The sequence below is a fragment of the Amphibalanus amphitrite genome, unplaced genomic scaffold, assembly GCF_019059575.1.
Source record: "Amphibalanus amphitrite isolate SeventyFive unplaced genomic scaffold, NRLGWU_Aamphi_draft 000025F_arrow, whole genome shotgun sequence".
NCBI lineage: Eukaryota > Metazoa > Arthropoda > Thecostraca > Balanomorpha > Balanidae > Amphibalanus > Amphibalanus amphitrite.
Genome location: NW_024881521.1, coordinates 3454 through 288055, shown reverse-complemented (window position 1 = coordinate 288055; position 284602 = coordinate 3454). Strand labels below are relative to the sequence as shown.

The following is a 284602-nucleotide window of genomic DNA, read 5'->3' as shown; positions in this document are numbered from 1 at the left end:
TCAATTTTGCGACCTCCCCATTATAAGTCAATGGGAGAAAATTGAAATGCGCCTCTTTTGGACAAAAGACATTATAAACACTCCCAAACACCGAATTACAAGTGGTTCAGACACACGGAACATGAAAATGGTGTCAGTGATCCTTGTTTATGCCCTGAGGTCATCTTAGGTCACGAATGGTATCTAACAGTTTTTCGCAAATAACTTTTGATAGAGGCATGCTAGAGCGATGAAAACGCCTTAGATGTGTTCAGCTTGACGATACGGATCGACTGATATGCAACATGACCCTTTCCGGTCAGGTCATGACCTTGACCTGAGGTCAAATTTTCAAGTTGACCTTTCAAGGTCAACTTATAGTTCATTCGATGCGTCTTGACGAGAGGAACACAATGCCGGTAAAAGTAAGCTCGTACAAGGCTTGAGTCAAAAGTTATTGCAGAAAAACTGTTTCCGAAAAAATCGGCTATTTTTGCAATTTTTGCCTCCTGCAGGCAAAACCGTTGACGTTAGGTCAAATCTGAAGGAATTACTCAGAAAGGTTTTTAATAGGGCTATCGAATGCTCTTTTCCGCGGCGCTGTAACTCTATTGGTTCTCGAGTTATGCATTGGCTTCTTGGAAATTTTCGACATTCGACCTGGAAATCGGCGAAATTTTGCCTTTAATGACCTCTGGTGACCTGACCTTTGACCTGACCAAAAAATTGACCGAAGTGATTTCGTCATTATTTTTGACGCTCTTTCGAACGCCGCCTTCCGCGTATCGCTACGTGGCCCAGGAGCCGAGTTACAAGGGGGGGGTGTTCAAACACCCCCCCCAGCAGGGCGTGGAAATCCAGGACCCCCAGCCGGGCGCGGTAATAATCGTCACTTCGGGGTGGATAGTGGTGGGCCATGATGTGGGCCTTCTTATTATCTGCCTTGCCAAGAATACAAGTCAATCTGCAGATTGATTGTTGTCGTTTCCTTGTCGCTATCTTGACAACTCTCCTAACCACTTTAGCGTTCGCGGCCGGGCTGAGTTCTAATAAAAAAGATGTCCGAATAATTTCGTCACACCCTATACCTATACCTACTCTTGCGTGACATTGACTTTGGGGCGGCCTTGGATCGTAACTTTAACCACAAATAGGGGGTCTGATAAGCTTTAACCTGCTTCAAACATGTGCGAAGACTGCATTTTTGCGGTCGACGAAACTTGTACGGACATTCCGTACAAGTTTCCGGGCCTTCCAAAACTTGTACGGACACTGTCCGTAGTGTCCATGGGTGGAGAATGTTTGAAAAAGTTACCCCGGCCGGCGACTGGTAGTCATGGGAAAGACGACATGCTCAATAGTATTTGTAAACGGTTATCAACAAACCCATTCTCCGTTTAATGTAATAATGGATGTTGTGTTTGCTAAAGGATAAACATTTTATCCTAACTCAGCTCATTCAAGTCAGGCCAACAGGTCACATCAAGTGAACTCGTCTCATTTCACTAAGTTTCACGATAGTGTTGGGGGCCGGAGGCGTTGCTAGCCTTAGTCCCCAGATGATTTTACGTGTGTAGGTGAAACCGCGGCAAGCATTTGTGTGAAATTCAGTTAAGGTTATAATAAATCAGTTTCGCATCGTGGTTCTGAATTTCGCTCCCAGGTCACCTAGGGTCAGGACATCACTGGTCGAATTTGCTAGATAATCATGCTTTAAAAGTCTGCGTTCATGTCATTTGCAGAGCTTGGGTATTTCCTAGAAAGACGAAACTTTTTTCCACACAAAAATGTTAATTTTGAGTTGTGGCCCTCTTGAAGACAAACGATTGGTTTTCATGTTCACCTGAAATGTTACTCGCGAGCGAGTCCTAAAAAAAGCTATCAAATGTTTTGTTTGCAGTGTTCTAGGTCCTCTAAATCACAAGCTGGAAGAAAAGCTGTCAAAGCGCGCTATAAAAGGGAAAATTTGACTTTAATGTCCTGTGGTGGTTTTATTTTTGTGCTAGCCTAAAATATGACGAAAATTCTCTTATTATGTTTAGCGCTCTTTCAAACGGCGTTGCCACTCCCCGCCACGCAGCCCAGCAGCCGAGTTTAAAAGGGCGTATAACGCCTACTCTACCTCCCACCTCAACGTTTTCGATAGCGCCCCCATCCTGGTGCCAGTTTAGTTGGGGGAGCCTTAAGCCCCGCAGATCTTCTTCGATGCTACCCATTTTGTCTCACTGATATTACCCTAGACCTGTTTTCTTTTGTGATATTATTGTAAGGTGATCTTACGATAGCGACCATTGAATATCGTTTTATGTTGCATGTTGATCAAACTTATCGGGCTCAGCGATGAAAATATTTGCCCAGAAGTCCCAAACTCAAAATAAATAGATCTTCAAAAACTTTAAGAGGTAGTTAAGTGTAAAGAGAGACACTTTTGTAGGCAGCACTCAGCTTTTTCTCGGCTGGAGACAGGTTTTAGGATTTATAAGAGTGAAAAAGTTACCCCGGCCGCGCCGGGGTTGGCTGAAAGTTACCCCGGCCACGGCCGGGGTGGCCGGGGTAGGTTCTCCACCCATGGTAGTGTCCGTAGTAGTGGCGACGCCCATGGACTATCGAACATGTTAACCTACACATCTAAAACGAACTCCTGTTTATCCGTTGACTTTGGTGGTTTTCGCGAGGGAACCGATACATAATGACCATCTGACTCCCGCATCGCACACCCTAGCGTTCGCGCTATCTGGGCAGAAGAGAAAAGGCGCACGAAGCTTCATTAAAAGTTTTCGACATCGCAACGCAAGCAAGAATATAAAAAGACGGTGTGCATCGTGATTTATGCAAAAACTTTACTCAACTACGCAGGCAAATAGAAGGGCTATCACGATATCAAGTTAGTTACTTTCACTGATGATAAAACACAGCATGTGTACTGATTTATTTGTCCTTATCTGTGGCAAATGCAACAGAACATATTTTAAAGGAAAAGGGCCACCTTCGTGAAATATGAAGATATCGTTGTTTTTCATTTTGACATTATTATTTTTCATTTTCTTTTTAAAACTGGTGCCGGGAAAAAGTTCTATGAACTGAAAAACCCGGCGCCTATTGCAAAGCAGGGGGGTGACACCGTAATGCTGTGCCATAGGCCGATGTTGTAGCCAGCTGATGAGCAGGAATGACGTCATCGGCCCATGATAGCCCTGACCAATGTGATCCAACCCATTGCGACTTAAGGTGACCTCTGTGACTTGGCCTGACCCATCGTGACCCTGGGTGACCTCTGTGACCTGACCTGACCCAGGGTGACCTGAGGTGACCTAAAGTGACCTTTGTGACCTGAAATGACCCAGCGTGACCTAATTTGACCTTTTTATCTGGAATTCACCCATTTGGACCCCTTCGTTCAGCTTTTCGCGTAAGTACAAGACTTCTGAACTAGTTATTATCGCGTAAATGCCTTATTCGTGATAGCGCCGTGTAGCAAGCGGTTCACCTAGGTCCTAGTGTGAACGCGGTCACGGCTTTCAGCAAGCTGGCACGCGGAGCCCGGAGGTCTTAGCTCCGCGTTGCCGGAGCTGAGCGCCAGCTGGACGACACGCGGCAGGAATGTATACGGTCACTGGCTGGTCTTCATGTCAGCGAATGCCGAATGGCATGGCCAGCTCAAGCACAGGCCGCTGACTCCAGGCGGCCAGCTGCGCCTGCAAGCTGTCTGCCATCAAGCCGGTGGCGGCGGCGTGGCCAGCGTGCCGAGCAGCTGCACCGCGCGACACCGCAGTCGGCAGCGGCCCCATCTTCGACTAGCACCGGCCTCGCCGAGCGCCGCCCCGGCGTCAGCTACTACTGGTTCAGGTCGGGCACCATGGCCGCAGTGGCTCGGCGCAGTCGGCCCAGAGCGCGGCCAGCTCGGCCAGCACCGGCAGCGACAAGTCCAGAGCGTCCGTGGCACGGCTGACCAGCGGCAGGTGGATGCAAGTCCCCCCCCCCCGAAATTTGGTTGCATCGAAATTCGCCACGACATTCAGTTCCTAGGGCCATAGCGTTTCCATGCTACATGCTCTGACTTTGTGAAGCGATATTTCCAACGCTTTTACTTTTTTTGTAAATGGGCTGCACCTTACCCCATCAGCCCCGCGTTGAGGCAGAACCCACCGGCCAGGCTCCATCTGCCTCTCCCGCACTAACAGAATCACTTAATCAGCCTAACATAATCAGAATCGCCGATCAGTTCCGGCCGGTACAGCCTGTTGGTCTCTGAGCCGATGGCACCGGAGCCGCAGCGGTTAGCCAAAGCTTAGCAAGTGCTCCAGAGCCCCGTCAAACGACTGAGGAGGCACCTAGCAGCAGCACAGTGCCGTCGACCGTTCCCGAGCCGATAACCAAAACTACAATGAGTTCCACACAGTCACTATGTCCGCCGTCGATGAACAGTTGCCCCCTCCCCCTCCCCAATTCCAAGCTGGATCCGCGCTTGAACTCAGTAGTTGACAGTATTTTGTTGACAGTATTTTTGGTTTTAACTTCTATGCTGTCTAGCCACGAATGTGCATTGTGCATAGCTTGGCATTTATATCAACCCATGACATGCTAATGATCGTGTACAAAACAGCTGGTTTTGTGTTTTGGTCACCTAGTTTCTGTCTACCCGTTTGCTACGGGCGGGCCCACGGCTTAGGTACAGCAGTCGGTACCGTCGGCACCGACTGCAAAATAGAGAAAGTTGGCTGCAATTTTTTGCTGTTGAAAGGTTGCAAGGATATTGAGTCAAACGGTTAAGAGGCCGCTGAACGTTTATTGCATTCCAGTTGGATAAAATCGATCACGAAACAATTGGCGCAAACGCCATTCAGTTTCGCTGCCGTGGGTGGGCGGAGTCGGCGGAGTATGGGCCGATGACGTCATCCTCCCGCCGGCCGTGATTCGCCCCGATTGGCCGATGTCCATACCTGGTTAGAGGGCCTTGTTGCAAAGGGAAAAACCCCGCGCTGAAGCCAAAATAGCGCGGGGAAAAAAACTGAGGAGTATTCGATTTTTAGGAGCGTTCTGCTGACTTCTGCTTCCAAGACGTTGTTTTTATGACGTCATAAGCCTTCAAAGTCACTAATGAAAATCAAGGAAACTGGGTGATGACGTCATCTAGATGCCTACTTTACCCAATCTTATTGGCGAAGCTTTTTGTGAGCCGTAACCTGTAAGCAGCACCAAGCTGCTGAACAGTTTCTGGTAGATGAAGCTCTTCTTTGCGCAGATGCGTCATTTGTTGTCAGTTGTCGCAACTGTCGGGGGCTGGGGCCCCGCACTTGTATTTTTCATTTTCTTATATGTTGTAAAACAGTTTCTCTCGGGTGATTATGGGCAAAGTGGCAGATTGATTTGGTCTTTTTTGGGCTCTTTTTGATACCTAGTTCATTATAAAACAAAATGTGCAGAATTATGGCGTAAAAGACATGTAAAACTTTCTGAAACTTGAAAGTTGCAATGGAATACCTTACAACAAAAGGTGAGTTGTCTCATCCCTGCTTCACATTTTCCATTAGAGAAAACTATGATCAACATGGGGTTCATCAAAAGCCTACTCAGTGATTGCATATAGCAAAGCTCACTTTTTGCTAATGCTGTAAAATTTGTAAATCATTAGGTACCTACAAAGAGGACTTAATTGTTAGCATTTAACAACTATTCAATAAAAGCCAATCAAAATTTGCTGAAAATCTTTAAAAAGTAGCGCAACCCATGTCCAGCGTTCTTACTGCACTATTTTCATAAATATCTCTGCTTCAAACGTCTACTGGCTGGCCTACTGTTTTGTTAACCATCATCAGCTAGATCAAGCTAGATATTTATTGTTAATGCTATGTGATGTCATGGGTCCTTCTCTGATAAATGCAGTACATGATAAAAACTGTAGGCATAATATAAAGTATATAATTTACATGTTTCTTTGCTTAAGAGAACATCAGCCGGGCAAACTGCAGGGAGGTAATCTAAAATCAGATTAATCTAATTTGAGATTATGACGTCACCAAAATGGGCGGAGCGATGACCATATAAGGAGCGATAATCAATATTTAGATTATATTTCCGACATGTCCTCATTCAAACCCCTCATAACCATCGAAGAACTGCTCATAACCACGATATTTTTGTGTTGAGTGACAGACAAAACTTGATCCTACAGATTGCGAACTGGCCAGCACATTTGAGATTGGACTTTGGGAGTTATGACGTGAATAGTCAAGGTCACCGCTGAACGGGCAAATACATTAATCTATTTTTACTCCTTTTTATCGTACTCATTAAATGTTAAGAAAGTTTTTTTCAGCAGTTCTGAGATAAGAAATATTCAATTATTCAATCCCACTACGAAAAAATGCGTATAATACAACGCATTTATTTCATTTCGGCTACGGCGATTTACGGCCGCGATCTAGCTCTGTCCGTGGCGTCGTGAATCCTCTCGGTAATAATTTTTTCCCGCCCGTATTTTTCGATAGAATGGTGCCAAAGTGGTACCAAAATAATGGTAACATCTTATTTACCCAGCAAAATTAAATTTGGGTGGTAGAAGTGTGGCGTTTATGCGTTATTGGCGTACAAAACCGGTGAGTGTGTTGTTATGAAGGTGACTCAGCTGCACCCCCAGTCATTTCAACCTAGTTTTTTTTTACAAAATATTGTCAGGCATGGCATGTTTTTGTTAATTTTGACAACTTAGGACATCGATCAACACATCCTGAATCGTTTGGTGCCATTCATTATAAACCTTTGTCTGAGAGAGAAGAAATGAGTTGCTGGGACACTTCTCTGAAAATGTAAACATTGTATTATGGTGTCATATTTCCAGAAATTCTGAATTTTGATTATTTATATTTTTCCTTGAAATGACAGTCTGTCTGTTACTCTGTTTGTGGTTTGGGGTGCAGTTTTGGCTTATATTTTCAATGCTTCTAATGCTATATGGGTATATTAACTCGAAACTCAGAAGTATGAATTATTCAAAGTTGCATGTCCCGGAACCCCAGTCAGAGCCCAACAGGGCTGCAATACATGACATCATTGCGGAAATCAAACAAGTTAGGTAGTTTTTTATCTTTATAAAGTGTCGTAGGTCCCAAGGGATACCAAAACTGAGTAGCTTCCGTAGCTACGGGAAGTGCTACAGGAAAAGTCGTGGGACGATATCATTTTTAGGCCAGGTCATTGGTATTCCACATTCACATGGCATTATATACCTTGAATAGGCTTTTGAGCTTAAATAAAAACAAATATTGATTGCTTATCTCTGTGTTTTTTCTTTCTAAAATAGCTTAAATATACTTACAGAAATCCAGGTAATGTGCTGTATTTTTCTTTTCTACGTTAGACTGGCTCTATTTCCCTGCACAGGACGTGACGTTCCAGCTCCTTATACTGTCAGATTATAATGCTAGGGTTTAACCTTTATGCCTACCCTCTTGGATGCTAGATGTGTAATCGTAATTTAGATTAGGCCAGCTGAATGTAATCTAATTTAAGATTAGTCAGCTGATTGTGTAATCTAAATAAAGATTAGTCAGCTGACGACATAATCTGAATATAGATTATTCGCCCATTGAGGCTGGATTTTTAATCTTAATTTAGATTATGTTCCCCATCATATTTCAGGAACACCAAATTTTTTCTCAGAGCTGTTTTGGTGCTTCAGGGGCAGTTTGAGATGTTAACTGTGCTTTGTGAAAGAGTGGTGTGATTCTGTCACTCCTTGGCCACTACACAGCTGTTTCTGCAGAGGACTGCACAAATGCCCAAATATGGGCATAGAATAATATAACTTCTGATTAATCTTTATTTAGATTACCTCCCTGCAGTTTGCCCAACTGACATGATGAATGATCTACCTTCAAGTTATTTGAATGAGGGAATCTGGTGCTAAAAATAATTGGAATGATTTTAAGCCTGCATGAAAGGCATCATGTGCTACTGCATCATTTACACTGATTACTGAGGTACAATATATTTTGGTATAGAGCACAATGACTAAGTATCTGCTGAACATTTATATTTTCCATTACCCCATGGACTGTTGGAAAAAATAGCAGAAGTAAGGTGACCCTGATAGAACTATTCAGCAGAATTATGGGTAGGCCTATGCCTAAAACTTCAGTTCTGAAGTAATCCATGGTTTAGCTGAAGTATGGGGAGGCATGTGACTGTAGGTGTCCAGCAGCTGTTTTTTTTCTTGGAAGGACTTCCCAAAAAACCTATTGGCTCCTCTCCACCCACTATGCATTGAAATGAACTCTTTGCTTGTACCAGGCATCAGGAATATCACGATCAGAGAAACAAAAAGATATTAGAACCGACCAATGTCAGAACTTACTCCATTGCTGAATGCCTAGCCACTTAAGCATGCAGTTCTATGTTTGGGTTCTGATGATCTTGCACAATGCACACACACCGCATCTTGGTAAAGATTTGAAGGAAGCTTTTATTTTAGATCATCATATAAATGAAAACTGGAGGCATTTGGTTTTGTGTTCAAGGTTTTTGTATGTTATGTAGATTGTAGGTAGTAGGTACCTACCTAGTACCTACCTACCTATCTTGCAAGTTACCTACCTATGTTTTTTTTCAGAATGGAAGACTCAGATGACAGTGCAGTGAAACATGGTAAGAGCTGACTACATGTGTAAACCTTCTCAAATGAACATTTTTTATATAAACGTTTTTTCTCATGTTATCATACAAATGCATTCCTGTCTTTCTCAGAGTATCAGTATCAATGCATGTCATATTTGCTGCCAAGGTCTAAGTAGTATTGATGTGTTATTGGCATCCCCACCCCTGCCCCGCCTCCCGGCCCGCTCGCGGTTCGCGGCCCGTCTCACAGGCTCCCGGTTTGTGTGCCTGTGTGTGTGTCCACAGCCGCGGGGCTCCCGCTCCGCCGCCGATCGGACTCCCGAAAAACGACCCGAGGCCGTCAAAGTAGTGGTCCGCTGTCGGCCGCTCAACAAAACCGAGATCGCCAATGGATACGACAAGTACGTGGTGGGGTAGTAGGGTGGGGAAGGATGAGAAGGAAGGGGGAGTGAGGGGGTGTGAAGAGTGTCAGCAGCGCGATTGTTGCCGACCCGCCAGGCCTGGCAGCCGTGAATTGTTATTGGATCGGTGGCGTGTTGCCGTGTGAGTGGGCCCGGGTGACGGTGCCAGTCGCTCGATTTGCCGGCTCACACTGAGGAGTTCGTGACGCACGGACTCTGAGTCAGCTGGGGTAGGCTCTCTGAGCCCGCGGGGAACGGGCCGCGCCCTCGGGGGGGGGGGGGGGGGGGGCACCGAGACAGCTCATTGGGGCGTCAGCTGACCTTGTCTGTGCCGTTAGGAGCGGTCAGCAGGATAGGTAAAAGGTCACCCAAACACTGAAAATCAATTGTGTGTGCATTATACCGCCTACACACACGTATGTGTCTACCTAGTACCTACCGCCTTCATGTTTGCCTATAAGCCTCCAGGCGCCGTTTTTCGCCAGCCCGCTTTTCCGTCCATAGATCTATGCCGGTGGGGATCTTTCCGGCCGGCTCGCTCGCCCACCGGTGTTTTCCATTGTAGCTGCGTGTGTGAGTGGTCAATACAAGACCTGGCAACGACTCGCGTCCGAGAAACGCGGGTCGGGCTTTGGATTGTGACCGATGTTTTGATCATAGTTCTTGTGATCTTTCAGGATTGTTGATATCGACACCAAACGCGGCCAGATTCGACTGCGAAACCCCAAGGCTGAAAATGACCCACCCCGAGAGTTTACCTTTGACGCCGTCTATGACGAAAAGTAAGTCGGATGTGTCATACTTCTCCTGCGCTCGATAATTACTTGCTCGTCAGCATAGCTGCAATATGCGTTGTTTTCGTAACGCCGAGCAGCCGTTTATCATCTCCCCGATGAAACTCGTCTTTCCGGGATGTACCGTTAGCCGTTAGATACCACCCTGGCATTGATCCTTTCTTTGATGCCACCCGTGCGCTCGGGAGTCAGGATCCCGACCCGTTAGCCGTTTGATGTCGCCCTGCCGTCGATTCTACTCTATCTCTGGTGATTACTGACTGTGTTCTCAGGTCGCGGCAGGCGGAGCTGTATGATGAGACATTCCGCTCCCTGGTCGACTCGGTCCTGGCTGGTTTCAATGGCACTATCTTCGCCTACGGCCAGACAGGCACCGGCAAAACATACACCATGGAAGGTGAGCTAGCGGCGGGAAAATGTCCCATGAGATGTGAGCTGACTCAAGTCAACGAAAACGTACTTCATGGAAAATGTACACGATGGATCCTAAGTGAAATGGCCTCGGTTCAAACAATATGGAAGTTTATGCTAGACACAGTTCCGATAAAATATGTGCGAGGGCTAGTAAAGTAAAGTTTTGACAAGATGGTGAGGCTCGACATCGAGACGACTGCGTCTGAATCCGTTTGGCTGTCTCGTGTCCGGTCACTCATCCGCTCATCAACATCGATCCGTGCCTTAGTGAAATGAAATGGGGCCGTGGGCGCTGAGAGGTGTGTTCCGGCGGCGTCTTGGACCACCTGGTCGGCCAGCTCACCGTCCTGTAGAGACAATCTTCTAACACCAGCTTGTTTATTATTAAAACGGGAGCTTTCAGGAACGTTTCGTCTCCCTTCGTCAGCCAACTAAAAAAAAAACAAAAAAAAAAAAACGCCGTGCTGTGTAGTTCGACAGTCCGTCTAACCGAGTGTTCCGCCTGTGTGTCCGTCTCTGACAGGTATACGGGATGACCCGGAACAGCGCGGGGTCATCCCCAGCTCGTTCGAACACATCTTCAGTCACATCGACCGCTCGGAGAACTGCCAGTACCTGGTGCGAGCCTCCTACCTGGAGATCTACCAGGAGGAAATACGGTCAGTGTGAATCATGGTACTCACTATCTATCTACATAGTTAGAATATATGAGGAGGAAACACTCAGTACCTATTCGAGTGGGTGGCGGCAGTAGGCCTTCAGTCAATGACTGACAGAGTACTTTCCAGTTATCTGTTCACTGCCTGACCACTCATGACCAGGTAGTTAGATGTCTGCCGACGATTTCGTTATGCTGGTGTATGAATCCCTGTCTACCCAGGTAAACGTTGTTTACATGTTCTCTCGCTTTTCACTACCCTTCCTCTCCGTTCCGCCGCAGAGATTTGCTCTCCAAGGACCAGAACCGTCGACTGGAGCTGAAGGAGCGGCCCGACACTGGCACCTACGTCAAAGACCTCTGCTCGTTTGTGTGCAAGAGCGTCCGGGAGATCGAGCATGTCATGGGAATCGGCAACAAGAACAGAAGCGTCGGGTGAGTGGCGGCGTCTGCAATGGCTGACTGTGTGGAAGGAACTACCGCTGGGACAGACTATGTAGAGCGAGGTGGACAGACGGGAAGCTAAGGGATGCCCAAAGTTCTAATGTAAAAAAATCATTCGATTTTTCAATTGATTTTTTCGTTACTGCCTGGCTCATTGTAAAAACATTTTACTTTGGCGGCTTTGTATTGTTAAATGTCTTCTCGTGTTGGCTCTATGCTCTCTTTTTGTCTATCCCCTTTCCTCTCTTGGCTTTCATTCCCATTGACCCCTTGCTTTGTTCCGGCGTTCCGGCAGCGCGACCAACATGAACGAACACAGCTCCCGCTCTCACGCCATCTTCCTGGTGACGGTCGAGTGTTCTGAGCGCGACGCCGACGGAGAGACTCACATCCGAGTGGGGAAGCTGAACATGGTGGATCTGGCGGGCAGCGAGCGACAGGCCAAGACCGGCGCCACGGTACGGGTGACGGCAGCCGGCCGGTGGCTGGGCTGGGCTAGGCGGTCCTACTTTGCCGGACGGCATTCCTGGGGATGGATGGTGCTAGTTGTTAGATCTTGTTGCTTGTTTTGTTTATTTTGACGTATTTTTTAGCATAGGACTTGAATAGCATCAATCGTCTTGACCCAAGCGGTTTAAACGACGTGTTCCTCTCTATTTGTCATGGCTTACCCTTGCAGCAGGATTGTCGATCCCTCATATTTCGCCTCTGTCTTCCCATGTTTCACTCACACGGACTCAATTTGTATCTTTTCTCTGTCTCAGGGTGAGCGACTGAAGGAGGCCACCAAGATCAACCTGTCGCTGTCAGCGCTGGGTAACGTCATCTCGGCCCTGGTGGACGGCAAGTCGTCCCACATACCCTACCGCGACTCCAAGCTCACCAGGCTCCTGCAGGGTAGGTTGCAACAGTCCACATCGCTGACCGTTCTCAGTCATCCTGTTGCGCTTTCCAGTAAAAGTAACTACAGTGTCGTAGCCGAAAAGAGTCGTTGAAATATGTGGTGATCCTAAAAAAATTGATTCGTATAATTATCTGTCAATTGTTTGAAAGCTGTTTAAATTAGTGGAATGGCGTTTCTGTAACAGACCTCCAAAGTTATGGTGAAAGTTTGAAGGCATGGAGGTGTGTCTGAGTCAGTGTCCTCCGGGCTGAGTACCCGTGGATTAACACCCCGTCCCACTCCCATTCCCCTCCAGACTCACTGGGCGGTAACGCGCGGACCATCATGGTGGCCAACATGGGTCCGGCCGCTTACAACTACGACGAGAGTGTCACCACCCTGCGCTACGCCAACCGCGCCAAGAACATCAAGAACAAGCCCAAGATCAACGAGGACCCCAAGGACGCGCTGCTCAGGGAGTTTCAGGAGGAGATCGGCAAACTCAAGGTAGGTGAACGTTCAGCTGTGGCTCAGATGGGCGCCTCGTCACAAAAGCCTCATGGGATTTGGTGGCCAGAAATACTAGGCTCAGAGATCAGATCAGAGATAGGGTCAGAACTGATGAGGGTGCTCCCGCCATGTCGGGTTCATTGCGAGTGGACTCAGTCTGAGTTCGGTGGACCATGGGATTAGTCACAGTCGATGGCCGGAATAATTTGTTTATGTGTGTGTCGTGTGAACTGGTGACAAAACATTGGCCGACTGGCGGCTGGCTGATACCCAATCAGTCTAGCCATGGAACCAGGATAGCCAGTATGTAACTTTCCCATGGTCTCTTTTCAGCCAAGCGCGGTAGTGTTGTTACCATCCCCTGTTGTATGTACATACAGTAGCCATCAGTCGCTGACCCAGTATCCAGCTCTAACATTTGCAACTCGCCGCCAGGCCCAGTTGCAGGCGCGCTCCTCCGGCACAGGCGCCCGTAAGAAGCACCGCTCGGGCTCGGCGGCACCGGCCCCCGGGCCGGAGACCAGCGCAGAGCAGGCGGTCTCACCCGAGGAGTACCTCCGCGAACAGCTCGAGCGGGAGAGAGCGGCCATCGTCGGCGACCAGTCCATCATCGCTGAGGTCAGTTATAGTCCGTCACATGATATCAACGACGCAGGGTACTAAGGGCCATCTGCTGGAGATGTGTGATGCTGGGACTTGGGGCTTCGTGTCTACAGATCATCTGCTGTGTGTTGAGCGAGTGTAGGTCAGTCCATTGGCATGCACTATATGGAGCTATTTCGGCCAGCTGTAGCCTGTTCGTAATGCGCTCAAAACCAGGACCTGGCTCCGTACCTTCTTCCGTTTCTCCGTTGGCAGTCAGTACCCCGTTATGACGTCAATCCTTCGGCTCTCCCTCCTTTGATAGTGAAGAGAGGCTGGCCGGCCGCCGGCCAGCAGTAAAACAAACACTCAGGAATAGGATGATTTATCGTCCCCGTGGCCATGAATAGCCCCGGGTGGCATCACACTGCCCGGGTAGCCAGGGTCGTGGGGGGGAGGGAGGTGGGAGGGGTCCAGGGAAGTGGGAGGCCAACGTCCGGGCTAAATATTACTTGAGAGAGACGGTCGATACCTTTAGAGTGACTCATGGTAAACATATCTGACTTTCAAGCCTATTTGGTGCAAGATGCTGGAAGAGATCCCACGATGAAAATGCACCTAAATAATTAACGTTAGTAACCTATATCGAATTTGGTTAGTTTAAGAAACGATCGTCTTTAGCTCTCCAGCTTCCATTCCGACATGCTATCACGTCCGCATAGAAGTTTTCAGAAACTCGCTGTCGCCTGACCTGACATGGATCGCCCATTCATTCACTGTGTTGACTCGGCTCTCCTGTTTTCAGGACAAGGAGCGCCTGCTGCGGGAGATGCGGGAGAAGGAGCAGCAGCTGGAGCAGGAGCGGCTGGCGCGCGAGCAGCTCGCCTCGCGTATCCAGGACATGGAGTCCAAACTGCTGTCCGGCGGGAAGAACATCGCCGACCGCACTAACAAGCAGCAGCGGCAGCTGGAGCTCAGCCGGCAGAAAATCATCGAACAAAAGGTACGGCACCGCACCCCTCTGAACACTTTTTCAACGTACGTATATGGATATCATTAAGAGTTATGCATTTCGCTGGTGCGTGTGATTGCATGGAGGCGATGACCAGCCTCTGACTGGTCTGTTGTGACACGACTGTCTCTGACCCCAGGCCAAGGAGCGTGAGATGCTACAGCAGATCGAGGAGCAGGAGGGCACCCGACTGGACCTGCAGCAGACCTACCAGTCGCTTCAGCAGGAGGTGGACGTCAAGACTAAGAAACTGAAGAAGCTCTTCAACAAGCTGCAGGCGGTGAAGCGAGACATTTCGGACGCCACCGAGGAGTTTCACCGGGAGCGACGAGAGCTGGAGGAGACTGGTGACGCCCTGCGAAAGTAAGATCACCGGCACCTAGTGGCTATTACCTACTGTAAATCAGCATTACTTATCGATGTTTGAGTCGTTCAGGTGTTGCAGGAAAAAAATGAGCGCAGAGTTACGATGTTTATTCACGGGATATCTACGTTGGAGCAGGACTGTCCTATTGAAATAATGCCGCCAATAATTCGTGGTCAGTATCTGATAGAATATCACCCGATAGTCTTCAATCTACCAAATAATGTGTGCTCTGTCCTCGCCCTTCAGAGAGCTGAAGCTGAAGACGGTCATCATCGACAACTTCGTGCCGCCGGCGCAGCTGAAGGCGCTGCTGGCGCGCGTCCGGTTCGCTGAGGACAGTGAGGAGGGCGGCGACGGCTGGCTGCTGGCGGCTCCGGCTGTCCAGCTGCTCGACGGACGCCCTGTCAGCGCCACCGGCGGGCGGAGACCGGTCTCAGAGTACGCTCGGCGGGCCGGCGCGGCCGGAGGAGGCACCAGGTTCAAGGTGAGAGACCACAGGGTGGTGAGAGGACCGTGGCCGGCGGCTGGTGTTGGTAGGCTGGTGGCATATGTGAATGGAGAAGTTGGCGATCCGCAGACGTGGAATTTATGGGTAACTGGCTTCCATGTGCCTTCTATTTCTTCATTCTGCCGGAGATTTGAGTTATCATCCTAATGTCTTAATCGACTCCATTTTGCTCCTTTCATTGTTGACTGATGTTCCGTCTCTCCACTCTCAGGGCGAGAACATCATGTGTCTGGAGCTGGACTCGGCGGCTCGCACCACTCGCGACTACCGCGGTCCGTCGGTGGCGCCGCGGATGGCGGCAGCCCTCCAGAAGGCGCTCACCCCCACAGAGAGTGTTATTAGCGTGGACGCCTCGGCGCCGCTGCGACCCGATGGCTTCCTGCTCCGGGCGTCCCGGAAACCGGCGGCCGCGTGAGTCCGAGCGGGGTGTCCGGGGAGGGCCCGGTGGAGTCCGGGAATCCAGAGTTAGTGGGTAGGCCCCTGGGCATGCTGGCGTGTGTCGTGCTCAGTCCTCACTTCCTTGTGGCGATTACTACTTCCCTTTGCTCGGCATTATTTCCCTTACTGACTGGCAGCCGGCAGGGCTATTCCACGCTGCTCGCAGTCCCTGCCACTCTGCTAAATGTGATCTTCTGGTCGCTGTGCCTGCCTATCGTGATTGACACGACTCCTCTCCGCTCACCGCCAGGTCTCACTCGTCTCGGAAGCGGCCCCCCGGCCGGTCGCCGGACTCTGCACATCTCTACCCTCAGTCGCGCGGCCTGGTGCCCAAGTAGGGGGCGCCACCGCCGACAGCAGCGGCGCCGGCCGGGTGCGGGTGCTCCCCGGCGCCCCGGCCGGCGGACCGCTGCTCTGCTGCTGTGGGTCTCTCAGACGCAGGAGTCGGGTGCGGCTGTGTGCAGCGCGCCTCGGCGGCAGACTGGCGCGGCGCCATGAGCAGCGCCGGCCGCTGCCGCTCGGGCAGACCGCCACCGCCGAGCGGCCCGACTGTGACGACGACAAGCTGCGGGGCCGGCAGTCGGCGCGGCGCTCACCGACCGACGGCGCGGCGAACCTCACAGACGAGCAGAAACAGCTGCGCCTGAAGCAGCGGCAGGCGGAGCCCGAGGACGGCGGCCAGCGGTGCGTCCTGTACCGGCGGCAGTCCAGCGAGCAGTGGGACCAGCTGACGGGGCGGCTGCGCCGGCTGGTCAGGGGCGAGCTGGCGCGTCTCACCCACCGCCCCCGCCTGGGTGACCTGGGCGGCGGCACCGCCACCCCGCCTCTCCCGCCGGTCGGTGCTGGGGCGGTGGTGGCACGGCCGGCAGTGCGGGGCGCCGCCCGGCGGCTGCTGCGGGGACCGCGGAGCCGGCTAACGGCGGCGGCCGCCGGGCTGCGCCGCTGTGGGGTCTGCGCCGGTCTGCGGCCGCGCGGGCTGCCCGCGACCGGCCGGCGCCCGCTCAGTCCCTCCCGGCTGCGGGCCGTGTACCAGACAGCCGCGCTGCTGGGCGCCGCCCTGCTGCTGCTGCGACTGCTGCTGCTGCTCTGCGCCTGCTGCGCCCTGCTGCCGGTCGGAAGCTAGGTCAGGTGAGCCCAGTCCGCCCACAGGTAACACTCAGAAATTCTACCGGAACAAACTGGATCAAACTGGAAATTGTCAGCTCTAGCCTCTAACATTGTGGTGGTTTTTCACAGTTCTCACCGTTTTTGCCGCACATCACTGGTCACCGTTCTGGTTTGTGTTGCCCACGAGAGCGGCTGCGCACTGGGCCGCGTCCGCCCGGCCCGTCAGTTTGTCTGTCTGTCTGCGCGGCTCCGTCCGACTCTGTCGTCTGATAGACCCCTGAGGGGGCATGTGCTGTGTCCGGCGGGATTTGCCCCGCCCCCACCCTCCCCCTTGGGGAGATATGTAGTTTCACTCCACAAGAAGCTGGGGTTGTCAGGTGCTACTTTAGTCCCAAATCTTTGTATTGGGGCTGTAACTCCACATTGTGCAATGGTTGTGTGGTGTGATCGTTATGTCAGTCCTCAGACACCTGCCTAGGGTGATCTTATAGCCGTTGTATGCGACACTGTTTGGATTCCTCGTCCCTAGAGGAAAGAGATTGGAACACTGTATATTTAAAGGACGCCTATAACTTATTACGGGTGCTCGAGGTAGTTTCTGCAAGAAAGCAGTCACCCTTTCTAGTGTCTAGTCAGTTTTGATCTGATTTTAGCATATTTTTATTGGTGTTCTTTTCCCGAAACGTGAGATTACAGAAGACACGTAGTATAGTAATTTATCTGAGAGATAATTGATATTTAAGAATTTATTTACATTCATGTGTCATTTTTGTCGATTGAATCCCTTAGCAGGAGTGATATAAGTATTGAGATTCCGTCCGGGGCCTTGTGGAGCTGCCGGTATATTTTTGACGGCACGTCTGGGGTCAGTGTGCCGATATTATTCTCAGACAGACAGTCACATGCTGCTACTTAAGCGTGTCACATTGCTACTGTAGCAGGACTGCTACCGTATCTATCCGTTTGGCACTGACATGTAGCTGCCGTAGCTACACATTTGGCTATGTTAGGTGTGGCAATGATACGAGCAGGTAGCGGCAGCGCCCTTTTATTGCAAAGTTGGCAATATAAATGGCATTTCACTCCTAGAACCCACCTGGCTTTATTCCTGGTGTTAAAGTTGCAATGAAAATTGTGCTCCTTTTTCCAAAATTACTGGAAAGGCTCCTCTGAATGTTCCTGCGTATCAATGCGTCAATATTTATTTCAATCTACTTATCTAAGATTTGCGTGTTTCTCTATGAAGCGGGTAGTGACATGATGTGACATGACATACTCCTCAGGGGTGTATGTTTGTTTTATTTATTACGTCACCAAATAGTACGATGAACGTTCCGGTTTGTCTGAAATGATGTTTCCTTCTCCATATATTTACGTGATAAGACAATATTTATGTCGTACGTTATAGCTACTAGGGTACTTTGTTCCGTATGACTACTTTGTAAACAGTTTTACTCGCCCCTCCTGCGATGACTTTCAACTGCCACATATTTCAAGTATTATTTTACCGATGAGTTATATTGCAGAGTGAAGCTGTATCTTTTAATAGTCGATAGACACACGGTACCCCGTTCTTTCTCTGATTGGTGTTGTCTCATAATTAAAGGTATTGTGTTTCTGCCACGACCAGATAACTATTTGCTGTCGGTTGTTATGTGCTGTGTTGTTGGCCCTGTGACAAACGTTATCGACTTCAAAATACACCTTCTGATGAAGCTATTTCCGCCCTTTGCCTGATCGGTCACCACTCCAATCGTGCCAAACACCGCAGAAATGCTCGTGATCGCCGATCGGTGACGAGTGTGGCGCCACCTGCTCCACCCAAACTTGCACTCGCTGCCAATAGGGGGCACGAGCATCGCGTCTGCTGGCTTGTCTAAGTGAATATCGTGATAACTCCGAGACGAACTTCTTTTTGGAGAACACCCGATAAAATAAAGCTTTTTGCTACCATCTTCAATATGTTGTTAACTTGAAAGTATTTGCCCTATTTGAGCTTTTTCGTATTGCCCGTATCCGTTATATATAATGTAAGAGCTATTGCCTTCCTATGAAATGTAATGGTTAGTTTTGCCCACGGTCCGTTTTACAATAATCTCAACACTCAAATCATACGATCTGTGAGTTACTTCACTGGGTTCTTAGGTAGCTATTACTCTCGTGTTTGCCATGTATGGCGCGCATTTGCCGGAATTCTCTGAGCCCCCTTGTAGTAGACTGAAACCCTCGACCCTAGCCAGTCGGTGAAGAGAAGTTCATGGGACAGGACGGTGGCGGCTGATGTGGCAGCTGGCAGTCACCATACAGACCGCTGCTCTGTGTATCGGAGCGCTGGAACGGGAGATAAATGGTCAATAGCAAGATCAACTTACGGCAGACCAGGGGCCGTATTCACGTCGACTTCGTAAGTCGATTTTCTTTCGTAAGTATAATTTGGTATTCACGTCGACACTTCTTCAGTTTTTATCGACGGAGTTCACGTGAATAAAAAAATTAACTTAAGAAGTAGGTCAAACTTAAGAAAATTCATACGAAAAAAATGATCGACGTGAATAGGGCCCCAGATCTACACCTTTTGAGGCGCAATTTCAAAAAGTTAAACACCAAATTCAATACGTTCGCGTGCATTTCGAACGTAAACTTTTTGAATTTGGCCTTTAACTTTTGAAATTGCACCTAAAGAGGTGTAGAGGCACGGGAGCCTGCCGTGCTTCTGTCTGTCTGTCGGGAAGACAGCGACCCGCAACAGGCGCGACCTTAATGTCTTTTTATTTCATAATTAGTTCGACGATGAAATAATTGTTATAATTCTATTTACACGCCCCTTGGCTCAAGGTATGCAAAATCGGTTGTCTTATCAGTTATCATGCCAAAAGGTTGGTGTGACAAATTTAATGTCTGGTTCAACTTCACAATTTTCATTTCAAGACGTTGGAAAACTGGCTTCGAGTGGGACCTCCGTACGATGGAGTCGTTTCACACACACACGGAACTTTTAAAAACAATAATAAACCCCGGAACCGGTCGGTCGGCGGCTACTACTCGGCTGAACCCGTTTAAATCCGCCGTGGCCGCCGCAAAAACTGCTCTCGCCGCTCCGCCGTGTGTGTACGGCGTCTCCCTCTCCGCGGCTGTGGGGCGGGGCGGGGTGCGCACGTGGGCTGCGGGGTAAGGTGACCGCACACCGGGTAACCGATACGGATAGACATCGTCTCAGTCCGCCTGCGCTGCCGGCAGTGTGATCCTGCAGTTACCATGCGGCTTCCTCGTGCTCAGGGATTATATCCGAGTCGCCGCCCACGGCTGATATGGCCAGTTTGCATCCACGGGACTCATCAGGCTCCCTTGCAGCCGCAGTCAAATAAGGTGCTCTGGAGTGATGTCCGCGCCCCGGGCTCACTTGCCGCTACTGTGCGCGGCCGCGCCCCGCGACGGTGGAGTGGCACGGAGCGTGTGTCCGTGCCCGGGGCGCCCGCGTGTGGACGCCCGGGGTCCGTCCACCCCACGTGCTCCCATGTCCACACCGCTGGAGCCCGTCCCAGTGGCACCGGTGACCTGACGGCCGTTGTGGCCGCGGGGTATGATCGAAACTACAACCGACCGGCTGAGGTCAACAAAAACCGAGTTCACCGGCCCGCCGCGGGTCGGTTTGGACGGCGTGCGGCCCGGGCCGGTCCGTGTGCCGCCCGCTGGACCCACGTGTGCCGGTGGGGAGGGGAGGGGAGGGAGGGTCGGCCCGGCCCGGCCAATGGCCGCGCTGGTCGGACCGCCGCCGCCGCCGCCGCCGCCGCCGCCCGGCGGAGCGGCGCGGCGTCAGAGTGTGCCGGGCCGCCGCCGGGTGAGGGCGCGCGCGGGGAGAGAGAGCGGAGAGCGGAGAGAGGGAGTGGCGCCGCGCACTGAGCGGCTCGCACAGAGCGCAGTGAGACTGTGACTGTGACTGAAGGGAGTGAGTCCATTGCCGAGATGTCGTGTCTACCCGAGCAGCCCAGTGTGGCGGACCGGCCCGAGGCGCTGTGGCGCACGGCGCCGGCGCTGCTCCAACAGGCGCGCCGCTTCCAACTGGAGGCGTGCGGCGGACGGAGAGCCAAACGGGCCCTGTTCGGCCAGCCCGACCGCGAGGAGACCCGCCGCTTCGTCAAGGAGGAGCTGGCAGCCATCCGCGCCGCCGACCAGCAAAAGTACAACTTCGACTTCAGCCAGATGCGGCCGCTGGCGGGCCCGTTCGAGTGGCAGCCGGTGACGGCGGGCGAAGTGTCGGCGGCCTACCAGCTGGGCCGGCTACAGAGCGGCATTCACCAGCACCGGTCTGCCAGGAGACTGGACTTCGACGCGCCGCAGCCCACCTCCCCGGCAGACAGCCGCGCCGGTGCGGCCGGCAGCAACCCCGCGGCAGAGACCGGGCCGGCCGCGCCGACCCGGGCCGAGTCCCCGGGCCAGCCCAGGCCGCCGACCACCACCTCCAGTGTCAGTTCGTCACTGACGGAGGCGCTGGCCCGGAGGGCGTCTCCACCCCCTCAGCCGGCCGCCGCCGCCCCCCGCCAGAGCTCCATCTCAGGTAGGTTGAGGTGGCTGTCACTGACAGTACCGTCAGATCCCCCGCCCTCGCCGTCCCCGGCACCGCTAATGCTCCGCCGTTTAAACGGCCCCCGTCCCGGTCCTCCGTCCCTTCTCCCCGGCCCGAGTTCAAATTTAAATACCCGCCCGGCCGGCCGACCATCCGGCCCGGCCCGGCCGGTCCCAGGCGGGCGGGCAGGCGGCCATTGGGGCCCGCGGACGGCGCCGCCGCATTGATCCGCCACCCGCACCAGCCGAGGGGAGGGAGGGAGCGTCGACGCCGACGAGGACACGCGCCGCGTCGGCGTCCCCGTGTTGCCCGGAGCGTCCCCTCGGGCGTCCCCCGAGGGCGTCCGTCGGCGGGGAGCCAACGACGGGCGTGCCGGCTCGCCCGCCCCAGACACGCACACCGGCGGTGTGATGTATCGACCACTAACGGCCGCAGTATCGACCGCTAACGGCCGCAGTATCGACCGGCGTGGTATTTAAATTTGAGTTGAGACTGTGGCCCCGGGAAAGGTCGCAGCTGTCGCGCGTGTGACGGCGAACCGTTACCGCGTGCTCTGTGACGGCGGCACGTGTGGGCGGCCCCGTGTGTGTGACGGCCGACACGCTGCGGCCTTGGGTAGTACGCTACACGCCTGTGTTTGCCGTTTGTAGGTGTGACATGCTCGCCTCCACGTGTGGCTGCCTGTGGTTGAGATAGCAGGAGCTCTGCTCAAATGAGACCCGTCGGTCAATTGTCGTCTCAAGTGAGACCCGTCGTCCTATCGTCGTTCTCGTCTTCATTGCTTCCTTGGCGTGATTGAGATCTCATTTGTCGTTTCCTCTTCATGTTAATTCCTCCATCCTTCCTCGAGCGTGGCTCGGCGACCACGCGGGTGCCGCCTCCGCCGGCCGACCCGCCCCGATCTCAAGGTCACCTTGAGAGTGGTCCGAGTGCGCCATCTCCGTGCTGAGGTGGCTCCAATCCCGGCTCTAAGATAGCGTCTGACCGAGTGGGCCAGCCGGCCGCGCCGCGTCCCTGCGCTACCTGGGCCGACCGCCCGCGGCGCCCGGAACGGCAAATCATCTCTGGCTGTGGCGTCCGACCGCGGCTCCGAGCCTCCCGGCGCCGCCTTCCTGGTCCGTCTGACCGCTGCCGACCCCGGGCCGGCGGCCCAGATAGGTATTTAAACCTGGTCGGCGGCGCGGCGCTGCCTGGGCCCACCGCGTGGCTCCCGACGCTCGCGCTCACCACACACTGGAATGCGAGTCTCGGCGAGTCCGTCCCTGTGTCTGCAGGCCGCCAGGGTTGGTAGTGATGTGGAGCAGTGCACGACTCACCAGGCCGCGTCACTGGCAGTGATGTCAGCCGTGACGTGTATTGGTGTACGACTCACCGCCGGCCAGCTGTCCCGTCCATTTCCACGAGCTGCTAATCTGAGAATTCAGCCGGCCTTTGTGACGAAATGGAAACTTTGCCCGGTTGCCGTGCGGCCAGTTCCCCTCTGCGGAGGCCGCGGGAACCATTACCGAACAGCTGGCATGTGTAACTGCTTGTTTTCTTCCGCCGTCGCCAAAGTCCATAACGTGCCAACTGGAGCGCTGCGGCGGCGAAAATACACCCCCCGCCCCTCTCCCCGGACGATGACGTCCTCCCCCTGGGGACGATGATGCCACAGACGAGACGCTCCTCCCTGCTGTTTTCTGGGGATCTTCGTTCGGTTCGGTGCATCCGTCTCTAATGAGTGCCAATAAAACTAACACCCAGCGGCCGATGGGACCGGAGCGGGCACAGCGTGGGGACGGGATATCGACAGCTGGGGTCCGGTCTTCGCTCTGGAGGGGGTCGGTCCAAGACCCAGTGGGGACCCAGGGGTCCGAGAGCGTCCCAGATGGGTGGGTGCCTTCCCTCTACTCACCCACACGGGTGGTGGCGCCCGTAAAACAACTGACACCGGAGCTGAATTTTTAGCTCGACATGTGTGTGTGTGAGGAAGGGGGTGGTGTTCCTAGTGTTCGTCTCCCTCGCATGGTTTCGGCTTCTGTACCCGTATCATTATTCGCCCTATGTGGAAGTCGAGGTGAAAAGCTCTGTGTAAATCATGTTGGCTATTCCCGAATCGGTCTAGACCTCAGAAGGTCGTTCGGTATACAATGCGAACTGTAGGCACCGTTGTCGCGACCTTAAGCGACAATGTCGCCGTCTGCAGGTTGCCTTTTCATGAACCGGTGCCTGTATTGTGCGGATGTGAGCTGGACGGAAGGCGGGGGTTTCCGCCGCTTTCAGCGGTTACTGTGACGCTAGTGTGGTGCGGACGGGCCGGGGAGGGACGGTATAGTTCCGACGGTAGGTGACGAGCCGCCCGGTGACGGTGGTCGCCCGTCGGCCGGCCTTCGCCGCGTCCCATGGACCGGTTTCCGGGCCGGCTGGCAATTTGTCTCCGGCCGATGGCCGCGGCCTCCAATTTGGGTCAGTCGGGAGGATGTTTTGTGGTCGGCGCCGCCCCGCCCCGTCCGCCGCCCGTCCAGACACGGGTGGTTGACCTGTGGCAGGGCAGGCGGCCGGTAATGCCCAGAGACCGCTGGTTCATGGGTAATGTCCCCGCCAACTAGGTCAGTGTCTGCAGAGTGCAGTCAGCTGGGTCATTGGTGGCAGAACTGGAACGACAGCTCTTCCTCTCCTTCGGCCGAGTCCGCTGCTGGGCGCTGGAACGAGGAGCTCAGCTGCTGATCCTCCCCAAGCCATCCGGATCCGTCAGACCATCTTGAACCACCGACAACAGCCGGCGGACGGTCGATGGCCGTTGAGGAGGGTTGGAGAGGCTCTCCACTGCCCTCGTACTCCGTCCCACGGTCTGGCGTTTCTCGCCGATCCAGGACGGAAGGAGGCAGACATCGCCCGCCGCTCTCCAGTGGTCGGCGCCGGCCGATTTAAAGGTGCGCGCGCGCCCCAGGCGATAGACAGCGGTTCGTCGCCGGTTTTTTGTTTGTCGGTCGGTCGTCGTGCCGGTTCCTGAGGCATTGTTTACCTTCTCGCACGGCCGTGCGTTGTGAGTCGACCGCTGGCGAGCTCCTGGCACTGCCTCGGGCCCGGCCGGTGGTTCCTTTGTGTGCCGTCCCCGGTTGTGCCGTCCCGTCCTCGGTCGGACGGAGGTTCTCTGCGCGCCGGTGTGAGGGTGTGATCAGATCGGCGAGCAGGTGTGCGCCTGGCCGGACCGCGCCAGATTTATCAGAACGGGGGAGGGCCGGCGTCTCCCCAGGAGCACCCGTTGAGGGTCGCGACTGGCCGACGATCGGACGCACACCAGCTGCCGATCCGGTCCGGTCCCGGACAGCCAAATATAAATCTGGTCGGGTCGCGGCTGAAAGGAGGCGACACCAGCCTCTGGAGCCGGGCGGGGATGAATGATGCGGCCCGCCGCTGTATTGTCCACTGGCCACCCGGCACCATTCACCGGTCCCGGAGGAGCAGATTGACTTTTGAAAAACGGGGGCGCGCGTGGACGCCGGTCGACCTCGCGGCTGAAAAAGGCACCGCGACGGCCTCGGACGGGTTTTTGGTCGGCGATAGTAGCCCGTGACGCGTGCCCAGGTGTGAGTGGAGGCCGTGGCCTGGACTGGGTCCATCTCAAAGACGGCCTGATGAGTCGGCTGCCTCCCCTTGTAATTCAGCTCGGGTCCGAAATATCCTGTTTTGATGGGGCCGTTTTCATCAGTCGGACCCTCGCGCCGATCGTTACGCAAGACTGCCCTCCGACCGGATGGCTGGGCGGCTTTGTGGGCGTATTTTCGGCGTCGGCTCGCACGTGCACTTTTCTGCAAGTGCAGAGTGTTGTTTGTGTCGTGGATCGGCCGTCCGATCTGTGCAGTTACAGAGGGCTCGTGCCGGGAGCCGCCGCTCCGGTCCGGCCGGCCGGTCGGCTCGGCCCGGCTCGTGCCGTCCCGCCGCGCGGCCGCTGGGCGCCCTGCTGTTGCGCAACCGCCGCGCCTGCTGCACGGTGACGGCGACTGGCAGCCCGGTAGCCGGACCAATGACGTGAACAGGCCATTGTGGCAGGATTTGCGATCTAATCCGCTGCGTCGGTGCTGCCTCTCTCGTGTCCCCTGTCAAACGGAGCGGCTGTTACTGCGTGAGTGATATCACTGCGTCTGATCAGGCGATAGAGGCTGCCGGCCTCTCCCTGCTAAATGCGGTTACCAGTCTTCAATATGAGTTAAGAGACGTTTTTCAAACACTGCTGGAAAACGTGCTTTAAAATTCAACCAGGCCATCTCTGATGGAAATTTATCTAGCACAACATGCATCTACAAACGTGCGAGATCGCACTTGTCACCAAACGTCAGCGCCCCTGCGAAAGCAGGCTGCATTTCATTTTTTTTCCTGTCGATCTCCATGCCTCCGACCGCCGCCGTCTGCCGCGGTCGGTTTCTGCGGAGCAGGCCGGTCCCTCCGTCCCCCTCCCCGGTCCAGGCTCTGATTGTGCTCGGGCTCGGCGGGCGGTCGCCGGCCGGCGCCAGGTGGGCCGTCTCGGGCGCTCCTGTTTGCTCACCTGCTCGGGCCGAGACGCCGAGAAAGGGGTCTGCCGCCGCGCCGAACACAATGGCCGACCCACTGGAGCGGCCCGCTCTGCGGCGGGGCGACCCTGGCCGTGCCCTGGCGGCCGGACGTACCAGTCTCAGTGAGCGAGCCCCAAGGTCCGGCCGGGTGACGGCGAGTGACGTCCGACGTCCTCCCCAAACCGCGTCTGACGGAGCCTCATATTAATGGGCAGGTATTCCGAGCAGTAGGGCGTGGGCATAAAACACCGAGTGGCCGCATAAATAGTGGTAATCGGTGGCGTCTGCCGTGGTTCGGAGCAACCTCGCCCGTCTGTGCTCGGTGGAATTATGAAGGCGAGCTGGTCACGCGAGCGCTGAACGAGCAGTCCTGAATAGCTGCACCGAGGTATAGCTCAGATTGGCGCTGGCGATGTTCCCGGCTATATCAGTGGCTTGACGCCGAGTCGTTAACTACCTCAGTAAAACCCCGGCTCAGTGACAGACGGCTCGACAGTTGGCACCCGACTGCGGACGTCTGTCGCTGATCAGGGTTAAAACCCGGCTGAGCCCGGAGGGCTGTTCACGGGCCCTGTGTGCGGTCGGACCGCACACAACCTCGAAGCTCCGCCCACTGCGTCCCTACGTCAGCCTTCCGTCACCGCACACAGCGACCGCTGTGGCCGGTCGGGACTGGCCACAGCGGACCGTCCACCGCACGCAGCCGTGACGTCAGAGCCGCCTACCCATCCCCTACCCCCACGCCTGCTGGACGCACCGCACACAGCGCACGCAGCAGTGTGCGGTGCCCGTGAACACCCCTCAGGTCATCGGATCGCGAAGGGCGGCGTCCGTCCCTCCCCTCTCGATTGGTTTTTGAAGGGCGCACAGCTGTGGTGGCTATCTCACCCCTCCAAATCCCGCCGCACAGCCGAGTGTTGACTTTGGGCGGCACTTTGGCCGTAGAGGGATCGTTTTGGAGCGTGCGCCCATCAAGGAGGGTGCGTTCGCCGGCCCCTGTCCCGTCTCCTCATGCTGCCTTGGAGCGTCTATCGTAGCTGGAGGCTCACCCGCCGGCCGACACGCGTGCTGACTGCTGAGCCCGGAGGCACGGATGGCTGACTGGCCATATAATCACCTGCCAGCACTGATGACCTCCGGTTGGAGGGCATCCTCCCTACGTCCCCTGTGGCTGGGCGGAGCACCGATTGAGGGAGGTGCTGCATGAGAGGGTACCGATCAGAGGGTACGGCGGGGAGGTTGCTGATGAGGGCCATCCGAGGGAGGGGCGGTACGGACGGTACCGATTAGGGGAGGGGTGCACTGGGTGGATGCACCGGCACATCCGATGTCCACCTGACTCGGCGCTGCCCGGTTGCCGAGGCACGCTGCGCGCTCACCACAGCAGGTCGGCTGTTGCCGGGCCACGCTCTACCCCTCCCCTTCCTCTCACTATCTCCCCTCACTCACTCTCTCCGTGATGAGCGTCCCGCGCAACCGCTGGAGCTGTTTGGCGCGAGTTTTTGTCGGGCGGCGCCACGCTGCGCCCGCAGGCCCCGCCGGCGGCACAGCGGCCAGGTGTCGGTGCTGCCATCTGTGGAGCGGTCGGCCAACTAGCCGGGCGGGCTTTAATTTCGACTCGTGACAGCGGCGATGGCCGCGGCCGGAGCCGCCGGCGCTGCCCGCTGATACCGGTGATGACGGCTCGATCAGGTTCAAGGTCGAGCGAGTGGTCACCCCTGGACCGGTGCCGTACCAAACACCCCTCCCCTCCTCCCTACCTCGGCCCTCTCTCCCTCTCCCCGCCGCACCGGACCTAATCCGGACAGCATGCACTGTTAGTCATAATGGCCACATTCATAAGTTTGCAATTCAGATATGATCTGCGCAGACTGCAGGGCTGATTCACGTATTCATTGTTTGCGATTTGACTGCTGCAAATGCCAACCATTTACCGATCCAGTGTTTTGCATATCCGTGCAGTATACCTACGAATTACACATTCGCTGACGTCATTCTCTCTTTGTTTCAGATTTCTTTATCAACCGAAAGCGGACGTCTGCCGGCCTGTCATGCGGCGACGACTCCGCTGCCAAGCGTCGATCCAGCGTGTCACCGGCAACGAACGGAGGAGGAGGAGGCGGTACCTCTCAGCAGGCGACGGCACCGGCCACCACCGAGCCCACCATCTGAGGCGATCGAGGCACGCGCGAGGCTCGCGACTCTGTGTACAAAACGAGCTGATCTCAAATCTCGTTTGTTTTGTTTCGGTGAAGTTTATCGAGTATTTATTGGTCACGAAATCCAGTTCAAATAAATTCGATCTCAGTTGGTGCGGCGGCGCGGTGCGGCGTTGCTCGGTAGTCTCGTTCTCGGTCTCGGTTCTCGTCTCTCTGTCTCTCTGTCTCACTGTCGCGTTGCGGGCGCGCTGGCCGCCGCTGGGTCGGCGGGCCGCCGACGGCGGGTGTCCCGGGTCGCCCGCCGTCGGGCTGTGATAGAACCTGGGCGGCGACGGCGGCGGCGCGGCGGCAGCGACGATCTCCCGGCCCGGCCGGTCCCCGCCGGCCGCCGCCCGGCCGCCGTCCGCAGTACAACAACCAACAATCAGCGCGCACCGAGCCTGTGCTCGGGGCCACCGGCGCCGGCCGCGGGGCCACCCCCGCGCCCGGCCCACTGTACATAGCGGCTATTCGTTTGGGCATGTGTGGATTATATTGGGACCAATTACTGCGCGCGCGGTGCGACAATTTAGAATTATGCTTTTATTTGTATTGATTCAGTCTGTGATGTAATGTTACGTTAAGTCTTCCTTTTGGGGACTTCGATGTTTTAGTGACATCGTTGTTATCACACTGGAATAAAGGAGGCAAATCTGCACTGTGTTTGTGGTGAATTAGGGTCGGACGATGTCGGATTTTGTTTGATTTACTGCCTCCGAGATGCAGTAAAACCACCAATGAACAATACAAAGGAAGGCAACGTGAAGTCGGCGCCGTTTTCCTGAGGTCGTTGCTAACCAGGCCGTGTGACACAACCGTCAGAATTCCGAAGCCCAGAGGCTGTCACTATAAACACGCTTATTAATTCGATCACACTACGGTCAGATTTAAGATGATACCCGAACACTTGCTGAGTTTATATGATGTGGGCCATAAAGCGATGAATCACAACTATATATAGGTACTTCTTCTACCTTCTTCCAGCAATTAATAGGAATTAATACCCGGAATCGGCTTCCAATACAACGTCTTTTTATTTATTTCAATCCAGTCATTCACTACTCGGTAAAGCACGACCTTCACATAATCGAGGCAGCCAAGTTGACCTCTGTGGTAGCAGATTCTCACTGACGTATCGGTTGTCGGACCTGTCACATCGCTCAGACACCTGTCACAGATCGCACACCTGCTTCGGCAGCGCGTCCGCTATCCGCTTCGCACCATTGTTGCTCGCACCATCAGACACCTGCTCATTGTAGATACCCCTGAAACGGAACGCATTCAGTCACACATTGACGGCTGGTCCTGTCATGCCAACCGCGTGCATCGGTGCCCACAATCGTTCGTGGTGTGATTTTCGCACCGACAACTCACAGCAAGTTGAATCTCTGGGTACGTTAGCACCTATCATACACATCATATCACGTCGAAAGGGTGAAGGGGGATATCAGAGGGGTGATGCCGCACAACATGCTACAAAGAGGTGCATAATTTTTTTATTAATAGGGTCGATGTTATATTAAAGCCCTTGACGCCGTCTGTGACTCTGTATATTAATTTACGATAGCAATATTAAGTTTAAGGACAAAAGGCTTCAAGGTTGTTGCAGGTCAGACTGGCAGTGCTCACAGTACTTCGGAAGTCTTGCACCACCTGTAACCCTTTAGACTTTAGCTGTTGGAGGGGGCCGTCTTCCAGAGAAAGATTGCTGATTGTTTAATCGTCGTCGCGCTAGGGATATAGCTTCAGTATTTTTTCTCTTTTACAGAGTACCGTTCACATTATCCGTTTAATTGTTTATTGTCATCGGCCTTACGATCATACAAAACTGTTCAGACAATTGTTTGGGACGTCTGACGGGCAGGCAGTTCGTGATCTTGACTTATCTGGTTTGCAAGCCGTTTTGTTTCTGAGCTTCCTCGTTAATTTATCTGTATCCATGAAAAACTGAATGCTTATATTTTTCATAAGTAGGTATATTGAACAAAACGAGTGGCGAAAGTCGAAGTAAAAGACGTCCTCAGTCCTGTGCGCGCTTCTCTGGTAGGTCTTTCACCCGTTGGTTCTTTCCTATCCCCTTCCGCCTCTCACTGCCACCCTCCGGTTCCAATCGGCCTCCCTGGCGTCTCTCTGTTCCTCTACCCGTTCTCCTTTCCTCCTCCTTTCCTCTCTCTCTCTCTCCTCCCTTCGCGGGCCGGTGAGCGCCTGGTGACAGCGTCCGCACCATGGCCTTGTCCCACCCGGCTAACCCATATAGGCTAACGGTCGGCCTGGGACACTTTCCCCCTTTTAAATTCAAACGGCGCCCGGTCGGTCCGGCGGCTGCGGTCGGCGCATAAACAGAGCGACCCGGTGAGACGCGCCAGGGCGGCGTCCTGTCAGCGGCTGATCCACGGCCGCTGCGCCAGGCGCGGTCACGAGCGGACCGACCCGGGGCAGACGCCAGCCGGTCGCAGCTCTCTCGTAAACATGTAGTGACCAACGGTCGGCCGGCCCGCGCCGAGAGGCGACGCCACTTTCTCCCCGGCTGGCTGACGCCGGTCAGCCAGCAGCCCGCCCGTCAAGATGCATTTGTAAGACCTCGCTGGTCTCCGGATAGATAGATGGTTTAGTTTAGACGGCACCGACATGGGCAGACTGAATTGGAGCTGAAGTAGTGGAAAGTCCACTGGCCCAGTTAGCTGGAGGTAATTTGTTTTCAACTTGTTAAAATGCGGTGAAGAAGGATTAGGAATGGCGGGAGCATTATAGGTAACTAAACGAATAAAAAGCAGAACAGTTTTTATCACATTGCATTTTATCTTCATTAGCATACACATTTTTGAAATATGGGTACGAAACAAAATTCATCGCATATAGCCAAAAAACTTGGCATTATTCATGTAAGCAAGATGGCCTTCGTCGCAGCTCAAAGAGTCAGGTACATCAGCAAAGCGGGCATGCTAAATGCTTAGGGCGTGCTGCTGATTGTAAACGAAGCTCAAATTTGGAAAGGAGAGCCGACCAGGAGCCGACAGAAAATATATCTTTTGAGTGTTTGTGAAGCCCCTCGCTGCATAACCCGTGCCTCAGTGCCTGCAGTTATTTTGTTGCCATCGCAAATGTTGCTGATTTGATTTCAATTATACGATGAAAAGAAAAAGCATGAAAAATAAAGGGGTAGGCCAGTGATCACGTCAAACAACATGCGTTTCGCTTATTACCTATTATGGCATCATTAACCGTGCCATTTAAATGCACCTATATACCAATTCCGCCCACGCAGGTGAACCCGGGAGATAATCAGCTGACTGCAAAGCGCCCCGGGGTGCGATCACGTGACGGAGGCCTCGGGCGGTCAACGGGCGGCGGCCGCCTGAAGCAAGGGTCGGTTGTGCGTAAAACGGGCAGTAAGACTAAGCACAGGCGAAAGGAGGGACGGTAACGCGTTGGCAGTGATGGGAAACGTTGAGACCAGTGTCAGTGTGGGATTTGGGCATATCTCCACAACTAGCTGAGCGCATGACTACCCATTATGATAACTGGACTTTTGAATGGATCCAAGAAGGAAAACAGTCATGCTATGCTGAACTACAGCCACCATTGGATTGGAGCCTTTTCTAAGGTAGGTCCCAGAAGGCATGACATTCGGATAAAACTCACAGGAACCGTAATCCGATTCGAAGTCCCGTTTAATATCTGCTGCTCGTTCATATGATAGATCTAGGACATCCGGTATAAACAGAACCGTTTCTCGACTTGAGTTTCCGGTGCCGGGTGCGGACCACGTGAGGCTATGAGTGGAACCATATAGGTCTGTCACCAGACGTAATGGTAAAAAATGCTGAACTCGTAAGTTCAACGAGGACAGCAAGTCACATGCTGTCATGAATCATGTGGCACTGCATGCCATCACATGAGGAAGAGGAAACTGCTCAGTGCTCAGCCTCGTGCTGTATTCTAGACGGTGCACTGTGAGCACATTCCCCTTGATATTCTGGGATCATGTATGTCTCACGTGTGGGGCCGGAGGAGGTTTCAGTGGCTCGTGATCGAACAGAGCATGTGAGGATTGAGAAATTCGCAGCACACAGGCTACCGCAGACCACCTTTGCAGTGGGGCCAATATAGTTTTATAGAGTTGTTTATAGACACCTGATCTGCGCTGGGCTCAGCAGTCGGCTTCTACTGATTTGTTTAATTTCCAGATACAATAATTATTAAAAAGAAAAAATGTGGAAGATTTACAGATCATGATGAAAAAACTAGCAGCCTTCATGTTTTTATCATTGTTCTACCACCAAGTGTACAATAGCACGGGGTGCGTGTTTGGCCGCTCTGGCATCCGCCGGAAGGTGCGGCTCGCACGTGGCCACCCCCAGACCGTCTCCCCCCCCCTCCTCCCGCGGCGGGGCAGGTATACGGAGCGGGCTCCTTCTATAGCAGCTTCCTGTCCACGTGCGCCGAGCGTCCCCGACAAAAAGGAGCATCCGGCGGCGGCGGCGACTGCCCGCTGCGAACTGGCCCTCCTGCGGTCGGGTGGGCTCCCCAAATTACAGCCCCCGGCGAACAGCACGCCGGAGCTCACCGCCAGCCCGAGACCGAGGGGGGACTGAGACTGGAGAACTGAAACAGGGGACCGATACCTGAGGGGGTGAGCGCAACCGAGCGCACCTCCGGGAACGGGGCTGGTCGAACTATGGACAGGATGTTGTAACTGACCGGACTTGCACCTTCGGACGGGCGCGCATTTCGGCCGGATTATATCAGGATTGGACGGGTTTTATCTGGACTAAAAGGGGACTCTATTGGGGCACGACAGGATCGGAAGGGGTTTTACCGGGGCCGGATGGAGTTCTACGATAAAGGTAAACGAGTTTTAACGCTTTGATTATCAGCGTCATAAGCCTTAGAGAGCAAGTTATAGAGAATTGAGTAATGATGTTGAGCAGATGGAAGCTGGGAACCCGGACGACCGCTCAGCTCGATGTCGGTGCACGGGCGGAGGACTGGTGCCACGTCGGCACCTCAGCTCCGTAGGAGGTGCCCGTTTACACCGCGCCACCATCGTCCGCCTCGTGACGGGCGGTCATATTGGATCGGCCCGATCATGAGCAGCAAATCAACTCCGTAATGAGATGGGAATTATCTCAAACAATCTCCACGTCGCCGAATTTAAATGCCGCTTTATTTTCCGCACAGCGTACGATACCGTGTCATTATTTTGATTTACATCGGCGTTTCTCCAGTGGTTCTCTATCTGAATTTCGCTGTGATGACGTTTGATGAATCGATAGGCGAGGCCGTATATCTCATGGCTTGTTCATTAATGCCACAGCGATAATTGCCTTACATTGAGCTCTAAGGGAGACCATGAAAATAATAAATGAGCATGCGTTGTTTTAATAGCAAGTTTGGTGCAGACAGAACATCAATAATCGGGCATGTCTGTATAGTAATTAAACTTTTCAATGTCAAACTTTTCAATCTTTGCGATTAACACAGCATTTAAATAGTCTACCTTCAACGCTAAATGCCAGCAATGCCTTTAATGATATGCTCAAGAGGGGTTGTTATGCTTGCGTAACTAATTATTTTGATACTCATCCGATAACTTCGGTTACAATACAACAATCTTCCTCAGAAGCAAAGCAATATTAGGTAGGTATAGAAGGCGCCGTTATTTGGGTCCACAGTTCATGAGAAACAGAGCGGAATCTCTGGGGCCTACTAATCCATATATTCACCTGATAAAAGCAAAGGAAAGCCTTGGTGACCTCCTCTGCTGTATGCCTTGGCACTTTTGCAGAGCGATAGTATGACCTTGTGCGGCCGAGTGCGATAGTACGGTACACGGTGTGTGGCATGATGGTGGAACTCTCACTCATGTGGGCTGTCGGTGCACAGAGTACCCGTATCGGGGGCCTCAGCGTCTGACAGCTCCGGTCAGGCCTGCCCGCTGGGGTCGGGCGGGGAGGGGGAGGGTCTGACGCGTGGGACGGCTACACCTGTGGAGCTCGTGTACGGGGCACAGGTGTCACTGAGGCGCACTGAGCCGCGCCATCTGACAGCTAACCGTTAACCTGAGCCGTGAGTCAGAGCGCGGCCGTCCCACGGGACGAGCGCAGACCCGGCGGAGACCGCCCTGTTCTGGCGGTTCTGGCACTGCCGTGCCAGCGGCCGACTGCCGCACAGACCAACCGCAGTCCTCACCATTCGTCAGGTATTGCTGCCTGCGCAGGATTATATAATTACATAACACATTTATGCTCTCCTACACACACTGCTCTTTGCCACTACCATTAGATATCCCGGTCAACAGCTAGCTGAAGCCGCTGCCATTAGATATCCCGGTCAACAGCTACCTGAAGCCATCCCGTCGACCTTTTGACTGAAGTCAATAATGAACTACAGTCAGCAGCTCAGCATTCCATGTAATCGACGCCATAGTCGGTCGTTGACTCTGGACAAACCGGAGAGCCACTTTTTAGGCGCTATGTCGTGCTTTTCTGTCCAATCTCGCATCTCGCATCCCTTGCCACAGCGCTCTGCTCCGTGAGCGGCGTCTCACGCCGGCCGCTCACCAATCACCAGACAGCTCACCCGGCTCAAAGACTCACTTCTCGCACCATACTGCGCCGCTCACCTTGCCGACCGGCAGGCCGTGGACTGCGCCGGAGGACGGCTAACGGGACGCACTGCCGTCTACCTCTGCCAATGTCAATGTCGGCCGTGCGGCCGTGTGGCTCTGTCCGGCCCAGGAACGTGCGGACCGTGTAGTGGGTAAAACACAGCTCGTTGGAGCGGGCGGCAGCCGGTCGTGATTGGACGATCATTGCATTGGTGTGAGGTTTTTGAGTGGGGCAATGGTGAGATATGGACGCCAAGACGTGAAGAATATGCGTCAAACGAATATATTTAGAAGATCGATTTGGCAGAATCAGCGTTTCGCCGTGTAGTACGTTTGTTCTTCGTTTCTGAACATCAATTGGCTGAATATATCGACAGTGATTCTGATTTGCCATGGGCGATCTCCAGTAGATTACGGCTGTTCTCCGAGGGCATACGGGGAAAATAGCTGCCACTCGAACCTGCCTTCTCATCGTGCCAGGTAACGACTCATGCCCCCGGCCAGTGCCGCCTGTTGCTGGGCGTTACCACCGACTCCGCTCCGCCTCACCGTCCACCGCCTCGGTCGCCACTACCGGGCTCCGCGCGCCGCCCTCCGCCGCCTCGGGCGACACGTCAGGAAGCTCGGCGTCATGGGCGAGAGAGAAGAGGGGTGGGCCTGCTTACTCAGTATACTTACCGCTGTCCGATGTCAGCAGTGTCAGGTCGCCGACCTCTGTCCGCTGACCAGCGTCCGCCTCTTCTCAAAACAACCCGCACCGCCCTCCCTCCCCCGTCCCACCAGCCTCTCGGAGTCAACACCGAGCCTGCCGGCAGCACCGCCCCCTCGCGGGCCCCGAGGTCTGCCGGCCAGTGCACTGCCCCCGGCCTGTTGTCCTTGAGCTGCGAGCTCTAAGACGACTGGCGAGTGGCACGGTGCAACAACCCGGTATCACGCCGACCGGAGCACAAGCCGAGTGCCGCAGACCGACCGGCGGCCATTTAACCGGGACCTTGAACCGGCTCAGCCCGCGGTCCGGTCAGCGCAGCGTAGTACGAGCGCGGCCCATGGACGAACCCGCCGGCGTAAAAACCCGTCCGTCCGTCCGTCGGACAGTCCGAGCTCGGCGGCGAGGTTTTTGCTCCCGGACGGAGTGCACGGCGCTCAGTGCAGCGCACGTGAGCGCCGGTCATGGGGCCTGCCGGGCCGGCCGGCCGGTCGGCCAGGGTGAGTGACCCGCCGTGCGCAGCGCCCGGTCAGACCGGTCCGAGGAGTACGCTTAGCTCGGGTCGCGGAGCCGGTGACCCCGCTGCCGTGGCAGGCTGAGAACGGAATGCACGGCCGTACGAGGTGCGAGCCTGGCGCTCCGGCGGTATTACGGTGCCGCGGTGGGAGCGTGAGCCGCGGGCCTTCCGACAACTCAGAGTCGATGAAGCGGGACGGTGACCGCAGCCGGTCAGGGTCAGAGGCGCTGAGAGCGACCGGGGCACTGACTGAGACACTCCCAGTGCTGGCGATGGCTGACCTTCAACCCATGACAAGCCGCGCCATGCAACACGGCAGGGTCGGCGACCGCGCGGGAGCCCGCGCAGGTCATTGCCAGGGAGTGGCAACACCAAGAGCAGCGACCTGGGACGAAGGCCAGGCGCCTTCTGACGTGGCCGGCTGCCATGCTGCATATGCATTATACTCGTACACCCACGGCCGGTCTGCCCCGATAGGCTACACGTCTGGCCCTGCCGCCGCGGACAGACGGCCTCGTGAGTGGCAACTGTGCCAACAATCATGACGTGCTGTCACTGCCCAATGATGGGATGTGACGCTGACGGGACACAGGAACATCACTGCGGCGACAGACAGGCGGGACGCAAACCTAGCATTTCCAAACGTTTGCCGTTTGACGCACAGTTTACTCAAATAGCTTGACATGCTGCACTGCGGCAGATCTAAGTGAAGATAACGCATATAGTTGTTTATAATATTGATCCAAAAAATTTCCGAGACATTGTACAGAATACAGCTGAAATAAGTCTTAACATGTTTTACATAAATCAACCTTTGGACAGACCAGTAATGGTTAATTGCTTCCTTGCCCAAGAGGAGTGTTTTTAGCAGCTTACAGTGAAAGTTAACAGATCTATTCGAAATGTGCCGAAAATAGGAATTGCCCTACCGTTGTCAAAATTGTTTTTCGGAAGCTTACAAAGCATTTCAAACATTGGTAGTTAATTACAGGCCACAAACTTGTGTGAATAAGCAGTTGGTACAAATACCTGAATGTAGACTGGTCCGCGGTACACATGCCTAAAGGTATAGACTGTACCGCATTACGATACAAACGCCTGAGGGTAGACTGTCCCGCAATGCGCTACAAACGCCTGAGGGTAGACCGTCCCGCAATACACTACACACTCCTGAAGGTAGCTTGTCCCGCACGGCACTATAAACGCCTGAAGGTAGACTGCACCGCAGTACAAACGCCTGAGGGTAGACTGTCCCGCAGTACACTACAGACGCCTGAAGATAGACTGCCCCGCAATACTTAGGTAACGGACGGCTGAAGGTAGACTGTACCGCAATACACTACAAACGCCTAAAGGTAGACTGTACCGCATCAACCATCTGAATACCTACCTGAGAATTTAGGCTTTTCTGCAGTATTAACGCTGGATTTTGTCCTTACAATAATAACATATGCACTGAAGGTATTGTTTTCAAAACTCTCTGAAGGATGATTCAGTGCATAGAGCTAAAATCAAAATTGCCCGGAATGTACGCATCTTTCATGTTATGCATGTTTTCCCGCAGCCGCATTCTGAGCCGGGGTCAGAACCCCAGTCGGTGGGACGCCCGCGGTCGCTATGGGCGGGGCTAAGCCGCATAGTTCACCGGCCACGGTCTGAGCGGCAAGGAAGAGAAATGACGGCGCATCACGAGAGGTAGCGTGGCGGGGTCCTCATCTCCATACAGAGTCCGAGAGACGCCCGCCGCGCGGCCTGAACTACTCACATTCCTCATATCGTTCGCACATGCGCGCCCCCGGGCCGATTTAGTGAGCCCATTAGCCAGGTGAACCGTATCATCTGGATGGTACGGCAGCCGGATTTTCGAGGAGTCAGAATAGCGACTGTCGAGTGCGTGTGCTCAGGCTTCGTGTTAAGTGGACGGAGGCGCACATTAACATTCCAGCACATTCACATACGTATTCCTGTTACGGACGATGTCACTAATGGGACATTGCGTTACGCGTTGCATACATGATTCGGGTAATATATGGGCCCTTTCTCATTTTCTTCTCTCCTCTGGACTCTGATGAGAGTAAATGAACCTAAGCTCATCCGTCTCCAGTGAGTCCCAGTCTTGGTGCATCCCTCACTCCATTTCTCCCCTACACCCCAGCTTCCTCCCGACTCCCGGGCCCGGCTCGGCCCGTCAGCCAGCCCCGATTTCCCTCAGCAGATATCACCTGCAGAGGCATTAGCGCGATGACGGCCAAATCGCCGTATCGGGCCGCTCTCTCCGGTCCGGCCGACATGCAAGCTGCGCGCCATTAGGCGGCGTTTGAGGCGGCGGTACCGCCGGCACCGGCCCATGGCGGACGGTGACGGCACCGAGCGGCCCGCGGCGCGCCCCAACGCACCGTGCACCGCTGCCGACCTGCACGGAATATTACCGACGCAATAATGATGCCGCTAAATCGGGCCGCTTTGTTGAACAGCCCGTAATGGGGCTATGAGCCGGGCGGCGCTGCCAGCCGATGCCACGGCGAGCAGCGGCACAGCCTTAAACATGACTTCTAATCGCAGCCATGTAGGTAACCGTCCTTGTATAGGTAATGTGATCACCGCTGTCTAGCTAATGGGAGGTATTCTTCTGCAACCGATATGCATGTTGCGGCGGGCTGCAAATGTCGGCCGAAAGCGAAATCTTGTAGCGCACTCACCCCAGTTGGACTCGGCATGTCCACTCGGTTTGGTAACCAGGAAGTGAGATCACCCGACTGCTGTGAATGGCCTTTGCAAACGGCGCGCTTTGGAATTCAGTAGACGGTTTTTCATACGGCATCAATGACATGAATGCGTAGTTATGTGGAATGCGGAACCGGAGCAATGCCCATTTGTTGTTTGAGTTTTCTACCGCTGCAGCAACCAGCCACGTTCCGGGAAGTGAGCCGTTTCGCTGGCTGCCCCAACGACCACTGACGTCACCCCACCAGCCTGGGACAGTTGCTTGAAGTATATTTTACCAAAACTGATCGCTGATCACCGTCAGGCCCATGACCGGCCGACGGACCGACACGGCAGCGCTGACGCGTTTCCTCCATTAGCAGCCCGCCCGGCCCGGCTCGGTCGGCGCCGCGGGGGCATTCCTGCAGCCTGCAGTGGCCAGTGACCGCGCCGAGTTGCCTGCCTCGGCGGCTGTTCGCATGGAGTACCGTTATCCGGCTGCAGATGGCTCGGTGCTGTTCCCGCTGGTCCATACACACGCGCCGGACTAATGTGGCCGCCTCCCGGGGCCGCCGCCGCCCGCCGGCCGACCTTACACAGAGACCGGTGGCTTTAGCGGCGAGTGAAAGCGCTACCGACTGTCTCCGGTAAAAATGACCCGTGGAAAATTCGGAGGGCCGGCCGGCTGTCGGTAATGGGCGTCGCCGTGCGGGTCAGCGCGTTTGATGACGGCGGCTGAGACGGGGTGGTGACAGCCGCCGGAGCCGATCACCCAGCCCGTCCCACTGACCGGTCCGTCAGTCAATTAGCCTGATCGGTGGGCAGCAGCGGCCCGCCGCTCCGCCCGTGCAGATCTGGTCAGGTACGGGAGAGTGGGACCGTCTGGGATGACCCGCCCTGATCCGTCAGCGCCGGCGGGAGTGGCCGGGCGACTCCGAACCGCGCCCCTCTCGACCGGAACGGATTAGAGGGGGCTGGGATCGAGTCCCACCCCGCTCGGATGGGAAGAAGGGGGCGAGGTCCGGCCCCACCCCTCCCGATTGGAGGGGACCGCACCCGACCTCTCCGCGTCCACTCCCCCCTATTGGGGTACGGCCGACCCGACCCGACCCCGCGCGATCGGGAGGGACCGGGTCAGGGGGACGGGCAGGATCGACATGTATCAATCAAACCCCCATCAACGCCAGGTGCATCCCAGACCCGAGCGTACGGGAGTCGGACGGTCAGCCCCGGTCAGCCGGGGGCCTCACTGGTAGACACTAGACAGGGTCAGTTAGCGTTGGGGTGGCACGCTATGAACGGTTTTAAACGGCACGCTTACTGCGAAATATGGTAAAGGAATGTGAGTACACTAGCGGCACTACAAACGGATCCTACAATGCAGGCCCCACTAGACTGGTATAACGGATCGAGGCTGCGACACAATAACAAGTTCCATATTTGATGTCACGTTTAGTTCTAAGCTAACTTGTTAACGTTTAACGTTTAATTAAAAAAAAACTGCACACGTACATCAAGCTATGATTCAACTACCTTCTCTAGCGCAAACCATAATGTTTGTGCTTGGTCGGTGTGAGAAGCTCATTTTCCAGCTCATGCCGTCTAAAGCCAACAGGACCTTTTTCGAGATCATCTTATTCGATAATTATGGAGACAGCGACGTCGAGACTCACGGGAGCACGGTTTGTTGGCGAGTTCGACAACCCACCGTCATTGTGAGGATATCCTGCCGGAGAACCGGTTCTCTAAAATGCACTGAACCCCTGCCGCTCGGTCCGAGCCCTTCTGCCCCTTCCCCTTCCTTCACCCACGCCGGTATATCGCGGCACCGGCCGGGTCGTGTCGCCGGCACCGCTCACAGTGCGGCGGTGGTAGGGGTTCACCGTCCTGTGTCACTCGCCCGGCGCGCCCGCACATGACACCGAGGGGACGCCCGCCCAGTGAGGGAGTCCCAGTCCTTGCGGTCCCGTCCCGCCCCCTCTCCAGTTGGGAAGTGGAACCCCTCCTTCCGCAGTGCTGTGTCCCGTTAGCTCGGATCGGGCGGCCAATGCCCCGCGCGGTTCCGTCCGCCGCCCTCCTGTGACGCCGAGGGCAAAAAAATTATGAAGTACATTGGGCCGGTCGGCGTCGCTAGGTGGCCCATAGCTGACGGGGTTAATTACTGGGTGGCGGCCCGTATATATGACAAGGGCCGGCCATCGGCGGGGTCGGCGGTGTTCGTGTGGGAAAAAGTCTGGCCAACTGCTCGGCGCGCAGGGCAGGAGCCAGCTCTTCCATCCATGTGCTGGTCGTTCTCCAGAGTGAATGCTCGCATTTCGGTCATTGTGGTGTTTAAAGTGCCTGCCGCTTAAAATTGATTAGCCCAGAAGAATGGGAGAAACTGATGCTGTTTATAAAATAAAAAGGTGCAATGTGTCGCACACCATCTCAGGCAAAGACAAACAGTGCTCACAATCGCTCAAAACTGGCCTAATGGGAGGCTGAACTCGACAGATTCGGTCGACAAGCAAAAACCCTACTCAACGTCAACCCATGTATACCTATATAGCACGATTTACCGTAAATGTCGCCCGTTGGTGCGCTTTACTTCTGCTAAACTTCCTCCCATTGCTCATTTTGACGGGTGTGATGATGGAAATCACGCGCTCACTTCGCTCAAAAACAAGTTCACATGACTTCGAGCGATTTCCGCAATTTAGGCATCCACAGCAGGTCTGCATACGAAACTCGCGTATGCTAATACTGCGTCATTCGTCTTCAGGCCTCGTGCAGCAGTGGCGGCTGGCTTTGCCGCGCGCTCGGCCCACTGTCATGAGCCTCCCATACCCCCCTGCCCTAGCCCGCCGGCGGCTTGCAACGCTGCCAACTGCGCAATAGCCTACGTCACTGGCACCATGCAGGCGGGCCGGCGGTGCCGGCAGGGGGAGCCTCTGTCTGCGGGGTCAGGACGGGGACTGAGAGGGCTGGGAGCAGTCTCCTCGTCCCACCGGCGCCCCCTGACCCGACCCCACGCCGACCATCCCCTCTCATCAGCACACCCGAGCTTCACATCTGTCTCGTGTGCCATCGTCGGAGCGCAAGTGCGCATAACGAGCGCTAAACGCTCATATGCAGAAATACTAGTGCGACTGGAGCGGGTTAATTGCCGCCTGCGTGAGCGACTGTGGGTACTCGAGCGGCTCGAAATCACCGCGCGTAGTTAAATGCCGGCTATTGCACGTCCTGCAGGATGAAAAGTCACATTCGCTGACAGCGCAGTCAAGGCCACGACCGGTACCACCAAATGCAAACGTACGCAGACCCTGCAGGCTCGCGCAGCGACAGAACTGGTATTGCATACGTGCTTAGTGCTATATGCACTGAAGTGAGGCGCTCGTGAGACGAGCCTATGCTATTAGTCGACAACCAAACTAAGGATTGAGACGGGACTGCAGATGAAGAATATATATATTTTAGAATATATACATTTTATATTAATTTGAACGTTTCTTATTGTGCCTGTGGTGCATGCAGGGCAGACTATATAAGATAGGTATAAGCACTTGGCTATCACCCGTTACTGATATTTGTGTGTTTTATTGAAACGGCTACGTTTTGAATACGAAAAAATCGGCATTGAACTTAGAGACATTCAAACGTATAAGCCGATCCGCTTTTACTGGTCCACTTCCTATTTATATATTCATCAGTCGGACCGTAAACGGGTGTGTGGCGGTGCGCGGTCAAACCACCCGTCCCGACCAGACCACCTTCCGGCGGAAGACCTGGAAACCCCGCAGTGCCCAGATCATACCGGGTAGCCGGGAAAGGCTTATGGACGCCCGGGAAGCTGGGTAAGGCTTACCGACGCCAGAGGAAGCAGGGGAAGGCTTACTGGCGGCAGAGGAAGCCCCGCCGGGGCTCGCTGCCGCCCATTGTGGTCTGTGGAACCCGGGACTACCAGGGGGAGTTTAGCGCTTGCAGTGGGTGCTTCTGCTGACGAATGCAGGATGTTGTGTTTCATCATGTCGCCAGCTTGTTCGCTGTGGTTGTCCTATCGGCATGTGACTTGTTACTGCGTCACGCGTCTCCGGGACATGCAGTCATGTGATTTGTCATTGTCGCTTTATGAATGATACGGCAACTGTGGACGAGTGCTCGTGTAGGTATCGGAGAGAGGGAAAGGGATAGGTACGGCATACATAGATATCCCGAGAGCATGCATCTGTGTGAATGAGGTGATGCAGCCCTGCATGGGAGCAAGGTGAATGTTGGGCATTCGAGACTTAGAGCAGGTAACCTGGGGATCGGATATTCCTTTCAATGCAGGACAGGCGACCAAAGGTCAGAAGACCTTCTGACAAGTGCATGAGCCAAGTTTGCAATACCATCTCGTTGCCACATTGACCTGTGTCCCCTCGATAGCGCCCTATGCTGCACTCAAGGCAAGGTGCCCCATCGGCCGACCGGTGCGACTATCGTGGCCGCTCTGCAGATGACTCAGAACCCCCCCCCCCCCAGCAGGGTGACCCGGTGGCCTTCGTCCCTCCCTCTCGGCGCGATTTTTCAGCAGCGGCCTGCAGTCGGGTCCACTATGGCCGTGCAGAGCGGACCGTTTAGGGCGCGCCGCCGCTTTTCCTGCGGCTGAGCGCCGTGACCGGCCGTAACGGGAAAGGGAAAGGGAGTGGGCGTCCGACTGTATATGACACAAAGAGACAAGCGTCACACGAGTGTCCGAATCGGCCACCGTCAGCGCTGCTGTGCGCTGTAATGGTGTACTCGAGCTTGTTACAGGTGGTGCAAATCAACAATGGAACTTGTATAAGTGCACATTATGAGACCCTTTAACTCGCGCTTTGATAAAAGTTTGATAATAATAGAAGCTTATGTTTGCTTATGAGCCACAGTGCCAAACAATCGACCAGGAAAGTAGATGGGAGGTAGATAGTTGCGTCAGTTTGCAAACCCGCCGCTGGCACCAGGTGTGCTCTGTTCCGCACGAGTTAGTCATTTACCAAACAACCGAGCGTGTCGGGCGGGTGTGATTTATCGCTCGATACGTGTCGTATAGCGCCCGGAATCACGGCTATCGGTCGCTTTTTTCGGCAGTTGACTATCTTTTGAGGCCATCAGGTGTCATGGGGCGCGGTTTAAATCCTGGAGCGGGCCGGCCTCGCCCACGACGAACGTCAACCGACTCCGATACGGACACTAACGACTGAAAAAGGGCTGGCTGCCACTCCGTGACCGTCTGTGAAGGCAGACGGGTTATACGGGCTGTCCGACCGGGTGGGGCTGGAGCTGGGGCGGCAGGTAGGTAACAGGGGACCGGGGTGGTAGGTAACTGGGGCTCGGAACTGCAGCGTGACGGGACTTACAGCGTGGAGACCGGGGTGGGGTAACCGTGATTTGCGACTGGGATGACGGTGCTGATGTGGAGAGTGGGGAAAGGGTGATAGATACCCATATTAAGCTGTAAGTAAGTGTCGCAGGATGCTGGGACCGATGTGGCCCTTAGTACGACTCGAACAGTCCAAGGCGGATATCCATGAGGCTGCGTCGGCCGATGTCGCTAACCGCGTCGGGTGCCAGTCACTGACGTGATTAATGACGTGCCGATGACGCCGACGGCAGGATGACTGTCTCGGGGAGACCCGGCGACCGCTGGGGACGACTGCCGCACCTGCCACGGGCCTGGAGCGCACTCGGCGCATGGCGAACAACAGCGAACAACGCCGAACGCGCTGAACACTGTGAACATGAAGAACCTTTGAGTTACGGCACCGGTCCACTTCCTCTCACTGAAACCAATCTCGAGCGAGCAAAAGGCGAAATATCACAACCCAATGGCTTAGTGACAGCTCGAAAGGGATGCGAGTGAATGGGGAGACGGTTATTAATTATGTTGTTGCTCTTGTCGTGTGATTGTGAGTGTGAATAGCTCGGTCCCGTATTCTGTGAGTGGTGGGAATGAGTTCGATAAGTCGAGAGACGTAACTGGGCCAACGGTAACGGTGGAGCAGCTCACTTATAGACGCCCCTTCAGGTGGAAATGGGGGCGACACCCCATGTTCAATTCGAGAGAAGAGGATGTCATTTATCATTTCAAAACACTGACACGACCTATCTGCGTTCTTCCAGCTCCGTTTCCACATTTGAAATACAGAGACATTGATTTCCCAGACAGACACGGGGTCAGATGATAGACATTTTTGGGCAGTGGCACCTATCGTTACAACACGAATTATGAATTGTGAAAGCCCAGTCATGTCAGGGAAAATGTAAAAGGAAAAATTTATGATTGACGGCTCGGCTGTTAGAATTGTCTTCTGAATAACAGGTTCATCAAAATTCAGTCACAGACTGGACCTTTTCTACATGTAAGGTGTAAGATATACTATCGGCTATAATAACAGCAATCGTCCATAGCTTTGAGGAAGATACGACGACTGGAGGATATCGTGCGAAATTATTTGTACATACCTATATAGGCTGAATAGTAGAATATCATATAGGTAGCTGGCCTGCCTTGACATTTGTTTCGGGAGAGCGTCGAATTCTCCAACCTGATGAGATTACCGACAATGACCCCTATAAATTGCAAATCATGTGATCTGCATGTTTACAGAAGGGCTATACCTATATCGGTAGTACCGTCATGCTGCTGAGGTCAAAGAGGACGATGGCACCATGGAACCCACACTTCCGTGGCTATATGCTCTATCGCCCACCGCTCTTTCCAGCGGCGCCATTACCCACTGGCCACTGCTCGGCGTCCCTCTCCATGGCCCATGGTGAGGGGAGGTCTCCTCCCCTCCCTCTCTTCCTGCCTGCCCTGGGGGTCTGTCTTTAAATGGCCACCGGACGTCCACCGTCCGCGCCGCCGTCCGGCCGTAGAGACAAAAGGTCGGTAATTGTGCCGGGCCCTCTGTCCTCCGGCTCAGTGCACTGGCCCCGACCAATCCCTACGGCGCGGTGGACTGGGTGGGGTGGGCCACATGGATCAGTCGCCCCTCAGCGGCAACACGACTTGTCGGGCTACAGCAGTAGGCTTACAGTCCACATAAGAATGTAGTATATAAATACGTAGCCAGAATTTTCATTAGACAGGTACAATATTTCGCCCAGTCCAGTGAAATTCATTTTTTGTGCCCTTTGAAAACTGTACATTCAAAATAATCAGACTGTTTGAACTTCTTAAGTCCCAGCTTGGCAGATAGATCACGGAAAGTTTTAGTTTTCTTATCATGTTTCAATAAGAAAAATGCATTATTTGACTTCGAATCGAAGTAGTTTGGCAAAACGTTGCTGACTGCCAGTAACATAATTAATAATACACGCACTGGCGGTAGTTAACTGTACATTTTCTATACCTACAATATACATACATAACTATATGAAAATAATTTTCCGGGGCCTGCAATTGTGGTACGAGCCTGCGCCCCTGCGGCTGACAGAAACAGACCATTGTGGCATTGGTGCTCGACGGGGGCCGACCTATTTCATCATGTTCTCTGAACAATGGCGCCATACTGCGATACAGAGCACTAACGGACCCGCACAGCTCGCCTATGGACAGACCAAACACGGTGGGACCACAGGAGCTGAGACCGGTCGAGTCGGCGTGTTTTCGTGCTTGCTTACACTGCCTTCGTCGTTTGCCCCTGTGCCCGCTGCACCCGTTAGAACAGAGTCCGCACCTGGTGGCACCAGTCTCATTGTTCTCGAATCGAGGGCGGGTTTTACTGCCAGGGGTGTAATTGCACATTGCACAATGCACATCGCACAAGACTCCACATCACCATGAAAGATCAAACAACGAATCACGACTGAGAAGGGACGGAGGCCGTTTAAGTAAAGTCGGCACTTCCGATGGAACACTGAATAGTAAAGCTTGAAGACTAAAAATGAGAAGAAGGATGAATTCACCAGTCCTTCGGTTTTTAAGCCCATGATGACAGATGACCGGCCTTCATAAAGTTCCGTATCTGAGTGTGACAGCTGACACACATCCGTCCTTCTGTGTCAAAATTATGATAGATGACACAGATCCGTCGCTCGGTACACAGATGTGACAGCTGCCACTTCCCACGGCGCTCGGACAGGTGCCCCTCCCGCGCCGCCGAGCACGATGGGACGGGGACGGGGGCGATGGGACAGTGCCCCAGTTGGCTAGCGGAGCAGAGCGAGACGCTCCCGGGCTGGTGTTTACCCCGCTCCTGCCCACGGACCGACCGCACCCCTGCCGGTGGCCGGAGCTCACCACCTGCCCGTCCATCAGACAGCCTCTGCATGACAGCTGAGGTGCCACCGGAGACCAGTGGATGGTGTCCTTACTCCTTGGTGGGACTGATAGGGCACCGTTTGGAATACTGGCTGGAGCTGATGGACTTGCCCTTCACTTCACGTGCAGAGGGCCACATGAAAACTGGCTGGATTTGGTTATAAGGCTATTATTACCTTTACCAAACCCTGTCATTTGTCAATATTTTTAGTGCAAACTCGCATTAGTGCAGATGTTTTTATCAATACATTTGTGTACCCATCTAAATACAAAACAAATCCAAGTAATTCAAAGTCCAAAACGGCCCTTTTTCTTTCTTACGTCCTCAAAACAACCAAAACATAAGTACCCATTATACCAGTGTATTGGAGGAGATAGCCATTGGACATCCCAATTCGCGGCATTGTGAATGTCCTCAGATAAACAACTGTTACATTGAACTGAGGATGTGGTCTATTCAGGGTGAATCATTATTTCCTCCACGGTCTGAAGACCCGGCGGCTCCCGTCCACTCTCCTCAGCCGTCCCATCTGGTGGATCGTTCAATACCGATGATTGGATTTCTGTCTGCCCGCGGCCGATCTATCTCAAACGACGAGCACGTGCCACCAGCGAGGGACGGGGCGTCAGGGGAGCGGCGCCCCCACCAGAGAACCATCGAAGGACGCACGCTGGGTGGGTCTTATCGTAAGAACGCTGAAATCGCTCAGTATCGAACCATCGGGATTGAACGAACCACTCGATTGTAAGGTTCATCGTGGTGTAGGTCGCAGTAGGTAAGTACCTACTACGTCCGCATGGTGCATCCTATCAATATGTGTACTCAGTTGAGAGGTCAAGTGGCTGTCGCTCCTTTTCCATATCGCGTTACGCACGACCTTACTACCGAGGCCGACTCTCGTGACACTCGTAGCTCGTTTATTTGTGGCCGTCGGGATTTACGTGCCCGCCGCTGACCTCGTTTCAAAACCCAGCACAAATATACAGCTTGCGGGGACATGGGGGGGGGGGGCGGGACGGGACCGTTCGGGAGGACCGGGGCAGATGGATCGTCCCGCCGTTGGGGATGGGATGGGAGGCCGCGCGGCTCGGGCGCAGTCCCAGCACGACATTTTGGTGAATAAATAAACCACAAGCGTCTCCGCAGGGGGGCTCATGCCTTCCATGGTGCGGGGAACACTGTCCAGACCCCTCCGGCGAGACGCGGTCATGTACGGACGCCCGCCAATCACTATCGGCGGTTACGTAACCGACCCTCGTACTACACGATAGTATTCGTACGCGCGCGCTCGCTGATTGTAGCCGTCGGCAGTTTCACGACGCAATCGCTTGTTCAAACGACAAGTCCGACCTTCATCCGCAGGTTTGGGCCCTGACATGGAGAGAAGTTGACCGCTCATGGCTACTGACAAGCGCAACTAATCTATAAAACGACGTAGGTATATAATTGTAAAATAAAAGCGTAGTGATAAAAATGAAATGGTCAATAACATAGATACAAATGACATGCAAATTGATTTACAAGTGCTGAGACGCCGTCGGATCACACACTAGCTGCACACCGTTGAGCCGTGAGCCCGTCGCAAGGCCGCCGCTGCATCACCAGGTGAGCCTTTTTGCCGGCCCCTTCGACGGCTCGGCTCGGACAAAGCGGCTCAGCTGCAGCGCAAAAACCACCACTTCCTCGCGGCCGCAGTACGGTACCTGGCGTTTTTCTGCACTCGCCACGGACGGGGGAGAGGGGTGCTGTGGCCAGTGTGTTGCATGGCTGTCAGTGTGCAGGAGGAACCCCCGTCTTCTCTCTGTCGAGTGTCCGGGGGCCAGAGGGGCCAGTCCCGGCCCCGGTCTCCGCCCCGACGGCGCCTCCTGTCGGGTCGCCGCTCATGACTCCCCGTCCCCGGCGCCGCCAAGGCCACTGAACTGCAGTGCAGCGGCCGCGGCAGTGCAGCGAGGTCACTGCGTGCCGACAGTGCGCCTGCAGCGGCCAAAGTCCACCGCGCGCACAGCTAATTACGCACACAGAAAACGGCCTCGCTCCTCTGCCATGAGGCCCCACGCGCCCGCGCTGAATACGCCGTGACTTGCAGGCCGGCGGCCGGCGTGCAACAGGGGCACGGCGGAGCGCGGTGGCGGCCGGCGCCGGGCCCCGGCTGCACGGGGCCGGACCCGGCACGGCCGTAGTACGGCCGGCTGACGTAACTGCACGGCCCGAAGGTCTAGGGAGGGGGAGGGGTAGTGTTGCAGCGCCTCGGATGCAGCCGCCGGCGGGTCCGGACTCGGGAGACCGGTCCGACTGGGGAAGCGGGCCGTGCGCGCTCCCTTCCTGCCCCCCCGGCTGGGGCCGACACCGTGGGGCCTGCAGAGTAACAACACGGCTCCGTACGCACGCACGTATTAAAACCGGACTGCAGCTTATGGATCCCTGAAAAGCTAAAACGAGTTATCAAGATGTGCATAAATCCAAAGCCAGTTTTGCAACACGTGTGAATTCTAGTGAGCGTCGATATCACGCTGCTCTCTTGCACTATTCATTATCCAGTATTTAGAATGCCTAAACTTTTAGGTGTGCCTCTATAGCTGAGTTCCTGTTGGCTGTTTAGTGCACATTTTCTGATTGTGCATCGGTAAATTATTATTGCAACAGAAAGTGTAAGGAAAATATCTTATCCACAAATAAACTTCTCATAATGACATCGTATTTCAAATCGTTAGAATCTAACGGGTTTTGGTACCCGCTACGGTCTCATTTTTCTCCGATACGATTCATACGGGAAGGCGCTATCGGCCGCGGTCAACCGTCGCCATCAGCAGCAGCTGCTCCTCCGTCCGTCTCCCGGCAGTTCTCTCCGTCCCGCGCCGCCATGGTCCATCCCATCCTACCTTCCTCTGCTCCGGTAAAAAACACCTGTCCGTCCGTTCCACCGCCGCACAAATGTTCTCCCCTTTCCCGCCAATTTTTGTTTATCTCCTCTCGTATTCTTACACAAATCTTGGGCCGACAAACAGAGCTGTTGAGGCGGCCGCGGCCGGCGAGGGACGGAGCCGGCCGGTCGGCAGGTGGTGGCGCTCCGCATCCAGCGCGGGTGCACCAGCGGCCATCTCACAGGGTCCCCGCACCAGCTGCAGTCCACTCCGCACTCCGGACGGACCGCCTAATGGGATTTCGATAGCGACGCCCGGCGAGCCCACGTTTTTTGCGCGCGCTCGACAATCCGTCCTCTGGCGGCGGAACCGGCGCGCTTGTAGACCGACGCAGTGATTTCGTCCGAGTCCGATTCATTAGCGAGACAACGCCGGCGCGGTCGATTCGTTTCCGGCGCGCCGCGGTGTTCTCACGTAAATCTCCGATGAGCTGGGCCGGGTCGGGGCGCGGCGTCGGCCGGCGAAAGGGAAAACAGCGCAGCGTAATTGGTGCGCTCGCCGACCGGCCACCCACGATCAGCAGAAGGGTCGGCGGCGGCCCCACCCCACCGACACGGGTGCCGCGTTACGACACGAGGTCATCTCGGCGTGGACAGCGCCGGCGGCGGTGACGGCTGCGACAGGACAGGACAGGACAGGACAGGACAGGACTGGGGTGCGGTTGGACGTCCGGCGCCTGTCTGCCGAGATGGACGTGACACGTCGAGTGGCTGTGACGTACCCGGGACGAACGGCTTAGATGTGACATTTCGGGGCGACGGGAGACGACGGACGGCTGGGAACGGTATGCACCGACCCGCAGTAAGACCTTGGGCCGGTCATTGTAGATCGATTTATCCCAATGGCTATCTGAATGTACATATGTAAATGAGAACTAAGATTTGACTGAGTCTGTGGAAGACTTAGGTTGTATGAAATGCATAAATTTACATAGCGCACGTTAACCACAATATTGCATACATCCTATTTCATACTGAAAATTGAACGTCTATGCCAGTCCTCCGGCGGAGAAACAACAATTTATCAGCCCGTCCCTCATGTTTTATTCTTTAGCTCAGGCGTTCGTGACATTCGTGACACCTGTGTTACACGGCTGGAGCCTGTCCTTGTCCGGGATTGTCGACTCTATCTCACGAGGCCGGAGTACGACTTGCACCATCCTCAAGGATGGCCAACGCATTCTATAGATTGTTCGACTGGTGAAGCTGATGCTTTTCTCGCTTCTGCCTGTTGAGTGGAGAGAGCACATGGCTTTATTGGTTGAACACTGACGGATACCCTCAGCCCGCAAATCCACCGTGGAGAGTTCGGTGGCGATCACCGACCGGTGCGATGCTCCGCTGTATCTCGGCAGGCGCCCACACCCTCCCTGATTCCCCTCTGGTGGACGGAGCTGCCGCGCCCGCCGCGCCCATGGCACCGCCCCGGGGGCCGCCTGTGTACCCACCGCCGGCTCTCGGTGCTCAGTGCCCAGTGATGCGCGGCGCGGCGTCACTAGCCCGCGAGTGAACGACCTCCGGACCTCCGGACCGCCGCCCGGAGCCGCCAATTTCCGGCGCCGGCGCGCCAAATTGGTGCGGCGCGGCGCGGCACCGACCCTGTCGATAAGTGTCACCAGACGAACAAACGCCTCGGGCTGCTCTGACTGGATCTGCGGGCTGGGCAGGAAGACGAGCATTACGAGACAGAGACGGACAGGACAGTGACCGGACAGCTGAGGCGCCGTCTTAGGCGCGGGCCATAATTAGTTTCGATGGTAGCCTTCCTGAGATTCCTAAAACACAGATTGTATGCGTTTTGCGTTTGCAAATGCACAATCACTTTGAATTGCCCAAATCAGCCTTCATTCCGTCCGTTCGACTGCCCCTCCCGATTTTTACCTTTCGCCAGGTGCACGCTGTCCATACCAACTCTGCTCACCTCCTGCTCACCACGTGGGTAGGTATAGAGCGCTGCAGCAGGGCGACCACAACAAACACGTGGGTGTTATCCGGTCCACAGACCACCATGCTAATGAACGCTGGGCGGCGGCGGCCGTTTTTACTGCGCGGCCAATCAGGCTGTTTGCACGACGGCCGCCGGCCCGCGGCTGATTGCTGCTAAGTGTGTTGTTGTTTCAGCGGCCGCCTTTCGACCCGCCGCCCCCGACGCTCGGGGACGAGCCGCGGACTCTCCGCTGCACGAGCCGGTGAGGTGATGTCCCGTCGAACTGAGACAAGGATTTCATCGGCACCAAGCGTGCAACTGATCCGTCATGACGATGCCGTTGTTGTTTCTGACGGTAGCTCTTCTGTCCTGCTGCAGCCGCACGGCCTTTTCCCCACCGCCGTCAGCCGGGCAGTGACGGCCGCCGTCCGTCCCAGAGCTGAAATGGATCGTCCCAAGCCGCGTCCATTAGTGGGGCAGCCGAGGGCCGACCCTGGGCCCCGGGCTCGTCCCGCGGTCCATTTCACATCCCCACGGCCTCCCAGCTCGGTGAGTTATGATTGGCGGCTGTATTTATTAAACATAGACAAATCTCAGCGTATGAGACCTGTCATAGTAAGGGTGTAGCAGCTAGGTAAAGTAAACGTATCTTTGCGGTTGTCAAGTGCAGCTATAACTGCAGCTATTGTAGTTATTAGTATTTAGTGTAGATATTCGCCTGCCTGTAATGAAACATTCCGTACTGTAGGTGCGCTATACCCAGTAGCGGCGGAACACCTTCAATTAACCCTCGCCGGACCTATTGGTTTTCTACATACGCGCCGGCCGAGGGGGGGGGGGCGGGTACGACCCCCCCCTCGCCGTTTCGCCCCTGGTGGAGCTAGCGCGTCGCGGAAAAAACGAGCGTGTGCGCCGTTACGAGACGCAGAGATTGGTACCCGATTTTAAGGTCCTAGGTCAACCGGTGACCTCTGAGGTCAGGTCAAGTGCCCCAAGGTACGGTTCAGTTTTTGGTGAATAACTTCGCACAAAACGGCCGCAGAGCGCCGATTTTGGCAGCATCGTGTTTGTCTCGCTCAGGCGCGTCGAATGATATACTTTTTGTCCGGGTCAGGTCAACTTGGGGTGTTGACCTCAGGTCAAGGTCAGGTCAGCACCCCCAGGTCACGAAGTTGGTCGAAAGAGGTCATGTCGCATATCATTCGATTCGGCAGGTCTTCCTGAGTCCATTGGTGGCTTTCCCGACTCGCTAGCTCAATTTGATCAAGAGTTATTGACGAAAAACTAATATGACCTTGATGACGTCACAAATGACGTCACGGAAGGTCAACATTGCAAAAGTGACGCATCTAACCTTGCAAGGAGTGCATCAAATCACGATTCTGTGTGCTTGAGATAGTTGGAGATCGTTCCCGGCGCCAGAATAGCAGTTTTCATTTTTCCCCATTGACTTATAATGGTGAGGTCACGAAAATGACCTGACCTCATATGACCTTTAGGAAAAATCCGAGATATACAAGTTGTGGGACTCATAATGGATACTAGATCCTGCAAGTTTCATTTCCCTGTGACATCTCCTCTGGCAGTGAGGGCGTTGCGAAGTTGCGACATCTGAAGACCGTGCAGAGGTTCACTTATGACGTCATAGGTCAGTGACCTGACCTGACCCAAAAATGCGGTTGGTGTCAAAAGATGCGGCTTGGATCAAAGGTCAGGTATGCCAAGTTTCAGCTCTCTATCGCCAGCGTGTTCGGAGCTATCGCGAAAAACCCTATGGGGGGGGCGGCACCCGCCCCCCCCCCCCCTCGGCCGGCGAGGGTTAAGGGGGGAGGGGCACTGCCGACTTATGGTCCCATTCTTTCCATGCAACGCCCATAGGGCTAATGTTAAAATGCCAAAATCAAAGGGGGGCACGGTGCCCCGGTGCCCTCCCCGTTCCGCCGCCTATGGCTATACCTGGCTACATTACAATATATTATTGATGGGGGTCCAGAAATGCTTTGCATTGCATCTGCATGAGCCTTGTGTAGCCGAGGACGCTTCTAAGAACAATCCGTTTTTCGGGAAACTGTGCAGTAAACATTATGTTGAGAAAAATATAAATAACAGGATGGATCATCCGCTTGCGTGTACTGCATATAGCTTAGATATGTTACTCCATCGTTACTGTGAAATACGCGATAACTTCTGTTTCAACCTACAAGTATTTACATAAGCATAAAGTGTTGCATCACACTGTGTTCCGTGGAAGTAAAACGTTCTTTACATGCAATATGTCATTGCAGGTGTTCCATGAAGCATTGTACTTCGATTAAACAACTTCTGTGAGCTGAGGCTAAGGTAAGTAGGTAAAGATAGACATGCACTTGATCTTAATAACAATTAATCGAATCATCGTATTGCTCTTACCGGTAGGCACACAGCACACATATCGAGTCCCACAAAACAAAAAACGTTCACATACAACAGTGTTGGGATGCCAATTTTTGTTGACAGTCGTGTAAAAAGTATCACAATATACCTAGGGGTGACGGGGTGATTGTGCGCAGTACAAGCCCCTGCTGACCGGAGGACCGGTTCATGTTACGACATGTCCCACCCTGCACGAGGCCCGCGGCGATCTGCAGCACGGCAGCAAAACCTGATCACAATGGTCCAAGGACGGGGGCGGGAATGAGGGGAGCGTGGCGAGCCTCGCGGAACTCGAGGGATCTCCTGGAACCCGATAGAGTCTTTTATTGTGGTTGCAACTGCAACTACAAATGGAGGGGCATTTACGGCTGATTTTATGCAGATAGGTGCAAACTTCAGTAATACACTGCTATGCTATCTCAGTTGAAAGCACGCCACCCTGTCGGACCGGTGCAGTTGTCATGCAGGGCATGGAAGGGCTGTCCCTGCCGGGGTGCTCTCCATTCTAGGAGGTCACCCAGCCCCCTGTCCTCCGGTTACGCGGCCTCGAGTCGGCGCCGGCCGCCGTTGTAGATCAGGATCACCACCCGTCGCTGTGTCGCGAGGCGAGTGTGTGTACGCCCGTTGGTCGACAGTTTTTGTCGCCCCGTGACCAATGACCGCCGCCGGGGGCGCTCCGTGCTCAGTGGAGCAGCGCCGGCCGCGGCGATAAGCCGCTGAATTACCTACCCCTCGCCCCGGCTGACCCGGCGGCCGGCCGGCGTGCCCCGCAGACGGAAAAAAGCCCAGCGCCCGCCTGGTCACCGGGCACGGACAAAGCCCGCTCTCTGATCCGCCCTGATCCCCTCTTCATGACCCGATTACCGGGGATTTTAATCAGCCGGCCCGCTTGCCAGTCACGTTTTCGGTGTTGACCGTAGCGCGGTCGGGGCCAATCAGCAGCCATAATCACTCCGGCGTTGATTGCTGAGGACGGCCGGAAAATCATGGCCAATGGGCTCCAATAATCCCTGACAGAGAGCGGGCACAGCCGCTGATGGGAATCTATCGCGCAGAGCGAGGTCGACTTCTTGTAGATCACCGAAGGGCCAAGCCGTGCGGAGGAAGGCCAGAGGTCCCAGCCGGGCGGGACCTCTGCATCTGTGCTGGACCTCCACGCCGGCTTTGTCCACTGCAGCAGGTCATCAGGAGACGCCGGACGGTCCCAGAGGTAGTCGGGGTGGCCGGTACTTCCTCCACTGACCCCGAGCGTGACAGCGGGACCGACGGAGAACAGGCGGCTTGTTGATTCGGAGCGGACCGGCAGCGACGAGTGTCGCGCCGTGTACTCATTGACAGGGGTGAGCGGCATCGCGCGAGGCCCGTGGCACACCAAGGCCGCATCTGTCTCCGACGGGACGTGCCCCCTCTCTCCCGCCGCGGCTCTCAGACGGCCACCCGGGCGTGAGCAACATCCCAACCGATCGGACAGCGCCGCACCCAACAACGACGCTTTCTCTCGAGAAACCTTGGACAGAGGAAAAAACAACCAGTGGCGGATCCTGGGGGGGGTCCACGGGGTCATGACCCCCCCCAAAAGGTCTGAGAGGGTCATTTGACCCCCCCCAAAAGCCGAAGACCTAAATGCGCTATAGACGCCGTCTTGCATGCTCAAAATCACATGTCAAACACTTCTGAGCTAATACCTTTGTTTTTCTGGATCGTGTTGCGTGAAAAGGCGTATTGAAGGCCAGAATCTTACTCATTTTTGTCTCAACCGTGCGAGCACCAGGGGATGATCCAGGAAAACTCCAAGGGGATGGTCATGAATTTAATTCGTGGTGCCCCTACCTATACGCAAAATTAAAAACTCAACGGATTTCGGCCACTTAATTTTGGTGATGTCCTATTTCCATTTTTTTATTTTGTTTGTTTTATTTTTAGTGCCCCTGGGCCCTGGCAGGTCAAAATCACGTCGGAGGCGAAAGAAATTCACGGGAATCCCAAAAATCACGTCAGGACATTCAGGGCACTCTGACCAGCCTGACAGCTAGGGCCCTTCTTACTTCCTGGGGCCTCCAGTGAATAACCGCTAGTGTCTGTGTCGGCCCCTCTGACTCCTCAGTAGGTAGGAGGCCCTCTGTAGAGGAGACCCTCTGTGGAAAGGAGACCGCCTGAATGCAGAAGGCCCTCTGAAGAGAGGAGACCCGCTGTAGAGAGAAGGCCCTCTGAAGAAAGGAGGCTCTCTGTAGAGAAGAGGCCCTCTGAAGAGAGGAAGCCCTTTGCAGAGATGAGGTCCTCTGGCTCTTTGAAGAGAGGAGGTCCTCTGTAAAGGAGGCCCTCTGAAAGGGAGAGACCCTCAGTAGAGAGGAAGCCCTCTGTAGAGAGGAAGCCTTCTGTAGTTAAGAGGCCCTGTGAAAAGAGGAGGCCCGCAGTAGAGATCGGTGGTCCTCTGTAGAGAGGAGACCCCCTCTGTGTTTTGACAAATGTTTTTGCAAATTTTTCGCGGCGCTTCGCGCCGCCGATTCATGTACATACGTACAGGTCAATATGAAATCGTGACTGTAATTACATAAACCAACCGTGTCAAATTGAATCAGAATTCATATGTGTACTGTGAAGAAACTCCGGCTTGTACTGCCATGCTAAAAGGGTGGTAAAATTTGTGTTTTGGAGCGGAGCTGTGTTTTGACACATTCTTTTGCAAATGTTCTCGGCGCTTCGCGCCGCCGATTTATACACCAATCAATAAGAGAGATCGTGACTGTAATAACACCAACCGTGTCAAATTGAATCGGAATTCATATGTGCACTGTGAAGGAACTCCGGCTTGTACTAGCATGCTAAAAGGGTTGTAATATTTGTGTTTTAGAGCTGTGTTTTGACAACTTTTTTCAAATTTTTGCGGCGCTTCGCGCCGCCGATTCATACACAGGTCAATAAGAGAGATCGTGACTGTATGCTACTAATGCATTGGGCATTAGACTAATGCATAAGTGAGGTAACTATATCTACTACTTCTGGGTTTTTAAGTCGGTCGATCCGCCCCCCCCCCCCCCCCCCCAGTAAAAAAATCCGTGGCGACGCTCCTCTATAGGTGGGTTTCACTAACTAAAACTACTGAGCCGAGTGACTTACGATAAAACTTCAACTCAGAAACGACGAAGATCAAATGTCATTGGATCTCGACATACTCGCTCCCTACCCCCCCCCCCCCCCCCGGTCGTCAGAATTCATTCATCAGACCTGGCATGTCGGCCGACTGGTGACCCCCCCCAAAACGTTCCCCTAGATCCGCCCTTGAAAACAACACCTCTTCAGTGTGCGGTACCCCGTCGTTTGGTTACACAAGCAGCAAGTGTTGCGCGAGTTGTCCCATTCGTCTTCCTCAGCTCCGAATCCTGGAAACTCGTACGATCTGTATCGGATTACCGAGCGAGGGTCCCGCACGGGAGCCCGTCCCCTCGCCGCATGATCCTGAGGCCGGCGGCCCCGACGGCATATGCTTTACCGCACGGTCTTTACCGTAGCCCTCAGGCCCCTCCGCTGCACACCTGGCAGTCGTACGATCATATTCCCTCAGCATGACCCTCAATTAGGTCTCAGCACCCATCTGCAAACCTCACTTAAGTCTAACTCTGCTGAAGTTGACCGCCTAGCTCCATGTCTCTGGCTCCCAGCTGGCTGGAGACAGACTCGTGATATCACGTGCTGAATAAACGACCAGTTTAAATGCATATCACTTCACCCTTATATGCCAGTGCCGAGAAGCGGCGGCCCTAACAATGAAGCATTTGTCACTGCGGCCGACTGTCGGCTAGACGTGCACCCGGCGATATGATAAACGACCGGGCCTGGTTATGATTCGTCCATTTGTCCGCCGCATGCCGTTCATCGTGACGATGATTGGACCTTTCTGCAGGGTGACATCGCCCGGCCCATGCCACTGGGGGTCCGGCCGCACGGCGCTCGCCGCCCGGGCGGTCCTGGTCGGGAGAGGGGACCGTCGCCGACCCCACAGCGAGCGAGAGATGAACGACTATCGATACTTTCCTTTCGAGTCACGGACTGGAGTGCCTGGGGAAAGGGAGGTACAGTGTACGCCTTGCAGCGGCGGGAGAAAATGAAATTAAATAAAACCGATGGTCACCATGAATTATATCGACATTCAGAGGAGCGTTGGTAACGCCCGTTGGGTTTTTCACCGTTTCAATCATCTCGATAGCTACAGGGAGGTGATTGCCGGTGATCACATCCATCCCTGTTGGAACTCCCGGTCGGTCTGCCGGCCTGCGGCGGGGAGCGCTGACATGCACGTGCTACTGTAGCCACCTGAGGTGGCGCGGTGGCCGGTGGCCGGTGGTTTTTATTGGCCCTCTGCGGCCGGACCGCCTGCAGCCTTGAGCCGGCCAACACCAGTAGCACTACGGCGCCGGCCGGCCGGAGCAGCGGCGACAGCCAGCCTTGGCGGCGTTAATTCCAGTAGCAGCGCTCGCCGGCCCATTATGCAGTCGGCCAGGGGCGGCGGCACGATATCGGGCCGAGATGAGCGCGCCCGCCATTATCGTCGCCGCCCGCCGCGCCGCCAGATTGTTTTCTATCGAGAGCGCGCCACGGAGCCGGGCCGGACCGTGTGCGTGCGCGCGCTGCCACCGCGGGAGATGCGAGACGCGCCCGGTCACGGCGGGGGAGCGGCGCGCACCCCTCACGGACCACGTGGACGTGAGGTCACGGTCCCGGGACGCGGAGACAGACGACCGGCGCCGGAATACCAATGGCTCCGGGCTGTGGCCTCGGTGTCACGCAGCGTCGAGTGACTGCGTGTAGCTCAGCGCGCAGACACGAATATTCCCAGCATACATGTAGGCTCGGAGACTAATGTGTTTTGCATGTTGGCTTATGCGCGTCACGGGGGGTACGCCAGGTGGAGGTCGACCGCGCACGTGATGAGGAGGCGGGAGATGCGAGGAGAGAGGAGAGGAGCGGAGAGAGAGCGGCCAGAATCCAATCAGCTGGTGCCGCGGGACAGACGCCGAGATGGCTGATAGGCTCCCACCTGCTTCGGGCCTGCTCCGGGCCGCTCTGGGCCGCTCTCCTCTGCCCCGCCCCGGTCCGATCGGCCACATCTCCGTGTCGGGAGTCGCAGCGCCGCTCGGTAATGAGCCGGGACGGGCTGCGTTTCCGGCCCGATCGGCCGCCGATGACTGTGGCGACACGTGGCCGCGCAGTGTCTCCGGACCATCGAGACGCTCATTTGAATGGCCTGCTAAATGGACTGCGGTGTGATCGGTGACAGGCGGACACGGCCCGTCCGCGGTGACGGACGGCCGACCAGTCTGATTATCCCACCGGCCGGGGAGGTCAGCGGCGTCAGAAGGAGAGAGGAGGGGACTTGGGAGGTCACCAGCGCTACTGCGAGAGGAGAGAGGCCACTGGCGTTAGGTCGGCAGGGAGGTCATCGGCGTCATTTAGTGAGGAGGGAGGTCACTGGACGGATGTGAGGGTTGCCGCCGTCACAGTGTGAATGAAGGGTTTAATTGTAAAACAGGGTCCTGGGTTCGGGTAGATCTCGTTTTGAACGTCGGCTTTCAGCAGGCCATCATATATTTGGAATGCTCAATGCTCGGCACTCGCGTCTCGGCACCCGATATGCCTGCGGAGCTTTATTTTGAAAACTCATCTGTGTAGTGCCAGATATCTCTGAGATGTCTTTCCACACTCCGGGGAGTAAAATGAATATCCACGCTGTCCACGTTATCTACCTTTTGAATAATTCAACACGAATTATGTCAATAATGATGGGTGACGCTGACTAAAGACGACCGAAGTGCCTGTGACTGGTTCGTGTTTTGGTTCGCCCTGCGGCAGTTTTAGGACCGAGGTCCGATGACAGGCTAAAGATACCAGCTCAAAACCCTCATCGACTCGTCTCGGATGTGCCCTCAGCCGTCAATTTATACAGCACCTCTTACTACTCGAACGGGGAGACAGTGACGGATATAAAGACTAAGCTGCCGGCTGCTGCAATAGACGTCTGGCGAAGGAAGCTGCTATAGGGACGGGAGAAACTTTCATGGTGTGACACTTGACAGCCTACAAGGCTGTCTCGCCAGCTTTCTCGCTCAAAATGTTACCTTTTTATAAAACACAAATATAATTAATGTCTCCAGATACACTGAAAACAATTTTACCCGAAGCTGGCGAATTAAGCGTTGCTCTGCGGGTGGTATATGTGTATTAACTCGCCATGTCCAGATTCTAGCTAGAGGGTAAGCAGACTTGCCTGCCTTATTACTCGTAAATATGCACCGTACCCACAGTCTGCAGTAAGGTAGCTACCCAGCACCGGATATTGTCCCCGCGGGTGTCGAGTCATTGGCATAGCCCTCACTGAAAGAGTTGGAACTACTCGAGATATCGTAAACGCGTATCCGTGGATGGCGAATAGAGATGCCACAAATTTGCAATTTCATTACCCGCCCCGCCCCGCAGCTACCCCTTGCCCAACCACAACTACCCGCAAGCTGATTTTGGCTGGGCCGAACCCGCAAAAAACCCGCAATTTTAAAAACCTGCTTTTGCAAGAAAAAAAAATACAGCTGAGTCAATGCTAGAGCTATATAAACCTTACTTGCTTCATTGCTGTGCAGAAAGACAGCCAAACAAATAGTAAGGACTTGAAATTGCTGTGCTAAGTCCTCAGGAAGTGCACACTGGATAGTGGAAAATGAATAATGTATCAATACATTTGAAATTCCTTTCTGAAAAGAGTTCAGTAAAATCTTTCTCTCACCTTACCCTTCAGCATTGGCTGAGGATCAAAATTTCACTCTGGCTCCCTCTCAATGTTAGGCTTCTGGAATGATATTGTTATCAAATGAAGGTTGATATTAAAGATATGCGATTTCCAGTTAAAAATAAATAGTCACACGGTGAATAATGAGTATCCAGTCGATCTTCTACACATAAAACAAATCATGCAAAATCCCAGCAAAAACCAACTAACCACCAATGAACGAACCACGCGTTTCTGGAAACATGCGTCAGAAGCGTCACCAACAGCTGATTGCAAGGAATGTTACAGCGAGTAAATTATTGCGGCCGTAGTTAGTGTGAACTTGTTGCGAAAACACCGTTGATAATGCATATTCATGTGCCATTCTGATAAAATTATTTTACACAACTGCTAAAGCTTTACAATTCAGAGGTTTATCACCGGTTAAGAAATAAAGAGACAGTAAATACTAAATTAAATGTAATAATTTCATAGATGGTCTTGGCAATGCTCTCGGGCTGGTCCTCTCTCGGCATACAAATGATAAGGACGTAAAAAGACAAAAGAAATAAATGCGACCAGCTACGTGGTTTTGTAACATGTATAACTGCTATATTGCGGTATTCAAAAACCAAGACAGAAAAATTGATTGTAAAATTATTACGTCATCAATGACAGCTTTCCTTCGCCTCAGAGACCAAAATTGACGCAGTCAAATGCCAATCCTTGTCAGAATGTCGAAAGTGCGCCTGCAGTATTGTACTGCGTTATGTTTGGGCCGCATGCCAGTCAATATTTTGATTTTTTGTAAGGGTAATTGGTGTGTTATTTTCGTAATATAGGGTGGAACAGAACACAGGATAGGCAGTGGCGGCGGAAGGTATTCTAGGATAGGGGTGCAAACGATATTGAAGCGCCCCTTCCCGCTGGGCGCCCCTTACCATGTACACGGTTGTCGTAACACAAACAGTGAAGAGACGTTTGACAATGTGTTGTACCTGTTAACACGTTCAGAATTACAGTTTTTATGTAACGAGAAATAGTTAGGTACATTCCATAGCGTAAATGTAACCTTCATAATGTTCGTTTAGAAACAACCTCATCACCATATCATAAGATTCTCCGAATAAGGCATATCAAAAAGAGTTCCACGGTTCCAATACTTCGTGTGGACTAGTGAATAAGGCGCCGAATCCTTAACACTAACTCGGTGACAGAGAATTGCAGGCCGGTAAGCAGCATGCCGCCTGGGCTGCACTGCACTATTGCATTCAGTGATGTCATCAGTATCACGTCAGCCCTTCGGAACCCGAGACTCTATGCCGAGACTAAGAGACTTCTAGTTACTGCTAACGTGAAGTGAATAGGCTGAGGTTTATGGTAGGGGTAGCAGGTTTGTGACGCCCCAGTGAAATAAATGCCGCCTTTCAACACCGATAGGAGCCCGAAATGAATGAATACAGGCAATCAACGCTGGTAGGTGTCCCAGCGAAATGAATGCATCTATTACCACCCAGAGTGCCCCCATTTCAAACTAATACGACGGCGACGCCTCCACACCGATAGGGGCCCATCCCAGGGGAACGGAATAAATGCCGCCCCCTCATTGCCGGGCCCCCCAGGAGAATGAATGTTACACATCAACACCAATATGCCTCCCAGTGAAATGAATTATGAATGTCGCCTTTCGACGCCGGTAGGCGCCCCAGACACCAGTGGATTTACTGCCGCCTTAAAACACCGATAGGTACCTCAGTGAAGCGAATGCCGGCCTATACCACCGATAAGCGCCCCGGATGAATAAATACCACCCGTCAACGCCGATAGGCGCCTCAGTGAAATTAATGCCGCCCCAATCTCCGATAGGCGCCCCAGGTGATACATGTCGCCCATCAACACCAACGGGCGCCCCATTGAAATGAATACCGCCCTTCAACACTGGCAGACGCCCCAGTGGAATGAATGCCGCCCCACAATGCCGATGGCCGTCCCTGCACTGGAAAATCAGTTTCGCCCCTATACAGGCGCCCATAGAAGTTGCAGAGTGCTATTCCTGGTCATAATCTTCTCCCCAGTAAAAAAAAAAACGCAAAATACGCCCTAGCACTAGGGATGTAACCGCCCATACGGACAGTGCAATTTTACAGGCCCCAATCTCGGACCTCCCTTAACATTCATATGTTGTAAAAGGCAAACCGCCCCGATAAATGTTACACAAACTAATTTCCTCTCGCATATCGGCCATCAGGCGCCCCTTTTTGTCGCATGGAGCCTGCAACGCTATAAGCCCTCATATGTTCGTGTTGGCGTTCGGAGGCTATCGCCTTCAAAGACGTCTCCATAAATGTTTCTTTTTCGTCCCACACACAGGCGCCCCTCTTTCGCATGCAGGCGCCCCTCTTCCGCATGGCGCGCTTCTCGAGTGGCTGCGCCCTCCTAACCTTTATCGCCTGGCAAGATTATATTCGTCAGGGTCGGCAGCATCTGCCTTTGCTTCAGATAAGGATGCCCTCCACTCTTCAGCATATTAAAAGATACTTTTCCCACGTCATTGCCACCCTCTTCGCGTCACAAGTCACTGCCTTTATCAGTTGCGGTGTCGCACTGCTCAGCTTTATGGCTGCCGCACCTCTTCCTCCTCTACAGATTTTCGAGGCGCCCCTTTCCATTCCATAGCTTTAGGGTGCAGCTGCCCCCCTTGCCCCCCTGCTTCCGCCGCCACTGAGGATAGGTAATCAATGAATTTACATCAAATTTTGTTTAGCTGATAGCTTTTTTATGCCGACCAGACGCAAATAAAGTAACATGTGGCATTTGCTCTGATTTTAAACATCTCATTTAAGTCTGGGTTCTTCCATAATGTATATCTAGGGGAGAATGGGGTGGGTTGTATCAGTTTTTACTCCGAGACCCATAACCTCATAACTATCCGTGATAAACTCATTATTTCCATACTATCTCCTTCCTTGATTCTTCTGCTCTTTTGTGCAAAGTAACTTTTCCGCTACCTCTACCAGTTTTTCTTCTACGGTCTGCCGAATAGAACAATGTTTTTGATACAACTTGCCCCATGGCTTGGGTGAGTTGTATCACATGGTGGGGTAATTTGTATCACTATTTTACGTTTCAGGGAGTGTGCTTGCTACTGGTTTTGAACATAACAACAACATTAAATAGGGTTAATACAATGTATAGGTATACTCAAAGGCTTCACTTTATTAGACCAAACTTAGGTCAATGCAACCCGAACGAAAGATCAACAGACTAAACGCAAAAGTGGCCCGTTAAGAGCAAAGAAGCCAACACATTGTGCCGAAATGGAACGAGCATTGACTAGCTACCTACAAACGCGAGCCAGGGCTTAGCTTTCGCGATCAAAAGCAACATACCCATGCATACATACATACATACATGTTACAACATACCCCACCCGGCTCTGATACAACATGTACCTAGCCGCCATCTTGGAAAAAACATCCTCGTGCTAAAAAACAGCGGACAGCTGAAGAAATCCGTTTTCACTCACGCAGCCTTAGAACCTACCCTCACCACCGCTACGGAGATCTTTCAAATTCGTGCACATCTCAATGCCCAAAACACACATTTTCTTGCAACTTATTTTTTTAGAATGACATTAAAAAAACATAAAATCGGCTCTCACCTCGAGACGCGTCCACTCAGCCACAAGACAGAACAGGGAAAGATGGCACCCGGAAAACCTCGTCGGCTGGTCGCGTCGCGAGCGCCATCCATTGGATAAGTTTGGCACAATTCGCCCTGATACAACTTGGACATGATACAACTCTCCCCGCTCTCCCCTAGTGCACATGCACATAGACTTCAGTTCATCTTCCTATATGTTTGCTTTCAGGTTCTTTTATGTATGAAATGCTTTCATCAGCATTTATTTATGCTTTGTAGTTTGTTGCTTATACCTTGGTTTGGTCATTGCTAGACTTGGATGCTATTGCTGGTTGTTTTCAGTTTTGCATTTGAAATGTTCTTCCTTGATATATTTTTATATTTGGTGCTGTTTTAAAAGTTGTTTTGATGAATATTGTATTGTTAACCTGAGCAAATGCACTTGGCATTGTGTTTTGCATCTAAAAAAAATAAAAAATAAAATTTATAGGTTCTTAAGTTTGACCGCCAAATACCCGCCACACGACAAGTTTTGCTTCTCGAACCCGCCAAAAACCCTGCGGGTTTTGAAAACCCGCAGAAGGCGGGTTCGCGGGCTCAAAAGTGGCATCTCTAATGGCGAACCTTTACATAACCTGCCCTGAAGGAGTTGGATCTACTGTTACAACTAGATGGCGTTGTCTCATACAGTTTTGAATTACAACAATTTTTTTAAACTTTTTTGCACCAATGATACATTGGCACATTGTTTGGCGGTTTACAAGTGGGGGCGAAAGTACCATTGTTAGGGTGCATCTTTAAAACCTCTGCAATATTCATCACGGGACGACTGACGACGCTTTTTCTTCCGAAACTACCAAGTGAAACCATTTTGATTGTAATATAGGTCACGAAAGCAGTCGCGAGACATCTTCTTAACCCGCGCCGTGCTGGTGGCCTGAACTTTCCGCCGAGTGCTGGGGGGGGGGGGCGTTTTCACGCCCCCCCGTCTAACTCGGCTCCTGGGCCACGTAGCGACACGCGGTAAGCGGCAATCGAAAGAGCGTCAAAAATAAGGACGAAAACACTTCGGTCATTTTTTGGGTCAGGTCAAAGGTCAGGTCACCAGAGGTCACCAAAGGTAAAATGTTGACTATTTCAACATTTTGGAAACTGCCAACGGCTATCTCGGGAACCGATAGAGCTACAGCGCCGCGGAAAAGCGCATTCGATAGCCCTTTTACAGACCTTTCTGAGTAATGTTCTCAGATTTGACCTCAGGTCAACGGTTTAGCCTCCAGAGGGCAAAAACTCCAAAAATAGCCGTTTTTACGAAAAACGTTTTTTCGTCAATAACTTTTGACTCATAAGCGCCATGACATTACTTTTGCCAGCATCGTGTTCCTCTCGTCGAGACGCGTCGAATGAACTATTTGTTGACCTTGAAAGGTCATTTTGAAAATTTGACCTCAGGTCAAGGTCATGACCTGACCGAAAAGGGTCATGTTGCATATCAGTCGATCCGTATCGTCGAGCTGAACACATCTGACGTGTTTTCACCGCTCTAGCACGTCTCTATCAAAAGTTATAGCCAAAAAACTGCTGGCGACCGTTCATGACCTGAGATGACCTCAGGGGCACACAGAGGGGTCACAGGTGCATTTTTCCTATTCAGTGTGTCATGTTTACCTATGAACCGATGTTTGAGAGCGTTTTGAACGATATTCGTCCAAAAGAGGCGCATTTCAATTTTCTCCCATTGACTTATAATGGAGAGGTCGCAAAATTGACCTGACCTTAGGTCACAGATATCAAAAATCCGAGATATACATTTTATACATACTGTTACTCATATCAATCGCTGAAAGTTTCAAAGTGATCGTTCAGTCGGTGTAGCTATAGCGAGCCTTTGAACTTTTTCTGAGGTAAGGTCACTTGACGTGACCTGGTGACCTGACCTTGAACGGCCTAGGTCTGAAATTTTCACAACATGTGCGGAAATGATGTAGGAACACGTGTACCAAAAACGGCGGCGCTGCGCGCCGCCGTTTTTGAGATATTCGCGAAAAACCTGAGGGGGGGGCGTAAAAACGCCCCCCCCAGCACGGCGCGGGTTAATCTCGGGCGGTCTGTATGACTGCCGGTGACTGGGTCATGTCGAATTTTCTATGGGAATTCGATTTGAACTCTCCCACCGGTGTGAAACTTTCTCACCGATGTTTTCTAGGTGTGAGATTGTCATGATGAAGATATTTTCCCAGAAATGTGGTCTAGCGTGGGAGTTTTTTTGGCCCTCGTGACTTGATCGGCGGAGGGTAGGCGTGGAGGGTAACCCCTATAGTCATACCTGCTCTGAGCGGACATAACCGCTGAGGCAGATACGGCTACACTGCAATGGGACCTTACTGTACTCCTGGGAGGGTGGTTAAAAATGGTTGCGGATAGGGGTACCCGCGAAACACGGTTTACTCGCCGGCCTTGGGTTAAATTGTTTTCAGTGTAGGGCGGCAGCCAGTGACAATGAATACCTATGTCAAATACCTATTTTCGCGTTCTGATATTGAGCGCTTTTTGTCACTTTCATAGTGACCTGTTAGAAAAACATTTACTTGCTTCTGGAAGCTGAAACCAAAACACAATCACACCACAACAAAGCATCGCCTAACGCTCGAATCGCCACCAAACTCACCGGCCGAACGAACCTGTCACAAACAAATCAAAGCAGATCGGCTGACGGCGCGGCCCGGTCATCACCCTTCCGCCTGGCCGGTGCGCAGTCCGCGTCGGACCGTCTCTGCCCCGCGGGTCAACAGCGCCACCCCCAGCCGCACCGGACGAAAGTGCGAGCGCCGGGTGCCCGCAGCGGGATAATCGAACCGCTCGAACCGAGCGCGTCGCTCTCCAACACGGTTGAGGGACGAGGATCCAACGCGAAGAGGAGCGAGCGCCACTGCCCCGGTCGCGCTCCGGCGGACCCGGCGCAGCGGCGGCAGTGACGCGCGACGAACCTGACAGGTGCGCGTCAAACGTGACGCATCCTCCGGCGCGCGCGCGCATAGTTTGTGCCGCATCGGAATGCGCTCGCCTTTTGTTGATTTGGCATCTGTCTTTGTTGACGGGGCGGCGCGGCGTTCGGGGCGCGTCAGTGACGAGCGGCGCTGAATGCCGCGGCGACTAATTGAGCGCAGAGAGACACTCGGATACTGTGGCGTGCGGAGGCGGGCTGGCCCGCTCCGATTCTGTAGCGCGTCCTGCCATCTCTGGCGGGGAGGGGGCGGGCCCGCCTGCCACTGCCGTCCGAGTCTATGCGGCACGGGGCGGACAGCACCGAGCGCCGGGGAATTTGTCACGGCACTGAGCCATCGGCGCTTTAAACGCCGCGTCACTGACCCTGCGCCGGCGCACACAACACCTGTCCAATCAGAGCAGGAATCCAGCGAGGGGAGCGATCGCGCCGCGGCGAGCGAACTTCTCCCGTCGGCCGGCGCTGATGGATCGTCTCCGACACCTACTTATCCCCACGCGCTTCGCACTTTCGCCCGTAATAAACAGGGGATTATCGCAGCATCTTCGGACGCCGCCTCTAATTACATAGCCGGAGAAGATTTAAACGTAATTTACACTAAAGATAGCCATCGAGCGTCGGCGGTGGCGCGGCCGGCGTCTGCAGCGCTCTGCGCCGGAGTCGGCGGCGGCTCTGTCCTGTCGTCGCTGCCTTTGTTTCTCGGTCCGTCTCTGAGAGGACCAGGTGGTTCAATTCGCCGCCAGCCGCTGGAGATTTACCAGGCGCCATTAGCCAGGTGATGAGGCCGGCGCTGAGCCGCGTCCGTCCGGCCATCAGAGGCGCGCGTCCGCAGCCACGCGGGACGTCCGGTCAGGTGGTGTCGGCAGGCGGCGCCGCATTCCGGCCGTGCGAGACGAACGACGCGTCCAATGAGCGCCATCAATGGGGGGCCATCGGCACCACCAATAACAACACCGCCCCGGAGCCGGCCGGGATGGAGAGCGGGCCAGCTGCCGCCTATTTCAACTGACGTCGCCTCTCCCTGGCTCGGTGGGTGATTGGTATGGTTTCATTATTGCTTGGCTACAGGCTTCTGAGTACAGATCCATCGCTGGCTTCCTCGACTCGATTGCTTGATAGAACGGCATGCGAGGAGGGCATTGCCTGCTGGACTTTGACAGGCTCAGATGACGGCCTCGGCTGCAGGACTTCTATTTTGGACACGTCGGGTGCACCGAGTCCGCGTCGCTGGGGCCGCGTCCCGCGCTCGGCGCTCCAGGCTGTCAGGCCGGTGGGTCCGGGTGTCGGGTACACCAAACAACAGAGCACGTGACGACGTGACCCGGAGGCCCATAGGCCCACACGAGCGGCCATTTTTCCCGCTGACGTCACCCAATGCACCCGCGTGACTCGAGGGCCGAGGCAGCTGGCCGGCTCATGTGACCTCCGGAGGCCGCGGCACACGTGACTTCCCCAGGCTGATGCGTGCTCGGTGACCTACCGACGCTGGCGTATCGCACGTGACCTTTGAAGGGCGCGACACAAGCTACCTCCGGCGGCTAACATGTCCCTAGCAACCCTCAAGACTAGCGCATCCCCGTGACCTCTGAAGGCCGCGGCCTACGCTACCTCTGGTGGCTAGTGTGCGCCTAGTAACCCTCGAGACTGGTGTGTCCTTCGTGACCTCTGAAGGGCCCGGCCTACGCTACTTCCAGAGGCTACGATACCTCTGTGACCTCCCACGGATGGTGTCCTTCGTGACCTCTGAAGGGCCGCCTACGCTACGATACCTCTGTGACCTTCCGAGGGTGGTGTGTCCTTCGTGACCTCCCGGAGGCCACTCGTCAGTCCAGCAGAAGAGCGTCGACCGCCGAGAGCCGCCGGCGGTTTCCTGAGTGACTGGCTAATATCACTCGCGGAGAGGTCTGGGTCGGCGCACTCTGACGGCTATCGCTCCCCTGTCGGCCGAAGAGTGCCGCCACAGGGCGGGGAGACGCCGATAGTGCTCGCGATCCGCGGCTGGATCGCGTGACGGGGCGGGCGACACGGCGCCAAACACCTCCGAGATCACTGGGGAGCGAGATTGGCCGCTAGACAGAAAGATCGGCCCCAGAGAGCAAGATCGGGCGCAGGACAGCGAGATCGGCCGTCGGAAATCGATAACAACCATTACCTATAGACGCAGAGAATGCGAAGGCAAGCACAGAAAGTGAATTGTCATCATCACGCTATTATTCGATAGTTTCCTTCACATCTGGCGCAATTCTGCACTTGCTCGTAATTCAGGTGACAGTGGCATATGCTCCGTTTCACTTCTCACACGGGTGCCAAGAAACCTCGTCTGACGTCTGACATCAACGCGATGAGCTTCCGAATACGAGGGTAAGCTTTTGCGTTGTCAGTAATGGCAAGAAGCAGCAGCGTTTCAGCAAGTAAGGAGAGTCCTCCGCGCGCCGCCAGTTTTCAAGCGGCAGTGGGAGCGGCGCGTGCCAGGCGGGGACCTCTAATTTCGGGTCTGTCCCTGACCACACCACCATTAGTGAAGACGGAGCAGGTGCCGCGAGGGACCGCCTGACACCCCCCCCCCCCCTCCTCCCCCAGAGGCTCCAGCTCGCTCCTGGTAGATCGTTCCAACTGTCGTCACCTCGTGTCGCTCGTCTAGTCAAGAGAGCCTAACGCCCTTTTATCAGCGCGCCGCCATCAGTCTAAATCCATCGGCACGTGCGGCGCATTAGCCCCACTCAAAAATGGTCAGATCGAGCCGACATCGTGGATTGCCGCAAATTTGGCGGTTAGCCTTGAAACAAGCTCGACAGTCCTTGTGGCTTGTGGCGACGCTCGAGCACGCTGCTCGTGCCGGCATGGCTTTATGTGGACGGGAAAACGCCAAAAAAGGGGGCCGTGTACGGCTGCCACGACTGCCGACTTACTCGGCGCGCCAAGGTGGGCGACGGGTGCCAGTACGGAGCTGCGTGTGCTCCGGAGACGCTCCACGGAGCCGGAGCGGGAGCCGCAGTCGTAGACGGAGCAACGCCGGAGGGGGGGGGGGGTCGGCGGCTCCGGCGGGCCGCACACGGAGACAGCCCGGTGATGACAGCCGCCAGTCGGCCTCGCTCCGGCGACACGCCGCTGAACGAGTCAACAGAGCAGGAATCCATCGGCTGCCGCTGATGTATCGACGCTGTCGGCACAGCTCCGCCGAGCCGGCCTGCCCGGAGCGGCACCGAGCGGCCCGGATCCCGGGGCGGAGTGCGCGGCCACTCCCCGCTGCGGGGGCGGACGGCGCCGACCTCAGTGGGGCACACAGACCCTCAATCACGCGGCGCGGAGCGCTCGCTTGGCGCGCGCACCGGGACAGCTCCCGCTGGGAGACGGTCTCAAACACCGCCGGCCCCGGTGGAGAGCCCTGCGAGCGACCGGCGCCAGGCGTGAGAGACTGCGCGGCGCGGCGCCCTGTCGGCCGCCCTCGCCAGTGCGCGGACGGATTAGGAGCCAAACAGATCAGAGCAGTCGGTAGAGCACACGATAAGTGGTCCATCTGGCCCGCAAGTGTCCTCGGCGTGGGAACTGGTGCGGCGCCGGGCCAGACTTGGGGCGGTCAGTGCCGGGCACTGCCCTCGCCACCGATCCCAGTAAACCACATTCGTGGAACACAGGAAACCCGGCTCTGCCGGCCGGGCCAGGTGCTCCGTGGGTCTGACCGCAGCCTGACGGGCAGATCACCCCTGGCCGCTTCGTCTAGGGACCTCTCTGACGCCATGTCGGTCAACGGCGCACCGCGGGTGACGGGGGTGGTTTGGGCGGCGGATGGGGGAGGGGAGGTGGTGTTGGGTGCTTAATGGCGCAGACACGGTTAAAATCGTAAGTGAGAAATATAATATTGAATAGCCTATGAAGTCAACGATAAATTATAATTGACGACCATTGCCACTTTTTTAAAGTTAAGTTCGTAAAAACTAGTTAAAAACTAGGGATCTTTCAGCATCCCTGAATTGACTTAGGACGGTGGTCCTACGTAGAGCGCGGCGTTGCGAGCTGGCCGAGTGTGGTCGGACTCGTCATCCATTCGATCTTGAACTGTCAGCGGCGCTGGCACAGCACGTCACCGCCTAATGTTCTAATGGAGACCGATGATGAGCCAGTGGCATCGTCCACTGACGACCCATGAGATTCTTATATTTTACTAGTCATAAAATCATTCTAACCAACAAGCGTTTGTTTGACATCCATGCCAGTCGTCTGGGCTTTCATGGTTCTCAGCAAAAAAAAAAAATGACGTCCTCTCGCGTAGACTACTCGGGTGAGCTGCAGGTTCGAAGAAAAATAAACGGTGCGTCAGACGGCCGAAGTGTGGTCGAGACGGTTCGGTATAGTCGGTCGGCATTTAAACGCATCCAGCCCGGATCATAAATATTCCGTGGCTGCGTTCATTTGTCGGCCATCGGAGCCGGGGGCGTCCCTGTCCGTCACGGTTCGGCAGACCCCCCAATCAGGGCCGCCCACCGCCGCCGGCCGACGGGGGAGGCAGGCGGCCGCCGCCACCGAACCTCCGTCCGATCGCCACTCGATGCTGCCCAACACATGGCACCACCACCACCGCCGGCGGCCGAGCCGACATCTGGGCTCGACGAGGCGCGACCGAGCGGGCGGTTCAACGCCCCGCCCGCCGCGACAAGTGAAAGCGAAGTGCCGTCGCGCCGTGCCGGTGTCGGTGTCGATGTCGATGTCGCGTCCAGTGGCGGCAGGTGGCGACGACCCGGCCGCGGGCCCGTCCGACGACCGCCGGCCATCTACCTCCGGAGCGATGGCTCAAGGACGCCGAGAAATAACACGCCCAATGAGATCGAGAAGACGGCATGGCAGGCCATTTAGAGCAGACTATAAATGACCTCAGATTTATATACGGCAGTGATTACTTTTGCTGCCGAGGTGAAAACCGGTGGTTCAGAGAACCTAGCAGAAAGCGGCCTCGTACACTGGTGGGCGATGTGCTGAAAAGATTTTCTTAAATATCATCGATGAAAGAAAAGACAGAACGTACTAAAGCTGGCTTCCTTCTCGGTTTTACAATAGATATCCTACATATTTGAACGTTAAACGTTTATCTTTTATTTACTCGAAAGAGTGCTTGTGTTGTGCGGGACAGTCTACGTTTCAGGGACGTGTAATGCGGTGCAGTCTAACTTGGCTGCCATGTGATCAGCGATGATAACACCGTCAGTTGAAGTTCCCGGTTGCCTTTGTGACTAGATTGCAGTCACATCCCGTTTACCTGTGCGATGAAATCACCATGATCGGTCGGTCCCCTGTGGGACATTATGTATAAAATCCACCTCCTCTCACCTGTTGGTATTACTGCCGTTGTACCTCCCCTCACCTGTGCGATCTTAATCGCCGTCCTTTCCCCAGTCACCTGTGTGATATTATCGCCGTGGCCCGCCGGTCACCTGTTGTGCAGTAATCTCTGCACCGTGTATGAGTGATGCTTAGCCGGTAGTTTGTCCCATCTATCTGTTCAGTGTCCCGGACATTCCGACAACACCGCGCCGCCGCGGTGAATGCATGTCACTGCGCCGCAAATGAGATCATTTTTCACCGGCGCGCCGGGTCCGCCGCCCGGCCGGTAATGCCGGCTGTTTGTCGCGGGTGCGCCGCGATCGTCAGCCGGTCGCCGCACTTGTCGCGCTCGCCGTGCATTGGTCTGTTCATTTATCACCGGAGCCAGGGACATGGGAGTCGTTCGGTCGGCCATCTTGGGTGGGTCGCGGCGGGTCGCAGCGGTGACCCCGCGGGGACCGTCACGACAGAGGGCCCCGGTCACAGTGGGAGGGTTCTCTGAGACTGTGGCACCAGCCGAATGGACTGGAGTACGAGGTGACCGGACTGCCTCACTGCGAGATGGTGAGAACCCAGCACCGGTCGGACAGACGGATAGCCGACGTTCGACTCGTGCATCTCAGGTCCTGACTGAACCCTGATGGCTGTCACCGTGGAGTCACAGGTTGACTCATAAATCTTACTTCATGACAAAAGCTCTTTTAGAGTGACATCATGACATCACCGACCGATACTCAAGATGACATCATGACATTATCAACTGACTCACAATGTGACAGCATGACATATAGCCGACTCATTTAATTGACTCCATGATATACTGCAGTGACTCTATGACATCACGATAAAGTCACCAACCATTAGCGGATGTTGGTGACTCACATTTATTACAAGAAGGATATTTTTCCTTCTTTGACAATTGACGACTAATTCGGTTCGGTAAAAGCAATAATTAGGATTAGTAAGCAGGTATGTGCTTATGCCCGTAGGATTGGTATTGGACACGTAATTACCGGCTTCAGTGCCATTAAAGTACGGTGCAGAAGCACGTTCGGAGCATGTCTCAAGTAGGGGCTTACGTCAGTGACCGCAGTCACTGTTGTTGCTATATCGAGCACAAGTCGGCCTTTCCTGTGTGGCTTTCTTTGTGTGGCTGCAGGGGAGGGGGCTGGCGGCTCGGGGGGGGGGACACCACTTCCTGAGTGGGGTCTGAGTGTGGAGCGCTCGGTCCGGATCAGAGAGCTCGTATAGAGTGACCGAGCGAGGTCGGCCGGTCTCGACGCCAGCTGCCCCGACTGCAGCTGAGACGGGGACCGACGGGGCCGCCGCCTGTCTCTGAGTCAGCGACCCCCGTGACCGGGAGCTCAGAGCTGCAGCCCGACCCGACCGGACAGAGCGGCTGGAGCGGTCAGCCGGACCAGCTGCTCAGCATAGAGTCGCCGCAGATAAGACGAAGCTCGTAAAATGGCGCGAATAACACGGAATGCCTCCACCGGTCGTATGGCCACCGAAGGGCGGTTTTGGTGGCTGCTTGAGCCCAGGGACCAACAGGGGATGAAGTAGAGCTGCGCTCCTCACCCTTCAGTCGTTTGCACAGAGTGGGGCGAGTTGGGTCGGCGGTGTGGGTCGGCCGGCAGCGCTGCCGCGGTCGTGAGCAGGTGCTCCCTCGACTGTGGTTCGGTCGGCAGGTGGTACCCGTGCCCTTCAGACATCCCCGGACAGAATCAGACAGAGGCAGGTGCAGACTGCTCAGATCACAGAGACGGTCTCTGCGGCACTGCAGAAATAAAAAATGGTCTCTGCTGCTTACTTCATTCCACGACATCGGTGCCATTTCCGCTTCGATCACAGACGGCACGACAGACTCAACAAGACGACAGAGACGGATCTCTCGCCTTTCCTCAATCCACATGGCACAGAGACGGCCTCTGTCTATCAGTTCACACTGTATAGAGACGTCACGAATACGATAGGTTGTTATGAAGGCTCAACACACTCGTGATACCTTATTTCTAGCGACCATTTCACCAAAGGGCATTATGAGTTATGACCTTCAGAAAGCTAACGTATAGTCTCAAAACAGGAAACGTGTTAAGGAACAATTAAATCGTGTTTTGGTAGGTATTGTTTTGCTGTTTGGCACAAGCTGACACGGTGCTACTCTATTCATAGCAGCTCGTGATCTCCGTGTAGGAACAGCTATTAATAGACAAAACAGTATTCAGTTCGGGCTTTGTTTTGAGCAGCCTTTGTTTTGGACGATGTCCTTGATAGTGACAATGTAGGTTTTATTCTGTCCTGAACGTGGTCTTTAATGCTTTCCTTTCGGTCTATCTAACCCGGTTTTACATAAACAACACGGGATCAGTGTGCTGCTTTCAACATTTTTTTTCGTCGAGCATTTTATGCGTTCGAGTACCTAGGTACAACTTGCAAATCCATTTGTTTATTGTTCATTTCATTATCTTTCTCATTACCTGGAGATAAATGTAAAGGGCTGCTAGGTTATCGATGCGTCGATCGCTTGCATGCCAGTGGAAAGTGCTATAAATGACTACTTTTGAGAACTGATCATTACGCTAAGGCATGCTTAGTTGAATCACCGGTGATATGTTTCGCCTCCCCATTCGTTCGATTTGAATTCGCAATATGATTACTTCATTATTAAACCCGGTCACTGTTGCATGACAATGAGGCCGAAAATCATGCAGAGCTCATTCCTCACGCACCTTACATGTCACAATGAGTGCGCGGAGGGTTCAATTCTGGACCTCCCACGAGACCACAGTGCGCTGCTGCATACCAATGTTACGCCATAAAGAGCAATGGAGCGAGCCGTGCCGGTTGAACCTGGCGGCAGACTTCCTTACCTGGCGCGTGACCAGTGGGTTATGCAAACTAGAACCATACATCTCCGGGTGCGACAGGCCATTTGCCGCGTTTGGGCAGCAGCGCTGGATGCGTTTGGACCGTATCAGGTAGACCGCGGGTACTAAACCATCTCGGATGGACCAGATCACTGCAGCTCGGCGTTGGGAATCGCTCCTGTTGAGACTGGCGGTGCAAGTATGAATGTAGATGGATAGGGGCGTTTTGACCTAAGTCCTAAAATGGAGATTGAGAGGGTTTGATGGAACTAAACGATTGAAGTGCGTGACTCTGTCCTCTCTCAACCAAAAGAGTTCTTGTGAAACGGCTGCGTGTCTTGAAGTAGGTAAAGAACGCTGTTTGCCTTGACACACAGAACGGAAGCGTTTGGTCGCAAGCTGTGCTGGCTGTTTGTGTCAGATTCTGGAACATCCGGTCTAATATGGTCACACAGCAGACAGCCTGCGGGAGCTGTGATCTGGGCCATGCGGCCACAGCTGCCCACAGACCAGACTGTCGGCTGTACACCGCCGAGACGCCGCAGACCGGTCAGTGCCGATCCGGGAAACTGGGTGATGTCACGTCAGTCGGTACCCGGCCGTCACGTCCGGTGACGGTTTCGTGACGAATGGTCCACGGTTTCCGCAGCCGCTCTCAGTCCGGTGATCAAATAAACACTAAACAGGCGGCCGGACAGTCCCACGGTCCCTGTGGGAACTCGGCGCTGGGTGCCTCTCCTACTGACCATCCCCATCGACACGGCGCGACGGACCGCGCGCGTCGGCACCGGCGGAAACGGGCGCCTGTTTGTGTTTCCTGTCACGTCGAAGGCGATGATGCTGCCAGATGTAGGTCAGACGTGCATCGGTGCCGCGGAGGCGGCGTACAGGGGAGGTAATGGACGGGCCAAATGCGTACCGAGCGGACGGGGAGAGGTGCCAAAACACGCGCACCCGGAAGGTGTGAGAAGCGCCGACGCCACGCGGACGCGAGGAGGGACGCACCCGGACGAGACATGCCTAGCCGGGTGTGTATTCTGGACTCTGCAAACACACGGTGAACACCTCGGGTTTCACCGGTCAGCTGAGGCCGGCGGGGCGGCCGGCGGAGCGCGCCGCTCCCCGGTTCCGCTCGGTGACGACTCGCGGTCCGTGATTCATCTGACATCATTTCCGGCCGTCAGACCGGTGACGACACAACCCTATCGGCAAGGCGAGCGGCCGCGACTCCCGCGCGCGCTCGATCCGTTCAAATCTCCCCATATGCGTCTGTGCAAGTCAGCCAGCCGGCCAAAACAGATTTCACAACCAGCGAGCGGCGGTGGCGGCCGGGCAGCTGCGCCGTTCAAAACTGGCGCGTCAGCCGGCGCTGGCGCCTCTTCAGTCCCAGGGGTGCCGCGTAGCCGGGCTGCCACCGATTTCGCAACGAGGCAGCGTCGTGAACGCTGCAGAGGAGTGACGGAGACGGAGAACCGGGAGGGAGCCGTATTGCAGTGCTGGCCTCCGGCTGGAACTGACGACGTGAACAGGGAAGTTTGTCCAGCTGCCGGATCACGTCAAAACCACCTCTGACCTATCAATGTTGCAGCACAGGTCACTGACTTTCTGGCATGACTCACTTGCCTCTCCGACTCGCCCTTGGTTTGAGAGCCGACGCCGGATCAGAGAGGTCTAAGATTTTCCGTTGATAAAGTGATGTGAAAGCGTATGTGTATTGTATACTGTACCACTTCGACGCTTCCATCGTAACTCCCTTGGAAAGAGGGATGCACTCTTCAGTTTAGGTGCCTGTCGATAGACAAGATCATCATGACAAGCACCAACTCCACTGCGCGAGGTTCTCAGTATCGCGGTGACCAGACGTCTCCAGTAGGTACAGCGAACTGGGCAGTCACCTTATTGCACGAGAGCAAGACGAGGTCAACAGCGGGCTGGGAAAGCGCTGCAAAGTAATGTTGACATGTGGAATGACATTGATAAGGTCAAGATGTTGGTTTAGGTATATCGCGCGGTATCCGATTTCCACCTTCGTATTTATCCTTATCTTTGCATTGCCAGACGAAATGCACATGTTGCATGCTGACATGTTCACTTATTTCCCAATATCAAACAAATCGCTTGCAAGCTGCCTCTTTCAACAAATATGTGTATCAAGTTTGCTTCTAAAATCAGCCTGTTTGCCGGATCGTGTTGCAGCCTCCCATTGCTGTGATTCCTGGACGGCTCTCGACTGATTACGAGCTGTCTCGTGTCGACAGATCTGTCAGTAGCTGCGAACCTCTGTGTCTGATATTCCTGCAGTCACCCTTTACCTGACAGCAAGCCTACCTGGCCAGACGAGTTACAACATGAACTGAGTCACCAGCAGGGTAATGGAACCACCTGAGTCTGAGTCACCGTCCGAGTGATCGTGTGAGTCACCGTTCGAGCCTACTCGGAGCCGGAACTGCAGGCGACTGGACACACGTCCAAACTCCGTGCGTCACCTCGGTACCGTGCACCCAGGGGTGCGACCGCCCGCCCCCAGCACTGCTAGGCGCTGCTGACGGTCCCCAGTGCTGACTCGCCCGCTATGGCACCTTCCGCCCTAGCCGGGCACTCAGAGACGGCCAACGGTGCAGCCCGGCTCAACCGGACGTGCCTCCGCCGATTTACATCGCCATGCACTCAGTCACTCCCGCCGCGGCTGCAGCAAAACTGGGCCAAGTGGTCTGTGTGTTTGGTGAAATAATTTACTAAAGGAGCCGTCCGTTAACGCCCCGGGTCAAACTAATGGGTGCAACTTGTTTAGTAGCCAAGTTCGCCATATTAAGCTACAAGGAAAATCGGGGTACGAGAAACTAACGCCTCTTGATGTAAAAAATCCCAGCGATTGACATACATCGGATGGAATATACCTAAGCGTGAATGGCTTCGATTCGATACCGACATTTACCTATTATGTTTGGTTTGGTGGACCTGTATTCCAACACTTTTCCGCTCTCTAGTGTGGTGGTGACTAATCAATCTTTAGTTTTGTTATGTTTAACATCGCTATGACATGTTGGCACAACGCGAGTAGGTGCTGTGGATAACATAAGTGAAATTAACCCGCGCCCCGCTGGGGGGGGGGGGGGGGCAGAATCTGCCCCCCTCCCGTTTTTCGCCAATAACTTCTAAACGCGTTACGCCAGCGACGTCAAACTTTCAGTACCTTATCATACATCAATTTGACACGTTCCCTGAAAATTTGAGCGAAATCCGTCGGAAAATTTTTGAGAAATTGACGTTTTAGTGACGTCATGTTCGCCATTTTCGCCTAAAAAACGGCAAAATTTCAAACGCCGCTAACTTCTTCATTTTTAACCCTATTAGTGGCAGGCTCCTGGCTACCCCCTATTAGTGGCAGGGGGGGGGGCTGTTTACGACCCCCCCTTGATATCTCGAGATCTAACGGGCCGATTTTCAAAATTCAAACGGCATTCGATTTCGCTCAACGTGATCTACATTTCTAAAAAATAAAAATTAAAAAATGTCAATAGGGGGGGTAGAGGGGGGTAAAAACGGGCAAATTGCAGATACATTTTAGACTGTTTATCACGGCCAGGTTTCTGAACCAATCTTAACGCAACTTTTGCCGATCGATAGAGAATGAACCAGGAATTCACATGGATCCTAAAAATATGCATTTTCAAAAATCATAGGCGGATACAGATAATTGAGATTGGGGGTACACAAAAAGTATAGTAAATAAGGTTTTTGTTGGTACTGTTTCTAAAAAGGGTGGTAATGGTCTTGTTATGTTATAATTTTCTTATGAGAGAACGACTAAAATTGTATTGGTAATGCATAGGCGGTGTCAGGGCACCTATGTTGGGAGGTAAAACATAACCCCCCTTTTTGGACGCCTGGATCCGCCTATTATAGCAAAAACGTGTCAAAAGAGGATGCACAATAACTGTATATGTTATCACATGATACCTTTTATTCACTGTTCGTAAAACTGGTGCAGCATCGTGATCTTCGCCCAAATGACTCGCTTCACGAATAGGACCCCCCAATTCCCAGTGCTCTGGAGCCGCCCCTGGTAACGCTATGAACTTGAAATTTTCAGGGAATGTGCCCAATTTAGTTTTAGGAAAAGTCAGAAAATTTCAGCATCGTAGCTTCAGCGGTTTCGGAGATATTCCCGAAAAACCTGAGGGGTGGATAAAAACAACCCCCCCTGCCACTAATAGGGTTAAAGGAATCAGGACGTAACAAAAAAGGTTATAGGTGATTCTACTTTGTCTATCAAATGGCTATCTCGGTTTTTTGAAAATTTTGGATTTTGGCCAAAACATTTTCCAAAAAACTGACTTTTTTGGGAAAATATTTATAAAATCCAAAATTTTGAGTTTATCGAAAAATCGGAATATATGTCAAAGAAGTGGTCTATGTGCACCTACATACCAATTTTTAGAAGAATCGGTTCAAAAATGTGGGAGTTATTCAAAATTTTATGACGTCACGACAAACAAAAATTTTGAAAAATGATTTTTTTGGAAGTTCTAGACCTCGTACGGAAATACAAATAGCACCATTCGATTCGCCGTGAAAAACTGCATCGGATAGACACCTTTTTAGGCCTTAACAACCAACTTCAAAATTTGACCCCTCTTGACCTGACCTTGACCTGACCTCGACCTGAAATTCATCCAGAGGTGGTCCATATCACTTATTGAGTGTGCCTATTGAATTCCATGAGTAAAATGACCCATAAAACATGTGTCGCACATGCCCTTTTCTATATTTTGTTTTTGGTGACCTGACCTGACCTGACCTGACCTTGACCTTGACCTTTGAATGACATTGTGTGCAACGAATATTGTCTTGGTAGTCTAAGAACACGTTTTGGGCAATCAGTCTCCGTCCATTCTTCGGCAACTACGGTGCAAGGCCGATACTGTAGAAACTTGCATTTTGTACACTTGACCTGACCTTGACCTGACCTCTGACCTACTTAAGCAAAAATATTTGGGCTCTTAAGATCCACCTTGTTGAGAGCTTTCGATTGCCGTTTTCCTCGTCTTTCTACGACCATCGGTTCGGAAGTTAGACAGGGGGGGGGGCAGAATCTGCCCCCCCCCCAGCAGGGCGCGTATGGCTGAATAGCCCAGCGGGGCGCGGGTTAAGTTGCGGAAACAGATGCCCCGTCCGTCTTTTTAAGTGTAGTTGCTCCGTTTCCCATCAGTGGCCACGGCACTATAGCACCCGCAGTCCGTTTCCCTGTGGATCCATTCCCGCATCCGTCACGACATCTGTGTCCTGATGTCGGCCTTCTACACTGGCGCACATCGGGGCGCCGGCGGAGTCACGCACCGCCACCGTGCTACACTCAGTGACGTTCTAAAGCGAACTGCCCGCAGCGACTCGAGAAGCCGCCGCGGGCACAGAGAACAATCCAGCCGTATATCTAAAAGCAATTAGAATATGAAGCGAGAAACATAGGACAAGAGTCAGAACAGGCTCACTCGGCACGTACGGTACATACTGTGATACAGTGCGCGGAGAGCACGCGCGGTCGTCGCGCGAGTGAAAAATGGGGAAAAGTCACAGAACAGAGAGAGGGAGAGAAAAACGGGTATAAGTATGCTTCGTCGGTGAGTCGGTGACTGGGGGTAAAAGACAGCAGCAGCATCAATGACATCTGCAGCGGTCGTCTCGCTCGCGGCCCCGCCACCAGCGGAGAACCGGACAGGGGCAGCGGCGGGACGGCAGGTGCCGGCTGGCCGCGGCCAGCTCTCCGAAGGCCGGTGCCAGGTTGCAGGTGTGGCACGACAGTTGCAGAGCGCCGGTCCGGGGACCAGATGGCGTCCGAAGGGCCTCCGGCGCCGCCCTGGAGCCACCGGCGCCCGGCTAAACGGCCCCAATCCGCGCAGATTGGACGGGACTGGCTTTATGCCGTAATCCTGCCTCGGCTACCGTCTGCCATCCGGACAATATGAGCCGGATGGGGTGAAATCTGGAGGCGCAAAGATGCCACAAAACAACGCCGCGGAAGCCAGCTGAATTCCTAGACGGTGCTCGGTAAACAACTATCATTATCATTCAATTGCAGGTGAATTTCGTTGCATCGTAAATTAATTTTCCGATACTGTGCAAACAAACATCAATTACGTCGCTATACTGCCGTGTCTACCGGTCCTCCGGCCCTCTGGGAAACACCACAGGCGTCCATCTGCACACCCAGCCGCGCGTGCTCCGCGAGCCGGCGGCGGTGGCTGGGCTGAGTCGAGGCGGCACGCCGGGTCAAATTTCCCAGTCGGGGGAGAGGGGGACACAACGGGGTCACCGTGTCATTCCTTCACCAACGGCCGCTCCGCGGCGTATTCAAAACAGCGCCGGCAGGGGGAGAGCCGCCCCCGTCCCCCAGCACCCCGGCGTCTGGCGGCGTGCGAGGAGAAGAGAGGAGGAGGGGAGAAAAAGGGCCACGTGTAACCCGGCGGGGGTCGGACCCCTCACCTGAGACCCGAGGCACTGTGTCAGCGTACCGTCCCCTCTCCCTCCGAGGAACGGTTGAGTATTTTCCAGGAAGACGGAATACCCTCGGTGAGCCCTCATTGTGCCGTTTGAATCGGGAGGCCGCCGGACGAATATTCAAAGGCTGCCCTGTGCCCATTCACGTGGGAACCCATTTAAAGTCGGGCTGCTCTCGAGCAAAACACACGGCGGCTGGGGTCCAAACAGAGGTGCTGGCCGCGGTGGCGGGCGGGCGCTATTTGTTGGCCTGCCGCCCCACTGGGGACGGTCGCTGATCAGCTCACTGGGGACGGGTAGGTCGCTGATCGGTTCTCCGGGCGGTCCCCACTCGGCTGTCAGTCATCGAGTGTGTGCTGTCACCGCCGTGCCAAACAGCCTGCTCTTCGGTAATGCGTCCTGGCGCCGCATATGAAACTGCCCACGATCAGAAATAACTCATGCAAGGACACAGTCGCCCTGTTAATTGTCCCAGTTTCACCGATGTAACATTTAACAAAGTCCGAGCCAATGCTCTACCTATTACCCATGGAACATCATTGTCAAAAGGAAACCATGTCGAGCCCAATCTTTAAATCTAGACAGGAGAGAGACTGGGGAATGACAGTACTGTTTCGAAATGCATGCTAGATCGCTCGGGAATACCAAAGCAGCACGGTCAATTACTACGGCCACGGCGGTGCCTTTTCACGACTGGAGTGGCCGTCTATCTGATCGGCGTCGAAGGGGCGCCTCGGCCGCGCCGCCGCCGTACGAGTCACGAACGTTTTCCCCTAGTCGCTCACGTGCACGTCCAAGAATTAGAAAGTTTGTTTACCATTTCCAAGACGGGCTACAATCTAAATTCTAAACTGTCTGATAAAAACAGGGCGCAAAACCTCGCCAGGCCGGCTGAAGCCCGCCTGTTTTTAGGTGGGCGCGCGCCATGCAACTGTCCGGAGCGGGGTAGAACCCAAACAGAGTGGCGTGCCGCCGGCTGTTCGTGGCGGCGTGCCGCCTCGTGCCGCCGCCTGTTGCCGGGTGGCGGTCTGCACGGTGCACTCCGTTGTTATGGTAACGCGGCCGGCATTGTTATGGTAACGCCCGACTGACGGCGCGCGCGTGCGACGCCGCTGAGCACGCGCTCAACTTCACCGGCCAATGGCGCGCCCAGCATCACTAGGAAGGAAGTGTCGAGGAGCTCGACCGTGGAATTGGGATTCCATGGAAACAGTGTTATGAAATAGGTAGTGACCACGTCCACAGCACAACCCCACCGACCAATACTGCCGAACTGAGAGGCCGACACCATGTTCGGCGGAGAGGTGTGAACAGCGAACATCGATTGCGATTCGTGCCATCCTGCATACCGGATACCGACTATGGGTCTGACCGGCCTCTATCTCATCTGACCACAGCCCTTTTGGTCTCATCGGCCCTGTCTGAGCTGGCTGGACCCCGTCTGGTCTGATCTGATTGTCCGACGCATGGTCCTGCCGTCGGCAAGCCTTGGACCCGTGTCGGGCGCACTGTCCTCTTTGGTCACAGCCGGTGTGTCGACCCTGCCCTTAGTCTCAAAGAGGCCAGGGTCACTGATGGCCCGCACCCTCTCAACTCACTGAGAAACCCTGCCGCTCCTTCGGCGGTCTCCTCTGGTCTCTGCGCTCGTTTGTTGCTCCCGATCGTGGTGATCCGGCCCGCGATGACGTTCAAACAAAGACCCGTGGGTGGTAGATCCGTGACGGACCAACTGATCGTAGAGACCCACCATGTCTGCCCATCGAGGAGCCGGACTCGGCAGTACTTACCGATGTCTTTGGTCTTATTCAGACCGTCGACAATGCTGCAGAACCACCCACACAATCGGAACGATGGAAATAGAACTGGAAACACGCGACGGGATGTCCACAACAACGGAAAAGGACATGCACCTTTATCAGTCCCGTAAAACACACTGCATAACACTGGTTTTACGTTCTTATCCGTAACCGGAGCCCGGACGCCCCACTGTATTTGGTTGTTGTTGTTTTGATGTGCATCGACTTTGCAGACAATGCCTATAGATAATTCATTGTTCAACCATCCCAATATTCAATGTTTCCCGAATCTAAAATGGAATAGGTACGGCGTTCAACATATTATTTAGGAGTCGGCGAATTTAATTTAGGTGACCGGGATGTGTCGTGTGTACGGCTATTAGCGGCGAGTAAGGTATAAAGGCTAAGGCACAAGAGATGACACAGAGCTGGTCCGAGAAGTGGCGACGGGCGCTGAGAGGCTAACCAGCCCACCGAACGGTGCGCGGTGGATCAAAGCCAGCGCCGGTCCAACAGCTCCCGGCGGCCAGATCAAACGGCCGCCCAAACCGGACAGATTCGACCGTCATCGGCTCGTGGAATATTTAAAGACCAACATAATGTCCCGAGTAAGCAAGTTAATGCCAGATTGCCGGACAATATCTATGTGATTAAGCCGATTAAAAGTTGATCGGTGTACATTAAGATTTGCTTTAAATCCCTACAAACCTCATTTCTAGACCTTCAATCTCGCAAAGCCGCCGTTCATCACAGATTTCTGATCGCTCTCGCCTCTAACCTCACTCAGTATGTCTCCACTCGCTTAACAACATAATAACGTATAACTGAACGCTGGGAAGGCTGCACTTGGGTTGGTGGATTGGCTGCCATATCAGGTGCGATAATCTCACACTACACCTCCAGCACCGCTCAGCGTCGGGCTGTCAGTGACCCCCTGCTCCGTGACCCCGCTGACCTCTCCCATACCCTGACCGCGCCGTTTCACCGCTCACCCCGGGAGAGCTCAGCCACGTCGCTTCCGTATTCAGGGCGCTCCGAGTGACTGCTGTGTCATGGTGTCATCGGCCTGACCCCGGCGGCGGCCTGCGACCCCGGCAGCGCTCTCGGCACCCGGCGACCGCCTGGGAGCCGTTCCCACGGCGCTGGCCCCGAATAGGCGGCGTGAGCGCCGAGCTGGGACGGTCGGCGCCGCCTCCCGCCCAGTATCGCCCCTCGATCTGACCCGAGAGCACCGGTCTGCTGCGCCGGGCCGGCGAAGGAGGGCGTCTTTAGAGGGAGCCGAACTTCACTGGGGCGCCTTTGGAGGAGCCGAGGACCCCACCGGGTCACAGGGGCCGGCTACAGACCATCGTAGCTTTACCTACGAGCTACATTATTTAAACTTGGGCATCCATTTCCATTTTCCAACCAAGATGAAGCATTTGTGCAATTATGGACGCCACGAACAGAGCATTTCCAGTAATTGATTCGTTCGAATTTTAGCACTTACCTGATTTCACAGCCGCCACGCATACCCAATCACCAAGATACTTCATCCGACTTCATTACCTTGAAATGCGTTACGCTGCACTCACAATGTTTGGTCCTCATGCAACGCCCATTATTTAGTCCTACCCTTCTGTGCTGTTATTGGTCAGCATTGTACGGCTGCCCTGTTGCCGCGGGCCCAACGGTCTTGTTCCCCGAACGACGTCAGTCACCGTGCTCAACCACGGCCTGTTCTATCGATGTTCGTTCCAGGTACGGTGGTGATCAACATCTGAGCCGCTCACGCGAGCTCTGTCCCTTCCCCAGCCTCACGGGGGTGAACCGGCTCCGTCAGGGGCCTCCGTAGTAAACTGGTTAGTGTGTAGTGACGGGGGTGACCTCCCCGTCTTGAGTGACAGGCGGCGCGCGGTCGGGCTGGACGATAAAGAAGATGGCGGTTCGGCAACGGATCCACCGAGCTACCCGTACAAACACACGCGTGACCGGCTGAGCACGCTCCGCGGAAAGTGGCCTGCAGTGTCGGCTGCAGAAGACAAGGGCCGCCTTCTGTCACACAGAGAACACACGGGCCGCGAGACGCGTCATCGCACAACACACGAGCCGCCGCCGCTCTTACGGAGAACACACGAGCCGCCCGCTGTCTTACGGAGAACACACGAGCCGTCCACTTTCTTACGGGGAACATACGAGATACGAATGTTGAAAGAGTCGCTTAGCGGCAGGTTGTCCTCGGAGTCAACTTCAATTGTGGTCCCATGATGCTCTCAGTGAGTCTTAAGCGGTTACGGGTACCTAATATGACGGTGGACTGTGGTTCGTCAACAGATTGTCTAGCCGCATGGACATTTCATCCACTGATGTTTGCGTCTGACTGTCTCTCGCCAGTAGGCAGTTCTAGTCTGTCTCGGTATCTGACCCGCTCGCTGGTGTGGCCTGCGCCTCAGTCCAGCCCTTCCATTGTCGTGCCGTCACTCGCCGTCTGCGGCGGCGGACGGCCGCCGGCCGTCGTCGGCGCGCTCTGTGTGTGTATATTCTGGGCGTTTTTTTTTTTGCCGGCCTGCGCTGACCTGTCGCCGGCCGGGTCAGCTGTCGACATGTCCGAGTTTTTGCCGCTCCCGGCGGCAGTGGAGCGACGACAGGCGCGGACACAGCGCCGGTCTACAGTCCCCGCTGTCCGCCGCCGACCGGCCATTTAACCGCGGCCGCGGGCGGAGAGGGGCCCTCCGCACCCGCTGACGGCTCAAAGGGGTACTGTAATTGGCCCGGCGACGACCCAGATTTCTGGCCACCGCCTTCCTCACGCACCGTATGATGCCATTAAACCCATTATTATTAGCTCCTCGGAGCTTTCAGGTATCCGCGGAAAATGGAAACGGCTAGTGGACGGTCGCCAGGGACCGGTTTCGGCAGTTGGTGGGGCGCGGGGCGACCTTACGGCCGTCTCCGAATAAAGGTGTAAAAACTGGCCGCGCGGGGAGGGGAAGGAAGGGTTGTGTAACGGTTCGCCAGCCGCAGTTCATGTGTTATGGATGGGGTTGAGCGGAGAGATTATCACCTCCATTGTGGCGGCGGCTGCGCGCAGACCAAGGCGACCACAATGTCACGTAACAAATCGTCCCTCTTCTTCAGCGGACGCCCTCCGAAGGCTGGCAGCTACCCGTTCTACTTTCTATTTCAGACCGCCCATCAGCCGACTGAAAGGGCTGCCGCTCTGGGACAGGACAGGTTTTCCGAAATTCACTTTCCCAGGAATCCCTGGGGTCATCGTAAGCGGATAGTCCCAATTTTTAAAATGTCGATAAATTCCTTAAAGGCTTTGGCTTTCGATGAAGCCCATCGTAATATTTTGAAAACATCAGCGTTTACATCAGCTGGTTTAGTCCTTTAAACCGCGGTGTCATTTAAACTCCACATTCCCGAAATGTGTCACGCCTGGCTGTGTGGGCAGCAGGAAGCGTGTCAAAAATAACACGGACGGGTAATTAATCACCTCGCATAAAAAACGTTAACTGGGCACCGCCCGAGCAGCTAAGTGACGTCTTCTGGCGCCGCCGTGTCCCCGGCGTCTGTCAGCCGTCACGAGGCGGCGGTCGGCGTGACGGCCCGTCACCGGACCGTGACGGCCCGCCACCGGCGCGTTACGGCCGCGCTGACCGTCTCCGCCCGGCGAGGTGTCGGGGTGACCCGCGCGGCCCTCCCTCCCGACCGCCGCGCCGGCCGCGACTCAAAGGTCATCAGTCAAGGTTACCGGCTACCGTGCGCGGCGCCGGGCAGTGGACAGGCTGTGGCCACCGGCAGTGAGCCCGTCGGTGAATAGGGCGGCTCGTGGGGTCACCACTCGGCGACCCGCCAAAAGAACCACTGACTCAGCCCATAACGGCACTCAGTGCAAGCCGATACAGGATCACGAAGTCGAAGACAGCATGTTCACATGAAATGTAAAATAATGAACAGGAGCCCATACCTTTTTGTAGTAAATACTTTCTTATTGCCGGGGCCGACTCATTTCATGGTTTCCAATGCTACGCTGCTTATGCGGCAGCTAGTATTCCTGAGCTTGGAGACTGCAATACTGTTCGTGGCATAACACTGCCTTCGAAATCAGTAGCCGACGGCCAAACCGGGTTTTTAAAATAGGCAACTGGCAACTTCATTAAACGAATAGAATAATGCATTGTTTCTGAAATATTCCCAGCAGTTAACAGTTGTGAGCGGCCGATTCTGACAGGCATGCTGCATTGCCTCCGCCGGAAATCGAAACGTGTTTTATACCATAATTCATAACTGTCATGTCCAGTGTCCATTTTAGTTCCCGGTCGCACAGCATATTTCAAGGACACTTTCACTCTGGAAATATTGCTGTTTTACCGGAATCATATATTATGTCCCAAACGCCCATTCACTTGGCTTTTTGCGTGTGTACGCGGATTCAAAGTGAGTCATACGATGCACCACCACCTTACGATCACAAACAATGGCTCACGCTGGGACCTCCAGCCATGAGTAACGGAACGGGAACAATGGATGGCGTTCTGCGTGCAACACTTCCCGGTTGTTAATGTGGCACCACTTCTACCACCAGGTAAACCACTCCGCGATTGACCTATTTCCTGCACTACACACGCATCGAAGAATACATACATATGACACAAACACCTACATGGACGTATAAGTGTCGAATGTTTCGGGATCGCACCTCAGCTTCACCAGTGGACATTGGTTCTGCAAGTATGTACTTACAGGGCGCAGGCATAATAACGGCGCATGGCGTGACCGGCCACACGGCTGGGTTCAAAGTCATTAGCAGAGCACTAAGCTGGGCGGGCGAAATGGAATAACTTTTCAACGTTAGGTCGACAAGGTAAAAACAGTCCCTTCCTACGTCCGTAATACTTACGAGATGCGTTGGAAGTTCGAGTTCCTTACGGCCATGGAAAGTATCAAACCGCATTCGCCTGAGCTTCCAATGCAACGGAAAGAGTTTAATTAATGTGTTAATGACATCCCCATTCCCCGCGACCCGTCTGTGCCGTGAAGGAGGGTTACATGTGGAACAGCTAGAGGTAGGGACCCGCCGTGGTCGTCACCACCGGGCCCCACTGTAGCACACGGTGCTGCGGCCGGCCTTTTTCCCCGATTCGGACCGGTCGGCCGTGGGCTCGACCAATTAATGGCGCTGATGACACGACATGCACGTGCACGGCGCGCGCGCGCGTCGCACGTCTTCCCGGAACGGCGGCCGTGCCGTGCGGCTGCAGCTCGGAGCCGGCGGACACTCCGCCGCGCTGACAGGGGAACCGGTGCCAGGATTTACGTGCCGAGGGACACGTGTTCACTGTTTGTACTCGACAGCTATGGACCGTTTCAGCGAGCTGGGCCCACATACGCTTATGGCCGTGCCGACGCCGGACGCTGGCTATTTCGTTGGGGAGCGTCGCTCTTCTAGCGTTGTATCGCCGGTCAGTCGAACATGACAATGGTGGGATGGATCGCGCTGCCGGAGGACATCATTAGTATGCAGCGCGACCGGCCGAGGCCCGAATTGGACGGTCCATCGGATGATCGGCGGTCCATCAGCCGAGCTCAGATTCAGGCCAGATCTCAGGTACACCAGACGTTTTGAAATAGTAGCGTCCAAAAATCTACAAAATCTAGGTATTGCCAGCAACGCACGCTTCGGTGGCCACTGGCCAGGTCAATGGCCAGTAGGCGGTCGCAATTTAATTTAGTTTTTAGCAATACAAAATGCTGTATCTCAGCATTTACCGATTGCATTTTCGTTTCCAAAGCGTCGTCGTGTTGTCACATCCTGTTATCGGACATCGAAGTTCACTCACGTTAGGTCAACGCACGTTTGGTAAATCGTTTTCAAAACAGCGCTCCACGTGGAACCCCGTCCGAGTGTGACCCAGAACCGGGCGTTCGTTGGGCTGCGGGTGCCGGGCCGGTGCGGCGAAGGGGGCGTGCCGCGCCCGGCGGGGCGCCCGTTCGGTAACCGGAGCGTCCCGATCGGTGCGTCGCCAGCCGCTGATTGGTTTAAATGGGCTATAGACGGGATTTTAAACGGGCGCGCCTCGGCGACTCGGTGGCCTCCTTTCGGCCGTCGGCCCGTTCGTTTGGATTCCAGCGGACCGGCGGCGCCTCGGTCCGGGAATGTGGAGCACATCTGAGACAGAGATAGCGTCACTGAGCACCGCCGTCCCACACAGACGACAGCGCGACACAATTCTTTTCAATGAAAACATCGTGCCCGCCACGGTAGTTAGCTGCTTGGGAGGCTGTGTAGGTAAAAAAGATCTCATATGATTGTGCGGTTAGCTGCTCATTAGCCTATTTTCTTTCTTCTAAGCGTATGGGGGGCCGTCTTGCACGTGGTTTCGGTGGTTGTGGCTTACCCTTGAGTGTCGCGATTATTCGTGCGGTTTTGTAGTGTTGTGCAGTGTACCACTACCGGCCCATGGACAGCAAAACTGATGTCCCCGACGTCGGATTCAAGCGACAGCCGAGGCGGCCCGGCATTGCGACAGGGCCCGTATGGTGAACCAACCGCACGTGCGTGTGTGCGTTCCCTTCCCAGGCCCATTGTAAGTGCCTATACAGACGGTGCGGTTGTCGCCAGGTGGGAACACGCCCATGTCTTTGGACATACAGACCATTCATGTATGGATTCAGATTTCAGAGCCCTACTTGCGCAAACGCACCATTACGAGCACTATCGGCGGATCACGTGAGAGCGCAAGACGAACGATCGAATGCCGCTTTTCAGAGACGTTTTAACAGAGGCGGTGACCCCTCGGTAACCATGGAAACGAGGGGCGCGATCTCCGCAGAAGATCCGTGATAAAAGCGGAATTAAAGGTAAACAAAACGCCGACAACTGTAGAAAGGAAGCGGCGCTGAATCAAACGGAGCCTACGCACACATCTGGAGACGTTTGGAGGTGGAAAGGTCGACGCTCGGGCGAATCCCACGTGGAATACGGCGACCTTTTTATGCCCGCCCTCTCCATTAGTGTCGCTGGCGTATTCAAAGCAGCCGGCGACAATTATATCTTCTTTCGTATTCACGGCCGCGCGGCTTCCATTCTCTTGGGTCGTTATTCAGCAGGGTCCCGGGTCGTGTTCTGCGGGACCGGGGAGGCTGACGCGGACCGAGCGCCGACCCCGTGCGGCCGTGACACGACGGGTCACCGGGGAGCCGCCACGCGCCAACACGTGGTCACATGGGACTGGCAGGACCCCGTGTGACAATGGGGTAGTAAGTACGAGGACTAGCCTGCATTTACCTCGTGTCGATCACCGACAGAGTGACCAGCGGTTGCACGTTTTAAAAAGCGCCTTTTACGAATGTTGTGAAAAAGTTGTTCAAAATATTAGATGAATGATGAAGTATTTTGGTCATGCAACTCTCGAAGGGCTGAAGTTTGCGCAGTTCCTGACCTCACACCCGATTTATGACGGAAGTTTGTAATTTTGATCCCGTCTTCTACCAATATTTTCTCCCTAAAGCCCTAATTAACAACGGAAAGGAATTGAAAAACATCTGTTTCGAAACTATCGCAGATTTACTGCACGTACCTACGCATATGAAATCAGTAGTGTTCGCTCCTAGCCCAATGCTGATCCGGCCCGATCAGAGCCACGCCACGTCAACAGCACGCGCTGACCTCTGCCGTCCCCGGTGTGGTGGCGGGACCGGTCAGCGCCGACCGTGGCCACGTCAGCACGCGCTGACCTCCGCCAGCCCCGCCGGGACGCAGCACACCGTGTTTGCGCGACTTTTTCGGCCCGAGTTTATCTTATCAGGTCCGGGACCGGGCCGCGCGTCCGGACCGCATATACGAGCAGCAGCGGGGGTGGGTGGTTGTGGGAGGGGGGGGGGGGGGGCAGCGTACTACGCGGCGAGTGGGGGTAGGGAGGAAGGGGCGGGTGAGGACGGATGGACGACGCTACACGACGTATGGAGATAGGGTATGCTCGACAAGAGACGGACCGGACCAGTATTGAATACGGAAGGATGGGGGAGGGGAGAACGAGGGCTTGGAGACGAAGAGAATCTCTAAAGGGTACCTAATCTTCTAACTAGTCGCGTTGATAGAAAAATATGTGCATTGTTTAATATTTACATTTCAGCATGGTTTCTAGATAACACTTCCCAATTGTTTGTTTCCCTTTAAGAATTAAGCTTCTAAGCAGGGTACGTTAAGGAGTCCATCACATTGCACTAACATTTACACTGATATTGATACTTGATGCTGCATTGACTAAGTGCGCTGTGATTAGTTTATTTCTAGCAGTGATCAATGAGCCGAAGACGAGCCGTGCAATGTGGCGGGACGTTTAGACAGTGGACGCGGTCGTCCGATCCGGTCCTACCCGACGGCACGCGGCAGGCGCAGACCTTGTAGTAGCGACATGTTGCATATATCGTAGTGGGGCCCGGTCCGGTTGGGGGGGGGGGGAGGAGGGGGTGCCGGACCGGTCTGCGCTGCGCAGTAGTTGTGTTGGGGAGGCGCGGCGCACGAGCTATAGCCCGCGCCCCGCTGGGCTATTCAGCCATACGCGCCCTGCTGGGGGGGGGGGGGGGGGCAGATTCTGCCCCCCCTGTCTAACTTCCGAACCGATGGTCGTAGAAAGACGGGGAAAACGGCAATCGAAAGCTCTCAACAAGGTGGATCTTAAGAGCCCAATTTTTTTTGCTTCAGTAGGTCAGAGGTCAGGTCAAGGTCAGGTCAAGGGTACAAAATGCAAGTTTCTACAGTATCGGCCTTGCACCGTAGTTGCCGAAGAATGGACTGAGACTGATTGCCCAAAACGTGTTCTTAGACTACCAAGACAATATTCGTTGCACACAATGTCATTCAAAAGTCAAGGTCAAGGTCAGGTCAGGTCAGGTCAGGTCACCAAAAACAAAATATAGAAAAGGGCATGTGCGACACATGTTTTATGGGTCATTTTACTCATGGAATTCAATAGGCACACTCAATAAGTGATATGGACCACCTCTGGATGAATTTTAGGTCGAGGTCAGGTCAAGGTCAGGTCAAGTGAGGTCAAATTTTGAAGTTGGTTGTTAAGGCCTAAAAAGGTGTCTATCCGATGCAGTTTTTCACGGCGAATCGAATGATGCTATTTTTGGTTCCGTACGAGGTCTAGAACTTCCAAAAAATCATTTTTCAAAATTTTTGTGTGTCGTGACGTCATAAAATTTTGAATAACTCCCACATTTTTGAACCGATTCTTCTAAAAATTGGTATGTAGGTGCACATAGACCACTTCTTTGACATATATTCCGGTTTTTTCGATAAACTCAAAATTTTGGATTTTATAAATATTTTCCCAAAAAAGTCAGTTTTTTGGAAAAATGTTGGCCAAAATCCAAAATTTTTAAAAACCGAGATAGCCATTTGATAAACAAAGTAGAATCACGTATAACCTTTTTTGTTACGTCTTGATTCCTTTAAAAATGAAGATGTTAGCGGCGTTTGAAATTTTGCCGTTTTTGAGGCGAAAATGGCGAACATGACGTCACTAAAACGTCAATTTCTCAAAAATTTTCCGACGGATTTCGCTCAAATTTTCAGGGAACGTGTCAAATTGATGTATGATAAGGTACTGAAAGTTTGACGTCGCTGGCGTAACGCGTTTTGAAGTTATTGGCGAAAAACGGGAGGGGGGGGGGGCAGATTCTGCCCCCCCCCCCCCAGCGGGGCGCGGGATAGGCTTGGGCGCCCGACACCAACTGCTCCGATCAAAAACAGCCGTCAAGTCGGTGGTCCGGTGGGTCAGGTCAGCTCAGAAAGATTGGCAAGACAATTATTTGCGAACAATTATCCGTATCATTGCCAATAGTCCGCACTAATCTTGGTCTGCACTCCATGCAGACATTCTTCGGACTTCTTCGGACCTCGTAACGAACTTCTTTGGACCATGCTGAAGACGAATTTCGGCGTAATGAAAGGAGCATCCTTGATGGCCCGGCTACTGGCTAGTTTCAGATAAAGGACTAATACGGTCGACAACTCACTGCAGCCTATTAGTGCAAAGCATTTCATTAGCAATGAGCTGCAACAGGATGAAACGATTACCTACAACTGTGGAACAGAATTGGCGGAGAAAGCCTACTTTGGTACGTTACGTAAGTACCGACATACAAACCACGCCTAACTAAGGAACCAGAGACGCTTTAAACCTGTCAAGATCTGCAAGTTGCAATCTGATAAGCATGATCGCAAGTGAGCAGCGAGTAGCGACACCTCATTTTGGAGCAGTGGTCTTACGAGACCATTTCCACACCAATTAGGTACGACAATTAGTTAATTACCTGAAACGTAACTGGTGCACGAGTGACCAAAACACTAATTTATGTAACCGTTCCCGCGGCAGGTGCCATTTAAATGACCCTGCAGCGGCGCGGGCTCCACAGCAAATGGTATCTAATATTGCGCCAGGGTCCGTCATCTTCCCGTGCCGCGGCCAGTTTTGGCACGGCTGGCTGCGCACGCACCGTCTAACGGTACCTCGCGGTCCTCGGAATTACCCGAGGCGCAGCGAGGGGTCATCGGCGCGCTCACACACACACACACCCCACCGCCCGCCACAGCGCGCGCTCCATCCGCCAGGCGCGGCACTCAACGTCAACCTTCTGCTGCTGACGTCACGTTCCCGCCAATTCTCCCCCGCTCGCTGATTGGTCGATACCGGTGGGTCGTCGTGAGCAGTGGACCTCGAGCCATTTGAACATGGTGCTGCCATCTATTGAGGGACCGCCGAACTGTCGTTGAGGAGGGCGACTTCACCCCATGCTTGTTTGATGCAGGCTGGTCGCTGGATGCAGGTGTGTGCATTCACTTCACTGCATTGCATTGGAAACTCATCCCATCTCTTCAGTTTCTATTCTCCAGCATTCAACAATCCATAATCACGAACATCACATCAGCTCAAGCTGAGCAGAGCAGACATTGATCCATTAGTCGCATCAGATGCGCCGTTTATAGCTTACCGAAGTCCTCCCCTTCCAGAATCTAGATTCAAGCCTAAAGGTTGGTAACTAGTTGGGTAAATTCCAATGGTGCTCTCGCAGCTATCCGATACGATTTACCTGCATTCAAGTGGCACCTTCCCGCAATGGGATGTAGGCGATGAAAACTTTTGACCGATCCCGAATATAAAGTGGCCGTTCCCCAAGGTGCCCGCCGCAGCAACTTCTCTAATAAAATTCAGCTTTGCTCCTAATAATGCGCACGACAGAGGTGTGCGACACTGTTCTGTCTCTACTCTCTGTTTGGGATTCATCCCTAAAAATGTGCGTGTCTTTTTACTGGTTTCCAAGTCATATAGTTATCGCTGCATCATTTACCTATTCGAGTCTCGTTTTTTATCTGTTTCACTCCGAAAGGTCGGACGATTCTATAGGAATTTACAATTAGCTGCCAATTGAAATCTGGAACAAATTGCACAATCGATGACGGATGAGCAATGTAACTGTCGTTATTTATTACGATGTAACTACGATAAGCGATGTGACTTCTTGACGTCGATCTTATCACCGTTGTCGGGCCGGGACTCATAATTCTATATAGTGTTGACTAGAGATGTCAATCGGATACCAACTTTTTGGTATACCGATATCAAACCGATACCAACTTGGTATTTGGTATTTCAATCGTAATGTGTTTGGTATTTTGTTGGTATCATAAACCCTCACTAATGTATAAGAGGCTAAGAAATCGGTAAAAAGTTGGTAGGTAAAAAGCCTATTTCCCTCATTTCCCAAGTTGGTTTGGTTTCTAATTGTCTAATTTCTCTAATTGCTCTAATCTCTAATTCTCTAATTGCTCGCTGTTTTCTAATCCCAAAAGTTATCGTTTCTCTTCTAATGGTCATGAGCAATTAGAGAAGAAGAGGAAAAATTGCTAAGGGAAATTGAGGAGCTTACTAAGGAAGTTGATGCTTTGGGAGAGCGGGAGTCAATGAACAACTTACAACTACTCCAATCAAGGCTAGAAGAGATGAGAGAACACAAATTAAGCGGGTGCCTTATTAGATCAAGGGCTCTGTGGAGAAACAATGCAGAAAAACCAACGAAGTATTTTTTAACTTTAGAAAAAAGAAGGTATGAAGCGAAGCGAATATCGCAGCTTGAGACAGAACAAGGGATAAAAAGAGATCAATTTGATATTTTGAGCGCTTTCCAAAAGCACTATCAAAGAAAATTTCGTGGTAACGATGGCCCGGCTACTGATGAAAACTTTGAAGGGTACCTATCTGGGCTCATGATTAAGCAAATTTCTAGCGAGGACAAATTGAATCTTGCGGAGCCAATAAGCATAGAGGAAATTGAGAAGACTTTAATTAACATGAAAAACGGTACATCACCTGGTAGTGACGGTTTCCCGGTAGAATTTTACAAATTCTTTTGGAAGGAGTTGAAGTGCTTTTTCAAAGCTATGTGCGATGATTGTTGGAAGAAAGGGACACTCCCGCACACTATGAAAGAGGGCATTATTGTACTTATCCCAAAGCCAAATAAACCGCGAGATCAGATTAAATCTTATAGGCCAATCACTTTACTCAATGTATGCTACAAGCTGATCTCAGGATCAATAGCGAATAGGCTCAAAGGAGTTTTGAATAAACTGATCGGAGCACATCAAACAGGCTTTTTGAAGAAAAGGTTCATAGGAGATAACATTAGAATGATCTATGACACCATACAAACGATGAATGATGAGAAACTTAGCGGAATACTCATCAGTTTAGACATTGAGGCAGCTTTTGATTCTGTGAATTGGAGTTTTCTCCGGGAGATAATGAAAAAACAAGACATTCCCGCTAATATAATACGTTGGTTCAATGCTTTGTACGTTGGATCAACAGCACGAGTGGCTTACAATGGGCATCTTTCTGGCGAAATTAAACTAAGCAGATCGTGTAGACAGGGCGATGCCTTGAGCTGCTATCTATTTCTTTTGGTGATGGAAATTTTGGCGAACAAGATCATTCAGAATCGTGAGATCAAAGGCGTGAAACTAGGTAACAGAGAGCACAAAATATCAATGTACGCCGATGATACTGTGTGTTTATTACACCCTGATGAAAATAGCTTAAGAGCACTGTTTCAAGAGCTTGGTTGGTTTGCCAAGTACTCTGGACTTCGCCCAAACCTAGAGAAGACTAAAGCAATGTGGATTGGCGAAGTGTTCAGAAATAAGGAATACCTAGAAAGGAAAGTTTCATTAGATTGGTGTCAATCAGTTAAAATTCTAGGAGTAACATTCGAAAATGATCTCTGCAAGGTTATAAAGGCATATGATGACAAAATCAATGACGTCGCAAGAGAAATAGGAAGATGGAAATACCGCAATATATCGTTACAAGGTAGGGTTACAATTATAAAAACTCTCCTGCTTTCAAAAGTCAGTTATCTGTTTCTGTCAATTCCCAGACCTACAACAGCTGTGCTGAAGAGTCTTAAGAAAATGCTATTTGGCTTTCTGTGGAATGGAAAGAATGATAAGATAAACCGGTTAACAACGGTCAAAAGTACTTTGAAGGGGGGTGTTGGCATGGTCGACCTGGACTCTTATGTATCGGCATTAAAGATTAGCTGGATTAAGAGAGCAATAATAAATCCCAATGTTTGGGGCGAAATTGTAGAAAAAGAAATGCGAAAAATAGGATTTACCTGGGGTTTAGGAGCAGAAGCGATTAGGAAGAAAACAAATGGACTTCGAAATCAGTTCTGGAAAGAAGTAATGCTGGCTCTAGCAGATCTCCGAGATAGTTACCGAATGGAAGATGATGACATTACTCGAAGTAATATCTTCTTTTCCGACTTCACAAAGTTTAAGTGCACTTGGGTTAGGAGATGGTACGAAAGTGGCATAAGGACTTTAAATGATCTTTTGAAGTCTAACAGCATGTTGATGACTTTTGATGAGTTTAACCAGACTTATCGTGTAGGGGCAAATTTTCTTGACTTTTCTGCTTTAATTAGTAGTCTTCCCAATCATTGGGTTACATCACAGGACAGGCACAAGGTGGAACAGCCAATTGTTGATCCGGTCATTGGCTTTATTTTAAGCCCAGAAACTCGAGTCATTAATGCGTACAATGTCCTAGTAAGAAAGAAAACTGAATGCCAAAACAACAAATGGGAGGCGAAATGGGAAAGCGAGTTCCCTGCCTTAAATTGGAGTGAAATTTATTTAACATTAAAAGAAACCCCAATGCAGTACAGAAGTACGAAATATAAAATAATTACTCGTATACTAGCGACAAACAGCTTGTTAAAAATGATGAACATCAGGAACTCAGATGAATGTGAATATTGTGGGCAACTAGATGACATTCAACACAGAGTCTGGTTCTGTCCGAGAGCCAAAGGCCTATGGACTGAGTTGAAGGCGTGGTTTAGAGGCAAGCAACTTGGTTTTCTAGCTGAAAAAATCGCATTACAAAAGGTAATTTTGGGAATAACGGATGATGCGTTGGCAAATCACTGTGTAAGTGCTGCAGTGCACATCATTTGTTCAAAAAGAGTACCATCAATTTCGGCTTTAATTGCAATCCTGAAAGCAGACAAGGACAGTGAGAAGTATAATGCCAAAATTAATAATAAGAACAATGAGCACGATAGAAAGTGGGCCCCTCTCGGACTGTCGTTCCGTAACACTGTGGAGATGGAGCACCGCCACCAGTAGCAGCTCCGAACGTGGATTGTTATGTATTTGTGTACGTCGCTGTATGTGTATGGTTATGGTGTACGTACGTCAGCCTCCGTGTGAGCACAATGTGCTCCCGGACCATCCGCAGCTGACTGATCGGCATTGGTGATGGACTGTGCATTGTGCTGCCCCCGCCCCTAACCCATCCGGGCTAACCCGTGACCGGCCCTGCACAACGGCCCTAGCACGCTGCATGCAGGGTCGGTCCGCCGGCCGCTCGGCCGGGGCGCCGCACTGCGCGATGGCGTCCCGCTCGGGCGGTCGGCGTGATAGGGGCGCTGCCCCTGCGAGTGTTTGCCTATGCGTTTTTATATCCATACGCCATTATTAAGCAGGGCAGCGCGGGCGGGGGCGGGCGGCCCGTCTGGAGCGCCGGGGGGGGGGGGGGGGACGGTATCCTACACCTCTCCCCGGCCAGGGAGGTGTCTCTTATTAGCTCTCCCTGGGGCTGGGGCGGCAATGGCCTGAAAGTGTCGTCCCGGCCCGCCCAGACGGGCGGGTATTCTCATTATACGTCATTTTTTTAATAGTGTTGCTGATGCTTTCTCAGTGTGTGAACATTTTGTGAATAAAACTAGAAAAAAGAAAAAAAAAAGTTGGTTTGGTTTCGGTATTTTCTCGTGGTTTTGGTTGGTATTTGGTTTGGTATCGGTATTCCGATTTTCCGTAATTGACATCACTAGTGTTGACTGTTGCCTCAAACGGACCGCTACCTCAAGGGGGCAATAATGCAGACTCGCTGTACCCGTACCCACACTGAGGTAGGCCGGCCTTGCAGAATCAAACAATTTTGTGGCTTAAATCGCATGTTTGTGAACGGAAAGGCGACCTTTTTAAAATGACCGTCTTGAAAGATGAAAAAGCACTGATAATCACGAATCAAAGTAGGCACAATGGTGGAGCGACGAGCCGAGAAAGGTTTGACGATTTTCTCGTTACGCCACATCCTCCTTTCGCTCGGCGTTGCGACTTCTGTGAGATGCATCTGTCTGCTGGACAAGCGGCCCTGCGGCCGCGCCCCAGGCACACTCGACCGGTGGTTATCGCCTCACGCAGGTACCCCTCTCAGAGAACGACACAGCGAGACAGAGAGGGAGAGGGAGAGTGGGGAGCCGCACCGGCCGGTCGGGACCGCTGACCCCTATTTTAACCACCGAATCACTCCCTATCTACACCAATTTTCTCTTATTACGGTTTTTGTCAGCCGACCACCTATCATCCACAAGCAGGCATTAGCATAGTTTTTATTCAGGCGTTGTTACGTCTGCCCCTTTTGTCTCGGCGCTCGGCACTGCGGCTGAGTTTAGTGTAATGGCGGGTGCCACCGGGCCGGCACCCCGTACTCGGACCCGTTGGCCGATACCCCACTAATGACACTGGACCGGCCATATTCGGCAGCCAAAGGACCCAGAGCTGACGGCCAAATGGCCGGGTGAAAACGGACAAATTACCAATAAAGGCGTCTCGTGGGACAGGCGTCCCCCGTTCGGCTGTAGTTCAGGGTCACCCGTGTCGGCCCGGCGCGCCAACCAGTTCAGACTCGAGACATTCGACCGCAGTCATCATTTAACCATGATTTCTGAGCCCATTATCTGTCGGACAACACGAAAGAAATGGTTGGCTGGTGCGCTAAAAAAACTAGTCACACCATGTTGCTAGATGGTGCATTCATGAACGCTGATTGATTCTTGATCGCTCAAAAATCATCGGTTTGACTTGTAGTCGAGTTGGTGTTTTCAAAATGCCATTTAAACTCAACTAGGGCTATCCATGTTTGGCCGCCGACTGCCGAGCTCTCCTCTGGTTGGTCTCCAGTCTCCGGGCCCGCTTCTCCCGCTGTAGAGATCTTCGGCCGGATGACGCCGATGCTATCGCTGCGTGCACGGTAACGGTGCCGCCGTATCGGGGCGGTTTAAATGTAGCGAGACAGCTCGCTGTCGGTTGGTGTCGGGGCGGTTCATCGTCCTCGGGCTAGCTGCGCCGCGCTGCAGTCCGCCGCCATGGCCAGGAATGCCGACCGCAGACGCCCTCAGCCGCCCGGCGTACGGTACTTTTAAAAACCGGCCCGCTCGCGCACCCCGGTCACGTCCTCCGGCCGGCCGGCGCAGCCTCTCGCGCAGTCGTGGCACGCCGCCGACTCTTATAATAGATGGGCGACGCCGTTTTTTCATGCGGATGTGTCGGCCGTGTGTGTGCTCGGATAAAAAGGCGGATAAATTCCGGCCGGCTAAAAAATCTGTCCGGGAATCCGTTTCAATTTGAGCTGGCCGGCTTCAGAGGCGGCCTGGCGCGTTGATCGATCGCACGGCGCGGCCGCCGGCGCCGCCACGGAACGCTAATAGATTTTTAAAGATCGGTTTTGACTGCGGTTTTCTATAGGGCTGTCAGTTTTCTAGGGTTGGAAATTAGTCACAGCTGAGCGACTCCGCCCCGTGCTGCGGCATCGGTCGTTCTTACAGAGGTCATGAGCGGCAAACCACATCTGAGCGGGCCGCTGCTGAGCGCCGAACACCTGCCCGGACCGCGAGCTCGAGCCGCCGTGGGAACCGCGACTCTGCCCAGCCCGGGCCCAGAAAGACACTCGGAGAGGTCATCTGCACGGCGGCTGCCTTGTCGTTTGCGCATTGCGCAATACTACGATACGAAAATGTTTTACGCAGATTCTAATGAGTAGGGTCACTTAGTGAGAAAATGCCCTCCTATATGTTCTTCACTAGCCCAAATAGGTGAGCGTGTAAATCCGGCACAATCAAAAGCACATTAAGGAAAGGGTCAATGATTATGGAAAAAGTTTCCTCATAGCACTTGACAACAGATCAATATGTGTCGCGACATAGCGCATGTTTTTGGTAGGGACGCTCTCAATCAAGATGGGTATGCATCCGAATGATGCACCTTAGTGCAGGAACTTGGATCGGACAGGCATTGATATTTAACATCGTTGACTCATGTCGGAAATGCAAGAAAATATTCTTGAGTCATGGATATTGTAGAACATCTTTATTCCTGGTCAATTTGAGCTATTATAAGCTTTGATTACAGGGACAACCAGTTATGTCGACCTCTGTGGCTCGACTCCGCGTCGGGTGCTGTAATCTAGGCTTCATTTAGCTCTGTGATCCGATTCAGTAGCCCTGAACTCACATCCTGGCCGTGGGGTGTGTGAATTATACACTGAAGGCGATTCTCCAAAGGGTATCAACCCCGGCCCGGCTCCGACCGGGCACATTCAGGGCGCGCTCCTCAGCTATGAACCGTCCGTCATCTCGAAGACGCCGCTTTGTCGGTCGGCTGTGACCGCCATCCCGGTCCCATTGGCCGGCCGCGTTCCTTCTGCCGTCGACGGCGGCAGTTAATTAAATTCCCACTGAGCCGGCCGCGGACGCGCGCGCCTTTATCCCGGGCGTGTTTGGGGACCGGGTACGGTGCCGGCCGGCGCGGGCCGACGGCTGACCGCGTCATTGTGCCGCCGTCTCCGACACCGCGCCCGGCACCGTCACGTTGTCTCCGACCGGCCCGCGACGGCCGCCGGACAGGACAGGCGGTCACCCGCGCCGCGCCCGATAATGGACCAGGGCGGAAACGGTGGCCGTTCCCCGCCCGGAACGGAACGCCGCCCAATGGGCTTAGTTAGGGCTTCGGGCCGAGATGGTCGCCATCGAGCTCACCTGAGCGATTCATCCACTGACCGAGGTCAACAACCTGCTGTCGTCCAAATGGGCTTCGATATCATGGACGAGACATGCCAATTGCCCGATGATCGGAAGTGATGCCACTCCGCAAAGTTACCGATATTTTTGCTAAAAGTAATATTCAGTGCTGCAGTTGCTATAACATCGTCCTGACATCTGTAACATTGCAGAGGCAAATACCAAGATTTTTTTTCTTCAGTAACTTCATTTGGAGCATTTCTATTTGAAACTGTGCGCTTTTTTGTAACAGTTCTGATCAGTTGGGGCAGATATGAAAAAAAAACTTTGAAAGATACTTGCCATGGCCACATACCTACATACATTGCATCCCATTTGTGACAATAGGTATTTCGATAAGCCGGCAGGCGTATCATTCGATCACTACTTGTTATTTCAGATGCTTGAGTGATTTGTTTCTATGTGGCATTTAGATTGGGCCACTTCGGATGTTCAGGCCCTGAATAGTTTGATCACGAGGGATCTAAGTCTATTGTCCTATTTTCTCATAGCCTCGCGAGCCATTGCGGGCGCTACGATATCTGCTGTGAAGGGCATTCCATCTCGCCGCGACAAATGCCGATCGCGCCCCGATGAGTTCATTTGATTCATTTCATTGGGGCGTCCTTCGCCGGTGGGAACGGCCGCCGGCGCTCGGCTCTCAGTCGCAGGCACTGGCCGCTCAATGGCTCTCCATTGACGTGTGACCGTCAGAGGCGGCCCCACACGCGTGCCAACTCTGAACTCCTGTCTGTCGGCCCGCACATTCCGTCCAGTGTCGGCCTCACTCTCCGCGCACTGACGCCGATACAGCTGCACACACGCGGAAAACACCCGCCAGTCGCCGCACCAGGAAGCCCATACGATGGGCGCTGAGTGGCGAGACTTTACACCGACGGCTGATTTTGACGCTCGACCGAGCAAGTTTACCAACGAGAATGCATATGTTTCTTCTACATGGGTCTGCTGACAATCATATGATTTTGAGACAAATAAAACACATTTTGAGACTAACACCTTATTTTTTTCACCTTTTTTAATATGACTGCTAACTGACAAAACGATCTTTATTTTCAGTTGCTACTCGTTGTACACAAAAGATAAGGCATGAATGTTTGATAACCCCATCGGAATTTGGAGCCTAATCGACTTCTACGTGTAGTCCAGGCTCCCACGCCTGGTCCAAGCTCTCGGACCACTACCACACCTAGCGCTAACTCCAGGGGACCACTCCCACACTTGTCTGGCCTCCTCTCCAATGTCGCCGTCCGTCAGTTGTGTTGTCCGTCGGCCGGCAGGGTAAGAGGATTACACTGGCGCGCACTGTCGACCGTGACGGATGACGGCCGTGACGCCACGCAGACCGTCACCTGCTCAGCGTCACCTATAGTGACGTAGTCACCTAGATCAGCGTTAGCGGTGCGTGTTGGACAGAGGTGCGCGACGGGACATTGTGTGACGCGGGACAGAGACTGGCGGGTTTGGTGAGCGAAGACTAAATCCTCCTCGTCCATCAACTGGTGACTTACCGGCCACGGGCGCGCTAGATGGCTCTCGATAATATACGGCCAAAGCCTTTTCCATTATTGTTCTACTGTTATCTATAAGGGGATATACCTACAGCAAGTAAATATCAAAGAAAAATCATCTTACGACAAGGCTGAGAGCGACTTATCTTAGATTTTCGCGTTAAGTCCTGCTGACTTAAATCTAGCTTACCTACAGTTACCTGTACAGTATTTAGCTACCTGTAGTTAGCTAAATAAGTATCGACAATCATTTTTTCGTGCATTGGAATAACTAAAATAGGCTGCAAATGAAATATCTGTAGATGCGAAAAACGCATAAACAATCGCAGCGGTTGGCTCGCAGTTTAACGATAATGCCTGGTCTTTCATATCTATCTTAGGCTAAGCCAGTTGGCTCCGTCTCCCGCGTCAGAGTCACCAGGCTCATCCAGTCCGTGTGAGCGTCTTTATACGGGTGCTCTGATCGCGGGTTGGGCACAAATTGTCCCGTCATTCGGAGCCCACATCTCCATCATCCCGGGCCTGCCGCTCCACCGCCGTCCGCCCGCTCCCCCGACCCCATCCGGTAATCAGTCGGGGCAATCAAGCCGTGATTTCCGCCATTGTCCGAGGGCGCCAACCCGTCCGCAGACCTGTTCAAAAAGCCTCACACGGAGCCAATGACGGCTTAAACCGGGCAAACGTCAATAACTTCACCACACCAAATCAGGCATGGAATTGGACATGATCTTTCTAGAGAACAAGCTGAACCAACGATGCCACAAAACAGCCGACTAAACAAAAGCGGAACTCTTGAGACCGCTTGGCGCTTACTGAACCACAACAGCTATCGCGCAGATAAAAATTGTATCAGAATGTCCATAAAACGCTTCAGGAAGGAAAAACATTCAGACGAGTCTATTTTAGCCTATGTAAGTTCTCGCACGGCGCTCACATATCTAAGACGTGCTGAATCATATCCCGCGCGGGGCTGGGGTCTCCAGCCGAACGCGCGGGGCTGGGGGGGGGGGGGTAAATTTTACCCCCCCCCCCCTGTTATCTCCCGAACTAATGGTCCGATTTGGAAAATTCAAACGCCAATCGAAAGCTCTCATCACGAACTACTAAAAACATGTACTTAATTTAAAGTTTGAGGTCAAGGTCAAGGTCAGGTCAAGGGTACAAATTGCAAGTTTCTACAGTATCGACCTTGCACCGTAGTTGCCGAAGAATGGAGTCATGGACTAAGACTGATCGCCCAAAACGTGTTCTTAGGCTACCAAGACAATATTCTTTGCATACAATATCATTCAGAGGTCAAGGTCAAGGTCAGGTCAGGTCAGGTCAGGTCACCAAAAAACAAAATATAGAAAAGGGCATGTGCGACACATGTTTTATGGGTCATTTTACTCATAGAATTCAATAGGCACACTCAATAAGTGATATAGACCACCTCTGGATGAATTTCAGGTCGAGGTCAGGTCAAGGTCAGGTCAAGTGAGGTCAAATTTTGAAGTTGGTTGTTAAGGCCTAAAAAGGTGTCTATCTGATGCCGTTTTTCACGGCGAATCGAATGGTGCTATTTTTGTTTCCGTACGAGGTCTAGAACTTCCAAAAAAGTCATTTTTCAAAAAATGTGTGTGTCGTGACGTCATAAAATTTTGAATAACTCCCACATTTTTTAACCGATTCTTCAAAAATTTGGTATGTAGGTGCACATAGACCACTTCTCTGACATATATTCCGGTTTTTTCGATAGACTCAAAATTTTGGATTTTATAATGATTTTCCCAAAAAAGTCAGTTTTTTTAAAAATTTAGGCCAAAATCCAAAATTTTCAAAAAACCGAGATAGCCATTTGATAGACAAAGTAAAATTACGTATAACCTTTTTTGTTATGTCTTGATTCCTTTAAAAATGAAGATGTTAGCGGCGTTTGAACTTTTGCCGTTTTTGAGGCGAAAATGGCGAACATGACGTCACTAAAACGTCAATTTCTCAAAAATTTTCCGACGGATTTCGCTCAAATTTTCAGGGAACGTGTCAAATTGATGTAAAAAAAGGTACTGAAGCGCCGCCGTTTTTGAGATATCGCAAAAATTCGCGAGGGGGGGGGGTAAAATTTACCCCCCCCCCCAGCCCCGCGCGGGATATATGATATATATCGGAGCTCGGATCCCATTCTGAAAGCCAAATCTCGGAGCTCACTTGCATGCATTTCCGGAGAAACTACAGCGGGCGCCGGGCGGATATTCCGTGAGAAACAGCAGTGGATCGATCCCCCATGAGGGCAGGTATCCGACAAACTGTAGGAGCCTCAAGGCGGCTTTATAAACCCCAGCGAAAACGGACTTCTCTGAAGGCCTGGGAGGCTGGGGAGCTGGAGGCGATAGGGCGGAGGTGGTAAGCGCCGTGAGAACCTCTCCGTGGTGCCGTTTTTGCGCCGGTAGCGGCCGGCGCTGACCCGAGTGCCGGCTACTGCCGCCGCCGCCGGCGACTCCGCTGCCACCTTCCCACGGACATTTGCATAGCGGACGCCGTGCAACCGCCGAGGCCGATAACGGATGGCCGGGCTGATCGGTATCAGAGCAATAACGAGCAGCCGGCGGCCCGGAGCGCCGTGCACCGGGTCAGAGGTCAGCCGCCCAGACAGCCGCCGCTGCACCGCATCAGTCAATGGAAAGTCGTGTCCGATACTCGGGCTACTTTCCCCCTAGTTAACGACCGGATGGTGCATAAAGATCTGCTGAGTGTATGATTAATCCATTGAGGCTATGGATATTGATAGTATCGTAGAAATGAAATATAAAACATTCAGCAATTGAGACTGCAGAGCTCAGCGAATGGTGATTCTTTCCTGCATGTAAAACACGGGATGCTTTTCGTTTTTTACTAGGAGCAAGAAATAACAAGAAAATGACAAGAAAATGACAGGAGGAATTCAGTAGCTGTGTGACCCAAGCACGCCGAGGGAGTAAGTCGGTAGCCGAGCATGAACTCAATAGCCCGAGGTGACCCCCGACAGCTCCGAGGCGCGGAAATGCTCGCTGCAACGAGCCCATCGTGTCTATCCTGGTGCCGCCGGGTGTTACCTGTCAGACTCGGCATGGGAACCGATCGAGGACGGCGGACCGTGCAGCAGTAGCCTCTGGGTCATCCGAATGCCGCTCCCACCAACATCATGGCCATTCCGAGGGCCCTCATTGCAAAACGTGAGGGCACAAGACCGGCCGCTTTCGGTCCTGATAAAGAGTAGTTAGTGCAGCATGCCATTATGCGTATTGTTGACTTGTGTTGGGTTTTCGTACCTATATGACCAACGGCTGACTATGTCATGATGAAACAGGCAACCAGCTTTGGTTTAGTGTTATCATCACACCCGCCAGGTCATCTTTCCTGGCTCTTGATCTACATGAATTGACTCGGTAGTTGAGTTCAAACGAATCGGTGCGTGTCTCTGACGTGTTCCATTATATGCGATACAGCACATGGATCCAAAGATCGGCGGCACCTGCCCTCGCTGTAAGGCTCACACCAAACCCACGCCGGCAGACCAGACCAGACCAGACCCAGTAATCACCGTGGCAGGTGCCTCGGTCTGGGCCAGGGCACGCTGGAAAGCCGCTGTGATTGATCAGTGATATTACCCAGGGCCCAAACAAGTGCGCCGCACAGCGCAATTACTCGTGCTAAACTATACGGCTCTATAGAGCAGTTACCATCAATGAGCCAATTACTGATGGCCTGTTTCAGGTTTGAACGTTAAACATCACTCGGTGTCGTTTTTCGAAGGGCGCTGTTACTGTTCAGTTTTCTCCCATTTTGTCTCGTTTCTTGCGGATAATGTACCAGAGTGATCACTGTAATACACGACCATTTCGTGTGCCCGCTTAATGGTGTCTGGGCCATTAGAGGCAATGGGATTATTTATTATCGGGTAAAAGCGACTGATTCCAAATGTTACACGAAGTCGTTGGCAGGTTTAGCGGCTTTGGACATATTTCGTTGGAAGCTTGGAAGATTTCAAGTCCGGCGGTCATCACTTGTGCGTCAATAGTACAGACAGTACAGTCTATCTTTAAAAATAAAAATCTTATTATAAACATCATCAAGCAGTATGTAAGGTCAAGCATTTTAAAGTGTAGTCATCAAGATAAGCATAATTCCAAAAACCCATACTCATAAATTAGTTTATGCAGCTGTATCTATATTCTGCTCATATTGTTATTCATATTGTTTAGTAGATAAGTTGCACGCATTTAGTAGAAAAAAAAACACGGAACAAATAATGCATGGACGCGTTTCGATTATTAAATCTTCATCAGCATGATATAATCAGGGGTGTAACTTTTACTTTTGAGATGGGGGTGCACTTGGTGATGGGGGCGACCTTCAATGAGGATAGGGGCGCTTCCAAGGTGCATAAATGGTGCATACATTGTACATTAGCGTCGCCACGGGGGGACAAGCGGGGCAGCTTGCCCCCCCCCACCCCCGACCGGGCTCCCCCTGAGATCAATGCAGATCCGATGAGATTTTGGGGTCGGCAAAAAAATGGGGGTAGTTTTCATGAATGGCTGTAAAGTCAAAATCGGTTGGAGTCGCGAGTCCCAACCAGAGTCGGAGTGAGAGTCGCCAACATTTTCAGGACTTCGACTCCAGATTCGAACATATCAAAACTTCGATTCAATCCATGTCTTAGCTGGTGTTAGCTGAATTTTACACTCGGGTTTCACCAGTCTAGCACGCTGACACGAAATTTTAGTGTCAAGACCTAGCTCGAAAAATTCGGGGTTGGGTTGGGGTCGTTTCCGACTCTGGCCAAAGGTCTGTGACATGTTCAAGTGCCGTTAAAGTACCACAGGGCTAACGAGGGCCGTGCGTAGGCTCCTAAAAGTCCCACTGAACTCTAAGAAGGGATCCCACGCTAGCTTCCGAGGGACCCAAACTGACCTCTGAGGGCCCTCAGGCCGGCACTTATGAACACCACTACGATCTTCCACCGCTGATTCTGAAGGCTCGGGCGCAAATCTTTGAGAGCCACTTTGGCAGTCCTTTGGCAGTCCTGGGGCCTCCGCCGGTCTCAACAGCCCCATATTGGCTTCTGAGGGTCCATCGGTGTGCAAGGGGCGGACCCATGGTAGTCTCTGAGGGCCCTTTCGACTTTGATGACCATCCTTACGACAGGCCTATGAAGACCTACACGGGCCTTATCATAGAGGGGCCACGTGTGCCTCTGAGCAGGGCTGCGAGGTCGGGGTCGGAGTCGGTCGGAGTCGACAGCTCTGACCGGAGTCGAAGTCGGTTTTGGAAGCCGGGGTCGGATTCGAGTCGAAGGCACCGATAAATCCATCACGGAAACTGAGCATACTAGAATATGGATTTTTAGAAGGGCGAACCGATTCCCTGGATCATTTGCAACTCTTTTTTCTGGATAAGGTTTGGGATCATCTGCACGGACCCGTCCGAGGGAGGGAGGGGGAGGGGCCCTACAGACCCATTGTATCCTTCCCATTAATAGGCTCTACCCTGCTAAACTAACGTAACGGGTAATGCGTTTTTAACTGACGTAACTGATTTTGCCCAGGAAATCCTAAAAAAATACTTTCTACATTTCATAGCTAGAGGAAAAACTGCATCACCATTGCATTCCTCGCGCGCCATGGCGCGTCGAGTGACATATAAAACGTGTAAGTAATGACTATAGAAAGGCATGATTAAAGACCAAATTGGATTTTGCCCCCCCCCCCCAACCGAAAATCTCTGGCGACGCCTATGGATGCAGATGAGTCCAATGGTACAAAGTTGGGTATTATGAAATAAAATTGAATTCGTTTGCACGAATATCAATCAATCAATTTAATTTATAACGAATGGCATTTTACTTTTTTATTCCAACCTCTTATAGAATTGGGGTGCCCTTTTTATGCTCGTCGACTGGCGAGACCCACTTTTGCTGGAATCACCCTTTTCATTGGGCGCCCTTCTACTGCTGGGGTCGCCTCTCCCTCTCTCCTGCTGAGGTCACCCCTCATTCTGCTCGGCGAGACTTACTTCTGATTGGCGCTCCTCCTCTGCTGGGGTTTCACTTTTCTGCTGGAGTCTGACATTTCCCTTGCCGGGTATGCCCTATTTTTGCTAAAGGCGTCCCACCACCTCTGCTGGGGGCGCCCCCGGCCCCACTGCTGCTGGACGAGCCCAACTTTTGCTCCAGGTGCCCCTTTTGTATTAGGGCGCCTCTCTTTTTTAGGCATCCCTCTCCCGGTAGGGCGCCCCTTTCTGGTGTGGCGCCCCTTTCTGCTGGGAGCGCTCCTCTTCTTCTGGGGGCGCCCCACTACTGCTGGACGAGCCCAACTTTTGCTTGAGGTGCCCCATTTGTATTGGAGTGCCTCTCTTCTTCTGGAAGCATCCCTCTTCTGGTGGGGCGCCCCCTTTCTGCTGGGGTGTCCTTCTTCTGCTAGGGCACCCCTCTTCTGGTGAGGCGCCCCTTTCTGCTGGAGTCGCCCGTGTTCTACTGAGGAAGCTCTTCTACTGGGCGAATCCATGCTTGAGGTGCCTCATTCCTACTGGGGGCGCCTCTCCTCCGCTGGGGCGCCAGTCTTATGCTTGACGATCCCAACCTACGTTGGAGGTGCCCTACTTCTGCCTCGGGCGCTCCACTTTTGCTGAGAAAGTCCCGCTTTTGCCGGGGTGCCCCTTTCACCCATTTTTGGGGGACGATACGACTGGACGCTTCCCAAGCCCGCAAGCATCACGACGCCGGTCACGAGACGGAATGTAGCCGGGAAATCACCCTCGCCATTTGCTCAAGAGCTTATCGGTGTCGGGCGGCGTGTGGTGCGCCGCTTAGCCTATGGGGGTGCACTTTGACGTGATGGGGGTGCACTTTCAGGGGATGGGGGTGCACCTGCACCCCCATACATATAGAAAGTTACACCGCTGGATATAATCACAGATAAAACAAGATATAGCTTGTCTCTATCAGTATAAAATTGCTGCTTGCATGCGTTTATTTCATAGAAAACTAAACTAAATAGTCTGAATTTAGCTGAAGCCAGTGATGTAACGCGTCAAGGTTTTATTGAACGTTTTCAAGGTGCATCAGAGGGGTGCGATATATGTATGATGACGTACCTAACCTATGCTTAAAATAAACGGTTACTTTTAACCCATACAGACCAATTCCTGTTCCCCCAAGAAGAGATAATCCGAGAATGCCGGTAACTTTAAATGAACGTACCTATGTAAACGTTTAGTCTTACCAACCAGTATAAAGCCTAAGCTACACTAGCATGAATTCCGACGTTTTTTCGGTTTCTGCGGGATTTCGGTTCGCGTCGTCAAGTTCGCCTCATAGCGAATGCATTGCGCAAGTTACACTGCCAGTCTGGCGTCCCGTGGAACGAAAACCCGCAAAAACCGACGAGTCGGAACCGAAAAAAAGTTCAGAGTTGTGAACTTTTTTTCGGTTTCTGCGGGATTTCGTTTTAGTGATGAATGATTAGAAGTGACTTGTTGCTAATAATATTGTGACGATGGAACAGTTTCAAATGTGAATAATGAAAATAGTATAATTCATGATTAAAGAAGACAAGATGTGTTTCAAAACTCGTCATTCTACTTCAAATATGATAATTATAATTAAGCTGACAAATGATTATGATCGAAATAATGTTATTGTTAGTTGTAAAATCTTTAAAACAATTATTCAATTATAATTTTGTTAAAACACGATAAAATTTAACATGAACAAACAATTAATTTGATCACTTATCCATCACTATGCTATAAACAATACCGTCCACGCGGCGGCCGCTCGGAACGAAAAAACGCAGAAACCGTAAAAACGCGGAAACCGAAATCACGCAGAAACCGAAAAACGCTGATAGTGTAGCCTGAGCTTTACGCCTTTTGGGGCGACTAACGGAGCGAGCGAGAGGGTGGGTCTTGCACGTGCGAAATTTCGAGGGGGTACCTTCAACTGACTTGTGCACGGCACCCTACTAACCGGTCTCTAGCGATGTGCCAAATTTGAGCGCAATCGGCCTAGCTGTTCTCGAGATCTGGAAGCGGCACCCTGCACGTACGCACGTGCGAAATGGGTCCCAACCGACTTTTGCACGGCACCCTACTAACCGCTCCCTAACTATACACCAAATTTGAGCGAAATCGGTCGTGCCGTTCTTGAGATCTGGAAACGACCCCTGCACGTGCGCACGTGCAGCACCACCCCAACTCTGGCACATGGATATGCAGTGCGTAGTGGGTGCCTACCTACATGCTAACTTTCAGCGCAATCGGCCCAGTAGTTACCGAGATATTGCAACAATTACAAAACTGACACCTCTTCGTTTTGCACGTGGCACGTGCATAAGGGGTCACCCACATGCATCGGGAATAGTCCAATACTTGGTAGAAGGAATGAAGCTACCCTACAAAAATTACTGCGTGTAAATCGGTCAAGTGGTTGCTGAGATATAAGCCTCGCAAAAGCGTCCGCACGGCCGGCCGGCCGGCCGGCCGCTCATACTCAGAAATTTCCGTTATTCTACGTAAGACTCCGCTCGCTTCTCTCGCTCCGTAATCAATCGATATGTTAGTTACTTATTCATTTTTTCTTTTATAATTCCAATATTCTCATATACCGGAATATATACGAGCTATAGGACATGGGTACATAGTTACATACCTCGCACATACCTAGCTACAGGAAACTGTACCTAATTATAATAAACACAATGCGGTTGTAAAGTTTGAATGGTGTGAAACGTTCTTTAGAGCATGTTGTTTTTGGATTTGTTGTGGATGTAAATGGATTTGTTTTTGGCTTCATTTAGCTATAAACAAAAAGCTACTATTCCATTTTATTTAAATTCAATACCGGAAGCTGCAATGCAAGCGTCTTCACGTGTTCTTTTGACGACTGAAAATTTGCTAGCCTCTGTTTTAAACAAAATCCATTGAGGGATATCGGGGAATTTTTCCAGTTTGGTAAACGTAGACGAATTTCTTTCAAATATATGGACTTAAACGTTACGAATAACTTACGTGCATAAATATTTTAAGACGGTAAATTAAAGGTGCGGTGATCAGCCTTCCACACCATCGGGAACAATGAGCTTGAAACGGCAAATACGCAGTGCAGGAGTTCGATCCACCGACCATCTTCTTCAGGGCGCCGATAGACGATCGATGAGTGGTGACCGACCACGCTCTCAGAAATCTTTCAGAGGTGATGCAAGGTCGACCAAAAGTCAATCTAGGTCGTCTGTTCTTGATACCAGGTCACCCAGAGAGCGTTTATCTGGCGACAAGTCAAATGACGACCTCCACGAAAAAACGAAAGAAGCCCTTGGCAATTTAATAGTGCGAAAAGATGAATTGGAATCAAAAGGCATAGAGACAGAAATAATGTATAAAGAGCTGATGAACTGTGTCTCGCCCTGGCGCCGAAAGAAATTGCTGCAAGAATCTGAAGAATCGCAGGCAGCTCTAGACGACGCGTTAAAAGCTGCTGATGAGCTGCTGAAGCAGTCGAAAGAGGCATTCGATGTAAGAATTGTATTTGCTTGCCTCCGGTAGAGTTTGCCTAGGATGTTACTTTTATGTTGCATGAACGTTTTTCACCAAACACCGACACGAACAAGGATAACGAACCAAATGACCAATTTGTCGTAAATATTTCACAGCTGCAAATATAGACGAGCTTTGTGACAAGTGCAGGTGCATCTTTTTATGATTTTACCCACTCCCCATGATACACTGATGGACAGCGTTTCCTTCAGAGCGCATTGTAAAACGACGCCAATGTGATGTCTCTTATTTTCTTGCAGGCCTACCAATCGCTGAATGACAGCAAAAGGAAAGATGCCGCCGCCGGCGACCTCTTCTGGAAATCCAAAGTGATGCATAAGACGCTGACGTCCTGCATTCAGGTGGCCTGCAACGCCGAAAGTGCCCGCGACCAACTCGCTTGGGCCGACAAAATGAGCAAAATCATGAACTCAATGATGGCAATATTCCAAATACTTGATGATCTAAAACATCAGCTATCAAAAGAAAGGTAAGTTTGAGGCAGAAGTTTGATGTTCACCTGAGGGCCATTATCTTTTAACAATTGCTGTGCATAAACAACACAGCTGTGACGTTTTAATCCATTGTTAAGTCTGTCACCCAGCTTGACTGTGGGTGCGCCCGGTCCGATCGGCAGGGCGCTGACCAAGTCGCTGACCTCACTGGTGCAGCGCGAGGACGGCCGGCCGCTCGACCTGCGCACCGTCACCGGCCGCGGCGACGAGGACGTGGCGCTGCTGCTGGCGCGCGCCGGCGCCGGCGCCGACCGGCCCGCCCAGTCCGCCGACCTGTTCCCCAGCCGCTGGAGCTTCATCAGCGGCGGCCGGCTGTCGCTGCTGCTGGCGGCCGGCCTGGTGGCCGCCGGCGGCTACTGGGCGGCCGAGGCCGCCGGTCACCGGCCCGCCGAGCTGCTGGCGCGCCTGCTGCGCTCCTGGGAGCGCCTGCTGCTGCCGGCGGTGGCCGTGGCCGAGCCGTCGTGGCTGGAGTCGGCCCAGCTGTGGATGGTCAGCCTGTTGTACAGCCTCGTCTGCTGGGTGCCGGGGCTGTGCAGCGAGGCGCCCACCAGCTGGACGCCGCTGGACGCCCTGCTGCGCCCGACCGTGTAGCTTGCCTCCCAGCAGCAGAGCTCGCCGGCGGCTCCGAACGCGCGGTCCCCGTCAACGTCAAGTCTGAAAGCTACCGAAGTCCCTGTCCATAAACTGTTTCTAATAATGATGCAAATTGATCTAGGTAAAAATATAATTTCTCAGTACGACAAACCTACTTATCTCTAATTCAGAACAATGAAAACGAGTTCACGTCGCACGAACTACTGCCTTACCGGGATCTTGCCACCGGGGTCAAGTGACCAAGTCGAAGCTGTCGAGTCCAGCGTAGGGGCCGCAAAAACCACTGAACGGGCTCTCAGGACTACGTGGGCCCCAACCCTCAAGAGCGATATGTAACTTCCAGGGCTTATGAGGACATCAGAATCTTGTGTGGTGTACTCCCTTGGGTCAATGGTAGTAAATGCACTACCTATTTTGTTCAGATTTTGTTACACTTGCTCGTAAGCGCTAGCAAATATGTACCGTTCCGGGCCAAAGTGATGATTCCTGGGAGTCTAGGACCATCAATATACGATAGGTTAGGTATAGGTACGTACACTAAATGCGTAAAAAAGACGCTATGCACTTGATAGTCTGAGCTTCAGCCAGCGCTGCCAAATCTATTCTACGGCATTTGTAAGACTGGGCCCTGGAGACTGAAGTCGAATGTCAGAAACGGGCCGTCAGAGGCCGGCCAAGGAGCCGGTGTCGGTTTTGTGACTCGCCGGCATGCAGGGGCGCGGGAACTACTTTCAAACTGGGGGGGGGGGCACAACATAATAGAGATCAACCTAGGGTGCCCCCAAATCTAGTTTTCTCACCGGTTTTAGGCCACTTATTTTTCATCACTTGGCTTTTTCAGCAAAAAGAAAACATTTGCAAAAAAGTGCGGTATTTCGTCTCAAAATTGTGGGGCACCACCCCCAGAGTTGGGGGGAGGGGGCAAGCTGCCCCCCGGCTCCCGCGCCTATGCCGGCATGAGCCCCAGGAGCCGAGATGGACACTAGTCAGTAACAAACATCGACAATGACATCCAACATCCCGCAAAAGAGCCGGCGTAGGGACATCAGAGGGCAGCGCAGGGCCATCAGATGCCAGTGCCAGAGTGGGACCTTCAAAATCCGGTCGGGCCTGATCAGTTGAAGTTCTCACTCTCAGAGACCAGCATGAGCCCCAGGAGCCAGCACAGAGCTCCCAGGAGCCACCACAAGGCCCAGTGGAATCGACATGGGCCTCCCTCTCGAGGAGCCGGCGTAGGGTTCCTGGCTGAGAGCCGGAACGGTTCCCAGAAACCTGTGTGGGTCCCCAAGGCCAAGACAGGGGCCTGGGCCCTGGGGTCTGCGGCCTTGCAGAGAGGCTGTCGCGGGGTCAGGGTCACAGGTCACCTGCAGGGCTGGCGTGTGAAACCCGAAAGCCGTTGAAAGTCCCAAGAGCCGTCGTGGGGCGTTTGGAGGCCGGTGTAGACTGTAGGCCCAGAGTCGTGCTGGACCTAGCTAAGAGCTATGGACTTCTAGCCTAGCAGCCCGGTCACAAGTCACGGTTAATCGGGCCTGGAATCGGGTCGGACACGGACGGGTCTCTTAAAAGAGGTAAAGGGGATTTTCGGGGTGCACGAAGAAGACAGCTTTGCGCCCCCTTGTGCACTCCCTGTTTGGAATGCTGTATTCAAGGCAATAGCATGGGTGAAGGAGAACCTTTCATCTTTGGCCATCTCAGGGGTGTAATTTTCCCAAAATGATTGTGGGTGCCCAGCTGTAGGGGTGCCAGGCCGCTTAGGGGACGTAGGGGCGCCAGAAGGTTACAAGGGCGCCGAGAGACCATGACAAGGGCGTCATTCTCCCAGAAGGGCGCCAATAGATTAAAATGCTATATGATCCAGGGGCGCAGAGATGTCAGAAGGGCGCCGCACAGTCAGTAATGCTAAGTTGGTGGGGACGCAGGGGCCCCAGACGGTTACGAGGGCGCCGTGAGACCATGAAAAGGGCACTATTCTCCTAGAAGGGCGCCGAGTGATTGAAAACCACATGTGGTCCAGGGGCGCTGAGAGGCCAGAAAGGCGTCGAACAGTCAGTAGTGCTAAGTTGGCGGGGACATAGGGGCGCCAGACGGTTACGAGGGTGCCGTGAGACCATGAAAAGGCGCGCCATTCTCATAGAAAGGCGCTAAGTGATTGAGAACTCTATGTGGTCCAGGGGCGCTGAGAGGCCAGAAGGGCGCCGAACAGTCGAGGGGCGCCGAACAGTCGAGGGATGCATGGTGGACAGTGGCGGCGGAAGCAGGGGGGCAAGGGGGGCAGCTGCACCCTAAAGCTATGGAAAGGGGCGCCTCGAAAATCTGTAGAGGAGGCAGGAAGTTAAGAGGTGCGGCAGCCATAAAGCTGAGCAGTGCGACACCGCAACTGATAAAGGCACTTGTGACACGAAGATGGTGGCAATGACGTGGGAAAAGTATCTTTTGATATGCTAAAGAGTGGAGGGCATCATCTGAAACAAAGGCAGATGCTGCCGACCCTGTCGAATATAATCTTGCCAGGCGATAAAGGCTAGGAGGGCGAAGCCACTCGAGAAGCGCGCCATGCGGAAGAGGGGCGCCTGCATGCGAAAGAGGGGCGCCTGTGTGTGGGACGAAAAAGAAACATTTATGGAGACGTCTTTGAAGGCGATAGCCTCCGAACGCCAACACGAACATATGAGGGCTTATAGCGTTGCAGGCTCCATGCGACAAAAAGGGGCGCCTGATGGCCGATATGCGAGAGGAAATTAGTTTGTGTAACATTTATCGGGGGCGGTTTGCCGTTTACAACATATGAATGTTAAGGGAGGTCCGAGATTGGGGCCTGTAAAATTGCACTGTCCGTATGGGCGGTTACACCCCTAGTGCTAGGGCGTATTTTGCGTTTTTTTTACTGGGGAGATGATTATGACCAGGAATAGCACTCTGCAAACTTCTATGGGCGCCTGTATAGGGGCGAAACTAATTTTCCAGTGCAGGGACGGCCATCGGCATTGTGGGGCGGCATTCATTCCACTGGGGCGTCTGCCAGTGTTGAAGGGCTGGATTCATTTCAATGGGGCGCCCGTTGGTGTTGATGGGCGACATGTATCACCTGGGGCGCCTATCGGAGATTGGGGCGGCATTAATTTCACTGAGGCGCATATCGGCGTTGACGGGTGGTATTTATTCATCCGGGGCGCTTATCGGTGGTATAGGCCGGCATTCGCTTCACTGAGGTGCCTATCGGTGTTTTAAGGCGGCAGTAAATCCACTGGTGTCTGGGGCGCCTACCGGCGTCGAAAGGCGACATTCATAATTCATTTCACTGGGAGGCATATTGGTGTTGATGTGTAACATTCATTCTCCTGGGGCGCCCGGCAATGAGGGGGCGGCATTTATTCCGTTCCCCTGGGATGGGCCCCTATCGGTGTGGAGGCGTCGCCGTCGTATTACTTTGAAATGGGGGCACCTCTGGATGGTAGTAGATGCATTCATTTCGCTGGGACACCTACCAGCGTTGATTGCCTGTATTCATTCATTTCGGGCTCCTATCGGTGTTGAAAGGCGGCATTTATTTCACTGGGGCGTCACAAACCTGCTACTCCCACCATAAACCTCAGCCTATTCACTTCACGTTAGCAGTAACTAGAAGTCTCTTAGGGGGGATCCATAGGGGGAGGCTTAGTCTCGGCATAGTCTCGGGTATCATTGCGTCGCGTCGGAGCGATTAGAAACCGGGTTCTAACGATGGAAATTTCGCAGCTCTAACCAACTTGCCGGGAGGACGGATGCAACTTAAACGCAATTTAAATGAGTGTGTGTTTTTTTTTTTAACAATTCTCTGTCACCGAGCTAGTGTTATGGATTCGGCGCCTTATTCACTAGTCCACACGAAGGTATTGGAACCGTGGAACTCTTTTCGATATGCCTTATTCGGAGAATCTTATGATATGGTAATGAGGTTGTTTCTAAACGAACATTATGAAGGTTACATTTACGCTATGGAATGTACCTAACTATTTCTCGTTACATAAAAACTGTAAATTCTGAACGTGTTAACAGGTACAACACATTGTCAAACGTCTCTTCACTGTTTGTGTTACTACAACCGTGTATATGGTAAGGGGCGCCCAGCGGGAAGGGGCGCTTCAATATCGTTTGCACCCCTATCCTAGAATACCTTCCGCCGCCACTGATGGTGGACAGACAAAGGGCGCGAGATGGTCAGGAGGGCGCCGTTAGACCATGAGAAGGGCGCAGTGCTGTCAAAAGGGCGCCATTCTCCCAGGGCGCCGAGTGATTAAAAACGCTATATTATCCAGGGACGCGAGGCGGTCAGATCATTGTGGGGGACATATTTCAGGACTGTGGGTGCATCTGTCCCCAAAAAGAGATCTGCTCTTCTGCCGCCACTGATCAGTGATGGTCCATTAGAGTGAGCCTTAAAACTATTTAATCATTCTTGTATTTATACATTTTATAAGCAATCGATCCATTCAACATGCCATTTTCATGTATTGTTTTTCATTCATTATTGTCACAAAAACATCAGTCTTCACCACTAATTCTGTGACATCCGCTGAGATTTGTCACAGGCGTTCCAATTGGAGACGAGCACCTTTGGATATGCCAATGAGCAGGCCTGATGCTGGCCATGCGATTCTCGGGGCATTGGATTGGTCATTGAGTGCGTGGGCGGCGAGGGTTCCCGCCCGCCTCGCGCTGACGCCTCGCACACGCCATATTTCGCCGCCCCCAATGGGCGTGAATGCCGCCATTGGGTGAAAAGTAAGTGAAATAACTTATTTTATTACATAGAGCATTTTCATTGGTTGCTTTGTGTGCAATTTTTTATTTAATGGGAAAGTAACGGAATCGCGTAATCTGGGATTCCTGAGAAAATAGTCTGGGTCTCAAAGCTGAAGCGGCATGATTTGCGGCGGGTATGGCGTGGTCGAGATGGCGTTGCGCGTTGATGGTTATAGGGTTATACCTAGGTTTTCTGTATGTAAGTTTATCAATACATATGTCCAAATCCAAATAATTTACAGTGTGCTTTTGCTGTTTGATCTTTACCCAATCCTAACCAATTGGCCTATCACTATCAGACAATGGCCATGTTCTTCAGTTTTTGTTGCGACTTGTGTTCAGAAAAATAGCTCAAGGAAATTTAAAGCCATTGCCATTTAATGCTAAAAATCTTTTGTTTTCCAAATTTAATAGGATTAACAAATTTGACCAATAATTTGCAATTTCTTATGTCTTTATTTGCTGTTTATGGGCAATTTAGAAACTGCAATGCTGGTATTGCACTGCCTATCATTGGGTCTTGATATGTGAATAGGTGTTCAGCTTATCCATTGCATGTTTTCCCTCAAGCAGGCAGATCTAAAAAGGTGATATTAGACACCGCTGGATGGGTGTTCGTACTCCAAATGAATTTGTTATAGGCGAGTGATGATGTGTTGCAACTTGCATGATAATGAATGAATTCTCAAAATTCCGAAAACATATGTGGTCTCAAATCATTTTGCACTGCTGGGCAGTTCAAAGAAAACTTTTCACTGGCAAAATTACCAAGGTTTCTTTCTATTTGTAATTTGGAGGCTGCAGGGGATTCTAATGCCCCCCCCCCCAACACAATGGCAAGTCAAGGCCATTGATGCCCCTTGATCTGCCAGTGCCCCCAAAGCTGTAACATCTGATCATTATGGTTGATTATCACTTCAATTAATTTGGAATGTCATCAAATAAGTAAATGATAGGATTTGTATCTTTTTTCAATATTTAGGGAAAAGGTGTAAAATAGCGTGCTTTTCTGGATTTGGAAGTAAATTTTCAATACCTACTATGACCTCACTACAGCTACCATGCTTGAATGGTGTACCTAGAAATTTGTGAATTTATAACCCTGACATTTATTTATTGCTGCAACATTCTTGATTCTTTAAGGTCTGTATGATATTATTACCCCAGTTGCACAACATTTTTTCTTTCAATTGCTTGTTTTTCATAGCTTTTCTGGGTTATTTGCATTTTTGTCAACTCATATATCATATAGGTCTTGAAAATTTTAGAAATAATTCAATAATTCCATAAAAATTTATGTTTGGATGTAATTTAATCAAATATTTTTCCAATGTGGTGTTTACAGTTAAACAGAAAAGTTCTGTTTTTATCGCCCTAAAGTGCAATGGACACTGTACAGCCATAATTCTGCCAAACCAGGGAAGTTGAGGGACATGTGCCTGTCAAATAACTTGGAGTGGAGGCGTGTATATGGGGGAGGGGGGGGGGGGGGGTTTGCACCTGATAGATGGCAACAAAAGGTACCATCAATTTATTGTTTTTATAATACATTTTTGCACCACACATTTACCCTTCAACACATTGTTTTGATGATTAACAAAATTAGTGGACAGTGGGCTCCAAAGTCCAAATGCTTTAGCTGTTTGTTAGGTACCCAAAAGCAAAAATTTATATTTCCTTTCAAATAAAAATCGAACAGGTCACAGCTTCCTACATTCGCCTTGCTATGGGGTCTGTATGGATACAATTTAATCAAATCTTTAGGTACCTACCCATTTTGCATATGGGAGCAGGCAATTGACATGCATCAAATCAGCTATGACTAGTTTTTTTTTTGCTCTGGTGAGTGTGAGGAAACATTCTGAAAGGTAAGGTAGTGAACATTGTGCTTTTCAAAGCCAGATTTTGTGACCCAAACCATAGTCATGCTCATGTGTTATGACTCATGAGTCAGGTTACTGACCCAACCTATTACCTACAATGTTGCAAGTGAACCTCTGCAAAGTCCTGCATAATTCAACCTTGCAATGCATTCAGTGTAAGGTAATCTTTCACAGGAAGATGAAACTTACAGCTTGCATATGTGATATGTCATGTTTGTCATAAAAGTCACCTGAGATCAAATCAGTCATGTGATCTCACCATTTCACACAGGTAAATGGTAATAGGATTTCATAGAAACTGTTATTTTGGTGTTTGACACAATAAAGACAATCTCAACTCAAACACATGAAATATCCCTGTGCAGTGTACACTCGTTGCAATCTGAAATGGCAAACTTTTGCATTGATCACCTTGTGTGACATCATTCATGGCGTCACCAAACCAAAGAATAAGGGCGCCGATGACATCTAAAGTCCGAGAGCCCAAAAATGACTAATGATGATCGTGAAAAGATAACAATGGGCCCAGAAGTGCATTCCTAATTGATTGACATGAATCATGTGTGCATGACCCTTTCAACCAACTTCGTGACCTGAGTGGCTTTGACCCGACCTTGGGGTTGACCTGAGGCCAACAGTAACACCCTAAGGTAACTTTAACCAAACATGATTATTATTCAACGCGCCTGCCCATGGCGAACACGGCAGTCATAATCGCGGCCCTGTAACCATATTTGACAATGTTGTTTACTCTAAATCGAACTACTACATTGGAGCACTTACCCGCGCCGGGCCGGTGCTCCGAGACTTCCGCGCCGGGCCTGGGGGGATTTCTGAACACCCCCTTCTAACTAGGCTCCTGGGCCACGTAGCGACACGCGGTAAGCGGCAATCGAAAGAACGTCCAAAATAAGGACGAAAACACTTGTCATTTTTTTGTGTCAGGTCAAAGATCAGGTCACCAGAGGTCACCAAAGGTAAAAGATTGGCTATTTCAACATTTTGGAAACTGCCAACGGCTAACTCGGGAACCGATAGAGCTACAGCGCCGCGGAAAAGCGCATTCGATAGCCCTTTTAGCGCTCTTTCGCTATTATGTCCTCAGATTTGACCTCAGATTAACGGTTTATCCCCCAGAGGACAAAAACTCGTAAAATAGGTAGCCGTTTTTACGAGAAGTGCTTTTTCGGCAATAACTTTTGACTCAAAAGAGCCACGACATTATTTTTCCCGGCATCGTGTTCTTTTCGTCGAGACGCTTCGAATGAACTATAATTTGACCTTGAAAGGTCAACTTGAAAATTTGACCTCAGGTCAAGGTCATGACCCGGCCGGAAAAGGTCATGTTGCATATCAGTCGATCTGCATCGTCGAGCCAAACACATCAAAGGCATTTTCATTGCTCTAGCATGCCTCTATCAGAAGTTATTAGCGAAAAACTGTTAAATGCTATTCGTGACCTGAGATGACCTCGGGGACATAACGAGGGGGCACAGGTGCCATTTTCCGGTTCAGGGTGTCAATTTTACTTGCATCCCGATGCTTGAGATTGTCCAGAACGGCGTTCGTGCAAAAGAGACGCTTTTCAATTTTCTCCCATTGACTTATAGGTAATGGAGAGGCCGCAAAATCGACCTGACCTTATGTCACCGATATCAAAATTCCGAGATATACATTTTATAGATACTGTTACTCTTATCAATCGCTGATAGTTTCAAGGCAATCATTCACTCGGTGTAGCTATGACGAGCATTCTATATTTTTTTTTTCTGAGGTGAGGTGACTGGTGACCTAACCTTGAGCGACCTGGGTCTGAAGTTTTCACATGTGCGGAAAAGATGCACGAACAGGTGTGCCAAAAAGCGCCGCCGTTTTTTAGATATCTGCGAAAAACCGCAGGGGGTGTTCAAACATCCCCCGTCCCGGCGCGGGTTAACCTGACCACGAAGGTCACCAATTTACCTGATAGGTACCTACAAATCGAGGTCAAATCACTGCATCTTGTAATGATACACCCCTCGTTTTTTTTGCGTGTCTAGTTCAATTGGGGCGAAGGGGGGGGGGGGTCTACTCAGAGGCTGTGCCACCGAGGGGTCATGGAAGTCCAGACCCCTCCCCCAATAATTTTACTTCCATAGTGCAGCCTAATGTGTAAGAATGTGCATGTTCGTGTCTGACTCCCCTATCCTGAGAACGTTGCGGAGGTCCCCCTCAGCCAATGTAGAATGTAGAAAACCAAAAGGTCCGGTGGCAGTGAAATCCTGTTCCTATTCTGCAGCTGTGAAGAGTTCTCAGATCCTCATAGTGGTTCTCATCATTGTGGGATGTCCATTTGTGAGGCCAACACTTAATGTTTAGGCATCATCTGTGATGAATCAGTGATGTTTTCATCTGGGGTCAAGTACCGTCATGTAGTGGCCTAGTATACCAATGCCAGTGATTTTTCATTTTTTCCCTGTCACACCGTCTGACAGTTGGTTTCGTGCAGGCCACCCACCTGCACTTCCCTTTCACCATTTTACAGTGAAACTTGGGCATCAGCTGGACTTAATTGGCTACAATACCACTGAGTGACCCAACACTCAACACAATACTCAACTTCAACTTCAAAGAATGGATGGCGGCGGGAACATCCGACCTCGGCCTGGTGGACGGGATGACGCCGTCGCTCGTCGTCGCAACCGAGAACCCGTTCTTCCCAGGTAATCACATCATGTTGGTATTCGGGCGGTGTTTCACGGCCGCTGCTAGCACGCTACCAGCATACGTGGCTAATTCGGTTTCCATAGACATCAACAAACTCGGACGTCCCAACATTGATGACTTGACCACAAACTATGACGTCAGCCCGCGAAACGCGCCGGCAGCGTGGTAGCAGCGTGCTAGCAGCTGCCTTGAAACACCGCCTCGGAAGATTGTTTAAACTTTAACTCACTTTTGACCTTAAGGTCTTATTTTATTGTTAGTGACATTACGTTGCAATGGGCAATGACACAAGGGGAACTTTCAGGTTGACAGAGGTGGACGACGATGAACATCGGCTGCCTGCGAACCGTAACGGCACTCGGAGGAGCTATTCTCCCTCTGCAACAGACATGTTATCTATGTCTGATCCTCTACCCATTTCCCGTCCTAACCTGCAGCGTCCTGCGCGTAAAGCTGCATCTGAGCCTCCAAGTGTGCTCCGGTCAGGCGACAACCCTACGGGAAGCGACGCCACGCATGCGTCTGATAAAACAGGTAACCACTACTCTCATGTTTTTACATAACATAAGACTACATTAACATGATTCAGGCTGAAGAAACTAAGGAATTATAACTTGTTTTCTATCATCCTAACATTGAAAATTTACTGCACATAAAAATTGCGAAAAAATTGTCAAAAAGGTTATTAAAGTTTTAGGTGTTTTATTGACAGATCGATCTCATCAAGAGCCATCCGATGGACCAAACCAGAGCCTTGCGACCAGCAGGCCGTCCGACCCTACTTCATACCTCGAGTATAATCTTGCCGATCTCAGCGAGGAACAGTCCTACACCACCGCGGTAGGAATGTCAGAACTTATGGTGCTTGGTTTGTTTGTGGTGCCGGGATTCGGATCATTTTTCTACGTGAAGGCACTATTTTAATTATATTCGAACGTGATTGTACTGATACTGTATATAATTCACAATTTCGCGTGCATGTAACCAAGCTATACCTAGTTTATGACGTGGAGTAATAGGGAATCATGGGTGACCAATATAAAGATGTTCAAAGTAATAATCCCTGCAAGTTGGAAGTCACTGGGCGAATACAATCCTGCATGCATATCGCCTGGCTTTTGGGGAGCATTTGTACATGAGAAAGTACCGCACGCTGCTGTCGCCATTTCGTCGAGGTATAATTGAGTCACTACACGTCGCCCCTTCAGTCGGATGAGCCGGACTGGGTCCCGCGTCACGAGCCCATCACTGCCGTACCCGAGGACTCTGGTGACCAGGCCGACTCTGAATCATCCGACACGGAACCTCAGCGGCGGGCCTGGTTCTGCAGACGTCCGGGCTGCGGCCATCTCAATCCGGGCAGCGTCCCGCTGTGCCAGCTCTGCAACGCGGTGAGACTTACAGGGACCCTCCCACCTTCAAAAAGGTTAATGAATTGGCATGAAAGTGATGTCGCTCTGTTCAGAAAGAGCGAAACCGAATATCTACCAAATTTCATCTAACAATATTCACCGGTTTTCAAGATATTAGACTTTTACTTTTGTTTACTTTTTGGGATCTCCGCTGTTCCTAGCGACTTTATTTGAAAGTGCGGCACTTGTTGCGCGCAAAGCAGCATACACCACCGCGTGCTACCGAACGTTTTAGTAAAAGATTTAAAATCGTTAGATCTGCGCTGACGTCACACCTTCAGAAGGGGCATTCTAATGGATTAGCCCCTCTGAATCCAAGTGCTGCAACTTTGAAATTAGATATTTTCGATTTGAGGCATTTCTCGATCTTGTGAGTGCTCAAACCGGTAATTGCAAGCCAGGAACCACATTTTGGCTCAAAACTAATGTTAAAGTGGGATACGGGAGCTTTCGAGTCTTTACATTTGTTGTACGTAATTGGACTCTGTGCCAAGTCAAAAACGCATACCTACAATAAAAATAGATGCTTATGATGGAAATAACACTAAAATAGGGGTTGATCTTGATGTTTCGTCTTTGGCAAATAAAGCCAAGAATGCTAGAACGCTAACGGCCATATTCTAATTCGGCAAGTGCCTGATTGGTGACCAGCTGCTCTTTCAAAATGATGCCGATATCGTTCGAACATCCACTCATCAACTAAGCGATGGACTGCCCCCCGCCCCCCGGTGCACTTTCAGATCCATCAGGGAACATGAACGCTTGTTTGTTTGCAGGGTCGTCTTCTGGGGCAGCCGATGGCTGAAGATGGGGCGGCGAGAGGCGCCCCGATGGAGCCGCCTCACCGTGCTCGCCGGGCCAGCGGCGACCTCTGCCTGATCTGCCGTCAGAGGCCGGCCGACCACGCCTTCCTGCACAGAGGCAGGCGTGGGAGGCAGGAGGCGTGCCGCGCCGCCTGCGGCAGCTGCGCCGAGCGCCGCCGCCGCCGCCGACAGCCGTGCCCGCACTGTCGCCATCCCATCCAGATGGTCATCACAATAATTCGCCACTAAGATGCTCGCGACCGCGGTGAGTTAAGTACTGAAATAGGCTGGCTGCATCATGCAAACTTTTTATTGATCCATATCAACAAGCAGAAACGCAGCAGTAGATTTGAAACATCCGTCACGCTATGGAACGAAGTTACCAAACCATTTTAACTTTAAAGAGATTGCCATGGAGAATGCAGTTAACATAAATATTTTACCATAAGTAACTCATAAATGGGCACATGATGGCGACACATCAATGGGCACGTGGGGGCGACATATCCGACACCTTGTTATGGGCGCGATGTGTTATGCTAGAGATCGTACCAATTTATTCCCATACCAGATCAGTATTTCCGATGCTAGTTTGACGTATTTGTCTCGTTTCGAGATGCACCGAAGGTTGCATACGGTGATATATTTACGGTTGACTCGTTCTCTTTTTTGCTTTGTTCAGGTCCCCAGGTGGTCCGGAGGTGGGAGGACGGCAGCCACCGCTGCGTAGGACCCGATTTTTCGTTGTATTTAGCGTTGATTCTGTTGATCATGTATTCGACATCAGCACCCGTGTCGAAGCTATATCAACGAGTACGAAATGTGTATCGTACTTACATTTGTGAGATCTAAAGGTCATCGAGGGGCGCGGCATTCCGCTTGTCATTCCTCTGTTTGCGCGAGTTAGTGATAGATTTCGCGTAGCACGTGTGAAACTTTACAACCGTAAGTGATGGTACGGACATCGGTTGCTACCGCATGGTTCCGTAAAGCTAGTGCGTTAGAGCTGCTCCTCTGCTTAGTATGCTGGTAGCTTTTGTATATGTCGCCCTGGCGTAGTCTTGCCAGCGCCCGGCGAAATGCCGTCCTGTGCGGTGCCTTATCTCCGGAGGGATTTTCGTAAAGTATGGGTAGGACATGGCTGGCCCGTTGGTGCATGTTGTATGTACGCTTGGACTGGCCAGCGCGCCTGCTGGACACGCCGACGGACGCCGCCTTCGGCAGCTCAGCGGGTTGGCCTGGCCGGCTGACCCGCGACCCTTCCCCTTCCGGAGAGAGCGTGGATCGACCGATGCGTCTGCCTGGTGGACGACGCGGGCCTCCGAGTGGTATGTACGACAGCTCTCACAGGGCCGCTTCCCGGGTAATGCTCAATGGTACCCCAGTATCTTTGACTGTAAGCTTGTTTGAACCGAAGTGGGCGTCATTTTAGCCTTTTGGCGTATTTTCCACACCTTCCCATACATTTAAAGTTTGACACATTGTTAAATGGATTTACTCAACCACTTAAAGTATCTATGGTCCTAGATAATTTGGTCACGAATTTAGGAGTCATCAATTCAGGCGTGCCTTCTATTGAGGTGGTACTAACGCCTGCGTTTACAGGTCATCGTGCTTTTGTGATCCTAGTCAACATGATCCGTTATCCTAGTCATTGTTATTTCTAGTCTGAACTCTGATATTACACAAGTTCTTTCATTGTGTTGTTACTGATTGATTTAAAATATAAAATGAATAATAGCTTTTTATCGATGAAAACAGAAAAGCTATGTCATTAAGCATATTGAATGTACATATTTTACACGTCTATATATTATATAAACCAAATATTGTAAACTAGTTTTTGACTACAAGGAGATGTCTAGAGTCGATAGATTGTAATATAACAATCTTCCAAATCTTTCAACAATCTTTCCAATCTTTCTTTCTTCAACAATCTTTCCCCACTCCATAATCCCACTTCTTCCTGTGATACCTGCTCGAGCTGTGTAGAGTGTAGCTCAATGTAACCAAATATGTTCTCTGGTCAGATGTGGTCGCGTGCTGGATTAATGCTGACATTGAAACTGGCGATGCGCTGTTCTGTGATGGTACAACTACTGTGACGTCCGTGGTCCAATTATACATTGTGTATGTGTGTGTATGTGTCATTATGTATGTGTCAGTGAAACTTGGCTGTGTTGATAATGAACGCTTGACTTTTTACCTTTGTAGCGTTGAATAATAATTGCACTCGCGAAACTTGCGGATGATTGTCATTGTGATGCTATGGTATGTTGATCTGATGAAAAAAATATATTCCTTACAGGAATGAAAAAGAAACCGTCTTTGTCATTGCGTTCCGCTGTAGTTGGCGATTGCAACTTCACTAAAATTTCCTTAAAGCGTTTTTTTTTTTGCGAGGACTTGGCGCCACGTGGATAGGTATGTTGGTGTCATTGCACTTTTATAGATATACTTGATTTCAGTAGGCTCACAGGCGAATCCAGAAAGACGGCCTCGGACACTGCCTGAGAATACCCCAAAGAAAGGTTCTCCAATTTGTGAAAACTCTGATTTAGGTACCACTCGCAATGCTGTGCAGTTTAAAGCAAACTCGTCCGAACAGAAGCTGTTTGGTTTCTTTCCATTCTACAAAAACGACACATTTCAACGATTTCGGGCGCTGGGACGGGGACATTTGCCCCAAATGCCACTACCCCCCTCGGATCCGCTAGTGAATGCGCAAAGAATTTGACTGAGGGAAAGGGAAAACTGGGGCACAATTGAGCTGAAGTGCCCACGCCACGTCGCCACATTGCTTCAAAGGGCAGAGCCATCTCTCTTCAACGCATTACCACGGCCGCAAAGATTTGCTCTTCTCTTCAGTTCTATGGAGGCCGTCCATGGCTATTTTGTTCATGCCAAAGCACGACACGAATGGTCGCAGGAAGGCGACTTAGGCATGAATCTGGGCCATTCCAGTTTCCATTTTGTCATGCATATCGTGTAAACTTGAAACTTGTATGTGAATGTGCCCGGATTTTGTACACAAGGATGACCTTTTCGTCGACATTTACAAGGTCTGAACCCTCGAGCCGATTCTGTCCTGCATGCTGTTAAAACCTTCCAAAACTAAGTGTGGTGCCATAGGCTATAACAGTTAGCTGAGTGAGTACTGCCTTCGCTGGTACGGCCCCCTAGCGGCCACGAGACGGCCCCCTACCGGCCGGCGCTTGTGTTGTGCCGTGCTGAGCTGAAGCAGCACTACAGCCCAGAGGGCGCTCGCTGATCGCTCTCCCGTGAAATTCATATTCCGAGCCGAAAGGCAAATGAAAGGGGTGCCACTTGTCCGGAATAACGAGGAATGACTTGATCTGAAATGTATTATGAAAAAAAAAACGATTTGCGGTCAGGCTAAAGAAAAGCCTGACCGCAAATAGCTCAGTCAGGCATTTCTTCAGCCCTCACCCAGCCGTTGTTGGTAGGCACTGAACTGAAATCCACTTGAATCCAATGCCTAACCTGACCGACAGCTAGCCCTGTTGCAGCTCCCCCTGCCACCAGCGAGATAGCCATGTCACGCGGAAGTGGAGCGACAGCTCACCCAACGACGAAGACGACATGGCCCTCATCGCGTGGCCGGACGAGGAAGATCACGTGGTCCATACCCCCAACAGGCCACCTGCTGGAGAACCTACTACTGCATGTCAAGAACTTCATCATTGCTTCCCTCCGAGGTGAACCGGCTGCCCGGAGCTCCCGCTGGGCATGACCATGTGGAGCAAGATCTGGAGGGGCCTTCGAGCCTAGGGGACTCGCACACCGTCAATGTGCACCAGCTGCGGGCCGGGCACTGGGACCTTTCGGAGCAGTACCTGCACTGAATCCGACGACGACCCATCCGGACCTGCCAGCATTGCAGCTGCAAGGAGTGCCCCGCAGCCCGCTGCCTCGTCTGCAGGGAGGGCGCCGACATCCCGGAGCACGTGCTGCTAAAGTGTCTGTGCCTGACCGGCGCCAGCCTGCGACTCCCGGGCAACATTCACGTCCGACCCGAGCAGCTGCAAGACGGCGAGCTGGTGGCGGCCGTCGCCTCCGGCTACCTCTGACATAAGGAGGCTCTCATAGGGCTACAGGCCGGCCCTGAGGGGAACAATAACAACAGTCTAGGCGACTGGCAGTCCGGTGCCGGCAAGTCCACCAGCAGTAGCTGCCTTCGCAATGCTGCGTTGAGGGCGGCGACATTGTTGCCAAGGAAGCCAGGGCCCTCGACAGAACAACTCTGTAGACATGGGACTAGGGTCCACAAAGCCAAAGCCAAAGCCATCACCCGTTGGATTCACATAACATTGTGGACCCTCACTTCATCAGTGGTAGCGTGGCCGAGCGGTCTAAGGCGCTGGTTTAAGGCACCAGTCTCTTCGGAGGCGTGGGTTCGAATCCCACCGCTGCCAGAGTTTTGCCTTTCAGCCAAAGAATGAAACAAACCACCATTTGGGTTCTCCTTAGTCCATACCCCAAGTTCATTCAAACACTGCCCATGGTTTTCAAGCCATACGAGCTTTCATGGCAGACTTGACACCTTTGGCATCCTTGCCCACCTACATATGTCGTCGACCGCAGTGTGGAACCACACTAGGGATTTACATTTTACATGAGCCAAAGAATGAAACAAACCACCATTTGGGTTCTCCTTAGTCCATACCCCAAGTTCATTCAAACACTGCCCATGGTTTTCAAGCCATACGAGCTTTCATGGCAGACTTGACACCTTTGGCATCCTTGCCCACCTACATATGTCGTCGACCGCAGTGTGGAACCACACTAGGGATTTACATTTTACATGAGCGGATGATACCCAAGTTTCATTTTTCATTCAGGCTTCACGCGCCTTGCGTTACCAGATTCAAGGGACAGTAGATGCGAACAAATAATCACCAGAAACAGTGGGCACTGATTGCAATGCGCCCAAACAAAGCCAACCAGGCAGCCCCTTTGTAGGGCCTTTTTGAAGTGGGTATGTGCGAGCAGAATGTTTTCGATTAGCAAAAGGTCAAGTGTTGTTGACCCAGGGAATCTTCCAAGGGCCTGAACTCTGGAGGCCGGAGGGGCGTATCTGAATTATCCCGTTGACGTTATCCCAAAATATCCCGTTGACGTTCCGCAACACGTACGCCTGGAGTGTTGACCCCAAGTAATTGCCCTTCATCAGACTGCCACAACGCGTCGCCCCCAAAAGCAGATATTGCTTATTCATGAGAAGCGGTACGACATATTGTAATTAAATTACTGTAACGGCACCCCAAGGCCCAATTTAACCCTCGCCGGACCTATTGGTTTTCTACATACGCGCCGGCCGAGGGGGGGGGGGGGCGGTTACGACCCCCTCGCCGTTTCGCCCCTGGTGCAGCTAGCGCGTTGCGGAAAAAACGAGCGTGTGAGCCGTTACGAGACGCAGAGATTGATAGCCGATTTTAAGGTCCTCGGTCAACCGGTGAACTCTGAGGTCAGGTGAAGTGCCCTAAGGTACTTTTCCGTTTTTGGTGAATATCTTCGCAAAAACGGCCGCAGAGCCGCTATTTTGGCAGCATCGTGTTCGCTTCGCTCAGGCGCTTCGAATGATATACTTATTGTTTGGGTGAGGTCAACTTAGGGTGTTAACCTCAGGTCACGGTCAGGTCAGCGCCCCCAAGTCACGAAATTCGTCGAAGTAGGTCATGTCGCATATCATTTGATTCGGCAGGTCTTCTCAAGTCCATTGGTGGCTTTCCCGACTCGCTAGCTCAATTTGGTCGGGAGTTATTGAGAAACTAATATGACCCTAATGACGTCATAAATGACGTCGCGTAAGTTCAACGTTGCAAAACTGACGCATGTAACCTTGCAAAGAGTGCATCAAATCACGATTCTGTGTGCTTGAGATAGTTGGAGATCGTTCCCGGCGCCAGAAAAGCAGTTTTCATTTTTCAATTTTACCCAATGACTTATAATGGTGAGGTCACGAAAATGACCTGACCTCATATGACCTTAAGGAAAAATCCGATATACAAGTTGTGAGACTCGTAATAGATATTTGATCCTGCAAGTTTCATTTCCCTGTGAAAGCTAGTCTGACAGTGAGGGCATTGCGAAGTTGCGACATCTGAAGACCGTGCAGAGGTTCACTTATGACGTCATAGGTCAGTGACCTGCCCTGACCCGAAAATGCGGTTGGTGTCAAAAGATCCGCCTTAAATCAAAGGTTAGGTATGCTAAGTTTCAGCTCTCTATCCCCAGTGTATTCGGAGTTATCGCGAAAAAACCTATGGGGGGGGGGGGGCGGCACTCGCCCTCCCCCTCGGCTGGCGAGGGCTAAAGCGCGCTATTGTGGATCCCATGTCCCAGTGTTCTAAAATTGGATTTTGCTTGGGTGTGACGATGATGACCAAAAAATCTAGGATGAAAAAAAAAAACAAGTGAAAACCTATATCACTTTCGCAATAAAGGCGTAACGCTACGCTGGCTGATAATAAAAGAACATACCATTCCTGACCACCAAAACTAACCGAAAAAGACGATGCAAATAGGTAAGGGTGATATACGGCAGAATTATAACTTTGGCATCTGATCGCCAAGTGTTTCGAAATCCGTCCCATTTTATCCCAACCTTTGTGTTTGATTGAGACTAATGAAGTTAAGAATCACCCTTGTCTCTTATACAGCTAAGAATGAATTCCTACTTCAACCAATGATATTTCATTTTCCTCACAAGTAAAAATGCATTGTCACAATTGAATGACTGTCCAGTGGCCATCCTTCTCCTAGCCTTAAATCAATGCCTTCCTTTCCGTTTCAGATGCAGACAGCAGATATTACCGTCAGCATCTGCTAAGTTCCTACTCATGCTTACTGGCACGGATCCAGGACGGTCCTTCTGCCTGTATATTTCTCCTAAAGAAAATCATCCGCGGACCTTCATCCTCGCGACGCCAGTCGCCATCATGCGAGCGAACTAGGTCTTTAAGAAGCAGAAGATGCAATGATTCTATTGAAATCTGTTGTCATATCTTAAGGAGGGTGGGGGAGGGGCGGGTGAGGGAGCTATCTCTATATGCAGGCTTTGGTACTAGTGCCATGTGGAGAAGTTTTCTTTCTTTTTTAAGCAAAGGAAGTGGGAAGGAACCTGTCTTTGCCGTTGCAAAGGGTATCATTCTGTCGTCCTGTATTATTGATTTAGTGCAGTTGACTCAGACTGCGTAATGCGTGAGGCGTGGTCATTACTGTGACACTGTCAGACATAAAATTTTAGGTAATCATGATACCCTGATGGGCAGTTTGTTGACGTAACTGATCGCTATGAAACCGGAAACCGTATAACTCATGTGTTCTGGCCTCTGGGACGTTTTGCGCCTACAATATGGCAGCACCGCTTCCAAGATTACTGTATATTTGAGATAATATGCGGCAATATAAGTATGTAGTTTTCGTTCGCATCTGATCTGGTAATATTCGTACAGTGTACGCAGTATAGCTTTGAGCTTTCCATTTTCAACAGATATGACAATGGCCGGATGATACTGGAAATGGTGCCTTTGCTCTGGGCACACGGAACGGGACGCAGTATTGAGTATGCAATTGCAGTCGCACTATGCAGCATGACATACGCCGGAAATCTCCCGGCCCGAACGCCGGAACGGCCAGCGATAGTCGGTACTCATTACGCATAGTGAAAATGGAAACGGTGTCAGCGCAACTCTTCGAAAGGAACGGTGCACTACATGAGACTAGACAAAGGGTCACTGATTAGGGCACCCCAAACGGAACGATGTGCACTGCGCAGCATAATACGCAATATCGCAATAAAAAGCGTGCAACTAACCAGTAACCAGGGCATCCATATCGGAACGGAACGGGATGCAAAAAAAATGATAATAGGATGCCACCGACCTCATGGCCGGCCACCGAAACGGAGCGGTAGCTTCGTATCATGTCACATGATAAGTGCTGAGTGAGAGCGTCAATGATCAGTGATCAGTGATCAGAGCACCCGCAACAGAACGGAGGGCATCAGTGATCACTGATCAGAGCAACTGCAACGGAACGGAGGATCGCTGATGACACCCCAAGCAGAAGGGAAAGCGAGAGCACAACTGACCAGAACACCCGAAACGGAACGGGAGTGAACGGAACGCATTAGCGGCTCGCCGAATCGCGATTCCGGCCAAACATGGCCTCAAGAAATAGGTCACAGGTCAAAGGTCATTTGGGTCAGGAATATGAGATTTTCAGAGTAGGTGTCAAATTAATTGACTCGAGGGTCCTGAAAGTTTCGTCGCGATCGGCCGCTTTTTACGCGAGTTATTCTCGAAAAAAACGAGGGGGTGGTTCGTTCGACCCCCCTATACGGGCGAGGAATAATTTATTAAAAAGCTAGGGCCTTCTTAATCCCATCTACCAGCTTCAGAACATGTATTGGGCAGATCTGGGAATACCGTATCTTAAATTTATCCCTAGAGGTGTGCCAAGGTATCCTATCATTCATCTTGGCTTTCCCTCGGCCGAACGCTTCGTGTTTAAAAACCTTTAGAAACTAATTGAAATGAATAATTGGCGGTAAGATTATTGCAAAGGCATGAGAAATTAACGTAAAATACATCATTACCGGTCTTATAACCTCATTTCGCGTATGAAATCTGCCAGAGTCCACAGAGTTTCATATTCATCCCTAGGGTGTGCCAGGGTGGAGTGTCAGTCATCTTGAACCCCTGCCCGACCCGACGCCTCGAGTTTTAAAGACATCTAAAAACTAATAACGTAAATAATTTGTGGTGAAATTGATATAATATGATCAGAAAAGAACGCAGAATAAATTAGTATCGGTCTCAAAACATTATTTTGCCTATGAAACCAGCCAGAGCCCGCGGAGTTTTAAATTCATCCCTAGGGTGTGCCCAGGGTGGCTTTTTTCATCTTGGACCTCTACCAGGCGCGACGCCTCGAGCTTTAAAGTCCTCTAGAAGCCATTGACGGACATAATTTGTGGCGAAATTAATGCGATAGGATCAGAAATAAACGCAGAATATATTGGCATCGGTCTCAAAACATTATTTTACCTATGAAACCAGCCAGAGCCCGCGGAGTTTTAAATTCATCCCTAGGGTGTGCGCAGGGTGGCTTTTTTCATCTTGGACCTCGGCCAGGCCCGACGCATCGAGCTTTAAAGTCCTCTAGAAGCCATTGACGGACATAATTTGTGGTGAAATTGATACAATAGGATCAGAAATGAATGTAGAATAAGTTGGTACCTGTCTCATACCCCTATTTTGTATATGAAAGAAGTTAGAGCAAATCAAGTTTTAAATTCATCCCTAGGGTGTGCCAGGGTGTGCCCAGCTGACTGCGGGTCCAAAGATGAAAATTTTGTAGGCGTATCCTGCGCAACTTAGTCAAAAGCGAAATGCAGAGGTAGTGTTTAATTTGCGCAAGCAGCGGCTCATCCGTTTTGCGTTGGCAGCAAACCACTAATCATAGTTGTTATGAATATCCAAAAGCATTTATTCAGAACACAAGCCTGGTTTTTACAAACAGTTGAGGTGATCAAGGTCATTCATCGCATATTTGTTATTAACAGCTGGAAGTGTGCAAGGTTATTTTCTTTCGTTAAGGTTATTTTCTTTCGTTGTCAGTCAGGGTGAGTTGTTGGGTTTGTGCCTTGATTTCGATTTTTTTCATGGAAATTATGTATTATGTAGCAAACCTATAAGTTCTATTCTAACTGTCTATATGGCGCTGCTAGGTATATCTGGTAATCTGGCTGTTAATTGTTGAGCATGAGTTGAGCATTTTTCAAAGATGAAAGAATTCCAATTTACCTGGTTTTGGGGATGAAAATATTTTATCCATTAGGTGTGATTTTCCACCCAAAATTCCCAAAAATGGAACACTGCCATGTCCTTAGCGTTTTAAACGCAATCACGAGGTGCTTGAAGTACTCTGACATCAGGACCGATTCAATCCTGAACACCATCGAGTGCAGCTGCTAGTGGAAATATGGATTGGAAAGATACAAGCGATTACCATCCCCATCTAATGGGATGGGACTCGAATGCAAATGCTTTCCCTTTCATAGCCTGGCCGACTTCAGTAGCAGCGGATAGTTTTCACGCAAGCCCCTGACGCGATCCCCATTCCCCGTGTCTGCGTCTACATCCCAAGCTGTTCTGGCACAACTACGAGGCATACGAAAGGCAGCAAGTGGCTCACCGACGTATATTTTCGTGTAATAGTGACAGCACTTAGATGATGAACTCGTAGGGCTTGGGTCGGACGTCCTGGATGGTGGTGTCGGCCGTCTTCACGACGTGCGCTTCACGCGGGGGCTTGGGCAGCCGCTTCAGGCTGACGCTGGTCTTGTTGACTTTGGCTTCCTGAGGATGACCAGGCATCGTTAAATTATTATAGCTGTGAAATTCCGTGATCATTACGGGACACAGCTGCAAACGGTAGATCAGGTAGATGGCGCTACTTAACCTGCATTTACAATGAACTTCCAATTCGAAAGACTGCAACGTCGCGATAAGTCACTTTTACTTGCAGGTAGTATTACGATCTTGGCATCTCCCCAGATGCCAAACCTTAGAGACGTTGTCGCTAATGCAAATGTTATTAGTAACGGCAATGTACAATCGTATGCCTCGGCACTTTGCACCGATTGAGGGGGGGGGGGGGTGGGAAAGGTCCAAGCAACATCTATTGGATGTGGTCTAAGCTTAATCATGGCCATGTAGCTGTCCTGTAGCCAATAAGTTCGCGTTGTGTATATCTGCTATACACAATATTGCTATACACAGGTCCTCACATTGCTATACACCAGTAAAACGCCTTTTGGGCGAAGAACGAGCGAGCAAGATAGAGAGAGCCGCCCTGCACGTGCGGAAGGGTGAGAGGGTACTTCTAACGGGCCTGTGCAAAGCACCCTTCTAACCGGTCGCTAGCGGTGTGCCAAATTTGAACGCATTCGGCCCCGCCGTTCCTGAGTACTGGAAGCGGCATTCTGCACGTGCGCACGTGCAAACGGGGTCCAAACTGACTTTTGCACGGCACCCTACTAACCGGTCCCCAACCGTGTATCAAATTTGAGCACAATCGGCCCAGCCGTTCTCGAGATCTGGAAGCTCCCCCTGCACGTGCGCACGTGCAGTAGCACCCTAGCCGCAACACATAGAAATGCTTTGCCTGGTGGGTGCCTACCTGTATGCCAAGTTTCAGCGAAATCGCCCCATTAATTACCGAGTTATTGAAATGGGAACAAATTTGGCACCTCTTCTTTTTGCATTTTGCACGTGCAGTAGGGGTCACTCACATAGATCAAGAGTATCCGACCTTTGGTAGAAGGGATGCAGCTATCCTACAAAAATTACCGCAAGACAATCGCCCAAGCGGCTGCTGAGATACGAGCCTCTCAAAATCACTACTTTTTCAAAACAGCTTGAACACCCTTGACTTTTCACGTGGCACGTGCCACGACGGTCACTGAGATGTATCAAAAGTAGTCAATTACGGGGTAGCAGGGATGGGGCTACCCAACAAAAAAGACTGCAGGCCAATCGGTCCAGCGGTTGCTGAGATATAAGCCTCTCAAAAGCGGTACAGGCCGGGCCGCTCATACTGAGATTTTCCCGTTATATTGAAAACACTTCGCCTCGCTCGCTGCGCTCGCTAGCTCGTAACAATGTGACGACCTCTTGTTTTAAAAACTACAAAAAAACTTCAACTCACCGCACGGAGCTTAGCGTTGTTCTTCACACGGTTAAGGAAGTCCTCACGGCATTTGCTGTGCTTGACGTGCTCGATGCGCAGGTTGATGCGCTTCTCGATGTAGCGGCCGCGCACCTTCTTGTTGACGATCACGCCGACGGCGTGGGGGGTCACGTTGTACACACGGCCGGTCTTGCCATGGTAGCACTTGTGTGGCATACCCTTGTGGATCGCTCCATTACCCTGGTGAAGAATCATAAGTTTATCTTGAAAGGAGAGAACAATAACGAGGTACCAGCATCAGAACGCCACCATCAGGATGATGAGTGGGGGGGGGGGGCACAATTCTGAGTCTTGCATGACTTACCAGGAATATCTGCTCCTACATGGGCCAGCCCAACATGGTGAGCTTTCTTAGTGGCTAACATATCAGGCAGCCATTATCCCAACCACTCAGAATACCATACATGCATCAGATTATGGTGCATTTGGAGGAATGTCATAACCTGTGCCACATGCCCAATCAGGGGTGTGCAAATTGTTCAACTTGTTATATCTCAACAAGCCTGGACTGGACACATGCTAATTGTGCTGAAACTTGACCTAACTGGTGATTCGCACCAGGCCCCACACCATAAATGCCATTTACAAAATTAATAGGTAAGTGACAAGTTAAGAAGCATGATACAACTATAAAATGCAAATATGTAGTTACATATACATTTTATAGTTGTATACTAGTATATCATGGACTTACATTACATGTAAGTCCATGATATACTAGTTTTACCTGTACTTGTTCAGTTACTTTGAATCCTTTTTTGCCAACACCCGCATCCTATACAATGATTCATTCATGCAAGCAATACAATGAATGAAAAGAAGATTAAGAAACTTTAGATTTGGTAACTACATGTTTACAGTTTAAATGTTTTCCTGCTAAGGATTCATAATTTTAAATTTACTGTCAGTCATGGGGTGATCATGTATCAGAAATAGATACCTAACAAAAATGACTCACCTTGATGTCAACAATGTCACCGACCCTGTAGACCTTCATGTAGGTGGAAAGGTGTTCAACTCCATGTTTCCTGAAGGGCTTGGCAAACATATAGCGGGTACCCCGCCTGTATCCCTTGGGGTTCGTCATGGTGGCTCACCTGAAAGGTTAACAAAACCTTAGTCACAAGATGCCTGCACATTAAATAGTTATCACCAGCCAGTGATGCACTTCAGTATAACAAGGTAACAGCTAATGCAAATTTAATGAATTAGGCCTTACAGGTGCTACAGCAAAGCAATGAAAACAACTGATGAAATGGTATCAGTAAAGCTGGTGTTACCATCAGCATCTACGTTATTGTGTAGATGAAGTGCAATAAAAACAACCAAACCTGAACTAACCATACCTCCTGACCTACAACCTACTAACCTACAAGTTACAACCTACTACATACCTACAGCCAATGGCAACACCAGCTTTACCAACACTGATTAAATAAAATCTAGAGTAAGCCCGCCATACACTTTTTAAGCAACTTTAGCATTTATACCTGTTGAATACCAATGCTGAAAATATCAACAAATTGCATACTTCAGATTTATAATTATAGCTTCAGACATATTAATTCATTCCATGTCTTGAATTTGTTTACTTAATTCTATGAAACTGAAGCATCAATATATACCTGGTACTTGGTAGTCACATACATTTATTTATTTTGTCAGAATGGATGAATGAGTGGCTATGGGCCAGGGTGCCCCGCTAAGCAGTGCCTGTTGGGAATGAAATCACGGACCCGCCACCCCGCCTTGCCCTCGTCCGGTGATAATTTGGATTGAAAGTTAAACGTGCCGCAGGTATAAGGCAGCATGGTCCTCCCAGATCTAGCATGGCCCTCTCTCGCCAGTTGCCAGCTGGCTAAATATAGGAGCGCAGGTCAAACAACATGGAGCTTCCTGGCTGTGAACTCACTGCCAAGTTAGGAGACAGCCTTATCCACTTGGCCACAGGGATGACATTGTGCATAAGGCTTTGGCATACATGAAAGTAGGCCCACAAAAATTAGAAGATGGTAAATTTGAGGAGCATCAGGTATGTATGTATGCATGTATGTATCGACACCAAAAGCCTTCCACATATGGCGTGGCGATTACGGCTTTTTCAGGACCATTTCAGACACCCGCCACAAACCAATCTCAAGTGGAAAAACATGTACCAGCTACAACTATTATCACCTCCACTAACATCTTGTGGCATATCATAAAGCAACTTTTTAGCTTATGTCCTTCCATTTTCATTTTTTGCTGATTTATTGTAGACGTTTAAAGGAAATAGTTCACTTTCCTGAAATTAGTATTTTGCTATGGATTTATGTTTTTTTTATGCTCAAAATGATCAGAAAATAAAACAAAACGTTTTTGTAAAAAGGATTATTTTCTATATTTTAGTATAAGAAGAACTATATTCTATATAAAATGATGTTTGACGCGGAAGCTTATTACGCGTTGACCAATCATATTGCGTAGGACAAACCCATCGGCTGTAAGCAGCATTCTGATTGGCTGACGATGACGTGACTGCATTCCTCTGCAAGGCACTCTTTTCGGAACGAAAAATGGAATATCTTCGTCTAGGGTGATCGTTGGGCCGTAAAAGCTTCTGATTTGTGCTAGTCTCAGCGCAAGCAACAAAACTGCTATTCCAGCTCCAAACCCCATGTTAAAAGTGAACTATTTCCTTTAAGACGGTATCACGATACCGGATATAAAGCTGCAAAAGCATTAAAAGCATTAAAGCTGCGCCATTGTAAGCAAAACAATACTTTTATTAATCAAATACACACAAAAAGCTACGAAAACACTTCTAAATGTACGCCATTGCCTAATAAATACAAAAAACAGTAGTATGGATTTTGCCGCACACTAACCACGATCGTGCTTGTTTCAAAAGGAAGTTTACAATATTTTGCGGCGCCGCCTTTGAAATAAAATAATTAAGTGCTTCAATTTTCAAATGTTTTGATATTTATTGCAAGTTTCTTCCTGAGAATTTCTTTTATATGAAAATTTATTCAATGTTCATCCTAAAAAGCATGAATCATGAAACGATTAATTTTTATTTCTATTAGAGATGCAAACTTGACTTGCGGTATGGCCTTGGAAGTGGTATGTCTCGCATCTCTGCTTTTGCTGAAATTTGAGTTATCTTATACCTTACGAATTGTGGATTTATTCATAGCCATCAATGTCGAATACCAAACAGCAACAAAACAAGCATCTTCAGCAGACACCAATGACGCAAATAGATACCTACCTATTTTTGCGGATTCGCAAAAGCCTACCTAGTGTTTGGTGCTTGTCGTCAGAGTTCGATTGTTATGAGTTTTATGTAATTTGGTATTTGGAAGACAAATATAAATACGTGATTTTGTGTCCGGTTTGTTATGCACTGATTTATTTTCAATTGACAAATCGCATATTTTTATTTATCCGTACTTCATGGTTTATTTTGCCTAGAAGTATGAACTCCTGCCGGCAGATGTCTCTTGGTAAGAAAATGGTCAACTCGCTAGTTCAGTCAGGGAATATGCCAGCCGGGATGTGTGTTGAGGTGTCAGATGCGAGTGGATGTGCAGCCGCTCCCTCCATGTTGAGGACTGGAGATGAGTTTTGATGATGTGCTGTGATATTTGCAACCAAAAATGTCGAGAGATACACGAAACTCCGCGATTTTCAGGACTCCTCAACTCATTGACAACAGTGTTACCCCTCAAGCGAAACGTGCAGAGCAGCTAAGAAGATGGGAGGAGTCTGCAACGAGCAAAGAAGGGACAACACCCAAGGATAATAACCGGAGGATCATGTTTTCTGATCCTTGTGTCTTCCTGGCTGCTTGCTCTGCGGGCGATACTGATGAAGCAAAACGCCTTTTAGTTAAGGGAGTTGACATAAATACTGCCAACATGGATGGTATAACGGCTCTTCACCAGGTATTACTGCCACCACGTTTGTTTGCGGATGAATTTGTAACAGTTGCACATAGTGGCTTATGTTGAATTATTATCTCTAATATAGTGTCAGCAAGCCCTAGCTATTGTTTACTATGATAACAACATATTTACAGATTATATTGGTCACCAATAACATGTTTATATATTTATCAATTACCGCAATTTATAATTTTCTTGTAGTTTCCGTTCAGGGAAGCTGGAAAGTGCTGTCATATAGGTGTCACATAATGGCTAAGTGGAGGGAATAGTTATGGTCATTCATTTGGGATTGGAGCTGTATTTTCTTTTTTGCTTAGAATGCCAATTTATAAGTTATCAAAATATGTGTTGGGAAAATGATTAATAATGAACTAATTGTCATGTTTATAGTGCCTACCCACTGTTTTTCCAATGCATATGTTCTGTTTCCAGGCCTGTATTGATAATGAGCTGGACATGGTGGAGTTCCTGGTAGAAAACGGTGCAGACGTCAACCAGGGCGACAATGAGGGCTGGACACCACTCCACGTTACCTCCTCCTGTGGCCACCTTGATTTGGCAAGGTAAGCCTCCCAACCAACCAGTGCTGCTTTAACATGAAGTCAGTTTTGATAATAACAGCATGCATTTTCCAGCCAAGCAGTGGATGCCTGTATAAGCCTTTTAGTGCATATTCAGATTTCAGACTGTAAACTAGTGGATATGTCTTCTCCTTTTTCCCACCTATAATGCAGCATTATCACCTCTCCCCAAGCTTCTGTGCATCATCTTTAGTTTCATGTACTCACCATTCCCAGTTAGTCAGAAAGTACTTTGCCAATTTGTTTTGAGATTTTGGTGTTCAGCTAGGCACTTAGTGCCCAGTCAGGCCACCAAAGTGCTTAATGTGGGTCTGTACTGCTCTTGGGAAGAGGTATATTACCAGTGAACCTGCAGTTATGGCTCAGAAGGTACTTATCATATTGCTGTTGCTTATTGCCCAACAAATTTGTTGGATGAGCTTTCACTTTTTTTAAAAAAGAAATCAGGCATAAGGGACTGTTCTCTTTTGTATGCTGTGATACTGAGCACTAAATGAAAATCAACAACCATGCTAATAGGTGCATTTTAAACTTAAAATGAACTTCTACAGGTTATACTTATTCAGAATTTTACTTTACAAAGGCCAGTAATGCATTGTGTCCCAAAACAAGCTAGAAATTATATCTAACCTGGAGTACACATAAGGTGAACTGTTCATGTTTAGGCTTTGCAAGCTGACTGAGGTAGAACAAATCAGTGTGCTCTGTGTGATTCGCCTTAAAAGCAGCTTTATTCCCACTTGAGGGACTTCTTGCCTTCATGTGTTGTGACATGTGTCCTGAGCTTCATGCTTTATACCTATTAAGTGGATAAGTGGACAAGTTGAATAGTGTCCAATTATCTCTCAGTACCTAGTTCTGCCTATCAGACATTGAGTGGGCTGAAAAAGTTAACCTACTGATTTAGCTGGTAATGAAACCTGTTAATACTCTCTAACGATTTGGACCCCTTGTTTGTCAACTCTTGATGTGTCCTGTTTGCTTATAATTGGCTGATCATAGCTGCTGTCACCATTTCTCAAAATGGATGAGGTAGCATGAACTGCAGCAGATTAACCTCAGAATTGAGTGGTTCAGGACCTAAAAATCACCCATATACACCACTTGGGTCGCATAAAGCCAATCGTGCACGACACCTCTTGCGCCTCTAAGCAGCGGAGCGGCTCGCTGTGCGATGTTTCGGCGCCGAGAATCGGGCTTACATGCTGGCTGGTGGGTTAGGATTGCATGGAGGGGAGGGAGGGGCGCGAGCAGTGCGCGGAGCATGTGGCCCTTTGGCAGCGGCCCAGTCGAGAGGAGGCGATTCGGCAGACCCGGATTCGTGGTCGTCGATTAGAGTGGATTGCTAGGACGTGAGTATGTACCCGTATTTATCGATGTGGTGCATGTGTACAGCTTCCGATTTACCTGAGGTTACCGACGTGCCTGTAACTCTTTCCCTGCATCTACCAGTGAACCATTCAACCAATATCCAGCGTGCACCAGTATTATGGCACGTGCCTGCTGTGTCCAGTAGGTAGATGCAGTGTTTTCACGACGTCTGTGCTATTAAATTTTGTGCAGTGTGTGCTGTTACTTCTGTGGGACTGTGCTGATTCTGAAGTAGGTCAATGGAGGGTGTCCAAAAGGTCCTTCCAATGTGTCGCACTCCGCGTGCCTCACGACCGTTGGACAGCTGCAACTGAGTGACCTCCGACCTGCGTCTTCTCCCCAGGTACCTGATAGACCAGGGCGCCGACGTGGCCGCTGTCAATAACGAGGGCGAGCTGCCGGTGGACCTGTGTGAGGAGGCTATCGAGGTCCGCGACCTGCTGCGGCACGAGATCGCCGTTCGGGGTGAGTTATACGCGTCCCCGCGGTCGGAGTAGGGGGCTGGACCTTCCTTGGCAGACAGTAGAGAAAATGCAATGCGGTAGTCGTTAGCACTGGTTGGTAATGTTGAGGTAGTGGACCGAGTAGGAAAGAAAACTGATTGTTTGTGGAAGAAACGTGGCATTGTTGTGAAGTTGCAAACGTGGCGTTGCGAAATTGTGGCTGCCATAACTTTACTGCATGTCGACACCTTTTCTTTTAAACCCCACATTTGTTCTCCGGTGAATTTCAGACAAGTTGGTTAGAGACCTTCAAAAAAGGTACAATCACTCGATTTTTCTCAAGTTTGTCTGTCTTGGCAGATAAAGCATTACCAGAACAGGCCTACGAACACACATATTTGATCAGGATCGGACGATTGGACACTTTTAAAAGGAGATCTTTCGTGCCTCCCGGAAATTCACGGGAGAGCAGATGTGGGGTTTAAAAAAAGGTGTCGATGTGTGCCATACACGAATGCATGACACAACACCGCTCACAAAGTCAGAGGACAGGATCTGTGCTGTCCTATAACAGAGTGAACCGGCAGGTCGACCAAGCAGCGACGCTGTGCTAACAGTGGTGTCACGGAGCCTTTTCTCCCGTACCTTCCGCGAACTGGTCGTTTCCGTGCCATACCCGGTTCCGTGCCGTGCCCACTTGCAGTGCTGTGTCGCGTCCCTGCTCGACTCTGTCCCATATCCGTCCCACGTCCGTGTGCTTCTGCCGCCTCTGACCCGTCCCGTGTCCCGTGCGTCAGGGATCGACTGTGAGGCGGTGAAGGACGAGGAGCAGAACCGACTGCTCTCGGACGCCCGCCAGTGGATCAACGCCGGACAGATCATGGAACAGCCGCACCCCAAGACGGGCGCCACCGGCCTGCACGTGGCAGCCGCCAAAGGATACATCCAGGCGATGGAGTGAGTGGACATGGGACGACGACAAACCGTAGTGGTACAGCAGGGCGCAGATTAGGGATGCCGGGGCGCGGAAGCTGTGGAATGGCTCTGTTCAAATGTGAAGTGATCGGCCAGTTGTTGCGCCGATCATGAAGGTGCTCATCTTGTGCCCGACTCGTGACCCTGTTTACTGACAGAGCCAGTAGACAGGGTCAGTTTCAGTACCTGATTGGTTGTACTCATTTGCTTTTACAGTCTGCTGTGTTGGAGTCGTTACTTTCGTCCTATCTGTCTGCATAGTCTGCTGTAATGTGTAGAGTAGCTGCTTGTTTGAACTGCACAGCCTACGTAGTACGTCATATGATGCTGACCGTTCTCGTCTCTCCGCACAGCCTCCTGTTACGGTGCGGTGCCGACATCAACGCGCAGGACTATGACGGCTGGACGCCACTGCACGCGGCCGGCTACTGGGCGCAGCCCGAGGCCTGCCAGGTGCTGGCCGAGAACCTCTGCAACATGGACATAAAAAACCACCAGGTCAGAGCTCGGCGGGCGCAGGAGAGAGGGTGAGGGCGGTCTCAGGGCTGACCGGGGTCGACTGACGTGCTGTGGACTGCTCTGTACCTCGGACCAGTCGCAGCTTCAGTGTCAGATGTGTGACAAGGCCCTAGTATCAGGTGCTGCAAGCAGTCGTATGCTGGGCTGCCCATCAATCCATATTAGTACCTATGTGGCATATTTCTTCAAATCTTGCTGCAGTATTCATCGACACGCTGTGCCTGCCTAAAGAGCCCGACCGGCTCATTCCTCTGTCGCCGTGACCATGGTCTCGCCGCTGCCTCCTTCTTTCTGTTTGCTCCCGGATCAGCTGACGTCCCATTCGCCTGTAATTTGTATCTCTGCATGAACATCGTATTGTATGCTTGTGTTGTATCTCTGTATTGACTCTGACTGTCACCTCTTTGTGTGTCATGTTTCTCTCTACGCCACCTTCCTCTGCACTGTGCCTCTCTAGGGTGTCGACGTTCCCTGACGTCTCCCGGGTCTGACCATTCCTCCCTCTATGCTGCATTTCTCCAGGGTCTGACCGTATTCGGCGTGGCGGACGACAAGGTACTGACGCTGCTGGAGCAGCTGAAGAAGAAGCAGGCTCTGATGGCGCGCGACCGACCGGAGGTGGCCGAAATCATCAGCAGGCGGCCGCAGCCCACCTTCCGGCGACGGTCAGTGCCGGGACGGACATCGGGCGGGAGGCGGCACCGCTCGCACACCAGTCAGAGGCACATATCAGGGCCGGGGGTCGGAACCGTCCGTTCACTCGCATCTAAACGGCCCCATCATTTAGGGAGCACCGTCCGTGCTTGCTTTCACTGAAGTCAGTTTGACTCATGAATTAATGCCTGTCAATCTTGTGTCTCCATCTTTAGCTCTTACTGTCAATTTGGCTGGGAAATGATGTCGCTTGATAATCTAGTCTGTTCCCTGCTGTCCGGGTTCTTCAACACCCTCCGTCCCTTATCGCACCATCTTCCCTCTGCTTGCCATTTCACCTCACCATGCCGTTCTCCGTTCTGTGCTGCAGCTCCTCGATCACGCGGATGTCGTCCTCTGACCGGGCCAGCCAGGTATCCCGGGACGCCAGCTCGGAGATGGAGCGACTCCGCGATATGCGGATAGAGGACGAGCGCGCCGCAGAGCCGCCGCCCGCCCGCACCGCCGACGCCGACCAAGTGGGTCAGTATCGTCCCCGTCCCCGAGTAGCGCCTCGACGTGCCGTGGTGTGCTCTGTTGTGGAGTTTATTGTGGTCCGCAGATGGATTAGACACTGTTTCGGTTTGGTTGCGTTGTTAATTATGAGGGAGTGGTGTGCTGTTGATAATAAAGGGAGTGGCAGTGGTGTGCTGTTGATAATGCTGACTGTTTGTGAGACATGCCCGCTAGATCAAGCTATTCGTCACATAACAACTAAATAGTGACCATAGAGGTGATACATGTTGGCAGCGCGTTGCGTTACCGCTATGTTGCCATGACTAGCCCGCGCGCCGGCGGTACCAGCCGTGTCTCGCTCTGTGGTCTGTGTGTTTGTGTGATGAGCGGGCCGCTACAGCCGCGCCGTCTGTCCGCCTGGCCCGCAGAGCTGCGGAAGAAGGCCGGCCAGCCGCAGCCAGCGAGGCCACAGCGGCCGGCCAGCCAGCCGGCGGCGCCGACACCCCCTGCCTTCTCTCCGCGACCTCCGGACGGCGCGCCCGAGACGGACACCCAGTCGTGGCGGCGGCCGGCCGCTGCGCAGCGACTCTCGGCGCCCGACGACTCCCGATCGAGTGAGTATGGAGCTGAGAAGGGCATACGGCGACCAACCTCCGCGGCTACTGATCCACACAGGACCGGGATGGGACCCGAGCGACGCTACCATAGCCGAGTGGTATGGTTTTCAGTTCCTTCCTGACCTTACCGTCTCTCCCTCCGCAGACAAGCCCCGGGAGGAGCCGGCGCGGCCTGCCGAGCCGTCCGACTCTCGACGCGTCCAGTCGGCGCCCGCTGAACAGACCGTATCGGCCACCATCATCCAGACCCCGCCGCCGGCGACAACAACGCCGACGACGACCACACCGACGACCGCTCCGACGACGGCGCCGTCGCGCAGGTGAGACAATTGATGATAGGTGGGAGTAGGGGTGGAGGAATGGGAGAGGGTTGATGAAATATAAGGGATATAAATGGACTACGGGGTGGGCTGATATAAATTCAGCGCAGTCATGGGCACGGAGGAAGAATCGCTAAACCACAAGGCAGTTGCAGGCTAGTCCAGGATAGCCTCAGGGCAGATCCGTCTCAGATTAATCACCCACAGCCCTTGTCAAAATTGTTGGAGAACCTGCCATATGTTGCACTTGCACTTCTTGAAACTTGAAACTTATTTATTCACAACGAGTCCACTGCAATCAGTGGCTTTTCGTCATTGCACGTCACAGAAGTAAACAAACATCGTTGATGGGGGGCACTCGTTCACAAACTCACAGCTCACTGCAAATCAGACACGACACACCACTCATGCCCGAATAACGTCTGCGAACGATACGAGTACATACATAGGCGTCAATCGCGGCGGCTAAACAGATGCCGCTTGGTAGCGGTTTTGAAAGACATTCCGGGTGGTCTCGGTACGTCGTTGTACGCCTTCACAGCACTGTAGCACAAACGACTGCGCCCTGACTCGGTGCGGATGCGCGGCACAGAGAGGAGACCCGCAGTCCGTGTATTGTGATCGTGCTGATGGTGAGCGGGAGGGCAGATAGTCTGAGCTATGGGTGACGGCACATGGTAGTCTAACAGTCGGCGAATGACTAGAACTCGGTGGTAAGTTATGAGCTCTTCAGCAGTAAACCAGCCCAGCGCTCGTACTGCATCTGAAATGTGATCAGTTTTCCGGCGTCCGGTCACGACACGTGCGGCAAAGTTGACTAATTTTTGGATACGACGCACCTGGGTTTTGTTGCAAATTCCATAGATAGACATGCAGTACCGCATTGTGGGAAAGACTAGAGCTTGCACAAGGTACTTCACAGTCGCGATGGGAATAACATGTTTGGCATGGTTCAGCGCGAGCAGCATTGCAGTACATTTTGGAATCAAGTGATCGACATGTGGCTGAAAATCTAAGTTGCGGTCGAAAATCACACCAAGATTGCGAACCTGGCTTGTGGATCTGATCGTTGCATGGTTAAATTTAACACTTACATTGCCAACATTCCTAAGCATTTGTTTCGTGCCCATCACCAAGAACTCTGTTTTTGTCTCATTTACTCTCATACCATGATCGCAAAACCAATCAAACATGCATTGTAAAGCAGTTTCAATTCGGTTCACAAGCTCCGGTAAATCCTGCTTTGCACCGGTAGTCCAGATTTGGGTGTCATCGGCGAATTGAACCACTTTTACGAATTCTGGCACATGAAGACATAGGTCGTTAGCAAAAATGCACCATAATATACAGCTCAGAGATCCCCCCTGGTAGACGCCTATAGAGTTCCGTCTCGAAGACGATCGCGTCGAACATCCACTATGGTTGTTAATCTGCACCTGTTGCGTGTGACCTTGTAAATAATCCTCTATCCAAAAAGGATCAATACCATACAAACACAATTTTTCGATCAGTCTGTCGTGCGGCACCATATCAAAACATTTCGAAAGGTCAACCATTGCCCAGAGGGTAATTTCGCCACAGTCCATTGCTCGCAGTACATCATCAGTAACAACATGAAGGGCAGTCTCGCACGAGTGTTTTCGCCGGTATCCGTGCTGTGCCTCACTCAGCAGGTGGTGGGTCTCCATGTAGTCCGTGAGCTGGAGTTGAACGGCCCTCTCGGTGATTTTGGTGATTGCCGGCAGCATTGAGATAGGCCGCGTACTGGACGGGTCTGACGTGACACGCTTTCCCTTGGGAATCGGGGTTATGATTGCGTGTTTCCACGATGCCGGGACTCTACCGGTCTCCAGACTGGCATTCACCACGTCCAGCACGATGTGTCCGAGTCCTGGGAAGAAATCTTGAATGACTTTGGCAGCATTCAAGTGACAGCTCGTCACGAGCTGTCACCAGGGCGTCACGGTATGCGGGTCTCGCGCTGGCCGTGCGCCGGCCGCTGGCAGCGCTGGTATACATGCGGCCAGATGCCGCCCCGATACGATCGGCGTGAGTCGTGCCAGATGCACACTATGTTGCGATGTTTATTCATACGAGGCTACATATACTGCCGCGGAGCTATTAGTTTTTAGCACATTACAGTGCCGCGTCACGAGCTGTCACCAGGGCGTCACGGTATGCGGGTCTCGCGCTGGCCGTGCGCCGGCCGCTGGCAGCGCTGGTATGCATGCGGCCAGATGCCGCCCCGATACGATCGGCGTGAGTCGTGCCAGATGCACACTATGTCGCACCTATGCCAGCCACTATGTCGCGCCGGTGCAGCCGCCTGCGGGCCGGAATATAGCGACGTGGCGTGAAGACGTCACACATCAGTCGCACGGTTGTATAAACATCGCACAGTTATGCATGGGAATTGGGGAGAAAAACATTTAAAAATTATTAATGAATGAATAATGTTCATTCTTGTGCATATTTAGTCCCAGCGTCAAACTCAAATGTTAAATTCAAAGGCGATGACGTGTTCCCGGCATTTCCAATTTTTAGTATTTTGCCCTTTTATCTTGCACAGGATAGGTATGATAATTGTAGGTCCCGTGCGGCTAGCATCTATTTTACAGGATCCGCCGTTGCAGTTGCCATTTGGAAAATGATTCTGATGGGGAGGTGGTAGGGAGACCGGGCAGTGCCGATCACAATTCACAGCTCTGGCGGAAGTCGTCGACCGGTCCTAGCCCTGGTGCTGTTCGGTTCTTTCCTGTGCTGGGTGTGGGTGGGTTGACGTTCGCCTCCGCGTCCAGTCGGGACAGGGTGACAGGGTGGGAGGGGATGGCGGCGGCTACTGCGCCGAGTCGGGGTATACAGAACGCCGCCCGGTACCGACCCACCCGCTGCCGCAGCGGCGCCACGGTGGCGGACGGCCCACCGGCCGAACAGCCGCCGGTACCTCCGGCGCGCGCCGCCACCACCCAGGCGCGCGTCCAGGTGGACCAGCAGGCCGTCTCCCCGACCGCTGCCACCGCCGGCTCCAAGCTCAGCCCGGCCACCATATTTAAGAACATCTTCAAGTCAGTGTCGCTCAGTCGCCCGGCTCGTGGTTTGCTGTGTGACCCGCCTGGACGGAACGTCGTCTTATCCGTCCGTCTGCCTGTCCGTGTGCTGTTTGGTTTGATCTGTCCTCTACTCTGCGTGTCTGGTCGTTCTTCTGTCGTTTCAAAGCTGCCGACCAGCCGGGGGCGGGGCTGGCTGACCTTTTCGAGCTAACATACATTCGGCAAAAGACAGGCCCCAATTTCCGCGTGGGGTAAAGACGCGATACAAGCGTTAATAACTGAGTGCAGTGTGACGTATTTTGACTAATCGTAGTAGCAAATTACAACCCTACCGAGCTATTGGATACTCAGCGTTAGGCATGATTGTGGTTATTTACTCACACCTAATCAGCTAACACACACGCCTTCTACAGACTCGGAAGCTGCTGATTCCGTTCGTCATGTCCAGGCACTCCATCCGTACTGCTCGGCTCGGAGCGACATTTTGGGGCTTGGATTGACATGCTGAGAAGCGTCCTTTGCATTCTGACGCTTCAACATTGCCGCTTGGCCCGAGCCTCTTCCTTGCTAGTGCTTGAATGTAGGTCGTTTGTGTTTCTCCATCCTGACCCGGCCCATGACCTCATGTCGTTCGTGTCATCCTGACTTGATCCATGACCTTAGGTCGTTCGAGCCGGCACAACCTGACCCGTCCTGCTAACCTCGGGCTGTTCGTGCCGCCGTAAACCTTTACTGTTACGCTGACTCCAGCTGGCTCGTGTCGTCCTGACCCGACCTTACCCATGACGTCAGGTATTTCTTGCAACTCCTTCCTGACCTAATCCACTGACCTCTCGGTCGTGCCGTTCTGACCCGCCCTCTGACCTCTCAGATCGTTTCTGTCTGTCTGACCTGTTAGTGTTGACCTCTCAGGTCGTTCATGTCCATCTGACCTAACCCCCTGACCTCCCAGATCGTGTCGTTCCGCTTTGACCCGTCACCTGACCTCCCAGGTCGTTCGTGCCGCCGACGCGGGAGGAGGAGAGTGAGACGCAGCGGAAGGCCCACGCCAAGCGGGCCCGCGAGACGCGCCGATCCACACAGGGTGTCACCTTCGACGAAATCAAGTCGGCCGAGCAATACGTCAAAAACCAACAGCAGCAGAAGGAGCAGCAGCAACAGCAAAAGTCTTCCACGCCCGCTGTGAGTGATGGTTGGGACTTGCAAGGGCTAGCAGATGGCTTTCCCATGGTTCGGTTTACGAAATCATAAGGGGTTCTTAGCTCTAGGCTAGGTGTCGAGGTGGACCGACCCCACAAAAATGGAACCTTGAAATACTCCGGCCCTTTAGGCTCTATCGGTTTTCCACGAACGGTAATTCCCGTTTGTCTGTTTACTCCGTATGCCGTTATTGTCAGACTGACCCGCGCCGTGTGCACAGGCTCCGGCGGCACGCGAGGAGCCCGCGTCGCGGGACGACCAGCAGTCGCAGCAGCAGCAGATGGAGCGGCGGCCCTCCTGGCGACTGCGGCTGGATGAGGGAGACAAGAACAAGGTACTGTGGCCTGACTGCCGGCCGGCCGGCGCTGCCGCCAACAGAGCAGGCCAGACCCAGCCGCTTACATATGCTCAGATGTGTTTATTTTTGTTGATTTGCTTCCGAGTGTTCGTTGTCGATTGACGGTGTAAGCCTGCCCGCGCGAGTTTTATTTTGCGTAGGCTTTTCGCTAGCAGTTGATAAGCTTGTGCTGTTTGAACATTTGGTTTCTTTTAGCGCCTTGCTTCCGTCATTTTTTTGTTTGATTTTCTCAGCAGAGTGGTGGAAACACTCTGAGCTAAGCGTGGAAGACAAACCAGTCTAAACGTTGTTCAATTGTCACACATACACCATGCAGTGTTGTTTCGTTATCTATGTTCCACCGTCCGTCCGTCGTTTTTTTTTTAATTATATTCGTACTCACAGTGTTCTGAGAACGACGGGGAGTATACCGTACCCTGTGTGTCGTGAAATACCCCCAGACACCGCAAACCAGCCATTACTAACACTAACTGGACATAGTTAGGTGCAATCCAGCGTGCTTTTGGTACTTCGTGCTTCCGGTGCTTCTTGCGTAGAGTACTACTTTGGGCATTCGTCAATTTTGCTTTTGCGCTTTTTGTACAACTTGCATAACTCGGGTGGTATTTTCTCAAGCTTATCTTTTTGTAAATGTAGTGACTCTGGAACAATGTAGTAGCTTGGAGGCCGCGGGTCCCGTAGTTTTCGGCGGCTGGCTCCACACTCTGCCTGCAGCTGTTTTGTATTTGGCGGCTGCTTTGTATATATGGACCTAGGAAGCTACCCCAGGGATACGCGGGTATCCGGCTGACTTTGGTTGGTTTACTGGGCTCGTAGTTCCGTCCCGATGGCCGACTTGACCGGGTCTAAGGAAGGGGAGTGCTTGGGTCGGGCCCGGGCGTTAACACAAAAGTGGGCTGCACTGCTCTGGTTCGCTCGGTGGCTGGGGACTCTGACTGGCTGGCTTACCGGGACTCGGCCGCCGCCGCTCTAACCCGCTAACAGCCGCCCCGCCCCGCCCCCACCCCGGCCCCGCCCGTCCGTGCGCCGCCCGCCACTACCACCCAGTTCTCTCTGGAGGAGGTGCGCGGCGGTGGAGACGCGTCACGCGCCAACAGCCGCACGTCGACGGCGACACCGACCAGCCCCGAGCCGGACACCACCGTCACCCTGCCGCTGCGGCGGAAAGCCAGTGGCGCGGACTCGGCACCGGCCTCCGCCGCCCCGTCTGCTGCTGACGACAGGGGTGAGTGAGGGGCGGGTCAGCGAGGGTCAGCGCAGCGACGATGGGGTGTGTTGTATGTGAGGAGGGTGGGGATCTTGTGGAGGCGGACGAGTCCTTAAATGATGCTAATACGCACGGTTCGACAAGATGTCATAGCTGATCGTGGCAACTCGCAGTCATAACTAGATCAGACTGAATGCAGTCAGATGTTGCAATCGGATGTTCGCCTCTTCCCGAGTTTTTGCCACTGTCTCAGTGGGTTAGCAGTCTGAGCTCGCTTCCTTCCATCCACTCCACTACAATCACACCTGTGCCCATCCCCCGGCAGGCGACGACAAAGAGAACGACAACCGGACGGCAGCAGCAGCGGCGGCAGCGGCAGCGGCAGCAGCCTCGCAGGCCACCATCCAGCGGCGGCGCAAACCCAAGCGCCGCTCCACCGGTGTGGTCCAGTACGACGCTGAGGTACGGTCGACTCGGCTTCCCAGGGTGTTCCCAATGACGTAGCTGCTGCCGGTAGTGCTGTCGCTGTTGATGCTGCTGTAGCTGCTGCTGCTAGTGCTGCTGATTATGTTGCTGCTGTTGGTTTTGCTCTAGCTGCTGTCTGGCTGTATCAGACTGCCGATTAGTGTCGCTGCTTCCGCTGTAGCTGCTGTAGCTGCTCTTCGTTGCTGATTAGTGTTGTTTCTGGTTGTTACTGTTTGACTAGTATGATTGCCTTCATGTTTTCTGATCCACTGAGAGAGCGTAGCTCCAGAGTCTAAGACTTGGAGATTCTTATGTTTATGGCGACACGCGTGAGACAGGGTAGTGAGCTGAACAGATAGATAAATGGACAGTTCAGAGCGTATGCCGCATACAGTTCGTACGTTTGTGTGTGAGCGTGTTGATCGACTCCCGCTCTAACCGTGTTCTCCCATATTTCGCCCTCAGGAGAACGAGAAGAAGGGCAAGGAGGCGGACGCAGCTGACTCAGCGACGGTGAGTACTCGGCTGACCTGGCCTGACATGCCCTAATCCCTTCCCTGACTCGATCCAGACCTGGATCAAGATCTGCCCCAACTATTTTCACGTGGATGTCGTGGTTAGTCGGGGACATATTTTCGGTTCATAAATCTGTATCCGTCTCTATATAAAACCTTTCAGCCAGCTGCAGCTGTCTCCTTCCAGTCCAGGATGAGTAACCACTGACTCCAGGCTGTGCCTCTATCCGGCCAATACTAACAACAGCGGCAGCAGCGGCCGTGGCTGTATTGGTATTGCTCCCACGCGGACAGTTGGTATTGCTCGGTACAAAGGCTCGGTGCAGGCACGGTCGGACGGTCGGGGGCATCTTTCTGTCGGAGCTACCTCCGCAAGAGTCCTACTAGTGTCGGTGTTAGCGTCATCTGATAGTGTTCGTGTTCTCTGGCGTTGTCACTAGGCTAAGACGCCATCCATAGCCTGGTGAGGCCGGTCAGGCCATGGTTCGTCCGTGGCGGAAGACGGCGGCGAGCTCGATCTCCGTGAGTACCTGATGGCAGCTGGTGACTGTTCACGATTCGAAACACGGTCCTGTGACTTCTCCGTTTGCGACAGACTTTTGGATGTGCGAGGGGTAGGACACAGGAGGATAGGCTGGAAACGATAACGTGCTACATTTTGGATAGTCAGCGAATCTACTGGGGTTTTAGTCTCCCAGAGATGATGACGGAAATTATGACTTTTCGGTCAATCAGTCGCCGTTCTGCCGGTCATGAATGCCGCTCCACGGGCGCTATGCCAGGCGATTGATTGCTGGAGTCCTCCCCCCGGCCCCCTCAGGTGCTACATCGCTGATTTATGTGTGTTGAATACGCTGTATCCAGTGGTAGCGCGACTCCTCACCGTAGTTCGTGTGGACACCGGGTCCGGTGTTTGGCCGGGACGCTGTCTCTAACGCCTGACTGTGTGTGTTAGCGCCGGGCCGCTGGCAGGTCGAGGCCATGGCGTCCCGTCGCGCTGCGGTCGGCGCGCGGCCGTCGTCCGCGTCTATCCGTCTGTCGCACCGGACGGTGGCGGCTGCCCCGCGCCCGAAGTATTCCCGGCCGGCCCTCGCCACAAATAACTCTCCTCTGAAGGCCGTCCGTCGGCGGTCGGCGCTGCTGGCGCCCCTGGCGGCCGCGACGGGAACCCGTACGTCGACGCCGTCGGTGGCAGTCTGCGCTCTTCAGTAGTGTCCGTAGCGCGCCTTCGTTAGGTGTCGGTCGTCGGGTCGGCGGGTCATCTGTGGTACTTGTAGCAGTTACCATGCCGGTGGACGGTGGGATGCGCCGGCTGACGGGCGGGTACAGCTCGGCTGCGGGCCTCTCGCAGAGCGGCGCGTCCTGCATCAGCCCGCGACTCGCCTACAGCGGTTCATCCGGCTTCAGCTCGGGGTCCGGGTACCAGCCGGGCTCGGCGCTGGCCAACTACTCCTCCGCCATCACTGGCGTGTTTGGCACGTCCGGCAGCTCCTTCAGCCCGTCCGGCAGCTCATACGGCGCAGGCAGCAGCTCGTACAGTCCAGCGAGCAGCTCTTACAGCTCTACCAGCGGCTCCTACAACCCATCCAGCTCATTCACTACTGGCAGCTCATTCAGCCCAGCCAGTAGCTCCTACAACTCATCCAGCAGCTTCAGCCCAGCCAGCAGCTCCTATGGCGCCGCCAGCTCCGCGCTCTCGCTGGCCTCCGGCGGAAGTTTCCCCTCATCGAGCAGCTACTCTGCTTCCAACGGCGGTCTGTCTCTGTCGGGCGGCTCTTACTCAGCGGGCACAAGCTACACGCCGCCGACCGGCCGACCAAGTGGCTCGTCTTCTGCGTCTTCATCGGGTGGCAGCGCTGCGGCATCGTCACTGTCATCGGGCCACCTGTCTCGGCCGCGCTCCAAACTCAGCTACTCGGGCTCCCTGGGCCGGTCGACGGCCCGGCCGCGGTCCCGCAGCGTCCACAGCAGCAGCCCGACGACGGCCGGTCTGAACCTGAGCCCGGCGCTGCCGCCTCGCTCCCCGGGTACCGCGGCTGCGGCCTCGGCAGCGGCGGCGGCGGCAGCGGCGGTGGCCACGGCGGTACGGGCCGGCCGCTCGCCCAGCCTGAGCAGCAGCCAGAGCAGCCTGTCGGGCCGCTCCTACAGCTCCGGATACGGCAGTACCAGCGTGAGTCTTAGCGCCGGAGGGGAAGGGGAGTGTGGGGCAGCGTCAGTTCTTCTGTGTAAGTCGTAGGAGGGGTCACGTTTCCTGGTCCGCAGTCCAGTATCATTCCAGAAGTTGCCTGGCCCTCCGTCTTGCCCTGCGTTACCGGCAGCTGTTTGTTGTTCTCTCTCCCCGTGTTGCACAATCGGTACTGTTCGAGACGCTGCCCACTCGTAGTGCGCCGTGGGTCGCTCATTGCACACGGAACTTCTGCAGGGGTTCCGTGTGCAGCCGCACCGACGGCGTGCAGTTAGCACGTGCTCCCGTCAGCACCCGACAGGTGCACCGCCGCAGCCGCGCGGCCCGACCAGCTGATTGTTACACCATCTCCCTGGAGCAGGCTCGGCCGCCGGCGCCGACGGACCGGGCCCGGTACTTGCAACTGACACGTCCTTCCGACGGCTGGGCTAATAATGAGCCCGGAGCGTTAATTAACCGCACGGTGTTTGGTTTGGCGGACCAACGCGCCCCTGGGTACAGCTGGGACAACTGGGTGTCAGTGGGTGACGTGTGACAATGCGGTAGTCGACAGGTAGATGTGCGCACTGCTCCGCCTATAATTATCTAGGGTGAGGTCCCAAGGCGCCGCGCTGAGTCGTCAAGTAGATAAGCGCAAGTGTCAATGTCTCTTCGGATCCATCAGGAATTCCGTGTCACTCCAGCTGCGATCTGGCGAGCTCCCATTATACCGACCAAACTGTAGAGTGCACGGGCTGTGTCGGTGCACCCCCTCCCGGTAAGATAGCTGGTCCCAGCTGTATCGATACGGTCCCCCGTCCGCGATCTGGCCGGTACCTGCTCTGCCGGTATGGTCCCCTGTCGGGCGCCCGGTGCCTGACCGGATACTGACGTCATTACACCGGCCGGTGATGGCCGCCGCTCCTCCGCCGCCGCGCCGCCTTATATAGTCGACAGGGAGCGTCCGAGCTGGCCCGGCGCTGGCCGACGGCCCGTGGTCGACCACTGCCGGCTGACGACACAGTTCGTCTGTCTGCCGGGGTATCACGGGGAGGCTCGTCTCCATGTGGGACGCTCGTCTCACGGCGGTCTCCATGTCGTCCAACGGGGCGACACGAATCGTCTGTGTGGTGTCTCAATGTCTCATGATACTCAATATTAGCTAGAATGTCACAGGTCGTCTGTGTGATCATTGGAACGTCACGGACCGTCTCTATTGGGACCTCGCATCTCACAGTCACACTGTTCCCTTGGGGCGGCCACAACCACACGTTTCTTTCGGGGTTGTTCCCGCGCGTCATACCTGTAAGCTGCGCTTCTATCCGGTTACCACTTTCCACGAGCGATTCTTGCATAAGCACCGACCGATTTCCTTGTCACTGACCACTTCCATTTATGGTGAGGCTAGTGTCAGCGTGTGCCCATTATGCTGAGTTCGGTGTCCGGGCCGAACCGTATCCCCCGTGTCAGTGTTTCCCGTCAGTCGGCCGCGGTCCTTCATCAGCGGCGATGGCTCGTCGCTCTGGCCCGGCTCGACCTGTCACGTTCCCCGCTATGCGTGGAACGCTCGCCACTCGCTGATGTCAAGGTCGATGCGTCGCTCTCAGCCCTCTGACCGTGCTCGTGGTCGCCAAATTGGACGTCTAGCTGACCGTTTCTCCAGTCAGCACATTCTCGTAATGATGGTGAAACGTCGCCAGCACGAGTCGCTGAGAGGGCTGGGACCTATTTTGGGCGTGACACTCACCGGGTCACGCGGAAAGTGCCCCTCCTCTGGCTCCGCTTTGATACTAATTTTGGCAGCGACCACTGCGCCTCGTGCCTCTGATCTGAACGCCACAGCAGATGAAATGGCTCATTGAAGTCATGGTTCCTGTTAGTTGCCGGGCTGATAGTGATGTTTTTGACACTAGCTGGAAGTTGGCCTGTGCGTCACCAGTAGGCTGCCCCTCCCCCTGTTGAACGCACCCTGTCCCGTTCGAGCCGGTTGACGCCGGTAGTCAGCTGACGGGACGGAGGACGTCTCTGCCAGTTCCCGTCACGGCCGGTGAGCTGTGGTGGGGCCGGTGGCCGGGACAGGTTCAGCGGCCGGCGGAGACGGTCTTTTGGCGAGGAGGGACTGTCTGTCGTCGGGCTGCCGTCGTATGTTGAGGCTAGTGGACTAATGACTGCGAGGGACGGGGGCATGGATGGGTGGTAGCGTGGTGTTTGAGAGCCGTGAGACCGGCAGCGCCAACATTTTTCAACCGGCTTTTGTGCTGAAAATTGGTAAGCTCCTCGCTGTTTCTTAAATCTGCACTGAATTTTGTATTCTCTTACATTATTTTAATAATTATTGTAAGCCGTGGGCTATTTTGACGTCCCCGGTTGATGTGTTTACTAACGAGAATGACCGACCCAGTCAGCTAGCGTGGTTCCGTCTTCTGTCGGCACGGAGGCTGGGCTAGTGGGGACTGAATCACAGAGCGGCAGCAATGGCGCCGTCCGAATGACTCGATTTGGGAAGTGGTTTGACTCTCCGTGACGGGTCGGTGGTGCCTGTCTCTGGTACGTGAAGGGATATGGCGGTCGTCTGTCTCCGTCCCGGGGATGGAGCCCTGTCAGCGGTCCGCGGCCCTCACTCCGTCGGCTGCCCTCACTGTGTCGGATGGAGCTCTGTCAGCGGTCCGTGGCCCTCACTCCGTCGGCTGCCCTCACTGTGTCGGATGGAGCCCTGTCAGCGGTCCGCGGCCCTCACTCCGTCGGCTGTCGGACTCACCTCACCTTGACCCAGTCGCTGGCCGGCTGTGTGCTGGCACCGCCGACCGTCCGCGCACGGCGGCCGTACGCAGCCGACGGACACAGCGAGACGGTGTGGGTCTATGAAATAATGACGTCTGACGATGCGAGGGAGAGGGCGGGATCCAACTGACTCGTTGTAGTATTTTTCATCGTCGGGGTGCCGAAAATGGAGTTCCGTTGATATGCATATTTAATATTTATGAGTCGATGTAGCTCGGCTCGGTCCCTCGGTCCCTATTTGTGCGGATGTGGCCAATTGTATAGACGTAGATCGTCCTTGGTAATGGTATCCGTATGTTCGTATATTTTCCATCATTATTTGTAGCGTGGACTACTCCTCGACTCCATTCGGCCCAATCGTTATGGCGTGGGCCGTGGCTGTGCTCGAGCTGTCGCAGCCGGGCTTTTCCGTATGTTTGTCGATCGTCTTTATGGCGCGGGCCTGGCGCCACTCTGTCTGTGCCGTCTGCCTGGGATGGGCGGAGCTGCGGTCTGGCCCTTCGTCTGGCTGTCGGCTGTTGGCACACAGGAGACCCAGGGTGGTCGTTGGACCGCCCAGGGTCACGTCTATCGTCTGGTCTACGGGGATTTGTCATGAGGTGGACTGGTTCACCGTACTACCGAGCGGACCCGGCGTGTTGGCTGGGTCGCAGAGCTGTCGCGGTCTTCGCCGACGCTGTCCAATGACAGCAATTGACGAGAGCAGGGTGCCGGCGTAGTTCATACTGATGTCGTACCACTGACTAATGTCCGATGTCCTTATGATTCGGCGGGGATTATAACGAGCCGCACTGTTCAACAGAGTATGCACTACGTAACTGTAATGAGAGTATGTGGGGGGGGGGGGGGGGAGGCTGGGCCAGTTTCCTTTCCCATCTTTGTATTAATGTGGACCCCAGACCTGTCCAATGCGACCTCCGCCTGTATGTATCTTCAAACGCCGACCATCCCCTCTGACCGCTGCTGTCTGTGTCCTCAGACGCTGAACAACCCGCCGAACGCAGCCGCCAGCAGTGAGGCCAGCAGCCGCACCGCCAGCCGAGCCAACAGCGTTGAGAATGGAGAGGTCGACTACAAAAAGGTCAGTAACCGCCGGCTGAACCGTGGATCATCGTGTCGCTGCCACTGCCCACACCTTTCGCCAAACGTCGTCACAGGCTAGCACGACTCTGCTGTCTCCACCGCGTCCTTTAGGTCACCGTGCTCATCATTACCTTTTCGTTATGTCCCTCAGCCTAACCGAATGTGCCGCGAGCCTACATCACAATGATCAGTCACTAGTCAGTGTTTCTCAAATCCACCGTCACAAACAGCCCCTCAGCTCAAGACACACCTGCGTCCCCGTCCTCTCAGCGTCCGTTATCCTGTCCTTTTCGGGTCGCCGGGTCGCCGTCCGGCCGCTGGCAGTCCCTGGATGATGCCGATGGCCGGGTATTAATAGCCACTGCGCGGCGGCGGCTGATGACGTGCGAGATGACGCCGGTGACGGACGGAGCGCCGGCCGCGCCCTGCTCGCCGCCTCACAGATACAGACTGTGACGGGCGGGGTCGTCCGCCGGCGCCCCTGTCACATTGCCGTCTATCAGTCAAACCGCTGTGACGGCCACCGTGATGAGATATTGGCAGACGCCCGGTCAGCGCTGTTCGATTCCAGGACAAAAAGTCAAAAGACAAAATGTCAAAAGACAAAAAGTCAAATGCAAAAAGTCAAAATGGATAAAAGTCAAATGGAAAAAAGTCAAATGGATAAAAGTCAAAACGGATAAAAGTCAAAAGACAAAAAGTCAAATGGCAAAAAGTCAAAACGTCTAAAAGTCAAAAATGCAAAAAGTCAAATGGCAAAAAGTCAAAATGGCGAAAAGTCAAAAACGCAAAAAGTCAAAAGCAAAAAGTCAAATGGCGAAAAGTCAAAATGGCAAAAAGTCAAAAACGCAAAAAGTCAAAAGCAAAAAGTCAAATGGCAAAAAGTCAAAATGGCGAAAAGTCAAAAACGAAAAAAGTCAAGCAAAAAAGTCAAATGCAAAAAGTCAAAATGGCGAAAAGTCAAAAGCAAAAAGTCAAATGGCAAAAAGTAAAAAAACGCGAAAAGTCAAAAAGTCAAATGGCAAAAAGTCAAAGCGTCCAAAAGTCAAAAATGCAAAAAGTCAAAAAGACAAAAAGTGAAAAACGGCAAAAAAGTCAAAATGATAAAAATCAAATGGAAAAAGTCAAATAATCGGTCCAGCCGTTGTGCGGTTATTGAGGATAATAGTTTTCGGGTGTGTGCAAAGTACCCCAAGTTTAGCACGTGCCACGTGCCAAGATCGACACTCAAACAACATGGTGTCCATGCCATACAACTTTTACATCCAAGTGGTATTCAGCAAAGAAGACCGCTTGTCGATGCGGCATGCGGTTCTTGAGTTATAAGGGTTTGAAGAGCGTGATGGGGTCGTGTCGGGTCGGGTCGTGTCGGGCCGGGTCGTGTCGGGCCGGGTCGCGCATACTCAGATTTTTGCCTTAAACACGAAAGAACTCGCTCGCTCGCTGCGCTCGCTCGCTCGTAATTAACCCTATGGCGTTGCATGGAAAGAAATGAGTTCAAACTGCCTCGAGCCCTTCCAACATTGAGAAAGTTCCTGCGTCAGTGCTCCCACATGTAATAATAACCTGTGAATCATTTTCATTTTATTACTTAATGGATTCGTTCATTAAAATATGTTCATTTCTTTTAACCAAATTTCTATAAACCCAGCTCGTTGTATGCTGGACCAGTCAGCGATGACCGTACAGACACCAGAGAGCGTGAGTGGACGGAGGGGACCGCGTCCAGTCTATCGGGCACGTTTAAACTTTCAGATAAAACTTTGCCATAGCACTGGAATTGCACGATGGGGCAGTGGTGACCCGGGAACGTTTGAAAAGTTGATGGGGTAGGTTGAAAGTTGAGGGGACAAAAATTGCAACTCAAAATTTTGAAATTATCTCGTCTTTTGTATTTTTTACTTTAAGTCCATTGACGTCATTTAAGCGTTAATCACATGGTATTTTTTATTTTGAGGTTTTGGTTTTTCACCAGGGCCTCCTCTCAGGGGCGACACTTTCCGAAAATTATTGGTAGGGCTCTAATGTAAATTTTTGCCAATTCAAAGCGATTCTTTCCACGCAACGCCATAGGCATAATGTTAAATTTCCAAAATTATTGGTAGGGCTCGGGCCCTACCATGCCTATACAAAACGACACCCATGCCTCCTCTAACATGTTAAAGGTAGTGTGCCAGCTTTCCTGGACCGTATGGAGTTAATGGCCCAGATAAGGAGAACCGGATTTTTAGAACTTATCCATACCTTCAAAACTCATGGAAACGTCTTAAATTCTTCAAATTTTGAGTACCCCAGTGCGAAATTCGCCCCGACGGGTTGTCGGTCGTACCCCAACCACATTTCACACCACTATGAACAATAAACGTACACACTGAAATCGCTATTACCGATATGCTCATCCAATCAAGTTTCGATAAACCCGTTCATCATCATCTCCTGCGGTTTCGAACACGCCTGTTAGGTGGTGCGGTAGACCGCGCCCAAAGCCAGGGCCCCGGTAACGTGAGGTAGCCGAGTTGGGGCAGCGTGCGCTGACCCAAGCCGGGGCCGCGCGTCCTCCCGGTGTCATGTGATAGCCCGGGGCTGTCCGCGGGGATGCGGTAGACCGCGCCCAAAGCTGCGGCCCCGGCTTGGGTCAGCGTACGCTGCCCCGACTCGGCTACCTCACGTTACCGGGGCCCTGGCTTTGGGCGCGGCTTCTGCTCATACTTTGTGGTGCGGTGGTGGTGCGTCGGGCCGCGCGCTCTGACTTCGGCCAAGAAAAATGCGTCAGCTGATCATTGTCATTTCTGCCACTTGCGTGTGGTGAAATGGGGTCATAACTTAAGAGACGGCTTTTTCATATCAATTATTTTACATAAAATCATATTTCAAACCATAAATAATGTTCGACAGCCAAACAAAAGAAACAATTCCAATACAGGCTTACAATTTAAGGCTCGACATTGTGCTGTCTACGATTAGACAGCTGATAACTCATTCCCGTACGTCGTGTCGTAACTCTATAATGACCTTTGCTTATTGTCACATGTGCGCCGCATTCGCGATTGTTGCCGACGCCTGTTTGCAGGTGAACCCACTACAGTTGTTATACATATCGAAAAACCGATAAACTTTTAGGCGAAAAAGGCACTATTCCAGGCCCATTTTTGATTTTTTTTTGCGATATTAGGTAAAAACAGAAGCTTCTTATCCTAGGAAAAATAAAATGGGAAATCTTTCAAAGGTGGCACACTACCTTTAACTGCGGGAGCTGCAGCCCCCGCAGTCATCCTCCAAACTGGTCACTGAGGGGTACCTTAGTCATTTTTTAGTCTTAGACGTTTTTGGTAGGGGTTACCTTAGTCATTGCCCGTGATCGGGCCCCCCAGTCAAAACTGCTTAGAGGAGGCACTGCTTTTCACCCTCTCCCATGGGGGAGGGGCTGCCGCCGCCCGGTGCTCCGCGCACCACGGACGCCACGCGAGCGCTGCTGGCGCGGCGGCGCGCACTGCTCGGCCCGCGCGCCGAGTATACGGTGGTGAACTGAAGCGATTTAGAACTCCTGCTTCCACGTAACCAAGAAAACTATATTCCGCTCTCCTCCGAGCCTCTCAGCCAACTGCCCAGCAATCACACTCCCAACCAGACCATAGCTCTCACGCACACGTCATCGCGCATCATCATTAGCCAATCACATTGTCATACGTCATCCCCAGTGCAACTGATCAGGGGGCGTAACCCGGCCGCCCCGACGTCCGGCGGCGGCGGCGGATGACTCACACTGGGTCACCGGGTCACGTCCCGCAGCTCAGTCTCGCCGCGCGCCTGACTCATACGCTACTCACATTCCTTATTGTGTCCATCATGCTACATCACCCCCTGGTTCTAAAGAACCACATCACACATCATGTCATTCACTCAACTCATCAAGTACATCCCCCGTCACAACAATACCATATCTGTCTGGTTCCCGTCGCTCACGTACGCTGCGTCGCAATGTAACGGTCGCGGGTGATTCTCCCTCGGACAATTCGCCGTCTATTGGCTCGCTCCATTCCGTAGACACCTCAGACTGGGTCGGTGGATCGACCCTCGCGGTCTGATCGACGGTCGGCGGCCGCGTGTGTGTCTCCGTTACATCAGTCGGAGGTGTTGCCATATACATGCCATCACATTCATTGTCACTGTCCTCGCACCGCTCCGCCGTCGGGGCGTGCACAGTCACCGGTCTCGGGGCATCAGTCATGGTCAAACGGTGGCGGAGATTGCGCACATGACGCGGCACATTGTCGACTTCGACTGTTTGAGCCGACACGACGCCTGTCACAGTTCCCTCGTCCGATTTCACAAAACATCGGTCGCCCCGCCGCCGGACCCACACTTTGTCCCCCACCTGGTACACACCTGGTGTTTTCAGCGGCAGGGCGTCGCACTGTTGTCCATTTGTTCGTCCGCGGGGCGTCACGTCAACGTCGCGGCCAGGGTGTCGGAACACCTCGTTGATCGGAGCTGTTGCCGGGTCGCTGCCATCTTTAGGTGTCACGTTGTAGCGGTGGACTGCCTCAGCGACGGAGCAGGCCTGCCGGGCCACCATCACTTTGATGGTCCGGTGATGGCGTTCTACAACGCCGTTACCGCCGGGCTCATAGGCGGCGCGGAATCGCATCGCCACGTCCCAGCGGGCCGCGAGCGCCATCATAGCCCGGCCGCGGAACTCCGTCGCATTGTCCGTGAGTATTTCGGCCGGGGCTCCACGCTCTAGAAACACGTCCTCGAGATGCTGGACGATCTCCAGAGCCCCCGACCGGCGCAGCCGGCGCCAGATGGCGTATCGCGACGGCCCGCAGTCCACCAACGTCAGGTACGGGTGGCCGTGCAGGTGGGTGACGTCCATGGCCAGGCGATCCCACGTACGTTCCGTCTCAAGTGACCCACCAAGCCAGCGTTCCGGAGCCGGGTCAATCGACGCGCACGTCTGACACCGCCTGACCACGTCCCGCACGGCCGTCTTCGTGACGCGCCTCACCCCCAGCTCCCGTCGGGCGTACCACAACGTCCTCCTCACGCCCTGGTGGCCAATGTTCTCGTGTATGGCGCGGATGTCGCCCGGCGAGGCACTCGATGTGATGGCTGCGACAGCAGCCGGTGGTGACTTGTCGGGCGAGTCGGCGGCCGGCCGATCGGCGGCCTGTAGCCAGGCGTTGGGCACCCGCGTCATCTCATCGGCGCGGTTGGCAGCTGAGCCGACCAGTTCGATGGTGACCTCAAGTTCGTACTCGGCGACCAGCTGACGGAAAACAGCCACGCGCCGTCGGATAAGCATTTCGGACTGCCCCTTGGTGCGCAGCCTTGCCTTGCCCGACAGCGCATCGCTCAGCCAGCGGTGCACAGTCACCGAGTCCGTCCGGAGCGTCAGGCGACGGAAGCCCCATGCCAGGGCCATATTGACGCCGTTGAGAGCGGCGTCCAACTCCGAGATGTTGATGTGAACGTCCCGCTCAGCTTCGGCCCGTAGCCAGGACGCATCCTCGATGATGGCGTCTGTGACAGGGTCGGCTAGGACGACGCCGCGAGCGATGGAGCTGGCGTCAGTCCACACGGTGACATTTGACCCTGTCACACACCACTGGCCGCATGCCGGGTCACAGGCTATCACCCTTCGCGACACTTCATCCACTTGGCGTTGCAGTTCCTCATTGACGATCGGAGTGTCCCAGTCCGGGCTGAGACGGTTGGCTGTCCGCTTCATCCACGCAGCGGCCGGCCGTAGCCAGCCCGCGACCGGCACGTGAGATGTCAGTTGGCCGGCCCACGCGAAGACAGTTCGTCGCGTCAGCACAGGTGGAGGCTGCGTGGGTGACCCTCCGTCCCTGGTCCACTGGAGCGCCGGCCCGTCACTTTCGGCGACACGGAGGCCCAGCATGCGTGCGCCGCTCGCAACTCGCTCCGGCGGCTTACACTCGAGTCCGAAACGGGCAAAATGCTGGGCCACCTCGTCAGCTGAAACGGCTGCTTCGTTGACCAGCAGATCATCGGCGTAGGGCCGCACCGCCTCAGCCAGCCTCGGGTTCTGCGCGAGCACCTCCCTGACCACCGACTTCATGATCAGAGGCGCTATGGAAAGCCCAAAGCCGACCCTCGTGAGGCAGTATCGTCGCCCCCGCACGATGACCGTCTGGTACGGCCACAGGGCCGGGTCCACACGGAGCTGAAGAAAAGCTTTCTTCAGGTCGAGGACCGCGACCCGGCGGCCGTGGCGTCGCCATCGTCGAAGCTCCTCCACGCAGACGTCCGCGTCAGCCGTGTGAGGCGTCAGGTGTTGATTAAGCTCTCGATAATCAAGCACCGGCCGCACCTTGTTCTTTGCCGCCTGAGTTACCGCCATTAACGGGAGCAGTCCCTGTGCCGGACCGCACACCGTCTCGTCATATTCACGTAGCCAGCCCTCACTTATCCACAATGACAGCTCGGCATCGAATTTCTCTCGCGCACCCCTCGGTATGCCGTACTGAGCCGTGGAGTTGCGAAGCGGTGGCGGGTCCACACCGCCCGCCCACTTCCAGCGAACCGTCCACACCCCGGCATCGAACACTGCCGTGAAGTCGGTCTCGTTGATCCTCAACTCTGGCCCCATGTCGACCGCTCGGCACGCCTCCCGCTCCGGTGGCGCCTCACGCTGCACGCCCGCAGCCGTGCCGACCGCTCGGCACGCCTCCCGCTCCGGCGGGGCCTCACGCTGCACGCCCGCAGCCGTGCCGACCGCTCGGCACACCTCCCGCTCCGGCGGAGCCTCACGCTGCACGCCCACAGCCGTGCCGACCGCTCGGCACACCTCCCGCTCCGGCGGGGCCTCACGCTGCACGCCTGCAGCCGTGCCGACCGCTCGGCACACCTCCCGCTCCGGCGGGGCCTCACGCTGCTCCGTAGCAGCCGGGTCTTCGCTCCCGAAGCGAACAGACCCCCCACTCACACTTACGCCACGCAGAGCGTCGATGCCTGTCATACCTAGCAACACGTCCACGCCTAACAACCGGGCCGGTACGACGACCGCCCGCACATTCACTGTCGTTCCGCGCACACCCAGGCTCACCGCAGCCTGCCCACAACACCGAACTGGGCTGTCGTTGACAGCCACCAAACTGGTGTCACTCTGCTCCCATTGGGACACCACGCCCTTCCACACCACTGTCTCACTACATCCCGTGTCGACCAGTGCTCGGCACCTGTGCCCATTCACGGTGATGGCGATGATGGGCGTTCCCGGGCTGTTGCGGCGGCTGGCGACGGCGGAGCCCGTGGCGCTGATGTAGCGCCGTCGCCACGTCCGTTTGGGCAGAGCCGGGCGATGTGGCCCATCTGGCCACAGGTCCAGCACCGCAACGGTGGCCGGCGAGCAGTTCCTCTGGTCGCCCGCTGTTGCTGTACCGATGGTGGCGGCAGTTGGACGGCAGCCACCGGTGCAGCCGCTCTCTCCCTGGCAGTTATCGCCAACGTCGACCGGGCGATGGCGACCGCTCGCTCCAGGGTGAGCGTGCCATCTCCAACGCTGTTTCGTACCGTCAGCCGCACTTCCGCTGGCAGGCCTTGTAGGAAATGAGCCGTCATGACCGTGCTGGACACATAGCCGATTAGAGACATCAGACGTTTGATGGAGCCCAGGTAAGCATCAACAGACTCACCCGGCTCCAGACGTCGACGATATAGCTCTGACATTGCGGCGTCCGGTCCCATGGCAAAGGCGCTGTGCAGCTTGTCACGGACGATCTCAGCGTCTCGTTGCTCGGTCTCGGAGAGGCTGGCCCAAACTTCGTACGCCTGGTCCCGCAGGCGCGTCGGCAAAACAGCGGCCAGGGAAACGCGTCTCAGGGCGCACAGCTGTTTCGCCTGCTCCAGCCATTTGACGACGTCACCGGTACCGTCGAACTCTGGTATTGCCCGCAGATCGAAAGCAGGTGCAGGAAGTTCGGGTTCCGCCGCATTGGTATCGACCACCGCGGCACCACTCTCCTCTTCCACGTCAGACATTGTCACAAGCACTGATTGTTCTGAGAATGGCCGAAATAGCTTGAAGCGATTTAGAACTCCTGCTTCCACGTAACCAAGAAAACTATATTCCGCTCTCCTCCGAGCCTCTCAGCCAACTGCCCAGCAATCACACTCCCAACCAGACCATAGCTCTCACGCACACGTCATCGCGCATCATCATTAGCCAATCACATTGTCATACGTCATCCCCAGTGCAACTGATCAGGGGGCGTAACCCGGCCGCCCCGACGTCCGGCGGCGGCGGCGGATGACTCACACTGGGTCACCGGGTCACGTCCCGCAGCTCAGTCTCGCCGCGCGCCTGACTCATACGCTACTCACATTCCTTATTGTGTCCATCATGCTACATGAACCGGCAGTGTCGAGCGGCCATCAGACGTGACCACGCGGCATACTATGCTGACCAGCTGCATGAGGCAGGACCGGCGAGGATGTGGACAGTGCTGCGGCCGGTGATCGGGGCGGGGAAGAGTGCCACTGCTGCTGCGCCAGCGTGCACGCCGGAAGCGCTCAACGCGTATTATGTGAGCGTGGGCCCCACCACCGCAGCCAGCGTCCCTGCCCCGCTGCTGCGGACCCCGGTACCTGTCAGAATCCCTCGCATACTCACATGTTCCTTACAACTTCAGTGGGTAGGGTACGTTGCGCTGTATAATATTTTTCAAAAGATGAAAAGATCGATGCTTCGACTTTTGACTTTTTATTTCAGACTTTGACTTCGAAATACTATTTTATACTTTTTCATTTTTTTGACTTTTTGTCTTTTGACTTTTACCCATTTTGACTTTTTGCTTTTGACTTTTTGTCTTTTGACTTTATTCCGTTTTGACTTTTTTGTCTTTTGACTTTTACTCGTTTTGACTTTTTGTCTTTTGACTTTTTTCCGTTTTGACTTTTTGTCTTTTGACTTTTACACGTTTTGACTTTTTGCTTTTGACTTTTTGTCTTTTGACTTTTTTCCGTTTTGACTTTTATTCTTTTGACTTTTTCATTTTTGACTTTTTGCATTTTTGACTTTTTGTCATTTGACTTTTTGCGTTTTTGACTTTTGCACATTTTGACTTTTTGCTTTTGACTTTTTGTCTTTTGACTTTTATCCGTTTTGACTTTTATCTCTTTGACTTTTATCCCGTTTGACTTTTTGCATTTGACTTTTTGTCTTTTGACTATTTGTCTTTTGACTTTATTCCTTTTGACTTTTTGTCCGGTTACCGCGCTGTTCCTGGCCGCGGATGAGCGATTATTGGATGTTGAGTAATGGTACTGCACTTTGAAAATGTTATCTGAAGCTTCGACTTTGTTTGATGAAGTAACACCGTCATCTTCTCACTGCTGTATGAGCTATTTTAACACCGTGCGGACGCCTTCTCCTTTCTGTAGTTACACTGATGCCCACCTCGGTCCCGTTAGCAGACCTGCACAGACCCTGTTTATGTCGTTGCTATACTGACGCCGCCGTCATCTCCCCGGCAGTTGTACGAGGCAGCGATGGTCGAGAACGACAAGCTCCAGCAGCGGTTGGCCGAGGCTCAGGCCGACTGCCGGGACGCCAAGCTCAACCTCGACAAGGCGCTACAAGTGGTAAGTGATGCGTCTGTACCAGTCCCTATACAGATGCGCTGGACGCTGGTGGTGTCACGGGTTAGTCAGGGGAGGGAAGGAGGGAGCTCAGAAGGCGTTCGAGGCAGGTGAGTAGAGCTGCCTGCCGCCCTGCCCGCGCCTCGGCTCCGCGCCCACTGTCTCTGCTATCAGTCAGTGCAGCGTTTTTTGTCTGTTGCCGGCTGTTTGGCCGCTGACTGTCTCTCGGGGCTGTCGCTGTCTGACCGTTTGCTGCTCGGCTGCGCTGTCGTTTCTCACTGCCGCTCTCTGATTGTCGTGTCGTGTCGGCCGCTGGGACCGCCGTACGGCTGACGGAGCTCGCGTAACGCCTGACCGCTGACCGCCTGCCGTGCCCGCCTCACAGAGTAGCGGCCGCGCCGCCGCCGCCGAGTCGGACCGGCGCGAGAAGCGTGCCCTCGAGCGCAAACTCTCCGAGATGGAGGAGGAGCTGAAGGTAACTAGCGAGCGCGGCTGTCAGCCCGTGTGTCCACGTGCGTGTGTGCGTGTGTGCGGGGACGCCGCCGCCGCCGGGCGGGCCCGGGGAGTGAGCGCGTGCTAACGGCTCCCACCGTCGCCCGGCGCGCCGGCTCTGCCAACACTGTCTCCATGTTTCAGCAATTGCAAAAACTGAAAGCCGAGAACGAGAAATTGAAGGCCGAGAATCGCGCGCTGACCCGCGTCGTCTCGAAGCTCACTAACGCGGCGGCGGCCGGCGGCGGTGCGCCGCGCAAGTAGCCTCCAGAGCGCTGGCGAGCGCCGGTGAGAGCGGTCGCGCTGGCCGCGCCGTATGCTGTGCTGTGTGGCCGCCCGCCGCCTGCACCTAACCCAGGCCCGCCCGCCCGCCGCGCCGCCGGCATAGCACGCTGTTTGGGCGGCCGGGTTCGGCCGGTCCGAACCGCCCTCGGGACGGATCCTCGCCCAGTAGACTGCCTACCCTCGGTTTTTGAAATAGTAGATCGGTCCCTTAGCTGGTAGAGTAGGGTAGAGCTGCGGTGTTTTGAAAATCAGTTTTTGTAGAGCGCGGCTGGGATCGCGTCGTCCGATCAGGCTGACATTGAAGTCAGTGTGGGGCCAACTTCAGTGGGCTGTCTGCTCTGCCTGGGCGACGGGCGCAACAACCGCTGATGGCCGAAGAATTGTGACGCTCACGTCCAATCATTGGACTGATTTCTGGTCTGTCCCGCTGGCTGATGCGGTGACTGAAGTCACTGACTTGTCACTGAAGTCATTTTAGCGGCCGTCCCTAACCCCGCTCCTCTGAGTCCCACCTTTATCCTGACCCGGTGTTCTCACGTTGATTGGCCAGTCTCCGAGCCAAAACCTCCGCCCGCTCGGGGTTATAGGCCTGCGGACATGACGGCTGGCACGTCGATTGTTTGTAGCCGTGCGATTGCCCGGTGTCTTCAGTCTACCACTCACGTGATCGACAACACTGACGGCAATCATGTAGTCCAAGATACCGGCGAGCGATACGGCTCGCCAAGAGATCCATCGACGCTGCACGTCAAAATAACATTTTGATGATCAACATCCGATGTTTTAGCGATGTTTTCTTGGCCGCTGATTGCCACTTTGGTAGTGCCGCTAGCCCTTGGCCTTGACGGCCGGTTGACCCTGACGCGTCAGTCTGGGGCGCACTCCCCGTTTTATGAGTGTTTTCTCACGGCGACGATATGCTGGCGGGACGGCCGGCGATGAGGGACGTTTGCAGAGCGTCCCCGCGCCAACACCAACCGCCTCCGCTAGGGACGGCCGCGCGGCAGCCAGCCGAACCGTCACGGTACCGCGGGGGGCACCCGGACGCCCTTCCTGCGCCCCTGGGTGCCCCATCTGGTCCCCGAGCTAGGGGACAAGTGACAACGACAAAGGACGAATGGTCAGCGTGGCCTAACTGCCAAACGCCGTCCTCTGTAGAGACACTGCTCCAGCCCGAAGACTAGGCTGTCGAAAGTGTCTCTGCGTTTGCCTGGCGAATATGTCTCGCCCTGATGATTTACGCTGTCCTAGGAAGGATTGTCGGCACCTCCGTGAGACGCTCGCTGGCCATCCGCCGGTCCGGTCCGGGTTCATGCGTCCCTCCCCGCTCTGGCAGCTCGCAACTGTGTCTAAACTCGTCCGTCCCTGCGTGCGTGTGTGCGTGTGTTTGTACTAACACCGTCCCCGTGTGTATGTGCGGCACAACGGACAGTGTCAGCACGGCTCCAGCACGGCGTCCGGAGGTCAAACGACCGCCCCCGTCAGTCCCCCGAGCGGCGCCGCCAGTTTTGACGGCCCGCACTCCTTAACAACCTGCCCGGAGTTTTGGTGTATAAATAGTGTGTCTCGTAAACTTCGCCTGGAATGGCTGCCTGTGTGGTGCCGGCGTGGAGTTAGGTGCGATATGGCAGGGAGAGTTGTGCTTGCAGGATGTTGTCTCGGTGTCTCGCGTGGGGTTGTTGATCTATTTGGTTCACCACGAGGTGTCGGGTCACGCACGGGATGATGTGAGCAGTGTGATTGGCCGCACCAACACTCACGGTGAACCGCCGCCCGCTGCCCCCGTGGTGACCCTGCACCCCTCCCCACCTCCCCGGCTGTGTTGTCGTTGGCGGCTGCCGGTCGCCGATGGCGTCATCGGCCGGTGAGCTGGCCGCTCCACTGACCAGGCCACCTGTCGGCGCCCCGCCGGCGGCCGCAGGGTGAAGGTCCCCGTGCGTCACCGGACGGTCGACCCGGCTCCACAGCGACTGTCAGTACGGAATGTCTGTCTGTCCAGCGGAGATGGCAGCCGGGACTGCCGGCCAGCCGGGCCGAGCTGTCAGCCCCAACTGCCGGGCTAAGCAGACAGCCGTGTCCGGCTAACCAGGGCTGCCGCTGACCTGTGTCCAGCACCCAGCCTCTCCCTGATTTGCCCTCTTGTTTCCTGACCCGGGCCGACAGCAAGATTCCACTTCTGCTGACCGTGGCCGAGCCAACAATGTTCACCGGATGGGGCCATCACTTCTCCCACATCCGATCATCCTATCACAACATCCAGCTCAGTAGACCAGCGGCATTAGTCAAAATAGTGGTGTATTTGCGTACGATTATATTTTACAACAGTGAAAGCGACTGGACACAATTACTCATTACAATATAATTACAGTACCACCATGAACACCATAAACACAGATTGTCAGAACAAATCAAAACAATCGACCTTCTTCACGACCTAGTTACACCACATGATACATGTGCGGGGCAGGATCCATGCCCGAGTAATGCCGAGTGCCATCTTTTTCGCACCCCTTCTGCCCTGACATACACTCTCGCGCTCACTGTCCTGAGAGTGTATGCCAGAACACAATCACACAATCACAATCATAAACACAATCACACGTCCCGTCCTGTCTCGACACTCGCAGCTGCTGGCACGCGGACCATTCATCGGCTCTGCCCGTTCTCTGGGTGCCAGCTCGGGTCGGGTATTTCTGTGTCATCAATCGGCAGAGCGGTCAACAGGGATAAACAGAGCTGGCAGGTGCCGGCCGGCGGGATAGCTCGCCTGTGTGTGAGTGTGTGGGCCTCCTGTGTGCGCCACAGGCTGACGCCCTCCCCCCCCCCGCCGCCGCAGGAAATGGAGGAGCTGAAGGCGCAAAACAAGAAGCTGCGGGACGAGAACGGCGCGCTCATACGGGTGATATCCAAGCTGTCCAAGTGACCCGCCCGGCCGCCGGCCGCCGCCTCGTCTAGTCATCGCCGCCGCCGTCAGTGCCTTGCGCGCCGGCGCGCCGCCGCACGCGCCCGCGGAGCGCGCCGCCCGGCCGTAACCCGCTGCAGACAGTCGCCCCCCGCCCCCGTCCCCCGCTCCCCGCCCGTCCCGTCCGCTAGCCCTGCCGTGCGCGCGCGCGTGCGTGCGGCCGCCGGCGGCGCCGATATAATGTGCCTCTGTAAAGTTATTTATACCTTGTACAATGCGCGTGAAGCGAGCGAGTGGCTGTTTTTCCGTATGTAGGCTACCTTCGTGTCTGGTGGGTGCCCGGCCCGTGCAATGCGCGTGGGCGCGCCGAGTGTCACACGCCCGCCCGCGCCAGGTCACACGCGTGTCCGCCTGTCTGCCCGCCTGTCGCCGGATAACACAGAGTCTCGGCAACTGCTGCTCGCCTTTTATTTAGTTATTAAAATATTAATATTGAAATGAATGATGCGATCTGAATAAAGCACAGAACACACGGTGGCCTCTGACTAGTGTGGCACGGAGAGAGGTGTGACACCATGGCGTCGGCGGAGGGGCGCTCAGTAAAACACGGACCCGCCCCCTCCCCTACCCACAGCGGGCCGGCCGGTCCCGCACCCCCCGACACCGCTGAAACAACTCACCGGAATGGCTCGCCAATAAACACGATTACAAAATACTTCTGGGCTTAAATACATACACGAACGGACGCTGCGTCGGCGGCGCTGCCCGAGACGGGCCGGCCGCTGCCGCCGGCGCCACCTAGCCGCAGCAGGAGCGCTTGGCCGGCTCTGGCTCCGGCTCCTCGACAACGACGACGTTCTGTCTGCGCCGCAGCGAGCCGGTGGGTGGCGCGTCCCGCGAGTCCCGCACGCGCAGCATCTGCTGGCTGAGGAACAGGAACACTTCCTCGATACCCTCACCAGTCTTGGCTGAGGTCTCGAAGTGCCTGGCGCCTACTGAATCGGCGTACCTGGCGGCAGAGGAGAGGGCTGTTAGCTGAGCTTGGAAGGACTTTGGGCAGCCACTCAGTGGTTGATAGTGGGGGATTGATTGTAGTTTGCGGTGAACGAAAGGGGCTTCCAGCGACCCATCAAGGCACATACCGCCAGGCGCTGAACCACACGGCAACGACTAACCCAGCTGGGAGCGTGACATTGAAGGGTTTATCAGTTGAGAGACAGAACAATAGAGCGGAAGCATGTAGGTACCCCCTAAGTTATCAGTCAGACCCGAGCAGCAGCTGAGCAAAGTGACGCCACGCCTCTCATCGTCAAGGTACAAAGACCGGTGATAGCAGCCCGCCAGCACACCGAGCGCCGAGCGGTAGCATTCGGGTGCGAGAAAACATGCTGTTGACTGTTGAGATAACTGAGAACTGTTGTCAATTCAGCTATGATGATTGAAGCAATCATCAAAGTCAACAAACTCGTAGAAATAAGCACCCGTGGACCCTGCTTACTACGAAATTACGAAAATTATTACTCTGCAGATCTACACACATAAGCCGGTCGTCTGTTCGTGGGCGACGGACTGTTTGCACGAAACCTAACGCAGAAACATATTTTGAAAGCACCTCAGTAGAGAACGATTCGCAATAATATTCCATTTATCTGACGCTGAACAGTGAACAGTGAACAAAACCCCCATCATACTCCCACCACTGCTCCCGGGCGCGCGCGGCCCCCGGGGCCGTGCTGTCCCGTCACTCACGCCAGCGCCGTGCTGAGTTCGACCACCCGGTCTTTGGCCAGGTCGATCTTGTTGCCGCAGATGACCAGGCAGATCTCGGAGCCGAGCATCTTCCGCAGCTCCCGCACCCAGTTCTTCACCTGGCGGCACACAGACACAACGGTACGTCAGCGACACGTCGCAGAACGTAGTTTGGGACGTAGCTCAGCGTAAGTTGACCTCACACGATGAGAAGGAAGTACGGATGGGGACAAGGACAGAGGAGATAGAACTTGACCTTAGGATGGGCAAAGGGCGGATGACATGCATGGAGACGGAAATACAAAAATGCACGCAGTATTAGACTAAGAGAACATACTGAGCATACTGGATAGAAGTGAAATGGCCGTCCCGAATAGCCTTGATCATAAATTTCAACCAACACTGACCACAGTCAGCAAAGAAGAGCTCCTAACGCACCCATGACCGGACCTGAGCGCACCCCGCCCAGCGCCACAAATCCGGATCAACAAGCCTAAAAGCCCAAAATGCCCCATCGACGACCACACACGGCCCGGCAGATGCCGCCCCGAATAGGACTCTGGTCAGGTTATCAGTGACAAAGTAAACACAAGCGCTTTGATCACGTTAAAAGATGACACTTCAGATAACAAATTACATAGATCGGTAAGTACCGAAATAGACATATAAACATCGCAGCGGCCCATGGGTGAACTGTGTGTTGTTAGGAAATTAAAATAAATCGGCAGATTTCACGATTCGCCAGCTGAACAGCGGGTCAAATCATGCCATAACCATTGAACCGAAAAAGCCGGACGATCAGCACATGCTATCACCGGGCGAGCAGCAAGTGGTGAGTGATACATCATGGCAACAAGGTAGCACTGGTCGGTCTGCAAGTAGCGTTATACGGAACCAAGGAAGCCGGACCGGTCAGCAGCTCGTATTCCACGCGACCGAGACAGCGTCTCGATCCGCAGGTATAGTGACTGCACGTGACCGAGGAAGCGCCGACCAGCCATCGTTGACATTCAGTGCTGCACCCGCTATGCGGGACTGCCGTGAACTCAAGGTCGGCGGGTTATGCAAGCCGGCCGGTCGGCAGTGGTCAGCGGTTGTATCCACCCACCAATACACCCGAACAGGCCAGAAACATGGCTCGGAGGATTATTCAATGCAACCATTCCACAGAGGTCATTAACACGGCGCCACCAGACTTGGACAGCAGGCACGATCGAAGGCAAGAAACATACAAACTGCTTTCCCGGCTCGGTAGCTGGGATGGCTCTGATGCAAAAACTTCATCGATAAGATGCGTCGAAACCGTGGTGAAAAAAAAGGAGATAAAACAGATCAAACACTAAACAGTCACGTCGAGAAAAACATGTTATCAAAATTACTCAAAAGGAAGCACGTGAAAAGTGAACTACTCTGATCAGACAGATTTTGCTTGAATCTGGGTACACCAGTCACCATCCACCATTAATTCTATGAATAGTTACGTTCATGATTCTGACGCAAACGACTAACGACAAAAAAAAAAGAAACGAAAACAACCCAGGGCGAGTCTGAGGAAGAAGGTTTGACAATACCAGCTTCCGGCGTCCCTCCCCCCCCCCCCGAATAGCATGAACTTATAGTTCGGACACAACAAACACACCGTATCCCCTGGCTGGGTTGTTCCTATTCGGTGATTCTGACGGCTGTTTTCATACAGCGGGGACGGTCTCGTCCTATATACGCCTGCACTCTGTCAGTGCCGAAGACCTCCCATGCAGCCGAGGGCTCAGTAAACTAGAGCAACGAATACACAACGATCGACAGGCAGGCACACAAGCCGTACGGATGACCGTCCAGTATCTACATTCCACACAGCTGACCGTGCACACCTTCCACATACAGCTGGGTGTCCAGTGTCCACACACGTCTGGCATCCATTGCCCACACCCTCCACACGCTGACCTCACAAGTCAGATGATCGCCGCTAATCCGCGGCGGCTCCGATGTCAGCGGTCCGACATCAAAGGGCCACCGCCGGGGATCGGGACGCACGCCGCCGCTACAGATCGCAGGCGCAGCCCCAAACACATATACGGGCCACACAGGTCTCAGACCCCGTGTCACACTCCAACAAACGCAGATTCGTCCCGGACTCATAATCCATCACAGACCCAATGCCGGACCATGCGAATCCGCGGTCCTAGACCCACCTTCCACCGTCCCAGACCCTGTTCCTACCACCACAGACCCCGCCCCAACAGACCCCACCCACAAAACCTGCATCCTGAACCAGGCCCACAACCAGCCGCAAAAAAAAAAAAATACAGCTCCGCCGCTCCAGATCCGCCCAAACCCCCTGCCTCCGTAAAACCCGCAATCGGTACCTCCTAAGCCCACTTTCCGCCGCAACAGATCTGTCCAAAGACTACTACACCCGCTTATGTAAATTCCGTGACGGAACGCACCCCTAGCCGACCAGGACCCAGCACTGGAAAACGCGCCGAAATACGAGCGGTAGTGCAGCTATAAATACGATCGAGTTTCGGCCACATGCCATCATGTCGTGTATCCGATTACATCCAGATTCCAGAATGAAATATGAATGGTAGATAGACACCGGCCCCATGGCTTCCTGAATGTTCGGAGACGAGAAACAGAACACCGTGGTTTTGATAGCCGTTACGGAATGTAAGACCGGAGAATGAATAGCAGCAAAACATCCAGCCGACTGAAAATTGATTATGCTCTTCCGATTCCTGATGAAATTGTCTCAGAGGACACAAACTATGCACTTCACTTACTGTAGCTATTCATTATAAGAAGAGATAAGATATAAGAAAAGAATCCATCAAAAGAAATAACTGATCAAATGCTGCACTTTGCATCGTCAATTTGTAGGAGTTGTCAACATCCGGCCAGGGAACTTACTCAGGCTGGTGACAATAGAATTATTCGCACGTTTAGCCGTTGTCTATGCGTCATTCTTCATTTTCCGTGTCGGTATTTTAACGTCCATCGACACAGCTGCAAGATATCCCCCTTCGCGTGTACCAAACTAAATACTACTTTCACAGCAGCTGGTCACAAACAGTGCCAAAACAACACACTACTGACCGCCCATCTAGCTGGTGCGGCAGCGACAGAAATCGACCGTCCGAGGAACTTCTACGCTCGGGAGCCAACCCATCCACTGTCCGTACCCGTACCGGCTAACACCGGACCCTGCCCAAGAGGAGGGGTGCCATCGAGCCGGCACAAGAGAAAGAGTATCACAGAGCCTGCCTGGGGAGGAGTGCCTATTGACCCACCTTCTGGAACGAGTCCTCATCAGTGACGTCGTAGATGAGACAGGCGCCGTGCGACTCGCGGTAGTAGATGGGGCCGAGCGCGTGAAACCGCTCCTGGCCGGCCGTGTCCCAGATGGCCAGTGTGACACGCCGTCCTCCCAGCGACAGCTTCTTGGTGAGAAATGACGCCTGGGAGGGAGCAGAAAGTCGCAACAGTTGCAAGACTGGTGCCTCACAACTCTGGTCATGAAATGACACACTTGAACCAATGCTGAAATCTCAAATCTGGTCAACGACACAAATGAGGAAAACCCTTTAAAAAATGATAATAGTAAAAGTGCATTAGAGATCTGAATGAGGTGAAGTGCATAGAAATTACAGGCACTTCAGCATAAATGAATACCAGCAGAGCACCATACCTGCAGAGTGGTAGTGTGCTTTTCATTGAACTTTCCCTCCACATAAGAGAGAACCACTGATGTCTTGCCTACTGCTCCCTCACCAAGGAGCACAACTTTAAAGCTGTCTGAGTTTGAGCGAGCTGCGGTACCGCCCGGTGATGCCATCTTCTGCTGATCGAGAGGGTGAGGAACTGGTCAACACACATGATATCAGGGACTCTTTTAAAGCAGTTAACATAATTCATAAACAACGAATATATTGATATCAGCATGAAATTCATTTATGGGTAGGGGAGAGTGGGGTAAGATGCCCAGGGGTTTGCAATGTCATATATTATTCGAAAATGACAATCGGGAAGCAAAAACTTGGAGTTTCAACGGAAGCCGACATCATTTTTCTCCAAAAATATCACACTTTCTTGTCTGAAATGATAACTTTTTTGCTATTAAGCATTTCCTGAGAGAGTGAAAAAGGGGCATCTTACCCCACAGGATGGGAAAGGCGTCCCTGGCGTTGGGGGAGATGCCCCCTGCACTATAAGTGACATAAACGTGCACGTGAATCGCCAGAACGAATCAGTCAGTAGTCCCTTCGAGCCTGCAGTAGACACTAAACGTCATCGTAAGGGCCCTCAAAAGTAGTCGTAAGGGGCTTCAGAGGTCATCGTTAGGGCTATCATAGTCCAGCCAGCGTGGGAGCCCTCAAAGGATGTCGTGAGGGGCCTTGGAGCCAATAATGGGGCCCACAGAGACCGTCGTGAGGGCTCTCAGAGTCCGATGCCGCCTAAAAAGTCGCTGTTTGGGCCGCGAGACCGGCATGGGAAGCACCCAACCGTAATGGACTCTCAATAGTCCCAGATCGGCTTTTGTCTCTCATCACAAGTATGTAATAAATGATTTGACAGGTTGCTTGAAGGACAGCCTACAGATTTAGGGGGGCGTCTTTCTCCATCAGGGTAGGGGGCATCTTTCCCCAAGTTACCGAATTAACATTAAATCAGTGCAATTTGTTAGCCATAAAACTACACCCTGAAACCAACTGTTTAGGACACAGTACACTCATGTTAATGTATCACGACCATAGCAAGGGACAATAAAATTATTTACCCTCTTTGATATTTACAATGTTTTGACACCAAAATATATATATTTTTTTAGAGCAGCAAATAAAAACATGCAATCATCAGCCAGCTGTTGCCCAACTGAGCTTCACAAATTTTTGTGCAGTTAACAAGGCAGGCTTCCGCTTACCTAATCACCCAGTCTGCAAAGTAAGGCTCGCAGGTCGATGAGGCGCACTGGTCCAAGTTTAAAATTCGCACCAATCCTTCAACAGAGCCGGAAAATCTGCACCAAAGAGTAGGTACCTAATCTGAGACTACAAAAAATCCACACGAACCCGCTACATGAGCACCAGCTACATGAGCCGAGCGCACCTCGTTTACGAATGCTGATGAGTGCAAAGTGCAGCAAACTCAGATGCGTCGAACGTACCCGATAAATTGTCTGCATTTGACTGCTTCAGCTTGAAGCGGCGGAGGGGTGATTTTCTGGCCCTCTCATCGGCCGTGCTCATTTCTCTCACACTACCGCCGGCGCCTCGCAAAGCCAACCGGTGCGTTTCGAGTTGCAAGAGTGCAAAGAGTGTGAACTTACTGACATCCCACGTGATTGATGGGACCAACAGCACTGGCAGTCCGTTCTGACCACCACCACCACGCACTCATTTAGACCCGGGAGCACACTGCATTAGGTGATGTTGAAGCTCCAACATTTTTTTCCCTCATCTATCTCATCTCGTCTGTCATATCTGTCACTCAGTCAATTCCACAACTCACTTCAATAAATCTGCACCGCACCAAGCCACGTCTGCACCGACGAGATCTCGTTGAATTTGCCATACTTTGCAGACTCAATATAATTAACTGACTCAATATAATAACTCAATATAATGGACTGGCTCATCGCCAACCTCCATTCTGAACTAGGTAGGTGCTTACCTATATCAATATAAAATATAAGTGCAAAACAGACAGCCTGAGCCAGAGCAATCGATCCACCTTACCTTACCTTACCTTAGTTGGTCATCGGGTTATAAGGCCACTCGGCCTATGGGTCCCGCTCGTATCGAGTGAAAGGCATAATCGGAGAGGCTATGGTCCTTAGTACAGGGTAGGGATGTCGAACATCACGCTCGAACAGTGCCGGTCCAGCCGCGCCTTGAAAGACGACAGCGATTCAGCAGCGACAACGTCTCTTGGCAGGGCGTTCCAATCGTTGATGATTCTGACGCTGAACGCGTTCCTGCGAGAAAGATGCTTGGCGTTTGGCTTCCTCAGCTTCCACTGGTGGCCTCGCGTGTTTTGCGCTTCGTGTCTCGTCAGCAGTGACTCAAGCGGCAGATCCAGAAGTCCGTGGAAGAGCTGGTACACGGTCACCATATCTCCACGACGACGGCGGTAGTGCAGCGATGGGAGGCCGAGGCGGCGAAGCCTGTCAGGGTACGGCAGGTCTCTGAGGTCCGTGATCAGGCGGGTCGCGCGTCGCTGCACCCTCTCCAGTCTCTTCTGGTCTTCTTTGGAGAATGGACCCCAGATGGCGTTCCCAAACTCGAGGAAGGGTCGGACTAAGGCCTTGAAAAGAAGAGGTAAAGTGAACTCATCCAGGTTCGCAAACGACCGACGGATCACTGCGAGTATCTGTGAAGCCTTGGCGGCGGCAGCGGCTGTCTGCTTGTGGAATCTTAGCTGCCTGTCGATGATAATACCTAGGTCTCGTTCCTCCTCGCAGGTGGCGACAGCAGTTCCATTCAAGTGGTACGTGCGGTCTGGGTTGTGGAAGCCTAGGTGCATGGTCTTGCACTTCGCACCATTGAAGGGGAGCAGCCATGTCTCCGACCAGCGGACCAGAGCGTCGATGTCGTCCTGCAGGCCATCGTGGTTTGCAGTCATCTTGCAGTACAGCTTGGTATCGTCTGCGAACATCTTCACTGTGTTGGTGACCTGTGCTGGCATGTCGTTCACATACACTGTGAAAAGTGCAGGACCGAGGACGGTGCCTTGCGGAATGCCGCTTGTTACTGGAGCCCAGGCTGACTTGCATCCCCGAACAACCACCCTTTGAAGGCGCTCAAACAGGAAGGCCTGGATCCAGTTCAGGAGTCGACCCGACACACCATAAGACCTCAACTTGCCTAGGAGTCGCTTGTGTGGTACCGAATCGAATGCCTTGGCAAAGTCTAAGTACGCCACATCAACAGGAACTCCCTCTTCCATGGCAGCAGTCCAGTCCTCAATCACCCCCAGGAGCTGTGAGGTGCAAGACCTTTTGGGGAGAAACCCATGCTGAGCCTGATGTAGCTGGCCAGTTGAGGTTAGGTGTGCAAGTAGGCTGTCCCTTACCAGTGACTCAAGCACTTTGCACGGCACTGCAGTGAGACTCACGGGTCTGTAGCTTGTTGGCTCCTGACGATCTCCTTTTTTGAAGATGGGCGTTATCTCCCCTGTCTTCCACTCTGCGGGTAGACATCCAGAGTCCAGAGATTTCCTGAAGAGGAGACTGAGGGGGTAAGATAAGACGCTCGCAGAGTTACGAAGTACACTGGGTCGGATACTGTCAGGCCCTGGGGAGCTTCGTGGGTTAAGTGCAGCCAGTTTTGCTTCAACCTTCTGGGGAGACACATCGACATCTTCCAGTGACGGACCGTTGAAGCTGCCGTCTAGAGTCGGTGTAGTGCCAGGTCCTTCAACCGTGAAGACACTGCCAAAGAAACTGTTCAAGATGTTTGCAATCTTCTGGCTATCTGAGACAACAGAGCCGTCTTTGTCCTTCATGGTTGCAAGATGGCTTCTGGTCCGGAGTCTGGTGTTGGTGTACCTCCAGAATCCTTTTGGGTTGTGCTTTAGGTCTGCAGCAAGTTTCCTCTCATAATCCTTGCGAAGACTCCTGGTCAGCCTCCTCAGCTCATTGCTGCAGCGCTTGAAGCGGGCGTGATCAAGCAGGCTCTGGGTACGACAGTAGGTGCTCCAAAGCAACTTCTTCTTTTTCCTCAGCTGGAAAGCCTGGCGATTCATGTAGAAGTTCACATTTGCATGTTTCTTCCTCTTGGATGAGCATGATTGGATGGCATTCACAAGCTGTGTTTTGAAGAATGCATAGGCGCCGTCCAGATCCATGGCAGCCATCGGAGACCAATCAACATCTTGAAGAACGCTAGATAGCCAGTTGAAGTTAATGCGGTCAGAGCAAATCCTGGTGTAAGCACCTGCTAATGGGGAGCAGGTGACCGTAAACTGCAGCATCACATGGTCGCTACTTCCAAGTCCCGGAAGATATTCCAGCCCCTTCACCATGCCTTCTTCTTTGGAGAAGATCAGGTCCAGGATGCTGGGAGCTTCACCATGTCGATAACGAGTTGGGTGGAGGACATGTTGAAAGAGGAAGCAGTCCTGGATGGTGTCAATAAATGAATGGCAACTGTGACCTGCAGGAGCCGGAGAGCTTTGTGTCGACCAGTCAATCTGGGGGAGATTGAAGTCACCCACGAACACTATGTGTGAGAAGGTCTCGGAACATGCTTGACGGATGAGTTGGTTCATCTGGTTGATACTGTCTTCAGCGGAGCCGGATGGGCTGCGGTACAAACATCCAATGAGTAGGCAGTCACCTCCCCTTAGTGATCCATATCATAAATATGGGACAAATAGGTAACAAAATACATTAAATACAAAAAACGTACCAGTCAAACGCCACAACAAACAGCACAGTGCCAAATTGACCAAAAAAAAAACTAATGACAGGTTACAGATTTACAAAATCCAAGACAAACCGTAGTGTTCAATTTTTTTGTCAACAACTGCGAACGGTCAGAATATCACATGTAAAAACACGGTCGTCAAGTTAGATGTAAGTGAATCCTAATCTATAATCTAAGATTCGGAATCAGGTGAGCCCCTACGATTTGGAGCAAACTTGGTCAGTGGATAGTACGTAACGTCCTGAGCCCTGTTCGGGTCCGCGCAAAATATTTTGCAGCGTGTGACGGCACACTTGGAATGACGTCAGCCACTGGCTCCGCCCACTCTCCGCCGGGCCGCCAGAGCCGAGGGCCGCGGCAGCCATTATTCGACGCGTGACGAACCGTGGCGCGGATGGACTGGTGGTTTTCGTTCAAAAACTGAATAAAATGCGTTCAAATGTGGTTAATAGCAATGTGCCACTGAAAAAAGTGATAATGATACCCAAAAAACAGCATTCAAACCGCTTACAATAAGAAATATAGGACGGTAAACTTTAATTCGCGCCACTTTCGCCTCCTGCAGCTCCTATTTTCTTGTTGCGCAAAACTGAAAGATTTTGCGCGTGCCGACGTCACACATGTGACGTCATACGCCGAAGGGCGGAGCCTGGCACCCGAGAGACCCCTATGCGCATGCGTGGTGCAAAATTTTGCAGTAGGATGCGCTGCCCGAACAGGGCTCTGATTACGATGCACCCAAAATCTAAGCTCGGCCCGCCATATTTACGAAGTTACGGATGTTTGAATTTCAAGGTCATTCGGGAGAGCCCCTGCGATTTCCGTCAAAATTTGTGTACGGACACTCTAGATGCTCCTCATTACGAATATCACAAAATTTAAGCTCGGCCCGCCAGATTTACGAAGTTACGGAGGTTTGAATTTCAAGGTCATTTGGGTGAGCCCCGCGATTTCCGTCAAAATTGGTATACGGACATATTACATCCTCCTCATTACAAATATCACAAAAGTTAAGCTCGGCCCGCCATATTTTTCAAGTTACGGAGTCACAAAGTTACGGAATTTTAAGGTCATTCGGAGAGCCCCTGCGATTTTCGTCAAAATTTGTATGCAGACACATTACATGCTCCTCATTACGAATATCGTAAAAGCTAAGCTCGGCCCGCACTATTTCAAAAGTTAGAGATGTTTGAATTTCAGTGAGTTTCAAACGTCAGTAACTTTTGAAATAGTGCGGGCCGAGCTTAGCTTTTACGATATTCGTAATGAGGAGCATGTAATGTGTCCGCATACGAATTTTGACGAAAATCGGAGGGGCTCTCCGAATGACCTTGAAATTCCGTAACTTTGTGACTCAATAACTTGAAAAATATGGCGGGCCGAGCTTAACTTTCATGATATTTGTAACGAGGAGGATGTAATATGTCCGTATACCAATATTGATGGAAATCGCAGGGGCTCACCCAAATGACCTTGAAATTCAAACCTCCGTAACTTCGTAAATATGGCGGGCCGACCTTAAATTTTGTGATATTCGTAATGAGGAGCATCTAGAGTATCCGTACACAAATTTTGACGGAAATCGCAGGGGCTCTCCCGAATGACCTTGAAATTCAAACATCCGTAACTTCGTAAATATGGCGGGCCGAGCTTAGATTTTGGGTGCATCGTAATCAGGACGTTACGTACTATCCACTGACCAAGCTTGGTCCAAATCGTAGGGGCTCACCTGATTCTGAATCTTAGATTATAGATTAGGATTCACTTACATCTAACTTGACGACCGTTGTAAAAACTAGATGCATGCAATTCATTTGTTGAAAATGAAACCGAATCATTGCTGAATAAGATCGAATTTAATTTTGTTTCCGAATAACAAAGAAATGATCTGGTTCCACCGCCAAAAATCCACAGCAAAAAATTGGCAAAAAATCCTCACAATGAAACATTACTCTCATTGAACAGACTCCTACGCATTTGCCTCAGAAAAAGGCATACCCCTTACGCCGCGAGTTTCTGGTGCTTTGCCTTAAATTTTGTACAGCTGTTTCTCGTGAATTCTGCAAAAAAGTGAGCTATATTACAATTTACTTTTATTTGCTTCCGAGGAAATGAGCAAAATCTGTTTAACTTCTTGAAACTGATTGTTCAAATATTTTTTTTTAGAAACAAACATTTTTTGGGGACATGTTATGTCATATCTTAGGAAACGAAACATAAAATTGAAGTTGTCAGCGGGCTTTTATTCTCCCTCCACCTCGAGATCTATGGATCTGTCATAAATAGCGCCAAATCAAAATAGAATATAGCCCATGCAAAAGTGGTTAGGTACATATTTTTAACCAATTTTGGGTCATTTTTGAAAGGCCCTTTATTTTTTGTAAGTCAAAGTTAAATAGGTCAGGGATGGGTTTGAGGAGTATGGGCAGGGATCAGGATAAAATGCTGATTTTCTTATAGACTCCAAAAAGATACTGGGATGTGCACGGTATATAGAGTACTGGGGATGTGGATGTGAATGCTGGTGTCATTCTTGGTGTCATTCAGTGATGGATAACTGATAGGTTAAGGATGTGATCAAATCCTTCCATTTGACAGTGTATTGTGTATTCACAGTGTCAGTGTATTTATATACACTGTGGATATGATCATAATGCGATGCGATCCCATCCCGATCCACTGGTGGCTCCAGGATGAGGAGGGAGGGGGGTTTGGGGGCAAATGCCCCCCTGTTACATCAAAATCAACAAAAGTTTGCATTTTTTCCAATAAAACTAGACAAAACAACTTTCATTAGGAAAATTTTGCATTACACAGCAGTGTGAGCAAGCCAAAGCCAGAATTAGGAATTTTTAGTTTCTGGAATTTGGTGAAACTTTTCTGGGAGTTTACCCCTGCAGCATCCAAGACTGAGATTGAGACTGCCTTTCTGGATCTGCCAGTGATCCCATCCCAATCCCTGGCTGAGGAGGCTTTTATTGGATTTTATCCACTCATGTATGTTATTTTGCATTATTATTAGATTCAGGTGATTCAGGTGACAAGTCTTAATTCTCATCTTTTCATTTTAATATTGATATTTTCCTTTTCATTTCTAGCTTTGGCAGTTGCAATGATCTTAAGCAAGAAGTTGTCATGCTGATAAGATACCAAATCAAAATAGAATTGATATTATAGACAAAGCAAGACTGTTTATAGTCTCAAATGTGTCATTAAATGTTAGAAAGGAACTAACAATGAATAATTTTTGCAGGCAACAAGAGTAATTGAAAGATGACAGACACAGAAATAAGCATAAATGGAGTGCCAGTGAGGTTTCCATTTGAACCATATGAAATTCAGAAGGTCTACATGGAGAAAGTGATAACATGCTTGCAACAGGTAAGATAAAATGATTATGTTGTTTGTAATTATGTAGTGATTTAAATAGCATGTACCTATGGTAAATAACAGACATTAATAGGTGCCATTTATAAAACAGGGCTACTACCATGCTGGAGTACTTTGATATATTTGTGTATGATGCATTTGCTTGAAGACAGGAATGTTTTGCTTATTTTTCATCATTTTGCAATATCTCATATATGAGCTTGATCTGTGGTCACTTGCTGTTCTTCTATGATATTAAAATCAATGCTGTATTCTCCTCTGTTTTAGGATTAGAGCCCAATTCACCCCTCCCTTGGGCCTTGGTATAGTAAGTGTCTGACAGCTTCTAAGGTTCTTGATGATGACCACAAGAGCAAGACTCAATTTTTTACAACAGCCTGTGCTCAAATCAGAAGTGGGATGTAATATGGAGATGATATTGCACCGATCACTTGGCTGGGGATGTTATCTTGCTGAGCTTGTAGTCACCAGCTGGCTCTTCATCTCTTCTTGGTGTGGTCAGTGTGGTCTTCTCCTGTGGTCTGGCAGGGCCAGCCAATGAGCAGACTGACACAGGAGACACATAAGTCACACCTATAGGCAACATGTAATACAGAGGTGTGAAACAGACAGTGCCAGCCTACCTCCCTGGCCCCAGCTGCACCACTCTGGTCTGGTCAGAAGTTAGGAATTCAGCGGTGGATTACAACAAACTTGGCAGTGCTAGATTGACTCAGCCAAGGTAAATGCTCCCTCCAAATCAGCTGTCCAACGTTTCAGCACCTGCACAGGCTGTCCAAAAGGCCAAACTGATGGTTGAATGTTTTGTGGTATTGAATATTGCCTGAATGCCCAGCATCCAGCAGTGAATTGCCGAACCATATAGTTACACTTAAAACGAGCTCCAGCTCTGTTGTATTACGGCTCCGAAGTCTGTTTTTTATTAAAATGTCTCGGCGAATTCGGCGCCCGGCAATATGTGCCGGCCCTGGCGGTCCGCGTCAGTGAACGACTCATGGAGACACGAGTGGCACAGCCTGGCCATCAGAGAACGAGGAGGCGACAACATGGCCGGACAATGCGGTGATCACGGATCGGAAGCTAATTGTCAGTCCCGCTTGTTACTGGTCTCACCAGTACTCCGTTCTGTCATTCCAGGGCGCGAACGGAGTGCTGGAGTCGCCGACGGGAACCGGTAAGACGCTCTGTCTGCTCTGCTCGACGCTGGCCTGGGCCGAGTCGGTGCGAGCCCAGCAGGCGGCCACCGTCCGCGGCATGGCCGAACTGAACCCGGAGTTCTACTCAGCACTCAGCGCCCAGCTCGACCAGGCGGCGGGATCAGGCTGGGGAAACTCGGCCACGCCCTCCATCATAGGTGGGTGCAGAGACAACCTCCATCTGATGAGGGAGCGCCCTCAAAAGAGTGCTCTAGGAACTCATCTCTACACCCCAGTTCATGGGTCTGCCTCTGGTAGCGCCCTCCAGCACACGTCGGTTCCGTGCGCCCTCTATCATCGGCAACGCTAACGATAAATATAACTAATCCTTGGTCATCTGCTCGTCGATTTTGAGTCATTATGCGTCTTGAACTCCCGTTTTTGTGTGTTGGCACAAATAGGGAAGGTGGTAAATCTGGTACTGGAATCGGATGCAGCGCTTATATTGCTATTGCATTAATTAGTTTTGACGGAAGCGTTGAATTCGACAGCTCTCGTATCTTTTTCTCGCCTTTGTCTACCTTAGGCCGCGTAAGATCATGTTTCAAACCTCCGTCTTCCCAGTTGTTTGACTCACCGTGCCCTGATGTGCTGTCCAGGTGCGCCCAAGATCATCTTCGCGTCTCGGACACACTCTCAGCTGTCTCAGGTGGTGCAGGAACTGAAACGGACCTCGTACCGATACGTGCGGGCCGTGGTGATTGGCTCCCGGGACCAGGTGAGGCATACAGCGACCTGAAAACGACTGGGAACTAGATCAGAGATACAAGGGCTTTAACGATTGAAGGATAACGGTGAGTCTAGAGGTTGCTGGGCTCGGCACCTTCGTAATTTTAGTGGACTAGAGATCAGTTAAACCAACAGAAATATCAAATTCCCGTCTGTGGATTTATTGATCATTTTTTTGCCTTATCGTCGTCGTATGAACTGCGCAGTCGGTGAAGTTCATTCGATGTGCGAATCGTCTTATAATCATGTCGGTGTGTTACGTTCCAGTTGTGCATCCACCCCGAGGTCAGCAAGGAGACCAACAACAGCGTCAAGGTGCACATGTGCCAGGCCAAGGTCAAGTCGCGCACCTGCCACTACTATAATCAGGTGAGTTTTATGAGAAAGCCGTATTCTGGCTGGGACTGGGAACAGCTAGTCTGATATGGTGGTAAATAACTTACAGATGATAGGGACTCTCATTCATTCATTTTTCTTTCTAAAAAAGTTGGTGTATAAATGTCTTCCCTCTCAGTCAGTTATGTTCCCCGCAACTTTTCCATGTTTCTCTCGGCTGGCATATCCCCGCACAGAACTCTCACTGCCCCTCCGTCTTTGGCAGGTGGAGCCCCGCCGCACAGACAAACACCTGACAGAGGCTCCCGTCACGGATATCGAGGACCTGGTCACGCTGGGCAACAAGCTCAACTTTTGTCCGTACTACATGGCGCGGTCACTACGAGAGGCGGCTGATGTGATCTTCCTGCCCTACAACTACCTCCTCGACCCCAAGACGCGCAAAGCCAACGGCGTGGAACTCCAAAACAGCGTGGTGATTTTCGACGAGGCGCACAACATCGAGAAGATGTGCGAGGAGTCTGCGTCGCTCCAGCTGCGATCCACCGACATCGCGTTATGTGTGGACGAGCTGACACACGTGCTGACTCAGCTGGTGGCTCCGGAGGCGGGCGCCGATCCAGAGTTTACCTCGGCCGCCGCCGCCGCCGAGCTCAGCGCCGAGAACCTGGCGCTCATGAAGACGATGCTGCTGGAACTGGAGCGTGCCATCGACGCCATCCCGCTGCCTAACGCTGCCGACGGCGCCCACTTCCCGGGCAGCTACATGTTCGAGCTGTTGGAGCGGGCGCAGATCACTCACGGCCGGCGAGCGGTGATTGTCGAGGAATTGGAGAAGGTGATCTCGTTCCTCACCAACTCGGCGACTTCGGTTTTCTCCCGGCGCGGCAACGGGCTGCAGAAGTTCGCCGACCTCATCAAGGTGGTCTTCAACCGCGACACATTCGACCTGAAGCACATGGAGCGAGTCAAAAAGTGCTACAAGGTGAGAAATATGACGGATCGCGAGATAGGCTCCATTTTGGTATCAGAAAAAAAATTACTTGTTATACTTAGGAGGATATCATTGGGACAGTCTTCAGTTCTGTTCGGAAAATGTCTTGGGTAGCGATAACAGTGCCTACGATCGATATGAGGCAGGCAAGCGCTTATAATCGATATAAATTAACGATTTATTTGATGGTAGAGTAATTCGCTGTTACCCACCTCGTTACACTCTCTGCTTGTGCGGAGACTCAACCGTTTTTGCGCACTGTTGCTGACTGCGATCTCACCTTCGACGCTGCCTCACCCGCCCACCAGGTACACGTGGGCCTGGAGCAGCAGAAGGCCGGCAAGCGGCCGAGAAACGACCCATGGCAAAAGGCGCAGTCGACCGCCGACTGCCGCGTGCTCTCCTACTGGTGCTTCAGCCCCGGGTTCGGGTGAGTGCCGTGGAAAGTGAAAACTGTTGCTTCAGTGGAGATGATCTGTTTCAAATATTTCCAAATATTGGTGGACATTGAGGGCGTGCACAGTATGTTGCAATTGTCAACACTTATGTCTGCTATGGAATAAAGTAATTTGTTCATAATCAATCGCAGCTTCGAACTGCATGTTTTATGAGAAGTGATTTCACAGTCAGATGTGTAAAGCTACCCTGATCGTTGTTTTACCCCGTCTCCCTCTCTCCCGTTATGCTCAGGATGGCCGATCTGATGGAGCAGGGAGTCAAGTGTGTCCTGCTGACCAGCGGCACACTGGCGCCACTCAGCTCCTTCACCTCCGAACTGCAGGTGCGTGTGGGACTCCAGTCCCACTGTGGTGGCGCTGTCTGCATTTTGCTCGTAACGGGTCCTCCCCCTGCTGCCTGTGTTTTCATCTCAGGGCTTGTTAAACGCTCTTTTTGAATTATGTGTGTGTTGGTGATCTGGTCATGATCTCCGTAGTCAGTGGCCGTTCTCTTCCAGTCTCAGGGGTGTAGACTCTTTGGTTTTGTTTCGGAGTGTTCGACTTTTATAACCCCCTTCCCCTCTCAGTTTGTGTTAAACTCCCTGCCCCTTCCCTCCGCCAGGTGCCGTTCCCCATCAGCCTAGAGAACCCGCACATCATTCAGTCGGACCAGGTGTGGGTAGGCTGTATCAGCCGCGGCCCGGACGGCACACCCCTCAGCTCCAGCTACCAGAACCGCACCAGCGCGCGCTACCTCAGCTCACTGGGGCAGACGGTGGCCAACGTGGCCCGTCTGGTGCCCGACGGACTGCTCGTCTTCTTTCCGTCCTACTCGATGCTGCGCGCGTGCCATGAGGCGTGGCAGACGAACGGAGTCTGGGGACGCATCGCCGCCAACAAGGTATGTGCTGAGGTGCTTCATTTGCGGTGTCGTTTCCGTTCCTGGATACCTACTGCTTTTAGTTTATCCTGTTAAATTCTCGTCGATACCCCTTCGTTCCTTGAACTCGAAAAAGTGTAGAGTCTAAACTATATCCATAGGTGACGGCATATTAAGCAGTCGACTTCCCAAACGAATCGCCAAGTGCTCGTAGTTGAAGGGTGCGTTTCCGAACCAGCTTTGTTTGAATTGCATTCCACGTGGTGACCACTGCTGTATATGTTACAGTCTGTGTTTGTGGAGACGGGTGGGAAGGAGGTGTTTGCGCAGAACATGAACGACTACTACAGCCGGATCATCAGCCCCACCGAGGGCACTCGCGGCGCCTGCTTCATGGCCGTGTGTCGAGGCAAGGTCTCCGAGGGACTCGACTTCTCCGATAGGTGAGGTGATGGTCAAATCAGGAACGTAGTGATACGTTGTTGCTGTGTCGCCCTTTTTTTCATATTCTTTCTCTGCCATGTCCTATTTTTCTTCCCCATTATGATTTCCTCCAGTTTCCATTCCAGTACTAGTCAGGTAATGTCCTTCCTTAGTCAGGTAATGTCCTTCCGTTTCCTCCTTTCTCGGTCCCATTCTTTTCGGGAAGAACGTGTTATCAGCTAGTCAGCTTTTCTAGTTTCTTTTACCCAATCAGTAGCGGGCGCACTGCTATCACCAGCCCCTTTTATTCCCAAATAGGACGCTGTACTGATCACCAGTCCCCAACACTCCTCGGGAGACGATTGGCTGTGACGATCAACCCCCCCCCCCCCCTCCTCGCTCCACTAGGAACGGCCGCGCCGTCATCATCACTGGCCTGCCGTACCCGCCGCTGAAGGACCCGCGGGTGGTGCTGAAGCGGCAGTACCTGGACGAGGTCCGCCGGACTCCGAGTGGCGCCGGCGGCACGCAGGGCCTCTCCGGTCAGGACTGGTACCGTCTGGAGGCATCACGCGCCGTCAACCAGGCGGTCGGACGCGTCATCCGTCACCGACGGGACTACGGAGCCGTCATCCTGTGTGACTCGCGCTTCGGAGATGCAGGGTTCTCGGGGCAGCTGTCGGCCTGGGTTCGGCCCTACCTGCGCGTGCACGCCAACTTTGGCACCGTGGTGCGAGAGCTCACCCAGTTCTTCAAATCCTGCCAGGAGAAGGTATGTCGCGGAGAGCCAGAGTTGCAGTGCTGGCTGAAAATTGGCATGGGAAGACTGGTATTCATGGTGTGGGATTCGTATTCACGCGGGAAACTCGTTGCGCTTTGTCATGCGGAATACTTTACTGGCGTAACTTCTGTAGGAAGAGGGTGGTTGTCTTGCTTGCTGAATAATAAATAACTATTATGATTGCCTATCTTACGTTTCTATGGTGGTTCACATATTCACTTTTCTAGCACGTCACCGCTTAGCATTTTTGCCTTACGGTGTTAAAAATGCCGACATTCTTCGGCTATATAGTACCAGTAAAACGCCTTTTGGGCGAAGAACGAGCGAGCGAGATAGTGAGCCCTGCACCGTGCACGTGCGGAAGGGCGAGAGGGTACTTCCAACGGGCTTGTGCAAAGCACCTTTCTAACCGGTCGCTAGCGGTGTGCCAAATTTGAACGCAATCGGCCCAGCCGTTCCTGAGATCTGGAAGCGGCATTCTGCACGTGCGCACGTGCAAACGGGGTCCGAAATGACTTTTGCACGGCACCCTTCTAACCGGTCCCCAACCGTGTACCAAATTTGAGCGCAATCGGCCCAGCCGTTATCGAGATCTGGAAACGCCCCCTGCACGTGCGCACGTGCAGTAGCACCCTAACCGCAACACATGGGAATGCATTGCCTGGTGGGTGCCTACCTGTATGCCAAGTTTCAGCGAAATCGCCCCAGTAATTACCGAGTTACTGAAATGGGAACAAATTTGGCACCTCTTATTGTTGTATTTTGCACGTGCAGTGGGGGTCACTCACATAGATGAAGAGTATCCGACCTTTGGTAGAAGGGATGCAGCTACCCTATACAAATGACAGCAAGACAATCGCTCAAGCCGCTGCTGAGATATAGGCCTCTAAAAATCATTACTTTTGCAAAACTGCTTGAACACCCTTGACTTTTCACGTGGCACGTGCCACGGCGGTCACTGAGATGTATCAAAAGTAGTCAATTACGGGGTAGAAGGGATGGGGCTATCCAGCAAAAAAGACCGCAGGCCATTCGGTCCAGCGGTTGCTGAGATATAAGCCTCTCAAAAGCGTTACAGGCCGGGCCGGGCCGGGCCGGGCCGGGCCGGGCCGGGCCGGGCCGGGCCGGGCCGGGCCGCTCATACTGAGATTTTTCCGTTATATTGAAAAGACTTCGCTTCGCTCGCTGCGCTCGCTCGCTCGTAATAACGGTAGGTTTTACACGGTGGTCCAGCATAAGAGAATGACTCCATTATTCCATTTCTACATTGGCATGTTCCGTGCCCCTATCGGACACCTGATTCACTCCACCGCCCGGCACTGTTTCAGTACCCATGCTCCAGCCAGCCGGCCGCGGCAGCCAGTGACCGATCTGCCGGACCGGCCACCCACGCCACCTTCGCGTTCGCCCCGTCCCGCGTGTCAGCAGCTCGATCAGACAGCAACGGCAGCGGTGGTGTGCCGGAGCATGGGTCCGCGAACCCCGCCTCGCTGGTGCAGATGTACGGCCGGACCGGCAGTGGCAGCAGGACCGAGCCTGGTACGGCCGGCAGCGGCGGGGGACTGTTGGATCAAATGAACAAGTGGAGTGGGGCAGCAGGGGCGGCGGCCGGCGCTCCCGGGACTGTCAAGGCAGAGCGGACCTGTCAGTCTGCGCCCGTCACTACTCTCGCTACTGATGCAGCCTCCGCCCCCGCCGCTGGCCGAGGACGAAAGTTCAAGCTGTCGCACAACCCGGCCGCGTTAGTTCTGGGCGGCAGACGGGTGCCTGATAGCACTGCTGTGCTGGCCACCGACTGTTCGCCGCCGACTAAGACAGCCAGGGCCGACGAACGGACAGGGACCGGCGCGGGCAACACGGCTGCGGCCGTCCCTACACCCGACGGAACGGGAGCGGCTGCAGCAGCTACCGAGAAAGCGACAGCTGCAGCTCCCGAGAAGGACGCCAAAAAGAAGAGCAAGATCGCCGACTATATCATTGGGGTAAGTTGCTGTGCCACCAGCGGGATTCCTGGGAAAGTCCCCCCTTTTGAGCTGCTGAAGCTGCTTTAAAAGCTCTCACTCGCACAGCGTTTGACGGCTGTGTGGGGACATTTTCCGCGCTGTGTGCGGTAAAAGAGAGGCCGGGGGTCGGTGAATGACTGCGCTCGCTCCCGGTGTTTTGCTCTGCCGCACTCCTTTCATTCTGTGACCGTATGCCTGCCTGGGGCCCGCCGACCCACGTTTGTCCGGTGTCCTGTTGCGATGCGGTAGGCCGCCGCATTGACGGTCGCGGAGCTCTGACCCGTCCCCGCCCCTGTCGCCGGGCAGGCCAAGAGGCTGCTGTCGGCCGCCGACTACAAGCTGTTTGCGGCGGCGATCAAGGGCTACACGGCCACGCGCGACTTCCCAGAGTTGGTGTCGAGTCTGGCCGGAGTGCTGGTGGGCACCGGCGACCAGCAGCTGCAGCAGCTCTTCAGAGGTGAGTTCTGTTGTATGTACTTGCTGTTTGTAAGTTGTACTTGACCTTGGGTGGTTACTGGTTAAGTAAAAATATGCAACGTGGCATTTCAGAGTAAGGGTATACCTTTAGTTTTTGTCCTGCGATATAGCATATGCTTATCAGTCATCGCCCACGATACCGTAATGCAAACGCTTGGAGTAGTTTATTTTTATCATTTTAGACCGACTCTCTTATCCGGATGGATAAATTACTCCATGTCCCCTCGGATGCAGGATTCGCGCAGTTTGTCCGGCCCGAACACAAGACTCGGTTTGAAGACGCCTGCCGCGAGCTGACTGGCTCGGTTTGAGGACACCTGCCGCGAGCAGCCTGACTGGCTCGGTTTGAGGACACCTGTCGCGAGCTGACTGGCTCGGTTTAAGGACTCGAGTTGGCTCGGTTTGAGGATTCCTGCCGCGAGCGGCCTGACTGGCTCGGTTTGAGGACGCTTTCCGCGAGCTGGGTGGCTTGGTCTCAACATGAAGTCAGCATGTTCTTATGACGCCTTATCGGGCGCAGTTAGAGGATGAATGTCGTCAGCGTGATTGCCTCGGTTTCGTTACGTCATAGTGGCTGGTTGATGTCGCTCGCGTGACTATCTGAGAGTGACGCTGTTCGAAGGCCAACGCGGGTCCGGGATCTCGTTGCTGACTGGTGGCTTGCTGTGTTTGCTGGGTATTTCGCTGTGATAGACTGGGGTCCTGGTGATGGCTGGGTTTGTCAGGCTAAAACCCGTGGCCAATGCTGTGAAGTCCTGATACTCGAGTGATTGTGCCTTGTGATATTTCAGCAGGATGAGAAACGTTTGTTTCAGTGACGCGTCATCGAGTGCTTTTGATATTCATTTACAGAACGATGTTCGTACATGAGTAACTGCATGAGTAACTGTTATCTAATGGATCTAGTCTATTGTGCCTCGTGTCATGACTGCCATATTCATGTCATTGTTGTTGGTTTGCGTGGACCGATATGCATTCATTCCAGTGCGCAGCCCGATACCATAGGTCTTCACACTTGTTACTGTTGTTAGAGAGTGCCTTTCATAGGTCATTGCATGCCGTTTCCTCGGGTGAACTGCAACGAATAGCTCACACAGTGCGCCATCCATGTTTGTACTCTATATTTTCTAACCGATGTTAACTCTCCTTTACCTTGTAACACAATACACCGGAACACTGCGACTACGCTGTCTGCATATTTTAAATATGTATTGATAAATCTGATCACCGAATATCAACAACAGCATGTATTGATGTCAACCAACTACGGTCCGGCGGCCGACCGGAATACTTAGTGAACAGAACGGGCCGGGCCGGCTGCTGGCGGGCTGCGCGACTAGGCGGAGAGACATTGCCGGGCCGGAGGGGCGCGTCGGGCCGGGCCGGGCCGCTTGAGCAGTGGTAGCCGCCGGCCGCGCGGCCAGCACATTTCCTGTCCGACGACACGCTGATTGGCCTCGAGCCCCGGACACGTGATTGGGTCACGTGTGCAGACCACTGAGTCACGTGACCAACGCCAGGGAGACGGGAGAGCGTTCTGCGACCGTGGCCGCAGCGGAGCCGCGCACACACGCATACACACCGCGCGCCGGCAGACCGGCAGACAGACAGACGCGCCGGGGTCGGCCGGAGCTGGCTCTGGCTGATGGTGAAGGAGCCGCGCAGCGCCGCCGATCCGGCCGACCCACCGGCCACCCATTGAGCAATTACATGGACTCATCTAGAGCAGAGAACGACGGGAGATGTGGCCGAGCGCTGGAGCCGCCGAGGACGGCCAGATGTATTGCGGGCGGCCGGCTCCCGGACCGGTGGAGCGCCGCCGGCCGAGCTGGCCGGGCCGGGGATAGTTTATATGGCGCATCACAAATCAGGAGGATATAAAAATAGCTATAAAACGTCGAGCACCCCACCTACAGCGCTGCTGTCGTCTACATCCACCGCCAGCGGACAGCTCTGAGAAGAGCCAGTCCGGCTGCCGCCCCCGACCAACCAGCTGACCGAACCGCCTCCTCTGACCAGCGAATTGACCCTGCCGCTTCCCCCCCCCCCGACCAACGACCTGACTTCCCTTACCAGCGATCTGACCGACCACCCTCCGCCGAACAACGAACTGACCCATTGATCCATCCGTTCCCTTACAAAGCGAACTGACAGTATTTCCTCCCCGACCAGCGAACTGACCACATTACCGCCCGCGCCGACATCGCACACACACATACAAACGGAGACAGTGCGCTTCGCCGCGACCTGCACGCTACCGTAATATAAAGATCACCCGCCCAGCGCAGAACCATGATAATACCACTGAAATAAATGCCAAGAGAAGCCGGAGTCAGCGCGCCAGGCTGGCTCGTGTCCGCAGTCGGCCAGAGATAGCTGCACCACTCGCTCTGCAGTCTTGCCCCCGCCAAGCGTCTCCCTTTGCAGTCTGTTTGACGCGGCCGAGGTCTGTGAACTGTCTGTACCGGCTCTGGCCACTTCCTCTGAGGTCTGAACCGATTTTGGCTGTTTCCTCTGCTGTCTGAACCGACTCAGACCGTTGTCTGCTGAGTTCTGACTGTGTTCTTGTGGACCGGGCTCGTCGGTCTCTTCACGCCTCCTTTACGAACGGCACCAGATCGGCGGCCACCTTGTCGCTGACGTGCAGGTAGATGATCCAGTACATGAGGTTGAAGCAGATGAACGTCACGGGGAACACGATCCGCGAGTACTTGTCCACGTCTGAGGAGCTGCAGCCCATGATTGTGTCCAGCTTCTTGTTTTGCAGAATCCCTGTGAAAAGAATGACATTGTCAAGGAGCTTGAAATATTTGAGAACAAGCGAGATTTGGAGGGAACGCATGATAACCATGGTAATAATGTTAGCTCAGACGCGAGGTATGCAGGATGTTGTATGCCTTCACAATGACTTAAATAGACGGATGGCTCAAATCAGCTTGCTCTTATCAGCTTACTCCTAACTGCTGAGCTAAACGGCGAGCTTCACCACTCCACCCAATGCATAGCAGCGCCAGCGCTCCCGTCCCGCGAGTCGTGCTATGCGGAACAGCATACCAATCCAGGCGTCAACAACTAACGCCATCTATGGACCGAATCGGGTAACATGTGACTGACTAGGGAGCTCTGGGGTGTGTGCGGGTGCAGACTGCAGATCCGATGGCACTAGTGTAGACATTGGCGGTATGATTTTGACAGTAATGCGGGGACAAATTTGACACTTGTGCGCGGTGATTCAGACCGTCATTAGGTATCTACTAATTATAAATACCTAATGCTGGCATGTGGGCTTCAATAAATTGTGAGACTCCATAGTTGCGCTATGTAATTATGATCAGCCAATAAGACTATTTAATGACATCACTTATGGCCAATCATAGCGTGCAAATGCATTTTGCGCATTCTATATCACCATGTCTACTATAATTTCCACGCCTGATCGACTGCCATTACTCTATCCAAAAGACCTTTTACCTCGCTGGTCCGGTAAATACCCGCTCACTATTGGAAAACTGTCGCTATAAATGTCGGCCTGAAACGCGATCTAGTTGAAGCATGGCTGGCCACACACCGGGCTGGTTGCTTCCCCCGCGCTCCGTATTGACGTGTTCCTGCCGTGAACTGTGACTGATTCGTGACGTTATGACGGATGTGGTGGTACTGGATACGGGTGCGAACCACGCCGTATCCACGGCGCCGCGGTAACGCCGAGTTTGCGATGTAATTAGTCGTCGATTAGTGCGGCGGTGTGAGGCTGGTGGTGTGGCTAGTGTGATTGGTGAATGCCTAGCCGGCTGGTGGCTGCACTATTAGCACTGACGGGTCTCGGGCTGCGGCCATGCCGCTGCACTCGTTATGTAGGTATTTACTGGCCGGGACGGATAATGCAGGGTAAAACGGAAGATGAGAAGTGGTAACTGAGAGTTGGGAGCAAAGGGTCGTGCAGTCAATGATAGTGAGTAGAAAACGTGGTGGAGACTCAAAGCGAAGATGAGAGAGGGAGCGAGAGAGAGAGAGAGAGAGAGAGAGAGAGAGAGGGAGAGAGAAGGAGGAGGAGGAGAGAGTAACGATGTCGATGTCCGAGAACAGCGTTAGGCCAGAAATGTGGAGAGCAGAGGAAGTCTATTGGGATGTCTTCCCCTCACCATTTTCGCAAAATAAACAAACAATACGGCCATAATGCAATATGCCGGGTGCGCCGCTGTCCGGCTGCCGGCCGGTGCCGCTCAGCTAATGAGTCGTGCCGGCGGCCGGCGGGGAGCGCCAGCTGAGAGGAGAGCCGTGTCCGGCTGAACGCTGACGAGGCGCTCCCCACCAGCGGTCATCAGCGGCGCCGGCCACTGCCCGCTGACGGCCCCGCCACGGGCCGCTGGAGGGCCGGCTGCGCCTCTCAGAGAGAGAGGGGGGACTGAGAGGCGCCACAGGACTGGACTGACTGGAGGGGGGCGTGCCTCTCAGAGGGAGCTGGGCAGCTGAGCAGCTCCATATGGGCTGGACTGACCGGAGGGGGCCGCCGACTGACTTATAAAGTGACCCCATCGACTATAGTCAGCAAAGTCTAGTGACTTTGGCTAACATTAGTCGAGTGGGGACCTCTCAGTTCACGTCAACTGATTTCAGCACCCCCTCGACTCCAGAAAGCAGCCCTGAGCCCAGCCAACTCCTTACTAGCGAGAGCCTTCTCCTTTCTGTTCGAGCTAATTAGCTGCTCACGGCGGCACTCAAGTGTAACTGATTAGTACTGTAGTCGGCGGGATCCACCCTGAGACCATTCATTCATTTTGTCCCCATTCATTCATTCAAGTTAAGCTGACAGCGCGATTAGCCATTGACCATTCGTCGTCGGTTTCTGCTGATTCATTCATTATTCAGCTCATTCATTTAGATATTCTATCGGTTGTTCTTCACTCTCTTTTGAACAAAAAGGTGTTTCCACTAATGAATTGAACGTCGTAGATATCCAGCGTTGTTTTATGTAGATCTCCATTGTCCTGCAGTGTCAATGTAGTTAAGGCAGTATGCTGGTGTAGTTTATAGATACAGACAGATATAGGATGTATGTGTGGCGTATTGTAATTTGTAGTGTTCTGAGACGTGCTGTCATCTAAGAAGAACGTTACAGTATGTATCAGCAGTAAGTAGGCATAATTGCATAATTAACAGGTCCGTGAGCACTCACCTGGCACTCCGCCCGACTCGTCGTCACCCGAGCGTCCTCCGTTGACCGTGTTCTCCAGCGCAGCGCCCTTGGAGTGCGCCTTGGGGTCGAGCGCCTTGTACCGCACCTCCTGAAAGTGCTGCTGCACAGACGAACACACACGCAGACACACACGCAGACACACACGCAGACACACACGCAGACACACAGGTGCACACCAGACAGGATCACGGTTAATCGTTTGCCGTGCATTCCGAATGATCATGATAGGAGGTGGGGGGGGGGGGGGGGGAAGGCATCGTGGCAATTATTCCGTTTGGTGTATTTGAAAGGTTACCGCAGCGCCATGTACCTAATCTCGGCTGTGTATCCCGGGTTGATTTGATGACGAGATAAAGCTATTAGATTTCCCGTCCGGCCTTGTAATAATGTGACATAAATTAAGCGCAGGTGAATAATTTCTTATCGTGAATCACTGGAGCCAATATAAGATCAATACTATGCTCATTAGTTGCAAATTAGTGACCGGGTCCCTGGTACGAGAAAATGGACGCCGATAAATGATGAATTGCCAGCGCCCTCAAGCTCCACCAATCAGTTACAATTATTATCATCATCGCAAGGCCAAACCCATCGATGTGACCAGCGAAGTGGCATGCTACTATCCACGTATGAAGACGAGAGGCGATATTCTCGCACTTCAATGCCAGCCTCAAATAACTTGTGTTCAACCACGTGGGCTGGCCAAATGTCTTTAGGAGAATCGCTGGTGTTTTATGTTACCTATGAACTCAGAAGAGTCCCCGAGTCATGAGCACCCGTCCGTTTTGACGAGTTTGCCACCGTTAAACATTTTTCGAAACCATTGAATAAGTGATGTTATATTTTAAATGCAATGGTATTACGCAACATGGGATTAACGGAGCCAAACAATTTCACACTAACTCGTGCGAGGCTCTGACGTCTCAACAAACTGGCTAAGAATGGAGTCATTCCGACAGCGTTTTCAGCCTTTATTCTGTCACAGAATTAGTGTGTTTCTAGCTTCCATACAGAAACCAAAGCTGGGTAGACGTGTGAGGAGAACTCATTTGTACGCATCTGTATATTGTCCGATACTCGTGTTGTCCGAGCTGGGAGTTCCCTGTTTTCAATGAAGACCCACGGAAGAGGGCGTTCATAGTACTTCACGATAGCCCCTGCCCAGTAACGTTCCCAGTAAAGGTCACGATGCCGAGATACTCACACATGTGTGCTGGTCCCGAGCGTCGTGACACTGCGGGGCCATGTGGCCCTGGTAGGCGTGGCCCTGGAAGGTGCCCGGGTGGCCGGCGTGGCCCCGCCTCATGCTGCCCATCTGTCAAAGCGGAGTACTCGTGATGGCACACAGACGGACACACAGACATACAACAGACGGACTTATTGATAAACGGGTCCTGCAGGCGGCTGACAGACCATTGATTGATTGACAATGGTCGAAAAGCTAGAGAAACGCTTACATAATGGCTAATGTCTGATTGAGATTAGTAGCCACTAATGTCTGATTGGCACACTGAGCCCGGCACAAAGAAGAAATGAGAATGACCCTCTAATCCTAATGATATATGGTGGACAGATTTATGCAGTGAAAAATAAACAGACAAAAATGTATAATCTAGCATTAGACGTCACAATCATCACGTTATCTATTGTTGCACCGTCTTCTCACGTTCTCAGGGAATCTACCTATCAACATCCCTTATCCCTTCCCCTCTCCTAAATTCCCCACACTCCCTCCTTCTGTCATCTAAACCCCTCCCCCTCCCCACACTTCACTCACGGCCGATTTGGGCGTGTGCTCCTCCGGCGCGACCACCACACCCGAGTGTGCGCGGCTCTGCACCTCCTGGCGCTGCTCCATCAGCATCTTCTGCATGGCCATGTAGCGCGTCTTCCGCATCGAGATCCGCTTCCCGATGTAGCCGACGTAGGCGTACTCTGCAGAGGATATGCAGATGTCAGGCGTGAGCTGGTGGTTAGCAGATCAGTCAAGGCAACAAGAGCGTATCGGGGTATCAAGGTATCAGCTATCAACCAAGATTTCCCAGGGTGACGATTGAAGCAAGTCAGTAGGGAAGTCTTATTAGTCAAATCCATGACTATGAACACCAATTAACCACAGCACCCTCAGGAACATCAGCCAACAGGACAATTCCATACAACAGTTAGCATGGAACATTTCAGACGCCAGTCAGCAATGTAGCCAATGACCTCAGTCATCGGCGAAGCCAGAAACGGCAGCCAGCAGTGTAGCCCTATATGACCATGCTGTGGTTATAAATTAGACCGAGAGAGCGTAAAGTCAGCGAGAAAGATCCATTATGGTAGCCAGTAAGCCGAAAATGTTGCATCACTGTCCGTCTTTATTCCATTAAGTGCTCTTTATTCCATTATTTCAATAATATTGTAACAGTTGCTTGCAGGAATAACTACCAAATCGTCTTACGACATGTTCAATTCATCATGGACATAACCACATGTGCTCAACGAATAGCGCGGGCCGTCAAAGGCCGTTTCCTAAATATGCCGCCTATTTGCATATGATGAATGCTTATGTACGGTCGTTAGATTGCAATTTACATGAATAATCATTCTGCTAGAAGCATTCAAATTTAATGGAAAGCCTGTTGGGTAGCAGAATATGCATATCATAAACTAAAGTCGAGGTGAGGGCACATCAACACACAATACGAGTCGATCTAGAAAATAAAATTAAAGTCATACAGCTATCGTACCTATCGTAGTGTCTAATCAGCTGTACGACATATTGTCAATATGTCCCTCTGGGCATAGATAATTGCGCCATTGCCCTCGGCATACATACATTCTCAGTTATCATTCAGCTGGGCGACTAATCGCATCGTAAACTGTACCAAAAGCATCGCAATAAAATTATTACCTTTCACCAAAACATGTATGTATACCTAACATCAATGCGACTTTGGGTGAAAGCATTTGATCTTTGAAGTCGATCATAACAGACAGGTCATAACTATTCTTGCTCACAACGATACGACACCTCATTGTACTCCTTTTAACAAATGAATCAAAGCGTATCGTTCAGTGTCGACCCGTTGGCTCCGTTTCTGTTCGAGCTGACGGCTTCTCCAATCGACACTCATAAAACCATCGGTAGGCCCTATGAAGCCCTTACACCGACAATGCTTCGATTACCGCACGCGTCCGAGGGTGAGTCCGTCAGACGGGCCGCCGGGAACTGACTCCGCCGCCGGCGGTCAGACACGGCCGGTCGATACGTCATCGGCGTCATCAGCGCGGCGTCATCGGCGTCATCAGTACGGCGTCATCGGCCATCACGGGGCGTCTTTCACGAGTCATCGGCGCGCTGCAGCTGTCGACTCGACTGCTCGTCAGCGACGCACCGAGCCGTGTCCGCCGCCCCCGCCCCCGTCCCCGCCCCCGCCCCGCTCGCCGCCCCCGCCAATAGCTCTCGGAGCATGAGCAAGTCTCAGAGATGGCTCTGGCCGGATGCCCGTCCGTCCAGTCTTCAGTCTTGACGGCTTTGTCTCTCTGTTTGTTGGTCTATCTATTTGTCTGTCAGTTTATCTGCTTGTGTCTTTATGTCTGCCGGTCGGTCTGTCGGTTTGACTCTTTGTCTATCTGCCTTTGTGCATGCATGTTGAATGTCAATATGTGCATCACTTTGTCTAAATCTATGTTAAAAAGTAATCATGTAAGCACTTGTCGACCAGACTGTTCGCCTGCTAGCAGGATTGCTGTTGGCCAGGGTTGCGTGGTAACCGGGGTGTCATGCCATCTTTCGTGACGTCCTTCAAATTAATAACTTTGGCCTAAAACTCAAAGTACAAAGTATTTTATAGCTTCTTTTATTGTGGCTATAATATTTGTAATATAAGTTGGTAATAAAGTCCAGGCGTCCGTTATGAGTTATGACCAGCTTTCACCAAGGATGTCTTTCTGGCCCAATGTTTTATAAAACGTTGTACTCGTATGTAAACATATGGGTAAAAACGCACGTGTAGGTGCGTTAAAAAAACGCACGTATAGGTATGGGTAAAAACGCACGTGTACGCACGTGTACGTGCGTTTTCATCCCAAATTTTGTGCGTTCTGTACGTTGCCCCTGTCCTATGATTGTCGGGTCGCTCTCGGTCGCCTGCTGCCCCATTCTAGTAACGACGCCTAACTCGGTGTCTTACCGAGCAGCGCAGCAAACACCATGACGAAACAGTAGCCCAGGTAGACGTCAATGGCCTTGATGTACGAGATCTTGGGCAGGGCTGCGTTTGTGGACGACATGAGGGTAGTCATGGTGAGCACAGTAGTTACTCCCAGGTTCACACGTGCCGGAGTGGCGTTGCGGCTCAGCCAGAAGCTGACCTGGGGACGGCAGACCGAATGGCGATAGTCGCGGCTTATCGATATCTTACCGAGCAGAGACGCAAACACCATGACGAAACAGTAGCCCAGGTAGACGTCAATGGCCTTGATGTAGGAGATCTTGGGCAGGGCAGCGTTTGTGGACGACATGAGGGTGGTCATGGTGAGCACGGTGGTCACGCCCAGAGCCACTCGAGCAGGCGTGGCGTTGCGGTTCAGCCAGAAGCTCACCTGCAGTGGAACGCTCACATTACTCGCGCCTCGGGCCCCGGAACAGCCACTACACTGGGACGGCCCTGATCATAATGAACTGTGTGTAAAGTCATGTCTAACGATCATTTCATGCATTGCTTAGGCATACAAGTAGACAGGTGAGGGTTCCATTCGATTTCTGCACGCATCATAAAGTTAATAGGAACTAATAACTTTCGTTCCCTTCGACCAAACATCACTCAGAAATTACATTCTGGACGAGTGTGATGCGTGCAAATACCATCATCAATCGAGAATACTTTTTTGAGGCGTGAGATGACACGATATAAAATCAAGTCGATGCATCAAGCACATACAAACTCGGAGTTAAATCAAATGGAACGGAAGGACATGCACGAATACCCTTCGTTGAAATATAAAACATTTATATTGGAGGTAAATTTGAACATAAGAAGACATCAAAACCTAAGGATGCGTTGAATTATAGCTAGGCCATTTTCAAAAAGACCGTGTGGATCATGGATGCGATGCAGAACATCCATGATGATAACAGAATCGTTATCATCATGGATAACGATCAATCAAGTTATCAAGTTCATATCAAGTTAGTAGGGCAACTCAGGATGATAACAGAATCGTTATCATCCTGAGTTGCCCTACTAACTTTAAATAATAACCTGTTTTAAATTTACTACATTTTTTTTAAACGTTTATTGAAAGCTTCCTTAAACCACCTTTTTATCTAGCTTCAAACAAAGAACAATGCTCCAGGAAATAACTACTACGGCCTTGGCCCTTGAGCATCGCCCCGAAGTGACGGAAAGAGGGTGGGAGAAAGAGTGATGTCCTGATGCATTTATCTACTCACCCATGATATGACGACAATCAGTCCCGAGGGCACATACATCTGGATCAGATAGTAGCCCATCGATCGCTCGAACTGGATGTTCAGCTTCAGCCGTGAATAGTTGCCTGAAACACGCAAGCGATGCTTATCAGGTCGAGCTCCAATCGGCCTAAAACCATTTATCACTTAATGTTCAATATGCTCACTTTGGCGGTCAATATAACACATCGTGCTATTATATTAAATCGCGTCCCGCATCAAACACTCGTCTCAATTCTGTCCCGTGTTCACAGTTCTGTGATAATGGCTGACCAGACTGGTCCCATGGCGCAACATCGTGATGGTTTTTGTCCGCACTCTCACACAGCTCCAAATGGCGACTCCGCCCGACCGTGACGACCTTCTCTTTCTTCAGGGAGGGAGGGAGGGAGAGCCGACAGCCGGTGAGGCGGGGAGAGGGGGGAGGGACGACCGATATCTGACACGAAGCCGACAATGGAATTAGCGCCGGCCGGCCCGTTCGATCCGCCAATAAACAGCTCGCTGCCGGCCGGCCCTAATCACACACAGACACACACACACACACCGGCTGAATGCCAGCGGTAGGACGCGGCCGGCCACCACCGGCAGCCCTGATGAGATGACGGAAAGGATACGAAGGAATGCATTCAGCATGGTCGCTAATTTTAGACATGTTTCGGGGTATAAATACGAGGCGAGATGATATACATTATACTTCCCACTGACCTATTTGTGTTTGTAAAAAATAGTGTGCGTTAGATCAAGATCAGACGAAGATTGTGTAGGCGGAATGCCCCAATAGCTTATATTATAGTGCGCCCTTATGTTATGCACATTAGACATTGTGTCATTGAAAAGTCGAAACAATATAACCGTTAGAGCAGCCGATATCCTATCAGAGCCTGCAAAATGCTGCGTGCTTAGTACGATGAAGTCAATTATTGGTCTTGTCGCTCAGTTCACGTATGTAGGTACTGATTAAAGCATGCCACTATCATCAAGTTTAATGGGACCGATGGAGAATCGATAGGCACTCCGATCCCATTAAACGGTAAGTTTGCGGTGGGCCGTCAGGGCGGTCACATTTGCCGTTACTGGCTATTTCCGTTCCAGTCTGCACACATCAGCAGTCGGCACGTCGTGTTCCATCCATCAAGACTGACGACTGAACCGACGTGGATTCGCGGGTGCATTTGTGAACGTTGCTCGATCGATTTTGCTGGGTAATTGCCTGTCCACGGCACATCAAATCAAGACGAACCGTCGGACGCTACTGGTGCAGCGGCCGACGATTCCGTTGCCAATTACGGGCGAATTGTGGAACACCATCGGAGTCCCGTCACCGCACGATCACAACACGAGGAGGCAATTCGGTCGGCCCGCCGGCTCACGGCAGGTGATTCCACCCGGCCCCGTCACGGCCCGGCAGGTCGCTGTTTGGACTGGTCGGCCGGGGCGGCACGGCCCGCTCTGTTTGTCCCGTCACTACAGACGCCGCGGCGCCGCCGGCGCTCCTGTGTGTACCGGCTCCTGTTACCGTCAGCTCCCGCGGTTCCGACAGCACATACACCACCGGTAAAACATGCATCCACCGACATAGCATACACCCAGTGACAAGACATACATCCACCGACATAGCATACACCTACCGTCAGAACATACACCAACATACAGAACAGATTACATCCAGCGACAGAACGTCCACAAATCAATCTGAGATTCCTCGTTTCTTTCGGTGGGGAGGAGCTGCCGTTCTCTTTTCTTGCGCGGTTGCGGGACACACGCAAGAAAGAAGGGTGGGCTTGTCTGTTGGGGTGAATCGCTCGGTGTCTCAGTCCGCCCCTGACCCATTCCAGGAAACGAATGATGTAGTGAGCTGGCTAACCCCGACACCACTTCCGCCAGGATCGGACAGCGCTTATAACAGTCGTCTCTTGCCGCCACATGTGTGAGCACACAGTGAAGTGTTCCGTGTCTTTCTGCTCCGTCCCTCATTACCTACTCCGCGAGTCGGATAGCTCACCAGTAACCATATCAGTACGTTGAGCCGCGGCCCGTAGCTAGCAGCCGCAGTAACTGGCTATGGTTGAGACGCGGCAGCATTGCCCCACCTGCCCACATTCTTATGATCTCGAGTAAACGGTCGTTAAAGGTACCACTTCGACTGAGCGGAGGTCTTCTGAAAAGTTCAGCGGTGAATGTGAATGTTTTTTTTTCTCGCGCTGGAGGTCGATCAGGGCCTCCTCCTTGTGGCATTCAGCGGCGGCTTGGTTGAGAAACGTTCGGCATGGCTCAACCTTGTGTTGGCTTCTCCGCTCAACATTTCAGCCTCTCACTTTTTAGCTCTTCCGTTTACCAAATTGCTTCTTACTTTACTCCCTTGGCAACAATGCAACTCAGCGAGGAGATAAAACATCAGATATAGGAATTCCGCCTCATTGTTCGATTTCTATTCCTCCTTCTCTGCTTATCGGACCATCTCCCAGCCGGCTTTATTTCGCATTCCGTTTTCGCGCCACATTCAGCCGGGCGCCGTGGCGCGCGCTCCAATTCGCGCCGCCATATTGTCTCGGGCGCCCATGTGGCCGGCGCCGAGTCCCGGCGCTCAGCGCTAATGACCCCATCTGCCCGCTGGAATGGGGTCACAAAATAGCCGAATCAGCGGATCGGCTCAGCGGGGGTCGGCGCGGCTCCGGTGACCGGCCGCCGGCGGGCGGATCCTGCTCCGGACGGGGCGCGGTGACCGCAGGGCTGTCCACCGCACTCCGCGTAATATTGCTGCGGCCCATCGCCATTCAGCGCGACACCCGGCCGGCGCCCGGCCGAGTGCCGCCATTGTGTAATCGCCTCGGGAAGCCGGGCACGGCGCGGGGACGGTCTCCGATTGTCTCCCGGGCGTCAAGCACGATGGAGCAGCCTCCCCACAGACCGGCGCGGCCGGAAAACACGCGGTGATGAAGGGCGTCGCAAACAGCACTTTGTCGGCGCTGTCCCAGCCTGGCCTGGCGCCGAACCACTCACACAACGAGGGCTGTGTCCAGTTGGGCTCGTTGGTCAGACCAGAAGTGGACTGCTGCCGCCATATGTTCCATAAACTTTTATGGATTCTGACTCGGAATATTCGCTCCGCTGTCACGTCTGTTATGACAGCGGCAAAATTATTTAATTCATTGCAAGTAATATCATACAATAATAAAACGTATGAGAGCGCCTTGCGCTGACACTGGGATGAGCCGGTCTGTTTATTCGCAGACATCTGATATCGCGATGTGTGTGCATCTCTCCGACAATGCGCTCTCTCTCTCTCTCTCTCTCTCTCTCTCTCTCTCTCTCTCTCTCTCTCTCTCTCTCTCTCTCCGCTCCTCCCTCGCGCTGTCCGGCCTCGGCACCGTCTGTCTGGGGGCGGCGGTGACCGTGACGGCGCCGCTATGGCCGGGAAGTGACCGTTCTGTGGAGGCGTCGAACGCAGCCGAGCGGTGCTCTGCGGTCGGCCGCCCGCGAGCACCGACAAAGGGCGCAGCTCGGCGCCGCCCCGGCCCGCCCTCACCGGCTCACCGCGCCCGAGAAGACTGGCGGAGGAGGCCCACTCACCGGCGGGGGAGGGGTGAGACGCTCCATCACACCGGGGCCGGTACGGGAAACGCAATAAAAAGAAACACAACCACGCGAGCGGAAGACGTGGGATGCCCAGAACTTTGCTGGACAGCGATCAGCTTCGACAGTTTGTGTCGACTTTGTTCCAAAGTTGTCCAGGGTGCCGCGAACTGTTAACCGTTTCTATTCGGCAGTGTCCCGTCTGCCCCCAGCTCCCCACTGCAGTGAGGAGAGGGATGTCGGTCTGTCTCGGTGACCAGCTTTTGTCCCTGACCGGTCACGCCAGCAACTGCACCTGAAGCAAAACAAATAAAAACCCAGCACGAACAGTGCCGTGACCGGATATGCGTGCAGAGAACTGATTCTGGCTCATTCAGTCGATCTCCATCGCCAAGTCATTTTGTCTGGATCATCAGAGCGCGGCTCTGTATACCTTTCCCGAGCTTCAGTGACGGATGGAGCCCGCCAGGATACAGCAATTCCCTCGTCAACCAGTTGGAAGTTTAGTTTATGGGCCATGTTACCGGAGATGTAGCGAGGACGTGGCTTGGTTTGGAAATGTTTCAACCGGAAGGCTTCAGCGACATTAGCATAAGAATGCAGCTAGGCGAACGTCTGAGCATTCAGGTTGTCCTGTTTTCGTAGACTGTCTCAGAGTTTGAATAAGCTGACAGCGGTAAAACCAGCAAGCGAGCAATGAATTATGACATTCGCTCTCCGATAATATGAATTTTAGGCAATAATTTTCTGATTTATAAGCAGTCATTAAGTGTTCATTGTGTTTGATCTGAAAACAATATGTCGGCTGTCTTTTTCCTATCTAGCGTCTCCTCACAACTTCAAGTATTGGATTAATTCTAAATGATTTATTATATTGGTTTGACTCTTACCAGACTGATGCACCGGCAGGATCTCTCCACCACCCCTGTGTAATATGTTCATCCGCGGTGTGTGCCGCTCTCTCGTTCGTGCCCGTTTGTTCGCGGCGCGCCATGTCTGATTGAGACTGTTAGTGTCTCGTGGTCCGAAAGGGTGTGGGGACGGGCAGACGAACGTCTCGCTGCTCACCTGTTGACGTGGTGGCGACGATGTCCTCCGTCTTGTGTCCCTTGACGTCGAACTGCGGCAGCTGTACCGATCTGTCGATCTGGATCGGCGCGTCGCCCAGCCACATGTAGCGGATATCACTGGTGGCGTACCCGACTGGAAAGGACAGCGGTACGTGTCATCCCCCTCCGAGCCCCGCGCTATAGCACGCCGGCTGAGCCCGCTGGCCGCCGCGCTGTGTCAGCGGCCGTCGCACGTCCCTCCGTCACCTCACCACTCTGTCAGTCTGTCTGTGTGTCTTCCCGGCGACAAAAGCCGATCGGATCAGAGACGCTCCGCGCCGCCCGGCTGGTGGGAGAGCTAATCGGCCGAGCCCACTAATCCCTCTGTAAGCCCGTCCTGTCTTCGAGTAGTCGCCGCTTTCGTTGGCACTGCGAAGGCTCTCGATCCGTCCCGCCCTCCCACGTCTGTCTCATCTGTCCAGGGTTTGCTGTCCAAACATAGGCATTTGAATATTAGTTCTGCTATTTCTGGCATGAAGCAAGGAACAGCATTAATATTCCACCTCAAAATATGGTTTTGTAAAATAAAACGAACGGTAACCAGCCGCTCTAGTAAACTCCCGTCCATTTTCGGATGATTGGGCACTCAAGTCACACCGCACGGTGCCTCTCTTATGACTGCGAGTCTTTGGCAAGGAGCCTCGCTCATGAGGTGCATTAGCAGTAGGAGAGTGCCGTGCATATCCGCGTCTGCCCAACTATGTGTTACGGCCATTGGCTGTAGCTAAGGCCATTAAGGAACAGTAACAAAGGCCAGAGAAAGAAAAAAGAGAAAGGAGGTGGTGAGAATGAGGCCGAAGGTCATATGAGCAAAAGTGCACAGCAGGCGAAGAAGTAAGTAATGGAATACGAGCTGGAAATGAGGAAGAGCGAGCGGGATAGAGAGAGGAGAGAAGAGAGAGAGAGAGAGAGAGAGAGAGAAGAGAGAAGTAGAGGAAAAGAGAGGAGAGAGTACAGTGGGATGAGTGAGGGCGCTCGTTATTGGCTGATGCCGGTGGAGACGCCGAGGGCGCGGTAATCCTATGACCGGAGCCGTACCGGACATATGGGCGGCCCGCGCCGCCGGGACCGCCGCTCCGGCCGTGTAGAGCTGCATACTCACAGGACTCGATCTGTAGGTCACACATCTGCCGGTCCATGGGGAAATACTGCAGGCTCATCGGGCACGACGCCGTGATGGTCAGCCTGGGGACACACAGAGAGCGCCGCGTCAGTCGCAGGAGCGCCGCGACAGGCGCAGGAAGGCCAAATTAGTTAGTCGCAGGAACACATCGACAGTCACAGGAGCACCGCGGCTGTCACAAGAGCTCAGCGGGTCAGTTGTGAGGGGAGTCGTCTACCTACAGGAGCAGGATTCGTACATAAGGGATGGCTCAGTTGCAGGGCCAGGCTGGCTTTTCATTGACAGGAGAAGAACTCAGATACACCTTTATTTACACATAGGGAAAGATTAACTGGGAATGGCCAAGGGGTGATTCGATCTTACACAAGGAAGCGCATACTTCTATGGAGAGAATCCATCGGCATAAATATAAAAGCTTATTGCCAACATCGCTCGTTCCGCTTTGGTAATTTAAGTTCCATGTCCGGTTTTAGCGCACTCTTTCAGGTCGCTTGAGCTGCTGAGCTTCCCTGACTGTCGCGGGGTCGACGCCTCTTCGAATTCTCACTCATCTGCCTCTACACGGAACCCGTTTCTCCGCTCCTCTCCGGAGAAAACCCGGCTGCTGGCCGCTCAGCTCGCGCTGACTGCTCCGACGACCCGGCACTGCAGGCCGCAGAGCGACGCTCGATGCAAATTGGAGCGGCCGAGTGAGGCCCCGGTGCTGCTCTCCAGGCGGCCGCTTATCGGAACCACGGTAATTTAGGACGGCGGCGGCGGCGGCGGCGCGCTTTGTGCCTTATCGGGACGGCGCGCGGCGGAGAGACGACAGGCCTGGCGGTCTCCCAGGGGGCGAACGCCGCCGGAGCTGTAATTTCAGTCCGTCCGTGTCTGTTGGACCGGTCGTCCGTCCGCCCGTGTCCCTCGGACCGTCCTTCCTTCCGTACGTCCGCCCGTCTAACAGTTCGTCCGTTCGTTTGACCGTTTATCCGCCTGTCCGTCCTCACTCCTCAGTCCGTATTGCTTCTGGGCTGGTAGGCTGTACCGCGCTACACGCATGCATTGCGGCACAGTATAGGTCGCGCCTTGAATGCGTCTCGCGTAGAAGCCCTGCGTCAAAAGCTGTATTTTTCGAACAAGAGGCACCAGACAGACGGCATTTGAAAGAGCATCCTCCTATCGTGCCTAATGGAACTTAATGGAGCACTTCTCCGATTTTCAGCCCAAGAGCGGACCACAGCACTTCTCTGCCGGCGCCGCCGTCTTCTGGGGACCTTTCAGTCAGACGGCCAGCTTGGTCCGCCATGAATTGGTGACGTCCAGTTTACAGTCAGGACTAAAACCGGCCAGCTATCGCTGAGGGACCATCGATTCAGTCGATGGGTCACATCCATCGCCGAAAATCGGCTTCTGCACGGGCGGCAGGCTCTCTCGGAGCCGGCGGTTGGCTCCACAGAATAATCTGGCCGACACTAACGACGGAAACGCTTCCGCTGATTGCCAGTTACCATCCAATCATACCGAATACGGCCGGTCGGCGACTCCAATCATGCCGAATATCAGCGGACGGCGCCCAATGTCGCTCCGAAATAGAATGACCGCGCAGCCGACCAGCTGACGATTTAAATCATATTCGTGTGGCGCACGCTTCAGTAGTTCTTTGTCGGTGTCTATTGACCAAGCTAATGATTTGAAGTTGAAAGTATCCATAGTTAAACGTGTTCGGTGTTATCGTTTAAAGTTTGCCTTTCCGCCTCAACGCTGACATGTGGTTTTCAGGCAAGTGTCACCACGTCACTATGTACGTCATGATTGCATAAATATGCATTTTATTTAAGTAATTAGAAAATAACAATAAATGTTGCGATATCTATCATGAGCCTTCTCACCAGCAATAATAAATAAACATGCATCACTTTTTGCCTTCTACGTGAATGGCTGATGAGGTTATACAACTTACAAGAGCCGTTATTGTCCTCAACAGAATGTAAAAATTCCGCAGGAGTGCATTACTGAGGCCCTTGTAGCTAAAATTGTAAGGCGAATAACACACCTTTCATTTCTTCAATTGGACACTTTCTTTAAAAAGATATGCATTTATATAACCTGTATACCTACATGCCAGCCTATGTCGCGGGCAGTAACTCACATTTTTTTATATCTAGTGATACAGCGCACATCGCACGTTAATAATAACCGTGCCAGTGCGAATAGCCCTGACATCCATACATCAGGCCTGATTCACGCTGCGCGCCGCCGGGGGCTCGTCTGGCGCCGCGAGTGACGCTGATGACACTCAGCACGGCGTGTTTGCCAGTCATAAATTGGCGGCGCGTTAGTGCGGCGCCGGTCCGGAGCTGCGGCCGGGCCGCTTGTGGCCGCCGGCCGGCCGCCGTCTGGATAAATTAATCACACGGCGCGCATGGCCGAGCGGCCGAGTGTCTGTCCCGGCTGAGTGATTGCCTGATTCACGTACATCATTCAGCAGAGATGGCGGAAAACACCTGCATTAAGTATGGCGGCACGCAGAGGCCGGCGCCGCGCCAGACCGTGTCGGCCTGGGCACCGCGCCATCACATTATAACGCATAATGGAGACGGCGCCCTGGAAAGATGCCGCTAAGTGTGCACGGTCCATAGAACCATAAGGGTGACATGACTAGCATACTCCGATATTTAATAAGAATGAAGTTAGTCATGATCTACGGTGCTATCTGGGCCACAAATTACCTAACTAGGCTGCACACACGCCTTTCTATTACTTAACATTCACAAATAACTTAAACCTATGCTAGATTAAGCAAAATATAAATTCGATATACAGCCACTTTACATAACATCTCGTCCATAACCTGCCTTTGATGGCGCTGTTTCGAGCATGAATACCAGCCGTGATGACATATTTATTCGACTCGGCACTGAGGACCGAATCAGTTCCGTCTCATATAGCGCGGTGGTCGGCTCACATCAGGCCGACCATGTAATTCGGGGCCCAGTCCGGCAGACATTGCTCTGCAGCGGCGCGCCCGGCGGCTGCCTTTGTGTGGCTGGGAGCTGTGGCCAGCGCGGCCGGCGGCCCGGAGAGTCGGGTAAGGCGGCAGATCGTTATCATACGCACCGGGGGTATAGGGGGGGGGGGAGGGAGTAGGCTAGTGACTGGTGCGGCAGCCTGGGAACCCGCTGGACAGATGGCAGGGAAAAGACGGGGACGGAGAGGCGACCCCCATGTCAGTACTCAGTAGACTGACAACGAAAACATAGGACATTGCGCTATCTGGGGTAGATATAATAACAGGCTCAGAAAATTGGACATATTAATCTGCATTTTTGTCACCCCAGCATAACACGTCTTCTTTTCTCACTATTAGATGTCATTTAAAGTCCATGATGCAGCACTGATAATCCAGAGAAATGATTGTTGGGAGGTCGGTAAACTGATATTTTAAAACGAAATTGTTGACCCTCCCTGTGTTTTTAATCCGCACTTGACCACTTGAAATAGCCATTTGTTGCATTGCTATGTACTTCCATTCCAACAAGCGTCACCTAGGTTCTAGAACTCTACCATCTCTTGGGTCTCATCTGACGACTCGCTCTCTCCAGCACAGCCATAGCGCACCGGCAGCGGGCCGGAGCAGTTTCCGCCGGTCTGCGGTCTGCAGCCCATTTCTGACAGGCCGGGGCCGTCCGAGCGCCGCCGCCGGAGCGCGGTAATCCGCCGGGTCCCGGCGGCCCGCACCGTGCCGGGCCGCTATCAGAAGACCGTCACCGAGCCGCCATCAAACTGACGTCACCAGCAGCCAGCTCTGTCTTCATCGGGCGCCGTCCGCCAACGCCGGCCCGCCGGCCGACAAAATAGCCGACCACCGCGTCCGAATGAAAATGGATACCGCGCCGCCGGCAGCCAGCAGATGCTGCACCATTAAAGCCTCCTCAAAGGCGGTGCTACGTCGAAAACTGGGTCTTCTATCATGAAGGTCACGACTGGCTTACTGCGCCGGCAGCTGGCGGCGGAGCGGTGGGGCGGTGGGGCGGTGGGACGGTTCCGTGCCGCTTCAGTGACCGCTGGTGGGGCGGCGGTGGGGTGGTTGGGCGGTGGGTCAGGACTCCCCGCTCTGCTGACCGACGCACGGCCTGTTGCGTGACTAGCTCGATCATTACCTCGGTCACCGCGACGCGGAATTTAACTGGCGCGACGCACAATAGAACTGAACCGCGGCACGCTCACAGGTTCCGATTAATGTCCACAGATGGCAGCACGACCGCGCGCCTGACATGATAGGCTGTGCCGCCGAGCACGAGCGTTGCGGCACAGCATCGCCGGGCGCCTGCGCTTCTTGGGATTGAAAACAACGTCTGCTGCCTGCTGGGCATCGACGCAGATCATGTAAAATAAATGCATGGAACGTTTTCCTAAAAACCCCGTTAGAAAATATGGTTCAGTGGTCCAGCTAATTGAAAAGTTCCAATGGTCTATTGTACGTCAATGCTTTACTGTAAATAACAAAACCTATCTTATTTTACTAAGTTGGACTAACAACTAAAGATACTCGTATCAGCTGAGAGAGTCAAGTGGATGACTGATCAGAGAGCTGACTGAAATCCACTCAGCACTCCGAAGGCTATCTGATCTCTAAATCGGGTTGAGTAGTCCTGAAGATTGAAGGGATTGACTTAAATTCAATAGAGGACTTCGAGTGAATGAAACTGTAGGTGTAGTGTTATGCAACAAAAGTCTTATTTGATAAAGATGAATGAACTCTTAACCCGGCACCGCCTGGGCTATTTCCGTACCCACGACAGCCTGGGGGGGGGGGGGTCGGATCCGACCCCCCCCCCCTGTTATCTCGAGAACCAATGGTCGTATCGAGCCCCGCGAGGCGGCGTTCGAAAGGTCTCTACGAGACCTTCCCAAAGCACTCTTAAGATTTTAAGATTGAGGTCAACTTCCGGGTCAAGGTCAGGTCAAAGGTCAAATTCAGGGGTTTTGCATGATTAGGCTTACGGACAGCGGAATCGATAGCTGCTGCTCGAAACTCACCAAAAATGACCTCAAAGGCCTAGTGAAGGTACCATGTGTGTATAGGGGTCATACTAAGTACGGGTCAAGGTCAGGTCAGGTCACGAAAGGTCACGATTTTCAATTTCTGCTACATGGGCGTGCGACACATGTTTTATGGCTTATTTTTCACGCCGAATCCGATGGTAATGGTTATATGTGACCCCAAGTCACTGTGCTGGTGATAAGTGTGCATTGAAAGCATAAAAAATCGTTTATACTATACGAGGGCTGAGAAAAAAGGTCAATTTTTCAACTTTTTATTTTTGACATAAAAATGCACTTTTCTAGACGAGCTTTGTCCCAGGAATCTAGTGGTGCCATTTGTTTTCACATGCGATGTTCAGAAGTACCTCTAATTCACGAAAATGCTTATGACGTCACCATGCCCTATACATGTTGGAGCTATTTTTTACAATTTGGGGGTCAAAAATCAAGATAGAAAGTTGAAATTTGGGGCATCTAATGTTCTAATAGAGCTCTACAACATATACTCCGGTTTTTTGGAAATTCCCAAAATTTTGGATTTTATTAGCTGTTTTCCAAAAAATATAGTTTTTTGAATTTTTAGGGGTGAAAAACGCATTTTATGGAAAATCCGAGATAGCCATTTTAAAGAACTCGTTGAGCTGCGTCTTTTCATGTCCTTAATTTGCAATTTGCTTTAAACCCTGATTTTTGGCGATTTTTTAAACATTTACCACTTTTTGACTAAAAACGCCATGTAGTTACATCACTAAAATCGATATATCTCAAAAAAATTTGGAAATTTTTTCTTAAAAATTGCACAGGAGACGTCAAATTGATGGGGGAGAAGGTATGCCAAGTTTCAAGTAGATAGCGCAAGTGGTTCATGAGTTATTCAAGAAAAACGGAGGGGGGGTCGGATCCGACCCCCCCCCCCCCCAGGCGGTCGCGGGTTAAAGGGACCCTCCCACCTTCAAAAAAGTTAATGAATTGGCATAAAAGTGATGTAGCGTGAATCACAAAGAGCGAAAATGAACATCTACCAAATTTTACCGGAAAATATTCACCCGTTTTCGAGATATAAGACTTTTATTTTTGTTTACTTTTTGGGAAATCCGCTGTTTCTATGACGTCACATAAAGGTTTTCTTTACGTCGGCATTTGGAAGCAATAGTTTGGTATCAAAGTGCGACAAATATTGCGCGAATGATGCGTTTATCTTATCAAGGTCAATATATGATGGCCAATAAAGGATTCCAGGACAATTCTTATGGCATTTCTTCGTATCGCAATTCTTCGTCTGCAAATCTTCGTCAGGGCATTTATTCGTACCTATCGCATTACTTTGTATCGCACCAGGGTATATGAAAATCGGCTCGCATTTCTTCTTCAACGCAAATATATGCAAGAGTAAGCATTGAGGGACAAATAAATGCACCGACGAAGATTTGTAGACGAAGAAATGCGGACGAAAAATTGTGCTACGAAGAAATGTCATGCGAGGATTCGTTCGGGTACCATGACATTTATGTGATTTCAAAGTCAAGGTTCACAGCTGATCTGCTAAATCAAGCCAAGAATCCAAACTATCAAAAACTTCAGATGATTGTTTCAAGATCTGAGTTCAAATGGAAATAAAAGCAAGATCAAGATGAAACAGGGATTATTGCTGTTAAAGTAGTTTGGCCATGATACAACAAGCACATAAATCATTAGCCAAATCAAATACTGGTTGGTTTGTCAAGATGTTTGTTGTCTGTCGTCTGTCGAGCTGCTATGAACACTGAACGCTCTCACTCTTACTTTAAAGAGAGTAGTTTAAGTTGAATGGTAGTGAGCTGTAATTAGACAAAGCAGCTATTCAGTGCTCACATCAAGCCAGGCTAGGAAATGGCATCAACTGTGGTGGGAGGAAGAGGTTCGGCAGCCCTATGTTGTAAACTTCTGTTATGTCTTGTGTTTGATCAACTGATGTTTTCTGCTCTGTTTTGTGCAGTGATAGTAGCAGGTAACTGCATGCTTGTCAAATTATGTGAATAAACGAATTCATAACATTGCATTTTTCTCTCCATGCAAGGAACAAGTAAGATGTTGTAGAAAATGTAATAGAGGGCTGCATTGCTGATTTTGCACTTTATCAGAGCTTTATTTAGAATTGCTTTCCTGAAAGCTACACACAGGCCACAGTGCTGAAATTCACAATGTCATAGCTTTTGGCAGAAAAAAAGAAAAGACTTACCTAGGTAAAATTGGCTGAAAGTATGGCAGAGCAGGTCTTGATGCGTATGCCCATCCGTGTGCTTGTCGAAGCCGAACTGACTGCAACACATTTAACTCTGACCCACCATGGTGGCTGGCATATCCTGAACTTTCACCACTCTAAACAAGACAACTTTCAGCCCTCAGCATTGTATTAAAACACTGTACAAAACACTCAAAATTTGTTTCAGTGCCATCCACGGACAACATCAGTCGCCATTCACCAGGCCAGTAAAAACAGAATAGATAATAGCTTCAAACCCATGTAGTCAGAGTTACTAGGTCTGCACCTCAAAACAAAATCCAGGTGACATTCACCACGCCAGTAAAAAACAGGTACTTAGGTAACGTAACAGCTTCAAATCTGGTAACATGTTGGTCGGACTTTACAAATACACTACCATATTTACATGGAATAATATGATACCAAACAATAGTGCAACCATTCTGGACAACAATGGTGTATGATAAAATTAATTTAGAATACTCTGGCAGCATGATTTACGAGCACAGGCAGGTGTTACCTACCAGCCTTCTCAATGCTCGTAAAACCAACATTGTAGTTTTGATTTTACCTTACATGATAACACACTTGGCTGCAATGGCACATTTAATTTAATACTGTGAAAAGACCAGTTATAACCACTTCACAAGCACAATTGCACCTCATGCCGACATCCTTTTCCAAAGACAGTCAGCAGCGTCTTTCGTCAAAACTGGAAGATAAATCCCCTTTCAACTGTTAACATCAAAAATATTTCTTCATGGTGTGACTGTGATCTCCATATGGAAACCTTGCAGGAAAAGAATTAATGTCAATTGCCAGCTCTTCAAATTTCTTTGGACTTTAACTTGCAGTACCATATCCAGTTTGCTTTGATATTTTGTTTTTTATTCCATGTTGAAGTTGAACACCAAGCTCCAGATATAGCAGGCAGCTTGATCATCTTCGGCCTTGGTATAATATCAGTCCAAGTTCCAGTGGTGGGTATCTTCTAATATTCAAATTAAAATGAAAAGCAATAGGCTTTCTCAGCGCCGACGACGGATTTCACGTTGATAAAAAAGGGAGCTCAAGGTCAGCAAAACTCGGGTTCAAGGAATGGCGGGCGTTGAAATGACTGCTGACGTCATCCAAAAGCCGCTAATGGTTAAGAGATAGGGACTAAGCTGGTCCCACCCTGCAAGTAAAGGGAAGAAATTTCTTGAACACCATAAAGCTGCGGGGGTTGCGACCAGGATAAATGGTGGTTTCTGAGCCTGGCCGCAAACTTGGCTATCTCAACTCAAAACTAATGTTAAGGTGGGATGGTCCCTTTAAAACTGCCACGTTAGGACAACCAGGTAAGCCTCAGCACGCTCGTATTCTGTTCAAACGATCCTCGCAATTCACCCACCCCCTCCAAAGTTCTTAATTTCGCACAGCTCCCTGGGCACTTGACGACAAAGCGTTCTATCTGCCAGCGTCGTCCCGACACGGCCGTAATATAGATCCATCACACTTCCAGTCAGCTGGGGCGCCGCTGCGCCGGCGACCGATCCAGAACTCTTCAAATTGGATCTACCAAGATTACACTAACTTGGAGCCTCGAAGGAGTTTCCAACTAATCACTGAGACGCGTGCCGCGCTCCATTCTCGTCTTGTCGGACAAAAAGCTACCAATCAGTCCTGACATCGGACAAATCTTAATGGCCACTATTGACTGCCGAACTGTAGAGCAAATGTCCAAACTTCTTATTGGAGACATTAGAACTTCTACACCAGGAAACTGGTCATTCATTCTGAGTTTTCATTTCATATCTTTTAAATATGTAAATGAAATCGCAAGATTGCTTATGGTGCATTTACTACCCACAAGCTTTCGCAACAAATGTTCTACCACAAATTTGACATGGCCTGGCAGCCCCCGCTTAGATTCGTACTCAGTAGTTCACACATCTACATAAATACACATACATTGAATAGACACTGCGCAAATGAATAGACAGTTGCACGACAACCAAGTAAAAGCCAAGATCGTTCATAATTCGTGCTGGACCTACCGTATGCTACGGAGGATGTCTCCAGTCGGTCGGATGCGCAGGAACTCGTTGGACGCGGTAGCCTCGTGGTAGTAGCTAGTCTTCTCATTAGGAAAGTACGTGTCCGGCACCCAGATGTTCTTGATAAACTCCGTGCCGATGGTGAGCGTTTCAATGCCCAGGTCGCCGTCGTAGGCCATGCGCGGATCGCGCCAGAATTGTCGGAAGAAAAAGTCGATGGTGAAGTCCTGCGGTAGTGGTATTCTGTTAGTGGAATGCAGGGATGCATCGCGGCACGGTAATAATGCATGGTTTGGTCTAGTGCAGTCTGGCTAAGTCTGGTTCGGTCTGGTTCGTACGGTTTGACTTCGGTGGGTCTCTAAACTCTTAGATTGACTTAGGCTGACCTTCTGGCCGGTCACTGGCCTGAGCTTTGCTTGTACCGTATGACCGACTGCCCCCTCTGGACTGTAAGAATGTTACGAACTCTCAAGGGGCGGAGCCGACCCTGAGAAACCAGACCGACCCGGCCTAACCCGGCGGGACTAAACTCGTCTCTTGGATTTATCGCGGATTACGGTCGCTCTGAGTGGCCGCTGGCAGGTGGCCCGCATGAACACTAACTGGTAACCGTGAGCAAACAATGAAACAACTGTCGCTGTTTGCCGTCAACGCTGTACAGCCTGACGGCTCGGCGGACGCCAGCAGGCACCCAGAGCACCAGTGCGATACGTGAGCGACCGGCAAACCAAATTCACGGCCGCAGATGACGTTAATCGAGCACGACACATGGACACACGGCACGGCGAACGGCAGCGGCACGCATGCCAAACAGGCGCGACAAGCATAGCACAACGCGGCCAGCCGAGTCGCGGCGGCTGGTGTGGTTTGCACTCGAGAGGGCCGCCAACGGAATGCAGTTACATCGAGGAGCACATAAAGGCACACTGAAGGTTATGCTAGTCGCGCCAGTTTCATCAAACACTTGACAACAAAGCGATGACGAGACGGCGCCTGGCCACGTCCACCCGCCGCTGAGAGCAGAGCTGACAGCCGAATACGTGACCCTGGCCGAGGGCTTTGTTCAAAACGTAGTTCAAAGACAGCCATTGATGCTTTGCGACATGCCATTGTTAGAAATAGGGTCGTGTTTTCATTCACTGAAAGCACTTTGGCTGCTTCAGCACTTAAGTTACGTTCCTGGAACAACAATAATAAAATCGCATATCGCAAGCGTTTGTTTAAACTTTGCTGAATAACGGGCGCCATTTTTCTGATTTAGCCCGGCCAAAGCCGGGCGCAGGCCGGCACTGTGACTGACGGTCGACCTTAGTAAAGTGGCGGCGTGCTCTGGCGGCGGCTGGACGGGCGGGCGCCGCGTCTGGGTGGTTCTGAATGACGGCCAGGGACCGGGCGGGTGGGGTGGCCGGCTCTCAGGAGACGGCTGGCGGCCTCGCGTCTCCTCCGAGGCCTGGTCACAGCGAGAGACCGACTACGAAGCGCCATCTTTGTCCAGTGGGAGGCGTGTGTCGCGGGCGCGCGCGTCGGCCGCAGTACGAGAGATAGACATAGAAAACAGACTGAAACAGAGACAGAAAGAGGAGAGAAGAGGACAGATACAGGAGTAGAGAGATAGACTGAGGACCAGCAGCAGATGACAGAGGCTGTGGCCGCCCGGGACCCGGCCACGCGCGATCTCCCGCCCACAGAACAGCTGTCGCCGATGTCTGACAGTAGGGCGTCGGTGGACGATGTCTGTTCGCGGTGGGGCGCGCCTAACATTGGTACTGAGCTATTACGGAGCTCCTGCCATCTGTGCCAGGCTTAAACAAACCTTATTATCTAACGGAACTTATATCAATACCGGGGAACGACGGGTTCTCAAATGCGAGTTCCGTGCGTGGACGCCGGTTCAACAGAACAATGCTGAGTGGGATTGAACTTACATAGCTACGGATTGTAGCTATTGTATTGTATGGATTGTAGCTACGGCGCAGGAACACGCCTATGCATGGGCTTCTGTTACCCGCGTACTTACTGAGGTCTATGTCCTAATCTACCTGCAAAATTATCTTGCTTTGTTTAATCTAAGTTATTTATTCAGCAACAAGATATTTCACATTTTAGTAGTGAACATTAGAAAAGTTTCTTCCTAGGTATTTCTAAAAAAGAAATTGCCTTCGTCTGTACCTAGGTGCTAATGAAATTAATTGTAAGTTAATCTATTTGATCTATTTCAACATAAACACCTCTAGTGCTTCTTTTTTTTCTACCGTTACTTTTTACGAACTACCTAAATCAATTTGTTCGAAAATTCAAATAGTTTCCAAGCGTCATTCGGCATTACCATTAAATATTGGATAAAACTGGTGAGCGTTTTCACTGAGAAGTAGCTGAGCGGCTGAAAGGCCGTCGGTTTAGCTTGAAGTGCTACATCTCGGCAGCGGGGCAGATACCACGTTCGGCGGTTCGCTAGCGGAGCTGAATATTTAACGGAGAGCCGGAGCGTGCTGGCCGCAACCGTGGGAGAAGGTCCGTCCTAGCGGGGACCCGGGGCGACCCAGGCCGGCAGTGGCATCGGCACCACGCCAAACCCGAGTCTGCGGGCGGCGGGCGACGGGCGGCGGGCGGGGGCGGGGGCGGCCGACGTGCAGCGCGGGCGGCGCCCAGGCCCAAGCCAAAGCGGCACGCGCCGGCGCGGCGCGCGTGGTCGCACAGAGAACACAAAGACCCCATCTGGTGTATACCATGTTCACTTCCGACACGGAGCCGAACGAGGTAATGTGTAGCGTGATACCGACTTCCACCGGCTCGCCTGAAAGAGGGCACCAGAGAGTGTACAGAACATAGCGCAATGTCAGACACACACACGGCAGAGCACTGGAGGCGAGAGGCGAGGCCGACTCGGACCCAGGGAGAGTGATGGCCGCCCTGAACCGGCTCCACGAAACGTTAAAAGGTCGGCGGGCAGCGGAGCGCGGCCGGCTGCAATTGCTCGGAGTGGCGGCCGACCGCTGCTGACCGCTGCTCTCTGAGTAGGCCTCGCCTCTGGCCGGGGCGAACCCCGGACTCGCCTCGTGGTATCTAAAGCGACGCGGCGCCCCAGGCCAGAACGGGCTACGGGATAGTTCTGAGTCGGGTGGAGTACCTGACCCACCTCCCAAAAGGGTTCCAAACGCCAGACAGTCCGTGGACCTGGTCAAATGGGAAGATTGAAATTTCAAACAATTTACATAGATGGACTACTATCGAAAAATCGTAGAAAATAAAAAAGAGTACTCGGCGACCGGTGAGCGTATCTGGTTTTTCCGGGCTTGCAAAATATCCTCCTTCGGACAAGCAACAGCCTTTTAGAATGGGGTACTTTAAGACTGGACAAGTCCCTGAAGAAGTCTTCAGACTCAGTATCTGTCCCTCATATGGGTAATGATAACGGGCCTGGATGGAAATGATGAAGTCTGAGAGGGCACAGACCCATACCTTCTGATTAGAGATGGTCTTTTTCCAACAAAAATTATCGGTGCATGCTTGCATTGCGGTATTTATAAGCACCTTTAGATGACATATTTGTGTGCACTGTTTAGAGGAAAAATAAGCGGTATGACAACGAGCCGTCATCTGGCGTGGGGCGCCGGGCCGCATATCATCTACAGATAAAAAGAGAAACGAGCAGTACCATTTTGACTTCAGACAGTGACGAAATACTGACAACGTGCATTGTAATGCCCACGTCAACGGCTGGACCTGAAACCAACAGCACCGCAGTCAGTGGCGGCCCGCGCGGGGCGGCAGCTTAGGCGCGGGACTAACCGGCAGCGCACCTCATAATTGATCCTTTGTATGGGGTTAATAAGAAAAATTTATTGGTCTTAGCGCGCTATTAACTACATAAAAAGAGGTTATATTATACTTTACCGATGTATAACTCACAACGATCATGTAGAGTAGCCTGCAACGTAATGTAGCTTAAATTTTTATCTAGCATTCACATTTTTTTCAGATGATAAAACCAATAGCGCCAGCAGCAGCCGGATGGTTGAGACCTTTTTTTAAAAAATAAATTTCCCTCACATGACAGCGTCGCAAGCCCTCGATTTTGCCTCAATTAACAGCTGTAAGAATCCCTATATGCTTAATTTTCCTCAGTTTTACAGATTGTTCAGCAGAGTCGGATGCCACCCACTGCCACTGTTGATCACTATCAGTAAATCGTGTGCATTGTGTTACCAATATGTGGAGCCAATGTCAAATGCATCGGCCGGCCCCCAAACGTGGCCGTGTCACCGCTAATGTAGGTTGGTCACACGAGCTCACTTGTTACGCCCCCGGTTTATGGGGTGGTAAAGTGTGCGCCGCGTGGCAGCGGTCCACTTTCATCGATTATGCATTTGTTCGTCCTTTCTCTGAAATGGCGGGCAACCGCAAATGGCCGCGAACCGCAGAGACCAAAGCACCGCGGCGCCTAAACAACCTCGGTGAACCGTAAATGCAATGCCAGCATGCCAGCTCAAATATGGTCCATTTAGAGGTCATATTAAAGTGCTTACACGTAATCGTTTACGTGTTATGGACATGCGGATTACATGCGTCCATTATTTGTAATGCCATAAAGTAAACGTATTTGCATCTTCGGCATCAACGACAAAAGCCAGAACTGCCATCCGGAGTTGCTGATGTCCCGGAGCGTCTCGAACACCCGCCACACGGAGCTCCAGAGCAGCCTCCGTGGCGTCCAGAGCTCCCGGCCCATCCAGCGCCGCCACCGGAGCTAGCTCCAGGACAGCCTCCGTGGCGTCCAGAGCTCCAAGAGAGCCTCCGCCGCGTCCGGAGCTCCCGGCCCACCCCGCTCCGCCCCCGGAGCTAGCTCCAGGACAGCCTCCGTGGCGTCCAGAGCTTCCAGACAGCCTCCGTGGCGTCCGGAACTCGCCCCGCCCCCGGAGCCGCTAGAGACGCCACGTGTCAACACTCAGCCGTCTGAGACCAATCCAATTAGGCGGCGTCGGTGGAGCGGCAGAGAGCGGGCTCCCGGTGGCGCAGAGCAGCCCTCTCGGAGCAGAGACTTTCGGCAGGGAGCAGAGAGCAGCCTTCTCAGAGCAGAGACTTTGGACAGAGAACAGCCCTCGGAGCAGAGACGTGGGAGGGAGAAAGAGAGCAGCCTTCTCGGCATTCTCAGCTTCCAGCAACTTCCTCGGCTCTCAGTAATATAGGTCACGATTAGTAGCCATGTACTTACGCGGCAAAGAGCAGCCCTTTCGGTGCAGAACAGCATTCTCTACTTTTAAGAAAGCTCTCATTGCCCCAGCGACAAGAGTGACTTAACCCTCGCCGGCCGAGGGGGGGGGGGCGGGTGCCGCCCCCCCATAGGGTTTTTTCGCGATAGCTCCGAACACGCTGGCGATAGAGAGCTGAAACTTGGCATACCTGACCTTTGATCCAAGCCGGATCTTTTGACACCAACCGCATTTTTGGGTCAGGTCAGGTCACTGACCTATGACGTCATAAGTGAACCTCTGCACGGTCTTCAGATGTCGCAACTTCGCAACGCCCTCACTGCCAGAGGAGATGTCACAGGGAAATGAAACTTGCAGGATCTAGTATCCATTATGAGTCCCACAACTTGTATATCTCGGATTTTTCCTAAAGGTCATATGAGGTCAGGTCATTTTCGTGACCTCACCATTATAAGTCAATGGGGAAAAATTCAAACTGCTATTCTGGCGCCGGGAACGATCTCCAACTATCTCAAGCACACAGAATCGTGATTTGATGCACTCCTTGCAAGGTTAGATGCGTCACTTTTGCAATGTTGACCTTGCGTGACGTCATTTATGACGTCATCAAGGTCAAATTAGTTTTTCGTCAATAGCTCTTGATCAAATTGAGCTAGCGAGTCGGGAAAGGCACCAATGGACTCAGGAAGGCCTGCCGAATCGAATGATATGTGACATGACCTCTTTCAACCAACTTCGTGACCTGGGGGTGCTGACCTGACCTTGACCTGAGGTCAACACCCCAAGTTGACCTGACCCGGACAAAAAGTATATCATTCGACGCGCCTGAGCGAGGCTAACACGATGCTGCCAAAATCGGCGCTCTGCGGCCGTTTTTTGCGAAGTTATTCACCAAAAACCGAACCGTACCCTGGGGCACTTGACCTGACCTAAGAGGTCACCGGTTGACCTAGGACCTTAAAATCGGGTACCAATCTCTGCGTCTCGTAACGGCGCACACGCTCGTTTTTTTCGCGACGCGCTAGCTCCACCAGGGGCGAAACGGCGAGGGGGGGTCGTACCCGCCCCCCCCCCCCTCGGCCGGCGCGTATGTAGAAAACCAATAGGTCCGGCGAGGGTTAATCAGTTCCCGGTAGTTTACAGCGACTCACTGCATATTGTCTCAGCACTACCGGGGCTGCCTTCACATACAGCGGCCTTGTACAGCCTTTATGCACCTTATCATCTCACTCCTGCAGATTAAGCACGTTTGAGCTTTTTCTCGGACCTAGAGCTAGAGAAGAAATTTGATCCCTACGTTGTGCATACAATATGAAAATTGCAAGGATATGACAACTACCGCACATTTTCATGTAAAAGCCTTGCATCAGCTCGTTGATGGAGCAAGAGTCAACTCAGATCGATGAGTGGTGTCCAATGTTTGTCATCAACAGCTCAGGAGTCAGGAGAAGACCCATTGGAGGGAGCCAGTGAAGGACGTCATTCGGTTTACCGGCCGAGTGCGCCCTTTCCGTCCTCCCATTGACGGAGGTGTCCCTGTGGTCCGACTGGGGATCGGTGCAGTCGTCCGCCCACCGATTCCGGTACTGCTTGAGATCACACAAACGGCCGCAGGTAGTTGGCAGCCTGGACTGATGGCAACTGCGACTGCAGACGGAGGAGTTTCAGGTGCCACGCTACATTTGAAAAGGTGGCTAAATTTATACAGTTTTGACCAGTAACACGGAATACTCGTATATTTTCTAACGACAGACCATATATTTCGTGCCAGTAATATATGCAGAAATGAGGCCTGCAGCTCGAGACTCGAGCCATGCTTCAAGAGATGACTATAAATGGCATCTTTTGGGGAGGGAGTGTCGATAAGAAAATGATGCCTGGATGACTACAATTTAAGAAAAAAGATAAGGAAATATACGGCATGCATTGGATTTGGGACAGTCTGCAGTACGATTATTATGCACACAACATTGCAGTAAATAGCATCGCATGGTTTGTTATTCGGACGTGCGTCGCTAGCGGCATTATCAGGGTCACTGGCAACGTTCACGTTCGCTCAATTATTGCCCAGCGACCTTATCACACTTTGCTGAGGTGAAAGACCATCGCGTTCCCGTCTCTAGACAATGATGTGTCCAGGCTGGTCAGTTTGTTTAATTTCCAGAAAATGGTTTTCATTAAGGGGCTCTGCAAATTATCATTCGCCGTAAAGCTGCCTTCAGAGGGCATACAATTATCATACAGTTTGTTCATATGGCGGGGTTATGTCTGTGTGCACACATGTAATGCACATTAGTTTTGTAGCTCATAAGGGGACTGGCCAGATCGATTCAAGCATTTGCCTTGTTATACCATTATGACACTCATATGTTGATGCATTACGCGCCGTCTGCAAATTGTTAGCTTGACCAAAGTAGTGCAAGTGTTTGGTCATTGTTTGGGCCACCAGGCCTCAGACATCTAATATCACTTGCAAACAGTTTGGCGACACATTCCCCTTTGGTGTGATCGACCAAAGAGCACGCTGTTTGCCGTCGCTTAACGGGTGGCGAGCGTGTGTGTGCACGTTAGTTTTGGTCGTGCCTCGGAACACCATTTAGCGGTCAAAATACAGCCGGCTGAACGATCCTCGCCCACCGTAAGGCGGTCCTCGGAAGGCGCGACCTTCAAAGACGTCAGTCTTCAAAGTGAGTCCGGCCACCACTGCCGTGACTGGAGTGGCCGCCACGCACAGGTCAATGGACCCCGACATCAGTGGCACTGGCCAGACTGGCAGTCAATGACCAGGGCGGGCTGACAAGGTCGACATTTGAATATATCACACCACTATCAATCAAGCAGGCTTATAAAGCATGCAATATAGTATGGTAGTTGGTATAATATGTGGCACATGGTCAATAAAGTATGTCAATAGAGCATGGATTGGATTATTCGTTAGGGGCAACGTGCGGCCAGCGCCAAAGCTAATGCAGTCTTTTTCGTTGTGAATGGCGAGCACCCCAGCACTGTAGGAGCCCTGCTCTGACAGCACAACACCGCAGTCCCAGTCCCGTGACCGGTCCGAATCGCCGTCACGCTCCACCATGCCGTGCGCCGGAGGCCTTAATTAGGCCGTGTAATTGCTCTTTAAATGCGCTGCATTGCTGGCGCCTCACTGCGACACAGTCGGCTCCGGATCAGCTCCCGGCTCAGGAAGAGCGCCGGCACGTGTGCTGACGTCACTGAGACAGAGCGAGAGAGTCGTGGGTGCCACCCGCTGCTCTGGTGGTAGAGGGGTCACAGAACGGCGGCGCGTGTTGCCACTCGATGGAAGTCAGTGCGGTTCCGCCAAGAGAGCTGTACGGTCCAGTACAGCCCGGTAGGTGGTGCCTGGTGCTGCCCAAAAGCAGTCCAGTAGGTAAGTGAGGCCCAATGGCAGCCCCGCGAGTGGTCCGACCCACTGACAGCGCAGTCACACAGCCAGGGGGCAGCGCAGTCACACAGTCAGGCGGCAGTGCAGCCACACAGTCAGGCGGCAGCGCAGTCACACAGCCCAATGACAGCGCAGTCACACAGCCTAATGACAGCGCAGTCACACAGCCTAATGACAGCGCAGTCACACGGTCAGGCGGCAGCGCAGTCACAGCCCAATGACAGCGCAGTCACACAGTTTCAGCGCTTAGCGCAGTCACAAAGTCCGGTGGCAGCGCAGCTACAGTCCCATGGCAGCGCAGTCACACAGTCCAATGACAGCGCAGTCATGAGTCACACAGCGGTAACAGCGTAGTCACAGTCAGGCAGCAGCGCGGTCACACGGTCCATAGTCCCACGGCAGCGCAGTCAAACAGTCCGGCAGTCACAGTCCGGCGGCAGCGCAGTCACAGTCCGGCGGCAGCGCAGTCACACGGTCCCGGCGCCGAGCTGCAATCGATCCGAGCTGCTCCGCCTCGGTCACCGTCAGCACACCCAGAATAAAGCACCAAGTTATGCGCCGGCGGCCGGGGCCAACCATGAGGGATGAGGCGACCGCCGGCGGCCGCTGACGTCCCCCAATGAGCGCGCGATGGCGGCACGGATGACGCGCCGCCACCGCCGCGAGGGGCCATCTCTCAGCGGACCCTCGACCCACCGGGCCAGGGCTGACCCGCCGGGGGCAGACGGTGGGTTCTTCATCAGACGGGATTAGACTGGTGGTCCCTCAGACCACTGGGGGAAGACCGGTGGTCCTTGGACATGGACAGTCCAGAAAATACTTTCCACTGTCCAAAGCTGGGTCAGACTTAGCAGCCATCAAGGCAGTGAAACGGTTCAGTGGCGCTCTAGCTCCATATTCTCTCCTCAATGTTGGAGAGAGGCAGCAACCGCCCCTCTGATGCAATGCTGATTTGGCGACGCGAAGTGACCACTCTGGATTGCCTTGTGCCAGCTATTGCTGTACCAGGCCACCGGAGTGGTGTCGATGGTGCCCGCACCAGGCTGAGTGCTCCAGAGTGGTGCGCAGTTCCTGGGCCGTCTCATTGAGCGCCATATGACGGTCCGGGCACGTGGGCGGTCATTGGCGAGCTTCTCCGTCGGACCATATACACAGCATGTCGCGGGGCAGGTCGACGTCGCCACTCTGCTGATCAAATCTAGCCCCCCTCCCCCAGAAGCCTGTGACGGGTCGACCTGACCCGGTTGTGGCGGCGCGGCTGGGAGTGCCACCGGCGCGCCGACCGGGCCGCCGCGGCTGCGACCGCATCCTCTATTGATCAGAGACCGGGGCGGCGACGCAGCTCGAATCTGAACGGCGTCGACCGCGCTCCGGCGCCGACCCGGCCGGACGCGTGTCCCAGTTAAACCAGCGCCGCTCGAGAGAACGGTGGCGCAACAGCGCAAACCAGAATGGCCTCCCAGAGCAGCTACTAAAGCATTCCAGTCAAGCTGAAACTGAATAGCGAAGATTCCGCCATGTTTGACATAACTAGCTGGAACCGGATTCAAATGGTTCAGACTGCAGATAAAAGCAGTGTAGCACAGTACTATAGGAGCGCTGCTGTAACGAGACGGCTTTACGAATGCCATCAGGTCCGATTACGGGGCAGGAGATCACTGATCATCTCCGTATTGGGGACAGAAGGGAGGGGAGACGTAACCGAACCCTGCGGTCCTCGCTACTGGGTCAACAGAGATCGCTCATACGTAGACAGACATGACCAGTCTGTGAGATTGGGACAAACAGAGGAAAATAGTGCCGTCAGCCACGTCCTCATCAAGGCGTACTATCGCACCGTAAGCGACGCTCTCAGGCCAGAATGGTGAATATAAATTGGCTGTCTCTACGGCAATGTTTCAGTCGATTAGCTGAATGCAAAAGTTAACTGTAACCCTACCATACCCTTATCATAAGTAGGATTATTTACTTTATCTTAATTTTGAAACATATACCTAAATGCCTGTTGCAAAGCAAAGAGGCGTTAAAGGCTTCAGTTTTTATTCTAGCTTGGCAATATTTATGAACAACAATTTAACTGATTCTGTTGCGTCTTCAACAAGCTTCAAAGTTCAATTGCAGCATGTCAATTCATCTCAACTCAGCCTTGAACCATGCCGTTTCCGAGGTGCGTCAATCTCATTCAACTACACATTAACAGCGCTCAGCTCAGCTCAGCATTGACGAACGCTGGCCCCTCTGCCGAGCTCAGCTCTGTTGGAGTCCGGGGACCCGGCTCCTCCCTGGCGACCACTTGGGCATGACGCGTAAATCTGCAATAACGACGCGCTGCTTTTGATGCGAAAATCCTGGAACCGGCCAGCCACTGGCGAGGCCTAGGAGCTTTAATGGCCCGTTGAGTGTCAGAATGTCACATATGAAAGTCAAACGTGCACTCGCTCTTGGAAAAATTCCAAATCATCAACACAGCTCCGATCAGATATAGCCTGAGCGCTGGGAGTCTTTTGTTAACGGAAGGCCATAAAGCGATGATGGCAGAATTTCAGCTCGGAGAGCGGAAAGACAGCGCGATGAAATGAGCGGAGCGCCAGACACAGGCTAGGCGATGGTACCCAGATGTGACATCCGCTCAACTCAGGCCCGGGAGTATGCAAAATACTGGCTGTGACCACCCACGCTAAAAAATGCAAACTTTCACGAAAGCCGATGCCGAATTTCTGGAATCGATGGCGGTAGGCATGTCCTCTATATGCATTACAGCTCGGATTAAACTCAGTTGCCAGCTCCGAAAGGTGCCTCCAGTACAGACATCTATTCAATACATGAACGAATTTGATAGTCCCACAAACGCCCGACAGACTGAATTCGAAAGTAAGTAAATCAAATTGGATAGCCTACGCTGACCTAAAATTCAATTTGCAACGGCTCCAAATGTATCTTCACTGGGCGACACATCCAGGAATCTACTAAAGCATCGTGTAAAGCAGCTAGCATTTTGCTCAAGTTCCTTGAATGAAACGGCTATTTCATCGCCATGCGCCCTACATCACACTTTATGGCCAGCATGTTTCACATTTACTTGGCGCAAAGCCCCTATATCAGGACTATAGTGTTTCGCGACTCATTAAGATGACGTATGGCCAATGACAGCGGCAGTATTACGGGCTCAGCTCACTGCTGGCCAGATTTCCCAAGTCGGCCAGGGATGCTGACGGTGGACTGCGGCAGCCGACGGCGGCACAGATATCCGCCCCGCCCAGCGGACATCTCTGACGCAGGCGATACTTTGCTGTTCCGCAAGGCGCACTGCGCTGCGGGTCTCATATAGTCTGACTGGAACGCTTATTGATGTCTACGAAAAAGTTCGCACATTCCATGCGCCTTCTATGATGCAAGACCGTTTATGATGCAACCGGGATGCGCGCATACTTTGTGCTTTTGCCGAGGTCTAGTGGTGAAACACAAGCGCTCCATCATCCTACCCTGATACACCGAATTCCGTGCAGCTGCCGCGATGCACGGATATCATGACACCGCGCTACATTCGGCGCTCCGGCCGGGCTCTGAACCGACCTGCGAGCGCCGCGCCGCCGCTCCGCGTCCGAGAGGACATTTGTTTCGGTTTACGGCCGTCCGGGCAGCGCGGCTCGGCGGCGGCCCTATAAAGGGTCCCACTCCGGCGCCGGAGATACAATACGACAGCGGTGCCAGTGCCACTGCAGCCCCAATGTCAGAGGACCGGCAGGCCTGCAGGGTAAGCAGGACTGGGAAATGGATGGCGCCGGCCCTCGACAATCTACCAGGATGGTATCTGACTTCTGACCTCAGAAGTCTCCGTGGTGGATGACTTTAGAGGCCTATAACGAATGAATACAACATTTGACTTAAAGATCATTTGTTCCATTACATTTTGACCTCAGCAGAGATAGCGTCTCCGATCTGACAACATCAGCCTCAAAGAGCTTATCTCAGCAGTTTAAAAGTGATCGGGAATTCTGTAAATGTCATGGTGAGTTTCTATCTTCATTCCCATCAGTTTATTTTGTCAGAGGTCTGGCAATCAATTTTCGTTTACACCCAGAACTCTGGCAGGTTGCACTGCTGACAAATTGGCTCGCGGCTAAATCAAATATTGTAAGTGTAATGCTTTCGGACATCTATCTTTGAATAGTCCACCCGATATTGACATGTGTCTTCGACAGCACGGCAAGACAAATCGATTCTTCCAGCAGAATGACAATTGACTATGTTATGAGCTATGACATCTATTTGTTGGCACAAACAATGCAGTCATTCAGACAACTGACGCCAAAAGGAAAACAGTCTGGCTTCAGCGATGTGTGGGCACAATTGGACATTGTCTCTAAGGACCTTCATTTGTGCTCGATGCAAAAAAAAAAATCATTTCCCGGCCCTTGTTTTGACACAGGCCTATAGATAAGATCAAGAGCCTGCCTTTATCTTAGTCACATCAGATTATATTCAGAAAGGCACAGAGCAGAAGATTTTTGGACGAACAATAAAAGCCACCAGGTTCTGCCACGGTGGTAGGGTGGCGACACCGCGGCCTGCAGCCTGCAGTTGCAGAGTTCCATCGGGAGGAGAGAGGGAGGGAGAGGAGGGGAGGGGTGCCGGGCTCTCTCTCGCTGAACTACGGCGGGCCACATGTCAGGCGCCGCACTGAGATATTAGAGCTCCCGAGTCGGCAGCTGTCCCCTATCCATCTCGTGACGTCAGATCAGCCTATGAGACCGGTGCGGCGCGGACACGCAATATGGCCGCCGTATCCCACTGCGACCCGACGGGACCGTTCTCAATTAATGACGTAGCTTTATATATAATATATGAAATACACCACAGTTGCTAAGCAGTTAAAGGATTATGTAATATATCATGCGCCTCCAATGGCTGTAGACGAGACTGCCGAGAACTACTATAGCTGCAGTCAAAATGGCGGCGCCTAGTTCCGATGGAAATTTAATGCGACCGAGTCGTTTGGGTTGACTGAACTGGAATCCAGACGCCTGCTGTGGTCGAGACACGGTCCAGTATGGTGTGATATTTTGCGGTAGAATCCCCATGCAGTGGCTGGCGCTTGGGTACAATAAATTCACCACTCGGTGTGAACCAAAGTAGCGCCGTGGTGGACTTCCGAGCCCGCACCGTGTACCAGCCCGCTGAATGGACGGGCCCGGGGCCGCCGGGCGCGGCGGAAGTCGTGCCTGCGTGGTCGGCGGCAGTGAGCAGCGGCGCTACAGCCGGCCGACCGGCCACTCGGCCGCCGCGGTCGGCCCGAAACCAAGTGGCAGCGCTCAAATTAATACCGCGCCTGCTGTCGCTATTAAACTAACGCATTGAAAGCGGACGGCTGGCCGCAACGGTATAAAGCTGCAGCGGTGGCCGGTATTTCTGGAGCGCTGGTGCCTGGCGGCTCAGTGGGCTCGGGCTTTGTTCCTTATCTGAACACAGGCTCCGTTCATTCAATGGGCAAATGCCACACCGGCAGCCGACCACGGTGCCAGGTTCGGACGAAACCAAATCACGTCCTGCAATGGTGGCACTGTAGGTACGGGACATTCTATCCGCATAATCACGCAAATCATACTAGACGAGATCCCAACAGCAACAGGGACTGTTGCTCAGGCTATGCTTAAGCGACACTTATCAGCACCCTAAAATTTCCATCGGACCTAGCCACCGCCATTTGGACTGCAAGTAACTCCCCGCAGCCTTAACGTTGAAACGTTATGCTTTGCATTAGCTGTTTGAAGACCCCGCTTTAGTTGAATGATAATGGTGCTGTGTTTGGTTGAAAAGCGTACGGCAGTTTTTCACCAATATTCACCGATCTCCAGTATAGGTCACCAACAGTGTAGGTAATCAATAGGTCGAATTGTAACTGAATGCACGTCACATTGAACGCTGCATTGAAACACTGAGCCGTTCCGAGGACAGTTCTTCCGTCGAACCTTTTAGAAGCATCCGGCCGCTGCAGGACAGGTCTAAAAAGCGTCTCCGCCGCTCCGTCGTTGAACTATTTCAGAGTCTCCAATACCTACTGGACCTCACCATTCCAGAGAATGTCTCCGCTGAAGAACTATTCCAGAGACTCTTTCCTGCTGAACAATTCCAGTGTCTTTGCTGCTGAGACTTTTCAAAAACTCTTCGCTGCTGAGTCACTCCAGAGAGTGTCTCCGCTGCTTAGCCATTCCAGAGTGTCTCCGCTGTGGATCCATTCCAGAGAGCATCTCCGCTGCTGAGCCATTTCAAAGACTTCAAAGACTGGTGAGCAGAGAATGTCTCCGCTGCCGAGCCATTTCCGAGTGTCTCCGCTGCGGAACCACCCCAGATACTGTCTATCTGTGCTGCTAAGCCATTCCAGGGTGTCTCCGCTGCTGAGCCATTCCAAGGTGTCTCCGCTGCTGAGCCATTTCAGAGAATGCCTCCACTGCTGAGCCATTTCAGAGTGTCTCCGCTGCCGAGCACAGCCGTACAGGACGGCGGATATCCGTCCCGGACAGCCGAGTCCTCGGAAATCGATGGCAAGTTCACGGCGCAACTGGAGCCGACACAGGCCAGAGTCGGAGTCGGAGCTGCGACCACAATCGGACAGCGACGGTCGAGTCTTATAAGTTATATTCGATGCAATTTAAAACAGGGAACTATTTGCCAGATGGTTGCAAACAAGCATAAATAAACAAAGATTGCTTAGTTTTTAGAAAAATAGGCTTCAACTGAGGCTATGTTTGTGTTAGATGACAAACACGTCACACACGGTGATGGTCCGCGTCGCGTTGGAGCATTTGTCGATGTCTAACTGGTAATCATCATCGGGCCTGCGTGACCGGCACAAAGAACACCGGAACGAAGCCGGGTCGCTGCGTGTTATGTTTGGACAGACAAACACCGGCGCGCTGCTGTCTGAATGGCCGCGGTCAGGACCGACACAAATTGCCCACGTCGCTGGCCTGTCGTGTTGGGCTGGGCGCCGCGCGGCGCGTCCACGACTGCCTTTGTGACGGACGACGGCGCGACAGGTTACAATGGCTGGACAGGAAATGTCAGCTTGAAACTCCGAGACGCTGTTTACCCGCGCCTTTGCGAAACAACACGACAAGCAAACAGTGGAAAATGCACCTCGTGCCCAAAACGGCCACTGTGCCATCAAAGACATGCCAAACAATTTGTAAGAGTGAAGCTGCGAGGAATTTCATTCTTTTGGGTTTGAATGCACCAGGTAATGCCACATGTCGATTGATATTAGTTTGTTGAATTTATCAGTGAGAAATTGGCAACATACCATGAGCGTTACTCAGAATTCCACAAAAATATGGAATTGTGATTTATGTAATAATTAATAAATCTGATAAAACGGACAAGTAATATTGTGCCAACGATTGACAATATACCCAACAGCAATGTTTTATCCTGCTTAATTCCTCTGACGTGAACACGTCGTCCTGCATTGCCAGACGGATCGTGTTAAATTCACTTCACGGAGTAGCTCGGAGCTGGGTGGTTTTCTTCTGTCGCCATCGGCAGCTCGGAAGCTTTCTCCTGTAGTCGTCCCATTCTGCATTCAGAGAGAGGCTCTTTTGGCGACGATTCAGTTTCGAGGCGGCCACTCTAAGCCGTACCTTCCCTGCGCCTATTATCGCCTGTTCTGGCCGGCGGGAGTGGGCAGGCTTACTGGCGGACGGGCCGGCGCCAGCGTCCCTGCAGGGGTGTCGTGCATAGAAAGCACCCTGTCGGGCCGGCCAGAGTCCGGTCCAACGTCCGCATCACAAACAGGACGACAAGAGCGCGGAGAGAAGAGAGGAGAGAGAGGAGAGAGAGAAAGAGAGGGAAAGAGAGATCGCTCCTCCAGCCCGTCACCGCTGCCATCTCGATTGGCTTTGTTTCAAAACGACGAGCCAACTTTGGAGAGAACGGCCGCCCAGACTGCCACTGAGGAAATGACCCGTCGGACGGCCGGCGACGGCCCTGCAGACCGGCGGATGGAGGAATAGAGGCGCACCCGCGCCGCCGACAGGGGCTACTGTTCGAATCCAACGCTACCTTTGCATTCCTCTCCGTAGTTAGGCTCTTTGAACCCCACCATATGATTATGATTTCATTGAAAATGGCGATAGATTGAAGCTCGAACCGCACTAAAGCTAATATATCTGATTAAAAAAGTGTTGAAAGAATTGATTAGAATATACCAAGCATCGCTGACAGCCAATCATAGTATCCACGTGTCTTATCCCCAACGGCTTCGTGCGACCCATTTGTAACATAACACAGCTCGAGATGAAATAAGCTGCAATAATTTCACAATACATCCGAGGCCTGCGACGCTGTCATCTATTATATCGTATTAAATCAATGACATCGATCGTCTCAATTTAATCTTCAATTAGCAATAATGAATTCATACAATCCAATCATCATTGGATATCAGTCATCGGACAGTCATTGGACATCACAATTTACCTGGACAGTCGGCGACATTGCGTGGACACTCCACCCTTTTATGGAAACAAAGCCACTGAGGTCATAGCATGCACGCAAAGCACCATTCCCGCCCAACCCGTGCAGCATGACAGCTGGGCAGCGTGCTCCAAACAGCGCACATTAGTTACCCCTGATGTACCCGGTTTGCCGTAATTGTTCCCAAAAGGATTAATCGCATTTCTCGATATCGGACATTGGTCGTAAGTAGACTGTGATTGAGCCTTGTTCAGCGCTCATCACTCAAACGTGAAGAGGTTTGCTCCTGTTTGCTTACAATTTTCTGGCATACCGACATTATCGCTTTTGTGCACAACTTGTCATGAAAAGTGCCGGCTTAATCATGTTTAATGATATCACACATATCAGCGCAGACCACGACCTGGATATTACATTCATTTAAAAAAAGGTTTCGCAATTTTGCTTTGCACAACACTACATAAAAGCTAGTTTTTTAAGACTGTTTCAGTGTTTTCCATTAATTCGTGTATGCAAAGACGTGATCGTTCCTTTGAGACACAAACCGCTGTCCTCCGTGGTATCGTGCCAGTTCAGAAGTATTGCGGCTCTCCTTGGGAGCTTTCCTCACGATCTGTGGTATCGTGACTTCGTGAATCGTGTCACGAACAGCGGCATCACGAGCCTGGCACGGCCTTGAGCTCCGCCAGGGGACATATTTTCTGTCCAAGTAACACAAGGCCATCGATGCGTGCGGTGAATGGTAAAATGATCGGCACGCGAGCCGCAGTTTTTGCGCCTTCCTTCCCTCCCCTCCCCTGTTCTCCTCTTCCCTCCACTATTGATAGTGGCGACCGTTTTTTGGTCACGGCGCACCCAATCCTCCCAATTTTCCCCTAAATTCCGCCCTCCCCACATGTCACGTCCACCCCAGAGCAGACGTCGACCTTTGGGGGCGCACGTCCGTCCTACCTCCGTAGTTGGGACGGAGGCGCTTATCGTAGCCTTGCTGCCAGTTGTCCAAGATGGCCGATATGTTGACGTCCTCCTTGTTGACCCTGAAACAGCGGAACAGGTTAGTGATGTCAGAGCGGCCGAACATCCGAGACAGCAGAGAGCTGACAAATTTTTGAAGCGGATCAGCGAATATGCAAAGACACACAGGTGCTGTTTTGGAGCATATTCCTTGAAGGAATTTCAGTTGTCCCCGTGCTCTTCTATCGTTATCACAGATTAACAATGTGGATTAGACACACAATAGATTGCACATTGCACACGCCACGACCTATACACAATGCACATGAAGTCCAGTTAACAGAAAACAAATGTTTCATACATTGTCCACGCAACGAACTGAATCAAAAGCTGCTTTTAGTGACTATCCATCCATTCATTGTCACAGTTGGACACCCCATATCTTTTTAAACAGCTTTGGTCTGGTCAAATCTCGGCCGCTGTTCAAACGCTAGCTGTCGCCGGCTGTGACCGCCGGCGCCCCGGTGTCCACTCTGTGTGGCCAGCTGACATTCTGTACAGCGCTCGGCGGCCCTGTCGGGTCACAGCTGGTCGCTGGTGCCGGGTTCCCACAGTCCTGGCACCACGCGACCGCCACTGTCGCCGCCGGCTGGCCACTAGACACCACTGCTTGGGACAGCACTTACAGAGGGCCGGTAACCGTGTACCTCCGCAAGGACAGTTCGGCTGGGAACTTATGTGAGCCGTCAACGGACGACGCAGCTCGTGCGCTTGAATATGTTCATGCTTGCGTAGCGCACATCAATTAGAGCCTGTTTTCCCTCTTCCTGATACATGCAAACAGCTTTGTTGGCTGCCGTCGACCACTTGAGAGAAGGGCTAGTTAGGCAAACTGGTTATATAACGTCGGCGAATAACAGCTCTTTATGTAACGGCACGAATCCACTGAACAAATAAATACCATCTCTACATCAAAGGAACGGGTTAAACTGATCGTAACGTCAATGGATTTAGTCAATACGTGTTTCGGTGCGAAACGTTGATTCGTTTCAAAGGCGCAGCTGCCTCAGAGTGCTATAGATTTTCCATAAGAACCCTCAAACCAATGGGCAGCTGTAAGCTCGGTGCCTGGACAGCTGGAAAGCTGCTGGTCGGCCACACAGGGCAGACAGACTGAGTGCTGGAAAACCGCGGACCGATTCAATAGCGACCAAGAGACGGCAGCTAGCAATGAGCATAAGCAGTCCGGCACTGGGGGCGAAGCAGCTGGCCTAAGACGGACAGCATATTTGGACCAGCACTTGCAGGTCGGCAGGTGGGCTGCTGCAGGCCACCAGCTGTACAGCTGCAGGTCACCAGCTGTACAGCTGCAGGTCACCGGCTTTACGGCTGCGGGCCGCGGGCAGCTGGGCAGCTGCCGGTCGGTGGCGCGGGCGGCGCCGCTCGGCGTATCGACCTCTGTCTGCCGACGCGGCTGGTCGTGGCAGCTCGGCGCCGCTCCAGAGCGGCCCCGATCGACGGAGCCGCCGACACGGACTGCAGCGCACAGTGGCACGGCAGCACAGCAGCGCACAGCACAGTGGGACAGCACAGTGGGACAGCACAGCACAGCGGGACAGTGTAGGAACACAGCAGCGACACAGCAGCACAGTAACATAACACTTAACACAGCACAGCGGCACACAACAGCGACACAACTGGCACAATACAGTTCATCATAATAAAACACAGTGACACAGGAAACCGACACAGCTCAGAGTAACAGCACAAAGGCACAGCAAGCATAGCGGAACAGTGGCATGGCAAAGCGGGACAGTGACATAGCACAACGGGACGGTGACACAGCAGCATAGCACAGTGGTACAGCACAGCAATATAACAGTTACGCTGGTACCGCAGAACATCACAACAACACAACAAACAAATACCAAAATGTTATTTGGGTAAGCGTACCTACTATCGGCTCATTTCTAAGTCGTTCGATGATAATATGCGCTATTTGTTGTTGCATTTTTATTTGTTTATTTTGGTTTATAACCATGCTTACATAAGCCTGTCCTATTAATACTGGGTCTTTTAAATGTATGTATTTTAATAGCCATGACCCCTGCCACCCTAATATCAACAAAAATAGCTTTAGTCCGGTGGATTATTACAAAATCTCGAAACTATTCTTCACATCCACAACAGCTCTGTGAGATGGCCGGGGATTAGAAGCCTTCAATAGCGTGTCTAAAGAACCGGTCCGACTGGAGGTTCGAGCTCAGCGTTCCAAGCGCGCCATCCTGTCGGCTCGGTGAGGAGGGGTCAGGTCACAGGGCTCACACTGCGTCACATCAGAGGGGGTGAGGCTTTAGTCGCCACCGCACCGGTAGACCGAGGCGCAGTAAAGACGCCGGGATCCTGCCCGGCGCAGACTCGCCGCCGCAGAGGGCGGCCGGTACTTCCGGGCAAGGATGCAGCGATGCAGCCTGCTGAAGGAGCCACTGGCAGTCCTTGATGGGCGATGAAACGGCTATCGAATGCACTCGCTGCATATACCTAGTTAGTTCGTAATGAAGGTGTCACTTTCCACCAATGTTCTGGGAAAATGAAAAGGAAGGCATGGACGTGGTCATCGCCATCACCCGGATGATGTGTCTATCGTAACTCACACTTCAAATAATTGGTTGGCTAGAAGAAACCAAAATATATAAAGCAGCGACTAAGTGGAAAAGCCCCCATACCTTGGGACCCGTGTATGACTTACTATATCGCGCCAAACACTTATCCACAAGTATGTATACCTACTGCTGTACCCTTTCGCACGCCGACAGCGCACTGACGTGCCCGCCGTACCGCGCCGTGCCGTGCCATACTGTACCGTACCATACCGGTCCGTACCCCGTCGTACCCCGCCGTCCCGTACCCTGCCGCGCGGGCCTCGGGCCGCCAGCGGCGGGCGTCGTCGCTCTGATGGATGGGCGCCGGGACGCCCCGGGCGGGTGACGCCGACCAGCCCCGGGCAGCGCCGGCCGCCAGCCAATATCACTCATCCGCCGGCAGCCAGGCCGCCCGGCACTGCCGCTGTGCGCCGCACAACGGCCTCCTCCTGCCGCCCGGCCCGAGCCGCTCCGTCACATCAGAGACAGACCCTCACTGTGCTCCATGAGAGAGCTTTGTTGTAGGTAAAAAAATCAAAATTTAAAATATAACCAGGCTATCTAAAAATAAAAGAAATTCAGGCTGTCTCAGAGTAAAAGCTTATTTAAAGATATTGTTAGTTTCCAAAAAATAAATCGTATAAACAGTGATGATTTTCTGGAAACATTATGGTGACGTCCGACATCCACAACTGATGATGTCTAAATGTACCCGATACTGCATTGGTGGTTTTATTGTTTCGCTGCCATTTGTAGGCATTTGTTTTCTTGATTTTTTTTTATCGTCTCTCGCATAGGTATCTTTTTGGCGTTTACTGCAATGCACATTGCGCAACTTGGCATTAATTTAATATCTATACTTAAATCGTTTTCTAAATTCACTTATTTCACTAGCAAAACAAGGCCTAAAGGAACAATGAGTGCAGTTCCCCTTCTGTAGCGTTTGAAAAATTCATGACATTTAGTCACTTTCCTCGCACAGAAGAAAAGTTGATAACTGGTAGGTAGGCATCACCAAAAGCTTGATTTAAATTATATACTGCACAGTAACTAACACACACACAAAAATGGTAATTGGTAATTGGTAATTCGGCTTACGGGCCACTACAAATTGTTGTATTTGGGCTTTGGGCCCGGTTCTGTTTGTTCGTCCGTCCGCGTGGTCTTGTAGTCTTCGTCCACGTCGTCTTGTTATTTTCTTCATGGCTCGTTAGGGTGGGGTGAGGGGTGGGTCGAGGAGTCCTAAGTATCTCCTCCCGGGTAGCCGGATTGCCCCTTCTATTTTGTTTGTTTTTAGTTTTGTTTCTAATGTTGTTGTTTTTTCACAAAAAATGTGAGTTTTTTATTTGAGAGCTTTTTTGGTGCGTAAGCCCTTCCTCCAGCGTCCGAAACCGCCATAATTGACTATCAGATCACTTAGCCTCTATCATTTTTGTAATCTGTTACATATTTAGAATTCAAAAATGTTTATTACGAGCGAGCGAGCGCTGCCAGCGAAGCGAAGTCTTTTCAATATAACGGAAAAATCTCAGTATGAGCTTTTGAGGCCGGCCTGTAACGCTTTGAGGCCGGCCTCAAAAGGCCCGGCCCGGCCTGGCCTGTAACACTTTTGAGAGGCTTATCTCAGGAACCGCTGGACCGATTAGCCTGCGGTCTTTTTTGCTGGGTAGCCCCATCCCTTCTACCCCGTAATTGACTACTTTTGATACATCTCAGTGACCGTCATGGCACGTGCCACGTGAAAAGTCAAGGGTGTTCAAGCAGTTTGCAAAAGTAGTAATTTTGAGAGGCTCATATCTCAGCAGCGGCTTGGGCGATTGTCTTGCGGTAATTTTTGTAGGGTAGCTGCATCTCTTCTACCAAAGGTCGGATACTCTTGATCTATGTGAGTGACCCCCACTGCACGTGCAAAATGCAAAAAGAAGAGGTGCCAAATTTGTTCCCCTTTCAGTAAATCGGTAATTACTGGGGCGAGTTCGCTGAAACATGGCATACAGGTGGCACCCACCAGGCAATGCGTTCCTATGTGTTGCGGTTAGGGTGCTACTGCACGTGCGCACGTGCAGGGGGCGTTTCCAGATCTCGAGAACGGTTGGGCCGATTGCACTCAAATTTGGTACACGGTTGGGGACCGGTTAGTAGGGTGCCCTGCAAAAGTCAGTTTGGACCCAGTTTGCACGTGCGCACGTGCAGAATGCCGCTTTCAGATCTCAGGAACGGCTGGGCTGATTGCGTTCAAATTTGGCACACCGCTAGCGACCGGTTAGAAGGGTGCTTTGCACGAGCCCGTTGGAAGTAGGTACCCTCTCGCCCTTCCGCACGTGCAGGGCTCACTATCTCGCTCGCTCGTTCTTCGCCCAAAAGGCGTTTTACAGGTGTTTATTGTGCAAATATAAATGATAAAAACATGGAAGCACAGAGCAATGCTTAAAAACATCTTCCATCCACCTTATTACATTACCGGGCTTCGGCCACTGACTAAAAATCATTCTAAGCGGTCAAATTGAATAAAATACTATATATTTTTAAGATCCTTTTACATAAGAACCTATGAATAATTGAATGCACCTTTTTCTTCCTTAGCAAAATAAATAGGGAAGCATAATGGAAGTTGGGGGAACGCCGAAGACTTTTTTTTCTGACGCCCGTAGCACGCAAGGTAGACAACATACGCTATTCTTGTTGGCATCATTCGAGAGGCCAGTCTTTTGCCTTTCAAACATACCAGGCGCATTTGATGAATTCGCATACCGTTAAGCGCACAAACTAAAAATATCAAAGAAGTGACTTTTTCGGCGTTGCCCCGGACTGCGGGGAAAGCCGAAAATGGGAGAAATGATCTACGGGGAATGCCGACATTGATGTTTTGCCATTTTATCTCAAACTTTATCCAGAATTCATCAAAGCTGACACACGTTTCAAGAGCTTGAGGACGCGGTGCACACTGGAAGTTATAATTGTGTGATATAATAAGAAAATGCCAGGTAAATCATTCCTTATAGGTAACAGGCCGTTGTGTCGGTTGAAAGTGTAATTTGTGTGACTAAAAATACGCGTTGCTATTCTACAGCAGTAAAGTCCACGTAGCGTGCTTTTAACACGCGCGTAATCGCACGTTTTCGGCATTACCCCAGCCAGCCATACTTTCATTTGCAGGCCCATAACTTTTCAACGTGCTGTATAAATTTCAAATAGGCAGCACACTTATGCAAAGACATGCTAAAGATTACTTGACCGAATTGGCCAGACAAACGGTAGCATAATGAGTAAAAAATGCAGCTTCAAAGGCGCATGTAGTACAAGGGAAACGTACCTTGAAAACGCTCTTGGCGCCCTCACAGTCGAAGTATTCCGAATGACGACTCATAACAAACATGCGATAATTGTAGTCACTTAAGCTTCAGAGCATCACTGACAGGTGGCATCCATGTTTTACGGTTTTCGAAATATCTCGAATTTCGGCTTTGCCCCAACTCCGGCATTGCCCCAACTTCCCCTACGTTGAACAGGTTATCATAGGCCTAACGTTGGATATTCATTGGATCAGCATACTGGGTATCATCGAATGCCAGTCGTCATGGCATAGGTATTTTGTAGGTATGGTATCATTTCATAAAAGGTCGGTGCGTAACTAATTCGGTATAAAAAGACGCGAATAAGAAATCATTTAGGTTAAAACGGTCTCACTTCTAGCGTCTCCCTGTCTGAAATGTGCGTGGTGACTGAGGCGGTTTTAGTTGGATGATTTGTGACGCCGTTAGTTTGCTCAGGGTTACAGTAATATATGTCCTGTCAGCTCAGCACCCGATATCCGTTTCACTTTCAGATGACGTTACCGCACATCGGGAGATTCACTTAGTAGATTCTTTGTTCGGTTGATATGGCTGAGTGCTATGAAATGAGAGAAAACTTGTAACGATAGACGTGCATTGTTCTGGTATGAACAGACCTGCTCCCGGCAAACGGTACAAAAACATCCATGATTCTTACAAGAACAACAGACCTACAACTACTCAATCATATTGGCTAGCCATGGCCATGTAAGTACAAACGGTCCCACTGCTCCTCATTCATGGAGTTCTTCAGCAGCCCCTACACAAACAGACCAACCAGCTGCTCCTACACAAAAAGATAAGCTATTGTTTATAGACAGACCAGATGCTGTTTACAGACGGACTTAGCTCCTACACAAACAGACCAGCAACTCCTACACGAACACACCAGCAGCTCCCATACAAACAGAACAGCAGCTGTTCCTACACAAACAGACCAGCCGCTGTTTGTAAACAGACCAGCAGCTCTTGTACAAAAAGACCGGCTGTTATTTACAGACCAGCTACTACCAACAGACCAGCTGCTTGGGCTAAAAAAAAAAAAACAATCCTTAGGGGAAGCTGGGGAAAGCCCGGCGAAGTAAGCTCTTTTTCATTTTTATTACATACCATACGTGCTGTATAAAATGTTGATATCCTGTTAGCTAGCTAAGTTCATTGGCGCTGTTTTCCCAAAAGTTCGGTTTCGTGGAATAAGTATAAGGTTGAGAAGATCGAGTTTTGAAAAAGTGTTGATTTTTCTGGGGTAACCCCGGCATAGGGGTAACGCCGGCCACCTCCCCAGCGATTTACAACGAGTTGATGAAACCATTATGTGTCTTCCAAATATTAACGGAAAGTGAAATATTAAGGTACTGATTAGCTCTGGACATCTTAGAGTTTATGTCACTACTGGTATTTCAGCTAGCGTCTACCACATATACATGTGGTAGGTCGATGAAAATCGTGATGCAAAATTGACAAAAAATGTGTATTTCAAAATTCCTTAAATTTATTTTTCTTTTTACCTTAATGCATCATATTGCATATCATTCGACTCGGCTGATGAAGAAGAACACAACAACACCATTTTTGAAGCTCTAGCTTCATTGTCTGTCGCGTTATCTGCAAAAACGTAGTTTGACCCTAGTTGACCTAAAGTGACATGACTGGCTTTGTCTATGATAGCATGTTTATTTTCGAAATTTATCTTTCATCTAGGTGTAAACCAAAGCTGCTCAGTACCTATTATCTCATTGAAAACAGTGGTTTAGTGGCATTGCTCTCGGTTGGGGGTAAGCTTGGCCACTCGCCCGGGGTTACCCCAATGTGCTAATTTTTATTTTAGAACAGCGATATTCGAAAAAATGTCATACTTAAGCCAGCCTGCCTCGTCACCCCTCACTACAAACACTTAAACGGTCCTTACATAACATTCGTATAAATATTAGTACTGTATGGTATAACATTAACAGTGCAACATATCTCACTTTTTAGCTAAAAACCCTTAAAATATCATTTTTGCGCTATAACTTTAACAATATGCAATTTTTGTTAGCCTTAACTTTTTTGCTGGCGTTACCTTAGCTGCCACGCTGAAAGGACAAACAGTTGAGCATTTTATTGTGAATAATTTAGCCGGAAACGGAGTGGCCGGGCTTCCCCCGCGCCCGGGCTTACCCTATATGTAGGGGAAGCCGGGGGAAGCCCGCACTGAAAACACTTTGGAAGAACGTTAAGAACGTACAGGGGTATTTAGACCCCTGTGGGGTAAAATGTTATGCCACCGTTTTTCAGAACCCCCATGGTTCTTCACGTAGACGGCTTTGCATTCTCATCAAAAGAATCCACACGATTCTTCCAAAGACTCTTATAAGGTTTAGGGTTTATAATAAGAGCGTTCTTAGCACCTAGATAAGAACCCCAAAGGGTCTGTGAAGAAGTCCCTGAGGTTAATAGGGAAACCACCATGTGTTCTGAATATCGGTTGTAGAACCCTTTCAGTTCTATTGCAATACCGCAAAAATTTTCGTTCATTCGTCTATTGAACCTCCCATGCATGGCTATCGACCTGCGCCGTCACATCTGCTGCGCAAACACAGTATTTGATACACCTTAAAATGTATTACCTTCCTCTTTACTCTGAGCAATCAGCCTGCAACTCTACAGTCAGAAACAACCAGCCCGCAACCAGCCCATGTTTGCAGCCGGGTGGCGATATCGCATTCTCCCAAATCACATACAGTTTCTCCTTCCACCACCAGCTTCAAGCCAGCGTTTTCGACGATGTCGACGTCTCCGCGCGCCAGGACGCTCTCCTCAGACTCCAGGGCCTCAATCAGAGCGGAGATGGCCTCGTCCCCTAGAATGAAGAGTCGAGCGGATGCGTTATTCAACAGGCAGGGAGTAAAGAAACTTAGATTGACTTCAGAGACCATGAGCCTACTCCAAAAATAAAATAATGCACTGAACATTTAAAGTGCAGCTAGATAAAATATTGCACTAATCAGCAAGAACATATGTTTATTAAAATCAGCCAACTTTATATCTAAATCAGTTGGCCCCAAAATGGCAAGCTGATTCTATTCCTGATTTTTCATTTGGAAGATTTTTCTAAATACCACATGCATAATTTAAGCTATGGGGCATTTATACAACATATAAATACTTACTGCATTGATTGGTCTTGCATATGAATTGTCTTCATCCAATGCATTCATCCATGCATTTGAAGACCGTTGTGATATTGCTTATTATTGTCAATCACAAGTAATATAAATAATACACAGCACTTGACAAGCCAAAAATTAACCTTATTTCAGTTCTTCAATATTCGATTACTTGCCATTCACCCAATCTTGCACCAGCCGCTCGTCACTGCACAAAGCGTGATCCAACGCGATCGAAAAATGGCGATCGCTTCCGGTGGACGCTAGAATGTGGTACCGCGGGCGTGGTCTTGATGAAAGCCATTACACTGATTAAACCACAACCCCTTCTTCTTAAACCCGATGCTAGTTCGTGCAAAACCTTCAAAAGGTTTACCTTTCGCGCGCTTTGTGTGACGTAATATCACGTGACTAGGGAGAACGAAGAAGAACCGGTGTTGGTCGAGTTGAAGCCCCCTGGGGCCGCTAAGACTGCACGCGAAGAAGCAGCACGTGTCTTCGGTCTATGTGAAACACTGTGTGTGTTCTTCATGAACCAGACGTTCTGCTTCGCCTCTAAGCCAGTTTACCCTAATACCCAAAAAACCTAAGTGTGGAATATTTCAAGATGCTTTTGCATAACGTTCTTTCAACTTGTTTTCAGTGCGGGCGCGGGGGAAGCCCGGCCACCCCGTTTCCGGCTAAATTATTCACAATAAAATGCTCAACTCTTTGTCCTTTCAGCGTGGCAGCTAAGGTAACGCCAGCAAAAAAGTTAAGGCTGACAAAAATTGCATATTGTTAAAGTTATAGCGCAAAAATGATATTTTAAGGGTTTTTAGCTAAAAAGTGAGATATGTTTCACTGTTAATGTTATACCATACAGTACTAATATTTATACGAATGTTATGTAAGGACCGTTTAAGTGTTTGTAGTGAGGGGTGACGAGGTAGGCTGGCTTAAGTATGACATTTTTTCGAATATCGCTGTTCTAAAATAAAAATTAGCACATTGGGGTAACCCCGGGCGAGTGGCCAAGCTTACCCCCAACCGAGAGCAATGCCACTAAACCACTGTTTTCCATGAGATAATAGGTACTGAGCAGGTTTGGTTTACACCTAGATCAAAGATAAATTTCGAAAATAAACATGTTATCATAGACAAAGCCAGTCATGTCACTTAAGGTCAACTAGGGTCAAACTACGTTTTTGCAGATAACGCGACAGACAATGAAGCTAGAGCTTCAAAAATGGTGTCGTTGTGTTCTTCTTCATCAGCCGAGTCGAATGATATGCAATATGATGTATTAAGGTAAAAAGAAAAATAAATTTTAAGGAATTTTGAAATACACATTTTTGTCAATTTTGCATCACGATTTTCATCGACCTGTACTGTATATGTAGTAGACGCTAGCTAAAATACCAGTAGTGACATAAACTCTAAGATGTCCAGAGCTAATCAGTACCTTAATATTTCACTTTCCGTTAATATTTGGAAAACACATAATGGTTTCATCAACTCGTTGTAAAGCGCTGGGGAGGTGGCCGGCGTTACCCCTATGCCGGGCTTACCCCAGAAAAATCAACACTTTTTTAAAACTCGATTTTCTCAACCTTATACTTATTCCACGAAACCGAATTTTTGGGAAAACACGGCCAATGAACTTAGCTAGCTAGCAGGATATCAACATTTTATACAGCACGTATGGTATGTAATAAAAATGAAAAAGAGCTTACTATGCCGGGCTTCCCCCGGCTTCCCCTATTATCAGCTCTTCGCCCCTACCAATAAGCCCGTCGGTCTCGATATAAATGGACCCTTCATCCCGGTAAAAACAAGCATGCCATTCCGTCTTCCAGCACAAACATATCGCCTTGTGGGTCAAGCCGACCATGCTGCTTCCGGCAAAAAAGGGTCCGTCTTTCAGTTCAATTTTCTAGACCTCAATCAGCTCCAAATTTAAAAGCGCCACTTCAATACAACTACGGAGTAGCCGCTCCCAGTACAATGAAATTCATGCAGCTGTCGCTAAAAGCCCCGTTACAGACGGTTCGCCATCTCAGCAATCGGTAGAGATGACTCGACGCTCACCCGTGATCCCTGCACAGACGGGTGGGTCACCGCTCACCAGCTCGTCATGCAAGAACAGGTAGACCAGTGCCTAAAGCCGCCAGGCCGGCCTCCAAGCTCCGCAAACTAATCACAGGCCGTCCCCCGGTACTCACTTTGGCGGTGCTACGGTGCGGAACGGCAGGTCCTCGTCGGCGCCGGCCAGCGCGGCGGCACCCAGCAGCCAGAGCAGCGCGGCCGCCGGCGGCGCCATGCCGCTGCAGGCCGCTGGTCGGCAGGCTCCCTCCGTCGCTCGGCGAGCTGCGGTGGGCGCTCAGCTCGGCTGGACAGCCATCGGCGGCAGCCGTGCGAGCCGCTGCGGCCGGCGCGACGCCTCGCCACCGAGTGTCGGCCGGGCGGCGGCGGCCGCTCTCGCGCTCTCTCTCCGGGCTGGAGGGTCGATACGAGCAGCGGCGCGCGGCCGGCGCGGCTCTCAGCCGGCCGCGCAGCAATCCACTGATCAATGCTGCCGCGTGAAATTCGGCCGAGATGTTGTCTCGCCGGCGGCAGCTCGCCGGAACGACAGGTGCCCCTCCGGCCCCGCCCCGCCGCGCGCCGCGCCGCCTCAGAGCCCAGCTGCAGCGGCGGCGGACACGGCCGAGCGAGGCGGGCAGGGACGGCGACACGGCTCGGAGCAGTACCGACTGCGGCTGTCAGCAACTCGGAACGGTACCAACTGCACAAGTACCATGTATGAACCAGAGTGGAACGTCTGTACTTACATGAAAAGATAATGGTACAAGCCCGCCGTATCTGAACGAATCTTGTTACAAGCAAAGCCACGTGCGACGTGGGTGTGATGGCCGATGGCGACCTTTTCTGGTGTGTGATCTCTGTTTAACGCCCCAACGCGCTAATGTTCTGTCCAATCAATGCTACTAAAAACCTGGGCTCAGAAACACAAGCCAGGGGCGCTGCAGCTTGTGATCTGTTTTTTTTTTTTTTTAAATGGACGTTAGTGAACGTGCTCCGGTCGAAATGGGTGGTTGCAACAGTTTATTTTGTCGTTCCTGAAGATGCTGATAAATTTTTAAGCATTTTAGTAGGTAACGGTACCTATTTGTTATTGGTTGGCGAGATGAACAAACTGTGAATCGGCGAACCGGAAGATAAGAAATGCTGCTAACTTTTTCATACGGCTACCTAACTTTTTTGCATAGGTCTTATTGCATTGACTGCCCTCTTTCCAGCGCAGAGCAACAGGCTGGATTTCTTTATTGGAGCCTGAAATTAACATATTATCCCGGGACGACCTTTCAGAGCTGATGCGGGGGACGAAATCACCGGAAAACATAAATTACATGCTGTCCTCTCGTACGGGCCGCGGTATGCAGAGCTTAGGTACTGTCCACCAGCAGCAGCCAATCGGGACAATGCCGATTGTCGAGCTGAAGGGAGGATAAGAAGCCAAAACTTAGCATGCCTTCTTAACCGAATCACCACCACAGCTGGAGACGCAGGAATCTCCAAAACTCGAGCGTCGGACGATTCAAACCCGACCATAGGCGGAACGGGGAGGGCACCGGGGCACCGTGCCCCCCTTTGATTTTGGCACTTTCACATTAACCCTATGGGCGTTGCATGGAAAGAATAGGACCAAAAGTCAGCAGTGCCCCCCCCCCCTTAAGTGAAGGTGTTCCGCCGCTACTGAACCCGACCTCTCACCACCGGGAATCCGACGCTCAACCGGGATAGGGGAGAGGCGGGAGAATTGGGACTTATTTCTCAAGCCATATTTACTGAGGCATTATTTGAAAAGAATTGTTGCCAAGCTGCTATGTGCAGCACCAATAAAAGATAGGCCATTTCTCTGCAGCATACCATCATAAAAAAACGAGCCTATGCAGTGGTGTGGCTATGTGTGGAGAAAAACAAAAACACTCATTTTGGGGAGAATAGGGACACACGCAGGAGAAAAGGGACAGACACGAGGCTGAATTGGGACACATAAAAATGAGGTATTAGGACAACATTTTTATCTCGCATTATTGATCTGTCTATGTCTAGGCAATCAATTGAAACGTTGGAACTTATATTCACATTATCTGCTTCGTTAAGGCCGGGATTGTCTTTCACGATCACAATGTTCCCATTAAATGCACATTTTAAGACTTTTTGGTCTACGCTTTGATGCATTTGTGGTTAGGGAGCGCAGCTGCAACCCCGTCCAAAACATGAAGGTAAATACACATCTTTTTGCACCTTTTTACCATTTTCACTATTTGGTGTCCCAATTCTCCCACAACACCGCTATATCAAATGACGCATTTTTTGTCATTTGTCAGTTTCAGAGCGTGTTCATGCAAACTGGCAATCGCATAAAGGCGGTGCTAAGCTTACATCGTAACATCTTGAAAGAAAGATAGTTTGTCATATGCAATACACAGACAACTCAGAATAACACTCGAAAAAACAAGTTTTTTGGTGCTCAGCCAGCACAGCCCAACCGACGGACACAAAAGGGTTGCTGAGGCTTCCCGTCGTTGCACGACACATTGAATCAAAAGGTAAAGGCAAAAATCGTGCAAGGATGCTGCCCATTTTTTAAATATTGGCGTGTCCCTATTCTCCTGCGTCCCAATTCTCCCGCCTCTCCCCTACAAAAAAGGAAGATTTTATATAACTATTCTATTTGTATCTTCTATTCGTTCACGTATTTTTACAGCGATAATATTTCATTCGTAAAACGTTATGTGCTAATTGCATAAGAATAGGTAGGTACCTAATAACTGTTTATCATACATTCTTTATTTAACCCTATTAGTGGCAGGCTCCTGGCTACAGCGAAAGATTATTTGCCGTCAAATGGGATGTGATGATACCCACCAACACAAAAAAGGATATTAGAGCTTCTCCAATTACTTTAGTACGCAACTATCTCACATTTATCTCTCACTTGTTACACCCGCCGGTTTCGGGTGCGGCAGTGGCAGCCTATCATACCCAATGCTGAGTGCGGCGTCATCCATCACCAGCCATCGTCCGTGGTCAGTGGAGCCGCGGCCATCACTCCAATGGATAACGGTGGTCATAGGGATACAGCCCAATGGATAACACTGATCATAGGAATCGGTCCGTACCCGGGCCATTGTCTGGCCGGCCTCCCTCCCCCCCCTCTCTCTCTCTCTCTCTCTCTCTCTCTCTCTCTCTCCCTCCGAGTTTTGATGCCTCTTGGGTGCTCTTTCGGCAGGTGTAGCCGTATTATTCCCCAGCTACCTGTATCGGGAAGTGACACATCGCCACTGCAAGCCAACCAAATCAGAGTTCCTTGTTGGTGGGTATTAGTGTATTGCGAGAAACTGATCGACCGGGCCATTTGTTCATACTTATCTCCAGCTTGTCCAAATACATGCAAATAAAAACCAGACAAACCAGAAATAAAACACAGTTTCCCATATGTCTTATCTCTAATTTATTCAACGCCTCGATAGCAGCAAATGCAGCATGTTGAAGCCATTTGCATATAGTGCATGCTCTGCAACTTTTCCACTCCTTTGGTGCACGCTAAGCAGGCAGTTCTAACTGTATCTAGCGCCAAGCTCGTACCAAAGTCAGTGATTCTCTCGCACGCCCCAGCCAGACCCGTTCACACAATACACCTCCGGCAGCCAGTCAGCGGCCTTATAAGCTGTGCTGTGCCACCAGCGTCTGCCTACAGATCCGAGACAGCTGCAGTATGAAAAACAGATATATCACTCTCAGCGCGCTTAGCAGCTCAGCATTGCCCGACAGCGAAACGGCACCCAACACAAACTGAGAACGAGGTGAGTGAGAATAGGGTAAGGGGCCATCTTATTGCTGGCACAAACCGTCGCCTATGCAGCGAGCACTCCAACCGCTAAACGGCTCTCGCATCTCAGACCCCACACCACCTTTCTTTGAGCAAATTCGTGAATGGACTCATCCATTTCGGGGAGTGGGCCTGACAGTGACATGGTCGCAGCGCTGGTGCCGAGGGTCACGCAAATGCAGAGCGTACACCGGTGATCTCACAATGTACACAGTTCGCGGGGCCGAGTTCGCACGAAGGTAAGTAGGTATGTTAGAAAAGAAGGATGGCGTGACGCCGGGCTAGTCCGGGCGGCCGCCGCGCGGGCCGCCCCACTCGCGCAGGTGAGCGCCGCGCCACTAGGATTGTCCGGCTCGGTTGAGCAGAGTTCGGCGCTGGAACCCGAGGAGCAGTCGCAAGGCGTCGGCGACATTGGATGCAGTAATAGCAGCGATGGTGCACACAGCGCTCTACAGTTTCACGCAGCGGTGAGACTCAGTCACCACTCCAGTCCATCGTGATTTCATCAGTCCTTCGGCGAGACGATTGTGTACGCTCGCCTGTTTGATGCAGACCACCCACCCCCTCAGGTGCTCCCCTCACATGTGTCCCCTCCCCCACAGGTGCATACCCTCCCCACTCCCCACTCCCATATCTTCGACTGCCTGTTCCATTTTATGTAGCAGTGCTCCCACGTTCACTGCGAGCCCTTTAGAACAAGCGAGTGAGTGGGATGATGATGCTTCCCATCCCAAAGGGAACCTTAACTGCATTGTTATACCTGTTAGAAAGTGTCTGAAAGTGTATTGTTTCATTAGCCTGAAAAAACACAGCTGGCGATATTTCCTAAGTTAAACTGGCCTCAAATGAACAGTTAGTTGTTCTATAGAACACCGCCGCCAAGAACAGAACGAATAAAACGAAAATTTGAATGCATGAACGTTGAACAATTAATGAACAGGTTGCATGTTGTGAACCATGTGCCTTGTTATGCCCCGGTTGCAGTGAAATATCGCCTGTCAGCGCCGTTCCCCGAGCCATGACATTCATCAAACACTGCTAACGTATAATTACACGGTGCTCCATGTCCCATTTGTCCTATTCCAGCGGGGAAAGTTCATATCACGACCCGTCCCCCCCCCACCATACCGGTAAAACGGGACCCCAGTATCACTACCCCGTTAGACCCCCAGATACCCCATCAAAGGGTCACCATCCTTTCAGACATCCCCTCCAGCCTACCCCACTAACCGAGGCTGTGCCGAAATGTCTGCCACCGCTCCACCCAGGGGTCTGGTGCTGCTGCCACACCATCGCCTCTGTATACTCAACACGCGCCGAATACAGTGGCTCCATACAAAAATACTTATAAAAACGCCGCGCTGCCGACGCCGGCCCGGCCGCGGATGGTGAGCGGCGGCGGCGGGGGACCGGCGCTACGGTGTACCTACTTCTTCACAAACGGCACCAGGCCCTCAGCCACCTTGTCGCTGACGTGCAGGTAGATGATCCAGTACATGAGGTTGAAGCAGATGAACGTCACGGGGAACACGATCCTCGAGTATTTGTCCACATCCGAGGGACTGCAGCCCAACAGCTTGTTGACTTTCTTGCTCTTCAACAGCGCTGTGAAAAGAGACGATACAATTCAGTATACGAAAACCATACCTGATCAATGATCATTGCTCATACATAGAGACAAGTAATCAAGTACAGCACTGGGAGGGTGGGGGGGGGGGTAAACTACTGTCCAATCGCTGGTCTAAGGAGAACTGTTCGGTCGAAAGGCCGTGACTGTCGTTCTCGGTGAGGCGAGGAGGGGGCTGGTCCCTCGACTGTCAGTTCCGGGCCACCCGCCCGACGGGGATGGTCCCGCGACTCTCAGTCCCGCCGGAGAGGACCGCTCGGTCACGGGACCAGCACTAATTACCCGGCCTGTACGGAGCGCCAGTCAGCGCCGGCACAAATCGGATTACCATATCAATGCGCCGTGATTGAGGAGACGACCAGTCGCCGCGGCGGAACGCGAGCGCCAGAGTTCGGCGCAGGCGCGGCGAGACAGGCGCAGATTGATATCAAACCTTATACGGTCAGAAGCCATGAGATCTCCCTCCTTTTGTATATTTATTAACTCGGCGTTACGGCGTAGTGTTTCTTCCATATTATTTTTGTTTGCTGTTGTTTTCATCTCATGCCATGTTAAGCTACTGCCCTGACTGCAATGTATGTTTAGTGGCGACGTCCGTGTCATCATCAGTCGGGACTAAGACCAAAAGGATCTGTAGACGTATCACACTTGTAGTGACTGCATAACGTCTCGCCGCCGCCCGCCGGGAACTCACACGCCATGTTGGCCGACTCCTCGTCATGCCTGCCGCCGTTTATGGTGTTCTCCAGAATGCAGCCCTTCGAGTGGGCCTTCGGATCGTGGACCTTGAACCTCACCTCCTGTGGGACAGACGGACAAACTCGTAAACATTGTAACTTTATAATCATCTGCGCTTATATTAGGATACCCTGAAACTTTTTAATTGATATCACTATTGAAGGTTAACCACAGTTTTTATTGCACCCTCATCACAAACTTCAACACCGGGAGATCGTGGCCTAGAAACTATGAAGCGAAGTTAAGATTTAATAATTCAATTTCCTGCGGCTCAATATCTATTCATATATGATATATAGGTCAGGGATTACACGAACATCCAGTGGATTTCGCGCCGAGCCCCCCCCCCCTAGATCAAGCTGAGGCGTGAGTTCGTTGCGATAAGCTGAGCTCCGGTGTGTGTTCGAGATACTTACGCAGGTATGCGCCTCTCGATGGTCGGCGCAGGGCTGCGGGCCGCATTGGTACGAGTGAGTGCCGTGGCCGCCGTGGTGGGCGCCGTGACCCGAGTGGCCCCGCCGCAATGTGCTCATCTGCGCGGCACAGGCGGCACGGGTCACAGCAACGCTCAATAACACAACTCAATAACACACAAGACATGCAGCTTTACATTATTCCATACACCGCACGGGCCGAACACAGACATTAGACACAGCCCGACCGAGCTTAGAAACAGCCAGGACAGGCTGATCATAACGTCCGCAGAACAGCGCTTAAGTCACAAAGTTTCACATATAATCGGCACTCGATGGAACGCAATGTCTGATATGCGTGAGTCGTGGGTCAAAGATGTCCCGCAGTGTCTCAGCTACCCTGGCTGCAGTGAGCAGCGACATCTGCAGCCTAGTATCTCTCCAGTGCCGCCGGCTCTGTGTCCTCTCAGGCCGCCGATAGCGCCACCGGAGCTGTCCTTCCGAGCCCACAGCGCCCTCTGCGCCCGTCACGAACCGGTAGCATCTCACCAACCAGGCGACCAAATGCCAGCTGAGACCGAAATCTATCGTAGACCTAATACTCTTGGCAGTAGATGCCTATACGTATAACGAAAGCAGGAAATGGTGCTCATTTTGGTGAAGCCTATTGATCTTTTTGTAAAGGTGTACTCTTTATGTTCCGGGATTATTGTAATTAACTGCCAGCTTTCCAGCTGCGACATCTCTATGCTGTTCATTGTTTCATTCCAGCCATAATTCCAGCCTCGTCTGTCAATCCAGTCCATCCCCAGCACCCGCACACCCTGAGCTCTAGCCTCAGTCTCCACCAGCGCAGTATGACTCACAGCAGATTTGGACGTGTGCTCGTCGGCCATGACCATGGCTGTGTGGTCACGAACGTCCCGCTGCATCTTCTCGATGGCCATTTTCTGGATGGCCATCAGTCGCGTGCGCCGCATGCCGATCCTCTTGGCAATGTAGCCCACGTAGGCGTACTCTGACGGCAGAAACGACACCAGGGTAAGTCAGTGTCGGAGAGGGGCTCGATAGACGGGTCAGAACCTTGATTGACAGACCAGGGTCAAAGGTCATCACCGGTCGACGGATCAGGGTGGAGAGGGGCTCGATAGACGGGTCGGGGATGGAGAGGACCCTCCATAGGTAGGCCAGCGTTGAAAAGTCTCGCGGTCGGTGAGTCTATGCCGAGGAGGGTCCTCAAGAAACGCCTCAGAGCGGGAAAGGCTCGGCGAAAAACGCCTCAGTGCCGGGGAGGATCGTCAAAAAACTCCTCAGTTCACAGGAAGGTCTCTGATCGGCGGGTCAACGCCGTCAGTCGGCGTGAAATTGGCGGCCGCCAGACGGAAAACCGAAATCCGCGGCTAGCGGCGCCGATTGGACAGGGCCTGAAGTGGCTGAGTGGGTTTTTGGAGCACCAACACCGGGGATCAAACGAGGGCCGCTCCGTCCTGAGCAGATGAGAATTGGATAAGCCGCCTGGGCATTGGGGAGTTTCCGAATGATAAATATACGGACCAAACATTGTGTGCCGAGCTTTCATATGGAGCGCACTGCGCAATGCACACGTTACGAACAGTCAATGCGACACATTTAGAAAACACAGACGCATCTTTTCGTGGTCTGACTAATATCCTAACACGTTTCTGTACATACCATTATTTGGTGAGAGCAATTACAGAGCCTTGTTTGCGCTCGGTTTAGGACAAATTAGGGTTAAGAAGCTATTCTCACTTACGTGCGGTAAAGTAACATCGACATGAAATGAAAGATATGCCAACTGTTCTTATTAAAGCCCCAAAGTTTGATTGATAAGTAATTTGACTAATTTGACTAATAAACTGGGTCATGAATCAGAGCATTGATTAAGTGCGAGGATAAGACCACTGGTGCAGCTTTAACTGCGTTATTGATGTCTCATGCCGTCGATTATAATCTAATTTATCCATGCAGATATTCCTATCAAATAACTCTTCGTAATCAGGACTTGTCCTTGCCAGCGAAGCTTGAAATTAGCTCATATATTTATCTTCAGAAGGGCTTAGGATTAAAGAGGTGGCTAGTCTTTACATATATCCTAGTCCATTAGCATGTAGAATATGACCAGAACTCCCAATGCGCCTGCCTTCTTTGTTACAAGAATGTTACAACCAAAAATCAATTAGAAGGGAGGAAAAACAGTGTCACTATTATAGTCGATCATGTACAGACAATTATCAAGCGCTTGGGCAATCTTAATCATTCGAGACAAACATTTTTCAATAGCAGCCAACAAATAGCTAAAAATAGTATCAAAAACAATTTACTTTTTTTTCTAAACCGACTCTTCTAACTTTCATAAAAGGTTTGTGAACATCCGAAATATGTCTGTTAGTGGCAGCGCCATAGGAACCCCGTCGTGTACCACGTCAACCGACAGCAGGCACTTGGGGCGGTGACGAAGTTGCCTGGCCATATCGTGACATGATTACGTTCAACAACAATCGGCACATAACTCTTTTAATAGTAGCCCGCTGTGTTGAGCTACATGGCTGCCGTGACAGCTGTAAAATATATATCCAGCTACATCACATCAGCATGGGTCATATACTCCGATACTGAGTGGCTTGAGATGTACTAACTTATGAACTGCTGCAAACTTCGAGGCTTTTCAAAGGGCAACTGCTTCTACTGCTTTCATCTATGAGTAAATTTAGATAAACAAATATATTACAGCACAAGATTATCAGGAGTATGAAAAATAACCTCTTGCTCATATCTGAAGGAATTGAAAAATTAAAGACCAATATATATTCGGGCGTGGCCCTTCCTCAGTGGTACAGTGTTACAATGGAGCAAGAGAGACGTATGTGACACACATGAGACTAAATACATTATTTTGAATAAAGTCACTCACAGATATTTAGCATGCGCTTCCAAAATAGGTGTCGATCTAGATTTACTTGGCAGGAAAATGAATGGTTGCATGAAACATAAATGAATACAGTTCGATATGATAGGGATACGCTTGGTCTAAACCTTGTTATACATATTGCCAACATTACAGCACAATTACAAATAAGCGCCGCTGGCGGAGAGCACAATTAAAACAGTAATCAAGTTTTGGCCCAAGTGTCTGGCATGGTCTCGCCATTCATATCCAACAATCAAGATAATACTCGCAAAGAAAATGTGGCTAGTTGAGCAGTTTGAGATGCTTACCTAAGAGAGATGCAAACACCATGACGAAACAGGTTCCCATGTAGACGTCAATGGCCTTGATGTAGGAGATCTTGGGCAGGGCAGCGTTTGTGGACGACATGAGGGTGGTCATGGTGAGCACGGTTGTTACTCCCAAAGACACTCGGGCAGGCGTGGCGTTGCGGTTCAGCCAGAAGCTCACCTGAAAATAGAAACGTTCGCATTGTAATTGCTAGGTTGTGCGTTCATTTCGAACAACATCAGACGCGTTTACATAGGGTTTGTTGCAAGCTTATATCTCCGTCCGTGCTGTTGCAAAAGATGCCAATGGTGCTTAACAATTTACAAAATGATCCCCTCTAAATATTTGAAGACCACTGCATCGAAATTATTTTTTTTTCTCGATAATATACATTTATTAGGTACACTCAGATCACCTCATCACATTCACAGTCATCCGACATCATCCACTCCAATGATGCGCCACCAGTGGCTCATCAGTTGATGCATCGAAATTATCGCCAAATTAACGAGCTAGAGCCTCGTCAAATATGCTACGTAAACCGGGTTATTATTTGTGGTTATTTTCATATGCTTGTGTTTCTAGTTGTGATCCCCGCTGCTTACAGTAGTCTTCATTGATGATGACTGAATATTTTTTTCATTGCATTATTCCAGGCAATGCATGAAGAAAAGTGATGTTCACAGCCTATTTAACTTTCTGATGCCTTTAAACTGAAGCTAATCTGATTTTATCACAATTTCTTTTCATAGAAAATATGAATAAGTCTATTCAAAGATCCGTCCGTATGATGGGACATTGAGATGCTCTATCGATTTGTTCGATTTTGCCATATTTCATGAGGAATTATTTTAGTGCTGAACTGCCCAAATGGTAGGCTTCTCGAAGACGTGTGGGCGCCCAGTTAAGTATGATTCACGGACGATCTATCTTGCTTAATGTTTTTGTCCGGGGCAGCGGCCGCGAGAGGCCGTCGATTTGTGGTCGGAGGACCAATACCGGGCCGAGAATGGCCGACCACTCCAACTGATGGTGGAGCGGAGACCCCTGTGAGAAATCGTCTGACGATGGCACATTGTGGCCACCCAGTGGGTACCACCCAGCTGTCGATCCGCTCTGATCCGCTGTCGACACAATTCTGATCAGCAGTCCTTTAAAAAGATAAGCGCTTATTTATAGTCTTCACATCGATCTGTAGTCGTAGCTTCAAGATAAATCGATTTCGATGCGTTATAACAGCCCAACATTTTGCCTGATACAGCGCACCCATTCAGTGAGAGCTGTCTCCGTTGAAGGGGTCGACGAACTAGCCTGACAGAAACAGTGAACATCAAACTCCGGCAGTGTCAAGAGCACACACTCCAACCGCCGTCGTCTGCCGCAGCGCTATCACGTCAGCGTCAATGCCGCTGTCGGCAGGCGCCGCGCCTGGCGCCCACCAGTCTAGTCTTTACCTGTGATTTAGGCTGTGCCGCCGCGCTCAACTGTGCTGCGGTACAGTCTACCAGTGCAGTGATGTGGTTCTGCGATCGAGCGCGGGTGGCCGGACGTCGTTTGAAATGGAGAAGGAATGGAATGGAATGGAATGCGAATGGAAATAAAGATACATTGATTCATCAAAAAAATTACTTTTGCTTTTCTCAAGAACACTTTTCAGCAACGGACGGTGTACGTTTATGTGTGCACCGTCACGTCTAATGTCTTAAAAGTTTGACGGCAGTAGCGGCGGAACACCTTCAATTAAGGGGGGGGGGGCACTGCCGACTTTTGGTCCCATTCTTTCCATGCAACGCCCATAGGGCTAATGTTAAAATGCCAAAATCAAAGGGGGCACGGTGCCCCGGTACCCTCCCCGTTCCGCCGTCTATGCTTGACGGTATGGAGACGGTAAGGTGCTATACCTATGTTTGGCATCCGAGATCAGGGGTGGAAAACAAGCAAACGGTTATACAAAAAGAAAATAGCACATGATCCTTATCCACTCTTTTGATCTAATAAGGTATTTCTGCAGTCTGACTCACCGTAAGCAAATGCAACTAAAAAAAACATGAAAATATAAATGATGACCGAACAATGTTTTTCATGTTTCAGAACACAAGTGCTCAAGGATGACATTTATGCGTGCTCTCTAGAACTTACCCATGATATGATGACGATGAGACTCGACGGCACGTACATCTGTATCAGGTAGTAGCCCATGGAGCGCTCAAACTGGATTTCCAACGCCAGACGGGAGTAGTTTCCTGGACGGAACAGCCGCACGGTTAGGTCAGTTCCAGTCCGAATTATCAGAGAAGGCGTCAGTGGTCAGAGGTGCCCTCAATACACGTGAGACAATTATTGTGATACTGTATCATGCTGCTTCGAGGTGATCCACAATGCTGTGAAAATGCGACAATCTGATTCACCAAAACCTGAGCTTATCACTGATCACGATCATTGCAAAGAGACGAGTAACTGCTAACGACTGTGGGACAGCTAACACAGCACAGCAAAATGCGAGGCAGAACAGCAAGCACACTTGACGCTACACAGCAATGCATGCAACATACGCACACTTGTGCTTGTGTGGCTGCATGCTTTCGCCCATCTGTGTGTTAGCCAGGGGGAGGCACTCGCCTTGGCCGTATATGGGCCAGAATGTCTAACGATTTCCGCCATGTTGTGTATACCAAAGTCTTGAAAAGTTGATCACTGCAATCAAACTGCAAGCATGAAGCAGCAGCACTTTTGAGTAGTGTACCTCTCACTAAACTGCACCTATGCTACCGTACATGCAATTTATATTTCTGGTATACACAACATGGCGGAAATCGATAGACAAAAACAAGTCACCAATGCTCCTTCCAGTATATATTAGAGTTCAGTGGTGTTAGCTTTGTATGGGACACCCTGTTGAGCCCGTTAATTGTCTGAGACCATCTAAAACACACACCAGCGTTCCCCTTACAGTATATGAGGGTGGCGGCGTGGTGGGTTGTATGGATACCACTGCTGTGTGGACCACTATTATCTCGACCATCAAGTCAACTGATGCTGTCTGACTGGGAGCGGGGGGGGGGGGCAGCTAGCTCGCCAATCTCCATGCCTCCTTGCAGCGCCGTCAGCGACCACTCGCTGTTTTTAGTGGGTCGATTCCATTAGACTTTTAGATTCGAATTCTATTTGAATCGCTTTGCCTTTCCACGGGGTGATTTTCTGCTCTGGCTTCAGAGCGAGCGAAGAGGCAATGAAGGCAAGAAGTTAACGCTCCATTCAGGCGAAATCATTTATGCACGTTGCATAAAATAGTAAATGTTATTTCTTATATTCTTCCCTCGATAGCGTCTGCTTGAGTGACACAATTATCGAGGCCCTTATGTATGCGGTGGCTTTTTGTCGTGAAAAGACGATTTGGATTGCATCGCAATTAGAAAGCAAAATGCAGAATTTAAATTATTTTGTGACATATTTATCACACATTCTTCTTTGATATATGTATTGTATTTGACCGACTTCATTACCATGACTTCGATAGCAGCCAACACTTGACATTCTTTTCACCTGGGGTAGAATCCAGCCACCAAAAATAGCGGGCCTTTAGTCGTCTATTTGATCACGCAATACATGATCGAATATAGGAGCGGTGTCGAGTCGACTGAGATCTATCTATGACGGTCGGTCTATGATTATCGCAGCGCCTTCAACGACATGAGGGCGAGGCGACAACGTCGTCGGAGCAACTGGTATGGGGCAGAGGCCGTCGCCACAGCACATCAGCGCCGGGGGATATATTAATGACATCGGAAGGCCCGGCGCAATTACCGCGCAACTGGGCGTAGTATGGCACTCAGGGCGAGGCGGGCGGCGGCCATCAGAGCCATTACCGCGGCGCGCCGCGCCCACTGGCGACACTTTGTCCGTGACACCGCGCGCCGCCGAGCGGGTCCCTTTGTCCGTCACACACTCGCCGAGATGCTTTGTCCGTGAAGGCCGAGACTGGCTCGTTGGCGAACTGCTGATGTTACTTTGTGACACCCTCAGTGAGGAAACTTTGCCGGTGCTCTCTCAGTGGCGTCCTGCACTCAGTGACTCCGCGGCGCTCTCTATGGCAGGCCACTCTCCGTCTCTGTCTGCCCGCTCGGCAGTTATGTCGCTACGGCCACTGGCTCTGGGGCGCCGTGTTTTAGTGTCGGCCGCCACTCACGCTCACACCAGTCCGGGAACAGTGACTGACGGCTCGACGCGACGGAACGTGCCCGCCAGCTCCGCGGCACTCCCAGTTCGCTCAGAGGCGGTGTGACGTCAAAGTGGCCGCCCGGGGACAGAGAGCCAGTAGTCTCTCCGGACGTTTAAAGCCCTTATATCCGGCCGACGGTGAATATATTTTGTTATTTGATTTATTTGTGGACGCACACAATAGCAAGATTTTAAGAGCCAATTAACGGTAGACTGCATCCAATGGAGTCGTAATGGGATTCGTAATGAGAAACCATGGGCTTAGTAAGAGCGGACCCTGCTGATTTTTGCAGCACGTTTGCCTCTTTACTGTTTAAGCTCACCTTGCATGAGGCAAACTACAGCTTTCGTGACATGGATGGATCAAGCTGGAAAAAACGTACGCGGTTTTTACCGTTGGCGCAGATTATTTTGACACAGCTTGCTGCGCAGCGTCAGTTCTTTGACTAATCTTCACGGTGGCTGTGAAGGTAATTGTATGGTTTCCTCACGCTTGTCAACCACAGAAGCCTCGCAAAATGTTGCATCGGCTCGGCCTGTCAAACACAACACTGTGCCCACCTGGGGAGCGAGCGGTGTCATAAAAACTACACCGAGTAGAGGGGATCAAAGTGTCCGTTCATGTCGCCGAGCTCGCCGCCGTTCCCGACGTGGTGCCAGTTCGGTAGCTACATGTAGCCAGAGTTCTGTGATTCTCGCTCCCCGTTGCTGTGTCAACACGCCATGGTGTTATGTCAACATTGCACAATGAAAGGTCATGGGGCGAGTTAAAAGGCTACGTGGCTGTCCCCACCTGTTTCTTTGTTAACTGAATTACTGATGTAATTTCAGAGGCCGTGCAAATGACCTATGCACACTGCATATTATGTATAGTACAACCTTTCATGTTTCTCTTTTTACGAATGCTCATACATTTAATTAATGAGCTTCATCAAAACTAGATGTGGTGTTTAAATAAACAAGACGTCAGAGCACTAATTTTTACTAATAAAGATTGAGCATTGTGCAATGAATAATGCTGATACATTTGCCAACTTTATGCCCTGAAACCGACCACCATTGCACTCTTTGGACAATCTAAGATCAGATTCAGCCAAGCTGTGTGCCTATGCCCGATCGGAGGAAGGAAGGGCAGGGAGGGTCTGCATGTGGGCTGTTGGGGCTCGGCCCAGCAATGCCCCTGAACTCCGCAGTGCAGATGGAATCCATCGTATTTAGCAGAGGATTCTGGGCGATTCAGTACCAACTAAGCGGTCCGGGCAGTAGATGAAGCCGGCTCCAGATCAGCCTGGCAGCAGCGGGCGGCCCCAGCACTCACACAACGAACAGAGAACTCGAGGGTAGGCAATAGGCGATAGGCATGCAGCCAGAAGCACGACATGCAGTCAGTTGAGGCAAACAGGCGTGCAGGTCATTCGTCGGCCATTGATTTGACAAGTCTAGCACGAACGGTGCTCCGGAAACCGATCAACACAACCCGCTGGTGAATCACAGTGTGCTATTGAAACTTGAAAGAAATCAAATTATAGCCATTGCGCGACCAATGACCGTTGAATTATGGGCAATTGATTAGCGACTTCAAAGCTGCGCGATTAAGCTAATGGCAGCCGATCTAAGAAATGACGCTAATTTATGCAGTGGTAGGTTGAGAAATGATATTGTTTCTCTCAAGTTTCATACAAGGGCGGATTTATTTTAACCTGGTTCATTTATAAAATTTTGTTATCCTTAGTGTTTTTAAAAACTGTTATGTATACCAGTGTTATGATAATTCTGGTGTTATTGGTGTTCACTTGTCTGATTATGCACACACGTAAAAGGAAGACTACCTACAATCTTATTCATGACGCAAGCATTTGCTAAGTTTTTGAGTGTCACATAATCTATGTTCCGGAACACAAGGGAAATAAAGCATAGTTTAAGATGGCATTCAATAAATAAATTAACACAACTATGAGTCGTTCAATGCACAAATGAATAACAACGGTACAATCCGCCCCTGTTTTTAATTAGTGACAGATACTGCACAGTGTACAACTGCCGAAATGTTGCACAGTGTACAAAACAAAAAATACAAGACTCAACAGAACTTCAACCTCTTTTAAAGTGCAGTTGGGAAGCTCTATGAAAAAGAGAAGCTACTCGTCAAGAAATCTTTCACACCATAAAACTCCAATTACTAGGTCATTTTGTAAGTTTACTTACTGAGCTTTGTAAAGAACATTTGCGACATTTCAAAGATCCTATAGACCATATCACTATTTCGTAATAAATGGGGAATGACGCTTTCGACGTGCACTGAAGCAAACAACGTGCTTCCAAAATTACAATACAAGCCAGAGGGCCAAAACGCTGTCTGAAATGGTTTGTATTCCCTCCCCTGAGATTGAGACACCACGCCTCTACAGGACCAAGGCCGGGTCCGCCTGCAGGCGGACCCGGCCTTGGTCCCACGTGCCGGGCCAATCCACCAACCCGCACCCCGAACGGCAGACCGCCCGGGGCCTCCTGACGCGGATTGGCCAGACGCCAGTCACGTGACAGGGGCGTCACAGACTCACAGCCGTCTATAATGGCGGAACACAGGCGAGAGTTTATAGCACCGTAAGGTCAAATGTGCGATTATGCAGTACGAACATTGCACAAAGCATAATACATATCGATTAAGTATTTCCAAAATGAAAAGTTAACGCCTACAGATTCCGCAATTTATATTCTGTGCATATCGATCTCATTCAGCTCGCGCTTCTTGAGGAGGGCCTAAATGGCAGCGCAGGACCTGAATTTTGTTCATCTCTATGATAGAGTTATTTTCATTTTTCATAACACAATCATTGCAGTCACGTTACAAACTGACAGTGCCCTCAAGAATGGAGGACGAACTAAACGTTCGCTCGGTTACGGGCGGAAGTGGCAGAGCCTACAGCCGTTGGTCGATGATAGAGTTTAGATTTAGATCAAAAACAAAGAAAATGTTTTACGTTGATCATTCATGCTCAACTACTAGCGATAATTCATTGATATCCTACCTACACTAGTTGACCATTCCGAGCATTACAGCGGAAAGAGGTCTTGACGAATTTGCAGTAGAGTAAGACCAGATTTGTTTGATCAGCCAGAAATATTTGATATTGTCGTATAATTATGAAAAATGCCCAACTGCACTTGTGGTGTATGAAAATACCTGTTGACGTTTGAAATAAAATAGTCCGTTGTCTGTGACCGATTATTTTGAACTGAGCCAGCGAGACGCCGCTCTCCACTTTAACCGAGTGTGCCCCGTCCTTCCAGATATAGCCGATCTCGGTGGTCGTGTAGCCGACTGTCAGACAGGGGAAGACACAGCGGAGGTAGGGCGCGCACACCGGCACACACACCCGCACACACAAACAGACAGACAGACAGCCGAAAGCCAAGCGTGTCGGCGAGACTGTCCCGTCAGCGGCCGGCAGAGCCCGGTCAGAGCGGGCCTTGAGCTGCGGGCGGGCGCGGCGGCGGCTGGGGCGGCGGCGGCGGCCTGTAAGTACAGCGCACGCAGCACCCTCACCTGTCGACGTTGTGAAGAGAATGCTGTGCGTTTTGTGGCCCATGACAATAAACTGGGGCAATTTCACATCATCGTCTATCTTTATGGGCTCCTCGCCCTTCCATATATATCGGATATCGCCAGTGGCGTACCCGACTGGAGGTAAATTCGATATTGTCATCAGGGGACAGCACGGCGACTGGAGATAGGCGCCTCTATGACAACAGGACGCAGCACAGTGACTAGATGTACGCCCAAGAGCATTATCAGAACACCACATGACAAGGGACGCGCACAGACAAGCTGACAGAACAGCACAGTAATACACCCAGGATCGTTTTCCGAACTTCCGGAAGCACTATGAGAATAGCGTGATAATCTGCCTGTCATGATATCAGAACAGCAAAGACTAAAGATACGTCCAATTTTGTCGTCAGGGAGACACAAACCTTACAGTCAGGAGGAAAACTGACCACACTAAGTAAACACCACAGTGATTGGGATAATCCGTCCGGTCACGGCATGAGAAAGTACAGTAGCTAGGAAAAGACACGGCCTCGTCATCAGAAGGGAAGCAGGGTAACTGAAATAGAGTTGATCAAGGTCATCACTGTGGATTAACCCGCGCCCTGGTGGGGTCTGTTTATAACGCGACCTGGTGGGGGGGGGGCTATTTTTTGCCCCCCCCCTCGTATCTCCGAAACTACTGGACGGATCCGCAAAATTCAAACGGCGTTCGAAAGGCCTGTCAAATTTGTCGAGGGAAACCAAATTTCATTGACCTCGGGGTCACCGATGACGTCACAGGTCAGGTCAAAGATGAAATGTTTCACCGTTCACGGGTCATCTAGGGAATGCGCTATAACACCGAAGAAAACGCATTTTGTCGAGAATCAGCGATAGGGCGTCAGTTGCCTAGTACATATATTGCTATAAGAGGTCACTGACATTACCAGGTCACAGGTCAGGTCACCAAGGGTCACAGGTCAGGTCACATGAACCTAACTTTAGGTACTAAGGTTGTGCGATGCATGTTTTATGGCCAATTTTTCATTTCCAACTCAATGGTGTTGGTTATAAGACTATCAGGTACGGCTTAGGCCACTTTCTGGTGGAGGTCAGGTCAAGGTCAGGTCAAAAAAGGTCAAATTTCAAAGTTGATATTTTTGCATAAAATGGGTATTGATTCGATGCAGCTCGTCACGGGGAGTCTAATGGTGGTCTTTGTTTTGCGCTACGAGGTCTAGAATTGCAAAAAATTGAGTTTGAAAATTTGACGTCATCAATTTTGAACAGTTTTTTCGCTGTAACTTGGCCAAAAAAAGAGGTATCGATCTCAAATTTGGTATGTAGATAGAAGGCGATAAGGACTATCACATATATTCCGGTTTTTTTTCGAAATTCAAAAAACTTTTTGGATTTTTCGGCTATTATAATCAAAAAATCTATTTTTTGATTTTTGGGGGTCAAAATCCAAAAATTTCAAAAATCCGAGATAGCAGTTTTGTAGCCCTGTCAATTCTACAGCTTTTATGTCTTTATCGTTTTTCTGTATTTGCAAAGCTATAGGCCTGACAGCTCTTCCCGCGAAACCCTTTTTTGGGTCGAAAACGGCAGAACATGACGTCACTCTGACGTCATTTCCGGCCAACCTATCATAGCCTTTGGATAAATTTTTGGTCACAATGTGTAAAATTGATGTCCGGGAGGGTACTGAAAGTTTGGTGACGATCGGCGCAGCGGTTCTGGAGATATATCGAAAAGTCTGGAGGGGGGGCAAAAAATAGCCCCCCCACCAGGGCGCGGGTTAATATATCTGGTCACGTTATCAATGGACAGCAACAGCAGCTTAGCCAAGAAGATGTTGCTGACAACAGGACTGGTAACCATGATACGACATAGCAACCGGACAGAATGTGCGATGACAAAAGTAACAGCATTTAAAAGTTCGGTTTACATACAGAAAAGTTACGGACAGGTTAGGACTAGTATCAAGGACTTTATTATTTCAAATACACGTTACGCATATTGACCATGGTTGGCATTTGAGTCGATAGAAAAGCTGCGGGATTTGGAGTTTTCCCAAAAGCAATTCACACATCTTTTCTATATGGATCTTATATGAAACATGGATCTAAAACGTTGAGCACGTGATACCACTTTCACTATTTGATTCGTTACATTTATACTATACGTTTCTAGTTATATAAAGTTAAAAAATAAGGAGCGCTTTAAGTGGTTGTAACTTTATATAATTATTTTCCTGTGAGCAGTTCCGATGCAAAAATAGCCAACTGACTGGCACTTAACTGTTCCCTGAAATGGACCAGAATCAAAGTTTCGATACCGCGCTAAAACTGACGTTTAACTGTCTGAAATCCGATTCTGAAGTAACCTGTTTCATTGTTTGCGCTATCTCTCGAATAAAACGATCGAAGTTTCAACATTTGAATGACATCAATTCCACGATAATTGACAGCCTTTGATCCAATAGTGCTTATTAAGCAAGGGAAATCCATCGACCAAGCAGGAAGTCGGTCGGGTGGCGGGCACGTGGGCCGTCCGACTGCCCCCTGCGAGCTGGTGGCAGCGGACTAACGCCTCAGAACGAGAGCAAGGACGGAGCGGCCGCCGCGGCACCGCCAGCCCAAATGCCCTATCGACAACGCTATTGAACTAGCTCTGGAAGAAATGGCGTTCATCAAGCGTTACATTTATTATGTATCCGTAACGCACCGGGCGTGTGATGCCTCATCTATTCCATAGATTTCATTCAGGAGCTGTGAAAATTTTATCGCCATTCGGCGGTCATTGATTGAGGCTGTGCCCTGTTTACTGTTCCATGGGAAGTATTCGTTCTATGTCAGCAGCGCTGGGAACAGGTTTGGCTCAGCGGGATGATACTCACACGACTCTATTTGCAGTTCGCACAGCTGTCGATCCATGGGGAAGAACATGAGATTCATCGGACACGAGGCCGTGATGGTCAGCCTGCGGAAGGAACAGTCCGTCAGTATACGATAGCCGGCAGTCGGCGACTCGGCCGGTGCGTATAGGACCATAAACGGACCAAGATGAGCTTCGGTTGCAAATGCTGGTCACGCCGAAGCAAACTTAAAACTAAAATTGCCGATCAAATAAAAAAAAATGTGATGACGCAGGTTCACCACATGTGGACCGTTGTCCGTATCCGCGAAGATGCCAAGAACATCGGTCGTTCAGGAGCAACATGTTCATGAAACATTTCTATTTTTACTCCAGACATTTACCTGTTTATCTTTCCACCATTAGCTTTTGTGAGATGAATCAATTTGCCGAAGTAGTCGTCAGTAGAATTCGAATTGGCGATGAAGCCATCTCATGGTAGCAATCTTATGCATCGTAAGTAAACAATAGTTACTCATATAGCGCACCAAGTATATACGCCTCGCACGGCATTGACCGATCCGTATCCGATGCGCCTTTTCGCTCTTCTTTTGTGCTCGTTTTCCTATTTTGCATTTGATCGGACTCCACCCATCAGCGCCGATGCCCCTATGCTGATGGAAAATCTCCGGGGATGGTGTGATACAGCCAGGTATTGGAGATCGAATGATCACTTAGCTGTAAATGGCTGTGCTTTCGGCTGCATTCAGGGCGGTGGCCGAGCTCCGGCGGCAATTCGGGCATATGGGTCCAGGAGCGGCCGCTATCTGGCCCGCTCCGACGCCGTGCCATTTCGGCGGGGGGCGGGGGACGGGGGCGAATTGAGGCGGCAGCAGCCATTGTTTGACGTCCGTCCCTGGCCATTGATCGAATCCACGCATGGTGGCGCCCCCTCCCGTATACCGGCACATGAGACACCGGCTCAGCAGCTGCCGGGCATCGGCTCAGCAGCTGCCGGACACCGGCTCAGCAGCTGCTGGACACCGGCTCAGCAGCTGCCGGGCACAGCTCAGCAGCTGCCGGACACCGGCTCAGCAGCTGCCGGACACCGGCTCAGCAGCTGCTGGACACCGGCTCAGCAGCTGCCAGACATCGGCTCAGCAACCGGACACCGGCTCAGCAACTGCTGGACACCGTCTCAGCAGCTGCTGGACACCAGCTCGGTAGCTGTCGGACACAGCTCAGCAACCGGCTACTGCCTCAGCAACCGGACACAGCTAAGCAGCTGTTTAGCTATTTTCAATAGGGGACAGGTTACTGGTTCAGCAGCTTTCGGGTTAACGTCATGAGCAGGCTCGAAAAAGGTTGTCCAGCGCTTGAGTCACCGGCTCAGCAGTGCAAGGATCACTGGAGTACCAGCTCAGCAGCTGCTGAGTCACGGAGCCAGAAGTCCACAATGAGCCTCGAGTCAGCAGCGCCGACTGCTAGCTCTTTCGTCTCTCCTCCCTGTCCGTCCACCCGTTCAACTCCAATATCAGCTCCCCTTTCCTCCCTTCCCAATCTCATCTCCCCACAACATACTCTGGCCCACACTGGTTACTGGTCACTGAGCTTGGACAAGACCTCAGCTCGGTAGCAAAAGATCCTTGGAAGGCGGCTGTGCGCGCCACACTCCGTGCTCATTGCTCACCGTATGCTGCGCAGGATATCTCCGGCTGGTTTGATGCGCAGGAACTCGTTGGAAGTGGTGGCCAGGTGATAGTAGCTGGTCTTCTCGTTGGGGAAGTAGGTGTCGGGCACCCACAGGTTTTTCAGGTACTCTGAGCCAATGTTGAGCGTGACCAGGCCGTCCTGCGCCTCGAACGCCAGCCGCGGGTCTTGCCAAAATTGACGGAAAAAGAAGTCGCTTGTGAAGTCCTAAAGCGGAGAACAGTGTCAACATGGTAGGTAGCACGAGCACGGAGCAAGGTACTGAGGACAATTAAAAATTGTTACACAAGGACACAATTTATAGATTAGTGGTTACAGCTGCATGACACACCCTGATTCAAGCAAGTTTGTTAGTTCTTTTAAAAAATATTTTTACATTATAATGATAGCTAACTTTTGTTAATTCATTGCTCATCTTATTATTGTTTCCAAAAGTACTGCAATATAACACAAACATTTCATTACGATTGAAGTTCAAAGTAGCAACCTCTTCAAACAAAGATGTTCTCCAATTAACGAACAAAACAATCATGTTGACGATGTAACGGTATATGAGCATCGCATCGTGCACCGATCCATCACGGTTGAATGCTGACTGATTAAACGGTAAGGCGGCCAGACGGGTAGCCTATTGCGAGCCGAGGACAGCGCCGCACAGTGCGACGCTCATATGCCGGTCTGCTGAATTGCAGCGATGCAGTACAGAATAGCGTTCCGGTGCTGCGCCCGGCCGAGGGATGGGATAAAGCTGCAGCTCGGCTGTGGTAACTCTGAGGGGGTTCGAGGGCTCGGCCACCCCCTGAAGGTACAGCACGAGCATTGACGACAGGAGAAACGGCAGGAGCGTCCAAAAAGAGCTACACACCTACAACTGCAGCTCGCCCGGAGGCCCGCGTAGCGGCGGCGGGTCACCCAGCCGCCGCTGGGTCGTCAGGACTGACCGATACGGGGGAGGGGAGTGGGTCCACCCCGAGCTGCAGTTTCCCCATCGCTCGGCCGGCGCCGCGCCGGTGGGGCCGGGGAGGGGGCGGGAGGGGAGGGGCGGACCGCGGACTGACACCGTCTGAGCTGGCCTCGGGTTGTGGGCGAGGTTTGCCAGAGTCTGCCGCCAGCCGAGTCCCGTGTGGTGGCAGTGGCCATCAGACCCCAACTGCGCGCGCTGCGTGCCGCCCAAATGGCTCGATCTCGCCGCTGATATGCATATCGTGCCACACCGCGAAGCGGAACACGACATTTCAAAGCAGTCCATACGACATTTGATCGTAACATCAAACAAATGATCCCCGGCGCAGTGCGTTAGCATTAAAACGTTGATAAGCAACAATGTACTCATTTACTCGAATGATGCATTACATATCCAAAAAGCTTTTGGAATGAGGGTACATTACAATTTACAACATAAGTATAGATAAAATGATCGAGATCACGTTTACCAAGCTTTGTAAGACAAACACTGACTTTATTGGGCCCATTGTCCTTTATCGGGTAGAGGCCGTCATAGACTGTGTTGACTTAAAATAACCGAAATAGAAACGGTTCCGGTCCGCTCAGCCGAGTAGCATCAGACACAGCAATATTGAAATGCGGCATAAAACGGAATAGTATTGGGTTATCTACGCATTACTAGTCAAAATTGTATAATAAACTTTTACTGCAGAGTTTCGCACCGGAAACTAAGCAAAAAAGACTCGATAAATTTATGCAGCTTGTGAAAAGAGACTAGGCAAGCAGAAAGATACCGGGACCGCCGAGAAGGCGACCCTGTGACGCTGGGAGGGGAGGGGAGGGGAGGGAGGGGCCCAGTCTGTGGTGTGAGGCCCCGGGCAGGGGGAGGGGGGGGGGCGCCAGGGTAGAGGCCCGCTGAGGACAGCCGCCGCCCGCCGGGCGGCTCGGTGGGGAGAGGGCGGAGCGCCGCCGGCCCCGCCCCTCTGCCGGCGGAGGGCGGGCCGCACCGCGCACCGCCACGCGCGCACGTGCACCAAGCCAGAGTCGCGCGCGCCACAACCAGACAGAGAGAACAAAGCGCGCGCAGCGGCCGCCCAGCGCGGCGGCCGCCGGTCGGGCAGACAGACACGCATTTTGTACCATCATCACTTCCGAAACGGACGAGATCGACGTTAGATGCATGGTGATTCCCACTGTTACCGGCACGCCTGAAAGAGTTCACCAGAGGTGCGTGACACGACCATAGGGAGCGGCGCGCTCACGGCGCCGCCACGGCGATCGGGACGGACTGGGGGGAGACCGGCCAACCACCCCGGCCAAGGTACCGCCACAGCCGCCGGCTTACTGCAGCAGTGTCACCGACTTACTGCAGCAGTGTCACCGACTTACTGCAGCAGTGTCACCGACTTACTGCAGCAGTGTCACCGACTTACTGCAGCAGTGTCACCGACCTACTGAGGGAGCACAACGCCTGACGCAGTACCACCGACTCACTGAGACAGTGGCACCGACTTACTGAGGCAGTGGCACCGACTCACTGAGACAGTGGCAGTTGGCACTGACTCACTAAGGCAGTGGCACCGACTTAGTGAGGCGGTGCCGCAGGCTTACTGAGGCAGTGCCGCAGGCTTACTGAGGCAGTGCCGCAGGCTTACTGAGGCAGTGCCGCAGGCTTACTGAGGCAGTATCGTCAACTCACTGTGTACCGACAGTGCGAGTGCAGGGGTGCCGACTTTCCACTGCAGCATCCGGTATAACCTGTTTCTCTTTTTTTCGAGATCTGTTCTGGCAACTTCTTGAAAAGTCTTACCTTTCACTGATCGCTGGTCGCCCTAATGAGTTTGAAAGTTGAATCCCTTGAATGGGATTATTGGAATGATAATTCAAAGAAAGCAACGAAACGGATCAAGAGGTTAGAACAAGTATAATTGAAACGATAGAGGTTAATGATGTAAAGATCAATATGAGACGAGAAAATGAGAAAAAAGAAAAGGGAGACAGGAGGAAAGGAGAAGGGAGAGGAGGAGGGAGAGGAGAAGAGGAGAAGAGGAAGAGAGGAGAAGTGAAAAGGAGAAGAAGAGAAGAAGAAAAGAAAATAGAAGCGGAGAGAGAGGGAGGGAGGGAGGGAGGGAGGGAGGGAGGGAGGGAGGGAGGGAGGGAGAGAGAGAGAGAGAGAGAGAGAGAGAGAGAGAGAGAGAGAGAGAGAGAGAGAGAGAGAGAGAGAGAAAGAGAGAGAGAGAGAGAGAGAGAGAGAAAGAGAGAGAGAAAGAAAGAGAGAGGAGAGGAGGAGAGGAGTGGAGGAGAGTAGGAGAAGAGAGAACGAGAAGAGGAGAGGAGAAGAGAACCGAGCAGGGAACTGCGGTGCACCGAACCGTGACGTCCGGCCTCTGAGGATTTCAGCTGTACTATCAGCTATCCGTCACCTGAATGTGGTGACCCCACGGGACAGCTGAGGCGCCGCGCGCCAGCCCCGTGGCGCCAGATGACCTCAAATGGCGCGAGATGGTGGGCGATGGCGGGAGCGGGCCGAAATGGCGGGAGATGGGAGACATTGTCCAAAAATCGGCAGCGGGTGGCGAGAAGGATGAGAAACAGTAAGACATTGCTATAGCGGACAGGAAACGAGAAAAGACAGAAGTAGACGGGGGTGAGCGAGAGAAGATGAGAAGAAACGAAAGAAGAACGAACGGACAGAAGTACAAACCAGGACACGGGGACATACAATACAGGCAGTTTTGGCCTTAGCAAAATAATGTTTCTGACGCACTCCTCGACCATACTTACCGTGGTTGTAGAGTAAGTCTATTGGGTGGCCCTATCGCTACAGTAGAGCGTTCCTGTAAAGTGGCCCTATGCCGTTGTCGATGAGTCGATCCTCTGATGCGTACCTACCGCTGCGGCGGGACGGCTGCGCCGTGGCGGCCGGCTGGGGCGGGCCGGGGTGGTCGGCAGGCCGCTCCCTTACACGGTATATACAGGGCGGACCGGGGGGGGGGGGGGGGGGCTGGACCGGGGTGTGGCGGCTGTGTGCCCACTCGGTGCCACTCAGCAGCTGTCAGTGGCAGGTGTGTGGGACAAACAAAACGGCCCGAGAGAGAAATAGAAAACACAACGCTAGGCTACAGTTATGTACCATTCGGACTTCGGACAGAGATGAAATACTGACAAGGTGCATGGTGATCCCCACTTCGACGGCGGCGCCTGCAATATATATCAGACGCGTCAGCACACTCCACGGGGTACACCAACACTGGAGGCTGACTTGAAGGGGGGTGGGCAGTAGGCAGTGGACAGGAAGAAATAAATGCATACAGACGCGGACCGACACAACGATAGATAGAGGACAGACAGACACGGTTGGAATTAGACAGACAGACCGATAGACAAAAAGGCATACCAACAGACCGTCGCGGTCGGACATACAGACAGACAGACGTACAGACCGACAAACCGAGAGATCGACACCCGACAGACCGACGGACACACTAAATGGATACGCTGCTGGTCACTCATCAGTCTGTCATATACGAGTAAGCGTGATATCATCTGCTGCGAACAGCATCACAAGATATTTCTGATGATGATGTTTTTCTTTGGGTTATGTTTGTTTCATCACAGCATTGATTGATAGAGTACGAAGTTTCATCTCATATTAGTTTTTATAAAATTCAGCACACATTCATTTCAAGCTTTTTTTGTTTACATGTAAGTCATTTTAAATAGATTCACATCCACTCGGAGTTTGGAGTGGATGGGTCTTTGAGGGTTTTGAAAACAGACAACTTGGCTATAGGCTGGTCGACCCTAGAGAACTACAGTATGATGTATTTTCAAAGTCACGGCATTGATCAACGGTGGAGAATACTGAACGGTGGATAGTTTCTAGTCTCTAGAAACTCAAAATTATCTTTAGGACAAATAAGACATATAATTGAAAGATATAATAAGACAAGTCATCCGTCCAGCGATGTTGAGGCCGCTGTCGGCACACAACCGCAGTTATGCATATCACTGTTGAATAAGATGTAGCTTTTATCAGTTGATTCTTTCAAGAGCGACTGGTATTCTATTCAAAGTTAGCAGTCTTTTTACAAAATGAAAGCAATTACAGATAACATAACCTCGCCTTATGAGTCACATGCATCACAGAGTCATAGTTGTAATCAGACACATAATCCTGTCTAAATGCAGATGGTTACATCGATGTCATCTTCCAATAGGAAACAGGCCGCCCATCACCCAATTTCTCATCCGCGAAAATCACCGAGGAGGTATGTAAGTCACGTGACTAGCGCTGATCAGAATGCTGTCAGAGCTTCCTCGAAACAGCCTCTAATGGCTTTCCGTAATGAAGACGGCTCGCTGCAAATTTGGCCGGTCGGTTCGGACGGTCGACCGGCCGGCCGGCTGGATGTTGTTATTTTGTGGACGCCGGCCGCCACTCGGTCAGGCCTTCCGCGCCGCCCTGGTGGCTCCCCGGAGGGAGAGGGTAAGGTGCGGCCCTTCACCTTTGACAAAGTGGATCGGGCGGGCCGGACGCGTCGCTTATGGCGCGTGCCCGATGGTTTATTGGCGCCCGGGGCGGTGGGCCGTCGAGGGTCGGCCCGACGCCGACCGAGCTGACTGTCGAGGTCGATCCAGGATCTGGACAGGCGTGCGGCGGAGCGACAGACCAAAATGGCGAGTGGGTCACAAAAGGAGCTGTCCCACGTCCGTCCTAGCACCGAGTCTTACTGTAGAAACGAGCCAGGTATCGCTCAGCATTCGGCCAGTTATAAGACGATGTGTGAGGATCGATCACAGGACAGTAGTGGTAACGGCACGGCATCTAGTCGTTCGAACTCTATCGAACTTTCTATTTCGACCAGCCGAGTCGGACCAAGAGACTGTTGTTTCAGCCTATTGGGGTCTGGGACTTTACCTCACACCATGGTCGCTGTGTAACTGCACTCCGGTGGGTTGACAGTGTGAGGCTAGACGATAATTCACCGAATCGACAGCAGGAGCTATCCACAGGCGGCAATAAATGAACCTCAAGCCAGTCGACAGTCCTCGGCAGCCCAGGGCAAGTCTGTCGCTTGCGAAAGACCGAACACTATCTCCGTCTAGACCTCAGAAATGCAGCGATCAATGCCTCAGGCGATAGTCCGGCCACAGTGGGCTGGGGTGGATCGTGTTCCAATTGGGACTGGCCCGTCTGGCCCAGAAACCATCATCCAATGTGACAGATGTGTCAGGAAGGTGACAGACATGTCGGGAAGTAGATCTCGCTGGCGGGGAGAAGGAGACGGCACATAAATTGAGACCGGATGTGAGTTGGCAGGACTGGTAGAGTGGATCTGCTCTGGTCGGGTCGAACATCGGCCCGACAACTGACCGAAAGACATGAAGCTGAGCTGTCAGATAGGGAGCTGGAACAAGATCCGATTGTCAGGAACGATTCATCAAAATCAGGAGCTTGACTCGAGCCAGATACAGAAGTGGGACACAGATCGTCAGATATAGGATGTAGAACATGACGAGACATACAAAACGAGTGTCGACCAAATGTCAGATAAAGACTAACGAATCTGAACTGCCAGTTATGGAGATCGGAGTTGAGCTGTTATCATGCAGTCAAAGGCCATGCAGTCAAAGGCCACAAGTCACAAAGCTGGCACATGACTTTCGAATGATGAAAGGGATATGATATGCACCCAAGCCAGCATATGTAGAGAAACCGCGAACCTAACTTACTGGGAAGTGTGGGACTGACTCGAAAAAACAAGTTGGCTCGCAAGCAAATCCAATCGAACTAACAGTTAAGATATAAATGGCGGTGAAATACATACGTGTGTCGTACGGTACAACATACGTGTGAGTGCGGCAGTGACTGCTGCTGGCAGACTTTGAACGGTTGGACCGGATGAGGTCGCAAACCGCGTTTAATATCGCAGTTCTAGCTGAAACGATATCTTGTGCCGAATGGCCAGTATAATGCCAGCTTTATCGCGAGCCTGGGTCGGGGTTTTAACGCTGGTCGTGAAACACTCCGCATTTCCTTGAAAGCCAGCACGGCGCACCGCCGCGTTTCCACACTAGCTTCATTTTAAGCGAGTAACTGGCGTTGATGTGACCTATGGTGTGCTCTGCGGTGCCCCGTATGAGCCGCCAGGGAGCGCCATTTCTAGAATAGCGCGTTCCCTTCCTGTTCGAGTTCAGAGTGCCCGCGGCAGGCGGAGGTCGAGGCGGCCACCATCAAGGTGCGTGCCGCAGCACCAGCAACCAATCACAGCGGAATTAAAAGAAATCGAACTCGATACCCCTGTCACTTGCAAGCCGTGCACGTGAGGACCAGTGGCGAAACAAAGACACGAGAGAAAAGGAAGAGAGCGAGAGAGAGAGAGAGAGAGAGAGAGAGAGAGAGAGAGAGAGAGAGAGAGAGAGAGAGAGAGAGAGAGAGAGAGAGAGAGAGAGAGAGAGAGAGAATGCGGTCAGCGGATATACCTTACAGTTTCCAATAGGTCACCAGTCACAATCTGAGGTCACCCATCAGGTCAACCACGTAGAAGAAGGGATTGGTCCCTCCATCCTTACCCCTGACGATTCTCATCAGCCAAACCGCGGCACCACATGACGGTCGTTGCCATGTCGCTGTCTCGCCGGTCGCGGCGGAGCCGGCAGCCCCCGGCTGGACTCGGTCTGGCCCAGTGCCCGCCGGACCCACGCGTGTGGTCATCACTTCACGGACGCGCGAGCGGTGCCAATAGATGAGCCATGGGGCGACTCTCGAGCGACTGGGAGCTGTGGGGCTGCAGGAGCTGGCTGCCAGGGCTGCGGAGTCGGAGTCGGAGTCGGAGTCGATTTTAGAAACCCGAGCCGGAGTCGGAGTCGGAGTCACCGAAAATCTGTCGACTCCGCAGCCCTGCTAGGTCTGCGGAGTCGGAGTCGGGAGTTGGAGTCGGTCGGAGTCGACAATCCTGCCCGGAGTCGGAGTCGGAGTCGGAGCTGGTTTTTGAAAGCCGGAGTCGGAGTCGGAATCGGAGTCGCCGAAAGTCCATCGACTCCGCAGCCCTGCTGGCTGCACACAGAACGAGGGATACGCCGCCGGGACATCACAGCAACACCGTTCACAGATGGACTGACATGCTGCAGTAGCCTGGTGATACACGTAAAACGATCCACTTCTCAGAAACGCCCCGAGTATCTTAGTAGAGCATTACGCCTCCTCAGTATGTCAGCCTTTATCTGGCGGGACATCGTACTCAGAAATTTATCTCTACAGAAATCAATACTACATCGTCTTTATCGTCCTCGATATCAGCCTGTCCTGCATCATCCATCAGTGCCGTCGGACTCAGCTCGACGGCGGGTCAGCGGACCTAAAATTTCCACATTAGCCCCGGACTGCTGCGTTCAGGGCTGACGGAGGTGGTTTAAGGCTGGCCTGTCCGGTTCAGTCCAGTTTGGTCCGGCCTGTTCGGTCCAGTTCGAGTACAGTCTGTTCAGGTAGTGTCTGGTGTCTGTAGGTGTCTGGTCGGGTCTGTATAACTCGGTCCGCGTCCTGTCGGCGCGACAGTTGGCTCCGCGCGGGACTCGGCCGGCGCCGGGTCCGCTCCGGTGGCTGATGGACGGCCGACATGCACGCCGGCCGGTCCCTGCAGCGGCGCCTCACATCGATTGTCGACCGGTCACCCCTACCCTACCCGGCCCCTCCTACCACCCTTCCCTGCCGGCCGGGCGCCTTGACCCGCAATTTACAGCCGTTGGGGCCGAATGCTAAGGTCTTATTAGCTGTGCTCATCACCGGCGGCCGCGGCCAGCAGATCGATGGCAAAAGAGACGCGGGGAGACTGGCCAATGACACAGCTCATTCACAGAGCCGAGCATGTGCCGCCACCGATTTGGCTGATGGCTCGGAAAGACATCGCTGAGTAATGCTGCTGACCGAAATGGCCACCAACATCGCCGAGGGCACCTGGTAATTGAAATGATAACAGTATGACAACACTGAGCGGTGCAGTAATTGAAATAATGAAATAGCAGGACGTGGCACTAATGAGTGGTGAATGGCAGTGCTGACGAACATAATTGTTCGGCAGGGCACTGGCTAATGACATTGCTGATTAAGCTAGGGACTCGACATTGTAGTATTACAGCACTATACACAAAGATCGTCGTCTGTGGGCTGTAAGTTGCATCACAGGACACCGCGCCGTGGAGGGACTCGATTGAGGGAGCCGGTACAAATCAGATGAGGTGACATTGATTGGATAGCAGTGTTTGAGCCGACAGCGAAGAGAGCTTAGAAAACCGAAACAAGTCCCATGCATTGACGGCACAAATAATTACCGCATCGTCGAAATATTATTCAATCCTGATGTAGGTAGAGCAGCGAAGACACCCTGAATATGAGAGGTATAAGACGGACTGAGGCTGGAGCCACATCTGTTCTCTGAAGACTAACGTGTTCGGCTCGGATCGAACCAAGGAGCTGCTGGCGGGGCCGGCGAGCTCAGCACTCAACAGGGCTGCTCATGGGACGTGCACCCATCCACTATAAACAACTCCAACGAGGCCTCGCAGGCCCATCATTCAATCGGAATGGCACGACCACGTCCTCAGTGGGCGCCGATAAAGAAGCCCTGGCCCGCTCCGAGCCCCTGCTCTCTGAAACGCCCCCGCAGCGCCACGCCAGAATATTAAATTATGAAATTGTACGGCGACACGGGACAGCTGGTCAACAGGGCATCTGATAAACGAGCCTCGTGCCACGGAGCGAGGAGGAACAAGGAACAAGGAAAAGACGGCTGTCACGGGTGAGCATTAGAGAAAATACCGGCATACTGTGGCGTCAAACTACCACTTAGTGCAGGACAGCGAACGCCACACTCATTTATTACGTGTGAGGATGGGACAAAAATAACTGACAAAGCTAGGGAAACATCGTCGTCTTGAGCGAAGGCTGGAGGTGTTTGTATTTGTTCACCAGCGGACGAATCAGCTAAACAGAGGCGTATTTACGGGCGAGCACATTCGGAGATGCTGTCGCCGTGTCGCCGACACTGCCTGGCTCAGATACAATGTCACTCAAGTGGCGACCATTGTACGGAGCTCGTCATGTGTAACGGCAGAGATGATGAACAATGGTCACGGGAAATGAATGATGAGAAACAGAGGAGAGCGCGAGTGAGAGACGGAGGGAGACGAAGGAGAGGCATGGAGGGAGTGAGAGAGAAGGCGGGCGAGGGAGAGAAGACAGAAAAAGAGCGAGAGGAAAGTAAAAAGATAGAGATAAAGAAAGAGGAGGCAGATGTTTACATGTATTATGAAGAAAGAAACAGGAGAAAGAGAGATGGTTGGAGGGAGGAAGAAAAAGAGAGGAAGAGAAGGGAGCAGAGCGAGAGAGCCGCTGCGGCGGATATATAATTATTGCCGACTGGAGACACCCGGAAGGTCAGCCCTCTGGTCGCTGCCAGACACGTGACTGCCAATCATGGCATTGGTCTGCCGACGAGCTGTCGGCCGGCCGACCGGAGACGGGGGGGGGGGACACGGGGGGGGACCGGGGGACAGAGCAGGGTCACTCTGTCATCCACGGATGCGGCTCAGCTGTCTCTGGGTGGCGCCGATGGCAGCTGGCCGACACCGGGCAGGCCATCGGTCAGCCGGCCGACACAGGGGCGCACAGATTCGGACGCAGTCAGTGGGTACGGCACAGATTTACGAGTACACATAGGTAACTATTCAGCTACAGTTGCAGCACAAACTTACTCACAGCTACGGATCGCTGAATACTGCACAGATTTAGCCACAGTGAGTGTTTGCAGCAATATTTACTGACAGTGGCACTGCACACTGCACAGAATCACCCTCAGTTACTGGTCACTGGTTACTGCACGTGTACTTTTTTGGATACATACCTACTCACTCACTACTCAGTAACTTGTCTTTGATAAATTTATAAGACAACACCAACTGAAACTGGTCAGTAGTCACTGATGCCGCAGGACGAATTCAGTTCAGCCACATCACGAGTCACCACCCAGGTTCACCTACACCAGCTGGGTCATTAGTAATGACCACACAGGTTCACCGACAGTAAGGGGCACTGATATGGCGGCATACATCGCGTGCCAGGGTGTCACCGGACATGGCTGTCAGTGGACAATCGCCCCGCAATCGAACATGTTTGTTACTGGAAATGACAAGTCAGTCATCGGATATGTCTGTCACTACAGTCCCAGCAGTACAGTACAGTCTGTTACTGGACTTTGGGCAATGGATAGGTCTGTCAAAAAACGATTAACATCAAATGCTTCCCCGATCAGCCTATCAATAATGCGGTAATGACAATAACTATTGCTTTTTAAGCTCACGTCTCCTCGAAACTAGAATTATTATTTTTTAAATCATAGAGCATAGCCTGGATATAAGTAGCTCACGTACCTCCATAGTTGGGCCTCAGTCTTTTGTCGTATCCGCGTTGAAGGTGGTCTAAGATGGCTGATAGATTCCCGCCGCTCTTTTGTCTGGAAACGGATAAAAACTGTGTTAGTGAATAAGTTAAGTGTCTTGCCTTGTTCTCGCGTATAAGCCCGTGATTAATACAGTTATTCAATCTGTCGATGATCGACCGGCTCCCATAACTAATCAACGATAACGAATCACAGTTTTCATTCGACTGGGCTGCGTGTGTGCGGGCGGTATATGGGTTGGCTGTCGTCCCCTCCCCCCCCCCCGTGCTGCGCTGACCACCCACGTCCAATACCGTCGACCAAGGCACGGCCGGG

General features: G+C 52.0%; 11 protein-coding genes and 1 non-coding gene across 39 annotated transcripts; 7 read left to right on the top strand and 5 right to left on the bottom strand.

The window, feature by feature from the left end:
• Positions 1 to 5232: 5232 nt before the first annotated feature.
• LOC122393683 (kinesin-like protein KIF3B) lies at positions 5233 to 18429 on the top strand. Its single transcript, XM_043389923.1, has 16 exons — positions 5233 to 5473; positions 8588 to 8622; positions 8878 to 8993; positions 9671 to 9775; positions 10060 to 10184; positions 10725 to 10860; positions 11142 to 11294; positions 11599 to 11761; positions 12068 to 12200; positions 12503 to 12693; positions 13132 to 13314; positions 14084 to 14281; positions 14430 to 14653; positions 14904 to 15141; positions 15377 to 15576; positions 15854 to 18429. The coding sequence occupies exons 2-16, from the start codon at positions 8620 to 8622 to the stop codon at positions 15939 to 15941; spliced, it is 2256 nt and encodes a 751-aa protein (XP_043245858.1). The 5' UTR covers positions 5233 to 5473; positions 8588 to 8619; the 3' UTR covers positions 15942 to 18429.
• Positions 18430 to 20498: 2069 nt separating this feature from the next.
• On the top strand, positions 20499 to 28660 carry LOC122393672 (cyclin-dependent kinase inhibitor 1C-like). The gene is made up of 2 exons (XM_043389912.1): positions 20499 to 21265; positions 27818 to 28660. Exons 1-2 carry the CDS (start codon positions 20674 to 20676, stop codon positions 27976 to 27978), a joined length of 753 nt encoding a protein of 250 aa, XP_043245847.1. The 5' UTR covers positions 20499 to 20673; the 3' UTR covers positions 27979 to 28660.
• Positions 28661 to 112612: 83952 nt separating this feature from the next.
• On the top strand, positions 112613 to 114685 carry LOC122393665. Its single transcript, XM_043389901.1, has 3 exons — positions 112613 to 113405; positions 113687 to 113916; positions 114064 to 114685. Exons 1-3 carry the CDS (start codon positions 112968 to 112970, stop codon positions 114530 to 114532), a joined length of 1137 nt encoding a protein of 378 aa, XP_043245836.1. The 5' UTR covers positions 112613 to 112967; the 3' UTR covers positions 114533 to 114685.
• Positions 114686 to 119077: 4392 nt separating this feature from the next.
• Positions 119078 to 128443, top strand: LOC122393651. 4 transcript variants are annotated; one of them, XR_006258732.1, is made up of 7 exons: positions 119078 to 119296; positions 123689 to 123902; positions 124344 to 124440; positions 124619 to 124746; positions 125115 to 125297; positions 126095 to 126386; positions 126804 to 128443. XR_006258732.1 is itself a non-coding variant. In XM_043389874.1 (7 exons), exons 2-6 carry the CDS (start codon positions 123814 to 123816, stop codon positions 126368 to 126370), a joined length of 906 nt encoding a protein of 301 aa, XP_043245809.1. In that variant the 5' UTR covers positions 119200 to 119296; positions 123689 to 123813; the 3' UTR covers positions 126371 to 126386; positions 126804 to 128443. The 4 variants fall into 4 exon arrangements, 3 of the variants coding, with proteins under 3 accessions (XP_043245809.1, XP_043245826.1, XP_043245817.1); XM_043389874.1 differs by having other exon boundaries at positions 119200 to 119296; positions 124211 to 124440; XM_043389891.1 differs by having other exon boundaries at positions 119266 to 119296; positions 123725 to 123902; positions 124211 to 124440.
• Positions 128444 to 130475: 2032 nt separating this feature from the next.
• On the top strand, positions 130476 to 130557 carry Trnal-aag. The gene has a single exon. It is a non-coding gene; the product is annotated as a tRNA-Leu (tRNA).
• Positions 130558 to 136337: 5780 nt separating this feature from the next.
• Positions 136338 to 140952, bottom strand: LOC122393611 (60S ribosomal protein L21-like). Of its 6 annotated transcripts, none has more exons than XM_043389854.1 (4): positions 140770 to 140952; positions 138861 to 138999; positions 137861 to 138082; positions 136338 to 136509 (listed from the first exon to the last, which is right to left on the bottom strand). In XM_043389854.1, the coding sequence occupies exons 2-4, from the start codon at positions 138987 to 138989 to the stop codon at positions 136378 to 136380; spliced, it is 483 nt and encodes a 160-aa protein (XP_043245789.1). In that variant the 5' UTR covers positions 138990 to 138999; positions 140770 to 140952; the 3' UTR covers positions 136338 to 136377. The 6 variants fall into 6 exon arrangements, with proteins under 6 accessions (XP_043245789.1, XP_043245776.1, XP_043245796.1 ...); XM_043389841.1 differs by having other exon boundaries at positions 140764 to 140787; XM_043389861.1 differs by having other exon boundaries at positions 140724 to 140772.
• A 485-nt stretch (positions 140953 to 141437) lies between these two features.
• Positions 141438 to 174447, top strand: LOC122393519 (protein phosphatase 1 regulatory subunit 12B-like). Of its 13 annotated transcripts, none has more exons than XM_043389651.1 (20): positions 141459 to 141831; positions 142264 to 142394; positions 144127 to 144248; positions 145024 to 145183; positions 145555 to 145699; positions 146243 to 146385; positions 146745 to 146896; positions 147298 to 147483; positions 147632 to 147806; positions 150704 to 150871; positions 151849 to 152038; positions 152277 to 152390; positions 153474 to 153639; positions 153947 to 154083; positions 154552 to 154599; positions 160526 to 160627; positions 170131 to 170238; positions 170621 to 170710; positions 170872 to 171015; positions 173849 to 174447. In XM_043389651.1, the coding sequence occupies exons 1-19, from the start codon at positions 141544 to 141546 to the stop codon at positions 170989 to 170991; spliced, it is 2745 nt and encodes a 914-aa protein (XP_043245586.1). In that variant the 5' UTR covers positions 141459 to 141543; the 3' UTR covers positions 170992 to 171015; positions 173849 to 174447. The 13 variants fall into 13 exon arrangements, with proteins under 13 accessions (XP_043245672.1, XP_043245664.1, XP_043245647.1 ...); XM_043389640.1 differs by having other exon boundaries at positions 141460 to 141831; positions 153462 to 153639; XM_043389680.1 differs by lacking the exon at positions 170621 to 170710 and having other exon boundaries at positions 153462 to 153639; positions 173849 to 173977.
• On the bottom strand, positions 164178 to 168275 carry LOC122393518. The gene is made up of 2 exons (XM_043389623.1): positions 167504 to 168275; positions 164178 to 167383 (listed from the first exon to the last, which is right to left on the bottom strand). The coding sequence occupies exons 1-2, from the start codon at positions 167612 to 167614 to the stop codon at positions 164522 to 164524; spliced, it is 2973 nt and encodes a 990-aa protein (XP_043245558.1). The 5' UTR covers positions 167615 to 168275; the 3' UTR covers positions 164178 to 164521.
• Positions 173309 to 184159, bottom strand: LOC122393596 (ras-related protein Rab-21-like). 4 transcript variants are annotated; one of them, XM_043389815.1, is made up of 5 exons: positions 184069 to 184159; positions 179349 to 179498; positions 178951 to 179118; positions 175664 to 175782; positions 173309 to 174923 (listed from the first exon to the last, which is right to left on the bottom strand). In XM_043389815.1, the coding sequence occupies exons 2-5, from the start codon at positions 179493 to 179495 to the stop codon at positions 174713 to 174715; spliced, it is 645 nt and encodes a 214-aa protein (XP_043245750.1). In that variant the 5' UTR covers positions 179496 to 179498; positions 184069 to 184159; the 3' UTR covers positions 173309 to 174712. The 4 variants fall into 4 exon arrangements, with proteins under 4 accessions (XP_043245750.1, XP_043245741.1, XP_043245732.1 ...); XM_043389806.1 differs by having other exon boundaries at positions 179349 to 179501; positions 184069 to 184153; XM_043389797.1 differs by lacking the exon at positions 184069 to 184159 and adding an exon at positions 180582 to 180630.
• Positions 184160 to 185893: 1734 nt separating this feature from the next.
• Positions 185894 to 196914, top strand: LOC122393513 (regulator of telomere elongation helicase 1-like). Of its 2 annotated transcripts, none has more exons than XM_043389607.1 (14): positions 185894 to 186156; positions 187340 to 187467; positions 188614 to 188830; positions 189272 to 189390; positions 189669 to 189770; positions 190003 to 190722; positions 191040 to 191161; positions 191422 to 191512; positions 191791 to 192069; positions 192337 to 192491; positions 192880 to 193243; positions 194581 to 195234; positions 195562 to 195712; positions 195967 to 196914. In XM_043389607.1, exons 2-14 carry the CDS (start codon positions 187360 to 187362, stop codon positions 196041 to 196043), a joined length of 3159 nt encoding a protein of 1052 aa, XP_043245542.1. In that variant the 5' UTR covers positions 185894 to 186156; positions 187340 to 187359; the 3' UTR covers positions 196044 to 196914. The 2 variants fall into 2 exon arrangements, with proteins under 2 accessions (XP_043245542.1, XP_043245532.1); XM_043389597.1 differs by lacking the exon at positions 185894 to 186156 and adding an exon at positions 186314 to 186466.
• Positions 196915 to 196924: 10 nt separating this feature from the next.
• Positions 196925 to 251107, bottom strand: LOC122393571 (gamma-aminobutyric acid receptor subunit beta-like). 4 transcript variants are annotated; one of them, XM_043389755.1, is made up of 12 exons: positions 250877 to 251107; positions 239547 to 239632; positions 225157 to 225224; positions 221502 to 221728; positions 212175 to 212257; positions 211032 to 211166; positions 206370 to 206473; positions 205339 to 205519; positions 202707 to 202864; positions 202134 to 202244; positions 200909 to 201029; positions 196925 to 198504 (listed from the first exon to the last, which is right to left on the bottom strand). In XM_043389755.1, exons 1-12 carry the CDS (start codon positions 250972 to 250974, stop codon positions 198323 to 198325), a joined length of 1554 nt encoding a protein of 517 aa, XP_043245690.1. In that variant the 5' UTR covers positions 250975 to 251107; the 3' UTR covers positions 196925 to 198322. The 4 variants fall into 4 exon arrangements, with proteins under 4 accessions (XP_043245690.1, XP_043245702.1, XP_043245696.1 ...); XM_043389767.1 differs by lacking the exon at positions 205339 to 205519 and adding an exon at positions 205108 to 205288; XM_043389761.1 differs by lacking the exon at positions 225157 to 225224 and adding an exon at positions 224228 to 224295 and having other exon boundaries at positions 250877 to 251094.
• Positions 251108 to 254030: 2923 nt separating this feature from the next.
• On the bottom strand, positions 254031 to 284337 carry LOC122394578 (gamma-aminobutyric acid receptor subunit beta-like). Its single transcript, XM_043391570.1, has 11 exons — positions 284259 to 284337; positions 276964 to 277031; positions 272866 to 273092; positions 271219 to 271301; positions 268332 to 268466; positions 262706 to 262809; positions 260566 to 260746; positions 258195 to 258346; positions 257332 to 257448; positions 256872 to 256977; positions 254031 to 256155 (listed from the first exon to the last, which is right to left on the bottom strand). Exons 2-11 carry the CDS (start codon positions 277003 to 277005, stop codon positions 255977 to 255979), a joined length of 1326 nt encoding a protein of 441 aa, XP_043247505.1. The 5' UTR covers positions 277006 to 277031; positions 284259 to 284337; the 3' UTR covers positions 254031 to 255976.
• Between the last annotated feature and the right edge of the window lie 265 nt (positions 284338 to 284602).

Excerpts from the sequence above, each read along its gene's own strand:
- LOC122393683 (XM_043389923.1), top strand. Across the intron at positions 10,861-11,141 it reads ATCTACCAGGAGGAAATACG|AGATTTGCTCTCCAAGGACC; the intron begins GTCAGTGTGAAT and ends GTTCCGCCGCAG. Across the intron at positions 14,282-14,429 it reads AGAAAATCATCGAACAAAAG|GCCAAGGAGCGTGAGATGCT; the intron begins GTACGGCACCGC and ends CTCTGACCCCAG.
- LOC122393596 (XM_043389815.1), bottom strand. The coding sequence starts at position 179,495 with ATGGCATCACCGGGCGGTACCGCAGCTCGCTCAAACTCAGACAGCTTT. Across the intron at positions 179,119-179,348 it reads AGCACACTACCACTCTGCAG|GCGTCATTTCTCACCAAGAA; the intron begins GTATGGTGCTCT and ends GCTCCCTCCCAG. Across the intron at positions 174,924-175,663 it reads GAACTCAGCACGGCGCTGGC|GTACGCCGATTCAGTAGGCG; the intron begins GTGAGTGACGGG and ends CTCTGCCGCCAG.
- LOC122393672 (XM_043389912.1), top strand. The coding sequence starts at position 20,674 with ATGTCGTGTCTACCCGAGCAGCCCAGTGTGGCGGACCGGCCCGAGGCG. Across the intron at positions 21,266-27,817 it reads CCGCCAGAGCTCCATCTCAG|ATTTCTTTATCAACCGAAAG; the intron begins GTAGGTTGAGGT and ends TCTTTGTTTCAG.
- LOC122393518 (XM_043389623.1), bottom strand. The coding sequence starts at position 167,614 with ATGACAGGCATCGACGCTCTGCGTGGCGTAAGTGTGAGTGGGGGGTCT. Across the intron at positions 167,384-167,503 it reads AGGCCCCGCCGGAGCGGGAG|GTGTGCCGAGCGGTCGGCAC; the intron begins GTGTGCCGAGCG and ends CCGGAGCGGGAG.
- LOC122393519 (XM_043389640.1), top strand. The coding sequence starts at position 141,544 with ATGTCGAGAGATACACGAAACTCCGCGATTTTCAGGACTCCTCAACTC. Across the intron at positions 144,249-145,023 it reads GCACGAGATCGCCGTTCGGG|GGATCGACTGTGAGGCGGTG; the intron begins GTGAGTTATACG and ends CCCGTGCGTCAG. Across the intron at positions 150,872-151,848 it reads ATATTTAAGAACATCTTCAA|GTCGTTCGTGCCGCCGACGC; the intron begins GTCAGTGTCGCT and ends CTGACCTCCCAG.
- LOC122394578 (XM_043391570.1), bottom strand. The coding sequence starts at position 277,005 with ATGCACCTTGTCAGTATTTCATCTCTGTCCGAAGTCCGAATG. Across the intron at positions 271,302-272,865 it reads GATATCCTGCGCAGCATACG|GCTGACCATCACGGCCTCGT; the intron begins GTGAGCAATGAG and ends TTCCTTCCGCAG. Across the intron at positions 258,347-260,565 it reads GGTGTTTGCATCTCTCTTAG|AGTACGCCTACGTGGGCTAC; the intron begins GTAAGCATCTCA and ends TTCTGCCGTCAG.
- LOC122393665 (XM_043389901.1), top strand. The coding sequence starts at position 112,968 with ATGAGCTTGAAACGGCAAATACGCAGTGCAGGAGTTCGATCCACCGAC. Across the intron at positions 113,406-113,686 it reads AGTCGAAAGAGGCATTCGAT|GCCTACCAATCGCTGAATGA; the intron begins GTAAGAATTGTA and ends ATTTTCTTGCAG. Across the intron at positions 113,917-114,063 it reads CATCAGCTATCAAAAGAAAG|GGCGCTGACCAAGTCGCTGA; the intron begins GTAAGTTTGAGG and ends TCCGATCGGCAG.
- LOC122393651 (XM_043389874.1), top strand. The coding sequence starts at position 123,814 with ATGGATGGCGGCGGGAACATCCGACCTCGGCCTGGTGGACGGGATGAC. Across the intron at positions 123,903-124,210 it reads CGAGAACCCGTTCTTCCCAG|GTTGACAGAGGTGGACGACG; the intron begins GTAATCACATCA and ends GGGAACTTTCAG. Across the intron at positions 124,441-124,618 it reads GCATGCGTCTGATAAAACAG|ATCGATCTCATCAAGAGCCA; the intron begins GTAACCACTACT and ends TTTTATTGACAG.
- LOC122393571 (XM_043389755.1), bottom strand. The coding sequence starts at position 250,974 with ATGGCGCCGCCGGCGGCCGCGCTGCTCTGGCTGCTGGGTGCCGCCGCG. Across the intron at positions 212,258-221,501 it reads GACATCCTCCGTAGCATACG|GCTGACCATCACGGCGTCGT; the intron begins GTAGGTCCAGCA and ends GTGTGTCCCCAG. Across the intron at positions 198,505-200,908 it reads CGAGTCGGGCGGAGTGCCAG|GGATTCTGCAAAACAAGAAG; the intron begins GTGAGTGCTCAC and ends TTCTTTTCACAG.
- LOC122393611 (XM_043389854.1), bottom strand. The coding sequence starts at position 138,989 with ATGACGAACCCCAAGGGATACAGGCGGGGTACCCGCTATATGTTTGCC. Across the intron at positions 138,083-138,860 it reads GTGACATTGTTGACATCAAG|GGTAATGGAGCGATCCACAA; the intron begins GTGAGTCATTTT and ends ATTCTTCACCAG. Across the intron at positions 136,510-137,860 it reads ACAACGCTAAGCTCCGTGCG|GAAGCCAAAGTCAACAAGAC; the intron begins GTGAGTTGAAGT and ends GGTCATCCTCAG.
- LOC122393513 (XM_043389607.1), top strand. The coding sequence starts at position 187,360 with ATGACAGACACAGAAATAAGCATAAATGGAGTGCCAGTGAGGTTTCCA. Across the intron at positions 188,831-189,271 it reads GGCCACGCCCTCCATCATAG|GTGCGCCCAAGATCATCTTC; the intron begins GTGGGTGCAGAG and ends TGTGCTGTCCAG. Across the intron at positions 190,723-191,039 it reads GAGTCAAAAAGTGCTACAAG|GTACACGTGGGCCTGGAGCA; the intron begins GTGAGAAATATG and ends CCCGCCCACCAG.